The sequence below is a fragment of the Neofelis nebulosa genome, chromosome 9 (assembly GCF_028018385.1).
Source record: "Neofelis nebulosa isolate mNeoNeb1 chromosome 9, mNeoNeb1.pri, whole genome shotgun sequence".
Taxonomy (NCBI): domain Eukaryota; kingdom Metazoa; phylum Chordata; class Mammalia; order Carnivora; family Felidae; genus Neofelis; species Neofelis nebulosa.
The window spans coordinates 12,576,410-12,864,767 of NC_080790.1; the positions used below are offsets into that span (position 1 = coordinate 12,576,410).

At 44.8% G+C, this 288,358-nt stretch overlaps 1 protein-coding gene and 2 long non-coding RNA genes across 9 annotated transcripts; 2 read left to right on the plus strand and 1 right to left on the minus strand.

Annotated features, from left to right (window-relative positions):
- The first annotated feature begins 37,786 nt into the window (after nucleotides 1-37,786).
- On the plus strand, nucleotides 37,787-46,163 carry LOC131484392 (uncharacterized). 2 transcript variants are annotated; one of them, XR_009248219.1, is made up of 4 exons: nucleotides 37,788-38,092; nucleotides 39,453-39,875; nucleotides 40,986-41,995; nucleotides 43,628-46,163. It is a non-coding gene; the product is annotated as an uncharacterized LOC131484392 (long non-coding RNA). The 2 variants fall into 2 exon arrangements; XR_009248218.1 differs by having other exon boundaries at nucleotides 37,787-38,092; nucleotides 39,453-41,995.
- Nucleotides 46,164-57,830: 11,667 nt separating this feature from the next.
- On the plus strand, nucleotides 57,831-64,763 carry LOC131484393 (uncharacterized). The gene is made up of 2 exons (XR_009248220.1): nucleotides 57,831-62,319; nucleotides 63,182-64,763. It is a non-coding gene; the product is annotated as an uncharacterized LOC131484393 (long non-coding RNA).
- Nucleotides 64,764-83,973: 19,210 nt separating this feature from the next.
- Nucleotides 83,974-190,500, minus strand: CYRIA (CYFIP related Rac1 interactor A). Of its 6 annotated transcripts, none has more exons than XM_058682578.1 (14): nucleotides 190,386-190,500; nucleotides 148,483-148,524; nucleotides 146,684-146,831; nucleotides 135,714-135,810; nucleotides 115,460-115,539; nucleotides 100,303-100,424; nucleotides 98,960-99,065; nucleotides 96,771-96,907; nucleotides 96,011-96,088; nucleotides 95,713-95,829; nucleotides 95,543-95,622; nucleotides 93,970-94,096; nucleotides 89,564-89,634; nucleotides 83,974-87,294 (listed from the first exon to the last, which is right to left on the minus strand). In XM_058682578.1, exons 5-14 carry the CDS (start codon nucleotides 115,527-115,529, stop codon nucleotides 87,231-87,233), a joined length of 972 nt encoding a protein of 323 aa, XP_058538561.1. In that variant the 5' UTR covers nucleotides 115,530-115,539; nucleotides 135,714-135,810; nucleotides 146,684-146,831; nucleotides 148,483-148,524; nucleotides 190,386-190,500; the 3' UTR covers nucleotides 83,974-87,230. The 6 variants fall into 6 exon arrangements, with proteins under 6 accessions (XP_058538561.1, XP_058538560.1, XP_058538564.1 ...); XM_058682577.1 differs by having other exon boundaries at nucleotides 146,684-146,834; XM_058682581.1 differs by lacking the exon at nucleotides 135,714-135,810 and having other exon boundaries at nucleotides 146,684-146,834.
- Nucleotides 190,501-288,358: the final 97,858 nt, after the last annotated feature.

A 288,358-nucleotide genomic window follows, 5' to 3' on the forward strand; every position in this document is an offset into this window, starting at 1 on the left:
AGCCTTTGTCTTCAGGAAGCCCATGATTTACAATTATTATTAAATATGGTCCTCATTTTAGTTCTGCCTTGTAATTACAGACAGTTATGTCGTACACTTGGACCTCTCAGTAGATGAATTCTTCACGAGTGGGAACTGTGTTGAATTTATCTATGGTCCTCTCCCCCTCCACAGAAAATATTTTGGGCCTAGTGTACACTAAATATTCTGCAAATGTTTGTTGAAACTAAATCCATGCATCCCTTCAAAATCAGGCATCTCCATTCTATAAAACCAAAGGCGTATGTGGAGCCATTTTTAATTTCCCAATCATCATTAAGCACCATCAAACTAATTATTACCAAGGGAATAATTTTAAAACACAGAACAAGCCTATCTGCTTCAATGCTCTTCCTCACTTTTCCTTTGCTAATGGGAAAAGATGGTGATAATTCATTTCTTCTCAATATTTTCCAGAAACGCTTTCTTTTGTAACTGGTAAAATTCGAGTGTTTTTTCAACTTCATTTATGAGGCAGTAACTGTGTGAGTGGGTTTTACACTTCATTTATAAAGTAGCAACTGAAGTACATGTGTAAAAGTTATTTTGAACTAATTTAAAAAAAGTAATGTTTATTTTCGGGGGGCAGGGCAGAGAGAGAGGGAGATACAGAATCTGAAGCAGGCTCCAGGCTGTCAGCACAGAGCCCGACGCGGGGCTCGAACTCACGGACCATGAGATCATGACCTGAGCCGCAGTCGGATGCTTAACCGACCGAGCCACCCAGGCATCCTGATTTTGAGCTAATTTTTTAAGACTTTTGTGATTTTCAGTACCAAATTCCACATTTGCAAAAAAGAGAATAAATTCATGTCTCAAGACACTTACTTAACTCATTTTGCTTGGAGGACGATAAATTAGTTTAGAAAAGTGTATCCCCATATTCTAATAAAACACCAACTATAACATAGTAATTTTTTAATGCCAGTTGAATAAAAGTCTAATGCATAGTGACACATATAGGCCAGAGCTATGTTGCTCCCAACCAATAAAGAGAAAGTCAAAGAACTAATCTTAAAGATTGGATGTAAGGAAAGCTTTACAATATCATTCAGAGACTCAAAGAAACATCTTGAAGAAAGCATCGAATAGAAACACTTGCCTAGTACTAGCCTCCGTTAAGCGTGTTACCTCTAACAATTACCCCAAATACGAAAACCAATGACCTAACATAGTTTTTTATTGGTGGTTTAAAAAGAAAATGCAGGGTTTATGTTAGCTGGAAGAGGGAGAAAAGTCAAAATAGCTGTCTCATTAGAGAAATACTCAATGGTCTTCTTTAAGTCAGGGCCTTAAGGCTTTTTGCTTAGATAATTAAAAGAACCTCTTAACTGGCCTCCCTGCCTCCCACCCTCCTACATAATCTCTCCTGAATCCTGGGGCCAGTATGAGCTGTCTAAATTGTATATTTGACACTATCACTCCCCCACTTCAAAGCTTAAAACTCCCCATTACTTTCAGATATCATAAAATGATATACAACTGTGCTTTCCGGGCATGGGTCCAGGGACCAGTGGTGGCCCATATTCGTAAGTTTTCACTGGTCCGTGGCTAAATGAGACAGAGAAGGGCAATGTGGCAGGTTGTTCATAAGCTACACTGAATAAAATTTGCTCATCTTATTAAAGGTCCTGTTCTTTATTCTGTGGTAACATCAGTCTGACTTTTGGAAACTCCTTATAGTGTATGAAATAATGGTCATTGGTAGTTTTTAAAGAAATACTCTTCATTGGCAAATTTAAAATTTGGGGTTGACCAGAGCTCTGTGGCCCTTCTTGCTGCCTGAGCCTCGAGTCCCCTCTCACTGGCGGTGTAGGCCTCCACCATGACCTCCATCAGACCCATGGTCTCGAATGCCCATCACTAACCTCCACTCCAGAGTCACCCAGGCAGGCCCACGCTCTCTCATGTTATCTTCCATGTTGCACAGGAACTAAAGCAGCCTCAGGAACCCCGAGACCCTTCTCTCCTGACCGTGTCTATTTGTCTCTGGAATTGGGCTGGGGACCCACCGTCTCCACCGAGCAAAAGGGTGAGCAGGGGAAGAGCCCCTCTGCCCATGATCTCCCTTAGTCATCGTGATGATTAAGTATATGCAGTTATTATACCCATTTGTACAAATTAAGAAATGGGGACAGAGGACAGTCAGGTCTGTACTCACAGCGCCATGTCCAGGAAGAGGGGATCGCACTCCTTTTCATCCATCTTTCCATCCCCAGCATCTAGCAAAGTTCCAGCGCAGAGAGAATATTTGATAAATGCCTCGAGTAAGTTTCATTTCTTAATTAAAAGTATAGTTTATTATGTTTTCTTTACAAAAATGTCATCTAAATTAGATATTACACATGTTTTCCATAATCTACTTTAAAAAAAAATGGTTATTTACTTTGAGAGAAAGAGAGAGGGAGCACGCAAGCGTGTGTGAGCACACAAGTGGGGGAGGGGCAGAGAGAACGGGAGGGAGAGAATCCCAAGCAGCATGGGGCTCCAATCCACAAACTGTGAGTTCACGACCTGTGCCAAAATCAAGAGGCGGATGCTTAACCGAGTCCGTCAGGCACTCCCATAACTTGCTTTTTTACTCAACAGCGTCTCATGAACAATTTGTTCAACAAAAAAAATAGCGATCTGTATATTGTAATATTAAAGAATTCAGAGTATAAAGTCATTTGGATCTACCATGGTTTAACTAACCAATGCTTTAACTACATCCCGCAAATATCAATAAGTTGTTTTTTCGTTTTCATTTATTAAAAATATTTTCTAATTTTCATTATAATTTCTTTAACATAAGTAATTTAAATTGTTTTCAGTTTTAAATTTATAAATATTTGTGCGATTTTTCAGATGTAGCTTTGATTTTTAGCTATTGGTTTTAGTCTAATTCTGCCATGATCAGAAAATGTAGGTTATATGATCTCAATGTATTTAAATATTTCGAGATTGTTGTATGGCCCAGAATATGATTCACCTTGGTGGATGTTTTTGTACACTTGAAATTAATTTGCATTCTGCTATTTTTGAATTCCATGTTCTATAAATGTCAATTTGATCAAACTGGCGTGTAGTGTGGCTCAGTTCTGCTCTGTCCTGAATGATTTTTCTGTCTGTTTTACCAGTTACAGAGAAGGAAATGTTGACATCTCCAAGTATAATTGTGGATTTGTTGAATTCTTGTTGCAGTTCTATCCGTTAAGTTATATAACTTAAGATTTTTTGAAGCTTTGTTATTTGATTTATACCAAATCAGGATGGTTATAGCTTCCTGATTAATTTACCATGTAATGTTGGGGCGCCTGGGTGGCTCAGTCGGTTGTGTCTGACTTCAGCTCAGGTCATGATCTCACGGCTGGTGAGTTCAAGCCCCGCGTCGGGCTCTGTGCTGATGGCTCAGAGCCCGGAGCCTGCTTCAGATTCTGTGTCTCCCTCTCTCTCTGCTCCTCCCCGACTCATGCTCTGTCTCAATCTCTCTCTCTCTCAAAAATAAATAAACATTAAAAAAATTTTTTAAACTTACTATGTAATGTTTATCAAAGTCTCTATCTCTAGTAGTATGTTTTGAAACTACTTTGACATCACTGTAGACATTTTATGTTCCTATGGGTTAGTGTTTGCATGGTATATCTTTTTCTATTATTTAATGTGTCTATGTAATTATATTTACAGTAGGGTTTTGTTTTTTTTTTTTTGTAGAAAACAAAGCCTTGATTCAACTGGTTCTTACTTTTTTTTTTTTTTTTTTTTAACCAATCTATCAATCTCTGCATCTCTTTGGGACTGTTAAATCATTTCATTTAATGTAGTTGTCAATATGGTTAAGTTTAAAGCTACTACTTTGGTATCAGTTTTCTTCTTACCCATTTTTGGCCTTTCCCCTCACTACCAGTTTTTGTGTGTTTTAATTTTGTATATTTTAGGATTCTATTTTAACTCTAATTGGTTTTGTTTTTCATTTCTTCCATTTTCCCCTTTAGTCCTTTGTATCCTTGTCATGCAGTCTCTATGTACTATAAACCACAAGATAGTTACTCGTTTTTACCTTAAACAGCTCTATAACTTAAGCAAGTTAAGAAAAAGAAAGAAAGAAAGAAAATATCTTTAAAATTTACCTATGCATTTGCCATTTCTGGAGCTCTTCATTTCTTGAAGTAGATCCAAATTTCTATCTGGTACCATTTTCCTTCTGCCTAAAGAATTTCCTTTATCATTAAAAAAATGATATTTATTTATTTTGAGAGAGGGAGAGAGAGAGAGAGAGAGAGTAGGGGAAGGTCAGAGAGAAAGGGAGAGAGAGAATCCCAAGCAGCCTCTGCACTGTCAGCACAGAGCCTGATGTGGGACTTGATCCCTCACACAGGGAGATCATGACCTGAGCCAAAACCCGGAGTCAGGTGCTTAACTGATGGAGCCACCCAGGTGCCCTTCATTAACACTTTTTAATAGCACACACCTGACATAGATGAATTGTTTCAGGTTTTTCTTAGGAAAGTCTTTAATTCACCTTTATTTTTTAAGTTCGCTTGGTAATAAATTCTAGATTTACATTTTTTTCCCACCACTTTAAAAGTGTTGCTCATTATCTTCTGTTTTGCATAGTTTCTGTTATAAGTCTGCTGGGATTTTTTTCGTTGCTGTTCCTCTGTCTGTTCCTACCGTGATTTTTTTCTGTATCCTTTAAAAAGTTTTCTTTATGACTGGTTTTAGAAACTTCATTACGATGTGCTTTGGTGTGGTTTACTTCGTTTCTTCGGTTTGGATCCATTGAACTTTTGGGATCTGTGTGTTTAGAGTTTTCATCCAAGTCGGAAAAATTTCCAGCCATCATTTCTCACCCCTCCCCCATCACCCATATATTTCTCTTCTCCTTCTGGTACTTCACTCACATGCTTGATATTGTCTTATAGGTCACTGATACTCTTTTTATTTATTTGTTTATTTTCATTAGTTTTCTTTCTGCGTTTCATTTTGGTTCATTTCCATTGCTATATTTTCATGTTCACCGATGGTTCCTTATGCATGTCTAATGTGCTGCAAAATCCTTTTCATGTTTTTTCTTGTCAGATACTTTATTTTTCAGCTCTTAAAAGTTCCATTTGGGTCTTTTTATGTCTTCCATTGAACTTCTCATCACATTCATGTTTTCCTTTACATTCTTGTATCACCAGAGTGTATCTACCATGGCTGTTTTAATGTTCTATCTGTGGATATCACCGTATCTATCATTTTAGTGTCTGTTTCTACTGACTGATTTTTCTGCTGGTCACGGATCATATTTTCCCTCTTCTTTGTATGATCGACATTGTGTAGATCATAATTTTCATCGGATGATCTACATTGTGCACTTTACAGTGTTGGGTTTTGGAGTTCATTGCGATCCTTTAATTAGCATGGATTTGATTTTATTTTTCTTATGCAGTTAAGTTACTTAGCATCAGCCTGAGCCTCTGTAGGATTACATTTAAGCTTTGTTAGAAAGAACCTAGAACAACTTTTAGTCTAGGACTGGTTTAGACCCATTACTAAGTCAATCCTTTATGGATGACTGCACCCCCACTGTGAATAGTCTTTCATGAGCTCCCACAATTTCTCAGCCTCCTGCTCTTTGCTGTTCCTTCCCCTTCTCCCCCCACCCCCCATTTCCTAAAGTTTTCCCCAAACATGCTGTCCTCACTAGTCAAAGATTTGAGAAAACCTCTCTGTAGATCTCTGGACATATCTCTTCAGGTTCTTCCTTTTTTCACATACACTCTGCAAATTGTGGTCCCGCAAACTGGGTTCCCAGAACTCTTCTCTCTGTCCTCAACTCAGTGAGACTGTGGATTTTGTTTGGGTTCTCTTCTGCTCTGTGTCCTGAGGGCTGTCTCCAGGCAGCAACATGGGCGACCGACCTCCAGGCTCATCTCATTTGTTTCTCTTCCCTCGGGGACAGTAGCACTTCTCTGCTGTGGCCCAGTATATGAAGACTTGTTTCATATATTTGCCTGGTTTTCTAGCTGTTCGTGGTGGGAGAGAAATTCCCATAGCAGCTAATCCTTCCTGGTCAGAAGCAGATGTCGGTGTTAATATTTTATAAAGTCCATTGGGTGATTCCATTATGCAGCCAGGGTTGAGAACCAGTGGCTCGTCAATATTAGTTCTGTTTGTCTTTTAAATCCTTGTCAATTCTTGAGATGAAAAATGATACATCCATATTTTGTACTTCAATTATTTGTGAAGTTGAATGACTTTTCACATTAACTGGCCGTTTACATTTCTTCTCTTTATAGACTAACCTATTTAAGATTTTTTAGCCATTTTTTTTAATTTGAGAGATTTGCTTTACCCATATAGATAGTCAAGAGCTCTTATGTGTTACTGATATTTTTGTTTGCCCTTTAAGTTGCAAATGGTTTTCCCGTTGATCATTAATGTTTTTGTCTTGTTTATGGAGGGTCGTGATGTGGAGGGAGGCGTTGTGCCCCGTGCTTCTAACTCTGTATGTAGCCCCAAATACTAGTTGTTTCCTTTATGGTTTCTAGGTTTCATCTCAGTCTGCGAAAGCTGCTGTTCTCTCAGTAGACGGATTTGTTTTATTGTCCACAGCTTTCTTTAGAAATGCCCCTCCCAAGGCATTCGTTTTAGTAGTACTTTGCCTTTTCTTGGTTAACAGACTCAGGAATATGATAGAACATAATGGATTGTACGACCTCAGAAAGCACACGTACACGCATGCTCCAAATTGGCATGAAGTCGCGGACTTTGGGCCCCTGGTTAGTGCCCCTGAGTGTAGGCTGACTGAAAGGGAAGGCTCCATCACTGATACCTCTGAGTGGGAGAGCCACGAAGGCACAGCGGACTTCCGGTCATCACCTGGAAAGGATATTGCCATGGGAGGGGGCTATTGGTGGGGCATTTTTCCTGCTAGGATTCCCTGCCCAACCCCCTCAGGTACTGCTGCTTCCTCCTTCAGTGAAGTGCACGGTAGAATGAAAAAGGTCTGTGTTAGGAATTTACGAAGAGCTGAGGTCACCAGAGGTCAGTGGGATTTCCTGCAGGGCAGCTCAAGTTTGGTTCTGCAGATGAGCTCAATTCCCTACAAGTTCTTCCTCTAAAGACATAAGACTCCTGGGATGTTTGGAAGTCACAAACATTCCTATCTGGGGTTTTTTTTTTTTTTCTTTGAAACCTTCATTTTCTCCCTTAGGTGACACAGGAAGACCAGAGGGGCTGGAGTAGAAGAAACGCCTGCCCCAGGTGGGATAAGGCTCTGGTGAAGCCTTGCCTCTAGAGAGTAGGCCTTTGTTGTGGAGAACACTCTGGACTATTTGAAAATGGTCACCTTTCCTCTCCCTTTGTCACGGTTAGATGGGGTCTTTTCTCGCGATGAGAACCTGATGGGGTCCCAGAGGTAAACCCCATCTCTGTCCCACAGGGCAACCCTGCCTGCCAGTTGCCTGCGAGCAGCTGACAGAAATGTCTTCCTGCCTGACAGATTGAACATCATGCTTCCTCGACTCCCCTGGCAGGGATCAGTCTTTTGGGGGAGTTTAGGGACAAAGGTGGCAGTGGAGAGAAATGAGATTTGACGAGTGGGAGTGGGTGAGGCCCAGGCCAGGAAAAGGACGGCGGACTTCCCTCTGTGCCCATTCAGTGGGCAGTGGGGAACCCCCACCCCCACCCCAGAGTGAAAGGGGTTTTCAGATTTGCATTTCCAAAAGGTCACTGCAGGCGAGCGGGTCTTGGGGGGGCGATGAGCTGAGAGTCTCTTGCCCTCATTGAGGCCAGAGACAGAGCAGGAGTGAACAGTGGTATCTCTGGAGGTGAGGAGGAGTTTAAGGACCCACAAAAAGCGAAGGAGCCGCATATTTGGTGACTAATGGTGCGTAGTGGCAGAAAAAGTCACGGAGTCTGGGTAGGCCCAGCATGTGGCAGCTCCAGAGGCCCCAAAAGTCCTCCCAGAGGTGCTTAGTGGAGGCTCCATCCCAGCCCAGCTGCCCCCCCCACCCCTTCCTCCAAGGAGGCGATGAAGGATGGCGCAGAGGTGCCTTTAGAACTCCCTTTATCCACCGTCAGACACAAGCGTCAACGTGCTCGCAGGTAATTGCTGAGCACGGTCTAGTCAGATTCTAATCACACCAGGAAACGCTTATTTGAAATTCTTAACGCGGGAACAGTCCTGTTACACCACGAAAGACTGGCAAAATATAAAAAGAACCGGGTTTATATGACTAAACCTGAATGTGCCAATTAAGCTAACTAGCGGAGGCTTATGCAATTGTTTTGCATCTGGGAAGTCTCTGCACGGAAATGGGCTCAGCGGAGTAAGAAGAGTTTATATAGCACAGGCTTGGATAACGCTAGGCCAGCTGGGTACCCATGCCAAGTGACCTACCACCACAGTCCTCAGAGTAGCAAGGACCGCCCGACCGTGGTCTGGACCAGCTCCCCGCCTTCAGGAAGGGACCGCTGTCATTCGACTGATGAGCCCTCGGATGACTGAGCCATCGAACGAACACCCGAGTCCTCTAGAAACCAGCATTTCAGTGATTGCACAGACCTCAGGGAGTTCTTTTCGTAAAATTAAAGGATAAAAGTATCAATCCCACTTTAAGGTAAACCTTATTCTTTTCATTCAACTGCTCTGTTATTTTCAAAAATGAATGGTAAAAAATGTCTATGGCAACTGGATAAAGATTTGAAGGCTTGGGGGATAGAGAAGAAGGTCAAGAGGTTAAGAAATCCTTTCCTCTGTGGGCTCCTTTCACCAAGGCCAACACATAGCAGGCATCAGATAAAGACTTTTAAAAATTAATTGTTTGTTATGTCAGATCTGCACTTCAGAGAGGCTCGGGCCGCCATTTTCCACGTTCTCAATCATAATCAGCTATCTATGCAAATATATTCATATCAGTAGTCAGAATAGCATTTCTATTTCTCACGAAACTCTCAACCCCAAAAGTAAGGTTGGAATGCTATGCTCACCAGTCCTAGGCGGAACCGATCTGAACTCTCTACTGTCTTCATAGGGCAGGATAACGTGCATGTCCTTTTGACTCCAATGAGTAGAGAAGATGATCAGAGGCCTTTGCAAAATCATTTGCAAATGCTTGTTATGACCATTTTAGAAGTGCTTTGGAATTTGGAAATTCCATGAGTCTCAGTGCTGATTCCCTCAAAAATTTTTTTGTTCATTATATGGGTGCTCTCTCACTTACCTAGGCCTTCCCACCCTGCCAAGGACTTTCTTTTTCATAGCCTATTAGCTTTGCATTGTTTAATTTCTGGCCAAGTGGGAAGGCAGCCCAGACTTGGGTCAGACAGAACTGGTTTGAGTCTAAGCTCCACCATCATGTCACTGCAAGTCTTTGAGCAAATCACTTCTCTCTCTCTGTACCTCAGTTTTCTCATCTGGCAAATACAGGTGTAGTCAAGGCTCATCTTAAGAATCAAAAAAGGAAACAAGGAAAAAACATGTGCAATCCTTTTATAAACTTTAAAGGAGGATATAAATATAAAAGATTACTTCATCTCTACATAATATAGAGAATTTTGTCTGATGCCAATCTGTCCCCAATTCTATTACACAATTGCAGAGCCTGAAAAGAAATGCCTAAAGAGAGACAAAGGACAGACGGACAACGTTCAAGGTTGACAAAGGATTAGTGGAAGACTCAGGTGATACAATGACCTCTATTACTTGTAACATGCTGATTGGTCAAATCTTACTGCGCCTAAGGTCTTTTCAGAGCCTCGAGTCCATAATGACAGGGCCAGTGTCACATGGTAAAGGAGAGGGAGCCAGACCCAGGCCTTGTGGTTCCCACTCTCTTTTCCCATACCTCTACCTGTCCAAGCACATCCTTGAAAATCTGTAGCAGGACAGAGTGGTACTGCTTCTGTAGATGGTGAATTCCCCATATTCAGAGGCTTGACAACCATAACAAGTGAAAGAGTTTGAATAATGTCAGTCTGATATTTGGGAGTCCGTGGGAGATGGTGGTAGAATCAGTGGCCTTTAAGGATCTTCTGACCTTGAGGTTCTGGGAGGTCCTGGCCCATTCTGAGCTTATACATCCGGTTCTAGGCTCCTGATGGTCACAAGAACAGGAGGCTGGAGGCGGTGGGGAGGGGGGAGGTAAGGATGTGATGCAAGTGGTTCCTGAGCTGGGCTCCTGTTTGCCTAGCTTCAGCTTCCAAACAATGCATTTTAGAATATTCCCAGGCTCGTGCATACCTTTCACCTCTGGGCACAGGGAACCCAAACAGACGCGCGGGTAGCCAAAGCTGCTTCTCTTCCTTCCTGCACCCCAACTCAGTCCTTGCTTTCTACTCTGGCTAGAGAGAAAGACAGAATTTATCCCTAGATTCAAAATCTATCAGTCCAAGTCAGTGAGAGGTGAGAGGTAATGGGAAGGTAGCCGTACTTCTGTCATCCTGGATAGTCACAGAGTGACCTTCCAGGCAATAGAAGTATCGGGAGGCTTTTCAGAAATTCAGAGCTGTGAGCAGGAAACTCCAGGAGAGAATCAACTTGCCCTACTCAGGAGAGGGCTGCAACTCACCCTCATTTCTCCCCCAAAAGAGCCTCTTCCCAGACTCTTAGGTCCCTAAAACAAGCCTCTGTTATGCTGAAACACTGGGGCCTTGAGGAAAGTCCTACGGAATATACTCCATCAGGAAGATTTTACTTGCGCGTAGAGAAGCCCAAGTGAAGACTCAAAACCACATGCTCCGAGGAGTAGCTGAAGGACCTGGGGTTGATCAACATGGAGAAGAGATGTTGCAAGGAACACATCACTGCCTGTACACCTCACCGAAGGAGGTTTTCTGTGTGCCTCTGTAGGGCAGAGCTGGGGCCAATGGCATGGAAGTTACATTGAGATGGATTTGGATCCAATCTAAGGAAGAAATTTCTAATGGTGAAAGCCATTCAAATGTGCAAAGGGCTGTCTGATGAGAAAGAGTGCTCCCAGCTACTGAGCGTACATGAGGCCAGGCTGGCAAACTCATTAGGCATTTATTCAACACAGAATGAATTAATAGTTACATAACCATTACTGAGCAACTTCTCTGTGCTTACACTGTGCTTGGCAATGGAAGACGGAGACAAATATTCTGCAGTCCCTGCCTTTTAGGAACGTAAGGCCCAGCAAAACTATGGTGACAGTAGCAAGGTGTTGTGGAGGAACTGGGGGTGAGTTGGAAAAAGCAGGTTGTCCTTAATGACCAGTATGAGTACTCTCTGTATTGAAAATCCTATGAGATTCCCTAGCTTACTCTTTTTCTCCCCCAATTCAAAGCCCATTTCATCTGTGCCTCTTTCGAACTTTCAGATGACCAGATAGAGACAGACTAGAGGTGTAGGCCCCTTGGCACGGGCAGGCCAGATGGCCTGTGTCCCTTGTTCCATATCACAGCTGTTGTCTTAGTAGATCTGAGTGGAACACAAGACTTAGATAGTGCCCCTGAAATGCAAAGGGCATTCATTGTGCAGAAGACTGTGTGAGCAAAGAAAGGTCCTTGGAGAAATGAGAACAGCCTGCCTCAGGGGAGCGTTTCGGTGGAAGGTGAAGTCTTTGGGGCCAGGGTCCACACTGGGACAATCTGTATTGGGACAATCTGTATTGGTACCATCCAAATCGCTAGACTAGCTGGAGTTTTAGAAAACAATGTACTTCACTTTGCCACTGTAGGAACATTCCTCTTCTGAGATGATCTGTTTGTAAACATAACTCACAGTTTTGTGAGAATAGTTCACAGGATACAGATCATAGTAATGATCCAATAGGCCAACTGATAGTCACACATGATAAGATAACCCAAAAAGTAGTAATTAGACGGGGACGAATGGTGTGATTTGGGGATGTTGGTGGTTGATATATAAAGAGAATTGCTCACTGAAATGAACATGCAGACATACGCGCACACGGTTCACCTAATGAAGTCTGTTTCTGCTCATGTGCTGGGGTAATTATTGTGCAAACCTGTCCCCTGACTCGTCACCCAGTTGCAGGTGTCAGCCAAGTCCTCTCAGCACAGTGCCCCAACTAAGAGAAGAATTGCCAGTGAACCAAAGTAACCTCTCTGTTGGCCCCTTCGGCATAATCTGGGCTCAGCTAAAATGTAAGCCTCGTGTCACATATCAGTTACACAGACATGTAGCCAGAACACCTACTCATCTGTGGAAGTCATGCTTTTCTTTTTCTCCAGGATAACAAAATGGAGAAGGGGCTCACTTCTCACTTTGGAGGCAGAAGGATAGTCTAAGACTCAGAACGTAAACAAAGTTCCACGGAAATTCAAGTTCGTGAAGTGAAAGAGCCCAAAGGCCACCCGGAGGAAAGAAACAATAGACAGAGACCAGCTTCCTGGTCACAGAAGGTAGAGCAAGTGGCTGTGTGGGGAACAGACAGATGGCCCCTGGCACAGTTCAGATGCTCTTTAGGCTTTGGATGGCTGGTTTTCCCCAAAGGCCGGAGCAGAAAGTATGATACCAGCTTCCCACTGAATTTCCTAGGAGCAAACCTGCATCTTAAAGTTGAGAGGAAGCTTCAGAATGTATTGATTTGTACAGAAGGGCTGTTGCTGTATCTGTGTTGATATCAGCTCTAGTTCTGCAAGTTGAACTACAACTTCATCATATCAAAGAATTTGCAGTATAGGGAACTTTCCATTTTACAATGTCGGTAACTGTCAATTAAGATGTGTCCGCATATATCATATGTATCCTGTGTTCCAGTGAAGCCTGTCCTTAATAGCCCTGGATGCAATGTCTTCTCTTTGTCCTCATGGCAGGAATGTGAAGCTGCTTAGCTGCAGCCACGTCGTCATGGGCAACATGATGTCAAGAAGAAATTCAATGGAAAGGAATGTCCCTAATCTATGTGTTCAAATCCCTGAAGGGATTTCATCAAAACACATGTTTCCAAGGCAATTTTTTCTATTTTTCCTTAGACTTGTTTCCTACTCTACAAAACCATTTCTAGTTCTCCCCACACCTGAACTTTACAGCAGGTTGAGAAGACAAGCAGACCAAGGAGAATGACCCCATTTTATCGATGAGGATGTTGAGCCTCAGAATGCTTAGTTGACTGGGAAAGTGTCACAGAACCAATGGGCAGAGTTCACCTCTAGCTAGTCTTGTGCTCTCTCTCTGAGAGGCTTCCTTTTTTTTTCCTGAGGCCTATGTCATTGCTAAACTGGAAGCACAGTGGCCTACAGAGCAAGAGGGTTGGATTCTCCTCTCTGCTCTGTCACAAACCCGCAGTATGACTACAGAGAAGCCATTTCTCCATGTTGGTCTCTGCACTTGGGTAAGGGCTCACTTTCTCCCTGTGGGTTACAGCATGGATTCCTTACTAGTATCTCTGCCTCTAGAGCCACATGGTGTATGCACAGCTGCTGGAATGTTCCTTCTATAGCAGATCTCTGCATTACACCTGCTCACCTAAAACACTTCAGTGTCTCCCCATCCTTGGAAAGATAAAGGCCACACTCATTAGCCTAGTGTTAAGGTCCTCAGTGAGCTTGCCCTTGCTTATCTCTCTAGCCTCATTTCTCGTTCGTCCTTCCCCCATGCTCTATGCTGCAGACCCACCAACACGAATGATGTCTAGACACTTCTCTGCCTGTATTACCTTTTCTCATTCCGTTTCATCCTCTAGCTCCTACTGTAAGACCCCTGTTGCGAATCTCTTCTCCTCGGAAACCATCTAAGACCCCTGCACACTGTCCCCTTCCTAAGCAGGGATTTCAATTAGTGTTTCCCTTCTGGGGTCCTGTAGTCCTCTGTGAATGTCATGGCTGTATTTGACTTATATTACAGAGAAATAACTTCTTTTCATGATCGCTTTTCAATATACTAGGACGTTTCAGTTTATTTTGTTTTGTTTTTAAAATTAAGATTATGTTTGAGTCATCTTTCAATCTCTAAGATCTAGTATTATGTCCAGCACATAGATGTTAAAGAAATATCCGTTGAATACATGAATGAATAAATGAGTGAAAATGAGTGAAAATGGGTTAGAGCATCTCTCCGGGGCTTTCTACTTCTACATTGTCAGAAGTCTGAGCTGTATGCACGCCCGGGACATCCTGCCAGAACAGATTTACTTCCCCCTGATGGAGTTTTATTGCTTGTCATAGGGAGCTCCATACCAACGAGCAGCCGGAAGAGCTCAGAGGTGAATTCCCGGCACCAGAACCCCCAGGAACAAGGAGCTGGGCAAGGGCCATTGCGGCTGGTCCAGCTAATCCTGGTGGACAGCTCTGCCTGCAGTGACAGAGAGGCCACCCAAGCTGTTGTCTGATGTGGCCAGGGCAGGCTCGAGCCTGGGTGGTCAGTTTCTCTGGTTGGCCGAGGTGTGGGTGTGCGGGAATCCGCTCCTCGCCCACGCAGCCCAGGATGCCCGGTCTTGCCCAGAGGCAGTCTAGGGAGAAGGCGAGCCCACTCCTTCTGGGAGACCCGGCTGTTCAGGGCCTTTCTAGGTTTTCCAGGAGCTCAGAGGCACAGCCAGAAGTTGACTCAAGAACTGAGGAGAAGTGGAAATATCTTCATCTTGTAGAACAGACGGGCAAGCTGGACGCGTCGTTCCCTCCAGCATCCTCACTTACAGGTTTGGAAACTGATTTTTAGGAGGGGGATCTTTTATGGTCACTTAGCAAGTGAGCTTTAGGGAATTTAACTTTGCAGTGCAAAGAGAAATGAGATCGTGTACCAAGGTCATGAAACCACCATGCGTGATCCTAGGGAATTCACACCATCACACGCTCCCAGCCCTCCCCTCTGTCCCTCGACGTCCACACCTCCCCACATTCATGCCCATCACACTGCTTCGTTGATAAGGCACTTGCCTCGCACGCAGGTAGACTCACCTTACGCGATGCACATCCACCGAGAGGGAGGAGCCAATGTAGACGTTAAGGGCGCGGGTGGTGAAGCCACCAGGGCAGGCGGAGTGTCTCAGTTCTACCACTTATTAGCTCTGAGGCCTCGGATAACATACTTAGCCACTCTGTGACTCCATTTCCTGAACTTTTAATTGGCTACTAATAATGCCCATCTTATAGGGCTGCTTTGTTAACTCTGGCTACCTTTAGTTGAGAATTTACCACGCTCCATGACCTTTACCAGCTAATCTTAAACAACACACTGCAAAGCATGCCCTGTTATCTACTTTCCAGGACCAACTCAGCCTGTAAGAGGGGGTTGCTGACTGCATCCCAGGTTTGTCTGACCTCAAAGCCATAGCTCGTTTCTTATACCTCGGCCAATATCCCAGTTTCCAGGGACGTTCTAATTAATATCTATTGTCTCAAAATAATTATTAATAATAGTGCCTCTTCCACATTCAAAAGGTCCTGGTTTGTGTGATAAATTATGTGGTTGCCCTACTGGCTCCATATTTCTTCTCTGAGAAGGAAATTCTACCTTTCTATAAAAAATTTCTACCTTTCATATATATATACCTTTCTATATATTCTACCTTGGAAACTCTATCTGGAGAGCCAAAGGTGGCCAGGCAAGGTTCCTTGGTTTGGTAAATAGACTGGGTATCTTGTTTACTGACAGAATTTGGGGCCCGCTGGAAGGAAATATGGGAAGAAAGACCATCTCCCTTTCCTTATTTTTGCAAGTTTCACCAAGATGCATCTATAATCACCTGGCCTTTTCACAAACTATTGTGGAATTCAGAGACTCGTTTTGTGGTGGTTACTGAGTTATCTACCCTTAACTGGGATGTTCTCTTTCTACAGTATTTCAGAGGTCAGGCCACACAGCCCTGGTAGGAACCACAGGGTGGTGAGTTCAGAAAACTTTTCTATGGGCCATTATCTGTTTTTATTCCTGGGCTCAGAGTTTTAATCCTTTCATAACATTTCTCCTCCTTTATAGAAAATGTTGATATTGGACAGAGAAACAACAATAACTAAAGAATTACAATAAAAACTAAAAAAGAAAAACCAGAAACAACTACCTACAGGTGAACACAGAGTGTGTCCTATTTTGAAGTCAATAATGGAAAATCATTTTTGGAAGAGAAAGCATTTCCATTTAGAAAAGGCTCAAGGACAAGTGGTTAAAGAAGAAGTCATAGATATATGCAATGGAATATTCCTCGGCGATCACAAAGAATGAAATCTCACCATTTGCAATAATGTGGCTGGAACTAGAGTGTATCATGCTAAATGACATAAGTCAGTGAGAGGAAGATAAATATCATATGATTCCACTCATATATGGAATTTAAGAAACAAAACAGATGAACATAGGGGAAGGGAAGGAAAAATAAGATAAAAATGGAGAGGGATGCAACCTGTAAGAGACCTTTAAATACAGAGAAGCAACTGAGGGTTGCTGGAGGGGAGGTGGCTGGGGGGAAGGGCTGAAGGGGTGAGGGGTGTTAAGGAGGGCACTTGTTGGGATGAGCACTGGGTGTTGTATGTAAGTAATGAATCCCTAAATTCTATTCCTGAAACCGTTATTACACGATATGTTAACTACCTTGGATTTAAATTTTAAAAAAAGGGGGTTGGAAGGCTTAAGGAAAACAATTGGGATCTCATGAATGGTGATGACTTTGATGGCACCATATTATTTATTGCCTAGATTTGCACTTGCTCAGAATTCAGAAGAAAGGAAGTCTTACTCCTTTACTGATCCACACTCATGCACAATAGATTCCCAACAATTTCTGCTTCTTGATCTATGACTTTGAACAAGTTATCCTCGGTCTCTGCCTCAGTAGCTACTCTGTAAATTGAAGGGCTGGAAGAGGTGATTTCCAAGGGCCCTTGATTCTCTAAGTCACCAAGGCTCAGGACTTATACTACGTCCTACCTTTTATTTGGCAAAGTCACTATTCAGTGCAGTTATGCTGGGGAATCTATCAAGATAAATGGCTAATAACTGACTAGGTTATTCTGCTTATTGTAGAGAGGTTTGAAATTCTTAATCTTTTATTCTCATACTCTTTGAGCCCATCGGGGGGATTGTGTTACTTTCACCATAGTATCCCCAATGCCTGGCATGAGAACGTAGTCAACAATTATTTGTTGAATAAATGAATGCCTGATTAATTTTTTATCACCAAATGGAAATCTGAAATCTTGCTTTGATAGATTGATTGATTGATTACAAGATTGATTACAATCTTACTTGATTGTAACATCTCTTAATGATCCTTATGAAACAATCGCCATCATTTCAAACCCTTTATAGAATTAGGTGGAGAGAAAAGATAGAAATATAACAGGTGTGTATTAATTGTTACACTTTCTTCTGGTAAGTGTTATTTTCAGGCAAAAAAAAAAATGGGCTTGTTTATGTAGTATACACTCTGTGGTTCAGGTAGGAAACCTAATCAGTTGGTTCATTTGGCCAAATTTGGGCTCAGCTAAAATGCAAGCTGGATGCTAAAAAGGAAATACATACAATAATCCCTAATCCCTCAGCAACTGTGGGCACTGTTGTCTGAAAAACGACCCCCCCCCCGAAAATCCTGAGTCAGCAAAAAGAATAAAAGAATAAAGGTCTTACTGAAAATAAGGTGTTGAGAACAATACTTGAAATAGTGCTAAAAGTAGATTTTTAGATGCAGTAAATAAAACCTCTAGGAAAAATCTCCACTTCCAAAACAAATTTAATCTTAGAGGCTGTCCTCTGATTGTTCAGGAAAGGTTGCTGCAGCCTCGTGGATTTTCAGTTTTGTTACAGCCAGACTCATTTTACACTGTTTGAACCCACCATTACCAACTCAAATTGCACTGTTAGTCCCCCTTTTAAATTTGTGCATGTCTTGGCAAAAATGCGTTAGTAATCACCTGGACTTTCTATAGACTGTTGTGGAATTTACAAACCTGTTTTGTGGTGGTGACCAGGCCATCTGCCTTCAAAATGGGATACTTTCTCTCTGCAGTATTCCATAAATCAGGCCACATAACCTGGGCAGAGAGCAAGGGTGGGAAGAAATAAATTCTATTGTGTTCTCTTGTTTAACAGGACTAAATAAAATCTCGAGGATTAAAAAAAAAAAAGTCCTGAGTTTGAACATTTTGACACACAATCATAAACCAGTATCAGCTCTAATCCTTAAATTGGCAAGAGATTATGAGAGCTTCTGACTAGAGGTGACACTTGACTTAAGCAGACTGCTCCTTCCTCCCAGCCCTTTCTCTCCATCTCCCCCTTACCGACAACTCCTCAGCATTTTCATGGGGGACTGAGCAAACACCATGGTCCTATGGGGTGAGGCAGCTAGGAGGGTCACCTCCTACCACGTTGAAGGGAGGTATTTGGGGATGTGCAAGTTGAGATCTGTGGATAATTAAACTGGAGAAAAGGTCCAAATAGGTTGTCAAAACAAGGAGGGCCTGAGGCTTATTTGAGGAATCAGATAACAGAGTCAAGGTGTGGGAGAGGCAGTGAGATTGAGCAAAGGCAACAGAGGGAAGGAACATGTGGAGGAGGTTCTCTGGGTGACTGTCAGAGCCAGGGAACAATGGAGCATGGCTGGCTCTTCAGGCTTTCTGTGCTGGCTTATGGAGTGGGTTGGAGCCATTTGAAAAGTAGGGGATGAAGCCAACATACTGCCTTCTTTTCTAAGCTCTTCCCAGACCCTCACTTCTATTTATTTATTTATTTATTTATTTATTTATTTTTATTTGAGAAAGATTGAGCACACATAAGCTGGGGAGAAATAAAGAGAATCTCAGACTCCATGCTCAGCATGGAGCCCAACACAGGGCTCAATCCCATGACCATGAGATCATGACCTGAGCTAAAATCAAGAGTCAGATGCCCAACCAACTGAACCACCCAGGCGCCCCTCAACCCTTCACTTTTACATCCCTATTTCTCCTGAACCTTCCCTTCCTGTACCATATCCTCTCCCACTAGAACTTGTGATCTAATTTAGGTTTTCTAGTACAATATACCTGATGGTCTCACTGTGTGAGGGCTTAGTATCATCAGCACATTATATGCATGAGGGCTGAGAGCGGGTATGGAGTGGGGACTCCTGTGTTCCTGAGGGTGCTGAACATTGAAAGGGCGGGCCTACACCGGCCAACAACATCTTGTTCTGTGTCCTTCACCTTGACCACGCCTCCTCACCTTGAGTAACCTCCCGCTCACCTGCCTAACAGGACTCGGACCCTTCCCCAGCCAATCGGCTGAGGCCACAGCCATTACCTCACCAACTGCCCCTAGGCCCCAATAAAACCTTTGTCCTTTTGAAACTCGCTCTCTCTCCCAGGTATCTCACTGCTGCATCGGTGCAGGTAGGGGATTGAGCTCGAGCTACTCGAATAAAGGCTCTTTTGCTTTTGCATTGGACTCGGCTCCCTGGCGGTCTTTGGGGGTCACAAATTCTGGGCATAACAAACATCACTGTTGGTGATGTTCTTCCAGAGACATAGTGGGATGTAGAAGAAAGAAGATTGGACTTCAAGTGCGGGTCTTCTGTCCTCAAATCCAAAATTCAATCCACAGCACTGTACTTGAAATCTTGGCTGGATGCAAGTGCTGACACTCCCAGGCCCTCTAGAAGAAACAGAAGATGGAGAGTCCCTTTCTTTAAGTAGAATACAATATGATAAAGGGGATGGCATTAACATCCAGTGCAATGAGAGAACAACAGAAAAATGATACAAAACTCACAAGGTGACTCGAGTGTGGTCTGGCCCATACATCCTGGGGAAACCCAAAAGATGGGAGCAGGAGGATGCTGCAGGAGTCCATATTAGAAGCCAAGATCCAGACCCCAGGAGAAAGTTCCATGTGATGTGATAACGATAAAACAATCAGTAGAATGAAAATAATGTAACTACCATTTTGAGTGCCTATTGTGGGTTAGGAATTGTATTAGGTGTTTTATTTTAGTTTGTTTTCTATTAATCCTCACACAAATCCATAAGGTAGAAGTTACTGGCTATATTTTATAGATGAGGACATTGAAAATCAGATTAAGGGTCTAACCAGTGTCCCATAGCTAGTGCTAGATAGGGCAGGGGATATGTCCCTGATGCTTTTTCTTTTGCACTACAGTGTCTCAAATCAACAATGGAGTCTTAGTTCAAACTCTTTCATTGAATAAAGTGAAAGCAAGTCACTGCTTTAATGGGCCCCACCCTCTGAATCTCAATTTAGTTATCTGGCTTCTTCAGTTCATTCATAAAAAGCTATGGTTGGGGCGCCTGGGTGGCGCAGTCGGTTAAGCGTCCGACTTCAGCCAGGTCACGATCTCGCGGTCCGTGAGTTCGAGCCCCGCGTCGGGCTCTGGGCTGATGGCCCGGAGCCTGGAGCCTGCTTCCGATTCTGTGTCTCCCTCTCTCTCTGCTCCTCCCCCGTTCATGCTCTGTCTCTCTCTCTGTCTCAAAAAAAAATAAATAAATAAAACGTTAAAAAAAAAAAAAAAAAAGAGCAAAAAAACAAACAAACAAACAAAAAAAAAGCTATGGCTGCAAAACATCCCACAAATAGGATCCTTAACCAAAAAGTAAAGTGGAGACAGGAGACTCTGGAATTTCTTCATGCGTCTTATTTCAAACTGCTTTGTTGGGCTCAAAATAACCTACTGAAGCTTTTAATTTCCTTTCTAAATCTTTCATCATTCTTATTTACTTGTTTATTTAAGGACCTACTTTTAATTACTAAGTGACATACTCATTATTAATTCCATTTTTTTTAAAGAAAGTATAAACCCCACATGCTCAGTGAGTAGTTGGCTGTCTTCACTTCAGCCGTGGAAGGTTGATCTGCTCTGGAGAAAGCATCTTTACCAGGCAACAGAGACTCCTCTGCTCTGAGCCAGCAGTGGGGGACCATTACATCTGACCTTATTCAGTTTGCTGGGAAAAGAGAGGGCTTTGTGTGACACTGCTATCGAAGACAATATCATCAGGACATGAAAGCCACGACAACAGTGTCTATAGTGTGTGCATACAAGAGAAATGGAGGAGATGGTGTGTAATGGAGACAGAGAGAGAGAGACAGAGAGAGAGAGAGAGAGAGAGAGAGAGATAAAAATCACCATCATTGAGCGCTAACTCTCTTCTAGGCACTGAGCTGGGTGCTTTACCTAAATCACACGTCATCCTGACAATGTTGAAAGGTTTGTGACACCATCCCCATTTGATAGAGGAGAAAAAACAAAAACTGAAAGCAAAGTTAAGAGACCAAGGCCCCAGAGAAATCCAGCTGACTCCCCAGTTTGCCCACATCTCCCCACAGCTCGTGCAGGTTAGGTTCATGGAAAGCCCAGCCCTATGCTAGTAGAGTCGGAGAGAAGTAAGTGGCAAGATGCAAGAGTGTGAATTTGCCTATATTCATGGAACATCTGAATTAAGGAGAAGGGCCCAAATACCCTGTAACAGGTCAAAGTTAAAGCCAAAGGCTTAACTGCAGTAGTTTCTACTAAAATATATATATATATATATATATATATATATATATATATATATACACACACACACACACACTCCTAAGTGTCAAAGTGTGAATGCACAAAATCTGGGGTGATAACATTAATACTTTTATACAGCATGTAATTCTAAGAAATTTGGTCATTTAGAAATCTCACTCACAGCAATATAGAACAAAGCAGGAGGAGATGACACCATTATTGCTGTAGAATAGATGATCTGATTTTGAAGACAAAAAAACAAAAAAACAAAAGCAACAGAAAAAAAAACCAGTCTAAATCCAATGTAGATTTAAGCTATCTCACACCATGATGACATATATTCAAATAGTAAATGCACAGGGCATAAAAGAAAAGATTGGTTTATGTTAAGAAACATATCTTTAAGAAGATCATGAATTGTTCTTATGTGGTCAAAGTACTTTCAACCAAAATGGGAATATATGATTGCATAGAGAGTTAGGGGCATAAATATAATATCCTTGAGATTCTAAGCTTCAGGTCAGAGGCAGCAGGTTGAGTGAAAACACCCACATCCCTTGGATTCAGAAGAAATGGGTTGGAGGCCAGCCTTCCCCACTTGCTGGACAAAAATTCTTGGACTTTACCTATCTTTGACGTAGCCTCTCTGGCTACAAAATGGGAGGAAACACCCAACCCACCTTCTGTCCAAGGGTTGTAGTGAGGCTCAAATGAGAGAATGGCTACCGATGTGTTTTATAAACATGATCGAAGGATTGTGGTCATGGTTGCCATCAGGAAAAAGTCTCATTTCCTGGCCATGCAGGCTCTATGAGGTAGCTTTGCACCTGGAATGACTGCATGATGGGACTGCTAATCCCATTCTAGTTTTCTTTTTCTCACTGTTTCTAGAGTCCTGGCAATCTCAGGCAAGGCAAACTTTGCATTTTGACTTTTATAAGCAGTGTGGCTCTTAGGCTCTAGGTTCAGACAATAACAAATAGGTTTGTCAGCTACCTGGAAGCCCAACGGATCATTAGAAAATTGTGGGAATATTTGTCATGCAAACTTATCTCATAAATTTCATTTAGTTTCCTTGGTGTTCATGCATTAAATGTCAGGCTCGCCTCCAAATACTGTGACAACAAAACATCTGTAAAATTTACTAAAATGGCACCCATGGGGAAATAACTCTAGGTCAACTCAAACTGACTTAAAATATGAAAAAGATTGCTATGATTTTCTTTCATTTCTTCTCTCTGCAACAGTTTCAGCCTCAATGCAGCAGCAAGATGGCTGTAGTAGTCCTGTGACAATCGTCTGTACTAAATCTCATCCAGAGGAAGAGAGACACCATATGCTTTGATGGCTCTCTATAGTGAAGAACTGCTTTTGCAGGAGCACTAGAATATATCCGTTAGGTCTCATTGGACCAAGCTGCAGCCTTACAATTCCTGAACCAATCAGTAGACTTACTCGAGCCAATCAGTCTCGCTCCTGGAACTGGGAGTTCAGTTGGCTTTCTTTGAAATACAGAAGCAAACCGAGAATGTGTGGACGTCTAAGAAAAAGTCAGGGATGAAGGGAGAAATGGATTCTGCGTAGGCAACCTAAAATGTCGCCACCATGTTTGGAAGGTTGAAGATTGATTTGATCCAAGGACATTCCAGGTGTGTTTGTTCCTTAAAAGACCACCTGGCCCAGAGGTAACATATATATGAAATGTGGTGGATTCCAAAGGGATAGTCAGAGTAGATGAGAAAGGGAGTGGGAGCCCGGGAAAGGAGGAGGTGGGTGCTACAAGTCTGGACGAGCTGCCTCATAAAAGGATCAAAGTCCTGTGAGATCCCTCTGCCAAAGCTCTTGCAGTGTGTGACAGGAACCCAGGTGAAAGATGGGTGTGAGTGGAAACTGAAAGAGACCCCTTGATGATTTCCTGAGGAAACTCACCTGTTTGGCAATGACTTTGCTCTGCAAGTTTTCCTCTTGCATCCACATGTCCTCCTCAACTCCAAATTCACGGGAAAGCGTGACGGTTGTGAAATTGAAAAGCAACTGTTGGCAGATGCTGGTAACTCAAGTTCAAAATTAGAGGGTATACAGTGCCGTTTAACACCTGTGTCACCATTTTGGACTCCTTCCTCTCCTTTGCCTTGTTCTCAGGCACATCTCCAGCCCTGACATTCCATCTATACAGTCTCTCTCAGTCCATCTAATAATTACTTCTGCTACTGCCTTAGCATCTTTCCCCATACCCCACACCCCACGTCTGAGTTCAGCCTTATCCCTGCAATCTTTCCTGCCTGTCATGACCATCTAGATTTTCTTAAAACAAAGCTCTTACCCTTTACTCCCTCTGCTTAAATACTTTTGGGGGGTGCCCATTGCCTACAGGATGAACTACAAATTCTCATCCTGAATGTAAAAAATACCTCTAAACACTGGTCAGCCGTTGGGCAAGCATGCATTGCTCTGTACCAGGCATTGGGCAAAGCGTAAGAACTACTGAGCATGATTTTTTATTGCTCTCCTTCCTATAGCCTCTATGTCAAACCAACTATTTTCTGCCCATCAGAACTTGTGGGACATTGACTTTTCTTGAAGTACTACTTCACTGATGTTTCTCCCAAGGCACCTGCATTATGGTCATGGGTCTTCCTAACTGATATCCTAACAATCTAGACAATGAATCAGGCATCATTGAATTCCTTCATCTCCTTCTGAGGACCCTAGTTCCTGGCTTAGTCTGTGGTAAAAGATACATGCAGAAGAAACTGACAATACTTACAATACATACCTGTTATGTTTAATAAGTTACTTTTCAACCTTCAGGTTGATTCTCCGATGTTTAACAATTCGTGGGGAGGGGGATGCTCTTATACAATTTTTTTGGCTCATTGTGGATTTGGAACTCATAATACCACCAGCCTGAAACAACAACTATTAATATTTTGGTATATGTCATTCAAGTCTTTTATCCCGAATAATATTTATAGCTCAGAAATTGCATATAGAATAAACTTATTTTAATCTTGCTTTCTTTGGTTGACATTACACTATCATTTTTCAGCCAGAAATATTTGCCATGAATATTTCACCCATTGTTTTTCTGTTTGTTTGTTTTTGTTTTTGTTTTTTTTGTGGGTTTTTTTGCTACTCTAAACAATAATGTAACGAACATCTTTGTGTACAAAGCCTTTCTTGCATTTGTAGTAGTTTCCTGAAGATATACTTCCAGAATTGCAATTGCAGAGACAAAAGGGTCTAAGCACTTTATGATTGTAAATTCCTACCTTTGCTTTGTTTTTAGACATATACTTGAAAAGGCTTCCAGAAGCAAAGATGGCTGCTTAGCAGAGATCTGAGAGGGGAGGCAGGCATCTCCAAATTCCACCAGCCTGGCCTAATTTATTTCATGACTATGTTAATGTTTGCCTTTGCCTTCTTCTCAATTTCAAGAAAAAACACAAAACTCTGAAATCGGATTCAGAACTAACCTCTCCCTCTCACTTATAAAGTGTGCTTTCTTGATGTGAGTGGGTGAGAACTTTAAATCTCTCTCTGGGAAAACATGCAATGAAATTGGAGATGGTGGGACCCCAGCTTCACGGTCGTCTTTAAATGAATGTGTTTTCCCAGTGCTTTGGGAGGATTGAAAACCCTGACAAAATAAAATCAAGACCAATCCCACATAATTCAGTTTCTTAGCAAAAAACTTTATTTCTCTATTACTAAGGTAGATATGTATAGATGCAAAACACAGACAGCCTGTCGTTGCCTTGAGTTACAAAACAGTGATTTCTGTTGAAGGTCATCTTGCCTAAGGGGAAAAGAAAAAGACTGGAACTTGGCAGGGAGGCGGTTGAGGCTGGTGCATCTCTGCCAAGGACCTTTGATATGGGCGCCCTGGGAGAGTTTCCACCTTACTCCTGAACAGGTCATGGCCTGGTTTACTGAGGGAGAAAGAAAGAGGAGGAGATGAGTTGGAATAAAATGAAAGAGAGAATGGTATTCTCTGAATCTTCTGAATTCTAAAATTAGAATCCTCCTAAACAAATTTTTTAAAAATTATAAAAAGCACCTGGACCCTTGAGATAGCATATCTCAGTCTATCTATACAAGTCTCTTCACAAGAATCACTTTATTCTAAAAGTGGGCCGTTTGAAGGGAAGAGTCAGCTCTGCTCTAGATTCCTGGAAGGAGCCGGGCACACTGGTAGCTTCTTTTGGGCTAAGCGTCTTCCATCTAACTAACTGAAGAGAAGTCAGGGGAGGAAAGATCCCCCTCCCCCCCCCCCCCCCACCGCTGAGCAGGGGATTTTTCTGGGACGTGAGGGCCCCAAGACAGTGATGACCTTTCATCCCATTAGAAGGCTCAAGGAAGGCGGTACAGGAGTCCCCTCATTCTGGTCTAGTGTCAGACTGACACGCCTTTGTCTCCCACGCCTCTCTTACCTGTGGCCCCATACTCATGGCAAATTCAACATGTCCCCAAGCTGGACTTCCCTTCTAGGGCAGCTTCTCCCTTTGTCCTCTATCTCAGTCAGTGGCTTTAGGAAGGGCCTGTTTACACAACCCAGAAAGCTGGGGGCCTCCCTCCTGCCTCTTGCATTGCAGCTGGTCAGTTCTCTCTTCCTGACACTTCTGTCTTGCCTTCCCCTTCCAGGCACCCCAGCCCTGATCTGGATGATTTCTTATTCATACTTTCACAAATGTCCCCGAGTTGGTTTCCCTTCTGCACTTTCCTTCGCACCTCACCTGCCAGTTCTCTGTCCTGCCCTCACCCTCCCAACTGTTACCCACATCAGTGCCAGAATGATCTCCCTAAAAGAAGATCATCAAGCTACTCCTCTGCTGAAAACATCTCAGAGGCTCCTCGGGGTTTTCAGAAGGAAGATCGTCCTCTTAGCACAGCACTCAAAGCCAGTCCTCAAACTCTACACTGGGCACATACCATATTCTCCACATATGCCAAGCTCTCTCAAATCCCCATCCTCTGAGATAGGTGTAGCCTCTGCCTGGAATGCCCTTCTTCCATAGTTTTTCACTTCGCTAGGTTCACTGCCACACTCACCTAAAAGGCCTGATCCCGAAGCTGCCTGTGCAGAGCCCTATCATCTGTCAGCTTGTGTTGCGGTGACCTGTCTCTCAGCCTGCCTTTCTCACTGAGTGTGAACTCCCTGAGGGCAGGAATCATTTGCGTATCCCAAGGACATCAAACGGTCCTAGGCATGTAATACTTACTTAGTAAATTGAATGAAAGAGAAAAAATGACAGATAAACCTGTGCTCTGGGTTGGCTGTTTGGTTACACCATACTACGTGTGTTCAAGTTCTCTGTGTGAGAATAGGCTAGTTCCCTGCTTTATAGATATTCAAAAGCTGAGAATAGAGTGTGTGGAGATAGGTATGTGCATAAATCTGTGTATGTGTAGGTATGTCTATGAATGCATGTATGAGTGCACCTGTCTAACTGTATGTCCTAGCCTCGGTTGATTATGGGCATTATCTTTTGGGAGCTATTCTTAAGACAGAAGTGTATGCTCCATGACATACACTTTTCAAAGGGAAGGTGACATTTCCTCTGGGATAAGATCAAATCGCAGAACAGTAGATCCAGCATGAGGAATTTTGGTTGGTGACTTGATGAATATGATCCTGGTGTAGAGAGTGGCACTAATTTGAAGCTTCTTTAGCCTAGGTCCTGCCCATTATATGAAATAATATTTAGGCTCCCACAGCGACTTCCCCAATACCGTATATTTAACAATTCAATTAGTCTTTCCCAAGTGAAGCATTCTAATTGATTATTTTTCAGTCTCTGTTGATGATAAAGATAATGGATGTTTTTGTGGAGTAAATTGGCTTCCTTGCTTAATATCTGTTTCTTGATGTCATTGCCCAGCAAATAAATGGTGAAGCGTACTGCTAAAAATAGCATGATGGCTGGCAGAGGAAAAAAAAAAAATAGCTGTGTTTCCTGACAGTGCAAATTTCACACTGTTTTAATTACCACAAACGTTCACTCCTATCTCAGAGAGCTGGGCAGGAAACAGGGAATAACAACATTTGTAGATGCGGCAGAAATGACAAGCCTGGATGTGGCCTCACGCCAGGTCCCCGTGACATCCTCTGGGCGCTCAGACTCTGGGAGGTGAATGTGGACCCTCTGGGAATCAACCAGATGAAACTTGGAAATTTGTCCTGCTACTTGTACTGTGTCTGCTTTGCAAGAAAAGAGAGAGACACCTGTCTCCCTAAAATAAACAATTTGAATTTCAAACACACAAAATAAAAACACAGAGTGTGGGAATTTTATTTGGGCAAACACCTACACCATGTTCACAGCTCACAATTTAGGCAGCGGTAGAGAAAAACAGGAATATGGTTAAGATAGTCTCTGAATGCTAGACTTTCTGTCTCCCTCCACTGAGTGTGGAGGCCTTTCTCTCCAAGGGCTGGCTGTCTTTCCAATCCCATTGCCTCACCTGTTTTCCCTCTGACCTTTCCCTCTCTGCCCCATTACCTGGAACCACCTCTCTTCTTTGCTGAATTCTGGCCGCTTTCAGGCTTTCCTGAAATCCCACTTCAACACAGCATGGTATAAAAATATTATTTGATGGGGCGCCTGGGTGGCGCAGTCGGTCAAGCGTCCGACTTCAGCCAGGTCACGATCTCGCGGTCCGTGAGTTCGAGCCCCGCGTCAGGCTCTGGGCTGATGGCTCGGAGCCTGGAGCCTGTTTCCGATTCTGTGTCTCCCTCTCTCTCTGCCCCTCCCCCGTTCATGCTCTGTCTCTCTCTGTCCCAAAAATAAATTAAAAAAAAAAATATATATTATTTGATCCAGCATTAGAGATCTTGCTCCTGGGCCTTTTGTTGGTTTTGAATTTGGGATGAGAAATCTCTGGCTCAAGCCCAGAAACCTCTACAATACTTTGTAGTAGTGGAAAAAGCATGCGCTGGCACAGGCATTTATAATTTATGCCAACCTCTCTTATACCTTTTCCCGTGTGAGCATTAAATCTCGTTGGATTTAGACCCAATGAAATTGGAAACAACAGTATCTTATAATTACTCAGAAGAGTTTCAAGGCTTAAGCAGATGGTACAGAGGGAAAAGTCTTCACTTCCCATAATGATAAAGATGTAGTTTCTTACAAAGGATAGGAGGTAAGTTTGCAAGCCTTAGAAGAGTCCCAAGAGGGGCTGACAGAGATCTGAGGACCCAGTCAGTGCCTCAGCTCTATAGACTACAAGGAAGCGACCCTTTTCATCTATCACAGAGTAGGCATTCAATGAATACGAATTGATTGAACAAATGAGCATCCTAAATAAATAAATGGCACAAAAGGGTGCAACATGGATTAAAGAAAACTGTTACTCAATGTTTTAATTAGAAGTAAGTTTAATAAAAGCCACCAATGTGGCCAGGCAGCCAAAGTTCATACTATGATACCAGGTTTCAGTACCAGAAGGCTATCCATACTAAAGAAAATGCTCAAGAAACTTAAGTATCATAGGTTGTATGTCATAGGAGACATGTTTTACATGGCCCAAGAGGGAAATCCTGAGACCACATTGGTGGAAGTTACAGTCAAAAAGACATTAGTTTCATGTAAAGAATTGCATATGGAAGCTCAGTGATCAAAGGGGTGGACTGTGCTGGTTATCAAATTGCCTGTAAGTTCCAAATTCCCTCTTTTGGCCTCTTCTTTCAAACTGGAGCTGAGCTCCTTAAATATTTTTTTCCTTTGCTAACCAGCAAAGGAAATGGATGTTAAGTTTTGTCATCAGAGAACAGTGGAGAGAATTGCAGGAGGAAACTCTTTTCTTCCTGGTTCCAATATGCTTGTCCAGCAGCCTCTTGTGGTACACATGACTTCTCCAATACCAGTCTCCTGCAATGCATTCCGTTTTCCCAACACTAAACTCCTGCAGTGTGGTGGCTTCCGTAGCTTCAGGCTTTTTCAACATGAACAGATACCATAACACAGAGAGGCCAGCAGCACCTAGTGGCTTACATTTCATGGTATTCCCAGCCTCAACGGGTTTTATAGCAAAGAGCCTCCAGTGAAACACCTCTTCATGAACAATTTTCCCTGGCACCCTAGACAGCAGATTTCCAGCAATTTTTATTGGTATGGCATCACACCAACTTCTCTTCCACCCTGTGAGCTCTGGACTCTCCAGTAAGGTCTGGACCTCAGCCCAAGGGAACATTTTCCTTAGCTATGCTATCTTAGTCCTAGCCATAGTGGCTGCTCCTTATATCTGCTATTCCTATATCCTTTGGTGTTCTCTTTATTTCTTACTAGCCTATCTCTCATTGCTACAGTCCTCTGTTATAGTTAATAATTTCTTATATTAGATTTTCCCTGTTAACATTACTATGCAGTTTTGTTTTACTGATTGGACCCTGACTGATACACCCAGCAGCTACATGGGGTCTTGAGAAATGGATAGAATTTAGGGAAGCATAGAGGAAGAAGAATAAATATTCAAGGCAGAATGAAGGAATCAATCAAAGTCCATATTTCGTATTAACTTTATAAGAATTAAATAAATACACTCAATCTGATTATAATTTTTTTGAGGAAAACAGTATGTCTTTCCATATTGCTTGTCATACTGTAATTCTTGATGAAAGAACAAAATCTTCTGGTCATTGACTGGTCAATCCATTTAACCATAATGGAGACCTAGGAAGAAAAATCAGTCCTCATTGCAGTGCTTTGCAAAAAAAAAAAAACAAAGAAAAAAACAAAAAACAAAACAAAACAAAACAAAAAACGTAATAATATTAGTAATTTAAAAATGTTAGAAAAAAGGTAATACTAGGGACCAGGTTTCCTCCGAATGAACTCATAAACAAAGACCCTTAAAATCTTTATGAGATAAATATTATTATTATATCTGAAGCACAGAGAGGTTATGCAACTTATTTAAATTCACATAACTAATAAGTGGCCAAGCCAGGATTTACACCAAAGCTGTCTGGCTCCAGAGGCCCTGCCCTTGATCACTACACACTACTGCCTCCCTACTAGGCTTACAGCTGTGATTACATACCACAACAGTGGAGATCTTTCCCTTCAGTTCTGTGGGAATAAAAGAGGGGTGTCTTTTAAAAACACGTTAAAGAAGGGAACGTTTTCTTTATATATCGAGAGACTTTCCATTGAGGGTGAGAGAAAGGAAGGATTTCAGAACTCTGCTGTTTGAAATATTGCATATCAAAACAGTCCCTATATTAACTGGTACATTTCTTATGAGGAAGTGTACGTCCTGGGCTTCTACCCTCCAGAGCATTTACCTTTTTATCCCCATCCTTAAGGAGATGTGGTTCTGAATGCTTGGGTCCACCTTTTGAGATTCAGAGTGCAGTAGGCAGAGCTCTCATTTGGGGCAAAGATTCCTTCTGGCTTCCCCACGATGACCCGTTCTCATTACATTCAAGAGCTGCTCTGATTTCCTTGCCCCATGATGAAGTATTTGGAAAACCATACCAGCCCACACCCAAGTTTTCCATTTCTATTTGATGTGCTGTTATTCTGCAGAATTTGGAGTCTAGGATGCATCTTCTGGACTCCTTGGATATTAATTTTGCATACGACCCCACTTGGCCTAATAACACTTTTGAATTTCCTTGACCTATAAAGTCTTGTACATATTGTTTATTCCACCTGGAAATGTTTATTTCCCTCCTTAACTGCAAGATTCTACTCAAACGGGATGCCCTTTGTGAGGTCTGACCCAGCCTTTCACAACAATTAGAGGTCTTAGACTTCATGGCAACCATCTCTGTTAGGTCCTCTTCTGTTACTCTGGGACTGACACATGCCTGCCTCCCCTGCAGAAAAAAGACTTTTGGAAGGCAGAGGCTATCACATGTCCGTATCTGTTTTCCTATAGCCTGATGTAATCGGTAGGACTGAGTGGGTACTTGGTAGACATACTTCGCTTAAGTAAATACATGGATAAGTGAATGCATTGGAGCCTTTTTCAATGCCTATGGGATTTATGGACTTGGATAGAACATATCACCTCCTTTAACCGTAGGTTAATTATCTTTAACAAGAAACAGTGTGATTAAGTAATCTCAATGTTCCCTTCAAATTCTGGCATCTTATGGGTATGAAATTCAGTAACCACTTTTATATGTTGCCCTGTGGTTGGCTAAGAAACTTCTGCAAATCCAAAGCTTTTAAAATTATTCCAAACCTTTTAAAAAACCTCACCTCCAAAGATCTCAGGGACAGGCATTCTGTTTATATCTACTTCAGAAGACACATGGGCTCAAGTGTTAATAAAATTCTTTTGCCTATGGGCACAAGAATCCATTGTATAGTGGAAGAGAAAAGTCACATTAACTATTTAAGCATCATTGGGGCGCCTGGGTGGCTCGGTCGGTTGAGCGTCTGACTTTGGTTCGGGTCATGATCTCACAGTTCGTGAGTTCGAGCCCCGCGTCGGGCTCTGTGCGGACAGCTCAGAGCCTGGAGCGTGCTTCGGATTCTGTGTCTCCCTCTCTCTACCCCTGCCCTACTTGTGCTCTGTCTCTGTCTGTCAAAAATGAATAAATGTTTGAAAAAAATTAAACTATTTAAGCATCATTGGGGGGTATCAACCTCATCCACACAGCTCCTGAAGTTCAGATACTGTCAATCCAAGACTAGGGATGGAATTGGCTCATCTGATACTGTTATAAACCTACAACATACCTTCTTTACCACTTTCATGGAGAAACTTGGAGCGACCAGTTGCTTCTTATGCTGCCTCTATTTAAGTAGTTAGCGTAGGAAGCTTTAATCCATAAAATTCAATTAACCCCCCCCCTCTTTTGTCAGATACTGAATTTAGGAGAACAGTGAAGACATGTCCCTCCTGAGAGCTGTAGGTTTGAGCTATTTTCACGTAAAGTCAAATTATAATTCCATGAGAATACCCATTTGGACGGGAGGCTGTATCCCCAGGGAGACTTCCCTATGTCATCATGCCTAGAGCGGCCCAGACCACACCACAAGTCCTGGGACCTTGGGCACAATTGGAATAACATCCCTGAAGATTTCCTATCTATGAGAGAAGATCACCATCTTGGTTCCTTCCTCTATTTGAGACTTGTATTGCATTATTTTCAGTTTACCCTGTTGAACTATGAAATCGTGCATTTCTGTGAAGCCGTCTTCCTTTGTGCTTGATCAAGAAGTTAAGTGTGCAGTTCACATTACAATCCCATGATCCGGGAGGGGATCTCTGCTCTTGAATTAGAGCCTGTGGTAATAGCCTCTCCTCTCCCTTCCAGATGCCAGGCATTGCACAACTTCAAATTATGGGCTGACCAATGCCAAGGGAGGCAACGCCCCCATCTGGCCAGACAGAAGAAGCAAGATGGAAATAATGATAAAGAAATTGGAGTGTATTTGTTGACTTTTTTATTTTTTATTTTTTATTTTTTTTAATTTTTTTTTAAACGTTTTTTATTTATTTTTGGGACAGAGAGAGACAGAGCATGAACGGGGGAGGGGCAGAGAGAGAGGGAGACACAGAATCGGAAACAGGCTCCAGGCTCCGAGCCATCAGCCCAGAGCCTGACGCGGGGCTCGAACTCACGGACCGCGAGATCGTGACCTGGCTGAAGTCGGACGCTTAACCGACTGCGCCACCCAGGCGCCCCTGTTGACTTTTTTAAATCGATGCATAAATTGTCTCAGAGAGGTTAAGAGGGTAGTCTAAAGTTACAGAGCTAATAGAATTAGCTAATTCTGAAGTCTTTACTTCTCGGAGTGTGTGTTGGGGGGAGGTGGAATGGGTGGGGTATGAATGAAACTCTGACTAGATACAAAAATATTTAGATAGATATTTAAAAATACAAAAGATACAAAATACAAAAATACAAATAGATATGTTAAAATACAAAAGTCCTAGATATTTCACTGTTCAAGTCCATTCCTTTCAAAGGAGAAGACAATTGAGATAAACAGGTGCTCAAAGCCATGACCCAAGGTGGCCACAGAGACAGGATTAGAACCTGTCTCTTCAGTCTCAACACATGGGTCTGTGTAGAGCATCCTCCTGAGGAAGCCTGGCACGGCTGAGGGGAGAGCACCTGGAAAAGCCACAATCGCACTTAGTTAGCATGACACAACAGGTCAGCTGTTCGACCAACTTACCATCAATATTTTACCAATGAAAAAAATCAGGCTTAGGGAAGATAATGACCGTATTGTACTTGTTTTATGGCGAGTAAGCTGAGATGATATATGTAAAGCTTTTATATCAGGGTCCCCATAAATGTTCTCTTCTTGGAACAGGGTCACTTAATTTTTAAATATTGTTATTATCATTTACAAAACCAACTCGTGCACGTGTTAAAAATTTATCAAATGTGCCGAAAATTTAAGGAAGGAAAAGGTAATTGTCTCCCTACGTCCATTCCCCAGTGGTAAGTGTTTTTAGCCTTTTTTGGCTTCTGTCAGTCTTTGAGTTAGTGTCATAGTTCTAAATATTCCAATTATAGTTCTATTCATTTATTTATCCACTTGGTTATTTTAATGTTTTTATTATTTATTTATTTATTTATTTATTTATTTTTAACTTGTTTTATTATTATTATTTTTTTAATTTACATCCAAATTAGTTAGCATATAGTGCAACAATGATTTCAGGAGTAGATTCCTTAGTGTCCCTTGCCCATTTAGCCCATCCTCCCCTCCCACAACCCCTCCAGCAACCCTCAGTTTGTTCTCCATATTTATGAGTCTCTTCTGTTTTGCCCCTCTCCCTGTTTTTATATTTTTTTTGTTTCCCTTCCCTTAGGTTCATCTGTTTTGTCTCTTAAAGTCCTCATATGAGTGAAGCCATATGATTTTTGTCTTTCTCTGACTGACTAATTTCACTTAGCATAATACCCTCCAGTTCCATCCACGTAGTTGCAAATGGCAAGATTTCATTCTTTTTGATTGTCGAGTAATACTCCATTGTATATATATACACCACATCTTCTTTATCCATTCATCCATCGAGGGACATTTGGGCTCTTTCCATACTTTGGCTATTGTTGATGGTGCTGCTATAAACATGGGGGTGCATGTGTCCCTTCGAAACAGCACACCTGTATCCTGTGGATAAATGCCTAGTAGTGCAATTGCTGGGTCGTAGGATAGTTCTAGTTTTAGTTTTTTGAGGAACCTCCAAACTGTTTTCCAGAGTGGCTGCACCAGCTTGCATTCCCATCCACTTGGTTATTTTAAATGACAGACTTAAACTTCTGTTTCTTATCTCACCAACCCCTGGCAGAATCTCTTCTTTTGTACGATAGGGTGAGAAACTTGTCACCCTCCGTCCCTCATCCATTTAACATTTTTCAAGGTCCAATATGGCAGATCTGCAGTGACTTACATTGTCAAGGTTTACAAAATAGTTACATTGTGGGGCGCCTGGGTGGCTCGGTCGGTTGAGCGTCCGACTTCGGCTCAGGTCACTATCTCGCGGTCCGTGAGTTCGAGCCCCGCGTCAGGCTCTGGGCTGACGGCTCAGAGCCTGGAGCCTGCTTCCGATTCTGTGTCTCCCTCTCTCTCTGCCCCTCCCCCGTTCATGCTCTGTCTCTCTCTGTCTCAAAAATGAATAAATGTTAAAAAAAAAAAATTTTAAAAAAAAGAAAAAAAATAGTTACATTGTATCTGTACGATGATTAATTTTTTCATTTCTAATCTGTATGTGGGCTGTGTACATGGAAAGCAATGAACAGAATTTTAAATATTTGATCATATTAATATTATTCACTGTTAGACAAACTACCATATCTGGACCAATACAAACAGAATAGACTCCTCTGTCACTAATACTGTGTGATTAAGAGAGATCCGAACAGTATATTCGAAGGGATTCTTTTTTCTTGTGCTTCACTAACTACTCCAAGTCATTCCGTATTTTAGTATGCTTTGTTTGATTCTTACATTTGTAGTATGTTTTTATATTTCTCTCAGTGTTCCAAACTGCTTTTTTTTTGATTATCAAAGAAGCATATCCCTTCTTTACAATATGTAATCATATCCATATTTTCCATCAATCATATTAATTGTCTAATGATCTCATTTGGATCCGTTGCTTTCCCAACCTGCTGCTATTGCAGTGCGACTAAGATTTTTTTTTTTCATTAACTTTTGAATTAGGTTCTCTGTTTCTTGAATCCAATGCTTTCCTTTTTAGTGTCTATGTGTTTATTATTTTGCTGCAACGTACCTCAATTATTTTACCTCCAGAAACAGTGGATGGAACATAACTTTCTGAGGTCTTGCATAAATGAAAATGTCTTCATTCCGTAATGTGTAAGGACTTCTCCATCTGCTATTGTTGATGAGAGGTCGGTTAAAAATGTAACTATTTTTGGTTTAATTGAAAAAAAAATTTTTGTTTAGTTTTCTCTCTGTTTCTCTAAACATCTAAGCTTGTCTTCTTATTGTTGGCATATTAAACTTTCACAAGGAGATGTGCACCAAAATGTGGATCATGTTTCATTCCTTCTGCTTCTTGACTTTTAGTCGTCCTTGCAGCTTGAGGGTTGGTGGCCTTCCGTTTTGGACATTTTAATTCTGTTATTTATTTGATAATGTCCCTTTTTGTTTTCCTCTGCTCTCTCTTTTTTTTTTTTTTTTTTTTCCTGGAACATCTATTAGATTGTGAGTATCTTGCATTATTCTGCCTTATCTTTTAATTTTCCTCTTTAATCTGTTTTTTTTTTTTAATAAATTGTTCTTTCTGGGAGGCATCCCTGATTTTATCTTTCATATTTTCTATGGATTTTTTTTGCCCAATGACAATTTCATTATAAATTTCAAATGATTTTGTTTTCTTTTCCAAGTGTTCCTCTTCAAGCTACTCCCGTTCAAAAATAATTATAATATCGTCTGACTCGAACAATAATCTTATACTTTTACATTCTCTTTTGCTCCCTGGATTAACTCTATTTCTTCTTTAGGAGAGGAGTTATTCTTATATATCTCCCTTTTCTTCGTCTTTGAGTGCGGGGCAAATCTAGGTGTCCATTCATATTTATGAATGGGGAGTTGGTTGACTAGTGCAGGCAGCAGTCATGAGTTTCCTCCCATACTATGTTGACTTGTGTGGCCCCTTGGGAGGGCTGATGGTGAACCGTGTGTGGTTGTATGTGTTTGCGCTGGCTGGCAGGGATTAGGTGGAATTTTGTGAGCAGACTGCCTTGCCTGTACCTTTCCACCTTCCACCAGCCTGCCAGACAAGAAGGCTCGTGCTCCGAGGCCAGCGTTAACACACGGCCTCTAAGACTTTCCCCAGCCACTGTCAATGTCCACAGAACGGAGTGCTCTCTGCCTACGGCCGTGTAACTGCCGGTTGCTGTGCCCAGGGAGGGGAAGTGGAAGCGTTCAGAGACTCCATGAAGAGTTTTGGGGGCTTTTTTTTTTTTAAATTAAATAGCATAGACACTGATCCTTAGTTCTTGGCTTTCCATACCCACAGACTTCAGATTTGGAACCTGTTTAGACGTTAATTCAAACAGCTCCACCTTTGCTACGAACCTGCCCTCTTCTGTTCTGGCCCTCCGCCTTCTCCACTCTGGGTTAGCCATTCCTGGGAAGCCATCTACTTGTCACTTTTCAAAAATCAAGTGTCCTGGTATCCTGGTGTCCCTATTTCTGTTCTCTACATTTGATTGGCTTTATGTTTCCTTTCTTTTTCTGTTATCCTTTCCAATTAGAAAGAAGAAGAGGTGTGTTCAAGTTTTCGTCGTGAACCAGAAACCCCTAACCATTGAAAACCATGATCTAAACTTTCGAAAGGATTATATGAAGTTTTTGGCATTTTCTCCTAAGTCACTAAGTGGCATATCATGAGAAAAAAATTTAAATATGAGTCATATCAGTTAATCCTGAAGGAATACTACGCTTGGATAAGAGCTAACATGTTAACACCCAAACCATTTCTCAGTATGAACTACTAAGACTAATTTAAGCCTGTGATTTTCAAAAAATAGAAAATAAAGCCTAGAAGACAAAGACCCCATTGCAGGCAAGAAATACAGATGGAGGCACACATGCATGCCTGTGTACACGCACTCACGTGCACACGCACACGTGCACACGTGAGCACATGCACACACACCCATGCGCACACGTGCACGCTCTTTTCTCTCCCCGCGGGAGTTAGGACCTTCTAAACCACTGCACATGGCTTCAAACCCATTTCTTTGGCTGCAGGTATTTGTAGTCAGCCCTTGCTGGGTTTATCTCCTTGGCAAAGGCGTGTGGCGATTAAAATGGCATTGACAATCCTCCCCCACCCCCGACCTGCTCTTGGATAATAGGAATTCAGGTTAAGGGAAGATTATGCTAATGGAGGAGAAGATCTCAGAGTGGGAAGGGCTTTTTGAAGGCAGCTTGTTCAGTTCTCCGACTGACACATCTCTCTGTCTGTAATACCCTGCCTAATGGTCTTTTCTTGATCATCTCCAGTAACGAGAAACTTGTAACCTCCAGAGGCAGCATTTTTATCTTTACACGTGCTGTTAAAAGGCCTTTAAATGTAACCCTGATGTGGCTCTGTGTACCTCCCAGTGTGTTCACCAGCTGTGCGCCCTACGCTTTGTACGACGTGGAGCACAAATCTAACCGCTGTCATACGGAAGAGGAGTTTGATATCTCGCATGTTTAACAGGACAGGTAAGAAAGAGATCTATTTAATGTCACAGACAGTTGTCACTTCCCTAGCTAAAGATGCTTGCATTCCTTAAGCGGGTCTTTACAAAGAGCAAGGCTGTTAAGTGAAAGCTTTAAAAATAATTCCATTACCCACTTTACAAAGACGGAGTGACAGCCGATCATTAGAAGAAGAAAGTCTTCACGGATGATGCACAACTTGCAAAAGATGTGATTTCACCCATTATAAAAGGAGACGTCCGATCACTTCCCACCAAGATGAGTCGTGTTTGCTTGTGGCCTCTATCACTGCTGTTAGGTTTACAGATGAGTTTTGCTGCAAGTCCCCTTCAAACTTTTAAAGGAGGTCTGTGGACACAGAGAATTTGGTTTTCTTGAAATGCCTGAAAGGTTAGCTACCTTTGACTGCCTATAAAGAGACACTCAGAAGGTTCAGGAACATGGATGAGCCATCTGTACTTCCGGGCACAACGCACCTGCTACTTTCCGCCCGATGGGTAAATCTGAGATGCATAAGCAACGTCCACAGGCTACAGAGCTGGGAGGTCGTTAGTCGTCACCTTCTGTTTGCTTATCGTAGATAGGAAGACGGAGGCCCAGGAGGGGCAATCGGACATCCAGAGGCATCCAGGAAGTCAGGTGCAGAGAAAATACTATAAACAGGGGCGTGGCTCCCTGGTCCAGAGAGTTTTGTTTTTCTCTATCCTTTACTCTTCTGTTACAGGCTGTGTTTCTTTATTATTGTTATTTATTTTTTTTTAATGTTTATTTATTTTTGACAGAGAGAGGGAGACAGAGCATGAGTGGGGGAGGGGCAGAGAGAGAGGGAGACACAGAATTCGAAGCAGGCTCCGGGCTCTGAGCTCTCAGCGCAGAGCCCCACGCGGGGCTGGAACTCACAGATCCCGAGATCATGACCTGAGGCGAAGTCAGAGGCTCAACCGACTGAGCCTCCCCGGCGCCCCCTGGCTGTGTTTCTTTATATCCTGGCCCCAGCCCTGGCTAATACTGTCTTCCCGACCTCTCCCCCTTGCTCGTGCTCCAGCCATGTGACCCCTTATTATTCTTGAAACACACCAAGAAAACTCTTTTCTCAGGGCCTTTACACTTTCCCTGAGTGCACCAAGCATGGTCTTCTTCCTCCTAGCTGCATGGTCCATTCTCACTTCATCTAGGTGGCTGGCCATATGTCACCATCTCAGGAAGGACTTCCCTGATCGTTTTATATACAATAGCCCTCTCTGCAACTATCTATCTCTTTCTCCTGATTTATTTTTCTTCTTAGCATTTACCGGTATCCTGACATACTAGGTTGGTCCTGCTATATTATGAATGTAAATGTATAAATCTCTCCCCGATAAAGGTCTGTCCTCAGAAGGTGAAGACTTCATGAATTTGTCCACTACTGTATCCCCAGCATCTCATGGGTGCAAATAAACATTTCCGAAGGCCTAATTAAATGAAACCTTTGAAAGCGTCCGACGCTTTGTAGGAGGTGAATCGATGGAGAGTTCTGATGACACAACATATGCCCTTCTATTTCCGGGAACCCAGAACCTCATCCTACCAAAGATGATGTGGTTCCCTTGCTCTGCCCTCCTTTTCAATGCATAGCTTCACTCAAATATTCACTGACCCCACGCACTCAGCAAATGTTTGTTAAATAGAGTGACAGATACAATAACAGATTCAAAAGGCACATTTTGGAATAGAAGAACACAGCAGACTGGACACCAGGAGACCCGGAATGCTAGTCCTTTCTCCGTCGCCAGCTACATCAGCTTAGGTAAGTCTCTGATGTGATCTCCACCTTCAGTTAATCACCAAATAATCAATCAAAGGGTAAAACAGATTAATTCTAAGAGACCTTCCAACTCTGACATCCTAGAATATCATAAAATATTCTCTTATTTTCTTCTTGCAACTGGCCGGCGTTAATTGATTTTAGAAATGCCATTGCATTTGCAGACCTGCGGGAAATTCGTTCTTTACCACAGCCATGGCCAAGGTCCTTTCAAGTAGCCACCATCCCAGGCCACAATTAGACCCCATTTATCCACGAGTCCATTTCCCAGCAATCTGACTCACTCAGGACCTTTTGATCCCAAACCCATCAAAAGAGTCCCCTGGGTATCCACATAAGCGGTCAGAAAGCCCCAGGATTAAAGATTATGTGCATAGCTTCTCATGCCCTCTTTCAAAGCCTTATATAGAGTCTAGATTCTCGTTTTCTATCAATTACTCAAGGGTACTGTTTCCTCTGTTGGAACCTGTCTTCCTTGTCTATTCTTTCTAGTGAACCCCATTTATTTTTCAAGCTTATCTCAAATTTTTACTGCTCTAAGCAGCCCCTATAACCTCCTCCCGCTGCCCACAGAGTTGGTTGTCACTCTGTCACGTGCACGCTTTCATTACAGTGTCTGCCTCTATGTATTACTGTCATGCGTGTAGGGGGTTGAAGCTTGTTGATGTTGCTGTTATGTTTTATTTAGTCTATTCCCTAGGATGGAGCTTGGGGTCGAGTAGGTGTGCAGGCAGTGTTTTCTAGAGACTTCTAGTGATCTATTTTCCTGGACCTTAGTAAAAGAAACATAGTACCCTCGTAGGGAAAGCCTTGCAAAGGCCTTCAGGGGAGACGGATACATGATGAGCCCTAAGCAAAATCCAGGTGACATTGTATGACACTGAGGGAGGAGACAGAAAGCCTTAAAACCCGATACAGAACTGTGATACTGTTCAGGATGCTAATGGGTCTTTAGAGTGACATCTCTGAGTGATTTTGAAATTACATAGTTCCGTATGGCAGATGGGAATTCAGAATTTCTGGAAATGTCAAATACATCTCAGAAAGATGTCTATTAAAAAGAACTAAATATATTTGTTTGGTGTTGGACAGGCTCGACTTCAGTTATCTGGAAAAGGCCAAGGTGCCAGAGGAATGGGATGTAAACTCCAGTCATAAACTGACTTGATTTGGTTTGATTAAATGCTATCATGTGCCCAGCATTGTACACATGTACAATAAAGAACCAGAGACGTGCTCTCCAGGGAGGGAAGAGATAAAGCTGAAACAGCTAATATGGGCGGCACAATGTTCACACCCAACTGATTGACCCAGATTAGGAGGATTATAGTCCTTAGCAGATAGAGGGGACATGAGGCATCCTGTTAGCCTGGAAGATATGGGGAAGACAGGTGGGACTTGGGCCAACCCTTATAGACTAAGAAGATATTAAGATTAGTGAAGAAGAAGATAAGGTTCTCTAGCTGATGGAGACCACTCCAGGAAAGGCCCTGGGGTGGGACCGGCCAGAAGAAATGAGATCATAGAATTTGGAGTAGTGAGTAGGATAATGTATTGCCTGGTATGTCAGATAATGGGGACTGGTGACCCTTGGGCAGGAGTACTTGCTTCTAGATGTTGTGGCCAAGACAAGGAAACAAATGGACTCTTACGTGAATGGGTCAATTATCTAGCCTAGTTGCTATTACATAGTCAAGTCACAAATAGTTTGGTGGTATTGGTATGGAGAAAGGCCCCCAATGTCTAGAATGCCTCCAGTGGCCTTCCGTGCCATTCACTGCCTCCATAAAGGGCTTCAAGGTCCTGTATTATCTCCTGCTACTGTCCCCTATACTTACACTCCCCCACTCTGGCCTCCACACAGCCGAGCGCCCTGCCACCTCAGGGCCTTTGTACTTGCTGACATTCTTCTTTCCAAAATACCTACATAATTTGGTTCTTCTTCTTCTTCTTCTTCTTCTTCTTCTTCTTCTTCTTCTTCTTTTGTTTTCTGATATTGCTCAAATGTGACCTCATCAGAACACTCTTCTGAACACTCAATGCCAAACAGCACCTGTGTGGAACACTCTGTTTTTCTTATGCTGATTCATTTTTTCTTCCTGGTAGGCATCATCAGCTAATACCTTATATATGTATTTGTTTATCTGTTCACTGTCTTCCTCAACCTTCGGAGTGTTAGTTCCTGAAGTGCTGAAATTCTGCTTTGTATCACTATATTCCTAGTGCTCAGAAGAGTGGCTGGCACAGAAAAGTGCTCAGTAAATGTTTCCGAAATAAATGAATGGCAAATCTATAGGAGGCCTTAGGCAGCCATGGAAGTGCATTTATAGTTATGTCATATTTTTCTAAATGATTTCCAAAATCATCAGCAGATTTTCCAAAGGACCCATGACAAATAATTTTAAAGAACAATAGAGAACACAAGTAGGTATCAGAAAACCTGCGATCTCATCCTAGCTAACGGGTTTCACTACCTAAGCCTCAATTGATTTCATCTTTAAAATGAGAATAATAATACCTGTTTCATTTCTATTGCATTTGCAAAAGCCAAAATTGTGGAGGCCTCCATGTGCATATTGCTGTGGTCAAATAATGACCAAGATCGCCATCTCGCCAGGCTCCAGGAACTTGCAGTTCATTCAAACGACACATGGGCGAGAGGTGGTAAATGTTATCAGCTGTGAGTTGCTAATGAGATCTAGTGTGAACAGTCTTGCTCAAGGTCACCCAACCACAAAGAGGGGCTCTACGAAGGGACCTTCCTCCTTCCTCGCCATCTCTGCCCCACCCCTCCATATTTCAGTGGATGTTTCCAGGGCCCCAAATAAGACTAAGCATGCCTTTACCACTATTACCCAGTATTTAAATTTATTTATTTATTTTTGAGAGAGAGAGACAGAGACAGAGAGAAAGCAGGGCAGAGAGAGAGGGAAACAGGGAATCTCAAGCAGGGTCTGCGTTGTCAGCGCAGAGCCCGACGTGGGGCTCGAACTCATGAACTGTGAGATCCTGACCTGAGCCGAAATCAAGAGTCTGACACTTAGCCGACTGAGCCATACAGGTGCCCCACTATTACCCAGCGTTTAACTGAACCTGTGCAAAGAGTGTTTACATGCCTAGAACACATGTGACAATTTGTCCTTTTATCCTACCTTATAGGGTTGTTATAAGAACTAAATGAGATAATACCTGCACAGTTCCAGAAATATAATAATAATTATTATTGTTAGCACAAACCTGCTAAACTTTTACTAATGCTGAAGATGGCACATAGGTGGTAACAGAAAGAATTTGGAGGTATAGAAGGAAAAAGGGAGGAGATGATTATATATATATATATATATATATATATATATATATACATCATCTTTCTCTATATGGTCTGTTTCATCTACAAAGCTATATCCACTTTGCATATTTAATTGGTTAGCTGTTCACTGAACCTGTTTAGAAATCATGGAGGTGCTTCGTGAGACACAGACCCTGACTTTAAGCTAAGCTGTAAAAAGACTGATCTCGATGTGGGTATAAGACGGATCCAAACAGGGATCGGCTGAAGGCAGGGACACTAAGCAGGAGCTGGCTGTAGTCGTTCAGGCGAGAAATTGGAGGGAACTGAAAGAAAATGGTCACAGTAGGGATGGCAAAGAAGGGAACAACACAAGGCACATTTGGAAGGAGCACGTGATAGAGGTTTGAGGCATGTTCATTCCTTAACCATTTCATTCATTCAGGTCCTTGTACTGCACCCTTGTTGCCAGGCTGTGCAAAATGTAATGGAAATAGGACATGAGCATCATAATACGTTGCTTCTGTTTTGTCTGCCAGGAACCAGACTTAGTATTAGGAAGCCCATACACATCGGGTGTTTAATGGTTAGGAGGCCCCGTAAAAAACTGCCGTTCCCACTTCGCAGTTATGGAAATTGGGGCTAAAAGAAGGCAACCACTTGCTCAAGCCACACAGCTAGGCTGAGCTGGGGTTAAAATCCAGGTGTGCGGAGTGTGAGCCTGGCTCCTTCTGCTGTAGCAGAGATGACTAGGTGGTGGCTCATGTGATGGAAGGGCTCAGAGTCTAGCAGCTGGAGGTGGGAGACAGATATGGTAGAAGATTACAACAGACACACCCAGAGCCTCCGGGAATGGAACAGAGTCAAAGGAGAAGAAAAATCCCAAGATGTGTAAGCTGTTGACTCTGAAGAATTTTGCTTGCTTCCAACTCTGTGAGAAGGTGTGGAAACCATCTGGGAAGTGCTCTGGGCTGTGCCTCCAAGGGTTGTGGCTGAATCCTTGCTGTTCCATACCACCTACGGGATCATGGGCAGTTGACTTTGCTTCAATGGGCCTGGGTTTTCTCACCTGCCAGGAACATTGGACCTCGTGTTCCCCAAAGTCCCTTCCGTCTCCATGCTGATGGTGGCACGCAGACAAAATGAATTCCAGTGGGTTGGCCAACCACGAGAAGTCGATAGGAGGGAGACTCAGCTGGCCTTCCTTGGCACTTCCTTTTCTCCCCATGCGATGCTTCTTCTCTTCCTTTCCAGTTCAGCCCTAAGGTGTGAGACACAGAATCCCAAGGCTGGAGTTGTGGGAGAAAGACTGTGAGGAAATCTCAAGGGGAAACCAGATGGGGAGCCTGGACCAAGCTTTCTTCCCGGGGGCCTGTGACATCGCTCACAATTCTGTGGAGTTTGGGGAACAGAGTGCCCTATCCACTTTATCTGAAGACAGAAGGGCAAAGTGGGAGACCACAGGATCCCCATGGATAAAGGACACAGGCTGGCCCCCCACTCTCAGCACTGGGAATGGGGGGTGAAGGGCCAGGACATGGGTGTGAGGTAGAAATGGATGTGGGGGAACTACACACTTCTTCCAGTTCACATCTAGATCTTTTAGCCAGTGCTCCACGTGGCTGAATGGGAAAGCTGAACACCTGACTATCGCCGGAGGCGGAGCTAGTATACAGGTCTGGGCAAAAGCAAAATTGGGGCAGAGAATGGACTTCTGTTCAGGCAGGACTTTCAAAGGGTTTGGTGCCCACACTGATGGTTTCTGTTGGCAAAGACAGCGTCTGTTCAGTTGAAACTGAACTTCTCCATAAACCCTGTTTCCTCCTACCCGCTTTCCCCATCTCTTTCCTCACCCTTTCCTGAACAATATTAAGAAATAGTATGTTTTTTAATACAATTTCCAGTGAAAATACATTATGCCCTTGACAGTGGTGTCCTTAAGCCAGCTTATGAGCCGATTGTTAAATTTTCAGAAATCGTGCGAGCTGATTGTTCAACATGGCCGTTATTTAAAAATTAAACTATAAAACTTAATTAAATAAGTTATGATGAAAACAACAGTAATAAATGCTCAAAGTCATCACTTCCTAATTATTGGACTGTCTCTTACCATTTTCTGTGCTCTTGAGTTTACTTACATCCATCACATCTGTATGATGAAAAATACTGTAGAATGGGGGTCACATATCTTTGTAATTCCATGTTCAGCAAAATTATCTTGGTAGCTCTAAAGTAGTCATGGTTGGGAGCATTTATACCACGGAAATCAGCAAACGTCACAAATCAAGCCTCGATTTATTAATTTGTTGATTGCCTAGACATAAAAGAGTGGTGGGTAAAATGTTAATAATGCAAGTTAAACTTAAAAAACGTGCCATGTCTATAGGTGTTCCATTGTGAATAACCCACCAAAACACGGAGGAATATTATTTTCATTTTCAAAAACTGATCTGAGTCAGCAAAGAAGCTGCTCATGTCATTGATAAACAAGCGAGATGCCAACACACATCTCTATCCTTTCACTTCCATCTTTCTTGTTAACTAAAATGAAAATATCAGGGCACCTGGGTGGCTCAGATGGTCAAGCATCTGGCTCTATTTTGACTCAGGTCATGTTCCCAGGGTTGTGGGATCAAACCCCTTGTCGAGCTCCAAACTCAGTGCAGATTTTCTCTCGTCTGCCCCTCCCCTGTGTGCTCTCTCTCTCTCTCTCTTTCTCTCTCTAAAATAAAAAAAATGAAAATATCAACTAACATTCATATCTAAACTGTTGTTCATCAATAGCTATCATAGGTTGGTAACAGATACAGTAATTTGGCAAACATCAATGAAAGCATTCTGTGAGAACGACTTGGCTGTGTGAAATGTACAATAAGGAACATTATATATTTTCTTATTATTTGTAAATTGTGTACTATAATATTTCACATTGGCAAAATTTATAATCAACTTATGTATGAATGCATATATTCATATATAGGCAACTTGTGTGTGTTTGTGTGTGTATATATACACACATATATATTTTATATACATATGTTTTTTCCCTAGAGAACTTATTGGCAGATATTTATCAGCATACCACTGACTCTTGGAGTCATCACCTGACTGATTGGAAAACGGACACTCATACACAATGTCACAACATTTGTAACATTGGGCCCAGATAGCACTGAGCCCAGAGTAGATACTCTAGTCACGTGACTTGGAGACTATATCAAGATTCCATAATGTTACTAGATTATATGAAAGTGCTCTATTCTTTTCATTTCCAATGCTTTCTGTTGACTTTCTAACATAGCCTTGCATTCCTTATCTCCAAATAAAACTTTATGACAGTAGTCTTGGACACGGAGGACTTCTAGCAGGGTAGAGAGTCCACGCCACCGGAGGCTCTTCTCAATGTGTCAGAATGACGTAAAGATCCTCCGGAAGGACTGTTTTCCGGGAAGCTTCCCTGGCAACACAGAAACAAGAGCTATCGGAGAAGCCTATGGGGCCACGACGTGCCTGAGGTTGCCTGGCCGTAAAACGGGGGAGCGTCCGGAAGCCTCCTAAATAATCCACTGCAGTGTTGGCTGGAAAGTCTAGGCGGGCTTCCCGGTTCGTATCTTTAATGAATTCTCTGAAGGACAAGAATGAGAATAAGAGTAAAAACGGCAAACATTTATGTAGTATTGATCAGGTGCCTGGCACTCAGGATTCACATATATTAAACTAACTTCATCCTCAAGACACCCTACAACGAAGGTCGTACATAGTAACGAGATTGCTGGATGGTTCTGTGACCCGTTCCCTTCTTCCTGGTGCACAGCTGGGACCGTATTTCTAGTTTTCCCTGGGTTAGGTGTCTCACACTGCTCGGCACTGGCCAACGGAAAGTAAATGGCCAGGACGTGTGCCTGTTCCAGATCAGGCCAAGGGGTTCCTGTGTTCCTCTTCCTCATGGGGTCTTCGGAAACCAGATGTTGCAAACAGCAGAACAACTGTCAGACTGAGGCTTCTGAATGACTGGAACAGAATTCCCTGTGCATCTGAAACTATGCTATTTTGTGAATGAGAAACTTTTCTGTTGAGCTAACGCATGTTTGAGTTTGTTACCATTGCCGGGTCTACTCTAACGAGGTTGTATACTGTCCTCCTCCTCATCAGTATCCCCATTTTACAGATGAGGAAATTGAGGCACAGGTAGCTTGCCCAAGGTCGCACATCTAGACGGTGGTACAGCTGGAATGTAAACCCAGGCAGTCAGCTCCAGAGTTCACGCCCTTGGTCATCACATTAGTACGCCTCCTTCTGGACTGAAAGAAAGTGGTCTCTGAGAAATAGACTGAGTTGGGGGTTGGGGGGGGGGAGGCACTGGTCACCAGGTGGGCTCATGCCCCTTCTTTCAGCTTGCCTGGATGGGTAAATTCAATTCTTAGGAGAAGAGGCTTCCCCGAGACCCCCCACAAGGTAGTCAAATAGGTAGGATTAAGGTTCACGTCTCCAGATCCCCCAATCTATCGGCCGCGTCGCTCAGCCTGCCTACGACACGTAGTCTAACACTATGCATTCCTACAAAGCTGCCCAGACTCCAGCAACATAGCTTAGCAAAACCTCCACATTTACGGATGGGGAATGGAGTCTTGGGAAGATGAACTGACCAGGTATTAATGGGGTAGGGCTGGGGTTCAAACTCAGTGAGACTTGGGACTGTTTATTTAAGGAGCACCCCATGGGCCTAGTGGCACCACGCGGCAGGGAGTGAGAGGCTGGGAATCGCCACCCTATCACTCAAAGTGAGATAATGGGAGTCGTGAACGGGGCTTTGAAAGCAAGTGTATTCACCCTCATTTATCGGTAATAACAATGTTCACAGCCTCCCCACGGTTTTCTGGCACGTCCACAAGCTTTACCCGACCTGCAGTCAGTCCCTCCTCTCACCGTCCTCTCTCAGGACACGTGTCTTTGGAGGTCTGTGGGTTTGGCATATCCAGGGCAGGCCTGTGTCACAGGCAGCAGGGAGCTGCCCGCCGGCACGAGCAGGAGCATGGGAAAGGTCTGCTGAACGTGGAAGTGAGCACGACGGGGTCGACGCCTGCACGCCCATTTTGCAGGTGGGCAGGATGAAGGTCACAGAGGTGACCTGCCAAAGCCCCCGGGCTGGCATGGCTTCTTAGCAGTTACCGGTCGTGTCCCTTGCAGCCCAGAATCTGGGGCAATGATCTGCGAATGAGTGACAGCGGAACCTGATCTGGCAAGTGGAACCACCGACGGGGCCTTGCCTGAAGGAGGGCCTCGTGCTCCAGGTCCCCAGAGACGCCCCGGAGCGCTCAGCCCACCTGCTTCCCTGCAGGGGTGGGTGGTAGCGCAGGTGGGCGGGCGGCGCGGCTCAGACTCCCGCACGCCCGGGCTCAACCGCTCCCGCCGAACGCGGGCGCACAGAGCAGCGGCTCCCCCTTCGGGGAAGCGAAGGTCCGCCTTGCGGGGGTCCCCGCGGGCGGCCCGCTCGACGCGCCGCCGCCCCCGCGGGTCCTTCCTTTGTCCCGGCCCGCCGCCTGCCGCAGCCGCGAGCTGGCTGCAGGCGGGGCGCGCCGAGGCGCTGCCTGGTGCACCAGCACCATCTAGGGGTGGTCCGGGTCGCTGGGGTGGCACCCAGAACGGGGGAAGAGCGCTCTCTGAGCATCCCGGGGCGGGGGTTGGGGTCACCTCCAGGGCTTAGGCAAGTCGCCTCTCCGGCCCTGTCCTTGGTTTACCGCATTCCCGTAGAGGGGACGCTGCTACCGACCCCGTCAGCTGTCACGTACTCTCATGCCATTGTACTCCCAGATCGTGTCGGATCATTTCAACAGCCACTGGCACGTAAGGAGAGACGCCGAGGCTCTGAGAGGTTAAGTACCTTGTCCCAGAGGGCACGGCAGGGTGAGGGAGCACCTAGAATCCAAGCCAGGTGCTTTTGTGCCCCACACCCGTGCTGTCGTACCGCCTGGCTGCGGGCAGTTTCTGTAGATATAAAAGTCCACGGGAAAGCTTATCTTGCGCCTTGTCCTCCACCGGCTACCTCCTGTGTGATCTTGGCCAAGCCACCTAACCCCTCTGAGACTCAACTGTGTCGTTCACCCTCAGGGACCATCCGCAGCCCTTCCTTTGCCCCTGCTCACAGGGGCGCATCTGCCTGCCACGGGAAGGTTCCTAAGTCAAAATGCACTCCGAACGGGAAAATCAAATGTTGTGAGTCATGTGAGGATCAAGAAGGAAGTCTCTCTGGGAAAAAAAAAAAAAAAAAAAAAAAAAAAAAAAAAAAAAAAAAAAAAAAGCTAGCTCCATAAATACATGAATTACATTCCCACACACACAAGGCTCCAGAGCTGTCCAGCCGGAGGCAAACCTTTAGACCCTGGCTTGGAGGTCTGCAGCCTGTGTCATTATCTCCATTTTACAGCTGAGAAAATCGAGGCGCAAAGAGCTACAGACGTTTTCTCAGAGCTGCTGTCAGAGGTGAGCCAAGACTGAGGTCATTGCCTGCTGCCCGCTCAGGTCCCGTCTCCCGGGAGGGGGGGGCGCCCCTCCGAGGATTCTCAGAAGGGCTGAAAGCACAGGCTCCCCTGAGGCCCCCGCTGGAGGGTGGAACCCCGAGGACACTCTGCGTCAGGAAGGAGGACGTGGGAGGGTCTAGTCTGGAAGAGAGAAGACCAAGAGGAACACGAAGGCTGGCTCTAAATAGCGGGAGGATTGACACATGGATGAGTAAGCAGAGGAGCGAGGCCGAGAAGGGATACACGGGGCGGGGGAGGGCGGGGGATGGGTGAAGGTTGTAGCAAAAGGAGGCGCAGAAGCAGAGACGGAGGAAGCCCTGCCACCGAGCGATCTGTGCGGTAACCTTCTTCCCAGAGCTGTCTGGAGCCCAGGCCATCTCCCTGAGGCCACAGCCCGGCTGTTCCTGAGCTCCTGGGGCATTCTCTCTCACCTTATTCTCAAAGGTAACCTGACAATAAGCCTGCGATTGCCAAGAGCAGGTGCACGACTTCAGAAAGCATCTTTGTCCTCTGTCCTGAGAGGGCAGGTGTGCGGTGACGTGCAACATAGCCCAAGCCACCCTGGGAACTGCTGGGCCTGTCATTTGTGTAGGCTCCCCCGACTCTGGTCGGCTCCGCGTAGGATCGCCATCACGTCAGGGAAGCAGTGAGTTTCCGTCTTATCACCCAAGGGCCTGATGCAGGTACCACCATCCGTCCTTTCATGGAGCCACGGCCTGAGAGCGACTCTTGTTCCCTGGGACCGGGACCTTCAGACTATTTCCCTCATTCTCTGCCCCACACATCCCACTCCTACCCCAGCATGACGCCAGTGAAGAGAGAATTTTCTGGAAGCACTGTTGAAGTGATAGCACTTGAACCCCTCCCTGGCATCTGTTGTCACTCCAGCGGCTTCCTGCCACTGACACGGCCTGAGGATTTGCCAGACCTGGGTGGTGCACTGGGAGATGCCTCCGCCGCCCCCCCCCCCCCCAAACACACACAGGCGTGTTGCACTAACCCCACCACCCACGTGGCTGATAGGAACTAGCTTGCCTGCTTGGGAATGGGCACGGTCAAGTCTTTCCAATTTTCCTGGTCAATGTCCAAGCCCCACTTGCCCAGCTTAGCAGGAAGGTTTTCAACCCCTTTGACGGCCAACCCCTACCCCATCTCCAGTTGTCTACCAGCCTATGAAGGATCTTTAGGGCTTAGTCAGACTGAAGGGATAGGTCCTGCTAACACACTCAAGATGAAGAGACAGCTGGAGTATGGTAAGTTCAGAGTTCACTGCGGTGGAAACTGGTTCTGGACACGCTGATGAGTCCCTGGCCAGTGTTTCTATGGTGCCCTTATTGGCCTCTGTCCTGCTCTGGCCCCCACACTCCCAAGGTTATAGCTCATGGAGTTTCTACTCACATACTCAGCCATTGTAAATAAATGCCATCATCTCCTGGGCCACCAAAGCTGGGTCTGCAGGGACTTCAATCCCTCCTCAGCCAAGATCTCACCTTTCCATCATAAGGCACCTAGCTTTGAGCCTGGCCCACCCAGACCCTTCTGCCTTCCTGTCAGTGGGCTGCATAGGTGCTCTCTCATTCTTCCAGAGAAGATCCAATAGCAGAACATCTCAAAAGAGGAGTTAAGACCCAGCTCCTTTCCAGAAGGTTCCTTGCCCCTCCTGCTTTCCTTTTAATCAACTCTCCTAACCAAGACATGTTATCATATATCAGAAGACAGTAGCTTTGTTGCACAAGGCCAGGGAAAACCTTATCACTCCTTTCTATCTGGGGTACAGACTAATGTTGCTAATTTGTAAACAAGGGGCTGGGGTCCAGATGGTTGAGATGTCTTGCTCAGGATCACTTGCTTGACGGTGGAGCCAGAACTAGGATCTAGATCTTGTTAACAGGGAGGTGTTTATTCCAGTTGCCTCTCCTGGCCAGGAGTGAAGTGCTAAGAAGGTTGTCCACCTTACAGACGGAGGCTGCTTTTCGACTCTTTCTGTGGAGGAAACGGTGACATTTTAGTACGACTTCAAAGAAGTTGAGACCTCTGGGCACTGGCTCAGCAAGAACCCAGCTTGCCTCCCACCCAACACCCCCTTGCCTTTTGACCACAGATTACAGCAAGGAGAAGTGGACTCAGGTGTCAGAAAAACTTAAATCCTGACCGTTTATCTTACCACTCATGTGATCTTAGCCATGATTCTTCAAACCAGAGTGCCATTTCCAGTTTCCAGAAGCTAATAAATGTCTCTGCTTCTTGGCCCTTGCTCCCTGATGCTAGCTGCATCGTCCGATACAATTTTAGTGTCTATATTCAGGCCTGGGATTTGGATCGAACACTCAAGGTGCCTTCCTCTAGGTATGAAACTCGGGTTGGCATTGTTCCTGTCCGATTTTCACTGGGAACAGAGGTCTCTTAGTCCTGGCTGCCAGTACCTGGACCAGGCCTTCATTAATTTCCAGTTCCAAAGAGGCATATTAGAGTTTCCCTGTGGAATAACCCCTTTGGTCCACACTTAGGACGATTGCTCAGCCAGAAATGACCGCCCGTGGCTGCAGTAGCTGCCGCCGATCTTTGGGGCCTTCTAGACTGTGATTTCCCCGGAGACTCTGCCCGGGTGGGGCTGAAGGCAGCTCCAGGATGCTTGCCCAGTGCTAGCTCATCCACCAGTCACAAAACATGTTATTGTGCACACTTACATCAGAACAGGGATTGAGCCTATGCGCAAGGGAGACAATAAAGAGATCGAAGGCAAATTAAAAGGCAGAACTGCACTTGGACTTGAAGAAGGAAAGCAGAGTGGAGGAACGAAGTGAATGCAAACTAGTGATTATGCATAACTGAGCGACATTGTAACTTATTTTCTTAACTTTGCCCTGCAAGGTATCTGCATAAATAAGAGGTTTTTAAAAACGTTATAGTTAGCTAATCAAAAATATTGCACTTTTTATTTTTTTTTTTATTTATTTTTTTTTTTAAATTTTTTTTTTCAACGTTTTTTATTTATTTTTGGGACAGAGAGAGACAGAGCATGAACGGGGGAGGGGCAGAGAGAGAGGGAGACACAGAATCGGAAACAGGCTCCAGGCTCCGAGCCATCGGCCCAGAGCCTGACGCGGGGCTCGAACTCACGGACCGCGAGATCGTGACCTGGCTGAAGTCGGACGCTTAACCGACTGCGCCACCCAGGCGCCCCAAAAATATTGCACTTTTTAAAAGGAAAGGCAAGTAATCAGTTCTTTTGTTCTGATCTGAATCTCAGCTTGAAGCGTGAACCTTGACGTCTATAAGCACAGCAGCCAATCAAGGTTGGTGGACCCTTCTGGACGTTGCACTAGCAACGATAAGCCCCTAACTTCATTGCGTAACTGTTGCTAGCTTGTTTATTAAACATCTTCTAATATGATTTTTTAATGGGGATGGAAGGCCGACTGCACTGTATATGCAATACCCTGGGCAGGGCCCGTCCCACTCTGGGGTATGAGGAATCAAAGAATAATTAGCAAAACCACTTACTGAGCCGATGTTCATGTTCCTTTGGGGAAGGGTCATCTTTCCTTAATTCAAGTAGAACATTTGATGTCTTGATCCTAAGTGTCAGTATCAGAAAGTCTTGGCTGAGCCTTGGTCCCTCTTGAGCAAGGCAGGATGTGTGAACTTCAAATACACATGTGCCCTGTCATCTTAGTCCCTCTATTGATTGTCCAGAAATGAGTTTAATGAAGACAGAATGTCTCCTGTAAACAAATCATTATCCCTGATCAAGGAAGTGTAAACAGAACCGGGCCTGGGAAGCAGGCTCTTTGTCTCTCCCTACCACAGACATGTGAAACGCCTGGGCTCTGGGGATTTACCGGAGTCTGGAGTCAATAATGGAACTTCCTGGAGCATAGAGGGAAGACCCAAAAGACAGACACACAGAGCTCCAACAGTGTCTTCAACATCAAATCTTATTCTAAAAAATTGAAAAGATGGAATTAAAGCAAGAATAGGTGAACTTTATTTAAAAAAAATTCAAATGACCTTCAATGTTTAAAATGCTGATATAAAGGGGATGGAAATATATCACAAAGCATTTTTTACAAGACTACTTTGAATGATAGAACCTAGAGTGAGATCGAATATACTTAATCTCACTAAAATCAACATTTACTTTCTCCATGCTCCTGGATAAATCATTAGAGCCTCTTGATTCTTCATTTATAATACATACTTCATCTTCTTTGTATTTTAATATGTACTCTAGGAACTTTGTTTCGTTTGTTTTGTTTTGTGATGAAGATAAAGCTGCTTAGATAATTGTGAAGGACGGGGTAAATATGAGGGGTTATATTTATACAATGCCCAGCACACTGGTCCTCAATAAGTGGTTGCTCTTGTAATTTTTATTCTAATTATCGTGATCACCATCCTTCTTACCATTTAATTACCTCTGTGCAAAGTGAAGTATATAAGCATGTTCGAATTAATAATGTAATAATGGATACCTCTTATTGATTGTAAAACTATATGCCAAGTCCGTATCCATACAAATTTTGCATGCGAATTAACGTTTTAGTGATCCCCAGAACATGGAGAGAACGGCATTGTGATCATCACTTTACTGAGGCTCAGGGAAGTCAGGCATCTTTTTTTTTTTTTTTTCCAAGTTGCCCAAGTGATTCTCATTGTGTAGCCAAGGTTAGGAGCTGTCGTTCCAGAAGCCCCGTGGTCATCAAAATGGCTTGTTAAAATGGATCTAGCTCGTGTTCTTCAGAAAAGGAAGCAGGAGAAAAAAACCCACCACCTGCTTTCTACAGGGCTGCTGTGGCAAGGAATAACTCTAGGACACTGGTACCCCAATGGGTGAGGGGTTCTGCACTTGGATCTTTTCATTACATCGCACTCACACCCAACCACTCAAGTCCCCTGATCACCCCTGCTCAAGATGAGTCTGCTGGCCATGCTGGGAGGTCTAGATACTTTTGAAAAGAGGAGGCTCGGATGTGACAGGCAGGTTATATTTCTTTAACTCACTGCCGGGTCCCGTCTGTGTCACTTCCAAACTCTGGGCCTCTGTGTCTTTTGTAAAATGCAGATCCTAGCTCCTGTCTCACTAGGGTGCTGTGAGGTTCAAAGCAGACCATGTGGATGGAGCCCCTCTGTGGTCTGTAATGGATAAAGTGCCTATCCCCACGAAGGCGGTGGCTGAGTGAGGGAGGAGGGAGACTGCTTTGCAATGCATCAGAGGGAGGGAGGCAGAGGCGACAGACTGAGGAGCCCAGGAGAAGCTGAGCTAACCTGGGTGGGCTTTCCTGAGATTCGCCCCTAATCCCCCTACCTGTGAGAACCCCATGCTTTCCCAGTTCCTCCAGATGGAGTCTGACCACATCAGAGCCTCCCTCTAGTGGTTTCGGTGCCAGGCAGCCAGACTTCCCGATCCCACACTGCCATCCGAATTCCTTACAGGTATTGGCCTCGCTTATAATTCCATCCAGGGGATCAGAATCCCCACTTTATCCCCTCTGCTGATTCCCTTTCTGTGAACTGGAAAAAGCACCAACATATGAAATCTACCAGCTCTCTATTTTCTTCTTCTCCTCTCCCCCACCCCCTCCAATCCCCTTCCTCCTCCCCCCCCCCACCCCACCCTCCTCTTTCAAAAACAGGTCTTCTTGTCCCACACCACAGCTAGGGGCATAACTCACAGCTTCTGTTCTTTCAGCTTCTATATCCCTCAAAATGGGAAGTTAAGGTCAAAGTGAGATGCCTGCGGTTATGTCTTTCAGAACCAGCATCTGGATCCCCCAGATCTGGTGCATCTGTTCATTGATTCCTTCATTCCTTCCTTCCTTCCTTCCTTCATTGAATTTGTTGAATGAACATGCAGTTCCAGGAATATGGCAGCATTTGTTGAATGGGCACTTGCCTGGAGTCAAAGGACAGACAATTGGGAAGCCGAAGGGATCCTATCATACCTCAGCCCTCCCACCATTCCCGTCCTGTTGCACTTCCTAAATCCTCTTAGTTTCCTTCTTTTCTCTTGCTCGCCTCCCAGGCTGGTCTCAACAAAGAAGTCAGTGTGTCCTTTTTATTTTTTTTATTTTTTTATTTTTTTTTTCAACGTTTTTTATTTATTTTTGGACAGAGAGAGACAGAGCATGAACGGGGGAGGGGCAGAGAGAGAGGGAGACACAGAATCGGAAACAGGCTCCAGGCTCCGAGCCATCAGCCCAGAGCCTGACGCGGGGCTCGAACTCACGGACCGCGAGATCGTGACCTGGCTGAAGTCGGACGCTTAACCGACTGCGCCACCCAGGCGCCCCCAGTGTGTCCTTTTTAAAATGCAATTTATAATAAGTCACTCCTCGTTCAAAACTCAACAATGACTCACCATTTCACTCAAAGTGGAAACCCAGATCCTTACTATGACCTATAAAACTGCCAGATCTTCCTCTGCCCGACTCCTACTTAGCTTTCTGGCTTCTGTCTTCACATTCCCCTACCCTGGCTACCAGCCTTCTCACCCTCCTCCAACACGACAGGCACTCCTGTGCATGGGCTGTGAGGCTTCCCTGCTCTTCTCTCTCCTCTTTGCTCATTTCTTGCATCCTAATCCAGGCTTCTTGGCTGCCCAGCCCATTTAAGAATGCTGAATTCCCAGCAGCCCCAGCGCAGGAGACAATGGAGCGGTCTGGAGATTCAACATGTTAAGAAACACTAGGAGACAATGGAGCGGTCTGGAGGTTCAACATGTTAAGAAACACTAGGAGACAATGGAGCGGTCTGGAGGTTCAACATGTTAAGAAACACTAGGAGACAATGGAGCGGTCTGGAGGTTCAACATGTTAAGAAACACTAGGAGACAATGGAGCGGTCTGGAGGTTCAACATGTTAAGAAACACTAGGAGACAATGGAGCGGTCTGGAGGTTCAACATGTTAAGAAACACTAGGAGACAATGGAGCGGTCTGGAGGTTCAACATGTTAAGAAACACTAGGAGACAATGGAGCGGTCTGGAGGTTCAACATGTTAAGAAACACTAGTCTGTTCATTAAAAGGATTTCCTAGTCTGCTTCTACCTGAAGCCAAACATCTGGATGGAATATGCAAAAGCCAGACCACATAGTTGGGTGTTCTTCACATGTGAGTATTTGCCAGCAAAACGCAGACCATCTGGCGACTGCCGCTGTTTCATTCTGTGTCCTTAAGTTCAGGTTCAGTGACTTTAAATTCAACAAACATTTGTTTACACCAACCCTTTGCTGGACCCGGTGCCGGTGGCGGGGGATCCAGAGGGGAATGATTCCCACCATGGACGAACTGGCAGGCCAGGAATGGGTGCCAAGGTCACAGTTGATTTTCTCCAAGGCAGAAAGTGCCACATGAAGGTTCCAGACCTGAATCAAGGGGCTGATCAAGGGGGTGGGGGGTGGGGTTCATAGACAACCAGTGAATTGGAACTTTGGAAGCTGCAGCCTGTCAAGGCAAGGAGAGAACCTCGCAGAGCTTCAGTTGTTCGATCTGTAGAATGGGGGAGACATCCTTGGGTTGCCCAAGGCTAGAGTGGGGACAGTGAGGAAAAGAATATGAGGTCCGTGGTGTAGGGGCACTGCCATCTCATCTGCAAATGGGGGGTGTGAGCATGTAATGTAATGTAATAAAAATTCTTCCCCATGTTTGAAAGTATAGGTTAAACTATGGACCAACCAAATATAGGAGTTTTACCTCTTTTGAAAGTAGCTCCTCCTCCTCTCTTTACTGCGTAAACATTTACTCACTTAAGACACAGACGCTTGCTCCAACCTCCTGGAGAAGTCTTCTCTGACTGCGAGTACGTGAGCCACTTTTAACTGTCCACGGCCACCCCTCGCCTGAGTAAGCTCTGCCACAGTTCCTATCCCCGCGTGTTCTCATCGTCTGAGTCCGGGACTCATACAGACCAGATGGAAGGGAATACACGCCCTCCTCCCTGGACACTTCAGAGCTCACTGACTTTCACACGCCAGGGTGGTGCCTTCTCCAGACACTCTACAGGGAGCAAGTCCTGAAGGGACCATGAGGAGCGGACACAAGGACCCTGGATGGCTGGGGTGGGGGATGATGGAGAAAACGGACGTCGCCCGGAGGCGAATAGTGCCCAGCCCTTTGCCTTTTTTTTTCAGCTGGGGACACAGAAGACATTTCCTGACATGCACAATTCTGCCATAAGTGGCTATGTCATGAGGCTGGTGTCAGGATGCTTGGGAGGGCTCCCTCTCCCTCCTTGCTCCCCTCCTACTCATTCCACGTGGCTTTATGTTTTTCCTTTCTCTTGCGTCCTTTTTCCTTACTCCTCATTTACCTTTACCCCGCCTTTCTTTTCCTTTTCCTTTCTACCTACCCATCCTAATTCCCATGACTTAGGAAGGTTGGGGGATCCCGTAACTGAGGAGGGACTAGGTCGGCAGAAGGGGAAGCCCTACTGAGTTGACTGTGGGCTCAGCCTACCTCGCCCGATTTCATGCTCATCATCACTCTGTCGGCAGATTTTTCTTGTTCCTCCTTTGCAGATGAGAAATCTGGGGCTGGAGAGATCAAAGGATGTTTCCGAAATCACACATCTAGGCCAAAACCACACGTCACCAGGCCACTCTCGGAGCGCCAACTACACACCAGGTCCTGCGCGAGCCCTGGAGGGTGAAGATACACATGCCATTTTCTGTCAAGCTCTCCTACTCCGGCAGCAGCCGAGCGCCTGTGATTCTGCTGTGATTCTTCGTAACACGCTGCTGGGCATGATCAAATCACAGGTTGGGCAGAAACATACAAAATAAAAGTGGGTGGCAGTTACAGATGAAGCAAGAATGGGAAAATGTTGGTGCCTGTTGAAGTTGAGTGATGGGTATCTCGAGATGTATTGTACTGCTTTGTTATGCCTGGTTAATGTTTGAAAACGCCGTGTTAAGTGGCTCCTAATTATGTCTTCTCAAAACAGACAACCACCCCACCCCCAGCCCCGGAGAATCCCTTCTGGGAAGTTAAGACTCCTAAGTACAGACACCTTCCCAAAACAGATTTGTCCCTGTAAGCCCTTGTTCTTGCATAGGGTTGTCTGGGTAAAAATGGCCCTAGTTTGGAAAGGAGGAGCCAAATCACAGGAACAACATATACCCCAGCTGTTTGTGGGCACAGGCAGGACAATCACGTGGACTGAGAAGCCTCTGTCCGCCTGGGACATCATGGAGTGCATTATCCTCTGTTTTATAAGCCTTCTGTGATACACGCACTATTTATCACGATTGTTTAGAAGACACTAGAAAAAATTATGATCCTCCCAGACCCATGAACCTTTGTTCTTTTGTCTTACAGGAAACCATTCTCTTCAACATCAGAGTCTCCATTTCTGAGAAGGCAATAGAATAATCAATTTCCTACAATGTTGCTTTGCACAGGAAAGAGCTTGATTGAAAACCAAAGCCACTGATTGTATCTCCCGTCTACTCTGAGGAGGCTTTTCGTCCTGGTTCTTTGAGATCTTGGCCATGATGGCTTGTTGGCAGATGGGTCCATCTCTATATTGGGCGTGGTAAAAGGCAGGGTCCTGAGTTAATGGCACATCTCTTCCCACCCCAGAAGTGACCATGTAACAATCTCAGATAGCCGCTCCTCTGGTTCTTTCTGGATTTAGAAACTTGTGTGAGCTGCGGACGTGCTGCTTCTCCTGCATGTATAATCTGGATCCCGAGTGTGACCAAAACCCGGCTCTGCTGGTGGGTGAAATCTGTTAGGCTGTGGGGAACGTGGGGTGATTGTACCAATCTGTCAGTTCAGTGCTTTTCCCTGAGTACATTCTACATGCTGAGGCTTGTGCGAGGAGCCTGGGAGAAACAGAGGGGAACGTGATCGTGTCCTTTCATGTGGGAGCCAGGGAGACAAACAACGTAATTTAAACTGAACGTATTCCAAAGCAAGATTCTCTCATTTTACCCAAAAACTCACACCTATTTCTGTGAATGATCCCATTCACCCCCCACCCCCTGCCCCCATCACTCTTACCAGAGACATGGGATTCATCCTAGATTGTTTCCTCCTTCCCACCCTCCCACACCCCATATAACATCCTAAATCTTCTAGATTATTCTTCTGCTCCTCCTTTCCCATCTCATGAGCTCTACCGCATTGGCTGTCTTGCATGACCTCCCTCCCGAGTTTCCCTGGGCCACCCCTTCCCAGATGACAGATCATTGACAGGTTTACTTTTGAAAACCTGTCAATGGCTTTCCATCTCCTTTCAGGTCAAGCCTGTCAATCATCTGAAAACCAGGTGCTTCCCAAGATGCTGACTCACGAGACATTTCCCATCCAGTTTCCCACCGTTTTCCTTTGGGAGTCGCCCAGCCAGGTTTTTTTTTCTCCTTCTGGGATTCCATTCCATTTTCCTGATGGCCCCCCTTCTCCCTGACTTATATTCTGTCTGACACGTATCTCCCCCTATTTAAATGCTACCCATGCTTCCTGCTTACTCAAATGCCACCTCCTACACGAAGCCTTGCCTGATCTCCCAGTCTGAAGTCACTTTTCATCTCCAAATCTCTCAGAGAAGCATTGTGGCTAGACCAATGCTTGAGATACCACAGGCTTGGACTTGAAATTTGATTACGCCACTAAATAACCAGGTGCTATTAGGGAGTCAAACTCTCCAAGCCCCAGTCTTTCTGCCAGTGAAATGGGGACCAATCATTCCTCATATTTTTGTTGTGAGGATGAGAAACTATGGTCTTAGCACAATGCCCATAGCACGTGTTTGCTAAAGGGGGGGTATCCTTAACATCGTTCATGGCCATTATTATGCTCTGTCTTTAAGTTGTGTGGGCATTGGCCAAAACTCCCACACTCTGAAGCGAAGTGGGTGAGGGTGATGGGTGAGGGCTGCATTTACCGTACGGTGGGGGTCTGCTCTGGCGGCCGAGGGCACGGAGCGGTCAGGTCACGGAATGCAGCAGGCTCGGGGCCGACACTACCAAAGCCCCTAGGCCCCGCAAGGACCAGCTTGTTTCATTAAAACAAAGGGAAGGGTTTCCTTGGAAATCCTATTTTTCCCCAGATTTCCCTCTTGGCTGCTTCTGTGGCCACACATGTTTCCGATGAGTCCACATTCAAATGAATTTCAGCCGACAAATAACTCGATACAGCTCTTTGGTGGGAGAGAATTCCTTCGGGATGAGGTCGTGGTTTGGCTACAGTAAAATTAAAAATAACCCAGAACCCCCCGCCGCCCAGGCTGGCATCAAACCAGGACAGTGCATTTGGGAACCATTATCGGGTTTATCGGGGTAACATATCGCAGAAAACCTGCTTCTGTTTATAGACCATTTTATTATTCCGTTTTGACATTTCCCTTTTTTCTTCAACCTTTTTCCCCCTTAAGCAAATATCTATTAGACTGAATTGAAATGTGATCCAACCAAATATACTGTTTTTCAACTTCAGGCTAAAGCAGGTCTGACTAGAAGCAGAAACGCTTAAGTGAAAAGTTATGATTTACTTTCTTTCTAAAGGGAAACAGTGTCAGAAGGAGAATTTTATGTGACAAGGGAGCTTGTGGAGCACGGAGCAGGGGGCTGGCGGCTGACGGGGGGGCCTGGGAAAGCCCTGGAGCTTAGAAGGCCAGGAACGACCCTGCCCGAGCACCCCCGGGGGGAACACTGGGAAGAGTGCACAGGCAGAACCTGGTTTTTCCAAATCGGCAAAATCCCCAGATTGGACGGTACGTATGTGAAGGGTCACATCAGGAAGAAAACCTAGAGATGGTTGACCTCCCTCCACCCCTGTTATCTTACTATTGGGTAAACTGAGGCCCACAAGGCTGCAATGACTCGCCCAAGGTAACTACACTGAGCTCTGGAGCTCAGCACATGTGAGTTTGAGGACCAGCTCTACCACAAGACCCTGGGCAAGAGACTCAACTTTCTTGTGTCTCAAGTCCATTGTCTATGAAATGGGGTGATGACTGTGCCCTGCCTATGTCAGACAGTGATGGAAAGACCCAATGGAGAAACAGCCAATAGAGCAATTACTTCCTGAGTGCTTTTTCTGTCCTGTGCGCCGTCCCAACCCTTCACACACCCACCTGCTACTCACAGCAATCCTACCAGGTAGATTCCAGGATGGTCCCAATCCTGAAGATAAGAGAGCTGTGTGAGGCTCAGATAAGTTCAGTGACACGACCACAGTCAGGTCGTTGGAGGACAGTAGATGCTTGATTTGAACCAGGAGCAGATTCTGATACGAGAGTCTGTGCTCTTGACCTTGACGTGAGCGGGTCTCTGTGACCCCTTAAATCAGAAGCCCGATTCAAGGGTGAAATGTGAAGTCCATGCTCAGCCGGGACAGAAGCCCAGGTCTTCTGAGTCTTGACCCTTTCTCCTGTGTCCTTTGCCAGGGCCCGAACTGTCCAGCTTCCATCTCCAACTGGGGAGAAGGCCAGGCTGCTTTCCTGCCCTTGTTGTCAGGCCCGGAGCAACAGATGAAATGATGGAATGGAAAGGTGATCTGGACTCTCCGCGAACGCAGCAAAGTACAGACCCGGAAGGAATGTGTGCTGGCGAGTGCTGGGGGCTCCAGAGGCGGGCCTTCCCTGAAGGCTGACACGCGTAACAGCATTTCCTGGGTAAGGCTGTGAGGTTGTGAGGTCCCCGTGGTTGCTGAATCGCGCTCTGCCTTTGTGTCTGCTCTCCTCCCTCTTCCTCCTTCCCTTTGACTTCCGATTGTTCCCAGGCATGACTGCCTCCTGGCTCCCCTCTTCATAAGTGCCTGAAGGTTTGATGCCCTAACTTCCTCTATCATATCCATGTTCCTGTCCTGTTTGCTGTCTGTGTTCCAGCTCCACTGCTGTGTGTGCGTGTGTGTGTGTGTGTGTGTATTTTGTTCTGACTTCTTGGATGCACCAGGCTCTCCCTTTCCCCGGGGGCTGTTGCCTTGGCCCAGAATGCTCTGCCCTCCACTCTGCCCAGCTAACAACCCACCCTTCAGACCGAGGTCCCAGTGTCCTTCCTCAGATACAACCTCCCTGATCCTCTGTCTTAATCTCTCCCTACATCTCCTTGTTTTTCTCTCTCATAGAACCATTCCTTTTCCTTTGTGCCTTTCTGACACTGCACTCATTTCGTTTTTTACCTATCTCTTTATCGAGACCGGAGCTCAACAAACTATCTATCACTGTAATAAACTATTGCAGCCTGTACAGCCTGAGTAGAAATGATTTTTACATTGTAAATGGCTATAGAAGCACCAATATAATATCCTTGATTTTGCTTCTTTGCCCTGCAAAGCCGAAAATATTATTACTTGTATTTATCTTTTAAGATAAAGTTAGCTTACCCCGCTCCAGACTGTAAACTCCATGAGAGCACAGACCATGTCTCTTTAATCTACTCCGTGTACCGATTACTTGATTCAGTGCCTGGCATATAGTGGATGTTCAGTCAAAATTGGTTTACTGAAATGATCAATGAATTCTCCCCTCTTTCCAGCTCCCCCAGTGGAAGGCCGTGGGTTTGGTAGGAAGAATTCATGTGGCATCCAAAAATCTCATTGGAACTCCAACGCTACTGTTTGTTAGCTGTGGGGGCTCCGGATCGGTCAACATCTTTGAACCACAATTTCTTCATCCTTTGAATGAAGTTAATAATGGGAGGGGTGAAATAAGGTTATAAACATAAAGGTGACTTGGCAAAATGTAAAGACCATATAAAATGTTACCTGTTGTCATACTAATTGATGCTATTGTGCCAAATATCAATTTATTGCCTGTTAGCTCCAAATTCACCTGTTGCTGCTTGCTCTGTGATGATGAAGGACCCTGGAAATATTTTCCCTTTGTCAGCTCATGCAATGTTTAGCTTTTCCAGCAGAGGGCGCAGAAGGGACAGGTCAAGAAGAAGGGACTTCACTCTGGTGGGCTGCTTCCTCCTCCTACCATTCTGCTGCCAGGGTCACATTTAGGGGCATCTAGTGGGGCTCCCCCTATCAAGTTGTGGTGGCCACCCTATGGACAATTTCCCTTCGACTTTCAGTGCCACCTCTAAGGGCTCACAGGCTCTCCAGCGGCCAGCTCCCAGCTTTGCCTGCATCACGGTAGGTTTCCAGCTTGTCAGTCATGCCTGTGGTTTCTTGCCTCCCATCTCTGGCCCGCAAGCACCACGGAGGAGCCTTTCTTTCTTACCAATTCCAGCTGTGGGCCCCTGCCCATCTGTCTCAGCCTCCTTATACCTGGGAGGGGTATTTCAGCTGTAGTTCCCTGTCCACCACCCTCGTCCTGGTGTCTGGGCATCAGCTTTGACCTGGGACAAGCCACTGAGCTTCTCTGCTGTCCACAGAGTACAACCTACACCTTCTCCAATGAGGAGAGTCCCATCCTTGGAGAAAGCCCTCTGCCTTCCCAGTTTATTTCTCCCACAGATGCCCTCCATCAACCTTAGGGAATTCTTAGGTGACTCATCACTCCTTTATAGATGAACTGTGGCTATTGTCCTGGTTAGTCATTATTTATGTTACATTTTCTCTGTTCAAATAACTGTATGCATTCTGTCTCCTGATCGTGCCCTGGCTGATGGAGAACGGTTGTGGCAAGTAGTCTCAGGAGATAGACCCACAAAGATGAGATTTAAGGATTGGTTTGGTTGTGTCTTTACACTTGAATGTAGTGCTGGGTTTTTTGTTTTTGTTTCCTAATGGGAAATGAGAAGCTAGTGGTCCATGGCATGCAGTGGCCTGCTGGTTAGTCAAGCTGTCACCTGTGGTTGAATGTGGTGAGGTGCCAACTGAAGACATGCCTTGGGAGCCCAAGTGGCTCCTGCACATGACCATTTGGTAGTAATGATGACCACGGGAGCTGTGGTGTGGGAGGACTCTTCTGAGTACAAGCGAGCAATTACAGAAAAAAAAAAACGACAAACTCTAGTCCTTTAACTATCAACGCAAGTCATATGTTAAGGATCAGAAAGACCCTAAAATATGCTGTTTTTTCTTATAACCACAGGGCTACTATTAGGAAAATCAACAAAAAAAATGTATCGGGCAGGTTGCTGAATTAAAATGGCAGTTGCATTCAAAGTCTTGTCAAGTTTATCACGTGAAAGTCAGGACATTTATTGGGAATTACGAAGATATGAAAATCTGGCATGAGAACAACTGGTTGGATGGAGATGATACTGACGATCTTGAGCCTCCAAGTTGCCCCGAGTCCATTTGCCACTGAAATTGACTTCTTGGAGACTAGCCTTCCTTTACCTGAAAACCTTCTCATAAATCTACCTGGGGTAGGTTATTCCTGTCCCCTGCCTTAATAGAGGCTGATTATTTTCTTCAAAATCGACCACAACCACGTCTGTTGCCCCTGGATCCATAGCCAAGGTCACATCTGTACCGGCTCCGGCAATAAAAATACCTACCAAAGCCCAGGTGGAAATAGTTTAAACCAAAAAGGATTTAAATTTCTGCTAATATATAAGTAGAAAGCAGGGCACATGAGCGGAAGCTGATTTGGTAGATGTTAGACCAAAGAAGGTAGAATATAACAATAGAGTGGGCCAAATTCATTTGATATTACTAAATATTCCAGATCATGTGCTAACTCCTACATCTAGCGGTGGCTCTCCTAGCTTACTTAGGAACTGTGAACCTGCTGGAGAGGTGCAGTTTGGAGAGTGAGGAAATGCAGAGGGTTTCCAGCCTCCTCTCTACCCTCCAAAAGACCAACTTTGCTGGGGAGAAAACCATATAGATCCATGTGAAAAGTGAGTCAGAAACAATCTCTTAGGAAGGTAGCCACCTGGGAACAGTGGGAAAACAAGCAGCATAAATAGCCACAACTGTGCTGTTCAGAAGGGTGGGCTGGAGGAGTCAGAAACCATTCGTTGGAAGGGAAGGGCTTTTGTTGGAGGTGGAGGGATGCCTAGGTGTGGGGCGGTCATGACAATGGAGTGGGGTAGCTGAAAGAGAGAGGCAGGCTTTTAGATCAAGAGTGAAAGCATGGCCACAGAGCAGGGTCTTCAGATCTGTGGAGTCTGACAAACGTCCCACAGATGCTTAGGGAAACTCAAGATCCCAACAACAGACTCACTCCCATGTGTAAGTATGACCTATGACCTCAGCATCTTTGGCCTGTGTCTGGGGCTGCGGTGCTTCCTTTCTAGATCCAAATGGCTCATAACCACAGTAATAGCACTTTGATAAGATGCAATAGTATTGCGACTGGGATTTTGGTAAAAAAAAAAAAATATGGCTCAGTCCTTGGGCAAGTGGCTTCCCCTTGGTGAATTTGCCTTCCTGCCTAAACGATGCGCAACTTGCACTAGGCCATCCCTCGAGCTTTGAGAATTTAGGATTCTTGTCTTTATGTTTTTTAAAGTGAAGTCCATACAAAGTGTCCTATTTGAAGGTCTAGAAACCAGTAAGATAGGAACAGAAGTACCAGTTTCTCTGAGAAGAGACTATCCACATCAGCGTGGAAAGAAAAATCAATGGGCTCTACTTGTTCTGTCTTCCAGACTCTGATGTTCATAAGGTTGCTTCACTTAAGGCTTCTGAGCATTTGTAGTAGTTCGTTAATCAAAAGCGCCATTAAAAGAACTACAATCCTATACTTTAGCTGAAGATAAAGAATATATTAAAAATCAATGTTAAATGGTTAATTGACCAGTGTTTCTTTAGAGGTATAAGCTCCCCAGCCCTGGGGTGTGCAGATATCAGCAGAACGACTCTCTTCTAGGAGTGTCACAAAAGGGCGTTTCTGAATGACATAGAACCCAGAGAACACGTGCCAAGCTGTCACTGTCCGGATTTATGCTGATTAAGGTATGAGATAAATATGTGTGCTGGTCACTTGGGGTTGGCTTACTCCACCTATCACAGCAGAGAAGGAAACACTTCCTTTGTTCATGGGTCTATTTCTGAATTGCATGGATATTACAACCCTGATATATCAGTACCTTATGCTTTTTTTCTTAACTAAGGAAGAGACTTGCGGAAAGAAATAAGAGAAGACACAGAAAGCTGGGTGACTGCCACAAGGCTAAATTGGATATGTCATGAATAATAAAATAAAGATGAAACATGCCTTATTATTTGCAAATTTAACTAAATCTATGAGAAATATTTAATTATAGCTATAAAAGTTGTCATCGAAATGACCTACCCTAATATGAACATAAAAAGAGTAGACAATGAAATCTTCATTAGTTAATTAAAATTTCTTAATTTAATGAAGTAAGTGTCATTCAGATAGATGAAGTTAAACAAACATGGTATGCCCTGTAGTTTACAAATGAGACCCTGAAAATAAAAATGGTTAGAAAAGTAAAACTCTGTCTTTGTTTTGTGAACTTGTTCATTCAGTGCCCTCACTATAGTCTAATATAACATGCATGTTATCAAATGTCAGAGCTGGAAGGATCCAGGACAAAATGGATGGGACTCGGTAAACATTTCTGCATGCGTGGATAATCATCTGCTCCAGCACGCACAGGGAATTTAGAGAAAGAAACACCTGGTGCCAGAAGCACTGACATTGGACTAAGGATAAAATACCTCTTCTACAAGGATATAGCAGCAATGGTGGCTTTATAGACACTATCCGACATCTTCGGATGAATTGCTCAGTGTAGATGCCAATGACGGTATTAGGTTGAGCTGGGGGTGAAAGAATGAGGACGATCGGATGTCTGTCTCTCCCACTACTGCGTGGCAATCATCCTTTGTAGATCGCGAAGTGAGTTTAAAAACTTCATTAACCGATCAAAGTCCCAGACCAGGACTTGTTGAGAGGAATGTATCAACGTTGGCTTCTGCAGGAAAAGCAGGCCAAGCTCAGGAACCCAACAGGAGACAATATTCTGGCACTGGGATGTGTGCTATGTTCACCAGCCAGTGTCTCCAGACCCGCTTGATAAAGGATTCCCTTGTCCCCTCTATGCAAATCTGTACTTTGAGGTGATAGTTGCACATACCTCCTAAGCTATCCTAGATCTAGTCTTTGAAAGATCAGAGATTGATTGAAGTCTCCATTCCCCGATGCTTCATTCATGTATTGTTACCTCCTCCTGAAGCTATCATTTCCTTTACTCCGTGACATATCAGTGCCTAGGCTCTGGAGTCCCCAAGTCCCGAGATTCAGCTTTGAAGTTTCTTAGGGCCAAAACAGCTGCCCCAAACCAGCACGTTGTGGAGAACCCCGGGAGAGGTGTGACGGGAGCCATGTAAAACTGGTGGCTTGGAGAGCAGTGGTATGACCCAAACCATCCCTTCCCATTGACAACAGGTGATTTGTCACTGATCTTGGCTTACTGGGGAACACTGTGACCTTTAAACCTTTGTACATATTAGCTGTGCAAACACTCGTATTCAAAATATTACCTATGTTTCCAGCCTCAGTTTATGCACCACAGCCCCTAGAGAGATAAGACTCATAATTCCATGTTCACATCATCTACCTTCTCGTTCTTTAGGGAATTAGAACCTCAGAGCTCCTGGGAAACTCCCATAACTTCTGGACCAGTAGTTTCCAAAATGTGCGTTTCAATATCCTTGGTCTTCAGTGTTCCATGAATGTCAGGCAGTGAGCAAGTAGGCATCCAACCCACCGTCCCCACCTCTTCAGCCAGCTCTGGTTGTCTGCGTTTCATGGTGTTCTAGGTAAGCTTTTGCTTAAACACAGGGATTTTTAGGCAAAAATGTTTAAATTACCTACCTACAGCCACTGTTGCGAAGAGGAACTGAAATAAACACTCCTGTGTGCTTAACACATGGCTTACGGGTATTGAGTGTGCAAGAAGGTTCACGTTTCTGAAGCACAGCGATTGAGAGCATGAGCCGTGGAACTCAGCTGCCTGGCTCAGGATTCTAGACCTGCCACGTACAGCTCCGCGAGCTTGGAGCATTTCCTTAGCACCTTTGTGTCTCAGTTTTCTTCGCTGTAAAAAATGAGGATAGAGAGGTTAATCTGCATAACATACCTTCTGGGCCCACCTCCTGGTAAGTGCTATTCATAAGCATTTATACTTACTTGTATCCTCACTATTATTGTCAGTTCCCTCTCCAGTTCCCTCCCTTCAGTCCATATTTTCCAAATCATCTTCCCATAGAGCCATCAAAATAATCTCTGGAAGGCATAAATTCAGCCATGTCGCTTCTCAGTTTAAAATCTTTCCCTCTCTTCCTATCACCCTCATATATTTTTGCCTTCTTGTCCAGCCTCACCTTCTACTGGTCTCCCATCTTTTATACCCCCAGGGAAAAAACCCATGTGCACCAGTTATGTGAAGTCCTTGATGGTGCCATGCTCTCCTGCCACATGCTGTCACTTCTATCTGATATAGTCACCCTCTTCTTCCTGCCCCTATGTCTGTCTCCCTCTGGTCCTCAGCGCTCAGCTCAGCCACCATCACCAGGATGACTTTCATAATTATGTTCTTAGCAAGTAGCGCATGGTCTTACACTCAGTATAAGTCATCGGATAACTGAAAAATGGAATGAAAAAGGAGTTCAGAGAATAGATGAAAAGTGTTTTCATTTAGAATTTCCTCCCTTTACCCCTGGGCCAGTGCTCTTCCCTCATCACCTTAGGAATTCAGAGATGCTGACTTGAAAACTCTCTGAAAAAACCGTGCATGGGCAACTACAGTTCTATAGGTCCAGTCTAGCTATCTTGAGGGCACAAAATGAGTTAATAAAAGGTAGTTCGAGTCAACATGCCATGCATGGCTGCTTCTCAAACAACCCAACTCACTCTAAGGCTAGAATGGGACATTTATTGAAAACACTGGCAAAATCTGTCAGAGTGGGACCTTTCATATCCGTAATTCCTACCATCTGTAACATCTTACGTTACATAAGATCCCCAATTACCAGTAGCCGTGTTAATCCATCATCTGTCCTACATATTTTTAGCTGTTCTTTCTGTTTTTGTCAGTGTATGTTTTTTAGTCGCCACAATTAATTTTATGCTGACTTTATCAGATTATGCGACCATCCAAAATCTTTTGGGAGTGATTTTTCAGAAGTATTATAAAGTGCAATAACATCTTATATTGAAACCAAAGGAAAAAGGACAAGTCTCCTAATTAAGGAGAAGCAATCAAGATTTCCTCTCCTTTCATAGAATATTAAAAATATAATTTCTTACAGAGCTGTTATGTTCATCTAATAAGAAGGCACTCCATAAGGTCTGTGTTACTATTTTGTGAAAGTAATAAAAATGCATCTTCAGGAAATTATTCATGCTAATGAATCTAGAATGCATCTTTTATCTATTCTTCACGAGTACTGGAGTTATTTACTCTTCAAGTTCCAGTTGGACATAAAGAAAATCTTCCTCAAATAAATATGAGCAATGGTTTACCATTGGTTGATTAAGAGGACGATGTAGAGCCCTATCTCTATTTCTTTTGGAACGGTAGTACTCTTGTATGTCCCTAAATAGTACTGTAAAGCAATAGTATTGCTTTGTGAAGTATTGGGCTTCTTCTTTATACAAATATAGAAGCCAAGACTGGAAATCACACCTCAAAGAGGCTTAAAAATGTCACCTTATCGTTGGTGCACTTTGCAAATAGAGATCATTTTATGAGCACTAGACAATATGGCTCTCCACACCTGACCCCACGGGCCTACCCGTGATGTCAGAGGCCGCTCTGGTGAACAGTTCTGCTGCTCATTGTCAATGGTCTGCTCAGGGGCTGAACTCTCCCTCTCCGCATGTTTTTGTTTCCTGCTTTCTCTGATGTCAAGGAAGCTTGCTCAACCCGTGCACAGGTGCAGCCCAGGGATAAAGCTCAACTAATTGAGGGGTAGGGGGGAACTGTGGGTGAATGCTCCAGCATCCAGCCCTTCAGTGAGAGGCAACTGAGGAGTTTCCCCCACCGTTCTGTAGAGGGTTTTGAGAGGACTGTGCCTCAGTTGCCCACATAAAGTAACTTGTTCAACAAGGGATCAATTGCCAGGTGCTCCTCTTTCCCTGTCTCCTTCTCCCTCTTTGCTGGCTTGAACTCACAGACCACGAGATCATGACTTGAGCCAAAGTCAGACGCTTGACCGACTGAGTCACCCAGGGGCCCCGGTAGTGGTAGTATAGATCATACATTCTGGTCATGATACAATAATACCAATATCAATGACACAATTAGAGCATGAAACCCAGCAAAATCCTCAATTGCTTGGATATTTAAGATCACTCCTAAATAACACTTAAATGTATTAAAAATTATACCCAGAGTATAAAACAGCATAGTAAAAATGGTAATGAGATGCAGCTAAAGGTGTTGCCACAGGAAAATGCATTTCCTGAGTTTTTCCATACACTAAGAAAAAAGCACTAAATATTCCACACGACGTTATTTAAAAAATCAATTAAAAAGTTAATAAATGAAAATAAGAAAGTTTAACCAAGAGAATACGAAATAATGAAGTAGTTGTAACTAAAAATTAATGATCGGTTGCCATATACAAAGCCTTTTGTTATTTTTAGTAATTAACGTCATTTCACAGATGGCAGAACTGAGACACCAAATTGCCCAAGATCACGCATTTACTAGGTCATGAGAGCTGACTGAAAACCCAGGCTGCAGTCCGAATTTAGAGCTCTTCCTCCCCCTCTTAGGCCACGTGCTGCTACTCGGCAGCTAGGTCATACAGCGCACACACATACATATATGCGGGCACACGTACAAACAGACAAGGCATGCGTTTGTCTAATCGAGGAAAAGAAGGAAGAAACACAAACTCAAAAACATTACTTCCACGGAAGCGTCTGTAACTACAGATAAAGAGAAAACAGTGAAACAATGTATAATTAATAAAAATTTTTGCAAAATGTTTTCAAATACAGACAAAACGTACCACTTTCTACAAAAACGTAAACTAAAAATCAAAAGAAATGTACATAGTACGTGAACAAGGCTCACACATATGGAAGAAATCAGTAATACTGAGTGCGAATGCCTCCCTAAAAATGTCAGTTGAGATAGTTTCTTGAGTAATTTGTTTCAGGTCGTCAAACAACACATAAGTCTTTCCTTTTTTTTTTTTTTTCAGTTCTAGAATTAATAGCAAAAAATAAACAAATCTCTCTGATCTTTTTAAAGATCCTAGAAGAAACTCTATATACAGATTGTGTACCTGCATACTTGTACACATACCCACACATAACAGACCAGTATCACTATTAATATTGAGAAAAATGCTAAATAAAACTAAACCGAAGAGAAGACAGCTATAGACGATACTACACTATAAAAAAGTATACAGTATGACTATGTAGAGTTTAGCCCAGGATGTAACAATGGTATAATATTAAGAAATTTGTCAATATTATTCCTGACACCATTTTATCTCACAGGAAAAAAATACAATCTTCTTACTAGATCCTTAATAGGGCACGTGTTTAAAAAATTAATGTACTTAACAAGGAAGTTGTTCAAGTCCACCATGAGCTACACAGTATTATTAGGCGATTGTGATAGAATTGTGAGCAAGCTGGAGAAAAACTCTGACTGCATGAAGCTTACATCTGGCCAAAATTAATGGTAATAAAGCAAGTATAAACATAATGCATGCTATGAAAGAGTAAATACAGTGGATTATGCGACATATACCTAGGAAAGATGCAAAAATCTAAGGATTTAGATAGGGCTCTGAAAAGAAAGTGATCCTTAAGCTAATATAAGAAGACTGGGAAGGAATTAAGTAGGTCAAGGAGTTTAAGGAGGGGTGAATTCTGTCCAAATTCCTCCAAAAATTGCAGAGGATGGAAAACTTCCTGACACATTTTATGAGGCCAGAATTATTCTGATATTAAAGTCAGGCAAAATCATTACAAGAATAGTAAACTAAAAGCCAATATCCCTTATGACCATAGATGCACAAATTTTGAACAAGTTTTTTTTTTTTTCAAATTTTGTTAATGTTTCATTTATTTTTGGGAGAGAGAGAGAGAGTGCAAGCAGGTGAGGGGCAGAGAGAGACGGGGACACAGAATCCAAAGGAGGCTCCAGGCTCTGAGCTGTCAGCACAGAGCCTGACGCAGGGCTCCAACTCACAAACTGTGAGATCATGACCTGAGCCGAAGTTGAACACTTAACCCACTAAGCCAACCAGGCACCCCTCCACAAGTTTTTTAAAAAATCAAAAATAAAGATGTGTAAAAGGACAAAAAATCATGAATAAATGGAGTTTACCTCAGCAATGCAAAGTTGGTTTAACATTCAAAAACCAATCAATATAATTCACCGTATTAATAGACTAACAAGAAAAGCAAAGATGTGATTTTCTCAATAGATTCAGAGAAAGTATTTTCCAAAATCCAACAGTACTCTTCTTTTAACCCCTTAAACATATTATTAGTAGCTTTTAAAAAGTCTTTGTGTGGGGCGCCTGGGTGGCGCAGTCGGTTAAGCGTCCGACTTCAGCCAGGTCACGATCTCGCGGTCCGTGAGTTCGAGCCCCGCGTCAGGCTCTGGGCTGATGGCTCGGAGCCTGGAGCCTGTTTCCGATTCTGTGTCTCCCTCTCTCTCTGCCCCTCCCCCGTTCATGCTCTGTCTCTCTCTGTCCCAAAAATAAATAAAAAATGTTGAAAAAAAAATTAAAAAAAAAAAAAAGTCTTTGTGTGCTAATTTTACTGTCTTTGCCATTTATGGATATATTTCTATTGTACTGACAAATTTTCCTTGATTCTCTGCACATCATACTAAATGTTGTACATTGTATATGCTATATTTTTGAGAAACTAGTGTGGTGAATTTGTGTGTGTGTGTGTGTGTGTGTGCGTGTGTGTGTTTTATTTCATTTTATTTATACATTATCCATCTATCTATTTATCTATCTTTTTAAATTTCAGTATAGTTAGCGTATAGTGTTATATACGTTTCAGGTGTACAATATAGTGATTGAACAGTTGCACACATCACCCAGTGCTCATCATGACAAGTGCATTCGTTTATCCTTATCTTCTATTTCACCCATCCCGCCCCCCACCCCCACCCCTCTGGTAACCATCAATTGGTTCATTCTAGTTAAGAGTGTGTTTCTTGGTTTGTCTCTCTTTCTCCTTTGCTTGCTTGCCTTATTTCTTAAATTCCACATATGAGAGAAACCATATGATATTTGTCTTTCTCGACTGACTTATTTTGCTTAGCATAACGCTCTCTAGTTCCATTCCATCCATGTCATTGCAAATGGTAAGATTTAATTCTTTTTTATGGCTGAATATTATTTCATTGTATATATATATATATATATATATATATATATATATATAAAGGTGTGAGATATATATATATCTCACACCTTTATTCATTCATCAATAAGTAGATACCTGGGCTGTTTCCATAATTTGGATATTGTAAATGATGCTGCTATAAACATAGGGGTGCATGTATCCCTTTGAATTAGTGTCTTTGTCCAGTATGTATTCTTAATAAAGTTTTTCAGCAATTAAAAGAGATTCTCAATCTGACTAAGGGCATGTACATATAACCTACAACTAACAGCACTCTTAATGTTGAAAGATTAGATGTTTCCTCTTAGGATCAGGAACTAGAGAGGAATATCCATTCTCACAGCTTTTATTCAACATTGTGCTAGAGGTTAATTAGTGTTATAGGGCAAGGAGAATATACAAAAAGGATTCATGTTGAGAAAGAAAAAGTAAAGCTATCTTTATTCACAGTTTATGTTAAACATCTTATGAAATCAAAGAAGACCTTACGGGGAAATTTACTATATTCACAGATCAGAAGACTCCCTATTTTAATATGTCCATTCTTCCAAACTGATGTGTAGATTCAAAGAAATCTCCATGAGATCCCAACAAGTTATTTTGTGTGTGTAGAAATCAACAAGCTGATTCCTATGCAGAATATGCTGTACCCTCCTGTGGAGATTTACAATGAATAAAAAAATCTGGTAGTAAAAAATAGGTAAGTAAAATACGTTTAACCTTGTTTCATAAGTACTTGAAAATTGAAAACTTTTTTTGATGCAACATCAATTAACATCTCTGAGAACATATTTTAGAACACGTGCTAAAGGTAATAGTATTATATAAACATGGTCAGATATATGTCATGGAAAGAAGAACGTTGGCTGTTTAGAGAATGGTTGAGAGGGAAAGTAAAGGCTGGATGATCTTCTAGGGAAAAGATGATGAAAGTTGGAGGAAATAAAGAAAAATGAACTGGGGAGAAATTGATTTTGAGAGCTCCTTAGAAAGGATAATTGTTAGGACTTAACGATGAGCTGAAGGAATTAGGGTATGGGATAAGGAAGGTCATTCCTATGAGTTTGGCTTGAATCTAAAAACACTATAAATATGAAAACTCAAGATGATACTGGCCATTTCCAAAACTATTTTCTGCCCATCTTATGTGATATTCAGAAGTCCAAGGACAAATAAAAATGCTTTTCAGAGTTCCGGAAGATGGCGGCGTAGGAGGACGCTGGGCTCACCGCGCGTCCTGCTGATCACTTAGATTCCACCTACACCTGCCTAAAGAACCCAGAAAACCGCCAGAGGATTAGCAGAACGGAGTCTCCGGAGCCAAGCGCAGACGAGAGGCCCACGGAAGAGGGTAGGAAGGGCGGCGAGGCGGTGCGCGCTCCACGGACTGGCGGGAGGGAGCCGGGGCGGAGGGGCGGCTCGCCGGCCAAGCAGAGCCCCCGAGTCGGGCTGGCAAAAGCGGAGGGGCCGAACGGACTGTGTTCCGACAGCAAGCGCGACTTAGCGTCTGGGAGGTCAGAAGTTAACAGCTCTGCTCAGAAAGCGGGAAGGCTGGAGGACAAAGGGAGGGAGAGCTGCTGAGCCCCCGGACGGCAGAGCTCAGCTTGGCGGGGAACAAAGGCGCTCGCCAGCGCCATCTCCCCCGCCCATCCCCCAGCCAAAATCCCAAAGAGAACCAGTTCCTGCCAGGGAACTTGCTCGCTCCGCGCAAACACCTAACTCTGTGCTTCTGCGGAGCCAAACCTCCGGCAGCGGATCTGACTCCCTCCCGCTGCCACAGGGCCCCTCCTGAAGTGGATCACCTAAGGAGAAGCGAGCTAAGCCTGCCCCTCCCGCCCCCGTGCACCTTGCCTACCCACCCCAGCTAATACGCCAGCTCCCCAGCACCACAAGCCTGGCAGTGTGCAAGTAGACCAGACGGGCCACACCACCCCACAGTGAATCCCGCCCCTAGGAGAGGGGAAGAGAAGGCACACACCAGTCTGACTGTGGCCCCAGCGGTGGGCTGGGGGCAGACATCAGGTCGGACTGCGGCCCCGCCCACCAACTCCAGTTATACACCACAGCACGGGGGAAGTGCCCTGCGGGTCCTCACCACTCCAGGGACTGTCCAAAATGACCAAACGGAAGAATTCCCCTCAGAAGAATCTCCAGGAAATAACAACAGCTAATGAACTGATCAAAAAGGATTTAAATAATATAACAGAAAGTGAATTTAGAATAATAGTCATAAAATTAATCGCTGGGCTTGAAAACAGTATACAGGACAGCAGAGAATCTCTTGCCACAGAGATCAAGGGACTAAGGAACAGTCACGAGGAGCTGAAAAACGCTTTAAATGAAATGCAAAACAAAATGGAAACCACGACGGCCCGGATTGAAGAGGCAGAGGAGAGAATAGGTGAACTAGAAGATAAAGTTATGGAGAAAGAGGAAGCTGAAAGAAAGAGAGATAAAAAAATCCAGGAGTATGAGGGGAAAATTAGAGAACTAAGTGATACACTAAAAAGAAATAATATACGCATAATTGGTATCCCAGAGGAGGAAGAGAGAGGGAAAGGTGCTGAAGGGGTACTTGAAGAAATTATAGCTGAGAACTTCCCTGAACTGGGGAAGGAAAAAGGCATTGAAATCCAAGAGGCACAGAGAACTCCCTTCAGACATAACTTGAATCGATCTTCTGCACGACATATCATAGTGAAACTGGCAAAATACAAGGATAAAGAGAAAATTCTGAAAGCAGCAAGGGATAAACATGCCCTCACATATAAAGGGAGACCTATAAGACTCGTGACTGATCTCTCCTTTGAAACTTGGCAGGCCAGAAAGGCTTGGCACGATATCTTCAGTGTGCTAAACAGAAAAAATATGCAGCCGAGAATCCTTTATCCAGCAAGTCTGTCATTTAGAATAGAAGGAGAGATAAAGGTCTTCCCAAACAAACAAAAACTGAAGGAATTTGTCACCACGAAACCAGCCCTACAAGAGATCCTAAGGGGGATCCTGTGAGACAAAGTACCAGAGACATCACTACAAGCATAAAACATACAGACATCACAATGACTCTAAACCCGTATCTTTCTATAATAACACTGAATGTAAATGGATTAAATGCGCCAACCAAAAGACATAGGGTATCAGAATGGATAAAAAAACAAGACCCATCTATTTGCTGTCTACAAGAGACTCATTTTAGGTCTGAGGACACCTTTAGATTGAGAGTGAGGGGATGGAGAACTATTTATCATGCTACTGGAAGCCAAAAGAAAGCTGGAGTAGCCATACTTATATCAGACAAACTAGACTTTAAATTAAAGGCTGTAACAAGAGATGAAGAAGGGCATTATATAATAATTACAGGGTCTATCCATCAGGAAGAGCTAACAATTATAAATGTCTATGCGCCAAATACCGGAGCCCCCAGATATATAAAACAGTTACTCATAAACATAAGCAACCTTATTGATAAGAATGTGGTCATTGCAGGGGACTTTAACACCCCACTTACAGAAATGGATAGATCATCTAGACACACAGTCAATAAAGAAACAAGGGCCCTGAATGATACATTGGATCAGATGGACTTGACAGATATATTTAGAACTCTGCATCCCAAAGCAACAGAATATACTTTCTTCTCGAGTGCACATGGAACATTCTCCAAGATAGATCATATACTGGGTCACAAAACAGCCCTTCATAAGTTTACAAGAATTGAAATTATACCATGCATACTTTCAGACCATAATGCTATGAAGCTTGAAATCAACCACAGGAAAAAGTCTGGAAAACCTCCAAAAGCATGGAGGTTAAAGAACACCCTACTAACGAATGAGTGGGTCAACCAGACAATTAGAGAAGAAATTAAAAAATATATGGAAACAAACGAAAATGAAAATACAACAATCCAAACGCTTTGGGACGCAGCGAAGGCAGTCCTGAGAGGAAAATACATTGCAATCCAGGCCTATCTCAAGAAACAAGAAAAATCCCAAATACAAAATCTAACAGCACACCTAAAGGAAATAGAAGCAGAACAGCAAAGGCAGCCTAAACCCAGCAGAAGAAGAGAAATCATAAAGATCAGAGCAGAAATAAACAATATAGAATCTAAAAAAACTGTAGAGCAGATCAATGAAACCAAGAGTTGGTTTTTTGAAAAAATAAACAAAATTGACAAACCTCTAGCCAGGCTTCTCAAAAAGAAAAGGGAGATGACCCAAATAGATAAAATCATGAATGAAAATGGAATTATTACAACCAATCCCTCAGAGATACAAACAATTATCAGGGAATACTATGAAAAATTATATGCCAACAAATTGGACAACCTGGAAGAAATGGACAAATTCCTAAACACCCACACTCTTCCAAAACTCAATCAGGAGGAAATAGAAAGCTTGAACAGACCCATAACCAGCGAAGAAATTGAATTGGTTATCAAAAATCTCCCAACAAATAAGAGTCCAGGACCAGATGGCTTCCCAGGGGAGTTCTACCAGACGTTTAAAGCAGAGATAATACCTATCCTTCTCAAGCTATTCCAAGAAATAGAAAGGGAAGGAAAACTTCCAGACTCATTCTATGAAGCCAGTATTACTTTGATTCCTAAACCAGACAGAGACCCAGTAAAAAAAGAGAACTACAGGCCAATATCCCTGATGAATATGGATGCAAAAATTCTCAATAAGATACTAGCAAATCGAATTCAACAGCATATAAAAAGAATTATTCACCATGATCAAGTGGGATTCATTCCTGGGATGCAGGGCTGGTTCAACATTCGCAAATCGATCAACGTGATACATCACATTAACAAAAAAAAAGAGAAGAACCATATGATCCTGTCAATCGATGCAGAAAAGGCCTTTGACAAAATCCAGCACCCTTTCTTAATAAAAACCCTTGAGAAAGTCGGGATAGAAGGAACATACTTAAAGATCATAAAAGCCATTTATGAAAAGCCCACAGCTAACATCATCCTCAATGGGGAAAAACTGAGAGCTTTTTCCCTGAGATCAGGAACACGACAGGGATGCCCACTCTCACCGCTGCTGTTTAATATAGTGCTGGAAGTTCTAGCATCAGCAATCAGACAACAAAAGGAAATCAAAGGCATCCAAATTGGCAAAGATGAAGTCAAGCTTTCGCTTTTTGCAGATGACATGATATTATACATGGAAAATCCGATAGACTCCACCAAAAGTCTGCTAGAACTGATACATGAATTCAGCAAAGTTGCCGGATACAAAATCAATGTACAGAAATCAGTTGCATTCTTATACACTAACAATGAAGCAACAGAAAGACAAATAAAGAAACTGATCCCATTCACAATTGCACCAAGAAGCATAAAATACCTAGGAATAAATCTAACCAAAGATGTAAAAGATCTGTATGCTGAAAACTATAGAAAGCTTATGCAGGTAATTGAAGAAGATATAAAGAAATGGAAAGACATTCCCTGCTCATGGATTGGAAGAATAAATATTGTCAAAATGTCAATACTACCCAAAGCTATCTACACATTCAATGCAATCCCAATCAAAATTGCACCAGCATTCTTCTCGAAACTAGAACAAGCAATCCTAAAATTCATATGGAACCACAAAAGGCCCCGAATAGCCAAAGTAATTTTGAAGAAGAAGACCAAAGCAGGAGGCATCACAATCCCAGACTTTAGCCTCTACTACAAAGCTGTCATCATCAAGACAGCATGGTATTGGCATAAAAACAGACACATAGACCAATGGAATCGAATAGAAACCCCAGAACTAGACCCACAAACGTATGGCCAACTCATTTTTGACAAAGCAGGAAAGAACATCCAATGGAAAAAAGACAGTCTCTTTAACAAATGGTGCTGGGAGAACTGGACAGCAACATGCAGAAGGTTGAAACTAGACCACTTTCTCACACCATTCACAAAAATAAACTCAAAATGGATAAAGGACCTGAATGTGAGACAGGAAACCATCAAAACCTTAGAGGAGAAAGCAGGAAAAGACCTCTCTGACCTCAGCCGTAGCAATCTCTTACTCGGCACATCCCCAAAGGCAAGGGAATTAAAAGCAAAAGTGAATTACTGGGACCTTATGAAGATAAAAAGCTTCTGCACAGCAAAGGAAACAACCAACAAAACTAAAAGGCAACCAACGGAATGGGAAAAGATATTTGCAAATGACACATCGGACAAAGGGCTAGTATCCAAAATCTATAAAGAGCTCATCAAACTCCACACCCGAAAAACAAATAACCCAGTGAAGAAATGGGCAGAAAACATGAATAGACACTTCTCTAAAGAAGACATCCGGATGGCCAACAGGCACATGAAAAGATGTTCAACGTCCCTCCTCATCAGGGAAATACAAATCAAAACCACACTCAGATACCACCTCACGCCAGTCAGAGTGGCCAAAATGAAGAAATCAGGAGGCTATAGATGCTGGAGAGGATGTGGAGAGACGGGAACCCTCTTGCACTGTTGGTGGGAATGCAAATTGGTGCAGCCGCTCTGGAAAGCAGTGTGGAGGTTCCTCAAAAAATTAAAAATAGACCTACCCTATGACCCAGCAATAGCACTGCTAGGAATTTATCCAAGGGATACAGGAGTACTGATGCATAGGGGCACTTGTACCCCAATGTTTATAGCAGCACTCTCAACAATCGCCAAATTATGGAAAGAGCCTAAATGTCCATCAACTGATGAATGGATAAAGAAATTGTGGTTTATATACACAATGGAATACTACGTGGCAATGAGAAAGAATGAAATATGGCCTTTTGTAGCAACGTGGATGGAACTGGAGAGTGTGATGCTAAGTGAAATAAGCCATACAGAGAAAGACAGATACCATATGGTTTCACTCTTATGTGGATCCTGAGAAACGTAACAGAAACCCATGGGGGAGGGGAAGGGAAAAAAAAAAAAAAGAGGTTAGAGTGGGAGAGAGCCAAAGCATAAGAGACTGTTAAAAACTGAGAACAAACTGAGGGTTGATGGGGGGTGGGAGGGAGGGCAGGGTGGGTGATGGGTATTGAGGAGGGCACCTTTTGGGATGAGCACTGGGTGTTGTATGGAAACCAATTTGACAGTAAATTTCATATATTAAAAAATAAATAAAAAAAAAAAAATGCTTTTCAGCTACCTAGCAACGTAATTTTTTAAATGAACATATTATCTTTTATAACCAGAGTTCTAGAGACAAAGATGAACCAAGTAATAGGACTTACAGGTTCCAGGATAAATGGCTATGGACTGACTGTTGGACATTCCTAGATTGCTATCCAAGGTGCTGAACTGATTTGTCTAGTTCTTGGAAACTACTGCTGTTGCCCTTTTGCCTTTGCCTCAAGCTTAGTTCTCTGATGGAGTATCAGCCTTGTCTCAGACCAAGCTAGACTTCATCTGATAGCATGCCTGCCCTGAGCAAGACTAACTGACTCTGACTTTTGATTGAGGCAACAGCTTGATTTCTCAGTTGGACTCCTGGCATATCAGCTGCAAGCTGCAAGCTATATGTCCACAGACATTAAAAATATCCTGGCAGGTAGGTAAATATTTTCTCCAGGAATAAAATTGACCAGCCAATGGAGCAAGTAATTTGTTAGTGTGGATGGTTGTGAGCTATAGAAATTCTCAGGGTTTCATTTCAGCACATTCAGGTGTCAGAATCCTGAAGTTTTCCCTTTACAGGCAGCTTCTGTTGGCTGCCTGCCTATGTTGAACTTGACCCTATAAGGGACACATTCTCCTCCTTTAGGCACTTAACATCTAGTATAAAAAACAAATATATAAAGTACTGTTCAGTGGCCTATATTTAGCATCAAATAAATCAAATGCATTAGAGATCAAGACAGAGAGAATTAGCATGGATTGCAGTAGTTGGGGAAAGCTTCTGGAAGAGGAAGAGTAAAACACAGGCCTTGATGTACAGGTAAATTTTAGATAGGCAGTGAAGAAAAGGGGGTACAATATCACAGGTGTGGAAATGCCCATGGCACATGAAGGTAGTGAATACTCAACTGGTTCAACCTAGAGCTCCCTCTACTTTTATCTTCTCAACCCACATTCACGTATAACACTATCACCTTTCTTTGTATCTCTCCCCACAGTGATGGCATTATTTCTCTTACACAAAAGGAAGAAAAACCATATTTATTGACATTTGGAAGAAAATAACTCTATAACTTCCTTCAAGTGCTTTTGATATTTCCTAGTGACATGCTTCTTCAATGTGTAAGGAACCTTTTAAAACTCCTGGTCCTCGAGTCACAAGATTGAAGACTCTAGCTCTTAGGAAGAGTAGGAATGGCTAATAAAATGTAGCCCCTGGTTTGAAACAAAGCTGTCATGGTGCAAACAAGGACAATTTAAAAATGAACAGTAAGTGCAGGCAGAGAAAAGGAAGAATCTAGGAATATGCAACTTGTAGGGAAAACTGGAAGAATTCATAGGGAAAAGACATTCTTAAGTGAGTTTACAAGATCTTCCAGCCTACATGAGTCTAAACAAAATTCTGAGTCTTATATAGAATCCTTCTTACCACAATTTCAAAAAGTACTTTGATAGAACTTGGAACCTGATGTGACCAGGGCAGAAAAACTCCCTTCTTTGGAGTTCGACTTTGAGCTAAAGAGATAGGGGGCGCCTGGGTGGTGCAGTCGGTTAAGCGTCCGACTTCAGCCAGGTCACGATCTCGCGGTCTGTGGGTTTGAGCCCCGCGTCAGGCTCTGGGCTGATGGCTCAGAGCCTGGAGCCTGTTTCCGATTCTGTGTCTCCCTCTCTCTCTGTCCCTCCCCCGTTCATGCTCTGTCTCTCTCTGTCCCAAAAATAAATAAACGTTGAAAAAAAATTAAAAAAAAAAAGAGATAGAAGACTCAAGACCTCTATTTATAAGAGGAGTGTGTGGTTGTAATCAGCAAGTTTTTGTTTGTTTGTTTTACCACTACACCAATATTTTGGCATTGGATGGAACAATGTACTTAATGAACATGAATACTTTAAGTAAATTGATCAATATTATTTAGCATTACTTAATCACTTAAATTGTGATAACTGCCTATAGTATAGACATTTCCAACAGCAATGTCTGCCTGTAAAATCTATCTACTCAATGTTACCCCAAAGCAAGAAGTTAGTGTGAATACAGATTGCACTGTACTCACATGTCACCAGGTTTCATGAATGTGGCCAGCTAAACTCTTCATCTCCATTCTTCCAAGAGAACCCCAATTAACAACCAACTTCTTGACTATCATGAAGGGTATTCCTCAGTAGCTATATTCCTCTGGACAATCACACACACTCATTTTTTCATTTCTCTTGACTCTCAACACTCATTTAATTAGAGTCTCACTCTCTCTCTCTCTCTCACCTTTGGTCCCTTTCCTTCTTTCTCCTTCTGGCTTTTGTCCATTTATAATCTGTCAATGTTTCTATTTACAGAAAATTTCCCACTTCGACTCATTTCCCTTTGAGCTCCAAATCATCCTAATTATTGTGCCTTTGTCTTTTGTATAGGGCACCATGGAAGGTCTTTTTCTGACCTATTGATAGCACACACAATTAGGTCTCATGTGAAAAGCTTAAAAGGTGCAGGGATGTCCTAAAAATTTCCATATTCAATTTTGAAAAGAATTGCATTAGGGCTTAAGTTGCCTGAAAATTGTACTTATACAGAATAAGTTAATGGCTGACTTTGCTGAATCCATAAAGTGTTACTGCACTAAAAAAATAGAATACATGGGTATTTATTAGGAATTCTTAGCATCCTTGAACAAATAGGTCTCATGCATCTCTAGATATCAATCGTGTCTCTGTTTATTCTATGTCTTTTTTATAATGAATGATCTTTGCTGAAATGAATAAATATAGCTGGTACCAAGAGCAGAACATTGTAACTATTTTATGTTGTATATGATGAAGGCGAAAGGCAGATGGTGTGATTTGCTGGTACCCAAAGCAGGTATTTAGCAAGTACAGATGTTCAGCAAATATCTATGATCATGTGCTTATTACCCACTCAAACTTGAACATCATAAAAATAGAGGTATATTTTTAAATATATGTACCAAACTTTAATTTTCATTTCACACTCAAAACTTCTGTACAAAAAGAGGCAAAGCAGGCGAAAAAAAATCACAATGACTTTAGCAAACAACATATGACAATTTTAAAACAGCTTTGTGTATGCAACAGCCTTGATAGATGTAATGGGGAAATTGGGTTCCAAAATTTTTGTCTCTTTAGGATAAAATTCCACTCTTTATCGTTAATATTTTTTTAAAAAGTTTGTTGCTGTTTGGGTACAAGATTGAATATGAATTCTCTGAATTCTGCTGCACAGTTGGATTCCAAGATTGGGTAGGCTTCTTTTTTCTTTTGAGGAAGCATGATATTTTTTTTTTTAACCTAAATGTGATGATGTATAAAAACCTCAGTTTACCATTAATGTCTTGATATAATGATGATGAGTAGAAGCAAATGATGAAGCATGATATTAACTAACAGTTAAGAGATAGTATCCAAGACTTTCTTTCTGGTTGTTAATCAATACTGCAGCCCTAATGGGCTACCACAATTCAAAACACTCACTGCCACTTGCTTTCTATTAGTAGTTGTTAGTGATGGATGAAAAATTTCTGCGAACATAGTTATGATGCCAAAGCAGCAGTGCATCCGAGAAATGTAATTTTCACCTGTTGCCTGCCCAAAAATAAATATCTGAGTAATGGCAAACACTGTTTACTTGAAAACTATGAAACATCAAATATGAAATAGAATGAACATTGACATGGATACTGTGGCTAGCACTTTCCCCTAAACCACCCCATGGATCTTGAACACATGTGCATGCAGCACACAAAAAAAAATCATGATTGTTTAAGGACTCCTAATGCCTGGAGGACAGTCTGTTAAAAGAATTTGTCTCCCACAGTAGCTCTGGAGTGGACCGGAGATCCATCACCTCTTAGTGATCACAGACATTCAATTAACTTGTCCTCCTGATAATCATAGGCAATAGTTCAGGCCCTGGACTTTTGAGAATCCATGTACGGGTGAATCTTAGCTTTGAAACAAGGCAGCCTGGCTAAACTGGGGCAGGCCAGCAGCCCCTCCCATATGTTTGGTCCCACTTGATAAAAAGTCTAATTAAAAATTATAAATATGCTCAACTATTTACTCTGCAAGTCCTTTCCTCTCTCCAAGACTTAAGCTCCTCACCCGATAAAGGAAAAAAAATGGACTCCATGATGATAAACATTGAGCGCCTCTATAATTCTTGACAGTTGTTGCCCAAAGATAACACGTGGCTGCCAAATAGAAGATTTCTTAAGCTGAATAATCAATGAATTTGTTCATCCATTGTTACCCCATTTTCTGGCTTCCTCTAAGGTATTAAAATCCCTAGGCTTGAAAAGGTCGTGAAGGCCATCTAAGTGCATTTCTGTTCTGATGAGAGAATCCCCCCATCTAGGCAGCTGTACTTGTTCAGCTTGAAAAGCTCCAAGGAAAAAGGTCTTTTCTCTCTCTGTTGACTGATATGTAGATATAAACCAGAGAATCTTTTCTGCCGCTTGACTGGGTTTGTTGTTATTGTTAAAAATAAAATAAAATTTAAAAAAAGTATGTTTCCCTTTTTTTTTTTGGAAGACTCAAGAGAATGCCATCTGGACACTAAAGTCTGGAAATCAATTGTGTCTACAAGTTACTCCTTGGAACATGGTGAATGAAACCCTGATGTACCCAGGCCCAATTTCTGGGATTATCAATCACTGGGCAACTCTCTCCTTCTATCAGAAATAGGCAAATAATAATATAAACCAGACTTAAGGCTGATTTAAAAGTGTCCAGTCTCATCTTATAGTATGTATGCATAGGCCACATGGTGAACAGGGGAAGATTCAGGAGTGAGGTATCCTGGGTTCTAGTCCTACATGGAGTTGATCCTCTTTGACTTCAGCCTTGTCTCATTTCTGTACCGGAGGTTGAGACGGGAGATTTCTAAGATTCCATTCCAAGCTCTGATCTGCAGAAAGGATGACTCTAGGCCTTGCCATATATTCAAATGTATTCAATCATCAAGACAAGATGGGGTGATGCTTCCTGGCCTCTGTTTACTAAGGAAGCATGTAAGAGTCAGCCATTTTATTGGCTCATTGCCTTGTAGGGCTCTTGGAGATTGTTTTAATTGCCCATTTCATAGATGAGAAAAGTGAGACACAGAGCTTAAGTGTATTTTCAAAGCTCACACCATGGATCAGTAAGGCTAGGACTCAACCCAGATACTCAGACCAAAGGTTTAAACATTCCAACCAGCCAGCAGTGTGGTCAGGGAGGAGCTGCCTTTTAAATATTAGGGAACTGGAAAATGCAGGGATTCCCCTCTCTGAATTCCCCAGTTTCCTGGTAATCAATGAAGTACCCTAGGCCTCTGTTGCCATATGGATGGTCCCCAGAGGACAGGGCTCATTTTAGGAGGGACTGTGTACCCAGCACCCCACAGACAACTGGAATGTCATCAAAATTACTACAGTTTCACAGCCAAAGGGTTGAAGCGGAGAGGTGACTGTCCTGTTGCCTGTGTGTCCTTCCTCCCAACCCGTCCCCCACTTCCCAGACAACCACTTTCACAGCTCAGCTATGACAGCACATCTGTCTATTCTCACTTCTCTCTCACAAACTGATTCAAGCACAGGTGATTTTCCTCTTGAAGGATCAAAAGGGAACGTTAGAGGAATATAAATCCAGAATAAATACGTGCAAACAAAAAAGCTGCACATGTGGTCTGCAGTCTGAGGAGAGAGAGGGGGCGTGCTGAATTCGAAACACTTGAATCTGTGTCTTCACATGCATTTTTCTTTTCTCAGATTCCTCTCTCCCTCTGTCAGGATAACAGTTGTGTTTCTTGTAGCCAAGCTGACACAGGAAATCAAATACTTCGTGTTTCTATAAGTATACTTCCCAGAGAGATTACACATCTAGATTTAAAACACTACCACAAACTATTAGGAATTTCAGATTGTTACAGGTGTAGTTAAAGGACTCCAGTAGTAAAGATCGAAATCTCCAAATTTTGACTTTGGAGAAGGGGGTTTTGTTTTAGACATCAAAGGTAAGGCTCTCAAGTAAATTTATGCTCTGCTGGGTCGAGTCAGTCAGGATACAAATTAAGGTCCGTGTATTTCAGTGACAAGGAGGAAACGGTTATGTAAATACACAAGTATTAACATCAATCTGTATTAAATTATGTAAACATATACATCTTCTGAGGTCAGTACATAGATCCTCTTCTTTGAGCAGAGCTCTACTGAAGCATTGCTCGAATCTGTTTGGAAGTCGATTCATCATTCAAGTGCTTTGTAGTGAACCTGGATGGAGAGAAAACACTGGGGGTCAGTGTGTAAACAGCACCTGCCAGAGTGCCAGGGATGACTCTCAGCCCATCTTGACCTTGAGAGACACAACTGATATTTATAAATCAACCCGGGGCTTGTGCCTTAGACAACTAACCACACTTCAATGCCCAGAGTATTCTCAGACAGACTTAACATTTGATTCTTCTTTCCAAAGGAATTTTTTATTGTGGTTTATTCAACAAGTAGACTTTTGTCTAATCAAAGAATTACACGGGGAAGATATAAGCTATTCCATTTTCCGGGGAGGTAGATGTCACGTGAATGAGTGCAGGATCTCAACCATCTAGGCTAACCCTGAGTTACAAATTTCAGCATATGGATCGGCTAGCAACATTACCCAAAACTTCAACGTCTATGGTTTTCTACTTTCCTGGGGACTCCTATGCTCACTGCCACCACAAGAGGGCACAAACGCAGGTCAACAAACAAAACCAGGCAGCACATCTGCACCCTCACATTAAACTGGTATAGGAATGGCTTATGAAAAGGGAAGAAAAGGGAATTAAATTGGAATCAAACCTTGACCATGTCCTAGACATTTCATGTCAGTTTTCATTTCACTCACTAACTTTGCAGGAGAGGTTACTGCCTCCACTTTACCGACGAGAAAACTGAGATTCAGAGAGGTTTAAATGACCCATTTCAGACCCCAGCTCTGACAACATGTGATTTGTGAACCATCGTGGTTTCTGATTTGAACCCAAATGAGTCTGTCCCAAAAGCCTGTGCTCCTTTCCTTCACTGCACTATCTACAGAAGCCACAAATGCCAACACTCAGAGGCGACTGCCCTGCTTTTCACAAAACCCTGCTTGATTCAATGAAGCTGGAAAGCTAAAAAAAATAAGAAAACATCAGAGGCGCCTGGGTGGCTCAGACGGTCAAGTGTCTGACTTCGGCTCGGGTCATGATCTCGCGGTTCGTGGGTTCGAGCTCCACGTCGGGCTCTGTGCTGACGGCTCAGAGCCTGGAGCCTGCTTCTCATTCTGTGTCTCCCTCTCTCTCCGCCCCTCCCCCACTCATGCTCTGTCTCTCTGTGTCTCAAAAATAAATATAAACATTAAAAAAAATTTTTTTAAAAATCAGACGTGAGAGTCTCACTGTGTATGGGAAGCCCTCCTGCTGTGAAGTGGGCACCAGTGGAGAAACGCTTGGTTCACGCACAGAATCTGGAAGGCTCCCGTGTTAATGTTGCATCTGCTCTGAAGAATGATGACCTAGCAACTCCACCAAATAACATCAACCTCAGTTTCATTCATTTCACGTGTGGCTGTTTCTTCATTTATTAAATGGGGATAACAGATCACCTTCCCTCTGAGTTGTGATGATGAACGTGCTCAGGAGTGGAGAATAAGACGTAAGTGTTGTATGTAGGTAGAAGATTATTGATCCATCCCACTTACACTTATTGAACATTTACTGCATGCACAACACTGAGTGGAACTCGGGAAAATCAAAGATGAATAAGGCAGCAAGGACCATAAACCTTCCAGATTGCAATCCAGCACAGGAATGATTTACACAGTAGTGTGATCCCACAGATTCCTGTAGATGTGTCATAGCTAAAAAATAAGCATCCCTTCTCTAGAGTGCATTAAGCACACGTATCCTTGGGAGAGAGACTGCTTGGGCATTAGTGGTTGGCAGGGAGAAGCTGAAAGGGGCCACCGCTGCCAAAAACTGGGTATTAAGATAGGGTAGAGCAGGGTTTTCATTCACAGCTGTGTATGCAAGGCTCCTAGGGAGCTTTAGAACAAACACAGAGTGGATGCCCGAGTCCCCACCCCGAAGACTCGAATTCATTCGGTCTGGGTTGGAAACTCTGCCTCAGTGTTTGCAAAAGTCCACCACAGTTCTCACGCGCAGCCAGGTGAAGGGGAGAGTGAGACTCGGGAAGCTTCTTCCGGTGAGTCCCCACTTACCCTAAGGCAGCGCGGCGGCCCACAGTTAGGCCCATGACCCGTGGGGACACACAGACCCAGGGTTAGGTTCTAGCTTGGTGTTCGGCCGGGTGACTTTTGGCAAGTTACCTGATTTCCCTACATCTCAGTTTCTTCCCTCTGTAGAAAGGCTATGATAAAAACGATGCTGACTTCAGCTGGTTGTTGGAAAGATTAAACGTGTGAAGACATGCGCGAGGTTCTGCCTGGTGCTCCAGTGCTGGGTCCCTAACAGCATCTAGATTCGCAGTCTCTCGGAAGGGGCGCAGGGTTGAGGCTCACCTGAGGGCATTCAGCAGCCCCTCCACACTGTCCGGGGCCTGTTCCTTCAAAACCTTTATGCAGCCTTTCATCTAGGAGGAGAAAGCACCGCATTTTGTTAATACTACAGCAATTGCGTCCATGATAGTATCTGTTCAAACAACCATGTGTGCATAATCAGATCACATTACTTCTGCCTGGAGAAATCACACACAGAAACGACCAGCAGACCTTCCTAATCCCTCACATTAGCGAGAGGTCGCCTCTGGGCACTTCTAGAAGTTGTGTATCCCTTCTCACACTCTACTGCCATTGAACGTTTCACGTGTGTGGCATTGAGGCTGTGACCCTGGCATTGAGGCCGCGATCTTGGCATTGAGGCCGTGATCCTGGCATTGAGGCCATGATCCTGGCAGTGAGGCCGTGATCCTGGCTTGTACTCCAGAGCCACATGCAGGGCATTCCTCTCAGTGGTTGCTCGGTGCAGACTGACTGCCTGAAGGACAAATCTGATTATTTTTCTGCCATCCCACTTTCCACGGTGCTTTTCCTCCTTTAGCTGATGGACTGGCAAACACTTAATTTTTTTTTTTTTGCTTTCTTTTTCTCTTTTTTTTTAAAGGACACAGCTAAAGACCAACACCAGGAGGCCTCATCTCACCTCACGACCTTCACCAGTTAGAAGTAACCACCACCTCTTTGTGTTCCTAATAGTAGGCTGGCATTTATCAGGGAGCCTTGGAGACTGAAGCACCCAGACCAATCTGCCTCCCTCACTAGATCAGGGGAGGACTGGTGAAGGCCACAGGTTAAGAATGTGCGTGCCTGGAGGCAGGCTCCTTGGGGTTCCTCCATTCTTGCATATTTAGTACCTGCGTGGACCTACACAAGTTTTTGGTTTTTTTGTGTGCCCTTGGAATATCATTTATTCATAATTTGGGAAGTATAAGAAAGATACATATATAGAGATCACATTCCATTATGCATAGCCTAAAATTTTTTTTGACAAAGGAAGTGTCTCCCTGCAAAAAATACAATCACTCATCTTCAACTCAGATGTTCACACTCTGTATTAAATTTGGGAAGACTAAGGAGCTCTTTTATAATAGTTTCTTATAAATATTTTCTGTGGGTATGGTTCTGGTATGTAGGAAGCTTTATCTTATGGCCTAATGGACCCTGATAGCTTGATGGAGGTAGCCAGAAGCACAGGGTTGAGAATCATTTGGGAGTCACATATAGGCTCATCAGGAAAGAAATGCCATGGGCAATCAGAGATGTCTGTCACGGGTGCAGGGTGGGGGTAGGCTACAAACAAGCCAGGTATGTGTCACTTGCAAGGATGGAATCAAGCTCAGAGATGCACAGACTTGGTCCCTCTCCCAGTGGAGTTCATGGTCTAGTGGAAGAAGGGAGAGAAATAGCTCATCAGCAGTGTGAAAAGTGTTCTTGTAAAACATGCCTGAAGAGTAATGATGACTTGAAAAGGGGAGAAGAGCAGTAGCTGCTCTTCGGGAATTTCTAGTTCTGTCTCAGCCTGATTATAAAGCCTTGGGTGTGAATACGACCCAACCAGGGATGTAGTCGGGCCCAGATCCAGTGAGAGTTTAATAGCATGTTAAGGAGTTGGCAGGCCTTTGCCTGTAGAAAACACCCCTGGCAGGTGTTAAACAATCTAGCAATGTCATCAATATAGGAAGGGATCAGAAGGATGCAAGTCTAAGGATGGAAGGGTCAGTGAGAGCCCCTGAGGCTGTCGAGCGTGAGAGCAGCAGTGACATGGAGAATCATGGTGAGGCAGGAGTATGGATCCGAGGTCCGTCCAGTCCACGGGACCCGGTGACTGATAAGATATGGGGGCAAAGAAGAGGAAAGAAAATAATTCCAGGCTCCAAGGGACAATTCCTGGTTTCCAGCTTAGATGTCGGGTCAGAAGATGATGAAACACCTGAGGCAGGAACCCAGGAGAAAAGCAGGTTTGTAAGGGAAAGGATTGTCTTTGATTTGGTGCCGGCCATGTTTCAGGTGTGCAGAGGAGGTTGGGTCTGGAATTCTTGGTGAGTTTTGGGCTGGAGACTGGGATTAAGGAGTGATTCCTTATCAGATTATTACAGAAGTCTAAGGAAATCAGCAGAAAACACCACCTCACTTCAGCCTGGCTTCCTGGAACCCAAGGATAGCATCTGTTCTCTCAATGACCCAACCCCTCTGGGCCTCAGTGACTTTTCTCTGATGATTCATTCCTCCGGAAGTACTCTTCCTTCCCTCTTTCTACTTGGGAAAATTCTACCCCTTTCCCAAGATCCACCTCAAACATCACCCTCTGTCTCTCCTCTAAGCGGAATCAGCTTCTCCCTCGTCTGGGTTTCCAGGGCATTTTCTTCGTAAGTGCATATAACAATATGCATCTCAGGGTTTCACAAATAAATGCTTGTCTTTTCACAGTTGATGATATCCTAAGGATTTATAAACCCAGTGCATGTAGCTGCTGGCTTAGCAGCAGACTGGCATCTGAAGGAGCTCCTTTATGTCATCAAAGAAAATGGCCCATGTTGAACACATGTTGCGTTAGGTAAATCTGAAACTTTCTCGGAGAAACATGCAGACTTCAGTAGGAACAAAGCTTTCTTAGTGAGATCGAAGAACAAATACATTTCATGAAGACTATGTGTGGTTAGATTTAACATTATATCATATTTACGACCTCACCAGACTCAGTAAATGACAAGCAAGGACAAGCTATTTAAAGGTTAGGGTTACAAGACATAATTGTACCTATTATATTTTTATTTTTTGACTCTGTGACAAGTTACCAAATGGCACTGGTAAATGAGAATGTCCCGTGAGTTACCACGTAATAAACTCCATCCACATTCAAATGATATTCATGGAGTTATTAAGAGTTATTTATACTCAGTCCATAGTATAAAAAATGTTAAAGCCTCACAAAGAATACAGTAAAAATATTTACTGGTATGAAAAAAAAAACATGCTATACTGTTATGCAAATAAATGTTTTAAAAGAGCATTTATAGCAGGGTGCTAATTTGTTAGGTACACACATGCATCTACACAAACATCCATATAAAAAGAAGGGACGAAGATATGCTGCCATATCGACAATGGTCAGTGGTAAGGTTACTACAGATACATTTAACGTTCTGTATTTTGATTTCCTAGATTTTCCTATTTTTTATACTAAACACTTTTTTTCTTGGCAAACACAAATCACTGCCCTAAAAATAATACTCTATGAAGACCCATGACTAGCTGTGCTAGGAGGCGAGAACTGCAAAATGAGTAACCCAAGTTGCATTTCTAACTGATAAATTTCCTTACATCCTTCTGACTCGTGGTCCCTCTGGGCATGAAGACTTTCTGTTGGCGCAGCACTAAAGCATCAGAGATGCTGCTCTGTGCAGATGAGTAAAAACAGAGTGTGCTGCCCAAACTTAGCATTGTCAGAATAAGTTAATACCAAGAGGTCCCATTCTGACCTTAAAAGGCTTTATATGTATTTTTTGGTTTGTTTATTTGGTGGGGGAGGGAAGTAAAGAGAGAGAGAAAGAGAGATAGAGAGAGAGGGGGAGAGAGAATCCCAAGCAGACTCTGTGCTGTCAGCACAGAGCTCGATGTGGAGCTCAAACTCACGAACATGTGATCGTGACCTGAGCTGAAATCAAGAGTTGGATGCTTAACCGACTGAGCCTCCCAGGTGCCCCCAAAAGGCTTTATATTAACACATGAGATACACTATTGGGTTGATGCTGCAGACAGAAAATCCAGAATGCTAAGTGCTCTGGGGCCAGAGGAGAAGGGAGGTTCTGAGCATGCAGGGCACAAGAGATGTGCTCCTGGATGAGGTGACATTCGTGGAGTGTCTTAAAAGAATCCCTACATCAGAAAGAAGGGACGGCACTCTGGGCAGGGCAAAGGGCTCAAGTATATCCCGATGACAAGAAAAGGCATGGCATTTGGGTGAAGCCACCAGTTGGGGGAGGCAGGACAGGAAGTTGGAATACTGTTTGAAATGTGACCATATCTTGCCATGTCTTGCAATGCAGTATCTCCCAATGCCGCTAACTTTAAGATGCCTATAACATATAAAAATATATTCATATGGCACATCTGATACGTTGAAGGGGAAGTTTGCAGCTAAGTGACTATTCATCTGCTCAGCTCCTCTACCGGCTGAGGGGATTAGTGTCTCTGTGCTCCTGCTGTGCTTTTTGATCGGATGTCTGGCTGTAAGCACATGAAAAAGATTGGGCTTCTTGCTATGAGGACGGCTGCCATGAGGGGGCTTGCCCCTGGGGAGAGATCCCTCTCAACAGGGAACGGAGGAGAGAGAGAGAGAGAGAAGCAAGGCCTGTTGTGCAACACTCACGAGCTCTTATTTAGAAAGCAGAGTTCATAACTATTCTTACATCGATCTTGGATGTCTTGCAGAAAGCTCCCACGGGATGGACGTGGTCATAGAGGATGATTACTCCCACCATCACCCTCATGCAGAACATCAGCGTTTCTTCGCTTGTAAACCTACTCCTGTACTCCCTGGAAGAGAGAAGAAATGGCAGCTGTGTTTCTTCTTGCCAGAGCACGTTCATTTCTGGCTACTTTAGACTCCTCCAATCATCTCTTGAGAGCAATCCCATACCTGCAACAACCAGGTTAATACGCTCTTAAAGAAACCCATGATGATCATTCTCCTTGAATCTATCCAATCAGCAATTCAGTGTGAAAATAAGGTAAATTAGAGGGCAGTAAATTCTCTTCTCTTCTGCCCTTCAGCGGGCCAGCTCATCACGTACATCACTCCCCCCACCCATCAATCTTGAATATTTTATAGCAGGTCCCTCTGGCTGTCCAAGATTATAGAGAATAATGGCTTCATTATGGAGAGAAAGAATCAGGCTCATTGCTACAGAGCAGCGATCATGTCTCCAGTCAGAGTAACTTCCTTTGTTAAGACACAGGCTGCAGATTGAATTGGATTGGCAAAGATGCGTAAAAGAAATTATGTACCATTCACTGGGCCGGGAGTACTTGTGGAGTGTGAATTTTGTTCACTTACCTTGACAGGGTCCCTGATGATTCAGATAATTCAAGATAATTTTAGAGGCTTTCTTAACATCTCTCTCATTATGAATTAGGCCCACAATGAAGATGATTACTATTTCTGTCTTGGAACAAGTCTTAACTTTGGTATAAGTGAAATATTTGAAATTAACACCATCTTACATCTGAACAGAGCATCACATTTTATAAGGTGCTTTTGATGTCTTTGGCCCTCCCAAGCCCTCTACAGCACAGATGACATTATGGGAACTTCATCGGAGGAGGAAACCGAGGTCCACACAGGCCATTTCGCTGGTCTGCCGGCACACAGAAGTAGCTAAAGAGATACCTGGAGCCCTGACTTGTGGGTGTGTATTTCCTCATTACTGTGCTGCCTCACCATTAACGACCTTGGCCATTTCTAAAATCTAGCAACTAGTTTAAGCACAAAGAAACTAAGAGAGACAGACAGAGACAGAGAGGGAAGGGAAGGGACAGAATGAGAAGGACAGATGGAGAGAAATCTCCATTATCACCCTTGCCGCAGTCCTACCGCTCCTACCCTTTGTTCTAAATCTTCTGTCAAATCTTTTCTCCCACATACTCATAATAATACCCAGTCATTTAGGCCAACCCTCCACGTGGCCCTTCCACATCTTCCACAGCATCTTTGATTTGAGTCACAGTTCTGCCATCTAACAAGCTATGCAGCATTTGGGAAGTCAGTGAACCAATTTGGACCTCAGCTTCTTCAACTACAAATTGGGGCGACTTACACTTAGCATCCAGCGTTCTTTGTGAAATGAATTCAGATCATATACATGTCCATGTTAACGTGTTGACCCAAATGTTACCATCGTCGTCACCATCATAATCGTCAACATACGAACAGGCCCTCTCTAGGTGAACCCTGACCGTGAATCCACCACCGATGGAACTTACGGTGTTTCCAGCATGACTTTACAAACACTTGTCATCGTACTGAGGCAGTCTGTGGTGTTCTCTATTGGCAGGGTTTTGTTCTAAGAGGGAGACACAGAAGTAAGTTAGTCCTGCTAGCAGCTTTTACGTGTAATTCAGAAAAAAGGACCTCAGTGCGTAGTTTCACTCACTTCGGAGACAAAGTGCATGGTGGCGTTGCTGAGGGTTTTCAGCATTGGCGTGGCTTCTGCGTAGAAGAGGGACATTCGATTGGCCATCTCATTATTGACTTCATTCTCAATGTCTAGCTGATGAAAGTAAGAAGAGAATATGCAATTGATAAACAGATGGTCAAAAATCCTGACACGATGTCTGCTGTAAAGGGAATCACAGAAGAGGGCTGGCTTCTCCCTGTGCCCTGCCTGATGCAGAAATCAGAGGAAGACATGGGGAATGGGCACACACAGACCAGGGGACCCAGGGGCTCACATGCATGTTGTTGATGCGGTTGCGACTTATCGTCCTTCTGTAGTAGCTGAAGTCATTCTGAATGGCTGGGTTCCTCATCTGAAATTCAGAAGAGAGGAAAGAAGGTCATCTCTCCACATCAGATGGGGGATGTGCATTAGGAGCCCAGACACCAGGCTATATAAACGTAATAGGACGTCTCTTGGTTGTAACAGTCAAAGCAACTTCTGGTTGAAAATAAATACTCAGAGGGGTGCCTGGGTGGCTCAGTCAGTTGGGCGACCAACTTCAGCTCAGGTCATGATCTCACAGCTCGTGGGTTCGAGCCCCGCATCAGGCTCTGCACTGACAGCTCGGAGCCTGGAGCCTGCTTCGGATTCTGTGTCTCCCTCTCTGTCCCTCCCCTGCTCACACACTGCCTCTCACAAAAAAATATACATTTAAGACAATTTTTTAAGATCCTCAGAGCCTTATTATTTTATCGTATGGCTACACGCTAGATTTCAGGGAAAGAATCCTTGTTCTCCATCAAGATGGAGTCCTCCTCCACTTGAAAAGGATTCCTCTTATTGAATTTGGCAGATTTTGAATTTCTGTTTACAAACCACCGACCTACATCACTTTTACTGTAAGGAAGGCAAATTCTCAGCTTACATGTCTCTGTAGGGAAGGAGACACTTCTTACTCACTGATTCCCCACCCCACGGCATTAGCAGAGTGCCTGTACACGGTAGGTACTCAGGACAAGTTTGTTAAATTGTCTGAGCGTGTGCGGTCTAACCTTGAGCTCATCAAATCGAAGGGTAAAATGAAGAATTTCCGCAAACTCCTTCGCCAGGGCCTGCTCCCTCTCCAGGTGTTGGGTCGGTGTGTAGGGCGGACAGGTCAGAGATTCTAATAAACTCTGAAGAGCTTTTTCTGAAAGTCAAAGTGAGTAATACACATTTGAGGTGGCCCACGGAGATTCTTCAAAAAGCATAGTTCTTAGGTCCTGCAGACATTCTCAGAGATAACCTTTCTTCTCCATGCCTTTTGCCATAACTGTGTGCAGGGTGATGTGTGTGGATAAGAAGAGGGAGCCCATGGGGCGCCTGGGTGGCGCAGTCGGTTAAGCGTCCGACTTCAGCCAGGTCACGATCTCGCGGTCCGTGAGTTCGAGCCCCGCGTCAGGCTCTGGGCTGATGGCTCGGAGCCTGGAGCCTGTTTCCGATTCTGTGTCTCCCTCTCTCTCTGCCCCTCCCCCGTTCATGCTCTGTCTCTCTCTGTCCCAAAAATAAAAAAAAAAAAGAGGGAGCCCATCATGCCTGAGCAGACTGCCTCCCCTGCGACCCCCAGGGCCACACAGATTCATCCGAGTCTCTCAAAGCTCGGCTGAACTCTCCAGTGCGCACAGTGCTAACTCCTGCCACTGTTCAGAAACCACAGATGCGTGTTTTTGGATCATGTGTAGGAGAGAGCCTTTCATGACAGGGGAGGAGATGAGGTGGCCCAGAAAACATGCCTAGATAACCTGCACTGCAGGGAAAGACTTTGGGTCCCTTTCCAGCTCGTCTCTGCCCCTATACTCCAACCTGATCCAGGGGAGCTTTCTTGCAAACCCATTGTGATACCGACCTCCATTATTGTCCCCGAAACAGTCTCATTAAATCCTCTTGTCCATTTCCAAACATTCCCTCCAGTTTTTCCTTCAACGTATATCTAACAATGCCAAGTCGTTTAACCAATCCTTGACAGCAAGGGTTAGAACCAAACTATGGCACACAGGCCAAATCTGGCCCACTGTCCACTTTTGCAAATAAAGTTTTATTAAAACACAGTCACACTTTGTTTCTGTTCCTTAATGTGTGGACCATGGCTACTCATGTCCTACGATGGCAGAGTTGAGCAGGTGCAACTAAGATAGGAGGGCCCAGGAGCCTAAAAGATTTATCATCCGCTCTTCACAGTAAGGTTTGCGGGCACCTGATCTACGGTTTTTAATGGTCTTTTACAGCATCTTTACAAGGACATCTCTTGCCGTTTCCGTTTATGGGAATGCCTGGCCTTCTGAGTCAGCCAGTTCTACTTTGGTGGTATCTTTTGCCTTCTGTTAAAAATCTGGCTCATTAAGATTTCAGTTCATGGGGTCTAGATACACACTTTGAAGAAACAGAAAAAGGAAACGGAGAAGAAGCTATCTGAGAGTCTTCCGAGGCTCTCTGTTCTTACAAAACTGTTTTAGCTCATTCAACCACTTCCTTTGGGTCTTAGCTTCAAGTTCTCTCGACACCATGGCTATCATTCTCCCCCAATTTTTTTATTTCTCTGTTTAACTCTTAAAATATGGCATTCACTTACAGAAAAAGTAAAGTAGAACATGACTACCCCTTTCTTCTTTCTAGGTATATTACATTGACTGATGGAACCTCAGAGAGCTGTATCCTGGGGGGAGTGGTTATATCACATAGGTGGACACATCAAGCTTCCTGTCAACCAGACTTGACTTTACTCTTGCTTCTGCAAAGCCATTCTGAACCTGTACAGGTTGCTTTTCAGGCTAAAGAGCAGAATGTTGTTTGTTTTTCCTGTGTTTTACTATATTAAATTTATCACATGACTCTAACCAATCAAGTTCTTTTTTGGATTAGCCGGTGATCTGTTTGTTTCAACTTCCCTGTCATTTAGAAATGTGGTCAGACCACAACAAAACTGTGACGAGTGAGACTTAGCTGAGAACAAGACTAGAGGGACACCCAGGAGCAGAGACACCCCCAATGTGCCGAGAACCTCAGAGGAAGAAACTCTGAGATGAATTTAAGGGAATGAAAACCACACGTGTTGTTGTCCATGAGTGGCCTCTCCTAAGACATTGCAGATGGATGTGGGACATCTCTCAGGTCACTGAGCTAGCTCTTCCTGCTTCTTTCTCAAACTCTGTAACATAACACAACTCCGTCACACACAGGATAAAAACTACACGTACGTACTCACCTAGCCTTATGGAAAATTCATAAAATCTCTTTAGCCTCACAACCAGAGGACACACTGCATTCCAAGCTTTTTCTTGAAGCTGGATGTCGTTGGGATTTTGAATCGCCTACAAAAACGCGATAGAATTGTCTGTTTAAAAAAGAAGCAATAGCCTCCACATCAAAATGCCTCAAGACTGAGAAAGTATGGTAGTTGAAGAAAACACAAGTCCTGATCTATTTTGCTAGTGTGCTCTTAAACTGACATCGGTTCACGGGACTGTCCTCCAAGATGCTCAGTTACAATGAGATTTTAGCACTTGACCATAATGCAAATGACCCTACAATCAGATCCTATATCATCTTACTTGTTTCTCTTACTTTAAATGCAAAAAAAAAAAAAAAAATGCAAATCTGATTGGAAGCAATTCAGCCTTCCTCCATCACGTTTTGATTCTACTAAAGTCAAGCCAGTGCTTATAAGTGCAGGTCCTGAAGATGTCTTTCTTTCTCTATGATACGTATTACGTTCCTTCCGTTCTGTGATGTTACCTAAATTACCTAAATTAATGGGGACCACGACGTAGAATAACCACCTTTGAGAAGCTGTCACTTTCTTAGAAATGCTGTTTTGTCTGGGTTGCAGCAGCTTAAGGACTAGAGCGTTAGTAGTGTTTTTTCCAGAAGGATGGCGGCAGTGGCCATAAACTGTGTTAAGTGAGCCTGTGTGCACATTTGTGTATGTGTTGATGCTGCCACCAAGCTAATTATTTCACATAAAAGGAGTATCAAGTTTCTTGCCTTTAAGGCATTATGCAGCCTTAAGAGCCATGTTGGCAATTTTGTTTTGGTTGTTGTTTTTCAGGTATTTATTTATTTTTTTTAATCTCAAGTCATTGCAAGATGATAGACCCCCAGGCTACTTAAAGCAAGGCAGCTCATGGCTGTTGTTTCTGATACTGTGGAACCTGCCAAAACTATTACAAAATGCTGGAAGTCTGTGCAAACCCAGACCTCACGACTTACGCTTCAACTGTTGTCCATAGGCTTTGTATGGACGTTTCCCTTAAATGAAGTAATATGCCGATCTATCGTTGTTTAAACGTCAGTCCTGTGATAACAAATGTATGACGGAGAAAAGAATGGCTAATATTTTACACGGTCTACCGCACCGTGTGTTCAGATTAATGTACTAGAATAAAAGGGGCCATTCATACTTTTTTAGAAAACACATTACCCTCCTTGTTCTTCCTAGTACACTAGGAAATACTAGGGCTATTACTTAATCTTGCTGGGTGTGTGTGCGTGTGTGGGTTTCCCTTCTCCTCCGAGGGTGCTGTCAGCTCAGTGTTATCATTGGCATACGTCTCGGATCTCTGGCCCCGCGCCCTTGTAAGCTTGCAGGTCTGCGAGGATGCTCTCAGAATCCTGGAGGACGGCGCTGATCTGGTTCCATATTTCCCTCTCTCCTTCCGTGGGCTGGGCATCTGAGCAGAAGGGAAACCAAAAGACACAGACGGCTTGTGTTTACAGACAGCTTGGGAAGAAGATTAGCATTCAGTCTACCTGATAGACAGTCCTATTTGATTCCTACAGGTTTGGTCTTTACTCGTTGACATAATAAGCTGCTAGGAAAGGAAACTAACACAATTTCTGTATGTTACTTAGTTCGAAACAGTCATCGGTCTCTCTGCGCACGTCAAACCAAGCATGTTGGAATCACTGCGGGTACTGTATTTGTTTGTGTAGAACATGCTTTTTGCACACCGATTATCATGTGCCAAGCGGTTAACTGGGTGACAGAAGAAATAAATATTGCTTTTTGGGGTCCACATTTAATAGGAGAAGCTACTGAATATTTCTGTTCTGACTAAAAGCCTGTGAATCTGAGTACAGACGGGAAAAGCAGTCCCCTTTACATTTCCATATAAAAAATAAGCTTAAAATATTAGATAATCCTTCAGAGCCATGACAAAGATGTATCTTTCTGGAACACAATGACACAGAGAAAGCATTGAGACTTCCCATTGAACATGAACTCAAGAAGTACGGGAGGTTTTTTTTAAAGAGACCTGTACTGTTCATCTTTGGTCTTGACTGTAAATGCTACTCACAAGAATAAGTGACACATTCAGGCTTAAATAAATGAAGAGCATATTCTGATAACCACAGAAGCATTTCCCTCAGCTCTAAATTTCCACTTGATTACATTCCTGTAGGTAATACATGTTCTTGTCCCTTTGAGTATTTTGCGGGGGTTGGTGGGTGGATTTTGTTGGTAAATCTCACAATACCTATAAAATAGGTTGCGTGCCTGGGCTAGTGAGGAAAGTAGCCTCCATCCCAAACAAAGGCATTGCTAATCGAAGGGGGATAGATGTCACCTCTTAAAAATTTGTTTTCAAAAATCCCAGTCCTAAGGTAGTGAATTCTCTCGGGAGACCCCACTCATGAAAGGGTAAGTTAGAGTTATGTCTGTTATAACATTCCCCAGATCAAATCCCAGTTTTGACAAGTCTGGGTGGGAGCACCAAGGGTTGATCCTGAGAAAGGTAATAATTCACAGGTGTTACTCTGGGAGTATAAGAGACAGAATTCCTGAGCTAGGTGACATTGAAGTAAGGTGCTGACCAAGCTGACGGGGCTTACAGGAGGGCTATCAGAGTAAGGGTTGGGCCAGATGAGGCTGCTTCTTCTTTGGCCGCCACCTGCTGGACCTACGCTAATCTGAGGCCAGAGCTTTGAGAAAAGATGCCCATTTTGAGATCATTTTCCTTACCATGTCTTGCTAAGACCTAAGAGATTGGTAGAGTTACCTGGGAAATGAAGGGTGAAACTCATCAGAGTATGAGAGTTCTCTTTAGAAAGAAAAATCCCCGGTCCCTAGAGACTATTCAGATATTTTGCAAACTCTGCCTTTTAGGAAGGAGATGGATTTCAATGAGAGAAGGGGTAAGGACTGAAGTGCACGTGCACCAGGATTCAGAGAAGGAAGAGACAAGTGTGGTGTGGGAGGAGAGACAATCACTCAATATAAAGGATGGGCTTGAGCTGGCTGGCTGGAAGGCCGAAGGGAGTGCGACCTGAAGAACATGACAGAGATCTGGCAGGTTATGGTACAGATCCTAGCCTGGGAGGCAGAGGGGCAAGAGGAGACATGTTATTCCTTTATCCTTTTCTGCCCTTCCACTGTTTCCATAAAATTCTTTGGTGCGATGATATGCATGTTATTAATCACTTTGTAGGCTATCCTTTCCTGCTTTCCCAAACTTTTCTCAAAGGATGTCCTAAATAGAAACCATTAAAACCTCATGAGCTAGGAAGCCTGTCACTGAAGACAGCATTTCAGTGAACAGAATTCCAGGGCAATATCTGAGTAAGAAGAAAGTCAGGGAAGAGAACCATGTGACAAAAATGCAGCACAGAGGTCCCAGAAAACAAGGAAAAACAAAAGCTCATTCCCTCCAACCCTCTCCTCCTTTGGATGAATAAACTGAAAAATCATCAGCCAAAAAGGCAATTTCCTAGAAAGAGAGAGAGAGAGATTTGAAGAGGAAGAAAAGAAAAATAGGTTGTGACCAAGATTCTGAGGGGTGAGTCTCTTTGAATGTAATTAGAAAGCAGTATGTAAAGAAGGCACTTGGAGACCAGAAAAGGAAGCCTTCTGAACTTGGCTGTCACGGTGACTCCATCTCAGCAAATCACCCCTCGGTAAGTTTTAGACAAAACCGAATTAAAGTGAAGTGGCTGGAAGAAGACAGCCGGACAAACACAAAAACCCATTCTTCTGGTGATTAACACAAAAGGAGAAAATTTTCAGTCAGTTTTTGAAAACAGAAGCCTTTCTTAGGCGCTTCAAAAAGACTGTTTCTAATAGCGCGGCCCCAAAGGGGTCCTGGCTGCAGACGGGCAAGCTTCACTCTCGCTCCCAAGTGAAGGGAATCTTGCTGATCCAACTCAACACTGACCCTGATGTGACCAAAAAGAGCTGGACGAACAACTTGGGGCGGTGTCACCTCTCTCTCAGAGGTGGCAGATTTGGGGCTTCAGTGAAGCAGGTTCCATCATACAGTAACCCTCTCCCGGCACCGCAGTGACCTATGAAACAGGATCCCCGGTCACAGCCTCCCTCTCTGGGGAGATGTTTCTTTTGGCAGATGTCCTGGTGTCTTCATAAAAAACGTTTCTCATATGGCCCCATTTAGCAGGGGTGGAGTGGGATGGGAGAAATCCAATCCATCAGTCCTTCTTCATCCTGACTTAGAAATGTGTTGGCTCATTTTCTTCCATAATTTGTTAGTCTTATCGGATGCCCTCTTTTTTTTCTCCTTCCCCTGTCATGGAACCGAAGTCCCCTCTTTCAGCTAACAATGAGGCCCTTTATGCTGGCAGCATGGTCCCTACCTTCTGGGGACTCAAATCACAAGTGGGGTCAACTTCCAGAGTGGAGAGTACGGACTGGGAGATGCTCTAATCTGTGTATTTTGCTTTTTCAAATAGAAAGAGGACGGTGTAACCCTAAGTGACATTCGACATCGGCTCATATAACCTATGGAAGTTCATGATTCATTCTACTTTGATCCCCCAGCTAAGTGATTAGACAGCCAGGGCTAATGAACGAGAATCTGATCCATTAGGCTGCGGGACTCTGGCCTTATTTCTTTCATTAAACCTCCAGGACCTAGTGCAATGCCTGGTACATAATGTGTGCTCGAGAAAGATTTGCTGATTCAAAGAACTGAATGAATGATTTATCACTCACACTATGTCTTATGACGATTTTTCTGCTTGTCTTTGTATTTGGAGATCTTTGGAGACAGAGTCTATATTCTTATTCTCGGTGCCTCCATATGTCCTACCCATTGGAGACACTCAATGCGTATGTCATGACTCAAAAAATAAATGAGGACGTTGACCAGTATATATCTCTATCTCTATACCTCTATCTCTATCTCTGTCTCTCTCTATATCCATCTACCTACAATCAAATTGGCTATTCGTACTTTCATTAACACTTGTGTTTTTAAATCATCCATCATTTAGCTACAGCCTCCATGTCTCTTCAGGGTGGTTAACACACTATTTGGATATTTGTTGAGTGAAAAAGTGCACTGAAGTTGACCATCCCAAGTTTAAGGCTGTTAGCACTTGTTTTCCAGAATATCCCTTTAAGAGGCTTTGGGGTCTCCATATTCAGGTTCAGTTGGTACCCATGTTTTAAAAATGTATGGTGTCTTCAGATGTCAAAGAGAAACATCTTGCAAAATTGGTGATTGAAAAGGTCTGCTGATATTCAACCTACCAGCCACCTCCTAAAGCACTTGCTGAGTGAACAGGAACTCTGAATTATGGGTTTTTTCTATTTTTAACACAAAGATTGACCTTTTGTCAAAGGTGCACACACGTGCATATGCCCACCAATAACATTATTGATGGAAATGAGTCCTTATTGTCAGTGGTAGCCGGTGAATCTCTCAGTGATGTTTCTTCCGAGAATCACATTCTAAAATTCTAATCATTGTCAATTATTTCATTGCCATTGAGAAGAATAGTTACATCAGGCTGGACTGCTCTAGTCTAACAATAAAGCTGTTAAAAAAAACCCTGTGATTTACACAGGCAATTTCACAAACCAATACTTTGAGGGGCCCTGGAACAAGCCTATCCAGGCCATTCCCCAGGGAATGATTTAAACCCCTGTTCTGGACTTGCTATTGTGGAAGGTATGAAAATGTATCATGTGCACTGTGACCTTGAATACATTGTCAAGAAATCGCTGAATTCCAAGTGCCTAGAATTTTTAATGGAAAAATACCCTCTATCAATGAAGACAGTGAAGCAGTATTCATTTTGTTTACAGGGGATCTATTTATCCTCCTCGGGCTCAATTTGCTAGTAATTATGGATATTAACTGCCAGGATTCTGGTGTCACTGGGGTCAGGTGGAGGCTTTGCCATGGAGGACTGTGATGTTTACTGAGAGCAGAATGCCTAACATTCCACCGTGTGGATGGAGAGGAAGGTGGCTGAGTGCTATGCTTGTCAGGAAGGAACATCTTTGGTGAACATACCCCAGGGCACAAACCAGGCTGTCAAATCAAAGTGTTCTTATCTTTGTAAATCAGCCAACAACACACTCTTGTCTTCACAAGCATCGGGAACACACATACCTTCTCTTAACAACCTATTCAGGACTGTATGGAAAATCTGACAGAGAATCAAACAAATCAACTGAAGATAATGTGAGTGGAAGACACAATTTATTTGGAGATGTCTTTGCCTTTGAAGGAAGCTCTGGCCTTTCATCAATAGGATATATCGCTATCTCTGCACCTCGCCAGCTGTTGTATAAACAGTGAAGAAAGGTACAGCACAAAGATTTGCCAAAACCATAGATTAAATCCATAGCTCTTCTTTTCCACCACGTCCTTACTTCTCTGCCCCTCGCCCCTTCAGGATAAATGAAGATACACAGCTAATTATCTATGATTAACATTTGGGGATGTAAAGCAGTCATGATTTATAGCAGAATGCTAACTGCTTACAGAAACCCCATAAAATTGCAAAGATCCATTGGAAAATGTGTGTAACTGGGCTGACATATTTATTTGTAGAGGAACATTAGTCGTCCTGCACCAGAGCCCAGAGCCCTCTCTTATGGAATTTCCGATGAGGTCCTGTATAAAGCAGGAAGGGTTGAAGCTTGAAGGCTCATCTACTTCAGCTCCATGCAGTGGGACCCCTGTGATGTCACAGGAGGAGGGAACTCAAAGGACAGAGATTTTTGAGGCTTAGTTCCTACTGTCACTTTCGCCACTCACTGCATATGAGACCTCAGGGCCAATCAGTTCATCTTTCTGGTTCTCAGGTTACTTCTTGGTAAAAGGAAGGACATTGACAAGAGCCCTGTCCCCTCTCTAACTGGTCTTGTTGGGATTATGACCTGTAGACCCGCAGAAGGATGTTGACAAAGATATAAAGCATTTAAAAAGCAAGAGTGCTAGGGATTTCATGAATTTAATGACCGAATTTCTATGCTGGCATAAGTAAATTTCTTTCCAGGTCTGCTCTGTTGGTTTTTGTTTGTTTGCTTCGCTTTTAAAGTGACCAGGAACATCTCCTATCTTCCCCCCTTTCCTCTCCCCAAATTATCTAGCCTCTTCTGAACAGCCTTAGCAGAAGTGAGGGTACCAGAGATGGAGGTGTGAAACAAGAGCTCAGTAGTGGCAGGGGGTAGCCTGCATCAGCAAAATCGTCACAGATGAGCAGCTAATCTGACATCCCTCCTCGTTTTGAAAAGTAGGAGACCATAGTCCCAATAGAGCAAAATATTCAGAGCCTTTCTGAGAGTATAATGGTTCGGAGGCTTTAGAATTGCCTTCCCAACTACCCCCACCCCCACCCCCACCCCCACCCCATGACCACTGTTACTGTTCTCGGTATGCTCTTAAAGGTGGGTTTGTCTTCTAAAGAAATCATTTCTCGGTTACCGCCTGCCAAGAAACATTTCTTCAGCTCAGCCCTAGACTTCCTGTATTTTCTCTTTTGGCTGGCCCGTCACCTGCTCTCCATGCTTCCAGGTAGGTTTCTGTATGACCTGTACTATGACTGTCTATCCAGTGCGTCTGCCATCTTCTCTCCTCAGGAAAATTATAATAGTTTTTGAAGAAGCGGGCATGTTCTCCCAATGTTCCTATATTTATATGCCCTGTGTCATCCCTCCACGCCTCTCTGCCTCCTAAGATCTCATCCCCACTCCTGTTGTTCCTGCCTGACGCTACAATGCAGGAGATGCTCCGCATATAATTACTGAATTAGCATCAATAAAAAAAAAAAATCAAAGTTCCTAAGCTTAGACCTCAGGCCCAGCTCTCTGCTGGACACCGGATATGCAGTGATAGAAGCATAAGATACCATCCAAATCTTGTCTGCAGGGAAGTTCTTCATGCTGAAGTGAAATGATAGCAAAGACACCTAGTTATGTAAGAAGGAATTGGAAGGCGCCGGAACAAGTAAATATGTCAGTAAATACAAAAGATCTATTTAAATTACGCACACACGCATGCGTGCACACACATATGTGCACGCGCGCGCGCGCACACACACACACACACACACACACAGACTATTGAGAGTTTAAAATATAAGGAAAAACACCACCACCATACATGGCAAATGGGGAGTGTGTAGCAGATGTCGAAGCAAAACATAAAAGGCACAAGGGTGGAGGGAGGGTGATCGGATATGCTGTGACAAGATTATTGAATTCTTTATGAAATGAAGAAGACATTTTGAAGACAGATTGCAGTAACTTAAAGATGTATATTATAATCTCTACAATAAGCCCTAAGAGGCAGAACTAAAAAGCCAACAGAAAAGATAAATGAGAGTACCGAAATTATTCTATTTAATCAATCATGTTTGAAAAGATTCCGAGAAAAACAAAGAGCAAATACAACAAATAGAAATCAACATCAAGATAGGCTCAAGTACAAACATTAATTAAATGTAAATGGGCTGCTGACCCCAATGAAAAGGTAGATATTATCAGCATGGATGGACAGCTAGAGCCAACTAGCTTTTGTTGTTGACAAGAAGCACACTGTGAAGGTGAAGGCACAGATCAGATGGGGAAACATACGCCATACAGACCATAAGCATAAAAAAGCCATTACGGTCAAAATATAAATGCTTGAAGATACACTTAACAAAAGATATGCAAGAGCTCTAGTAACTATAAAATACTGCTGAGTGAAATTAAAGAATATCTAAACAAATGGAAAGACATACCATACTCCTAGGTAAGAGAATCAATATCATCTAGATGTCAATTCACCTCAAATTGATCTATGGATTTAATACCATAATAGTCAGGGGCGCCTGGGTAGCTCAGTCGGTTAAGCGTCCCACGCTGACCAAGCATCCCACATGGCTCAGGTCATTATCTCTTGGTTCGTGAGTTCGAGCCCCGTGTCCAGCTCTGTGCTGACAGCTCAGAGCCTGGAGCCTGCTTTGGATTCTGTGTCTCCCTCTCTCTCTCTGCCCCTCCTCTGCTCATGCTCATGCTCTGTCTCTGTCTCTCTCTCTCGCTCTCAAAAGTAAATAAACATTAAAAAAATTAATATCATTATAATCAGTATCTCAGCAAGATTATTTTGTAAGAATTGAAAACTTAATTTAAAATTTATTTAGAAAAGTAAAGGAGCTAGAGTAGTCAAGGCAATCTTGAAAAAGAACAACAAACCTGAAGGACTTACTCTTCTTGACTTTGAGACTTATTATTTGTTATATTTGGGTAGTGAAAAAGATCAGTAAAGCAATAAGAGAGAAGAGAAGGTCCAAACATTACAGTTAACTGATTTCTGATAAGGGCATTCAAGCAATCTACTTGTGCTAGAAAAAGCGGGTAACACACGAAAAAAAATAAACCTCTCTCACAAAATACACACAAATTAGTTCAAGACTGGCGACTGACCTAATTTAAAGCTTAAATTTCTAGAACTTCCAGAAGGAAGCAGTAGAATATCTTTAGGCCCGTCGGGTAGGCCATGATTTCTTAAAAAGGATATAGCGTGTCCTTCATACAAAAGAAAACAATCTTCAATCACACTTCAACAAAATTTAAAACTTCTGTTCACACAAAGTCAAGAAAATAAAGAAATGAGGCCCTGAATGAGTGAAAACATTTGCAAGCTATTAACTCCCAGATGACAGGTATCCAGATGTAAAGAAATCCTACAGTTTATTGATACAAAGAAAAAGAAACTCATTAAAAATGGGAAGAAGACCTAAGTGGTCAATATGGTCTAAAAACGCTAAGCAAATATTCCATAAGCATGTGAAAAAGGTTCAACATTATCAGTTACCATGGAAATGCAAATTAGAACCACAAGTGAGAAAACATCCCACAACCACTAGACTAGCTAAAAGGAAAAGGTTGAGGATACTAAGTGTTGGGGAAGGTGTGGAACGTCCGAAGACTAAGCTGCTGGCAAGAATGGAAATGAGTACATCCCATTCGAAAACTATCTGACATTGTCTTGAAAAGTTGCATAGAACTGACCCGGCAAATCTACTCTTAGGTATGGTAATACAAGAGAAATGATGCCCACGAAAATTCTACAAGAACGTTCACAGCATGTTTAGTCATAGTAGCCCAAATCTGGAAGCGGTCTAGGTGTTCATCAACAGGGAATGAACACACAGACTCTCCTACAACAAGAGTATTTAGCAAAAAGGGGGAACAAATTAGCATCACGTAATAACATGGTTGGATAGCAAAAATATTATGTTGAAGGAGAAGAAGATACAAAAAAGCATAGATTGTATAATTCCATTTATATGAAGTTCAAGACCTTATAGATTAGGTAAATTAATCTTCGAGATAGAAATCAGATCTGACCGGTAGTTGTTTCTGGGTGTTTATCAGGGGCAGGGGATTGCCAGAGAACAGGCATACTGGAACTCTCTGGAGTGAAACATCCTGTCTTGACAGAGTGTGGTATTTGTCAAAATTGACTGAAATATACACTTAAGACTTGTGCATTTCAGTGCATATAAATTATGCCTCAATAAAAATAAATGTTAAAAAGTGGAACAGTCGGGCAAAGAAGAGAAGTTATCTATTCTGAGCAGATGGAATGGCTTCAGAATTAACCAGAAGCAAGAAATCAGATTTTCCAAAAGATGCTTGTTATTATTATTATTATTATTGTAACAGCTTTATCGTGATATAATTTACTCATCCCAAGTATACATTTCAGTGATGTTTAGTATATTGCCATTGTTGTACGACCACCGACATCATTAATTTTAAAACATTTTCTTTATTCCTCAAGAAACTTTGAACCCATTAGCAATTCCCCATTTCTTCCCAACACCCCCAGGTCCAGACAACCACTAATGAACTTTTTATCTCTGTAGATTTGCCTAATCTAGACATCGACATAAATGGAATTATACAATATGTGCTCTTTTGTAACTGTTTTTTTTAACTTAGCATAATTATTTCAATATATCCATCTATCAGTACTTTACTTTTTATTGCTTAAGAATATTTAAGTGAATGGACACATCACACTTTATTCGCCCATTCATGATTTGATGAGTACTTGGGTTGTTTCCACTTTTTGGCTATTATAAATAATGTTACTATGAGTATTTATGTACAAATTTCTGTGTGGATACATTTCTCTTGGGTATATACCTAGGAGTGGAATCATTGGGTGATAGGGTAACTTTATGTTTAGTGTTTGAGGAAATGCTAAACTGTTTTCCAAGCCATCTGTACCATTTTCCATTCACACCAGCAGTGTATGAGGGTTCCAATTTTTTCACAGCCTCACCAACACTTTTATTTATTTTGAGAGAGACAGAGAGAGTGCAAGTGGGGAAGGTGCAGAGAGAGAGGGAGAATCTCAAACAAACTTCACAGCCCAATGCTGGGCTCTAATTCATGAAATTGTGAAATCGTGACCTGAGCTGAAATCTAGAGTCAGAAGCTCAACCAACTGAGCCACCCAGGCGCCCCACTCATCAACACTTTCTACTCTCTCTCTGGTGAAGTGCTATCTCAAACGCTTTGATTTGCGTTTCCCTCTTGGCTAGTGAATGTTTTTTTTTTTTCCTGTGCTTATTTGTCATTTGTTTATCTTTGGAGAAACATCGACCCAATCCCCATGGAATATTTTGATAGATCAAGTTGTTTACTGAAACAGAGTGATTTGAAGCAAGGTGACCTTGCATAGATTTCAGTCTACTTGAACTTTGACCTGTCTTAGAGACCTTCCACTCCAAGGCAGATACTGTATGAAGGACTGAAGAAGTGTGTCATTCTAGAGTCATAGGTGTGATTAACGGCTAACTCTCTACTGCCTATGTGGCAAGGGAAAAACAGGGCAACGAGAACTAAAAGGAGTTTTCGGTGACCAGTTCTGGAGACCTCAGCTCTGGATCTTGGAAAGGTTGCTTGGTTACATCCCCTGTCCCAAACCCTAGGGTGAGTTAATGCCTCATTTGGATGCATTAGTTAAATGTGGTTCCCAAACTGGTTAATCATCAGAACCACCTGGGAGATGTGGGCAAAAGCAGATCCCTGGAACTAGGCCACTGAATCAGAATTTTGGGAGACTTTCAGACAACTATGTAAAAACCGTATCGACCAGATGTTTCTAATGATCATTTCAGTCCGGGAATCACTGGAACGATTTCACTGAAAGGCTAATGTCTGCTGCCCACTTTGGGTGCCATTAATGAGTGGATTCAATTGAACAATCATCAACAGACCTTCAGGCATACGTCTTCTGTACAGTGTCTCCCAAACCATCACTCATGCAAGATTAGGTTGCATTTTACTCCCCCTCTGTCTCCCAGCCTTCAAAGAAGAAATGGAAATATGACAGTAGAGACAGAAAAGGGAAAAAAAAAAAAAAGTAGTGGGTTGAAAAATAAAACAATAAAAAAGATGTTAAGTGGTTGTGTAGAAATGTGAGCAAAGGGTACAGAACTCACTGCAAAGGTCAGACAAGAATTTAAATTAAATCTACACAACTAGAAAACCTTGGGACAGATGTGTCTAATTTTGTATTATATTTTGACCCAGCTTAATTATATCTATTTGACCCAGTTCAATTATATTCCATCACTGACTTCAAAAAGAATATTCAACACTCAAAGTAGAGGTGCCAAATTCATTTAAGCTGTTGCTACATGCTGTTTGGCCTTCCTTCCTCCCTCCCCTTCTTTCTCCTTAACTCTTTGCAATCCAGCCTCTATACTCAAAGGAGTAACTCTTGAATCCGTTTTTCCTGTGGCCACTAGTAGTGGGGTAGTCACTGCCCAACTTGCCATTCCCTTTCCAAGCCTTATCCATCCTGACTACTCTGCAACATGTGAATCCACTCACGTTCCCTCCTTCTTTACTGTCTGTGATCTCCTGACTGCCTCAATCTAACGTGTTCTATTCCTTTCCTTCACAGGGCCAGCATCTGTTACTGAGGCTTTGTTTGGCGATCAGTGTTCCATGGGGCTAAGTGCTGGGTTGCAAACCTGAGCGGTAGGGTCCAGGCCTAGTTTAGTCTCGGCTTAGTGAGATGTTCTCCTACCTTAATAGTGTAATCTCTTTTTCCTCTTTTCCAGGGAAAGTCCTCCAACTTAATCAACCTCCCTTGAAGCATGAGCACACCTAACATTCCTGCCTGCCGTGCTCTTGTCTGCTTTCTAGTTTTCCCTCAGGGAGTTCAGCTATTCTTTTTTGGTTTTGTTTTTTAATCTTGTTTCAATGTTTATTTATTTTGAAGGACAGAGATGGTGTATGAGCAGGGGAGGGGCAGAGATAGAGGGAGACACAGAATCTAAAGTGGGCTCCAGGCTCCAAGCCATCAGCACAGAGCCCGATGCAGGGCTCGAAATCAGGAGCTGTGAGATCGTGACCTGAGATGAAGTCAGATGCTCCGCCGACTGAGCAACCCAGCTCCCCTCAGCTATGCGTTTTGAGGACAAACCCAATTACAGACCCGATTACGGACTGTTAGCCCTGAGCTTCTGCAACCGCTGTGGTCTAGCCCAAGCCAGCCTTCCCTTTCTGCCCGCATTTCCTTTCAGCAAGCACGTGCTATTCTCTCTAAATTGGGCTTCTTGTTCTTCAAACATGCCCTTTCCATTCCTATCCCTATTTCCACTGTTGGAAAACTCTTCTCCCTGTATGCCTATAGAAAAATCACTCATTCTTTAAAACCCATTCCAAAGGCCACCTTTTGCTGGAAGACTTCTCCAGTTCCTCCCGCAGTCTTCCGTTTCCTGAAACCAGATGCATTCTTTTTTCTCCTTCTTTACTCCCAGGGTGTGGTGCGCCCTTAAGCCCCTTAGTTTATCTTGTCTTGAACTATGGGCAGATATTATCTGCAAAGTAGCCTCAGACTCCATTAGGCAATGACTGTCCTTGTTTAGCTCTATTTCTCTGACATTGCCTGCCTTACATGGATACTTGTACCCATATTCCACATACCACTACTGAGTTGAGCTGAAATCTACAGACTTAAAGAAAAATCATGACCACAGCTGACCTTTCCTACCCTTCTGGTCCATCATCATTCTGTTTTGAAAATCACCGTTAGGAAATAGGGTTTTCAGGATTAAGAAAAAAGTATTTTTTCCATGAGATGTCTTGGTTCGCAGAGAAATAAGATGTCCCTCCCTAGTCAGAAATGGAGGTTGCCTGTGATAAGCACTTAAGGAGGATAAAAGCCAGAAACCTGTGTTCACGTTCCCATCTTCATAGCGAAGTCATCTTCACTATTGACTTCTGTCCAGTTATTTATCTTTTTAGAGTCTCAGTGAAATAACGTTAACCTTCTCCTTGGGATTGATGAGGAAATAAATAGTTTATATATTTTCTATAAATTGATAGTTTTATATTTTCCTTAAATACTATTGCTCTAGTCCTAATGAGCCACAAGGCATGAGAACCTATTCTACATGTTCCTTGTTGAAGAAATTGTTAACATATCTACAAATTGAGTTTCAGTACCATAAGCCACTATCAAAATTCAGGATGTTTAAATGTTTTTGTTTTTGTTTTTGTTTTAGCCACCATGACCTTTTTAAAAATAAGAAAAAGTTAAGGAACTATTCAAACTACAAGACTGAGCAGACCAGAGTACTGGGTCATAAGAAAGAAAGAGAGCAGTCCCTCTGCTATAGCCAGGGGCTGGGGATCCCCTGAGGAATAACCTCCGAACTCTGGTACTCCAGAGAACACCCTTTGAAAACCAGTGCTTTAAATCCCTGAAGATTTTTATTTTATCACTTGGAAGGCTTTTAAAATTAGACTTGACAAGGAACTCAATACTACTCTTTATAAAAGCACAGAAAGCCAAGAATCCCAAAACAGGTAAATAGACAAATGGGGGGCACTGAACCTGGTAGGCAATTATAAGCAGCATGTGCAGATGTGTGTAGAATTTAGAGCTTCAAAAAAAAGTGCAGACATTTGACTACCTTAGGTGTTCATATGCCCCCCAAGTTTTGAGTGAATGGGGTATTTTACCTTCACGTCTGTTTTGGACTTCGTACATGCTAGTTGCAACAGTGTAAAACGCGTGCGACAAGAAGTGGAAGGAATCAACTAAACATGCAAGTAGTAATATGAGGGGGTAGGATAAGAGGTGATTTATCTTGTAAAATTCTTTAAAGTGACTAACAAATTTTCATTTTAACAACAATAGTAACAACAACAAAGATATGTATGCGGGAGTTGCGAAAGTTACACCAGTAAAAAAGCCCATTCCTTTCAATGTGTCAAATCACTCTATTGTTGAGTTCCCACCTACACCCCTGGCCACCTATGCCACCTCACCAAACCTAGCCAAGCACAAGCCAACCCAACTCAACCCAACTCAACCAGTCCAACCGAACCCAGCCCAACCCAATCAAAACCAACCAAACCGTCCAAGCAACGATACCAGCAAAATGAGTTAAATCAGAAGTGAGATATCCTCATGGAATATAATCTGGATTCAACACTTTTTTTAGGACCCATGAGTTTTGGGAGTACTTTTCCTTTCCAAGTAGCTATTTTAGACTCACGAAAGATTCGGAAAAGGCATATCTAGGGAGCAGTCATCTTTTGCTTTACTGTATCTTGAAAGGGTCTTCTAACATTTACTTAGAAAATCTCTGTTAGCAAGTTTAAAATATATGCCATGAAATTCTGACTTATTTTTTGATCTAAGTAGATACTTGAAAACTTAAAGTTTAAAGCAGATTAAAGTTTGCAACAGTGAACACTGGGAATAGGAACATTTAATGTTCTTGCTATTGTAGAATTGTAATTTAGAAAAGGGGGAATACAGGAGTGAAGGTGGAACCATAAGCTTAGTTGATAAAACATGAATGTGTCACTCATTTGAAAATATATTCAACCAAGAAAATAAACAAGATAAGAATAATAGCCTCCATGTTTATTCAGTCATAATGCACAAGCCACTTTACTTTAGAAAAAAAAATAAATTTTTCATAAGAGAAACATAACCTCCAAATTAAAGGGGGGTATCTCAAAATTTTGAAATAGTTTTGTGCAATCAAATAACATAAAAAACAGAGATGACTCAAAAATAATCTGTAAGCCTATTTTCTAGTTTTATAAATTTTTTGTGTCTAGTGATATTTGTTATATTAATCTACATAAATTAGTATACACACTATTTTTCTTTAGAATATGACATAGCATTTCATAAAAATTATTAAGAAAAATACATGATGATGACTGATGCTAGCTGATGAAAGCTGACTGGTTGTAAAATCCAAGAAAACCCTACATACATTAAAAATTTTTCCTATTAGGTTTCTTAAAAAAATAACAGGAAAAGAAAGAAATAAAATGATCTTTGAAGACTCAGAAAGAACGAACGGTAACATTTGGATTTAAGTATCATATAAAATCTTTATGTTATAACTTCTCTATCAACAAGCTATTAAGAAAGTAAAAGGTTCCCGTCATTATCATTTGATTTTTGGAACTTACTTTCAAAATCCAGGAAAAAATGTGGATAGTTTTCAATTTCTCTGGTAAGGACTTTGAGCAGGTTTCCCATCCCAGCAAACCTAGGAGAGGCAATACAAAACCAAATACCATTAAAAGGATGAAAAATAGACTTTTTTTTTAAGAAAAAAAATAGACTTTTTAAAGGGTTGGACATATTTTACTAATTTGTGTACATCACTCTGGACTTCCAATAGCTGCATCTGATATAAAATATCTCCACACCAGATGACTAGTAACTTAGCAACTCCTTCCTGAATCAGGGTAGGATAAACATCTGTGAGGTCCTGGCTCTCCAGAAGTTAGGGATATCCAGTGTAAAACATATAAAGTATGACAGTGAGAAGAACGTCACAAGCTGTCTCTGAAGAATACACTTGTATCTTGGGTCTCATTCATAATAATGACAATTAACCAAAGAACACTCTATTCTAAGAATCAGGTACTTTAGTTATAGGAGGGAGGGCTTAGGTGTATTTATGGGTTTCCCTTTGCCCTTCACCAAGTCCTTGAATCTTTACAGTTAATACTTCAGCATTGCTTTGTTTCCTTTCCACTGATGTGAGAATATACCATGTTAATGGACAAGCACAACAAGAGCAGTATTAAAATATCTTTCCAGAAAGGTCAGTTTCTTAAAATTTTTGGAGAAAGGAGTTTAGAAAACACAGATTTACAGCTCCGGAGACCCCTCATGGCCTGTGGAGGAGGCCAGATTTCCCAGAGGTGCAACTAGCTGGAAAGTCAGAAGCTCTCATAATTTGACATTTCAGTGGTAACAAGATTGGGTACTTCATGAAGTGTAAACATGAAAAGGTATTCATATTAATCCAAAAAGTTATTTTCAATGAAATTATAGCATAATTGCATGGGTGAATCAAACCAGCAGAGAAATACAAATTTGATACATATTTGCAATCCCAACTTAAAAAAAGAAAGAATAGGGAAATAGTTATTATTGAGGTAGAACACAAAATTTCTACTTCTCTCAGCTCTAGACATTAAACTATTTTCTTCAGGAGGCCACTGGTCCATTCAATCATTCGGCACCTACTCATGGAGCCACAGTTTGATGCTGGATGCTGTGCTCTTTGGAAGGCATTTCTCTAACTCACGACTCAGACACCTCAGTTTGTAAAGGATCAACTTGAAAAATCATTGGACCAGTAAAAGAAAACCGCAAGGCTGCAGTTTTCTCTGCACAGGGCTTCCAACAGTGTTTATGCTGACACAGGAATTCCTAAAAATACACCACTGTAAGAAAGATGTGATGAGAGGAGAATGCTTTGTGTGAGACCGTATGCAGCCAGAAGTTCCCTTGGATGCAGAAGGTGGTACTCTAGTCCCCATAATCCTCCCATGAGAAAACACCTGCACCCATCATCCACAGTATAGGTCACTAATGTGGAGCCAGAAAAGAGACTGGGGAAGCCTGATTTCCATCCTAGTTCTGTTACCCAGGGCAAGCTGCCTTACTTCTCCAAACCTCGGTTTTCTCCTCCGTAAAATGAGATTCTGAAATTTATCGATTTCAGGGCACTTAGGTGGCTCAGTTGGTTAAGCCTCCAACTCTTGATCTCGACTCAGGTCATGATCTCAGAGTCATGAGACCCCACATAGGGCTTACCATTGAGTATGGAGCCTGCTTGGGATTCTCTCTCTCCCTCTCTCTCTGTCCCTCCCCCACTCATTCTCTCTCTCTCTCTCTCTCTCTGTCTCTCTCTCAAAATAAAATAAAATAAGTGAAATGTTATCTATTTCATTGAGTCTTGAGGATTAATGAGATAGAAATATAAAATGCTTAGCACATAACGTACAGGAAGTGCTCAAGAAATGTTATGTACTACCAGTGTTAATAATGATGATGATGATACCACCATAATCATTATGATGATTATAACAGCCTTCAAATACTTATTTAGGATTATCCTATGGAAGGTGGATTAATAGGTTGCATGCAGCTCTAGGGAAGAGAGCTGGGTCACTGAAGAAATAACTGAAGAAGATCTTCATTCAGAGTCATGAAAAACAAAACATTAGAGTTGTCTGAGTATTGAGGGCTGTGCCTTGTGAAATAGTGAAGTTCCTGTAACTGGTGGTGTTTAAGTAGAAATGTGTTCTACCAGCCTGCAAAAATATTGCAAAAATGAATTATGTGTTGGGTAGAAGGTTGGACAAGATACTTCTTAGACTTTTCCCATCTCGTGGTATCTGAATATCTGGGCATGCACATACACGTGGGTGCACACACATACACACACGTGTATGCACACACTGGGAAGCAAACACCATGCTTTGCTCTTCCAAAAAGAATCTTCCTTATTCTTCCTGTCATTTTTCTCTTCCTCCCATGCACATTTCTTTTTAAGATACCTTTGAGCAAAAGCCCTGTATGAGGTAGATCCTGCCAAATTCAGAAGCTCAGAACTGGTATGGTCCATCCCTACTGCTGAGCAACATTCACAAACCCTCCTGGGATCTCTTGGAAAGAATCTGTTTCCAGCTTAATGAACAGTTCCACTTCAGACCTGGAGACACTTCTGGTAGTAAGATGATTCTACAGTTTAATAGCAATCCCAGCTTCCACATAAAATGCCCTAATGGAAGTTAAATATTCTTGATTTTCCTGGTTTTGTGCTATTAATGTGTCGCAAGAGACCTGAATGGATTTAGCTGCCTCCTAAAACTCTGTCTTGTGTATGATTCTACTGTCAGACTACCTGGGTGGGAAATATGTCAATCCTTGGAAATTAGCAACAGCCTGAAAGGAATACACGTGGAGATACAATCAAATATCACTTGGCTACAGAATTCTAGATGTTCAAAAGAATAAAAGATGTTATTTAAGCTGGTTGGCTCATGTAGTCAAACATTTTGGAACATGATTCTAACATCAACTGGGGTCAATTAAGGAACTCCCAATATTCTAGATGTTTCATACCCCAAACAGGAAATGTCTACAACAATGACTGTGGAACATTATGTAGTATTAGGGGTCAAGTGCAGTCCTATGGAAGCTGCATTTCAATACACACTCTTTGAATAAGTACAGAACGATTTGAGGATTTCTATTCCTCTTCAAGGTCAACAACAACCCACAGAAGTGTGTGCTGGCTTAAGGTCTACAAAGTGAGTTAACATCACACAGACAGTCACTGAGAAGAGACCCCAGGATCCACTTGGAAGGGATCCTCACCCATGGGGCTTGCACCACAGCCCCAGCCATGACCTTCATGGCAGTGACTGCTCTTTGCAAAGAGCTCCTCCATGCATACAAAATCCATTGCTATGCAGCGCGTTACTAATGAGATGGTTTAATTCATTAATACGATGATTATTTTTAATATTTCATCTTGTTCCATAAAAGAACATAAGATATTACGCACTATTAGAAAATGCAAATACTTACATAGCACAAGTGGGGAGAAGAAAGAAAGAAAAGTGGAACAGGAAGATAAAGAGCAAGTAGTATGTGAATTATAGGTCATCTGGGCCATAAAGTCTTCATGTTTACTGGAGACAAGTGTTCAATTTGGACCTGAGCTTCTGCGGGCGGGCCAAAGCAAAGGAGAAAAATGTTCTCTTTCAAGATTTGGTGTCCGGAAAATAAAAGCAAATGGGTTATGCTAAAGAAGTAGAGCTTCTTGTTCTACTATTTTTTTTTTTTTATTAAAAAGAAAAAAGGAAAAATTGATCATAGCTAAGAGACAGTTGAGACAAAGATAAGTTTCCTATGGCTAAGAGTAGACAGAGGAAGTCATGTCTGGAGAGAAGCCAAGTCTCAGGGCTCCCGTGGGTACAGAAGAGGTTTTGCGGCCAAACGGGTGGCAGGCAGGGAAGCTTGGTGGGCAGTACGGGGCTGATGAGAAAGCGCGAACTCTGGTTTCCACGTTGTATTTGGTTAACTCCATGGCTACAGTTCTAATGTGTCCTGCTGCTGGGTCTGTCCAAGGGATGCCAGCTACTTGTCATTCTCCCCTACAGCGTGGGGACATATGCCAGAGAGAAGAGAGAAACCCAGCAGGTGCTCTGGGTCTTGTAGGAGAGCCATAACCCGAGTCCCTTAAAACAAGGATGATGATTCTGATGATGATTCTTGGCGGTTTCTATGCTGTTTATGTAAGTTCAAGGGATAGGAAAGGTCTCCCCAGTAATATAAGAGGGGGAGGAGAACCCAGTTTGAAGGAGAGAAGTATATCAAAAAACACAGATGCTAAAGTACTAAAATAATAGAAACTGAAGTCACAAAGGAGGATGGTACGAGGGATTCCAGGCATAAAAGAGATGAAGCAACAAGGTCTAGAGCACTTTTATTACTGAAAATAGAATGTCTGTATTGTGAGGTTTAGACTTACTTTAAACACACACACACACACACACACACACAATTTCTTTAACATCTTCAAAGATCATCTTAAAGTAAAGTCCTCCTGGGACTTGCTATAGCCACAATGTGCACCTGAGTGTTGTGAGATCTGAATTCATTTCTGCAAGGAGAGTCTGGCAGGGGGGCAGCAAGGGAAGAGTCCAAGGTCTTGGCTATCAGATGAAGAGAAAGGAAAAGGACATACCAGTTGGATAAGTACTTATGAAGGGGTGGGTCCTGCAAATACGCTCTCTGACTCTTTTACTTGGGATGTCTCCTGCTTTTGGAGAATACCATCGGAAGGTGGTTCTCTTTCCATCAGTTTCCACTCTGGATGGCCTTTCGCTCTTAGAGACATGAGTCTTCTTCCACGGCTGGATTTTCTAGGACTGTCCCTTCCTTACCAAAGCAAAGATGTGTGGGTATCTGCTTCACTGGGTCCTTGGCATGTTGGCCTTAGCTATTGGCTGGACCTATTTTCCCATGGCATTGCAAGCTGAGATTTACTGACAAAGAGTAAGACATAGTATTGAGAATCTGAAGCAGAGTAAGTCAAAAGAACAACATGGCCAACGGATGCTCTCAAAAGATATATAGTGTAAGGAGTAGATGAAGGAGATGACACAGAAAAAGTTGAAAAAGCAACACAAACATAAAGAACCATCCAATTCTCCCATTTTTCCGGAGCAAGTCATTTTGGCTGTGAGACCTGGGGTCCTCATCTGCACGACAGTCCTATAATAATATCTTCTGTGCAACGTTCTTGCAAGGACTAAATAAAATGGGTGTGAAAACATTGCATATAACTGTAAAATGCCATGCAAATATTAGTTACCATTATTCAGCATTACAACTCATGTTATGGCTTAAGATATGCAGAGAATCAAAGAAATGCAATGTCCTCTGACTCAAATAAGGTGCATTTTTCTTCATCCTTCATGTTTGGTCTTGGAAGGTTAATTGTTTCTTTCTTTCTTTCTTAAGTTTATTTATTTCTTTTGAGAGAGAAAGAGAGCCTGAGTGAGAGAGGGACAGAGAGACGGGGAGAGAGAGAATCCCAAGCAGGCTCCAGGCTGCTGTCTCTGTGAGGCTCAAACTCACAAACTGTGAGATCATGACCTGAGCTGAAATCCAGAGTCAGAGACTTAACCGACTGAGCCACCCAGGTGCCCCAATCCATGTTTCTTCATGCAAAAAGCTTTCACTATCACCAGACCAAGATGGAAAGGCATTAAAAGCTAGCACTTTAAGATACCTTTCTACATGCCGAACATTGTATTTTAGATAGATTCTTCTTATTTCATCTTCAAAATATACATAGGAGGAAGATATATTTTCTAGAAGTAGAAAATTTAGGAGTATTCAGATTAAATATAGAAACTGATTAAAATATATAAATACTTATTAAAAACCCCAAAATTCTCAGAAAACCAATATTTATGTAAGTCTGTAATAATTTGAGGCTGGGGTCTTCCAATAACTCTATAGATCATTACCTATTTCCATCACAAAAATTCGAAGCATACATAAACGCTTTTGAAAATAGGAATAAGTAGGACACTCTGTTAGTAAATGCTAGAAAAATCCTTGAAAATTGCAAATTTTTAGCCAAATGGTTATGTCTATGACTGTGTCCCATTTCATAAACATAGCAGGAAGTTTAAGGAAAACATGAACATCTAACGACACACCAAAGTGGCTTACGAAACACCTCCACGGACAAGAAATGGAATGCCAAAGGACAAAGGGGTGACACGCAGATTTGCCAGCAGTTTAAAGGAGAGGACGTTAGGATTACTGCTCACTCAGTCCCAGGAGGCTTGGTTCCCTCCAGTGTTAGCCTTCCTCAACACTGATTCTATGATAGTGACCTATCGAAAAAGAAGGAAAAGGCGAACTCCTATTCCAAGACAAGGGACTCTGACAGCAGTTCGGGGGGAAGTTTCTTTCTCCCCCTTTGTTTTTTAAAATAAAAAAAGCCACCTTTAATAATGACCTGAGGGAAACGGTCAATGACTTGTTAAATGCCCTCAATACACAGGACACGTGGGGGTGAGGTATGCAATAATGGAAGGCATGGCCTCAGTACTCAGGGGATGCCCATTCTATCGGGCAGGGAGACCGTAACCGACTTAAGAATGTGATCTACCCAGGAAGCATATAACAAATTTCTGATAAGTGGTAGGTGCTCAGCAATGTTAACTGAATGTGAAAGTAACAGTATGTACTTGGTACATCTTAAGAACCAATCAGAGACACTATAGCTTTTTATTACATTATTATACCTAAGAGGGACAAGAGCATCCACAGTTTAAAAAAAATTTTTTTTAATATTTATTTTTGAAAGAGAGAGAGAGACAGCACGCGTGACAGAGTGCGAGGAAGGGAGGGAGCAGAGGAAGAGGAAGTCACAGAATCTGAAGAGGCTCCAGGCTCTGAGCTGTCAGCACAGAGCCTGACTTGGGGCTCCAACTCACAGACTGCAAGATCATGACCGGAGCTGAAGTCGGACGCTTAACAGACTGAGCCACCTAGACGCCCCAAGAAATCCACGTTTCGTTGAGTGCCCACTGTGTGCCTGGCACTATGTTTGAGCTTTCGCACACTTTAGTTCACTCAAACCTCCCAGCAACCCTTCGGTTGGCTGTCATTATCTGTACGTTTATTGGAAGAAAAAGAGGCTCGGGCGGTTAAAGCATCTTCCTGAGGACTACAGGAGAATCAGAGAGAGAGTCTGGGACCCTGAAGTCTATGCTCTTTTCCCCATAGCAGAAGACCTGGAACTTCAGACCCCCAGGAGGTCTCCGTCTGGGGACCCTGGGAGGCCACGATCTGTGGAAAGTGCACGCAGGATGGGCTGTTATTGTACACATGCACTTTCTCTTTTTGGAAGAGGGTCTACTGCTCCTGTTCCCTTCCATTCCAAAGTGGCCTGTTCCACACTAGCACCACTCACTGGTGTAGACAGGGAGGGAACTGAACACCGCAGGGGGTGGAGTCTCCCTGAGAAGCTGGCACAAAAGAAGTGAGCTGCCCCAAGGGCAATCCTTCGGATCTGGACTGGCCCAGAGAAGCTCTCCAGCTGGGGGTGTGTGGGGCAGGGTGAGGGGAAGGGGGTTTAGAGAGGAGAGGAGAACAAAAGTCACAAGCTGGAGGGTGACTCAGCAAGTCTTCCCAGTACAGAAGTCTGATTCCTCAAGGTTCTGTTACTGGTGTATAATTTTGAAGTGGGTGCTTTCATACTTTTTCCCCAAATAGTCTCGAAGGAGGAGGGTGTTTCTCCAGTCACTCTAGGTGTGTTAACAGTGCCTGTAGAGATGGCCCTCACGTTCCTGCCAAGGGAGGCTCTCATCTCCCAAGGGTGACAATTTGGGATGTGCACATGGTGTTTTCTACGACTACTTTCTTGGCTCTGAGCACAAAACCACTTCCACGGGACTTAGCTCTAAGCCTGCTCAGTGGAAAACAATGACCGTCTGGAAAAACAGTTCTCTGCTAACACACACACACACACACACACACACACACACACGTGTATTTTTTTTTTTTTTAATTTGGAACTCTGTTTTCATTTGGAAGAAAAAATATTGAATAATAGTATTAGCTGTATTCCCGGAGTGTAAAACCAAATAAAACCAATCTGAGCTTGCTTTTAAAAAACGTGGTCGTAGTTTGTGAGGAAATTAATTTGTTTATTATAAGACATAACAAAGGACTCGAGCACAGGGTGCAAGCATTAGTGTGAATGCTGACTGTTCCCTGCATACAGCAGAACTTCAATACCAATCTTCATGAATAGGCACTTGGAAGATTTCTTGAGTAGCTAGGACTATCTGAAAAGAGAATTCCTAAGCCAAGACCACCTTGATCAATAAAGAATAGAAGATGAGAAAAAAAAATAGATCAAACAGTAGTCCTACAGAGTTTTATTTTCTAACGTTTTTCCTTAGGGTCTAAGATGATAAATACCCAATACCTCTATCAGAAGGGATAGGTTCTGTTAGCTTTTTAAGTGAGCCAATACCTTCAAGAATCTACAATACTTAGCATCCCTGGTACAAAGATATTAATAAATCAAAGACTTTGATTCTTTATAAATCAGTATTTGGGGGAATAAGAAGTTCTAGTCGATCTTAATATTTTTCTGCAACATAGCATGTAATCCACAGACCAGTCATGAACACAACAATGACATATTTATATAACATCACATCTTTGTCAAAGATGCGTCTGGCCACATTCTTCCTCACCATGAGCATGTGTTAAATGTAGAAAAGGTATTATTGGACCCGTTTTACAGATCAGAACTCACGGGTCAGGTATAGAAAGTGTCTTTCCCAATGTCTTCCAGTTGGATTCTGGGCTTCCTGATCCATAATCCCAAATGTCTTCACAATACATTCTACATTAGAACCGGGATCATCTTTTTAAAGCTCTTATTTAACAAAAAAGCACTTGCTCAAGGACACACAATACATTTGGGCCAAAGAAGGGTCCAGAATGGAGATGTCCTGCCTCTCAGTCTCACGCTCTGTCTACCCAAACAAAGAGTAAATGGGACATCAAATCCATTCTTCTTTCTTTTTTTTTTTTTTTTAATTTTTTTAATGTTTGTTTTTGAGAGAGAGAGAGAGATGGAGACAGAGAGCGTGAGCCACTGAGGGGCAGAGAGAGAGAGAGAGAGAGGGAGACACAGAATCCGAAGCAGGCTCCAGGATCCAAGCTGTCAGCCCAGAGCCTGATGCGGGGCTCGAACTCACAAACTGCAGGATCATGACCTGAGCTGAAGTCGGAAGCCTAACTGACTGAGCCACCCAGTCACCCCTAAATCCATTCTTTAAGACATAAAAAGTACAGCTCAGTGTATTGTTGCCACTGGAGGGTTTCTGTTCCAGGCTCACCAGGTCTCACCAGAACATGCTAATCAGCTACCTAACAAGGACACCACCAGACGCTTCATAAAACTGTACACTTCTTTCTGTCTCTACCTTGGTTATCTTACTTCAGACCCTCAGCAGAGCCTACCTGCATCCAGAAACAGCTCCCAAACCGATCTTCCTGACGCCAGTCTTGTTACCCTTCCATTCATCTCCATACGACTGGCAGAGCCCTCTTCCTAAACACAAATCTGATTATGTTACTTCCTTGCTTAATATGCTTCCACTGCCCCGCAGTGCCTACAGGGAATAGCGCACCCAGATAACATGCCCCAGGCACAGAGACACCTGGCCTCTGGCCCCTATCTTCCTCCCCATCCCGGGACCCTTGACTCCACTCACACCCTGCCCTTCTCTAAAGGAGCCCCGCTCTTTAGTGCCTCAGGGCCCTTGCACATGTTCCTCCTTCTGTTTACAATTACAATGGCAACCAGCATTTCTTAATGCTTTGCAGGCCATAGTGATGACAGCTTCTCATGTATCACCATATCTTAAATTTTACAGCCACACGTGAGGGAGGAATTGTTATTATCTCAATTTTTAGAGATAAAGGAAGAATCTTAAAGACTTAGAGACTTGCTCAAGACCACAAGGAGCAGAGCGGGGTCTGGCATCCAATTCCGTCTGACTGCTAAGCACCGGTCCTCGGCAAGGGCCTCCCTGGAATTCCCTTTCAAGTACGAGTTTGGAAACCAGAGCCTTCAGGAGTCCCCTGACTTCTCCCTACTCTTTGGCCTGACCTCAGGGAAAGGAAAACCCACCTACTTGAGTGAGCTCTGCCTCTCTCTGCTCACCTAACATGCTGTGATGACCATATCACCGTGTCCTCCAGCCTGGACTGTGACTCACGCCTGTTCCCTTATCTCTCTTGATGCAGTGTATTGTCTTCTGGGGCAGGGCCGTGTTTACACCTTACTGTGTCCCCAGCACTTAGCACAGGGCCTGGCCCACGGGTGGCCCTGAAAAAATAAGAAATCCTTAAAACTGCTCTGTCCAGTGGTTCCAAGGCATCGACGAGCCAAGGGCAAAATAAGAAAAACTAAAGTGTACGTCTTGGGCCACGCAGAAAGCTAAAGCTATTCAAATATTATCACGCAGCAGCGTTTTCATTTATTTTACAAAAGCAAGGTGATCGCCGCACCTTAAGTCCCCAAGGTTTATTTCGAAATTTTACTGGTTGACGAAATTCAAAAATCTAGGAGCTGCTAACCTGGTCAGTTACTTGCTCAGGCGAGGAAGCAGAGCTCCAAGGGGAACCTGCTCTCTGGACTCAGGCCAGTGCCTCCGGCTGGATCCTGCTACCAGCCTTACCATAAGTCTTCCCAGTTTTCCCAGAAGTCTAACTTCCTAACTGCAGTAGTGCCCTGAGATTTCTCTAAGCAGAACTGCGAAAAGCAGGCCAGTTCTGGCTTTGGGAATGTTTCCGGGGACTGTCCGTCTTTAGGAGGGCTATTAAGACAATCTACCTTCCAGCCTGATCAACAAGGTTCAGAGCTGCAGAAATCATGACAACAATCAGGAAGGCAGCCGCTGCCAGTGACACCAGAGGCCTGCGGACTCCCCACACCGCCCTGCAAAGCAAACAACCCCCTTGGCTTGCCTTCCGCGAACCACCAGCGGCATCCAGGGAGATGTCCCAGGAGGAGAGTGCAGCTCTGAGAGTCTGCTATTCATACAGCTCACACACCCTTTCTCTGGTAGCCACAGAGCCCTCTCCCGCACGTACTGCTTTTCCACAACTTGACGGCTTTGAATTATAAGCAAAACCGGTTAACCATCAGCCTGTAATGTATCACATACAAAAGAGGGGGCTTAAAAAAATAACTTCTCAACTAAAATCAAGGTACGCTGCCTAAACGAAATAAGCACCTGTTTTGCTGGAGGGAAAAATGCCCCGATGGAATGATGTTGGCTCAGCTTATAAATTCCGGGAGCTGAAATGTGCTAAGCCAGGTTAGCGATTTTAGCTCGCTGGGCTGGGCTGCAAGGCGCTGCCCCATCTGCCGCTTCTGTAATGAAGTCATAAGGTTCTCTGTTGTGTTGCCGAATGGGTTGCCAAGAATCCAACAGATGATTTCATTCCGAGCCGAAGGAGGAAAACTGAAGTAGAGTGAGTCTATTAAAGCACTTTCATCTGACAATAAAAATGAGTTAATGGCTAAAATGTGTTTTCAAAACGTTTTAACACTACAAGTAATGGCACTCAAATGGGAAAATGCCTTGAATATTCTCATCGATCATTAATACCATGGTGTCCCTCAAAAGGGCTTGGCGTTCCCCAGGGAATTCAAACTGCTAGAGTCCAGTTGTAAGGCAATCCGTGGGAATTCTCAAAAAAAAAAAAAAAAAAGCCAAGAGACCATTATGGAACCAAACGATTAAGTGCAGGTTTAAAATAGCCCTTTCGATATCTGAGTTCAGTTTTCTAAAATAGACTATTACCTCATCATAGCTAATTTCCCCGTAAACATCAATATTATAGCAGCAAAAAGTCTCCAAGAAATGAGGGCAAAATCCAATTCTTTTTTAGGGATGCCAGTCAGCATGCCCCCCAGTTTCAAATGGTAGCGAATATGGAAACAATCAAACTGGGGTTTTGCGCTGGACCGGCCCACCACTGGGAAATCATTAGTGAATTTGTTCCCTTTCACTTGTGAAATCAAGAACACAGTTATGAGCAAACTGGTTGGTCAGCCTGTCCCTTAGCTCGAAGGAGGGCTGACAGTCTCAGCCCACCCAGGCCAGTTCTGCCTAATTTCAAAGGGAAAGTGACTCCCTGCAGAGCCAGCAGCTTAGGGACTGAGCTCTAGTCTTGGAAATGCCTTTCCCTGGGCAAGTTATTTATTCCCCTTCTCTGGGTTGGCCTCAGTTCAGCCTAGAAACCAAAAGGAAACACCAAAACACCAAGAAGTTACCCCAAATTTGGGCTGTTCTGACCATCAGTGTTTTAGATTAAACACTGGCAGTTCTCTTGGATTACAAATCTCCATTTTCCCAGAATTCCTTCTTAAGTAAGTGGGTCAACAGGCGCCCGGCAGCCCCTTCGTCAGAGGGAGGAGCTGCAGAGAAGATCCTGGAGGATCTCTGTTCCTCTCTCTTCTCCCTGAATATTCCTTCTCAAGTTTCCAGTTCCTCCATGTAACCTTTAAGTGTTGGCCTCCAGTTGTCTTTCTTCATACCTTTCTCCCTCCTCTCAGGTGGGACCCTCCCGACTCCCAACTTTTGCCCATATGCTGAAGACTTCTCAACCTCCGGTCCCAAACTGGACCTCCCTCCTCAACTCCACGCCCGTAAATCTAAATGGATTTCCTGAAAGCATAGCGATTTGGAGGGAAGGGTTAATATCTTTCCCAAATATCCTCCCCCTTCCTTTGTTCAATAAAAGGCATCATCATTCAACTAATTATATGAGCCAGAAACCTGAGTGTCATCTGAGACATCCCCATCTACTATACTCCACAGATCCATTCTCTCACCAAACTCTATCCACTTAACTCTCCCATCTCCCCAAGATCCACCCCTCTCCATGCCTTCTCTTTGCTTCGGTATGGCCGATAGTCACTATCTCCACCTCTCTCACCCCCTCGAATGCAACCCCAGATACTCCAAGCACCTGAGATCATGTACCGGTCTCTCAGCATGTTATAGGAAATGCCATGTGCAGAATCAATGCTGCTGAGTTAAATCTCTTCCATTTCTGTTATCTTACAATATAACACTAAAAAAAAAAAAAAAAAGCTTTTCCTTGTCTCTGCCTGGTTTTCATTCCATGGGCAGCTGTATCCCACATTTGTGCTTGAAGTTTCTTTGCCTCCATAGTTCACTGTCGCGTGGTAGGTGAAATATGACCTAGTGTGTTGAGGCACAGGGAGGTGTTATTGAAAGGAATTCTTCTGGGAAGTGAAGGCCCCTGAAGAATCCCACCCACCCCAGGGCCGTGGGTTGACTTGATTCGTAGGTCTAGATTTTCAGATGCTGAGTTTTCCTAAACTGGGGTCCACCTGTGTACCAAAGGTGACGTTTGAAATTGACAGGTCAAAACATTAGGGGTTTTACGTCCCAGGTCAAATTTATCTGGGGGGGGGGGGCGGAATGTGGGATGTCAAAAATTATGTAAGTACCAAAAAGACCAACAAAAAACATTTCACATACTAAAAACCTGAAGAATTTGAAGCCCAGGGAGGTTGGCACGCTCCATTTCATCTCAAGCATTGAGGACATCGCAGGGGCTGCAAAGCTCCCTTGAAATGTCGGAGGCGGGAGTGGTTCTGCTTTTGTTTCCAGTTTCTGAAGTGAGCAACCGACTGGATTTCAACGTATTCTTCATGGCAGATCAAACTAATGTCCTCAAATAAAATCTCTGGCTTGAACCCCAAGCACGTGATGAGGACCATCAACACAGGCTGGACAGGGAAGGGGCGGTGGGGTGGGTTTGCTGAGCACTTGGAGACCTGGCTCTTCCCAGGGGTTAGCTGGGTAGAAGGAAGGCGCGGTTTAGCATAAACGTTTCCAAGCTGGCTGTCAAATTGAGAGGAGGACAATTTTTTTACATGGTATTCAGGGCCATAAAATCTGACCCAAAGCTCTCTTTCAAGTTTCAGCAACTTTGAACACTCTGTACTTTGGTCACACCAGAATCTGGACAGTACCAACAGCTCTGGCCTCCTTCTTCCTTCTGGGTTGTTGTTGTTGTTTTGCTTATGTTATTCCCTTTGCCTGGAATGCCCTTCCCCTCTCCTCTGCCTCCAGATGTTCTGTCTGTCTTTCAGTACCCAAATCAAATAGCATTTTCTCCCAGAAACCTCCTATCTGGATTTCCAAGCTGAATGAACCACCTTTGCTGTGAATTCTCTTCAAGGGCTGTCTTCTTCGTTTTCAGAATGTCACCCATTTCACTTTATCCCCCCCGACTCCTCCCCACTGAGCACCAAACATGGGTCCAGCACACGGCCCTCTTCGTTTATGTCTGCCAAAATGGATCGGAAGCGTTAGATGAGTAGTCACCGCATAGCAACAGTAAGATATCAGTTGTGAATAAACTGAACAGAGAAAATAGTCATTGGTAACAGGAAGAGGTCAGAGAAAATAAGCATTTCCCAAAATAGAAGTATTTTGGGGTGCTTGACTCTGTTGTTTTATGGTCACAGATGACTTTGAGAATCTGATGAAAATCAGCCTTTTCAGAAAAATGCACACATCCACCGACTCACATTTTTTTTTTTTTTTTTTTGCATATAATTCCAGGAGGTACTAGAAACACACCAAAGCCCAGGAATGGCAACTCCTCATCTGTTTTAAAATCACCAATTCCAGTGTATGAGCAGCCCAACGGGATGAGGAAAGGCATCTTCAAGTGTGTGGACCAACAGACCACACTGAAGAAGAAAGGGAGTCAATTAATGGGAATAGCATGAGCTCTGGACACCTTGGGCAAGTCGTTCTACTCTTCTGAATCTGAGTTTTCCTCATCTGTAAAATGCAAATCATAATACTTCTTTACAATGTTGCTATTGAGTAAATAAGATATGCAGATTACATAGCTAGTGTAGTATCTGGCATGCAATCAGCCCCTGACAACAAATACTAGCTTCTGCACCTCCTGTCTCGCGTGGCAAAGACTGCAGCCACAGTGCAAACAAGTCATTTCCCTTTCAGCAATAAATACTGCACTGCTGCTTTGGGGCAAGGGAAGAAAGCCTACTCAGACCACCGTCTCCGTGAAGAGGTGAAGCCGGGTGCTGAACGGCTGCTGCAAGCTCATTCGCATGGCTATTAATCATACAAGAGCCCATTTATGACAAACACAGGTCCCTCCCTTTGCATGACAAGGCGTATGGGTCCACAGAGCCCCATTATCCAAAAAAAACAGAGCATTGTGGGCGACACAGGCAAAGCCGAGCGCACACACACAAGCGGACATTGTAAGGCTGTTTGCACAACCCCGCAGTGCTCCTCGAGGATTTCCTGCCAAGGAGACATTTAGATCTCATAGTCTGCTGCAGACATTTGCTCATTCAACATGGCTTCAGGCAGCCAGCTGCAGAAACCCGGGTGCGTGGTCCCCTCTGCTGGCCATCCCCAGGACTGCATGCCAGGGATCCTGGGATGATCCGGCACCCGAGGTGCTGTCAGGATCCCAGCCTCTTCTCTGCTGTCCTTTCTGGAGCAGTGCGGTGCAACAGGCATGAGCTTGGGGATCCGGAGAGCCTAGTTCACATCTCAACAGTATCCCGTACTAGCCGCAGACCTTGGACAAGTCACGTCACCCCTCAGACCTTACTCTCCCAGATGGGGTCCACAGCACTCATTTGCCTGTGACGAGACCTAATGGAGATGACAGCAGGGCAGAGTGCCTGCAGACGGCCAGTGTGGCAGGAACACCTGCCTCCAAGGAGGATGGGCGCTGTCCTCTGACAGCGAAACCAGGAAAGGAAATCAACAAGCACCTGCTGGTATTGTCTTTGCTTAAACTGTAGCCGGCGTTTAGAGGGGAAGTGTGACCCTGTCTTCTCATGTCTCATCTCTAACGCTTTTTCAAATTGTCCCCCCCTTACTTTACATTGTGTGTCGTGTTGGTGTGGGTGGCACCGTGTGTCCCCTCAGGCTTTATTTCATCCGGCACCTGAAGTGCCCCATCTTCAGGACACACGTAACTTGAAGGCGGGGGGCGAACTGGCAGAAATTCTCGGCCGAAATGCGTTCTTCAAAGACGACAGAAGGACCACGCCCTTGAACTTCTTAAACTGAGCTGTGATCTGCTTCCTGATGTCCAGCACAGCAACAGCCACACGGACTTAATCAATGTATTTAACAACATTTACTTAACCTCCCCGAGTCTGACTTTCAATATGAGTAAAACAGAGATTACTTCAACCTCTCCAAGGGTGGCTTTTAGAAATAATGAGACAACATAGGTAAGCAGTCAGATGCATAAGTAAGTGGTACTTGCCATCATCACTATTACCCTTGTTATTTCTATTGTCTCAGTTCTGTTGTCCCGGCCATGACCAACAGCTCCTCTTTCCGACACAACTATTGATATCTGTGAAGGCTTTAAATATCATCTTAGAAATGTATGCCAATGACTTCCAAATTCACAACTGTTGCCCGACCCCCTCGTCTGAACCCCTGACTCATGTATCCAATTGACTACGTGACTTCTCATAAACAGCTGAAACTTAACTCACCCCAAATTAAAGTGTCGCTTTCTCCCCTCAAAAACTGCCCTGCTCCAGTCTTCCGCATCTCAGCCAATGACAATCCCATGTTTCCAGCAGCTCAGTCCCCAAAAGCTGGTGTTATCCTTGACTTTTCTCTTTCTCTCATACCCCATAACCAAGCTAACAAATCCCACCAGCAGTACTTTTAAGATGATGCCAATTCAATTGCTTCTCACACCGTCCCTCACCAGCACCCCAGACCAAGCCACCAGCCATCAACTCCTGCCCAGAGTATCATACTCACCCTTTACACAGATGTCCCAGCGCTGCTCTCATCCATTCCCAACCACCCAGTGAACTGCCTTTCTGGCAGCTTTGCTGATGTTTAAAAAGTTGCAGTATGTCACTCCTCTACTTAAATTGTTTCAGTGGGGCCCTGTTTTACTTATAGTAGCGTACTAGATCCTTATCACGGTCAACAAGGCATCCTATGTGATGGTACCCCAAAGTGGTTCATCCCCTGCGACTTCTCCTTCACTACCAGGTGTTTCAGCTACCTCTGCCTCCTTACCTTTTCTTTTTTGAATGTATGACATATCTTTTTGTCACAGGACCTTTGCACTTCCTAGTCCTTCTGCCCAGAATGCTTCCCCCCCACCCCCATATATCTACATGGTTTGCCTTTGGGCCTCTGGTCAAGGTTTACTTTTCAGTGGAGCTCAACCTAACCAACTGGCCCAAAATAGTATTTCTCCTCACCTCACCTCACCCCACCCCACCTCACCCCACCCCGTGCCCAGTCACTGCCTTTATTCTTCTTTCAAATCTCTATTACCATTGACTTGTGTATCCTCAACTCCTAGACTACTGCCTCACACACAATGGGAATGCCACACATACATACATGTGGAATGAATTAAGTCATTCATTGTAAACAAAACTCCCATGACCTCATGGAGCTTCTCTGTCAACAAAACCTAAGATTTTTCTTCCACATCCCATGGGAGGAGAGGCTCTCAGGTCATCTGGTATTTGGGTCAGACACTGTCTTTTGGATAAGAATGAGGGAGAATTAGTCATTGCAGGGGATGGGGAAATGCATGGTCAGTGAGCATGGTCCTAAGGAGGGACAGTATGAAACCATAAAATAGAAAGTGCATCTTGGAGGGGAGGGGAAGGAGAGAAGGTCAGAAGAATCACTGAGGACTGATTATATACGAACTTTGCAACCAGAAAGTGGGAGCAGGGACATTCCTGGGCAGAAATGCAGCCTGGCACCTTGGATGGATCAAACGGCTATTGTGTAACTCAAGGCTTGAAGTACACAGGCGATACCATTGACTGTAATGCCTCTGTAATGCCACCAAGTGAACAGAGAGTCATGGGCTCTGTGCCCTACTCTCATTTTAGCCACTTATGTGCTACAGGACCTTGGGGAAGGTCATTCTCCTGCTCTGAGCCTCATCCTTATCATCTGTTGCCCACCAGGCCTGGCTCAGGGATCTGGAACTGCTCCATGCTCCAACCTCCTAGGGTTATACAGAGAGGATAGGCAACAATTTCCAAATATGTACCCAGGCAACCTAATGCCCAATCATGAGCTAAGCTAATTAGAAGGGGGATGCACCTTTCCTCCCAGCAACACCATTTCACACTGACAGCACCTTCCACATGCCGCCCGGGTCTTGTTTCTTGAAGCTGTGTGGATTGCAAGTTACATGGCAAGGAGAGTGACGACAGAACCCCAGCACTTTCCAATGTCCCCCGCTATATCAAAATTGGCCCACTGCTGCCATCAGGGAGTGCTACAGAGTTAGTCTGTGAAAAAACAGTAATTCTGGTATCTGGTAGAATGCCTATACTACTACAGAGAAACTGTTCTCAAGCCCTTGTGTATGTTCGAGGCAGTAAATGTGAAACGCAAAGGCATGCAAACTATAAATAATTTTCATACATTCAACAAAGTTTCCCCCAAGTACCTCTACTGGGCAGTGCTTGGATAGCCTAGTTTAATCCTCCATGTGTATTCAAAGGACTACTATGACATTCTCTAATGCAGACCCTTTTTCCTTGGGAATTCAAGAAGCAATTGAGGACCTGCCAGGTCCCAACCCTAGAAGCCTCAATCAGGTCTCATTGCAATTATAATAATAGTACAACTGTAACATTAAGGCATTAGGTTGGCGATAATTTGCAAACACCAAAGGTCTACTCTTTGGCTTTCAAATTTCAAATTGGAAAAAACAAACCCCATGAGATGACAAAACAATGATGTTAATACAGATCCCAAGGCTTTGGGAGTCTAGTTACGTTGCCCAGGAAATGGCAGCATTTTGTTGGAATAAGTAATAAGCATTTTTGAAAACTTCTAGAAAGTACCACCATACCCGAAGATTTTGTTCAGTGGGCAAATTTCCACTGGCTCTGCTGGGCTCTCTACCAATTTATAGTCAATATAATTTAGCTGATCCCCCACTGGCAATGAAATCAAATACCTCGTCCTCACCCCACCCTGACACTTGTTCCCAAATTAAATGACCTCTTCCTCCCAATGACCCTAATAGATATAGACATAGATGATATAGATATAGATATAGATATAGATATAGATATAGATATAGATATAGATATATAGATACAGATATGGATATAGATATAGATATGGATATGGATATGGATATAGATATAGATAGGTTTTTTTTTTAGTTTTCTAAAACATTTATTTATTATTAAGAGACAGAGAGAGACAGAGCATGAGCATGGGAGGGGCAGAGAGAGAAGGAGACACAGAATCCAAAGCAGGCTCCAGGCTCTGAGCTGTCAGCACAGAGCCTGACATGGGGCTTGAACTCACAAACTGTGAGATCATGACCTGAGCTGAAGTTGGATGTCTAACTGACTGAGCCACCCAGCTGCCTCGAGATTTTCTGTAAATAGACAACTCGATAGAATATCTATCTATCCACATACACACATCCTGTAAATCCTGTATATATTTCTTCCAAAACTAAAATACTTATACATGTCTGTTGAGCTCCTTGAGGGCAGGTCTTAATTATCGCTCCATCCTCAATACCCAGCACAGTCCTTAACAGAGTATAGAAAGTTGGTGAATGGTTTAAGGAATAAATACACGAACATCTGCTCTTTTTAGGGACTAGTGCTCAGTAAGACTCGATCCCTGCAGTGGTCTGAGATAAGAGCACAACCCAGTGAGGGCAAGAAGCCATGTTCAAAGCCCACTGTAAAGGATGGAAGGTTCTAGTGAGGACTGCGATTGGGGTAAAGCGAAAGCGTTCTGGAAAAGGGGCGCAAGAGAAGAGGTAACTCATCTGGCCTGGAATAAGCTGGAAAGGTTTCAGGCAGAAGGAGGCTGTGGACTCGGGAGGGAGAAACTTGTTACTGAACATCCGGCAACCGGTGAGGCTCGGGAGCTGGATGGAAGGTAAGGCCAGATCACGCACTCTTGGTGGGTGGGTGGAGACGAGGGGCCTTGGGAGTGACAGCTGTCACAGGCTCACTTGGAGATCCTTCGGCAGATCCCAGTCTTCCGGTTACGATGAAGGGGCGGGACTGGTATTCCTATGCGTTTTTACACCTGCGTTAAACGTAGTTCTCTGCCAGGTAGACTGATATCCTCGGCTGGCCTGGGGCTTGCCTGGATGCCTGTCCCAGTCCTGGGGTGGGAGCGGTGTCCCCTGCTGTCCACCTCTTACCAGAGGCCCAGGAGTCCTCACGTGCCACCCTTCCACGTTCCAGTCACTCCTGCTTACCTGTCTGCCTCTCTTCCTAGAAGGTGAGCACCTCCAGGACAGGAGCTAGGACTTTATGCTTGAATCCACAGCAGGCCACTCAGGGAATACGGGTTTGCTAATAAAAGGGAAAAAAAAAAATGAGTGCAGAAGTGACGGCGTGAATACCAAAATCTGTATCCAAGGATCTTGTGTCTGAGTCCCAGCCATTTGCTTAGAGAAAGAGGGAAGGAAGAATGGGCAGGCAGAAGAGGGGAAAAAATGTGACAGGGAGGAAGGAAGGAAGGAAGGAAGGAAGGAAGGAAGGAAGGAAGGAAGGAAGGAAGGAAGGAAGGAAGGAAATGTTTTTCCCCTTTCCACCGAGTTTAATGAAGCTATAACTGGTTTCTGGCATATGAAGAAGCAGACAGGGATCTCATGTTATAGTTGAAAATTAAAAGGAAGGAAACTCGAGCCATCTGAAAGCAATCTACACCCTCAGCGATGCACAAATGAGCTGAAGACAGGCAGCAAGGGGCTTTGAGAAGAGTCTGCTTCACCCGCTTGGAGGAGACGGTCAGCGACTCATTCGCACAAAGGGAAGCCTGTGACTGTCCCTGCCTTTGGCCCTGCCAATCAGATTTGGAGGCTGAGCTGGGAGAAGCTCAAGGTCAGGGACAGGCATGACAAAATGACATGTCTCCGGGCTGTGGATTCGCATTTGCAGATGTCTCTTTGAATCGAAATTCCCTGTGCTGAAACCTGGGTGCACTTGCAGAAGTGGGCTTCGCTGCCTCCAGGCTGGTGGGCCAGCTGTGAGAGCGTCCCGTCCCAGGTGAGGACATGCTGACATATCACCTCTGACACGGAGGACCTTGACCTAAAATCCTGGGGACTCGAAGATGACTTCACTCATTCCCTGCTTACCCACATTCTCCTTGTCAGACAACCACGGTCACAGCCACTGTCAGTCCTGTGCTCAATGCTATTTTAAGTGCTGCCCACGAATGATCTCACGTGATTCTCCCGATGACCCTCAAGAAATAGGTACCCTGTTCAGTTTTAAGAATTACGAAAGAGAGGTCGTTCGCTAAAACAGTTTTTCTTTGGGCAAATGCAAAAGCTTGCAGTTATGTGTCTTCTCCACTAAGGGGCATTATCGTCTCACATTAAAAATGCCAGACCAGGTCAGGGTAGGGCCTTAGCACAAAAGCAGAAGTTTGTAAAAAGGACAAAGCAGAGGGATTGATTTCAATGGCCTGGATATTTTCTAAACGCTATTCCTCTTAGTAGTAGAATGTTCAAATTCACAGCTGTAGTACCCAATGCTTACTTAACTCAGTAACTCCCTTAATTCCCGTTCAAGGTCATTTCAAAGGCACTGACTGGTCTTCAAGAGTCAGCTAGCAATGGGCCAAGGCAACTGGGGTGGGGAGAAAAGATTAATAGATTCAACCATTTGGCTAAGTAGTCATCCTCCCCAGCTGCTTTCGCTAATTTCTTATGTCACGTTTTCCACCAAGGGAAACACGGCTTGTGGCTGAATCACCTTGACTCCAGTTGGGAGTGTAAAGTGAAAGAAAAAAAATAGGAAAAGAAAGAAAAAAAAAAAGGCTGACATTCTATCCCAAGCTTATCAAAATGAGTTTCTCTGGCTCACTTTGGCACAACTGGAAAACACTCTGGAAGTGTACATTAAGATAGGAGGAACTCCTCCATTCGTGGTCGTACCCCCACCCCTGTGCTTATAGACAGATAGGCTGTTTCTACACAGATGGGCTTCCGGACATGTGACGCTGCTTTCAGACATGCTCCTGCAGGAAACACAATCAGTACACAGAGAAGGCAGCAAAGTCACCGTGGGGCTTCCCTGTTTGGATGGATGCACCAAGATCGCAATTAAAGCAAACAAACAAAGTCATCGAGTTTATGTCCAAGTTTATTTTAAAGCCCAGCCCAGCTCTTGATGACTCAACCATACGCTATCCCGATTTAAACTTTACCCTGCAGCTGGGGTTCCCAGGCTGGTGTCCGTGGCCACCAATGACTAAATTTGAAAGCACTGCTCTCCATCTGCTGCGGAGCTCACAGCCTCACAGACGGATCAAGTACTGTTTAGGCTGCGTCTTAATCCCACTTGAAAATTGCAAATTTTTACTCAAACACGAGGTCTGAGGCTACTCTGCTGTTCGCACCAGCAGGAAAGCCCGCTATATGAAACAACCTCAAGTCACCTGGGCCCAGTGGCGTGTGGGAAGCAACACCGGAGAGACTGTGGAGACAGCAACTCACCTTCACGGCGGCCGAGCCTGTGGCCTTGGCCATACATTTGAGAAGCGCTGCGCTAGACTAAGGATTTGAAGTCCCCTTTTTATTCTGCATCTCCAAAGGAAGCAGTTATTTTAAGACGAAGGAGATCAGGAGGCTCCCCTGTACTGATTCAACATGCATTTTGTTTTATGAGTGTTTCATTTATTGACCCCACTTGGCACGCATGAAAGTTCAGAAAATAATCAGGGATAGCATTTACGGAGCCCCACGGTGGACCCAGGTCTTGCGCTAAGTGCTTTACACACGGTATCCCGCTCCTGGAGCCCAGGACTAGATGGCTACAAAGCCTTTACGCTTCTCCCTGTTCAAATTGCCTCCTACTCCCCACTCAGCCAGCCTCAGTTTACTCACCTGAAAAAAGGATCAGCCAGAAGCTAGACCAGATGATCACACAGATCCCTCTGATCAGTAAGCTTTTATGAAACGTGGAAGGCAAAACTATATACACATCTTTGTTAAAATAGAAAACCCAGGTGTTTAAATGCAACACTTGCTTCCGTAAGGGGAAAAAAAGAAACCCAGAAAACAATCAACCCATTGTGTGTAGCAATACTTAATTTGACCCTCTACTAGTTTGTGTATTACTGACCAAGCAGCCAGCCTCTCTTAGAACTGACACCAGCAGCTCCTCCTGGGCCCGGACCAGGCACTCAGCAACTCAACACGGTCCCGGGTGTGACCGGGAAGGGACACAGGCGCACGTGCCGGGGGCGCCATCTTCCTGCCCCGGCTGGGGAGCAGGTTGGCATGGCAACGCCGGAGCCAGTCTTCACTTGCTCCCTCCCTTCCCTTTCACGCTATTATCACTGTGTGAGATCTTGCCCCAGAAGAACAGAGAAGTCCTGAGGGCGAGGTCTGATGTCAGGGGAGAACAAGCGAGGCTTTGTGGGGCCCTTCAAGGAGAGGAGGCCCGGCCAGGGCTCTTCGCGCACACAGAGGGGCCTGTGCTCTCTCAGCGTCGGGGGCAGAGAGGTCTGCTCCCGTCCTGCCTGCAGGGCGGGAACTCCACCAGCACATGGGGGGCCCTGTCCCTCCCCCGACGGGGAGCTGGACAAGGTGGACGGATCTCCACCCGGTGCCCACAGGCTCGCCCACGCCAACCCCCGTGACCACTGTCAAGCAATCTCTCTCTCCTTAGCCATTCTCCCACCTCCCGTTCAGAACGGCACCCTCACCCCTCCACCACCCTTGCAGATCTCTGCCTCCTTCTCACAAGGAGAAGGAGTCATCTACTCCCAGTCTCCTGCCTCCAACCCTCCTGGGCACCACCCCTACTCTGGGCCACCTCTGCCTCTGAGAAGCCTCCCCGGTCAGTGAGCTGCCCTGCTGCCTCTGGTCTCCTAAAATGCTTCAGTTGTTCTAATGGCACAGGAGGTGTCACACATCTGATGTTGGTCTGTTTATCACCATTCCTGACTTCGGCTTGGAAACCCCATCTTCTAGGACCAGTTCTGCACACCGAAGATGCTTACTAAATAGCTTTAAAATGCTCGAACCCAGAGAGCATCCCGAAAACGTACTTTTTGCAATATAGTTTTTAAATTTATTTGAGGTGGGGGAGAGGAGTGGAGAGAGAGGGAGACAAAGAGAATCCCAAGCAGGCTCTGCACTGTTACAGCAGAGCCCGACACGGGGCTCGAACTCACAAACCATGAAATCATGACCTGAGCCGAAACCAAGAGTCGGACGCTTAACCGACTTGAGCCACCCGGGTGCCCCCCAAAAACTTACTTTCAAGTAAAATATTCAACTGAGGCTTTAGATCAAAATAAGAAGAGCTAATGCTAATTGAGTCCTTACTATGTGCCCAGCACCACCGGGAGCAGGTGCACATGCTGCCTCATTTAATGAGCAAAGCAGCCTTACTTATGAAGAAAGTGCGATCGACTCTCACTTTACAGATGAGGGAACTGTTGGAGGAGGGATGTGCTAGCTGTCTGAACCCACCAGCTAGCGAGCGGGGGAGGAGGACTGTGACCCAGGCGGTCTGGGTCCAGTCTGTCCTCCTAACCATCATGTGACACAGTGTTTCATGATGACCACCACTGAACCAACCCCACCTAAAGTCCCCTCTGATGCACACTGTCACGTGTCATTCCCTGAAAGTAGGGACACACGCTTTTGCAAATGTCATCACATTGCCAGGCCCCTTTTGTCCCATGTAATGGCAACTGAATAATTCTGTCAGATGGCCATGTTCCCCTTCTTCCTGGGCCGGCAGCACGGTCAGGAGAGCAAGGTGGCCTGTTGGGAAGTGAGGTCTTTGGAGGAGACACGTTCGGAGCCCGATTTCCTCAGCAACAATTCTCTCTGCAGAATGCGTCTCCCCATTTGCAGCCTGGGCCTAACTCTGCTGTGCAGGTCAGATGAAGTCCCCTCATCCTGAGACCACTAGGCTGGCAGCTTCCAAGCGCCAGAGAAAGGTGGGCTCGCCATCAGGGCTAAGCCAAGCACCCTAAGCTGATTCTCCTATCTTCCAGCACAGAGAAGAAGCACAGACAGAGCTTCAAGAAGCTGGAAAACTGGAAGAAAGGGGCAGAGCAAGGGCACCAGGGCTCACAGCATCAGGATGGGGGCAGGGTGCAGGCTGAGCCCTTTTACTCTGAGAACCAGATCAGCCGTTCTGTGCTCCAGAGCTGATGGAGGCCCTTCCTGCCATGAAAAGGGGGGGGGGGTCCAGTTTCTCACCTTCCAGAGGTGCTTCCTGGTTCTGGTGGTGCAAAAGCGAACCCCACGTCAGGGTCCTGCTGGACAACATGTGGGTTCAGCAGCCATGACTCTCTCTGGGGTCATGTTCGGAAAGGGAAAGCCCTGGACAGTCAGGCCCGACTCCCACATAGTGACGATAGAGAGGGGAAGGGGGTGTCCAAGGTCAAATGGTGAGTCCGTGCCACAGCTCGGGCCAGAACCCAAGTTAATCCCGACACCACAGCCGTCCTGTCCTTCCTTCCTTTTCTTTCTCATCTCTGCTCCTTCTTTTCAAACTTCACCTTATGTCAGTGAAAGGCATCCAAGAGAAATGCTTACTCGCCCTGGTACAGCCAGGCTTCTGGAGCAAAGAGGGTGACAAGAAGCTCACGGTGAGGTTTTTCCTGAGAGGGAGAAGAGAAGAAACCCAGGTGCCATGTCGTCTCCTCTGCCTAGCCCGTCAAGAAGAACAAACAGACCCCCCAAGAAAAGAGTCAAGGAAGCCCTGACTGATTCTCCTGGTTCTCCAAGAGGAGAAATGGAAAAGAGGGTACGTCACGGGGCTGTATCTACCGGAGACTCCAATCAGAGCAAAGCACTCATCCCTCAAGCTGCTTGCTATTGAGACGTTTAAGCCTACTAGAAATGAGGGTGAGCCTGGCTGGCTCAGTCAGTGGAACCCGCTGCTCTTGATCTCAGGGTCAAGAGTTTGAGCCCCACATTGGGTGCAGAGATTCCTTAAAGACAACAACAACAGCAATTGGAAGTAAGCCTACCAGAATGGGACAAGGTTAAGTTCAGAGACAGCTCTTCAAGGAGGGAAGGATCCCCAAGTGCCCACAAGCAGACCCAACTGTTGTTATCAAGTAGTGAGCTCCCCGTCCCAGGAAGCATGTAAACAGACACCCTTGGGGCAAGCTGTGGAGAGTCTGCTGGCATCGGAAGATCCGGAGAAGACTCCAAGACAGGATGTCACTGCTCTGTCCAGTGCTGCATTTCAGAGCTCTAGGTGAGGGCCACGTTCAGGGATGATCCTTAACTGCTCCTCATTGGTTTATCAGAAGGATAGCACGGCATGCAGAGCGGAAGGGGAGACAGTCACAAGTGAGTCTGAGTCCTGACCACCTAGGAGCGGGGTGCCTTGGGCAAGCTGCTTCATGTCTCTGAGCTGCAGTTTCCTCCTCTGTAACGGGCATCCTGGTGTGCTTGTGGACCTCTGGTGCCGGGAGCACAGACCTCAACACACCCAACACGCCCAAGGAAGTGGTGCAGGTCAGCGAGGCCAATTCTAACACATCCGTTCGTCTTTCAGCCGGCACGAGTGGCTGGAGGGCGTCGGCACCAGGGTGCGTTAGGCTAGAATAGATTCTACATACTACATATGTGTGCGTGTCTGTGCGCGTATGTATGTATATACGCACACATACACGTATCTGGGTATATACAGACACACAAACGTACATATAACTTTTTTCTTTTCATTTTTTTTAAGTTCATTTATTTTTGACAGAGGCAGAGTGCGAGCACGAGCTGGGGAGGGGCAGAGAGAGAGGGAGACACAGAATCCGAAGCAGGCGCCAGGCTCTGAGCTGTCCGCACAGAGCCCGACATGTCGCTCGAACCCACAAGCTGTGAGATCATGACCTGGGCTGAAGCTGGACGCTTAACCGACTGAGCCTCCCAGGCGCCCCACATAACTTTTTTCTAAGAGGAAGGGAGAGGAGCACAGTTCTAAACACCCCTTGCAGTTTCCACTGGGAAGAAGCAGACCTGGCTGTCTGTAAAGTTGAGTTTTGCTACCAGAGAGCCCTGGTGCAAGCTATACTGTTCCGTCAGTGTTTCTGGGTGATGGCGATGGATCCCACCTCCTCTTTCCACTTCTTTTCTTGGTCCCTCTCCTCCGATTCCACTCACTAACACCTCCATGGGGTCAGAGAAGAGATCGACTCAAATTAGTCAATCTGATTATTTTTAGTCACTGTTGGGAACAAGGTGGGAGGCTAAGGAGGAGGCTACTAATGGATTCTAAAATGCAGAGTTGAGGCATTTTCTGTGCACGATGATCACTCCGGCTACTTCCTCTCCACCGCCACCACAGATGTTTGAACACTGGCCCTTATTTATAGAGTGCCATTCTGTACTAGGGGTGTCTCTCGCCCAGCTCCTAACTCCTACTCACCCTTCAATACCCAGCTCATTTGGCCCCTCTTGGAAACCTTTCTTGACTTCCCAGGGCAGAGGACATGCTCCCTTTCTGTACTTTGTGCATGCAAGGGCCTCCTACCCACTATCTGCGTCTGTGCCTCCTTTGTCATCGTCACAAACATGATCTCCTTGGACGGATAAGCAGGCTTAATTTGTCTTGATGGTTTCCAGTCCTCATACAGTGTACAGAGCCACATGGTTGGGACTCAGGTATTGTCTGGCCAGTGAATGTGTACTTTCTAAAGAGAACATTCTTACTGTCCTATTCAACTAGGAGAGGATTAAGAGATAGATATTACCCATTTGTTTTCTGACTAGAAAAAAGAGGTATCAAGACCTAAACTCCATCATTTCTACTAGAAAAGCTTGGGCTTTCGCCAGCTACTCCCTCCAGTCAGAAACAAGGCTCATGTTCTCACCGCTTTCCAGCAATTTGAGTGCCAAGACCCCACACGAAACCACCAATGTTCAACATTCACTAGGCCACCGGGCGGCAGAAAGGGCCATGAATTCATCAGCTCCAGAAGACCATCTCATTCAGTCCATCTGCATGAACCTATTTCACATCTGAGGAAGCTATGATCTTATAATGTTACCAGGAGTAGGTATAAAATAAGCACTTTAAAAATGAAGCATTTTTTGATCAATCAGAACAAATTCAGGGTCAATAAAATTAGACCCTTAGTTTCATCTAACTCCAATCTCCTCAGGCCATCAATCTGGGCTTAAAAAACTCTTCCCGCTCTAGGCTGTCCTCAAGTGCACTCAACACCCTTGGCTGGGCATTCAAGGCTCCTGGTTAGCCTTCCATCTCCCCCCTCTGAAGAGGCCTCTCAGACTTGCCTCACCTCACACTCCAGTGACTGTCAGGCATGGTGACAGGCACCGGGCATCCCCTGCTTATGTCCTTCCTCTGCCTGGAAACTCCCAACACCCCTCCCTGATGTTCCCCACCCTCCTTGCCATTCACTGCTCCTCACCTCTAGGACTGAGTGGAGATGACATGCCCAAGGAGCTGCCCCGTCCTGCCCCTCTGTCTGCATCAGGAGCGTCCCCTTGGGCTCCCTCACAGCCACAGATCAGTTGTGTTGGTGGGTCACTAGCAGGTGTCCCACTAAAACCATAAACCCCTCGAGAGCAGGGTGTAAACCTAGTCGTCATCTGTAACCAGTGTCTACACTAGCACTGACACAGAATAGGCACTCAGATGTTTGCTGAGTGAATTCATCCTGTCTCTACCCTGAAGGCAAGACTTGGTAATACACTATGTGAATGCATTTCAAGAGAACCGGTAGGAGTGACCTGTGCGAGGTGCCCGTGGAAAATGGCCACTCTAGCAAACTGGCTCCACAATGACCAAATCAGAACAACGATTCATTTCGACCTCATTTACCAATGCAACTTTCTCAAGCAGCTTGAACTAGCATTGGACCATGGGCATTAGAACAGGTCTGCATCTCATTCATCTCCAGAGTCTTGTTACCTAATATCCAATACAGGTTTTTGATCGGATGGCTCGTACTCTACTGGGCAAGAGCATCCGTCCCTTTCTCTACTCAGGGAGGCTTCGGAGATGGGGCCTTTAGAGATGTTCTAGGGAAGAGGGAGGAAAAGCAGGAGAATCTCTGGAAAGGCCAGCCAGAACATAAAAGCCCACGTCCTTACAGTGGCTTATGAGGCCCTACATGATCTGACTGCTTCTCTCTGCCCTCACCCCCTTCCACTGTCCCCTGCTCCTTCTGCTCCAATCCTACTGGCTGCTTGCAGTTCCTTAAGCGCATTCCCACCTCAGGGCCTCTGCTCCTTCTAGCTCACTCCCTCCCTCTGTCTACATCCTACTCCAGTAAAACCTACCCAGGGAGGCTTCCCCTGGACCCTGTATAAAACAGCAGTCCTGCTCTCCCCACATCCCATCTCTCTGGCTTGCTTTCTTTATTTAGGTTTTCCTGTTTTACTTTTTTACATAACACTGAACACTGCCTGATACAATGTACAAATGTTTATTTGTTGATGATCCCACAATTGGTGCTGTAGGCCTAACACCAAGATGGCACCTTCTTCGGAGCTAACGGACACACAAGGCACAAGGTTACAAAAGAACCCAATGGGGGATCAAAGCTACACTTAAGTAGCTCTAGATAAGACTGGGGAGGAAAAGGAGCTAACATCTGTTGAGGAAGAAACTATGTTAATGCATTTCAACTATATCCTTTGATCTTGACCACAAGTGGACAACATAGGGCATATTGTCCCCATCTTACCGATGGGGAAACAGAACCTCAGGAATTTGAAATGATCTCAGCAAAATCACTCAACTAAAGAAGCAGAACTGAGATTTGAAATCGGGTCTGTCTAATTCTAAAAGCTCTCCTCCTTCCTCTAAATTATGCTGTAGCCTGGCGGCCACTCTAGGGGAAGAAACCATAAGAGGAAGAAAAAGGAAGGGAGCACAAGACAATCCTATTCCCTCAAAGAATGAGAATTTGGTATAAGCAACAAGTCTAGGATGAAACCGGAAAACACCTTAGAGATCACCTGGTCTTGCTTTCTGTGCTACACTCAGCTGTATGAAATGTTTCTGCTTTTAGTTTTAAGGGAACTCAAGACATCTAGATGAAGAAGAAGAGCTTTTGGACAGAGGGCAGCAGAAGGTAACACCAGCGAGTGGAGAAAGATGAACAGGTGCATGGCCTTCTCAGTGTATTGGCATCTCCTTCGTGACTCCTGGTCTTGTCCTGGTGGGCGTCCCGGGCCAGCTTATGGAGATGTGTTAGAATACCAGAACCCAGGCTGCTGAGCCCTCGGTAGAACCTTAGTCATCTGGGAGGGGTGTCGGTTCATGTCACGTCCGAGTTCAACGAAGAAGTTCAGGCAGATGTGGCCCAGTCCTTGCAGATCCATAATGGATCAGGAGGAGGTGACAGAGGAGGAAAGCAGTAACAACAAAGAGCCCATGTGCCTGGCAACCTGCAGCTGGTGCGTGGCAATGCTCCTGGATGAGAACTTCGCAAACTAAAAATGTCTCAAAAAATGTTACAGCCAGTGCGAGGCAAACCAGACCTCGGGCACGAGACCCGAATTCCATCCTGGGTTTGCTACTTAAGGACGTTCCTGCTCACCTGAGTCTGCACGGCAAGAATGGGCAAGAAAGGAACCCAGACTGTGCTTCAGAGGAAACGAATTCTGAAAGGACAAGTCACCTGGAGGGACAGTTCTAACCTGCTCTCTCCTGTATGCAGTTCTAAGCTACTCTACCTCATGCCTAAACACTCACAGCTCAGGACAGCTACAGCTCCCACTCAGAATGTACTGGTAGAACCCAGGGACCTTTAACCACTTTATGTATGTATGCATGTATGTTTATTTATTTCTTTTGAGAGACAGAGAGAGAGCACACAAGCAGGGGAGAAGCAAAGAGGGAAGCAACAAGGGAATCCCAAGCAGGATCCGCACTGTTAGCACAGAGCCTGACGCAGGACTCGATCCCACAGACTGTGAGGTCATGACCCGAGCCGAAATCCAGAATCGGACACTCCACTGACTGAGATTCCCAGGCACCCTCCCTTTAACCATTTCAAAACTATAACCTTGGGGTGTTTTTTTTTTCTTCCTTTTATGTGTATATGGTGTCAGGAGGCATGACTTCTAATCAAAGATGACAAATTTGGTGAAATGACCACCTTAATACTTTCCAGTATTCTATAAGCACACACAGCACGCATCCTTTCCACTAAACAGGAAAGTTACCGTTGTGCTGTCTGCCATGGCCAAAGTCACTTGTTTCTTACCCAGCACTGTGTCTTGTGATTCAGGCTCACCGATCCAGGCTGATGGGACAAACCCACTGAACAAGATGGCCGCGGCAAGTCTGGCTCCCAAGTCAGGGCCGTGTCCGCTGGAGTCCCGTGGCTTCTCTGTCCTTACGTGAGTGACAATCTGCTAAGAGGGAATGCAAGTCATGTTATTTTGAGAGGCCATTTCCTGTTCTCCTCTAGAAATAAGACATTTTTTAAGGAGAACAGAGAGAATACCAGAATCACAGATTACCAGGGCTGGAAGAAATCAATGCAATAGCCTTCTCTAATGCTTTCATTTTGTAGCTGGGGAAACTGAGGCTCAGAGAAAACAGTGTCATTCAGGGATTCAGCAACTTGGAGAATTCAGATTAGAACATGTCTCTGACTCTCTCAGAATTTTTTTAAAGAGGAACTTCATGGTCCGGCTGACTTCTCAATTGACCCTGAATGGGAAGGGTTTGTTTTTTTTATTTTATTTTATTTTTTTTTATTTAATTTTTTAAACAGGTATTCAAAAAAGGAGGTGGACTTTTTCCAGATCGCTGTTTTTGTAGTTTTGCCCCTGGGAGCTAAATTAGTGAAACAGTCTACCTCAGGCACGTGGTTGGGATTGTTCTGTTTCCCATTAGAAAAATATTGTTATGGAATAGAAGCGTCAGGAGCACAGTAGTGGGTGGGCTTTGTTTTTCAGTGATTTGTGCCCAGTCAGTCGGTCTCTCTGTCTCTCTGTCTTTCTCTCTCTCTCCATGTTTCAGGAAAACACAGTAACAGATACAGTCCCTCCTCCCATGGGTGTCATTTATTATGTGGCTTTTCTGGCTACTTTGGATTTGAACCGCCCCTCCTGTTTGCAGAAAACCAAAACCCAACAAGCGATCTCACGTTTATTAAGTAAATAATATCTACCAGGCATACCAAGTGAATCTTACAGTACATTTTCCTGATTTGTCCTCAAAAATTCCCCACAAGGTACCCTGAAGTCCATTTTCTCAAGAGGTGAGAGAACCGAGTTTCAGAGAACTACAATGATCCGTAGAGTCATAATGGGAAAAAGGCACAGAACCAGAAATAAATGCATGTCTAACTCCCACATCTATGTTTTGCCCATCTACTGTAGACCTCAGTTATTAGGCCAAAACACTAGGACTTGTCTTACTTATTTTTCCAGTGTTTTAGCTTGAATGCGGGAGAAAGTTCTTTGGAAACTATAAATTGTTGTAAGGACATGAAAGATTATTCTTGTTAGATTCTCTTTCAGCCGGGAGGCTCCAAGGCCCTGCTTCCTGCTGTGCTCCCAGCAGAGGCTCCTGTGTCCCAGAGAAGCTGCGCCTGGGCCCTGGCACTGAGAGGGCCCATCAGGAAATCATGATTATCTACGCTTGGCGCTTTGTTCCTGTTCTCAGACAAGGGACAAGGCTGGAGAGCCGGGCTAGGGGGGTGGAGAAAGAGGAAGAAAAAAACAGGAAGTGAAGGGGGGGGAGGAGGAAGGAAGGAAACGATAGGGAAAACACAGCAACTTTGAAAAGTCCTTGGCCTGATGAGAAAGTGATTTCTGAACTGACATCATGTGGGGATGGCCCTGCATTTTGGGAAAGCAGGTCACGGAGGTAGAGGAGGAAGGAGGTTTGTTTCCTCTGGATTTGGGGTTGTGTTAGTCAATTCCCACCACAGAGCACAGCCAGAGGAAAAGGGTGCCCTGACACAGGGGCTGTTTTCTATGTGCTTGGGTGTAGACGATGAAGAATGTGAATTTCTGAAGAAGGATCCTGGGGTAAGACCGTGTCTCTCACCTCTTGGCTGTGGCTGAGAGGCCAGATGTGCCACAAAAGGACCTGGAAACAAGAGGGAAGGTGTTGAAGTGATTCAGTATTGGAGGAGCCATCCCTCCCCACCACTTTCTTTGTCAAACACCCTCGGAATTATAATACGTTTTCAGTGTATATGATAGAGACTTCATTCTCCCGCTGGGGCCCAGCAAGAATCCCACTTTCTTCCACCAGAAAACTAAGAGGGTCAGGCCAGTAGAATGCTGAGCCTCTCCCAGACTATGACTCTCAGGTACTTCCGGAATGTTCTCCCACCCATGTTGACCCCTCTACTCATTTACAGACGCTCACAAGAGTACCCCAACTCCCAAAGTGCATCTTTAAGGATACAGTCACCTGGTTAAGTTGCACAAGAACACAAATAACCCTAATCATAACCTAATCATACATCAAAGCTAATACTATTAACTCTTTCCAGTCTTTTGATGGGGACAAGGAGGGGGCAGGGAATGCGGAGCTTCCTGACAGGCAAGTCCAGTCCCACCCACTCTAGCAGTTCCCAAACTCATTGTGCTCTGGAGAAGCTAACAAAAAGTACAATTCTGGCCTGGCGTAGCGGCCAAAGCTTCTGGAGAGTTTTGATGTCACCAACCTGGCTCTGTCCATGGACCAGCATTTGGGTAACTTGTGATCCTAATCCAGCCCTCAGCATGCCTCAACTCCTTCCATCTTATTGATTTGGTCACAGAGGCCCTACCAGGGAGGAGGGGCTCACTCTGAGGATCTGCCCTTGATTCTGTAAATTATTCCCCCAGGATCTGCCCTTGATTCTGTAAATGATTCCCCCCACCATCCAAACAAACACAGGACAACACAAAGTAAGCATATCCTTGAGAGGAGTCCAAGCTTTTCAAAGCGATGGCTGGTAGTTTCCTGACTGAGTCACCCATGGGCCAGATGTCCATCAGAGAGAACAGAGGTCAAGCAGGGAAGGACACTGACAACTCCCATCTCAGGTCCCCACGAGCACAGGCTCACACAGCAAACACCAACACTGATTTGCTCCTCTTGTCAGCGGCATGGACTATGGCCACAGCTGTTGCCACAAACCCTCTGCTCCATCTGAGACCAGCGGGAGTCCTCACTTCTGTAGCACGTGGCAGCCAGGAGAACACTTCTCAAAATCTCATGTTTGGTCATTTTCAGAGGGGTACAGAGCAGAGGGGATAATGACCACCATTTTGAAAAGGGAGAAGCTGCAATCCAGAGACATGAAATGGCTTATCCAGGGTCATACAGCAGAAGCAGGACTACAACAAGGATCTCTTGCCCTCCAGTCCAGTGACCTGTCACATTGTCACTGTATCATGTGTCCCTGCCCCATTCAGTGGAGGGACTCAGAGCTTAGAACAGCTGCATGTCTTCCACTTTAGAATGTCTCTGGAAGTAGAAGGACAGGGCAGGGACAAACCAAAGAGAAGGCAGATGGATAGGGAGAAGACCAAGCATGGAGGACCTGTTCCCACCATCCAGTCTGAGCAGGTAAGGACTCACTCTAAAGCCCCCAGTGCGAGCATGGTCCATCAGAGTCCCAGCCTAGACTCGGAGTCAACAGACCTTGCTGCAGCCTCCTTCCTACCAAGAGCACCAGCCAACATGAAGAAATATGAACGGGCAGGTTTTTAGATAATGAAAATAGTTCCCCTTCTGCAAGTACCTACTGTACGTACATCAGGCGTTGTTAAGCACGGTACCTCTGGTAACTCCTGAAACCTCCCAGCAACCACACTAGGTAGGCATTATTCTTGCCCCTTTTTCATAGATAAGGACACTGACGTGGTCGTCCAAGGGACTCAGCTTTTGAGCGGTAGGTAGAGCCAAGATTTCCATTCAGGCAATCCAGATGGAATTTCCGCTTTCAACCACTACCGTGAACCTCCCTAGTAGGGCAGTCACGTCAAAAGAAAAAGGAAAAAAAAAACAAAAAAGAAAAAAAAAACAACAAGGAAAGAAAAGGGAGGCTTACAGGAAGGCAAATTAGTGGAAAGAGACAGGGAATAAAGCAAGGACACCGGGAACAGATGACACTTACATTCAAAAGGCAGAGGAAGGGAGGAAACTCCCCAGCCAGGGAACACTGAGAGGTGCCTTGCCGGCCCAGCCAGAAATCTGGACCCTTCCCACACTCGGGTGGCAGCCCCCGAGTCAGCCGGCACCAGTAAATGACATTCTGGCCTTGGTGTTTACACAGTACTGCTCATGGGAGGAGGAAGTAGGCTGGGCGGAGGAGGGCCAGCGACGGGAGAGTCCTCAAGGCGGGTAGAGGGATGATGCCTTGGGAACCTATTTTCCATGTCACCCAGAGGGACGGATCCATTGGGCAGGTGGGCAAGCGAGACTCTGCCGAAAAGTCCTCACCTTAAACGGTGCACACACTCCCAGCAACCCTAGGTGTTGAGGATACTACCTGCTTTCAGCCTCACAACAACCTGGGGAGCAGGGCAGGACAGGGATCATCCTTCACCATGTCACAGATGGAAAGACTAAGGCCAAAATAATACTAGTCATAAAATCATAAAATCATCATCATCCTAATAAAAATAATAGCGGCAATGCCATTTGTTGGCAGCTTATCACGTGTCAAGAAATAAGCGAGATGCTTGACATGGGTGATTTCATAACAGCACCAACTGCTGAGGTCTGTATGATTATTCCCAATTTACAGTCGAGATAAGCTAAGTAATTTCCTCAAGGTCAAAAAACTAGTAAGCTACGAAGAAGGATCTAAGCTCCTATCTACTTGACATTTTGGCCCACGATCTCACCTCTCAGCAGCACATGCTATGAGACGGTGATGTGACTTAGCCACAGCTGTAGAACAATGCTACCCCTACAACCAACTTCTGAGAGGTTGAAGCACACAGGTATAGGCTTTTACCTAAACACATTATCTACTCTGCCACTTACTAAGTGCACATACAAAGTGACACACGATTAGGGTGACCATGCGATTTATCAGCCAAACCTGGATACTTCTAAGAGCGAAAGGGGGCATATTAATAACACCCAGGGGATGACAGGCATAAAGCGGAATTGTCCCCGGCACACAAGACATATGGCCAACCCTAATATAATCCACAGCCCCATGGGGCTGGTTATTTTTACGCTTAGTTGTGTTGGACTCTCCTGGATGACCCCCTGCTTTCCAAGCCATGCAAATGCCCCTCTGCGACCATTCACTCTCCTTTTCTCAGCAGAAGGCCTTCTAAGTCTATTGGGCTCGTAGACCTTACATATAAAACAGGCTGACGTAACTTGATTAGGAAGCCGTCGTGCTATGATTCAAGAAGCAAGGAGGGACTAGTTTCAGCAGTATCTTTTAAAAGGACTGCTGGGTTCCTTGTGCCCTCACACCCAGAACCTGAACGTGAAGCTATTCGGATAACCAGCCAGTCCCCCAAATGTGAGGGCTCAGTGGCTCTTTGCGGCAGCCTACGGCAGCCAGACAGGTGACTGGCATGTGAGCAGCTGTCCAGCCCCACAGGAGAAATCAAGTGCACCGACAGCCCCAAGACCCGCTTCCTCAGGGTCAGCAAGCACGGACCTGGCCTGGAAAGGGCAGAGCTGGGATCTGGGGGGCGGGGAGTCCGGTCTGGTGGAGGGGAGAAGGACGCAGCACTCATAGCCTGCTTCTATTTTATTCCTTCTCCCAAGAATCTGCCTGCTTAAGAACCAGGCCAAGAGGAAAAAGAATCTGCCATTGTTTTGAAACCAGGAAATCAGTCTTGAATCAGACTCATACATCAACACAGGTAAAGTGAAATGTTAATGAAGGGCAATGAGCCTCAGTTGGTTCTCTGAAGAGATGTTGTGGCATTCATTTAATCAAGGAACATCACAGTACCGGTAGGCCAGCGACTTCTGACAGCTCTAGAGAAGCTTGCTGGCCTGAAGAGGCTTAGCGACGCCGGAAGAGTCTCGGGGAGGCACTGGCCTCATCCCGCTGGAACACAAAGGGCAACGCCTGCCATCTGCTTTGGTAGGAGCTTCTGAGAGTGATGAGATTTGATAAATAGGTGAGACCCTTCTTTCTGTTATAAAAAAAAAAAAAATTTTTAATGGTTCTTTATTTTTGAGAGAGAGAGAGACAGAGACAGAGACAGAGACAGAGACAGAGACAGAGCATGAGTGGGGAGGGGCAGAGAGAGAGGGAGACACAGAATCCGAAGCAGGCTCCAGGCTCTGAGCTGTCAGCACAGAGCACGGGGCTTGAACTGGCACACCGCCAGATCATGACCTGAGCCGAAGTTTGTCGCCTAACCAACTGAGCCATCCAGGCGCCCCAAGACCCTTCTTTCTAAATTAGGTCATATTTATAGGTGGTAGGGGTGAGGGCATGGACTTTTTGGGAGGCCACCAATAAACCCCTACTGCTATCGGTATTATCATTACTACTCCTAACATGATTATTCATGTGATTCAGGGGGTCCCTGAGTTCTAGACAACGGGATGGACTTATCCAATGCCACCCTGCTGGTAGGCAGAAAAGCCATGACTAGACGCAGCTCTCCCGACTGATTCTGGTTTCTCCTGTCTTGGCATGTAGCTTCTTATGCTGGGAACCCAACCCGAGAGCAGCCCAGAGGCCAGATGGTGACTGTCCAGGGTGCCAGGGCTCGGGCAACCCTAGACCGACCATCAGAGGTCAACCAGTGGGTGATGGCGGTGGGATAAACTCAAGTCACTCTTTTGCACTGTGCACTGACTATGTGCCGGGTGCTGTGCTGCACATCACGTGGCCCTCGTATCAATCTTACTGCACACGGCTGTGCCCCCCCTTAACCTCATCATGCACATAAGGACTGGGAGAGCAGCTCTGAGAGAGGCCGAGCGAGCAGCCAAGGTTGATGGTGGGCGGGGGGTGGAGCACACCTCTGAACCCAAGTTCAATCTCTAACGTCCACAGCTGCCAGATCTGACACTGTGCGCAAGGGCCATTGCCAGTGGCAGGCAGTAACAGAACCCGGACAAGAGCCCAGGTCTCTACTCCCGAGCTCACACCTGTTCCATTTCCCAGGGTCGTGGCTTCCCCATCTGTCCTCCTGGTCACACCCGGACAGCGAAAAGGTCACTCCCCCACGAGGATGACAGAAGGAGACCACCTTCTCTGGCCGGAACCCGTTGGAAAACTCTACCCAGTCTTTCCAGAAGTTCAAATCTCACTCTCTGAACACAACTGCCACCATGGATTGCTGCTCTCCGAGAAGGTATTTCAAAGGGTTGGTCACACCAACCAGAGGTCCTCCTCTGGGGTGGGAGTGGGGGGCAGGAGACACTTTTGAAACTGAATGCGACCAGCGGCGCCTGGGTGGCTCAGTCGGTTAAGCATCTGACTCTTGATCTCAGCTCAGATCATGATCTCAGGGTTCACGGGATTGAGCCCCATGTCAGGCTCTGCGCACACAGTGTGCAGCCTGCTTGGGATTCTCTCTCTCCCTCTCTCTGCCCCTCCGCCCCCCTCACAACAAATAAACTTAAAAAAAAAAAAAACTGAATGTGACCAGGCCCCTCTCCCTGACACCCCTGAGTGTCCTAGACAACAGGGGCATCTTCATCGTTTCTCCTCCCTTTCCAGGCTGCACCTATAGGAATGTCACCTTTCCAGAAGAAAAGGGGCACAACTTAACAGGTTTGAGGCGTCAGCAGCTGACAGCTGACTTGTCTCCATCAGGCAGGCAGCAGTAAGACAGACACAAACAGTCCAGACTACAGAGGCTGTCCTTAACCAACACTGGTGACGCAAGGCGGGACGATGCCTCGATGCAGCAGGAACGCTATATAGGGCCGCAAGGAAAACGGGGTGTGCTCCCAACCTGGCCTTGGCTGGGCTGTGTGACCTTAACTTGGTCTGATCTTGAGGTAGAAAGTCTATTAAACGCAGATCTTTCAGCAACATACACCAGCAGCCTCTCTGGGCCACTTTGAAGATCAAATGAGCTTTCTCTTCTGAAGTATGAAAGCTACTTGTGTTCACGTTTTCTTTCTGCCACGGGATGGGGACCCCCTAAAGAGGGGGGGGCACGTCTTCCTTATCTTTACAGGGTAGTCACACCTACTGCAACCAGCCCAGCGTCCTGCACAAATGCCAAGGGCTGATGGTCAAATCTGTAAATTGTGGCTTCCTTGAAGGCCGTGGATGGCTCAGAGTGGCTGGGGAAGAAGGAAGGAGGTAGCAGAGACAGTAGGAAAAGAGGTTGGCATCAGGCTCTAATGGGCTTTACCTACATTGGCGCTTCCCGTGATGCCAGCAGTGAATCAGCACATCAGATATTGTTGTGTCAGCAGGGAGATGGGGCTACGGAAAGAGCCTGGGGTCTTGAGTCCAACAGCTGTGAGCCGTAACTTCTTTGCATCTTGGCCCCCCTGTCTGTCCATCTCAGGGTTGTTAGGGCTACCCAACGTTAAATGCGACCAGTGCGGTACTCGGCCCCTATGTCAGCTTTAGCAAATACGCCCGCTCCTGAATGAGGGGGCAAAGCTGACCTGGACTAGGAGAGTAAACGATTGCTATGGAAGTTCAATGCCCGGGCTGCCCAGGAGTAGGAAACTAAGAAATGGTGCCATGGCCAGACTGCACTGAGCACGATCCGAAAGCCAATCTGGCTGGAGTCATTGGCCGTCCAAATTCCTGACGACCGCGGCGGGCTCCAGCATACTGTGCAAACATCCACGGCACTCGTCCTCCCCAAGACACAAGAATGTCACACGGCCAACGCCAGCTGTGAACTCCCCACCAGCCCCTGGCCTACAACAACAAAAGGCACTTTTCAGGTGGCTTATGCTGGGTGTTTTCTAGCGAGAGCACCATTGCCGTGAGGCCGGAGGGAGGCAAAGCACTGTGGGTGGGGAAGCTGGTGTTCTGGGCTGCGGTCTCTGCTTTGACCCTGAATCTCTAAGACATCGGGCAAGCCACTCGCTGCCTTCTGTATAATGAAGAGGTGCTTGGGACTTGGGACTCCTGATGTCTACAACAGCCCATCAAGGGAGCATTTCCAGAAAAAACCTAACCTAGGACATATACTGCCGTTTGAGAACGCAACTTTCTTACAAGGCCGACCTCTGCTAAAATGCCGTACAAACGGGACTCTAAATCCAACAGGGGTACGCTGAAGTCCAGAGGGTGTCTGCTTTCTGTCCTCACCCTACCAGCTCCCGATGGTGCAACGCTGGGTGAGTCGTTTTCCCTTCTGAACCTGGTAACTCACGTGAGCCTCAGAGGTGATGCTATCTAGCTCGTATCATTTCCCAGCCAAATCCATTTTTCTAACACGTCACGGGGAAACCCAGAGCGCATTTAACTGGGACGCTGTGAGACTGGCCATCCTTCGCCTTGTAGACAGGGACGGACACACATTCACGAAACTGGCATGCGAGAAAATGGGGCATTTCCTTCATTCTCAGTAAGGGGAGAGAGTCAGAGCCAACAGGGGGAGGAATGATTGAGATCGTACCTGAGGCAGCTGCGAGACGGCTTATCGCGAGGGACAACGGTCACCCTGGCCTAGGCAGACAAATACTGGGGACACGCTCAGACAATAGCACAGCTGCTCCCTTCCTGGGCCCCCTGCTGTGAGGCAAGTCAGAAGCCACACATCAGCATTCAGTGCTGTATTCATCCTCAAGAGTCAGAGGCACTGTGCTTCCTCAACAGCAGGGGGCTGCAGGGGGTGAGTGTGTGCACCAGCTATTCAGGGCCCCAGGCACCCTACACCTCACCTAGGGAAAAAAGCAAGTGGCAGCTGCAGACAGGAAAAGGCCCAGGATAAGAGCTGCGCAGAAACTGACTGCATGAAAATATGCGTTCCCTGTGAGGACCACCACCTTCTAACAGAAGCCACTTTCTTAATCCTCGGGTCCAAGTCGCTCCATCAAAGGGCCATTTACATAACCACCCTTTACATAAATTCTCAGTTTAAGCCCAATGTGATTTACTGCAGTGTTGCGGGTTTTTGCCCAGTTCTGCAGCCTAGACTTACACCTCCATACGCCTCCATCCTTCCAAGTCAGCAGCGGCCTCGCCTCCTCCGTGAAGTCTTCTCGGACACTCTTCTGACCTCTCCCATCTCCAAACTCTCACAGCATTTTCTGTCTGTGCCACTCAGCTAGTGCGCATGGGACGCCTCATCACTTTTTGACTGGGCTGCTGAACCACTCCCTAACTGGTTTCATCCTGCCTGGACTCTGGCCCTGTGCTCTGCAGAAAGAACGTTCTAAAGCACACATTTAATGATGTGTCTTCTCTTCAAGCACTTTCCACCGCCTTCAGGATAAAATCCAAATGCCACATCACGCTCCCACCCCTCCCATGGGGATATCCACATTCCTGTCACCATGAAGTACTTCCCAGGGTTATGTAACGGGGCGGTACCAAAGTTGGGACAAGAACCCAGGTCTTCTGATAACCAGCTAAGGGTTCTTCCCACAGTCCCAGCTCAAGTTCAGGTCTAAGGCTGGACCAGAGAAAAACATTTGGCACTGAACCATGGCCAAGATGAAAAAGCCAAGACCAGCTGAGTCCTTAGGCCTGAGGACCTTATACTAATTATGACGACCAGCCAATCCTTCAAGTAACCGAGTGGGTGACTACACGCCTGAAGCTCAGACATAAGCTGGCTCTCCTTTCACAGGTGTGGAAACTGAGCCTTACGGATGTCAAAGTTCACACCTGGATTAAAACGCTAGCCAAGATCCTACTCCTTACCCTCCAGAATGGTATCTCCAATAGCCCTGTAGCCATCAGCACCTCACTATGTCTGATGTTGACCCACAGCACTTAGTTCCTGCTCAGGAGTGGACTGTGTCCAGAAGACCCTATTGCCGACCTCTGTAAGGTCTCTGCTCTCAGATCAGAGTGTCCTACTCCTGCAACTCCTCAGGTGGAATGACTGGGAAACAAAATGCTGATTTAACAGAAGAGGGAGAAAATTCCACTCTAACTGCTGTGTACTTATCCAAAGAGGCGATCAATGCCCTCACCGGATGAATGCCTCCCCGTTGCACTTTCCAGTATATCTGTTTATGGGGGAAGAGGAAGAGGGGTGGAAGAACAAGGTCCGGAAGAGAGCGAGGCTACCGAAACAGAAGTACACATGGGCCCAGTGGTGTCCTGGAGCCAGCCGGCACCTGCTGACCAGAACCAATCACACGTGTCTCTTCCCAACTTCACGTTCAATGACGTCTTTTGAGAAGGAACCAGCCACGGTGGGAGTACTTGCACCATGAAATTGGCAACCTCTCCTAATCAGGTTTGTTCTGTTTTTGTTTTTCCCAGAGAATCAGTTACCAAACACTTGCGGGCACACCATTAAATGGATCCATAAGAAAGACACTGGGTTGGGAAGACGGGAGATTTAAATTGTTAACTTCGGCTCTTTCCCTGACCTACTGTTGGATAGGCAAGTTTCTTCCGTTCCTGACCCTCAATTCCTTTAGTCATAAAGGGGGAACAAAAATCCTTATGCGTAACTATATCAACTAAGACAACAGACATGAGGGTGTTTCGGTAAATGCAGAAGTCTGAGGACGTATTTGGCGATGTCGGTAGACATTTGTGGCTGTCACAGCTGGAGTGTGTGGGCTGCCACTGGCATCCAGGGTAGAGGCCAGGGATGCTCCAGAGAACCTGAGAGCCTCCCACACCAAAGACTTCCTTTGCACAAACTGTCAGGGGCGCCCAGGTTGAAAAACCCAAACTAAAGATATGCCAACACAGTGGCCCATTCAAGTTCCATAAACACAACAGCATCCAGGAGAAAAATTAAGGGGACTTGGGTCAGTTCACAGGAACCCTAGACGGCGGATGGGTGCAGAGCATTGAGATGTAGGCGACAGGGAGAGAAGACAGGAAGAGGACACACTGCTGGACACAAAGTACGTGCCCATTAATGGCTTGTAGGAGGAAGAAATGGGTCTGAAACCATGGGGTGCTCTCTCGAGAAAGCCCACCCTCCAGTGCTCTCAGAAACACACCCCTCCCAAGGTGGACACCAGAAGGAAGAAAGTGACCAGCACAATTTCATCTCCTCTGGGAGGGAAATGGTGTCGAGTGCCAGCCCTGGAGACTCAGGTTAGACAAATCATCACCAGTCTGGCGATCAGAGCAGCAGTGGTCAGAACAGCAACTTTATTTAAGTCACTTTCTAATAGGAGTTGAAACATCTTGAAAGGTGAGGTTTTCAACCCTCCTCTGGGGGAAGCAATTGTTAAAAACACACAGCAGGCAGCCTTGCTTTTCACACATTCAGAAACCACTTTTTTAAGACAATCCTTTTATCCCTTGTACCACATGGGACTGAAAATGCATTTAGCACAAGCCGCCCGAAGCGGAAACCGTGTTGGGTAAGAAATAATCCAGGCATCGCGGCAACCGTGGGGAGCCAAAAGCGAATCAGAGCAGGTGGGCACAGCTCAGACACTCACAGGGAAAAAAGCGATGACGTGCGGTGTCAACGGTCCAAAGGCCTCTGGGGCCTGGAGTCAGCGGGGCTGTGGGGTAAGGATTAGCCACAGCCTCTCTTGGAAGTCCCCCTCGACACTCCCAACTTGCTGTCCCTGCACTGGGATAGATGGCGGATTTCTCAAGGAGTAGATGACAGGACAGAGGACCTCCCTCTGTGTCTCCCTGAAGATCTGAATCTGACCATAAACCATCTGACTCACAAAGCCCTTTAATTAAAAGCCCAAGGGTCCAGAGATAATTCTAGATGTGGCAGGACCCAGTGGCTTCTCAGGCACCAGAGCTGCGAGCAGAATAATGAGGGTAATTTGGCCCTTCCTGGTCTGTGAATGACAACTCACTCAACCATAAATTAGACTCCCAGAATGCCAGAGCTGGAAGCCACCTGGGCAACTGTCTGCCCTCCCCCTGCACCCCCTGCACGAGGAGCTGGTGGCCCAGGGGAGGTGGCGGCCTGCCCCAGGCCTGCTGTTGAGTTTCTTACTGACTCTCAGTCAAATGCAGCTTTTCGAGCGCCCAGAAAACGCTTTTGTTCAGGTCTCTATGCTAGACTCCAAGGCTACTTGGAGCTCAGGAACAAGCTGGTTACAATCCAGGCAGAATTCATAGGATGGGAGTAGAGCAGCTTCAGGGAAAGAAATTTCAAAACCACTTACTGAGAACCAACTCTGCCCTTGGCGGAGCATGGCCTTTTCCACTCCTCGCCTCTCATTCATTTCTCACATCCACACCCTGGCAACATGGGTCTCATTATGCCCATAATGGAGATAAGGGAACCCAGGCTAAGAGAAATAAGGAAATGCGCCAAAGGCCAAAGAGCTAGTGATTTTTTTTTTTATTCTGATGTTTGTGCCTTGAACAAATTATCTCCTTTTTTTTAATTTAAAGTCGTAATATCTAAAGCAAAAATATGACGACTTACTTCTTCTGTAATGGTAAAATCATTTTGATATATGTATGTATTTTTTTTTTTGAGAGAGAGAGAGAGCATTTGTGCAAGTGGGGAAGAGGGGGAGAAAGACAGAGACGAGAGAGAGAGAGAGAGAGAGAGAGAGAGAGAGGCAGAGAGAGAATGTTAAGGAGGATCCATGCTTAGCACAGAGCCCGATGCAGGACTGGATCCCACAACCCTGGGATTATGACCTGAGCTGAAACCAGAGTCAGATGCTCAAGGTCTGAGCCACCCAGGCACCCTCCGTTTTGCTATATTTTTAATAATCTGATTTATTGGATTGGAAGCCGGACTTTTTTCATACTACTGATGCTCAATTTTATGGATATCCTTTAGGTACCAAGTACTTTACAAAACAATCTTTGTTATTAAAACACAGCCTCAAACAACATCTCTCCCTCATTTTACTGAGACAGACACAAAGGCTCAGAGCATTTAGGTCAACTTCCTGAGGTCATGCGGATCACCCGTTAGTGGCAGAAATGGGATTCTCATGCAGGTCTGCCTGAACCCTGTGTTCCTTGTATCCTAATGGCCTGCTCCTACCCTAGTGACTTTATTGACTCAGTGCTAAGTCAGACACCAGAAATGCTGGAGACCAACCTTGTAAAGTGTGTTAGCTGGGCATAGCACCAAAGGCCTGGGTCAGTGGAGGTAATAAATGAGGGCAGCAGTGGTGACCTCATCTTGGGGTCTGAAAGCAGCCACGCACCTGAATGGTACACAGGACAGTCACCAAACCCTGCCTGGGAGGCTGACTCCTGTTTAGGGTTCATCCAGAGGGACCGTAATAGGGAGGAAGGATCCCACCAAGGCCCGCCCTGCAGCCTACTGGGGCCTTCCCGTATCTCTTCCACTCTGGGGGTGAAGCTTCTGAGAACAAAAGTGTGGTGCCTCACTCACGTTTGCCAGGAGCTCCCAAGCTACCAGAAAAGATAAATGCATGAAAAAACAATTAAGAATATAGTGTGGCAGGGGCACCTGGGCTCAGTCAGTTAAGCGTCCGACTCTCAATTTTGGCTCAGGTCATGATCTCTCATGGTTTGTGAGTTTGAGCCTCGCATCAGGCTTTGTGCTGACAGTTCGAAGTCTGCTTGGGATTCTCTGTCTCCCTCTCTCTCTGCCCCCATTGGCGCGCATGCTCTCTCTCTCCCTCGCTTAAAAATAAATGAACATTAAAAAAAATTTAAGAATACAGTATGGCAACTGCCACAACGGGGAGCGTGGGCTGATACGGGAGTGCCAGTAATGGTGCCTAACCCACACGGTGGGAATCTGGGGGATAAATTAAGGCTTCATAGAAGGGCCTGAACGGAGCCTGGATCCATGCAGGTCTTAGTCACAGAAATGAGGAGCATGAGAAGGACAGCGGGGAGGGTGCTTGGGCACACGTTCACGATGAGGCAATACATATGGACAGAGATGATGGAGCTTGTGAAGTAAGGAACGCCATGTGGTTACGTATGGCTGGGATGTAAGAACACGACGTAGTGCAGCGGGAAGGAAGCCCGGATGGAAACTTGAGGCAGGGGCTGAGCTGGAGGACAGTGGGCCCGCGAAGCCTCATAAAGGAATCTACCCTCCAAATGGGAGCCGATCATAGGGTTCACTTTCTATTATTCGGCAGTGGCAGAGTAATAACCACCGGGTTTGTATTTTATATCATATACATGTGTGTTGAGATGCATGTATATTTCATGGCTCCAGTGACACAGACTCTACTCAATTACATCTCCACTCTAGCTTTCGATTATTTCACCTTCCAAGATGCTAAAAACATGGTATGCCCACCACATCCCAAAGCATAATAAGGACAAAGGGAGATAGTTAATAAAAGGATTATTAAAGATTAAAAAACGATGAGAAGTCTGTGTAAAGAATTGTACCTGGCTTCTCTCACTACAGGAGAGCTCAGCACGGTAAAATGTCCACCCAGAAGAATGGATTGGGAGGAAGATTATGGGCTCCAGGGCAGAGAAGACCATTTCTGCAGCCACAGGAGTTCTTATCTGGACACCTCAGCCAGTACTGTGCCTGGGGGTGCATCGTGTTCTCGGTGACTATATTCCGAGCTAATGTTCTCCTCCCTTTAAGGGCTGTAAGGAGGCTAGAGAGCAAACACCAAGCACCCGCCTTTCCTATTTACCCAGTTAATGTCTCCAATTTCAGATAGAGTTATGTTCATAAAGCCCTCCTTGAATATTAGAAGATACACAGACGGGTAAAGCATATCAGATAGGCAGACGTCGGCAAGGTCTTTGTCATAAAGGGCGGATGCAGAAATGCCCACTTCACGTCCTCGCTCATTCAGCCCTGGCTCTGCGGGTGTCTGACTCCTGCCGAAATCAGGCAGGACAAAGCCAGAGCAAGCTGCCCGCTTAAGCACCTGGAGTGCAGGATCGGTGTTGGGGGGACAAAAGCTTCCTTCCAAGGGGAAACAGAGCAGTTTCCAATCATTGCACAATTACCTTTATTAGCATAACGTCTCTTCATGCATTTCGTAAAATACTTTCCTTTTCCTTCTCAGGAAGAAGGCAGAGACAGAAATTGCTGCCACCGAGGGGGGAAAAAAAATGTCTGTAAAATTTAAACCATGGGGCATTTGTTCAAGACTCCTGGGTAATGATGTCTCTTGATATATAATTCATGATAGCCTTAAAGCTTGGCCTACTTCTGACACAGAGATCATATATTTTGGAGAAGTCAGGGAGGGGGAGGAAGAAAATCACTTTTAAATGGTTCTGCTATACTTTGCCTTTTGAGTAAAGCCAGACAATATTTTGGACCATTCTTTTCTACCATAAGGGCTTCCCTTTAAAGCTTTAATTTTTTTTTTTCCTCTTGTAAATTGAAGAAGCAGCATATCATCCAGTTTCAGTTTTATCTTCTGTAACACTAGATAAAAGATGAGTCTGAATCCATCTGTTAGCACATACAGGCTGGAAACTGTGTGAAAGCTCGCTTTCTCTCTCTCTCTCTCCCTCTCCCTCTCTCTTTCTCTCTCTCCCCACCGCTTGCAGAAAGGGGGAAAAATCCACACTTTTAAAAAATTTATCATCAGCAATCCTACCCAATGCCGACCAGATAGCAGCACTTTTATCCTTTTATGGGCAGATTCAGGAGGAAGCCAGGCTTGCCACAAAGGCTCTTCCCCCTACGCTGCCACATGAATCGGGATGCTGGGGCTGGCTGCGGGCCAGCCCCTTCCCCCACAGCCTGGGGTTCCAACCTCCCCGAAATCAGCGATGATCCCCCCGGGTGCCATTACCTGCCCCGTCTGAGCCCACTCGAGCTGATGCTGGGAGAATCGCAGAACAGCGGGAGACTTTCTGTCCTCCGGTAGTAGGGAAAATGAGCAGGCAGGCTGCCTGGGCCCCATCTGGGTCACTTGGCATTTCCTATGACACTGCAGGTTGGGGCGACACCGTGTATTGCCCTCTCTGGGCTCTGAGAACTGCTTTGCCCGACAATGTGGGAAACGCCGTGTGCCACTGATCAGACCAGACGCAGCAGAAGATCAGAGACGGAAGGCCGGAGGTGGCCTGGATGGGCGCTTGCCAGCACTCATGTCTCAGCTCCAAAATCACCTCCTCCCAATCCATTCTTCTCCTCCCATTCCAGAGTCCTGGAATGCAGAGTTCCTTTGTTTCTTAAACGCAGAACCGGCGTTAATCACAGAGTTCCAAGCTCCATGCCATTAATGAGGCGAAGCTCAAGCACTCACGGTTCAGACGAGGATGGGGGTGGAGGTGACAAGTACAAGCGACCAGGGACTGCCTAGGCCACTGCCCTTCAGAAGGCTCATGTGCATTTTCTTTCTAAGTTTATTTATTTATTTTGAGAGAGACCTAGAGAGCAGGGGAGGGGCAGAGAGAGGGGAAGGGAGAATCGCAAGCAGGCTATGCGTTGTCTCCGTGGGACTTGAACTCACAAACAGTGAGATCATGACCTGAGCCGAAGTCAAGAGTCGGAGGCTTAACCGACGGAGCCACCCACGCTCCCCCAAAGGCCCACGTGGTTTTTAGGGAAGGCTTAGAGCCGCAGCTGCATGCCGTGCACCCCGCACTCTTCAGTGCTATGTCCTGCGGGTTCTTCCTCTGCTAAAGCTCACAGCACCCCTACCCCCACATCCCACCGCCAGTGCCCTAATTTAGGTCCTTCTTATCTTTCTCCTGGACAGTTTTGCACACGCAGCCAGATGACTCTTCCTGAAGCAGCACGGCTATTGCGTCATTCCATGGCTCAAAAGCCTTTAATGATTTCCCCACTGACAAAGAGATACAGCCCAGCCTCTAATTTCTAAGACTCTCTTCACCAGGTCCTGGCCAGAATGCTAGCCCTCATCTCCCACTTCTCCCTCTCCTTCCCACACCCTGCCCTGCAGCTCCGTGCCCCCACTCCCTCTGCCTCCCTGCCGCCCTTCTCCTCTAGTTCCCTGTGTCCGATAGAGTTTTCCTCTTCACTTTACCTTATTTCCAAATCCCGCTCGTCCTTCAAGACCACATTCAAAGGCCACTTCAGCCGTGGACTCAACCTTGACCCCCCCAGGGAAAATTTCTCTGTCCTCTCAACTTCCATAATTTTATCATACCTCAATCACTCCCTTTTGCTGTAACAGGACCCAGACACCTTGTTTTTCTCCCTAGACTGTAAGATATCTGAGGGCAGAGGAGGGCCCAGGTGACTTTAACACATCTGTTCTATCTAGATGCGTCCTGATGCATGATTGGTGTTCACCAATATCACCTAAGTAAATTAGTGAGGATGGCTCCAAGATTGCCGTCGTAAGCTACTTTGTGGGAGCACGGCTTTGAACAGATCACATGGGGGCCACGTACAGCATCACTAAAGGAGCACACGGCATGCAGAGGAGGCACGCTGGGTGGGCGGGGTCACAGTGGACCAGGCCCATGACCTCCAGGATGCTAAATCCAATGGTCAGTTCTCAGCCTTCACATTTACTAGCCCATCATCAACTAACTGCGACACCACCGAGTCATCGTCCGTTCCAGAAAGTCTTGTTTCCTTGACCCCTAGTGACCCCTAGATCGCAGTCTCTTATTGCCCCTCCTTGCTAATGCCGCTCCTTCTTAGTTTCTTTGGCTCAGTCCTTGTTTTTCTTCGAAAACTCTTTATGTTGGCATTCTTTGGGACTCAGGTCTTCAGTCTCTCTGTTCTCTATCAGGATTCACACCTTCGGTGACCTTCCCCAGCATCATGGCTTTAAATGTCAGCTGTATTTTGATAAACCTCAAATCCGTATTTCCAGCCTGACCTCTCCCTTACTTGCAATAACCACAGCCTACTCAAAATCTACACTTGGACACCAACCTCGAACTTCTCGAGGCCCCAAACTGAACTCCCTGTCTCCTCCCCTAATGCCGCCCCCTCTCCCAGTCTTTCTCATCTCAGCTAATGACAATTCCATCAGTCCAGTCTCTGAGGACAAAATATTGAGTCATTCTAGCCTCCTCTCTTATTTCATGCCCCACATGCAATCCTTCTGAAAATCCTTCTGGCTTTACCTTTAAAATCTATCTGGCAAAGATCAAAATGTATTCCCTTTACTCTGCTCCTTTTTTTCCATCACTTTTTTGACCTTGTAATGTACTAGAAGGTAATAAATATCACTTGATTACCTTTCCCTGATTTATTATGATTATTACTTTATTATCTACCTTTTCTTAAAAATATTTTAATGTTTATTTACTTTTGAGAGAGACAGACAGAGACAGGGACAGAGGCATGAGCAGGGGAGGGGCAGAGAGAGGGAGACACAGAATCCAAAGCAGGCTCCCGGTTCTGAGCTGTCAGCACAGAGCCCAACATGGGGCTCCAACTCACAGACTGCGAGATCACGACCTGAGCTAAAGTCGGACGCCCAACCTATTGAGCCACCCAGGCGCCCCACTTAGCTACCTTTTCCCTCACAGATGTAGCATATCCTCAGAGTTTAGAACTATGCCTGGCACAAAGTAGCCATTCAACAAATGTTTGTCCAATGCTTGAGTGAATGACTTTAGCCGATGGTCTCTGAACTGTAGCTGAAAAAATAAACAGCATTTAGCCACAGAGAAAGTCATCTGTAGGCAGGGGAAATGCAAGCAGCAAGGGCCGACAGATACAACTTTCTTCAATGTTTTAAGATGCAGCAGTGTCCCTAAAGCCTGCCTGAATGACACAAAACCACAGAAGGAGCAGACCTGAATAGTCCAGGCCAGCCAAGGAAAGGCTCAAGGGACTTCAATGGATAATTATGCTTTTTTTGTAAAATATATATACAGTTGGGGCACCTGGGGGGCTCAGTTGGTTAAGCGTCTGACTGTTGATTTCAGCTCAGGTCATGATCTCACAGTTTATAAGTTTGAACCCATATTAGGCTCTGTGTTAATGGTGCAGGGCCTGCTTGGGATTCTCCCTCTTTTCCCCTCATTCTGCTCTCTCTCTCTCTCTCTCTCTCAAAATAAACAAATAAATTTAAATATATATATATAGTCAAACTGAAATGAAACACACTGAAGTTGGTAAATAATTGTGCATAAACATCCCTCTGCAATTTTATTTAGATTATACATTTTTCATATATCCCCTCCTCCCCCAAGATATGACAAAGATAGTGTCCTTGGCTCTTCTGTATTTGCCCATAATTCGATGTCCTATAAATATGTTTTCAGGACCAGGCCCATGTCAGTCTTGCTCCCTGTCATTCCCTCACTGCCCACCAGGAATAGTGTTTTCAACGTACTTGTTCGATTAACGAAGACATGAATAAATGCCTTCTGAATGTCTCCTGCCCAGACCAGTTCCACAATATAAGAATATATTCTGAGAAACAACTCTCCACCAGACTTGTCCTCAAGGCAGAAAATGCATTAGCCCTCACTTGCCCTCAGCGCCTAACACCGTGGCCAGCTCCCAGTAGACATTTGACGGACGTGATGCCTAAGAGTCAAGTTCACCTGCCTGCAGGACGGGAAGTGGTGAAGGGCACTGTCATACGTCCCTCTTGCTGAGTCTGTGTGCCAGCACCTCAGCGCTCTCTGCTCTGCTGCTGTGATCTGACCCAGGGTAGCGAGCGGGCACAGGGCAAAGTGGAACACTGGACTTGGCTGCCTGTGCACCTGCTCCACAGAGCGGTGATGATGGGAACCAGAAAGGCGCTGCACTAGGACCAGCCGCTATAGTGGACGGGGTGAGTCACAGAGGTCTCAGTGATGCAAACATCTAGAGAAAGGACATCTTCACACAGGCTGTGGTGAGGATTTGCAAGACCCTTTGAAGGTTGACCTCGGATGACCATTTCTTCTATGGGAGCTGCCTGCCACATCCCCCAGTGAGATGTAGCTTATCACGCTATTCGAGAGGCATCTGTCAAGCGGGTGCTGTGGCTTAACCACTGCTCTCTGTGAAAAGCTTCCTATAAGCATGTTTTCTTCCCCAAGCAGACGTTTGTGAAGAGACTTGCCATTTCCAAACTCAGAAGCATGATTAGGGGCTTTGGGGTCTGATTAGAGTCAGGAATGAATCGGGCTGGAGAAGCAAGTTCCTTGGAGGCCACACTTAGATAATCACACATAAGATGGATCCCACATTGCTGCACATGCTCTGTTCTACTTGTGGGGGGTCTTTACCATGGAAGGGGGCGATTAGTTCTATGGAAAATAAGAAAGTAGAGCAGAAACCCAAAGCAGGACATTCACTGCCCTGCCACCTGCACACACACGTGCACACACACACACGCAAGCTGCACCCACCAGGCCTCCCAGAGACCAGCAGCCGATTGGATTTCTCTCATAAATGCAGGACTTATCAAGGAAATCAATTAACATCAAAATGAAATGGTATAAATTCCAGTTTTCACTGTGGTAGAAATCAGGGGGGCAAGGCATTCTTGCATCCAAAAGTCACATTTCAATAGAACTTGCAGACGTTCCCCGGGGACACGGGGAAATAAGGAGAACATAGCCATGAGAACAAACATTCTTTTCGTTTGTCGCCAGTACGAGGGCACCTTTATGACCAGTAGCAAAAATCACACGACTTATGTTCAGCATCTATCAGCCTCTAAGTTCATTAGCTCACTTCTTCTTGGCTTGTATATTTATTTGACAAAAAGCTAAGGTCTGAAGGATGTATCCTGGGCCGGTGCAAAGGGTATGGGACTTGGGTCAGAAGTTCTGACCTCAACTAAAACCGTCTTGAATGGGCACCTCTGCTCTTTAAGCGTCAGTTTCCTTGTCTCATACAATGAAGCATAAAAAATTGCCGCGTCCACCCCACAGGCCTGCCGAAGTCGAAATGAGCACCTGTGATGAGACTTTGTGCAGTGTCTGATAGGTAATAGGCCCTCCTCAAAATACGCTGACTCTGAATCGAATGCCACGCTGTTACATGAATCCTCTCCTCTCAAAGTGTCTGTATGATTGGAAAGGAACATGGAATCCATTCACCTCTGACTCCAATATAAGGTAGAGACTAGTTAGAGCTCTAAGATGTCACAGAAAGAATGCTCTGGAAGGTCAAACAAAGCAGATGTTGTTTACAGCCAGGGACATCAGAGAACGCTTCCTGGAAGAACAGACACTTGATGTAGCCACATGCCACGGTTTATTTTAAAGGTTATGGATGATTATTCATTTATACTTTAAGACACAGAAAAGTCCAAGCCATTACACTTGCTAGTTTGGAGGGGATAGGAGAAGAAAGAGAACATGACAAAGACCTTGTCCCTAGGTCGTTTATAACCTAGTTGGGAAGAGGTCATGTGTGTGTACACATGTGCACACACATACACAAGTCCTTTGTCTCTGACAATTTGTGACAAATGATTAGGAACAGTTCAGAAGTTTGGAGCCATGCAGTGCGAGCAGCAGTGTGTTGGGAGGTCTCAAGGAGTAACCAGCTAACTCTGGCTTTTCCCCTCTCTGGGCATCAGTATCCCCATCTGTAAAATAGACGGCTTGGTCTAAATCAGACTTTTCTCAACCATGTGGCAAAGATGGGCTAATGTATGCCCACAGCCGTGGGAGACAGCTGGTGAGCTCCAGGTGGCCAGCGCGCCCCACCCCAGGCCACTCTCCTGTGGCCACAAGCAGCTTCATGCATTTCCTCTGTGTGCTCTACAGTGGTACCATTTTCCGTGTGACCATGACATGGACCATTTTAGAAAATCCTTATTCCAGATGATCTCAGAGAATCTTGACTGTCTGATCAACCTAGCAAGTGGAGCTTGAAAATTTTCCCGAAAATGCAGGACCCCGGAAGTGGCTAAAAGCAGTCTTAGGAATCGAGAGAAACTGATCCATGCAAGGGGGGCCTGGCCCCGGCAAGTGAGGCCAGGCCTCCCTGCAAGACCAAAGAAGGCACGTCCACTACTGAAGCCTCCTCACTGTAGCTTTCAAGTTTCTTTATTTGTATTTATATTTATCAAAATGGCCTCTGTGATGGCTGGTACCATGTGTCAACTTGGCGGGACATGGGGTGGCCAAATACCTGGTTAAACATTATTCTGAGTGTATCTTTGAGGACGTCTCTGCATGAGACGAACATGTGAATCAGTCAGCTGAGCAAAGCAAATGTGGGTGGGCCTCATCCAACCCCTTAAAGGCCTGAATAGAACACAGGGCAGGGTAAGATAGAACTTGTACTCTCCAACGGTCTTTGAGCTAGCACATTGGTCTCCTGCTTTCCAGAAGCTCCATCATCTCTCCTGGTTCTCAGGTCTTTGTACTTGGACTAGAACCACACCATCAGCTCTGCGGGGTTTCCAGCTTGCCCAGTGCAGACCTTGGACTTCTTGGGTATGCATGTGTACCTTCTGTTGGTCCTGTTTCTCTGGAAACACACTAATCCATACCAGGTGACAGGGGAGGTGTTAATTTGTTCAAGCTATGAAACCACATCTGATATAATCTCCCTTCCAAAAGATGCATTACAGCCATTAACTCAGTTCATGCAAGTTAGAGAGGAGAAATGGAGCCTTCCTGTATCATCAGGGTTGATATGAAGCAGAAACACTTACATACAGTCAATGGAACAACATGGGTCTGAACTGGGCAAACCCACGTATATGTGGATTTTGTTACAGCACCGTACTGTAAGTGTATTTTCTCAATAGCATCTTTTTTTTCTAGCTCACCCTGTTGGAAGAATATGATATATAAAGCATAACATACAAAATATGCGTTGACTGCTTGTGTTATTGGTAGGGCTTCCAGTCAATGATAAGCTATTTGTAGTTAAGTTTTGGGGGAGTCTAAAGTTATACAGGGACACAAACTCCTCAGGGGGTGGGGGCTTCTAACTCCCACTTTGTTTAAGGGTCAATTTTAATTAAGAGATGTCTAACTTTGAAGCGAGCCGGGGGCGCCTGGGTGGCTCAGTGGGTTGAGCGTCAGACTTTGGCTCAGCTCACGGTCTCCTGGTTTGTGAGTCTGAGCCCTGCATCCGGCTTGCTGCTGGCAGCTCAGAGCCCGCTTCGGGTCCTCTGTCCCCCTCTCTCTCTGCCCTCCTCCTGCTCATGCTGTCTCTCCAAAACGAAGAACACATTAAAAAAATTTTTTTTTAATTTATTTTTTAAATAAATTTTGAAATCCAAAAGACTTATGAGCGACCTGACTGCAGACCAGCACCTCAGCTTTCTCAGCTGTTCCAGCTTCTCTTGCAGAGTTATTACAATAATCTTTGTAATAAAATTAGACCCGGCTCAGAGCTGAGTGCACAACGGGTGCTCAGTAAATGTTGGTTTCCGTTCTCCCTGTTACAAACCCATTCCACAAGGCCCTACAGGTCCTGCGCGACTTCCACCTCCCCCCTCGACCACTCCTGCTTCATTTAGTCCCCCCACATCCTGCCCGCCTTCTCCTCCTGTCTCTGAATTGGTAAAATATCCTCTCACTGTCTTTTCCTTCTGCCTGGTCCAGTCCACCTCTCCCTGCAAACGCTGACAAGGCTCATCTCCCCCCTCCTTTCGGGAGCCTGCTCATCAGACCGCCTTCTCCGAATCACCCATATAGAAGGCAACCTCGTTCACTCTGCCCTCCCCCCCCCCCCACCGACCACCCAGCTCCATTTCTTCCCGTAGCGCTCACCACAGCCTACCATAGTGCGCGTGTGTCGGGGTGTGGGTGTGTGCGTGCGTAATAGACAAAACCTGGGGTTTCATTGTCTTCAGCGGCAGGGAGATAATAGGTGCTCGGTAAATATTTCCGACGGAATTAGGGAATAAATGAATGAACGAACCTGGCTCGGTCAGCACGGTCCCGTTGCCAATGCACGCGAGCAGAAGTATAAAGGGAAAACATCCAGTCTCGGGGAGAGGCTGAGGACAGGGTGCTCATGGGAAGAGCTCACCCACCAGGGAGCCCAGGCTCGACCACCCCGAGTTCTTCTCCCTCCTCCACCACCGCAGCGTTGCAGAGAAGGCCCTCTGCACAGGTGACCGCCTCTCCTAATCGCCAAAACCACCCTCACATACACGCTTTAAGCCACACCGTAAAGGTTTTTATAAACACAAATCCTCGCTCACTTTGGCCCAAGCAGCTAGGCCCGAAGTGCCCGCAGAAAGCTTGAGGTGATCCTCACGCAGTCGACGGCTACCCCCCCGCGGGGCCGAGGGCACACACTCCAGATCAGATCGGCTTCCCGGATCTGGCCGGAAGTGGTGGCCCCTCCATTCATCAGCTATTGTAACCGGAGCCCAACTGCTCACACGAGCCCCTGGACTTCAGTTCCCTCTTCCATAAAGCGGGCATAAATAATAAGGTATAATTTCCACAGCTGCCGTGAAGAGTAAGGGAGACAGCGTAGGGGGGGAACCAACCTGAAAATCAGGGCCGTGACCCTTGAACGACACACATCGGAGCTGCACGTAGAATGTCCTACCCCACTCATGTTCACGGAAGGGAAAAATGATCGCATTGTAACTAAAGCCTCTATTTTCCCGTTACTCCTAAAACACAGCCTTCTAAACGAGCTGTTTTCTCTGGCTAATACCTGTGAATCCTGGTGACCAAAGGGTTATATATTGAAACTGACTCCGAAATTTCTGGACCCTCAGGATGAAATCGTTTAAATTCAACATGTTAGAGACAGGTGGATCTCAATTACAGAATAAAAAGTAGGATGACACTGCATTGTTTTCAAGTTTCGTAATACAGTTCACGCTGGCGTCTTAGAACACTGTCTCTACTCAAGGGGCGCCTGGGTGGCTCCGTCGGTTAAGCGGCCGACTTCGGCTCCGGTCATGATCTCGCGGTTTGTGAGTTCGAGCCCCGTGTCGGGCTCTGTGCTGACAGCTCGGAGCCTGGAGCCCGCTTCGGATTCTGTGTCTCCTTCCCTCCCCCACTTGTGCTCTCTCTCTCGCTCTCTATCAAAAATAAATAAATTTCAAGAACATTGTCTACTCAAGGTCTTAGGGGGAAAGATGATGACAGTTTGCAATCTCCTGTGTGTGGGATGTGGCTCCTACTGTGTGGGGCAATGGGATAAGGAGCACCTGCCTGCATTTATATGGAGCCCCCTCACCTGAAACGGGCTCTGAGCGTTTCTCCAGCTGGGCCCCACGCCTTCCACCGACAAGCAGGCACTGCTTGACCCAGACCCGAGACAAAGATGAACAGTGTCCCTGTGGAAGTTCCTTGTGCCTCAAATGAACATTGTTTCGGAAAGCTCTCGGCCCGAGTCACCTTCACAGCAATTTGAGGCCCACAGCCCGAACTGACCAGAAGTCCTGCCCAAACAGGAAGCCTAGAGGGTCTCCCTGACCGCCCAGGCTCAGGTACAACAGTGGTGAAGGCCCCAGACCCAAAGAGTTTTCCAGTCTCTGCACCGTGTCATGAGATTGTTCAAGACAGGAGCGTGGCCACATCTGAAGCAGGACCCTCCCTTCCTCACCGCCCATCTCAGTCCCTCCGTCCATGGGGTCCCACATCCCAGCCTCAGTCCAAGACCTCGTTTCTGCTTTGGCTCTCCCTTTGGGGCCGAGACTGGACAGAGCTACTCATCAAAATGGATCATGAATGTCCTGCACTCACTATTGACAAGCATGGCTCCAAACCCTTCACATATATCACCCCATTAGCTCCGCCCAGCACCCCAGGAGGAAGATGCTATTATTATCCTTACTTTGCAGATGTGAACAATAAGACACAGAGAGGTTGAGTAACCAGCCCAAGCTCACACAGCTGGTGAATAAAGCAAGTGGTCCGTGCCCTCTGCACAGCCTCTTGCCCTGCCCTCACATCTCGGGGTCTTCGTTTTCTTCTCTATATTTAGGAGACTACCGGCAAGATAGGGTAAGGACAACAACAAAAGATAGGAATAATCACATGTGCTTTGGAAAGCCCCAAAGACACCACAGTGGACAACAGCACTATTATTACTGTCCCTGACAAGGACAGTAGGTCAACAATGCTGGGGACCCTGAGTTATGTGCGCCCGAGAGTTCTCCGATGTAATGGCATGGGTTCCAACCTAAAGGAGTAAAAGGCTTCAGAGATGTGATTATGCTTGCATTTAAGAAATACACTGATAAACCTGTTTATCTAGTGCACAGTTACAATCCGTGCTTTGCCAGATCTTCTCATCTTAAACAGACTGTGGAAACTTTAATTATATTTGGCTTTTGAGTTCCCAGAGAATTAGAGCAGCTGTGACCTCACGCAGTTATCCAGAACACCCGGTCTGTACTGGTTACCTATTATCTTCTGGGCAAGGTGTGAGGCTTTACCCCGAGCACATGGGGGTAAACGATACAAAATTTCTTCCACCCTGGAGCTGCTATCTCCTGGTGCAACTGAATGTTGGCTAGGTCGCGGTATTTCAGTTCACTAAAATATCAACAGGAAATAGAGGCTCAATCCTATTTTCCTAAGAATCTGACATTCCCATGTTGTTTAATAGGTTTACGAGGCATGGGTTAGGCGGCATGATTTTCTCAACTGTAAAAAGATTATATTGCCTTTCTGGTTGCCGTGTGACTTGCGTGTACTAGTCCCCTCCCACGGGAGGGAGGCACAGTTGACAGAGGACTTGGCCACTCGCCCTGTTTAGCAAAGGGAATGTAAGCGGAATAAAGCAGAAGCTTCAAGAAGCATGTCAAGCTTCTGCCACCTTTTGCTCACTGTCTTCCCCGTGATGACCATGACGCATCCCCAGAAGTGCCTGCCCTGTCGGTCCAGGTGGCAGACAGAGAAATGTCGAGCGATGCCACGGAACCAGCCTGCAGCCCCTGACGTGTGGCACAAGAGAGACGCTTGTTGCTACCAACCACTGAAATTTTAGGACTGTTTCTTACCGCCACAAACCTGGCTGATACACCACATTACGGCATATAAAATCATGTCACATTCACCGGTATTAGGTTGAGGACAGCAAAAGGAATTATGTCCATTTTGTGGATGAGGGCCCCAAGACCTAAGCGTGGTTAAGTGATGGGGGAGAATCGAAGAGCAGAGAGAGGAAAATAATGGACACAAAACCAGGGGCATTATTCTAGCCCAGTGTGATTAAAAACAAGGCTGACACACCATTAGGGTAAAAATCTCTTTCACAAACTACACGTTGATTAAAAGACCAACAAACCACGCAGGTTTCCCTGGTCTCCGGGCCATTTCCTGGCATCGGGGATGATCTGACCGAAGAGCAAGAGACAGGCAGTGCGAGAAACATGGAACCCGAGGGCAGAGCTCTCATCTGCTTGAACTGAGCGGGGGCTAGCCTCAGCTCTTCTGCTCCATGGCTGAGGGGCACCACTGAAACTTTTCAGGGACAATAGCTATTCTTCTCCGGCCATGGCAAGGCTTCGTGAGCTTCCAGAGTGGCCTCACAGCAGCTACATGTCACGTAGCCCCAGGATGCCCATCACATGCCTGAAGCCAGCACTGGGAACAGTGTGTCATTTCACCAGGAAATCGGGCCAGAAAGACACCCTGACCTTAACACCTGGTCAGGGAGGTAGTAACTCAGGACAGAGGCTCACAGGATCTGTTCGGAGAGACTAATTCAATTTTCTTGTTCCTATTGTTTTAAACCCAAACCTACTGTTCTTTGTCTTTGCTTTATTCTCTCCTTTCCCTCTTATTTTCACTTTTTAAAAAAGCTCCTTTCAACGGGAGTGAGGGAGTCACCCTAATTATTGATTTAGACACATTTCGGGCCGGCTTTACACGCGCCATCCCGGCGTACTGACATATATGGAAAGTATTCTTTAACAGCTAATCTCTTCACCAGAAAGCTCAGTTTCCAACAGCTATATTTGGGGGTCTGAGAGGGTTGGCACCCTGCATGTCGCTTTTCATTCACACTGTTGGTTTCCTACCCTTGACCCAAGCGAGGCTGACTTCTGACACGTCCCTCCCCGCTCTCTGCCCACAGATGCTATTTTCATACAGCACCCAAGGCTTTTCATATCCTGAGCGACATTCTGGCCTTTTTTTTCTTTAGTGTAATATGCACCAAAAATACAATCAGCCCCATAGCATTTAGGTGCACATATACGTGTGCCTGTTTTTAAAAAAAAGTTTTGCGTTGAGTTGCAGAAACCAGACACTGATATAATGTCAGGAAAAGCCATTCCGGACGCTGGAAGAAAGCCCACGCGGGCAGCCGGAGACATACCGGGAGAAGCAAAGCTTCTAACGATTGAGGTGTGAGCAAACTTTAGATTTCATCCAAACCTCTCACCGGGTACCACCTTGCTAATGGAGGTCGCTTACCAGGCATGTCAGTAACACTTTGAAATTTGTAGAGAGCTTTTTAACTTCCTTTCAAAGTGTGTTATGTTCATAATAACCCCAAGAGGGAGCATTACCAGGACAGAAGGTCAACTCCACCGGCGAGAGCCTGGCAAGGTTGTGACTTGTTTTAAACAGGTCATTGGTGTGTACAGAACTAATTCCCCATTCTTTCAATGTCACGTACTGTGAATTTTTATTCCCCTACTTTTATTTTTTTTAAGTTTTTAAAAAAGGTTTATTTTCGAGAGAGAGAGAGAGAGAGAGAGAGAGAGAGAGAGAGAGAGAGAACAAGAAGGGGAGCAGAAGAGAGAGAGGGGGACAGAGGATCCGAATGAAGTGGGCTACACGCTGACAGAGGCAAGCCCAATGTGGGGCTCGAACCCACGAACTGTAAGATTGTGACCTGAGCCAAATTCAAACGCTCAACCAGCTGGGCCACCCAGGGGCCCCATTCCCCACTTTTAAACATTTGCAACATGCATCTGAAACCAGGACATTCAAGTGACCTCATCTAAAACGCCCTGAATAAAGCTCTTCTAGAAGTCCCCATAGAATGCAGGCTCTATGAGGGCCAGGCTGATCTATCTACACAAGCACCCAGCACAGTGTTTGTCCACAGTCCTTTCTCAAAAAAACAAAAACAAAACAAAACAAAAACAAACCAAAACCAAAACCAAACCAAACAAAAAAACATTGTCGAACAATTGCAAGACAAACTATTCTTCCTCCAACTTTTCTTGTTTTTAAGCAAACCTACCACCTGACAGGCCGGCTATGAAGGAATTACTGTCCTTCCCAACTCTCATTAATGAACGCTCTGCAGCTCACAGCTATGTCAATGGCATACACATGTTGGCACACACGTACATCTGGTTGAAAATCCGATTTCATCACTGCCTTGTTGACATCCCCCAATGGCTACCCACGGAGTTTAGGACGTCCGGTTTCAATCCCACTGCCCCAGACCCCCTTACTCTGACCCTACTGGGCCACTTTTACCAAGTGCTATGATTGGGCCAAGTTGCTGTAAGTCTCCTTTGCCCTGAAGATGCAGGGTTGCAACCGGGAGCAGTTTCTGAAGGCAGGAGCAGACAGCCATGGGCAGCCCTTCATGCTGGCAGTCACTGGAGGCCCCGTGCTTCTGCCTGGCCCTCTTCCCTTAGCCCATATGCACTTCACACGTTCTTTCCCCACCTCGGAAGCAGCCCAAGCCTCTCAGAGACCGGTGTTCCACTCTGTGAGGGGAAACTCCCTACCGGGGAAAATGCTCTTTTCTCTCCAGAAAGGTCTCCAGAGTTGAGGCTTGCCCGGTCCCCGCCCCAGCAATCCTCTAAGAAAGCAAAGTGGTGAGTGGAAAGTCCTGGCAGGTCTACTGACACGCTTTGAGGGTTTCTTAAGGCTCTTGTTCTAGCCAGTGGTCACTTTTTGTAAACATCAGTCCCTAGCAGGGAACTGGGCCATCCTGCTAATCCCTGGGGATTTCTGGTGAGGCCCTCTTCCTCCTGACTCCAGTGAACCCCCTCCTCTCTGCAACTTTCACTTCCAGCTTTTTCCTGGCACCTTACTGTCTCCCTAGCAAGCCCATCCGTTTGATGGCTGTCCAAAAAGGAACTGCCTAATTGGAGTTTAGAAGAGGCATTCCTTCAAAATAACCTTTTTTTTTTTTTAATCAAAAGGATCACAAATAATCTTTAATTAGAACACTTGGCCTTAAAAAAAGAAGAAAAGGAGCAGTGTTATAAACGCTGCCCTCTTCCTCTCCCCTAGGCCTGTGCTGAGGGCTCGGGACGTGAAAACTGTGGATAAGCGGCCTTCCCTCCAGGGTGCACAGGCCAGTGTGGGGACAGGTCAGGGGAAAAGGTGTTCATAAAAATACCGTGAAGGCTCGCGGTCAGAGGGAACACCAGGCGAGCACTGAAATCACAGGCCAGCTCCAGGCTGTCTCCCCAACCTCTCTGCCGGCCACTGCCCACCTGTCACTCTGCTATAGACCCCGGTCTTCTTGTGGCTCCTTCAACGGGCTGGGCACGACTACCCTGCTCACTCTCTTCCTGGAGCATGCTTTCTCTGGAAAGCTACGTGGTTCATTCTCTCACTTCCTACAGACCCTCCCTCATCTCACCCTTCGTGAGGACTTCGCTGACCCCCCCAAGTCCAAGTAGCAACTCTTCCCCTAAATTCCCCCACTCTCTCCTCACTCTGTATACCATCTCTACTCCATTTCTCTTCATGGAATATATGACATCTAACGTAATCATTTTACTTGTTGACATGCTTATGGCCCACCTTTCCCCAATAGAATAAAGCTTCATGGGGCAAATTTTGACTGCTTCACTGTGAATCTCCAGGAATTGACACAGAGGAGAGGTCACCAACTCCCTGTGAGTGCCCAATAAATGTTCATTGAATAAGTGGTTGGATGGATGGATGGATGGATGGATGGATGGATGATGGACGGATGATGGATGGATGGATGGGTGGATGATGGATGGATGGATGGATGGATGGATGGATGATGGATGGATGGATGATGGATGGATGGATGGATGGATGGATGGATGGATGATGGATGGATGGATGGATGGATAGATGGATGGATGGATGGACTTGGTGGGGAGTTGGGGGATGTATCCAGAAAAGGGTACTAAATCTTAAAGGACCTTTTGGGTTAATACAAAGCATTTAGAAAAAAGAATGCCTAGCCCATGCGTGATCTTGGGTAAATCATATTACCACTTTCTCCTCTGTAACATGAAGCTAATGCATTATATTGGCAAGTCTCTGATGAGCAATGAAACTAAAACAGTTCAGACTAACTAAAATGAGCTACGGATGGCACAGGCTAATGCAACATGGGAAGAGACAAGAGGAACCATGCCTTTCTCCACAACCACCAAATCAAGTTCTAACCACAGCAGACAGAGACTGAAGAAGCCAGGCACAATGAGGGTGAGAGCTAGGTGGGTCGGCTGAACTTGATCCTGTTTTCAACAAGGGGTACTTTGGTCCTAGGCCAAAAGCAAAGCCCCCAGCACGCTATAGAACTATATTCTAAATTGTTAATTCAAAAAGCAAATCACTTTTCATATGCTACTTGCCTTTATGCAAATAATTGCATCTCTCTGAGCCTTCGTTTCGCCATAAAATGAAGCCCACATCTTCTCCTACTAAGCGCCATGTAAAAGTTTCTAGAACAGTGTCTGCCACTTTGAAAGTGCACAATAAAATTTTTCTGTATGGAAATACAGTATTTGCACGCAGTTTACATTAAAGTAGGGAGATCCATGGGACTCCTTTCTGGAAAAAGGCAAAGAACTCCAACTGAGTGTATTTTCTGGGGCTTAAGTAGAGTCATGGCAGGGGAAAAAATTGTATCTTCTTAAAAAAATAAGATTGTGGCCTGGAAGCAGTGTGAACTCTGTGGTGTGGGAAAGTGTAGGACTTTGAGAGCCAGGCAGATTTGAGCCAAAATGCTGGTGCCCCATTTTCAATCCTGTGTCTTAAAGCAAGCTTTTAAAACTCTTTTGCTGGGCGCCTGGGTGGCTCAGTTGGTTAAGAGTCCAGCTTCAGCTCAGGTCATGACCTCACGGTTTATGGTTTATGGGTTTGAGCCCCGCTTCAGGCTCTGTGCTGAGAGTCTGGAGCCTGCTTCAGATCCTGTGTCTCCCTCTCTCTCTGCCCCCTCCCACTTGTGCTCTGTCTCTCTGTCTCTCAAAAATGAATAAACGTTAAAGGAAAAAAAACCCTCTCTTGACTTGATTGTCTTTATTTTCAAAACAGAAATAGGGGCACCTCCGCGGCTCAGTTGGTTAAGCGTCTGACTCTTGATTTTGGCTCAGGTCACGATCTCTGAAGTTTATGAGTTCAAGCCCCTAGAAACAGCACAGAGTCTGCTTTGCCTAGGATTCTCTCTCTCCCTCTCTCTCTCTCTCTCTCTCTCTCTGCCCCCCTCCCCAAATAAACACATAAACTTAAAAAGAGAAAAAGAGAGAGAAATAAATATATCTACCTTGCAAGGTTGTCTATAAGGTGAAAAATGTATATAAACAGATGAACAAAATAGAATTAATAGGTGCAAAATGCATGCTGAAAAGCATAATTAATTTCTACTAATATAAATGAAAATTTGAGTGTACTTTGAACAATGAGGGGCCATGTCGGTCCTGGGTAACCTGTAAATCACTAGGCAGAAAAAATAATTCATGTTGCATATACCATGAAATATCAAACATACCATAGCTATTTTTGTTTATATGAGCTACTCAAAGTATTTCCTGAGGTTGAGGCTGAACAGATAAATTTATACAAGCCACAACCTCACTAGCAGGTTACCCAGTGAACAGTGTAAAAGGGAAGCAGGGGGTGGAGTCTTGACACAGTGTTTCAAAGGAGGAAAAAATAAGAGATGTGCACATAGCACTCCATTCATCGGGCACACGCTTACACAACCCTCTCCCTCTCCCAGAGGCAGCCTTGAGCCCGGGAATCCAGAGCCAGGCTTCCCTCATCGACCCAGACCCAGGATTCGCTTTACACTTCATCCAGTGAAACCCACTCTTTAAAGAGGGACTGGAATCCAGGGGGAAACTCAGTTCTCCAGAGACTCCCCAGGCAGTGCTCCCTCCACATCCCATTAGGTCTCCCTGCTCCTTGGAAGCGTAGGAAGCAAAACTGAGCAAGGATTCCTAGCTCCCTTCCTAGCTCCTAGCTCTTTCTCTGCCCTCACCTCCAGGCTCCCGACGCTGTTTTCCTTCAACGAGGGGACCAGAAAACCATGTTTCCTGGGCAGAGGCAGCTGCCACAGTGTCTCTTCAGGGTTTCTCTTTATCCTTCTCTTCTCTTTCTCTTTCATAACCTTTTCCTACATCCCCCAACCAGTTAGTAAATAAAACTGAATATTTTCCTAGTCCTTTATTTTTTTTCAAACCTATATTAGGCTCTTCTTCCATTTATTTTTATTTTTAAAGTAGTATGCTCAAATGATTTGAGTGTTTTCAAATATGTCCAGAGTAAGGTTTGACAGGGTCCTGTGTTTCCAAAGCAAAAGAGTTAGACATTTCTCCCTAAAAAAATGTGATCTGGTTGCTTCCTGCCAGAGAACGTCAGAATTGCCTATCTCAGTGGTGGTCCCCGGTCCTTGAAACACAAAAGGCCCCCTAGCCCCGTGGGAGCCCCTCAGCGGTCAGTTCCTTAGTGAGCTACACAAAAACCAGGGTTCAAGTTGAGGGGGAGCCTTGCTCAGAGAGCACCTGGCAAGGCTCTGGCCTTGGTAACACCTCCCTGAAGTTGAAGGGACTCCCCATCTTGCACACACACACACACACACACACACACAGGAGTCCAGGCCTCTCAAATTTACGAGGACCAGCCAACCCCAGGAAGTACCCTGGGGAACTTCAGGACCAGGGTGCCCCGGTGTTGACCATGTTCACCACTCCCCAGTGGCTCCCACAGTCTGCAAACTGAAGGGCCTCAGGATCCTAAAACTCAAGGTCACTTCTCCGTTGTGGAAACCCCCTGTCCACAGTCAGGCCCCTGGTTCCTATCATGAAATACTGCCAAGTGAGAATCCCCTGGATGATCAGGGTGGGTGCTCAGATAGGAGCAGAGCGACCGATTTCTTATACGTCGTGAGATCCAGGAGGACATGCGAAACTTTCAACCTGGCAAAAGCCAGAGGTATGATACATCAACTGTAAACTTAAAGGGCAAAGAAATAGAGAAGGAGAGAGAGAATAAGGTTGGTCCCCAAAGCCCTGTACCTCCATGTTCTATAATCCATATTTAGCCCACAAAGGTGCACACTATTTCAGTTCCTTGGGTAGACCTCCCCTGGTTCCATGCTCTACAACAGGGAATTTTCACTCTCCTTCCCAACACCGCTTCAAGAATGCCTAGCCATGACCTTCACTACAACCCCAGTCACGAGAGCAGCTGCTGGGATGGCCACCTCCAGCAGGGCATCGGTCACCTGCCGCGCATGCTCAAGCATTGAGTGAGCCCTTGCTGGGTATCAGTGCAGGTGGATCCCACACAAACCAGCCCCCACCCTCGAACCGGAGGATCAGAGTTGTGAGAAGTAAAGAACAGCCGGAGGAAACCGACGCACGGGGCAGGGAAGCCTCTTGCCTCCTCCCGGCCTGCACGGAGGCCCTACGGAGGACTGAAGCTTCAAGAACACAGCCAGCAAGCCGCTCAGCGCTTTTCACTCTGATGGGGGCCCCCACCTCCACCCTAGCCATTCACAGCGGGGGAAGAAAGACTTAATTTACTTAGAAATAGAGTTCCTGGTGCCCAGAGAAGGGAAGCAACATGCCCAAGCTGACTCAACAAGTCAAAAGCAGACCCAAGATAAGAAGCGAGACCTTCTCACGCTCTGGTTACCGCTTTCACTTCCCCATGCTCCCTGGCCAGGCCCCGGTTCCCTCTCATATGGCTGAAATGATGAGTAAGATTTAAAAACTCCCTTCTACCTTCCTCCAACGGCCAATGATGAAACTTGCCTAGAAGCCACACTAGACCAAAAATTCCCAGCTTATTTTTAGTCCTATGGAATTTTTTTAAAAACTTACTTCGTCCCATTGACACTCTGGAACCTATTCTTCAAAATTTTTGTTGTTATTGCTGCTGCTGTTGTTTTGTGTTTGTGCCAAGAATGGTCATTTATTTCCTATTACAGTTGACCCTTGAAAGACATGGTCCACTGACCCACAGATTTTTTCAATAAATGCAGGACAGTAGCGTAAATCTATTTTCTCTTCCTTATGATTTTTCTTAACATTTTCCTTTCTCTAGCTTACTGTATTGTAGGAATACAGTATATAATACATGCCACATACAAAATACGCATTAAGGCTTTTGATGAGCACCAGATGAGCCGTGTCACCAAACCATCTAGTATCAAAGTCAGGACACTTGAGGGGCGTCTGGGTGGCTCAGTCAGTTAAGTGTCTGACTTGATTTTGGCTCGGGTCATGATCTCACGGTTCACGAGATCGAGCCCCACATTGGGCTCTGCAGGGACAGTGAAGAGCCTGCTTGGGATTCTCTCTCATCCTCTGTCCTCTGTCCCACCCCCTCCTTCGCTCGTTCTCTCTCTCTCTCTCTCTCTCTCTCTCTCTCTCCAGGGAAGCTACGTGTTCTTTTGGGTTTATGAATAAGAGGTCCACAAACCCTTCTTTGATATTCTTTCCTTAGATGTACTTCTAAATTCAGAACCTTTCAGATTTTAGAACAATAATACAGTGCATGTACTATGTTATGTATACCCTGGCAGGCTCCCAGACACTCATCCTTCTGATGAAAAACTTATTCACCTAGAGTGGTATAAATGAAACCCATGAAGAGTCTCATGTACGATCAGGTCAGCTTTTGACTTCAAATGAGTTATGAAAAACAACACTTTAACTATTCAGAGCATTTTGGATTTTGGACTTGCAAATAAGGGAATGTCAATCTTGCAACCTTATTCATTACATCTAAAGGTACCCAAGGGCCCAGATTTGAAACCTCAACACTTCAGAAAGAAAACACACATATGCACACTTACAAGATAAGAAAAAGACTAAGGGTGGGGAGACAGATTATAGATTAAGTTCAACACTTGTAATGCTCCAGCAAACAATACAGCCAGGTTCGATTCAAGTATAATATGAAGACTCACAGCTAGAAATATAAGCTCAGAGGAGTGGATCTGGGGGCTTTGTCGAGGGGCAATTCAGGAATGTGTCCGTCACAGAAAAGGGAAGCCCCGTGTCACTTTCTACCCCACACAACAAATAAAGAGGAGCCTAAAAGAAGGAGCAAAAAATTTTTCAAATTTTCTTCAAAGACCAGGCAAAAAAAGGAGGCTGACACATGGCTAATTAATTTCTTCTTTCCAATATTCCTGAGACACAAATATCATTAACTTCAGTTCATAAATTACAAAATTTAGCAAGTCTAAGGAATCTGCCTAGAGGAAGAGCCAGGATTTCAACCCAGGTTTGTTTGTTTCCAGGTGCACACTCCTCGTGTAGCCCCAGGGATATTCGCACAGAACTTCCATGTGTACATTTCACCCCTAGACATCTCAGAGAGTTACAGTCTGCTTGTAGCTTTCACAAGGCTGAATTCTGGTCCCAGCCTTGGAAAAGTCTCTGATATGGGTTCCCTATCTATCTATCTATCTATCTATCTATCTATGTCTTTCTCTTGACCTCAGTGTTTGTAAAATAGAGGAAGTAGACCAAAGGTGTCATTCTTGTTTTGACGACATGTGAATCTGTCATTCTGCAAGCTCAGTCCACGGTTTTCTTGTGCTCCCATGACCTCCAGCTGTCTCAGGGAGAAGTCTGAAAAATAAGTTATACACAACCTGCCTCAATTGGGTAGGCTCCACAGCTCAGCAAGGCCATATGCTGCACACACCAGAGGCTCAGCTCATTACTGCTGGATGGCATTCTCTGATGAAGTGGGCTAAGCAAAGGACACCCTCCAAGGACGTCAGTCCAATGCCGAGATGCCGGTCACAGGGAAGCACTGAAAACACAGCTATATTTTCTTTCCTTTCTTTTTTTTTTTTTTTTTTGGTCAATTTCAAGGTGTGGAGGGAGGCCCATCTAGCTCTTTGAGATGAGGATTTTCCCCAAGACACATCTTTTTAATTCCACACTCCTCACATATGCACGGTTCTCATTTCTCCTACGGGTGGTGGAGAGAGCCCAGGCTTTGCAGGCACACAGATGTGGCTTTAGGCGCCAGCCCGCAACCTTCCTGAATGAAATGGCATTCTGCAAGTTCCTTAGCACCTCTCCATTTCAATTTCTCCACCCAGAATGGGGCTATCTGTTTCCAAAGCTCATCAAAAGATGACTAAAAGTGATAATAAGTGCTCATGATTCCTGCTGACAATATTTACATGGTTCAGAAGCTGCCACGGCCCACGTGTTACCGAAGGGACCACAAGACTCAGAAGATGAGAATTTAGGCTGCTAGGGAATGGGCAGTGTGGGTGGAAGACCCCGGGTCTTCTCTGACTCCCTGTTAGTTCGCCCCCTGGCCACAACATGCTGCCACCCTATTCTAGGCTACTGGGACCCAGCCCCATGGTTGCCCCCGGAAGGGCCTATGTTTGGTCAGTGGGAAGGACAGAACTTGATGGAGCGTTGACGAAGTTGTGTGTTTCCCTCTGTTCCTCACCATCCTAAAATGATTGTGCATTTTCATTTATTCTAAGGCCTGGGAATCATCGAACCAAATTATTTTTTGAAAAACGTTAACTTAAGACAATTGCAGTAACCAAGGCATCTGTGAAGCCAAGCCCTCCATACCCATGTCAGCAGAGACCCTGGAATGTGGGAGGAAGCTGGTGACTCTGCTCCCCACCTCTGCTGAGTATTTGCAACCCTTTTGTCTCTCCCTGTCATCACTGGCTTTGACTTATTTCCCTGATGCTCGATCAGAACGTGGTTCCCTTTCTGTGAGGGAGAGCAAGGTTTCTTTGCTCCTTGAGAGGATTATTTGAAAACACACCAGCTCTGCCTCGGCAGCCTTGCTGACTAAGGCTGCCAGCCTTGCTTCCTTCCCCATCACTCAGGAAAAGGAGCCCAGGGGCTTATTATGATCATTAAGCTAGATGTGGAAGGGTCCTCTTAAGTCATCAAATCCAACCTTCCCGTGTCACCAAGAGAGAAACCGACCCGGGCAGCGAGGAGCAGAGCTGAGAGCCACGCCCGGGTCATCAGCTGTCTACGCCACCGTGCTTCCCTATCCCAAGCCTCTCAACCTGCAACATGTCAGGTGTATTTCAGATGCTCCGCAAACAATACCATGTGGACGGAAATGGACTGCCTTGCAGCAAGAGTCAAAACAATTATATTTCCCTCTTTCTCCGGCACACGAATGCCAAGCTGCATTTAGCAATGTGTCTCCTACTCTGCTTCCCCACGGAGTGAGAGCCAGCTGCGGGCAGGGATGATGCCACACTGATCACTACGTGCCATCTCTGGCAGCAGAGGGCAAGGGCCTGCCCTGTACGTATCTGTTAAATAAGTGAATGAGTGATCTCATCTTTACGCTTGATCCATCATAAAACTGCAATTAAATTCTTTGGGGGCACACCATTTCCCCGGTTTCATTTTAGAGATCTAATTATCTACACCATACAGAATTTTTATTGGAAAGTGAAGTCATTAAATAAGCAGACACCAGACTCTGGCCCTGAGATAATTGCCAATAGGAGCACATCTGTCCGCAGCGCTAAGCTGGACCAGGTAAACACATTGCTGGGGAACACGGCACCATTTTCACACCTGATTCTCTGGGACAACGGGTTCTCAGGCCAGGGAAATCGGGCTTCTGAATTCCTGAGAAAGGCTAGCGGTGAGTAATTCCACAATTGCTTCTCAATACTTTCCTATTCCTAGAGGTGGGTTCTAATGACAGTTATACAATCAGTCCCATTTATTTCAGTGACAAACCGGTAACCCGTTCGTGTGCAGAGGACACTCCTTTCAGCATCATCGAACACTTCCTCTTAACTTGGACATGTCGGATTCCTCTTCCATTCATCACCTCTCAGAATGAAGCCTCGACCAGCTGCAGAGAGCTCCATTAATGCTACGCTGAGAGCAAAACTCTAATAAAGTCTCTAAATACTTACTATGAGTCTGAGTTACCGACCAGGTCCTCCCCGTTAAAATCTGCCCTTGTTCTCCAAACACAATTACTTTAGGTCACTGACACACCAGCCAACGAAATGACAAGACTGTATACCAACGCACAAACAGCGAGCAAGCAGGACCCAGTTTTAAATTCCGGCTGATGGGCTCTGTGTTGTTACCTTACCCCTCCCGGTTTCCTTAACTGTGAAAAGGGGCCGATAATACTAATGTCACAGAATTCTGGGGAGGATTTGAGAAAATGTATATGTGGTAACTTTAAAAAAAAAAAAAAAAAAAAAAAGGAAGCTACACATGCCCAGAATAAAAAGCATGAAGCATTCATTTGCAAGTATCCTTTGACAAAGGAGCCAAGAAACACAAGAGGGGAAAATGGTCTCTTCAATAAAAGGTGCTGGGAAAACTGGACCCCTTTCTTACACCATACACACATATAAGCGCAAAATGGATTAAAACCTTGAAAGTAAAACCTGAATCCATAAAACTCCTAGAAAATACAGGCCGTAAGCTGTCTGACACTGGTCGTGGCAATGAATTTTTGGATTTGACACCAAAATCAAAGGCAACAAAGAAAAAATCAACACGTGGGACTTTATCAAATCAAAGTACTCTCACAGATAGTAGCTTATCCTTGAAACTCAGAGTGTTCTTTGCCATTTCAAATAGGTTCCCCCTTGAGAAAACAAAAGTGTTGGGGATTTGCATAGAGTCCCCGTGTGGTAAAGGATCATTTCTCTGGTGAGAGATAACTCAAAGATTAACCAGCAGTTGAGGGTCCCGAGCATGGGCAATTTGCAACCTTCCCAGATAATGAGTGGATCTCCAAAGGCCAGAATTAGTCCAAAGAGCTCCCCACCTCTGCTAAGAGGACCCAGAGGCCTAGTACCGGAGAACTCTTTCCTAATCAATCAGACTAAATACTGGCAAGTGCACTACGAGGTGGGCACCATGCCAGACCCCATAAAGACATTAAGATCGTTTACATCTCAGAAGGCAAGTAGCGTTATTGCCATTTTACGGATACAAGAACTGAGGCTCGGTGTGGTTATCTAGTCCAGGATCCTACAGCTACAGAGTTTGGATTTATAGCTGACTCCAAAATCCACTTCTTTCCAATCACCACGCTGCCCTGTGAGGGAATTCATGCAGCCTCTGAGAAAGGATTTTAACCAGGATGAAATAGGAGCCAAGCACACGATGCCCGATTCAGCCTTAACGGTGACCTAGTCAAATTGTCATCTCTGGGCCCTGCATCACCGTGACTTTGTCACACCACCTCTCTGACTGTATCCTAAGGATCTCTTTCCATGTCTGACTACATTCTTTGAAAAAAGGAATAATGTGCATGTTTTTTGAAATCCCCAGTTCCCACAATTATATTTGGTGCCGAGTAGATGCTCAATGAATGTCAAGTAGGTGAACTAAGTGAATGCAACATCAAGGGCAGACAAGATGGCTTTAAGGAGTGCCTCTAACCCTGACATTTCACGGCTTAATTCTTTCTAGATCAGTTCTAATCTCTGGGCAGTAGTTCGGGGTCTCCAACACTGGGATTTCCCAACGGGATGAGGACATTCAGGTGCTTCAGGCTATCGACTGTTCAAAGCACCCCCTATAGGCTACTCCACGCCATCCTTCAAGAGCAAGCTAACATGGATAGACGCGTAAACCCCATTTTAAAGACTTGAAACTGAGGCCCATAGGAGTGACGGACGCCCCCAGGGCCAACTTCGACAACGAGGCTGCTGATTCCCTAGTCTTCTCATGTTACCATTTGCTTCTTCAGAGTATTATTAATAAGTCTGGAGCATAGGCAAAGTGAAGGGAGAAAGGGGAGGGGGTGAGAAAGGAAGGGAAAATAAAAGGGAAGAGAGGAAGAGACAGGGCAGCTTCTCTGGAGAGTGTCACTGACAGCTGGCAGTCGGTGACCCTATGGCCCTGGAGAACTCTGAACTCTTCACCCAGGGCTGGCTGGGGTGGGGAGCGTGGGTTTACTTGGCTATCCGTGCCCCTGACTTACCCAGTTGTAACTAGGCTCTGAGAGCAAAAGCAAACCGAATGTTTCTTGGTCTGAGTCAAAAACAGGAAGTCACAAGTGGCTTCTCTCCCCTCTCAACTTGGGTCTCCAACAGTTGGGGTCAAGGGTGCACCAAAGGACCTGACAGGGAGCTCCCTGGCAGCTGGCCTCTGTGGGAGTCCGCAGCACCTCTAAAACGTGGGGGTTGGGTTGCTCTGCTGCCCCGGGGAGTTGGGGGTTGGGGAGCAGGACCAGGAAGCCCACAGGGTGGGAAGGCAGGGAGATGGGCTTCACGATGCCAGCTCCATCCCTGAGTGCTAAAACCAGTGTGACCCGAGGGCAGTAGCTCACTGGAGCTTAGTTTCGTCATCTGCAAAGTGGGGACAGCCCCTACGGCACGGGGCTGTCGTGAACAGCAGCAGTGAGCCCCTTACCATACACGGAGCCCAGTATTAGCACCGAGGCAGTCTGCCACCCCCTGTGTGCTGCCTGCTTCCCAGAGATGCAGACGGGAGGGGGTGTGGACGGGTGGGTCCTCACCTCTCTCCCCTCACAGGAGCCCAGGGCCAGAAGGAGGTGAAGTTCTGCCAGCCCCCAGCCTGGGCCCAGTGCCCATGTTTATGACTGTTTATTTCAGACCAAGTAGAAAGGAGAAATTAGAGTCATAAAAGACAGGACAACAGACCAATAAAAACCAGCTCCCAGAAGAGTCAGAAGGAGGAAGAGAGGCAAAACTGTCACCATAGCAACACAAGACAGTCAGAAGCACGCAGGGAAAACAGCCCCTGTTCTGCCTCCTCTCTTCACAGCAAAGCCAGCCTGGGACCCCTTTCGGAGCTCAAGGGAAAGCCAAGGACCCACCCTAAAGCCTGAGCCCCCAGGCCCAGATGCCCGGCCTGACCTGGCTGGCTGCCACCCTCCTCCTGCTGGCCCTCGTGCAGTACGGGGTCCCAGCCCTTCACAGTCCCAGCCCAGCTTGCTGTGCCCTGGGGACTCAATGATATGTAGATGGCACAGGCCCTATCCAGAGGGATGGTGATGGGGAAAGACGGGAGGAAAAGTTTCCAACAGAGTAAGGCAGGAGGCCCACAGAGCTCTGGGGGCTACTAAGGCCCCAAACACTTGCCCCATTACTTTGCCCCAAGTCCTTGGGGAGCAAGCAGGGAAGCCAGCACATGGGTGAAGAGGCCAAGCCCAGAACAGTGGCCTGTCAGCGGCTGGGGGAGTTTGGAGGATCTGGGGGTGGGGTCAGCAAATACCTCTAGAGGTCTTAAATGACAAAGGTCTTGGTTCTGGTCTCTGGGGACACTGGCCAGCAAGTCAGAACAGCTTGGATTAGGACCTAGGAACCCACTGGCACATTTTGACAGAGGCTTCTTGGTCCTTCAGCTGGCAAGCAAGACAGGTGTCTCCACCGAACAGCATGGCTGGCCTGGGACCAGCCTTTTGGGAAGTGGGTCAAATTGTTCTCAAAGCTCAGGATCTGTAAAGTCCCTCTTGCCAGCCTGGGATTCTGAGGAGAAGGAAGTGATCTAGAGAGGAGGCCTGGGTCCTAGGCACAGCAGTGTGCTGGCTGGCTAAGAACATCTGGGCCAGGTGGCAGCAGAAAAGTCCAGGTATGCAGGCACTGGGGAAGCGGTCATCCTTGCCTCTCAGGCTGTAGAGAAAGATGGGGAGCCCGGGCCTCTGGTGGTGGGAAGAGGGAAGCAGAAGGATGGGGTCTCCTGGAAGAATGGCTCTGGAGCTGATGATACCTGGCTGGGGGCCGGGGATTGAGCGGTTGAGGGGTGAGGGGGGTGATCTAGAACACAAGCAGGAGGCAGTCCCGGAGAGCAGGGCAACGGGCGCACAGACGGACATCTGGACGGCGATCGCAGGAGAAGGGCTGAAGGACTGGGTTCTCGGCTCTCCCTCCCTCCCTCCCCTGAAGGCTGCAGGGGCATCGGGGGCCGGGGAAGGATGGCAGGGTTCTCCCGGCGCCTCCCGAACCCCCTTCCCCGCCGACCCCCACCCGTGCTCCCCGCCGCGTCCCCGCCGCGCTCACCCGGGCTCGCCGCCGCCCTGCTTGGCCGCGCGTCCGCCGCTGCCCCAGCCGCCGCCGCTGTGGACGCCTCTCCCGCGGCCGCCGCAGCCTGCGAGACGGCCCCGGAGCCCCGCCCCGGCCCGCCCCGCCCCGGCCCGCCCCCAGCCCGGCCCGCCGCGGCCGCCCCGCCCCGCCCCGGACCCCGGGGCTCCCCACCCCTGCCGGCACCCGCCTCGCCCCACGCTAGCGCGGCCACCCCTTCCACGTCCTGGGGCCGGTGCCGGCCCTCTCCACACAAGGCAGCCCCTGCCCTTCTTTCGGCCTTGGCCGTTTGGCTTTGCCCCCCAGGAGGAAGCCCGGACCAGCCCTTATTGCTTCTACACACTGAATTCCTCCATACCCATTATTCCTTCCAAGAAAACCAAAAAAAAAAAAAAAAAAAAAAAAAAAAAGGCCCTGCAATCAATCCCTAGATAGATGGGCACGCCCACCCTCAATTTAGTGCCCACGCCCCCCCACCAGACCACCCTAACCTCTACCCACACTCTCAAATTACTTTGGGTTCTGAACCAGCCTTCCTCCCTGTCTCTCCTTGCTCATACTATGAACAGATTCCCAGCCCTGAGGGCTGCGGTTATCTGATGGGACCACCAAAAAAGTCTTGCAGATTCTCAGTCCAAATAACGTAACTACCCTAAAGAGTAAGCCTGCAAAAACACTCTGAAAATTTCTATGATGCAAAGGGAATGTAAGGGATTACAGTGTCATTGTCATGATCATTGTTTTAAAACATCTGCCACGGAGGCTTTATGCATTAGAGAGAGAGGTTCAGGAAACCAGAGAGGTGCACAGTGCCAAACAGGTTGTGAGTCAGAGCTCCTCTTGGGGGTGGGAGGGCAGGCTTCTCCTGCTTCCTTTCCCAGTCAGTCAGCCAGAGCATCATGAAACATTTATTAACCCCCTTCAATGGGCCTAGCCATGTGCTTGCAGCCATGTCGGTTTCCCCGGGGAGGGGGGGGGTGCTGGGGGGGCAGTCTGGGAGCACAAGGAGCCCAGATCCCAGAGCGTGGGGAGCTTCCGGAGACTTTGGTCAACCTGTCTTCTTTCTGAGTTCCAGTGTCTCCACAAGGAACATGATGCCGTCCCAGCCTCTTTCAGACTCCAGGAAGCTTCCTTGAGCTGCCTAGCGTGCCACCCACTCTGAATTTTGGTAAGAATTCAGACAAGGCCCAGGAGAGCACAATCTAGTTAGAATAAAATAGTATCCCACTTGGAAGTGTCCTTAGAATGAACACGTTCCCCTTCTTTTGGTGGCCAAGCCCCCACCCCCCCCATGCCTGGCCCAACCCCTGTTGTCAATCCCTGCAAAGATAACCCATTTCCTCTTTGGGTAGCTCTATTCGAAGAGCCTTCTTACTCCACCCCCATACATACACACACCGAAACTTCTGGCTTATTCTCTCCGTCTTGGACCTGGGAAGGACAAGGACGACCCACCCACAGATGCCATTCACCCCATAAAATGCTACCATTTCAGGGCATGGGGATACTCCTTACTTTACACCTGTCTGTCCCTAATAATATAGCTTAGGTTGGTGAGAAGAGACTATTTGATGTATGAGATTTCACTTCCACACACTTAAAAGACAGCTTCTGTTTCAGTAATTGAGGGATACCTGTATGGTATTGCCTAGCCCATTATGAAATAATAGGGTTTCTAATTATCAGTGTGGAATTTAATAATTAAATGTTTCCTAAGACACAATAATCAGATGAAATGGTCTTTCAACTTCATTAGTAATACTAATAACAGGTTTAGAAGTTACTATAATAAAGATTACAGTGAAATTAAACTGTCGTTGAAGGGGCAGCTAGGTTAAGATTAAATTTCAGACGGTTTTCATTCGCAATATAAGTTTGCTAAAATGAACTATAATGTCTTAATTAAATTAACTTTAAACCGAACTGTTCTAGTTTCAGGGGCATCCTCTTCGTGTATTTATTTCTTAAAAGAGATTTCTCAAGCTTTGACAAAGGGCTAGGTACTGTGCTAAATGATGGCATAAAGGTGCATGTCCCCGGCCCTGAAGAGTGCTCAGCCTGGTTTATGACAAGGCAGAATAGAAAGCAGACTAGAATAGAGGTATTTGCTGTATGGGCCCAAGACAAGAAGGAATTCAATGAGATTGGGGGTAATTGGAAGCAGATTCTTTTTTTTTTTTTTTTAAATGTTTATTTCAGAGAGAGAGAGAGAGAGAGAGAGAGAGCGAGAGCATGAGCATGAGACAGAGGGAGACACAGAATCGGAAGCAGGCTCCAGGCTCTGAGCTGTCAGCACAGAGCCTGATGAGGGGCTCTAACTGACAAACCGTGAGATCGTGACCTGAGCCGAAGTCAGATGCTTAACCGACTGAGCCACCCAGGCACTCCAGAAGCAGATTCTTTTGAGCTGAACCCTGAGGGATGAGTTAGTCTTCAGTAGACAGGAAATGGGGTCAAGGACTCTCCAAGGAGAGGAACCAAAGGGACGCCCTGGTGGGAAGGGGTTCAGTGTGGCTGCAGTACCTGAGGGACAGCACAAAGTGGGCTGAGAGTGAAGAACCAGAACATGAGCCTAAGAAGGCTGCCTTTGACCCTGGGAGCTCCAGGGAACTGGGTGGCCTTGACTGGAGTGTCAAATAAAGAGGCCGAGGACAGGTGAAGTTGCTTGGGGACTGGGGCAGAGAAAGAAGAGGCCGCAGTGAGAATGGTCACTGAGATCTTCTATCATCACTGGGGGCCTGTGAGGCTGACCCCCACGGACCAGGTTCTGCTCTCTCACATTTGAAAACACATTCTCTAAAAAATCCTCACTGCTGAGAACAATGCTTGGCACAAACTCAGTGCCTGCTCGTATTTACTGAATGAATGGCAGGGTCATGGAAGATGGACATCCTCTCTGGAGGCAAAGTCACAAGGGCTGATCCCACTTAGAGCTCCTCACCATCCACCGAGATCCATCCATTCTAGGGCTGGTAGAACATTCCCTCTAATCCCTGGACAAATTCTGTCTTGCTTTCTCCCCTCATTCACCCAAAAGACTTCTGCTTCCAAACCTTTGCTTCTCTGTATACCTCGGGTGACTTCCTCTCCATCACCGGTTACCAAAGACTGCATGTTCTGATGCTCATGATGTCTGGAGGGCGGTGGTGGCACTGTTGTGTCCATGCTTCTTTATTCTGAATTCCTCTGAAACTAACAACCTGAGCCACTTCTGATTCATCACATACACAAGTGTCTTGAGGACAAGGACCTTTTCCGAGACACGGATAAAACCTCCACTTGATTTGAAATCAAAGGTGAGCATAAGTCCCGATCCTGCCACTCACTGGCTGTATGAACTTAAGTTACTGAAGCCTTGGGAGTTTTGGTTTTCTCTTCTATAAAATGGAAGTAATAAAACCTACCTCAGGAGGTTGATGTGAAGGCTAATGTAAACTGCTTTGTAGCAGTGAAGGAAAGAACAATTGTGTGTGTGTGTGTGTGTGCGCGTGCGTGTGTGTATGTTGCTTCCTTGTCCCTTGAATAATGCTGGGCATACAGTAAATGTTCACTGCAGATGAGCTGGTTATTGGGTTGATTCATAGATGAGGATGGGAAGCAGAGGCTGAATGATCCCGTGTTCTGAAGCGCTACAGTGCTCTCTGCTTGCGGGAAGACTCTTTCTCTTCGGGAAAGAACTCTTTCTCTTTGCCCTCCTCGTTTACTTTTCTCCAGCAGGAATTACACGGCACTTGCTTTCCCTCTGGCGTTACTATAATGGCTTCCAAAGGTGGTGGATGTTCTTGCCAATTACAGACCGGGGTTCCTTTATGTAACTAGGGGTTTCTACGGAAACATGGCCCAGGCTTCAGAGGGAGCATAATAGATCTGATTATGAATATTGAGCCAATTTTCACAGCTGACATACCGCACACTTCCTTGTTGCAAAAAAATCACAGTCCAAACTATGTAGAGAAACTTGGTAAAGGCTGAAAATTCTGCATGTGGATGAATTGGAGCTTGTGACTTAAAATATCTGACTTTAATCACTTTTTAAATCACTGAGCGTGTCAGGCTCTTTCAGATCTCCCTTCCTTTGCACGTGGTTCCGATCTGCCTTGAACGACCTTCCATCCTGGTCCATTCATTGCGTTTTTTACTTAGTTGTTTTGTTTGTTTGTTTTTTGTTTTTAATCCCAGCTCATAAGCAACCCCTCTATAATGCCTCCTGCGGCTCTCCTGGGTGGAGTCCATTGTTCCTTCCTGCGTGTGCCCACAGTGTGGCATTCACCCCTTTACCGTAGCATTCACCAGGCTGTGTCTTACATGTGTTTCTGTTTAAAACACCTTATTTAATGTGTACCTTATGTGGTTTCATTCATTACCATTGAACTCACAGCCAATAACACTGTAACGCACGCTTGAACGGAGCTTGTCTAACATGTGTTTTCTCGTAAGACACACCACAGCCTTTGCACACTTTGCAGCACAGACAGCACTTCAGCACGGCGCTTGGGGGCCATCTGAAACAGTGAAATCACCAACATAAAGCACACAAACATGAAAAACATGGCACCAAGTAGACCATGGAAAGGGCACTTGTTTACAGCTGAAACTAGAAGACAGAATTTCGCCTCAGTCAACCTCAGCTAGAAACGTGTGTTGGCGACTTGGGTTTCTCAGTGCTTGGTGCACATTGGAAAATGACACATTGGAAAAGCACCAAGAGTATTGATTTTGAGGTTACAAATCCACTTCAGTGAGTGGGCAAATTCACAAGCACAAAATCTGCAAATAATGAGTATAGACTCTATGTGCCTCCTGCCTAGACTGTGAACTCCTTGCAGCCAGTATCTGACTTTTATCTCCCTGTGTACCTTTCCAGCACCTTGAAGATACAAACCTGGCGCTCCATTAATGACATCTGATGAGTGAGCCATTCAATCCTGTCTTGCATTTCTTTAGCACTTTTCCCAACAATTTATAAATTTACATTAATAAAGCGGCAAAACGTCTCTGGGCTTTCTCCCATATTTGGTTCCTTGTGGCTATTCAAGAAGAGCCCTACCTTTGAGAGCAAGGAGCCTTATATATGGAAGATCCTTCTCATGTGAAAAATCTTCCAAGGTGGGTAAAAACATGATAAACGGCAACATCCACTCATATTCCCCTCCCCAATGAGAAGAAGGAGCAATGAATTCCTAGGATCTGGAAAAACAGAGTCACATGATGGCCAACAATGGAGAAAGATTACAAAGCCCAGGAACTGAAAGGGAACACTGGCAGTAAAATATGGAGTGGTGAGAAGAAAGGAAAGTAGATGACTGGAAGCAGGAAAGTCATGGGAACCATGCAGGAGTTTTGCAGAGAGGTCAAGATTTCAGTCTGGGCTCCTCTCCCCCGCTTAGAGCAGCGTGACTCTGGGCAGGTTTCTCAGCTTCTTGCTTTCTTGGTAATCACATACATAGGAAGCAGGGGGATAGGACTTATATAACCACACAAGGTTGTTTATGCAGCTGACATTTATCGATGCCACTGTGCGCCAGACAGAAATGTGAATGAGGTAACAAATACGCAGATAATTAATTAGTACCCAACACAGTGCTTGATGTAACTTAGCTACCAAATTTAAATTTTTTTAATGTTTATTTTATTTTATTTATTTTTTTTTTTTTGAGAGAGACAGACAGACAGAGAGCAAGCAGGGGAGGGCAGAGAGAGAGGGAGACACGCAACTGGAAGCAGGCTCCAGGCTCTGAGCTGCCAGCACAGAGCCTGACGCCGGGCTCGAGCTCACAGACCACAAGATCATGACCTGAGCTGACGTCGGCCGCGTACCCGACTGAGCCACCCAGGCGCCCCACTCAGCTACCAAATTTAAAAAGTGATTTTTATTAGTTCCACCACTAAGGTATTTCTGCTTCCATTCTCTCTCTCTTCTCTCTCCTTCTTTCTCTAATTTGCAAGGTTTCAATGTCAGACGTCTAGTCTCTTCTGAGTCCAACCCGTCTCATAGTTTTTCATAGTCAGTTGATCTCAATATTCGGCTAGCCAGGTAAATCCAGAAATTGCTGATTGCATCAATTTTTGGCAGCTTTGACAAAAGTGAGTCAGACCCTCTAGGGGACTCTGCCTCACCACCCACAAAGCTCACACCAACTCCAAAATCACCATCAACAAAGTAATGACACATACATGGGGACCTTTGAGTGAAGGCTGAGAGCATTTTATAGGCATTGCCTAGTCATTTATGCAGCATCGCAAACAGGTAAGTGGGGTTCACTTCTGACTATACCCATTTTATAACCAGGGAAACTAAGGCTTGATGTAACTCATTCAAGTTGTCAGTTGAGTCCTAGCCACAAACTAAGAAAATAAAACACGGGTGTCATGGTTCGAAATTTAGAACCGAGCATTGAATTCCTTGGACAACCAGATCGTCTTCCTTTTCCTTACAAATAGTTTCTTGGCTTTTCAGGAAGCTTATCAACGAGCAAGCAGACAGGTTAATTTGGACGTAAGCCTGGATTCTCTCTCTCGGTCTCAGAAATTGTGTCCAATTTGGGGAGCTGAAAACAGAACCGGGTACTAAGATGATGTTAAAATTCTCACCAAACAGAATAGTTTACGGCACTGAACTGCTTTGGTAGCCCTGCTAATAATGTACGAATGTTTCATGTTTATATGCACGTGAGTACTATATGTGACATTCCCATAAATAGCCGTGGTAATGATTTTCACTCCATTGTATTTGTTTTTTGACTCCTTAATCACTTGAAAAGTGCCTTAAAGTAGTGACACTTGATATGTTTAGAACTCATAATTTTTTTTTTTTTATTCTCCCTTGAGCCACTGCTCAACTCAACCCCTTATCAGCTCTGGCTTGAGTTACTTGGACAACTTTCTGTTTGGTCCTGTGCCTTCATATTCAGTCAACCCTTTCCGCTGTCCATCTGAAGCTCCAGCATCCTCTCTGGGAGACATACGTGATGGTGGCAGCCCCAGGACACGGTCATACCTCTTGGCAGAACTCACATGGCTGTTTATAGTCTCCCTTTAGCTTGTTCTTCATGATGCATTTCTTTCCACTCTTTAACTCAGAATATTAGATCACTCTTCTCTCCATGCCTGTTATTTCCTCTCCTTGGAATGCCCCGTGTCTGTTGTCAAATAGACAATCTCCAAGTTATCCTTGCAGGTGAGAGAACAATACCTTCTAATAAAATCTTTTCTGAATCTTGACCTTCAGCCTGCCCAGCCCACTGACTTACACGCACCTTATCTCATGGTATTTTATTTCTGTGCATCACTTCTTTGGCTCCTGAAATTTAGAAAATGTATGCATATGTACATGTACATACATATATGTATATATCTCATATGTATGCATGCATATACATATATGCATATAAACATGTAAAAATATAAATATACCCCACTGGCATACATATATACATATTTTATACATATATACATATAAATATATATGTATAACATCTGTGTTCTCAGTGCTTGACATCTAATGTCCACTTGATAAATATCCATCTGGTTGATCTGAGTTCAACTGAATCCCTCAAGATCCAGAGATTAGAAAACCTGTCCTTTCAAGTTAGCTCTGGAAAAGTAAAGTATAACCAAGCTTGAAAGAGCAACATCGGATCTTTTTAACAGAAGAATGCTTTTTTAAAAGTGCTTTTTTTTTGAAAAATAAAACAAAAATTCTACAATGTGCTTTTCTAGCTGTGTGATCTTAAAATAAAATCCACATTAGTGATTATTAACCAAATCCAACAAATAGTTCTCGGCTTCTGATGTTGAAACGCTTCCTCTCCTCATATGCCAACACCTCTACATTTTCTTTGTTTTAATTATACTAAGCGTCTTTTTGTTCTTCCTGGGATATTTGCCTGGGAGGCTGGGGCAAGCTATAAATAATAATCATCATCATTATAAGAAATACTATTTACAGAGTCTATTCTTGGAGCTGAAGAATAATCCATGAGCATGCCCAGCACAGCCTTGAAAGGGCTGCAGTGGTTTCTTGGGGACAGTCTTGGGCTCTTGAATATTTCACCCATCTCATTAGCATCACTCATGTGGCGTGATTGCTCAGATGGCAGCTCCTTCATCCAATAAACTCCATCAAACTGCTTCCCATCTGTTAATGGGGAGGAAATGGGAGATTTCAGAAAAAAGATGATTTTTATGTTGTTGTCCATAAATGCAGTTGTTTTTCTGATTTCCACATTTCCTGTATACCCAAGGCTTTCATGAATCTATTTAATATGGGGCTTTTTTTAGAAAAAAAAAAGAACATTATCTTTTATTACACACATTTAGGCATTTCAAGGTCTTAAAAGAATCTCAGAGCAGAAGGGGCTTTAGAAAAAATCTAATTCAATTTGTTCATTTGACAGATAGAAAAACTGAGGCCCAGAACGAGAAGGTGATTTCCCAAGGTCATATGGTAAGTAAATGGAAGAGCTGGGATTGAAAACATGGTGTGGTGGTTCCAGGCTAGTGTTTTTTTCTCTTCCTGATGCTGAACAAATCTTCACCACCACCCCCTTCTGATTTGAGCCCTAAAGATTTCAGCTTGTTGCATATTTAGGATACTAATCTTCTGCACATAAATTCTCAAGTTACCCCCACAATTTCTTATAAATCCCCAAACTATTTTACTGGACAGTATTGCGTCTTGTCCCTGAGAGGGATGAGCCTAGGTAGTGAAAGTCCCAGGCCAGTTCTGGAGACAAGAACTGGAAACAGCCATTCTAAACAGGCATCGTGATCTTGGTGGGGGGGGGGGGGGGGGTAGAACTTGTCCTTAATCCTGGGTTCTAGGAACAAATCTGCTTGATTTGTTCTATGATTTACGGCAGGTCAGTAAACTTACCTTGTTTCAATGCTTTTATTTGTTCACCGTGGATAATAAATACCTGCCCTACCTTCCCTAGAGAAGTGTTGGGAGTATCAAATAAAATGACAGATGTGAAAAGCCAAACAAAAAGAAAATCATGATTTCATGTAGCAGCAGAAACACAGCAGCCTAGTTTGCTTTTGTTTATTGCCAAAATGGCAGGCATGGTAGTGTGATGCTAATTTCCTGCAGGTGATCAGGTTTTCCTTGGCCCTTACTTTTCTCCTACCAGACATCACTGGAGTTTGGGACACATTTCAGATTTTAGCATATTTAAGAATTTACTTAGTATTTACTGTATGCCGGACACTCTGATAGGTGCTAGGGACATAAGGAAGGATGCTCTCGTGAATTCACTGCCCAGGTGGGAAATAGACAGGAAAATATATTAGAAATCAGAATATGAGAAGCATTTTAAGGAATTTTGGGACAGGAATTCGACCTAGTTGTGAAAAGTGTTTCCAGGAAAAGTTGTGACAGGCTGAGAAGGACTGGTGTAGGGGGAGAAAAAGGAAAAGTTAGAAATAACGACAGATGAACTGCAATGTGGATTTACCTGGAACATTATGAATTCTTTGGTTAAACAGATATGACTGAAGAGAGAATAGATTTAGACAGTGTTTATTACAGAGGGACTTTCTGATACCCTCAGAAGCTAACATTAGTTGAAAGTGAGTGGGAATCTTCAGTAGCTCAAGTTTAATTTCAGCATGCATCCATTTCCTATCTTTTTTCCTATCTTTCCTATCTTTGCTGGGGAATATGCATACAAAGGATAACGTAACAAATAACCATGTTCCCATCACCTAGACTGACATCTTGTAATTTGTGCTTCATTTTTTTTCTATTAAATGATAGGATATGAATGATTCATAATAGGACATTAATGATTAACAATGGGAGGTTCATGGTTAATGATTAAATGTTCCCGTAGGTAATAGAAACTTCTGATGCTAAATCAATTCTGGTTCTGCTCTCCTTCTGGTTGCTCGGGAGACTACACTTTCCTGTCTTCTTTGCAGGATCTCGTCACTAGTTCTGGCCAATGGTTTGTGGGCAGGTGTAAGTAAGTCCCTTCTGGGTTGGGACAGCCAACTGCCAATGTGAGACAACAAAAACTTTTATCCCTCCTGTTGTAAAATGCAATGTTTATCATCCTAGGGCTTGGAGAAAGGATCACATTTAGAAGCTACCCCACGTCTACCACAAATGCATGATGAGCATTTAGCGTAAGACATAAGTACATCCTATCGTTTAAGCCACTGAGACTGAGATTTTGGAGTTGTTTGTAACGACAGCATAACCTTATCTAACCCAACTGACACATCTTCCAGCCCCAATCCCAATCTTCTTTACCCAGAGACAACCACTATTATGAAGTCATTGGGAATATTTCCATTTATATTTTCTAAAAGTTTCCGAAATAAATTATGTACACTTAATATATGGTATTATAGTGTATGGCCTTAAAGTCTTCATAAAGGCCATCATATGGTATTCTGGTTCTCACCTTTTTTTTTTTTTTTTTTAGAGAGAGAGATTGAGAGTGCAGGCAGGGAAGGGGCAGAAGGAGAGGGAGGGAGAGAATCCCAAGCAAGTCCCCTGCTCATCACAGAGCCTCAACCCCATGACCATGAGATCATGACCTGAGCCAAAATCAAGAGCCAGACACTCAGCCAACTGAGCCACCCAGCTGCCTCTGGTTCTCACCTTTCTTTATTTAACAGTATGGATTTTTAGGACTATCCATCATGATAAGTATATAATTATGTAGATTATGTACATGTTCAGTTTTATCAGATACTGACAAATTCCTCTTCAAAATGGTTTTACTATTTTAATACTCATAGTATCTATATATGTGTGCTTACCTCTCTGTATATATTTCCCAACATTTCTATTGTCAGTTTCTATCTTTTTTATTTGTGAAATGTAATTTTATTGGTTTCATTGACATTGTCTTGTTTAGTAATGAGATTGAGCATTTTTTCATATATTTATTGACTTTTCAGATTTTCTCTTCTGTAAAATATCTGTTCATATCCTTTGCAATTCTGTTGTGCCATTTATAATGTTTGTCTATTATTTTATTATTTACTTGTAAGAGTTAAAAATTATATTCTCAATACATAATACACTGTTGTGATTAATCTATTCTTATGGTGCATCTTGGTAGCTGGTAGATAATGTGTCTACTTTTTCCCTGATTCTTAAAGAAATTTTTTGGCTGCCTTTGTATTTTCTCTTTGATATGGACTTTAGAATATATACCTTGATTAATTTTTTAATTAATTTTAAGTATTTGTCTTATTTTTTTTAACTTGGATAAGGGTTGGAAACTATAGCATATGGATTAAATCTGGTCCACCCCAAGTTTTTGTAGACAAAGTATTATTGACATACAATCACATTCATTTGTTTATGTATTCTCTATAGCTGTTTTTATGCTTCAATGGCTGAGTTGAGTAGTTTCAACAGAGACCATATGGCCCAAAATGTCCAAAGTATTTATTATCTGGTCCTTTACAGATAAAAGCTGTCAACCCTTGATAGGGATATTCTATCAGTTACAGACAAGGGTAGCTATGACTAGGTCTTTCAAATCTTTATTTATTAATTTATTTTTCTTATCTTATTGCATGGGCTAAGAATTTAGTGCAAGGTTAAATAATGCTGCATAAATAGGTCAACCTTGTCTCATTTCTGAGTTTATTGAGAATACTTTCAGAATTTTAAAATTAATTATAATAATTCAATAAGTTATTGGTAGCTGTTTTTATAAAATTAGGAATATTTTCTTCTAGTTATAATTTGACAAGGGTCTTTATCATAGATGATGCTAAATTCTATCTAATTATTTTTCTACAGCTCATATAGGTTTTCTTTTTAATGTATTTAATGTGATAAAATGTTATTGGTGGATCTTCTGTTGTGAAACTATTTTTGAAGTTTTATGGGAAATTCTACTATAAACTTCTGAGTTGAAACAATTGTATTTTATTTGGATTTTTGCATTTGTGTTCACAAATGAAATTGGTAAAGTGTTTATTTATTTTTTACTTCCCTTGTTTGTTTGGGTATCAAATTTACAATAGCCTTAGAAAATCATTCAGGTAGCTCTCTTTGTTCTCAGAAATAGTTGGGTGTGTGTGTGAGTATGTGTGTGTTTAAAATAAACAATGATTATCTGTTTTTTGAAACCATAACTCATTTGTGAAAATTTTAAAATGTGATGTTCCCTGAAGAAGGTGCACATTTTAATTCCCTATTCGGTTTTCTGAATGAGATTGTTTTGTTCAGGATTTCTATTTTCCTTGAGTCAATTTGGTAATACATATTTCTCAAGAAAATGTCTATATCTAAATTTCAAATTTACTAACATAAAGTTTTGCAACACACTGTTATGCATTTTTAATATTTTTACTGTTTTAGTAATTATAGAACTCAGCATAGGAACCTTTTATTTTTAATATAATTGACATTATTCATTTTCTCTCATTTAAAAAATCATGTTAGGGGTTTGTATATTTTGTTAGACTGTTAGTATGTAAACTTTTGGTTTTTAGTGATTATTATGAATGAATTTCTGTATTTTTTTTTGTTTATTTTATCTCAGATATTAAGAATTGAGTTAATCATATCATACTTTATAATTCCTATATTCCATTTTAACTCTCATCTTTATGACCTCTTATTTTTGACTTTTTGAGGTGTATTATGTTTTTGCTTTTTTTAATTTCTTAAATAGAAGACTGAACTCACTTTTATTCTATACCTTTTCATTTGTGAGTAAATGAATTTAACACCACAAATTATCATCTAATTGCTACTTTAGCTATCTCCCAGAAATTGTGATACATGAGTAACCTAAATGTTATACTGTGCGAAGCTTTTTTTGTTATTAAGCACTATATATAACTTCTATTTGGCCTTCTTTTACAGTTGTTAGGAGTATATTTTTTAGGTTTAAAAATTTTCAGTTTAGGAAGTTTCTATCAACATATCTTCAAGCTCACTGATTCTTTCCTCAGACCTGTACAATCTACTGGTGAACCATGGAAGACATTCTTTGTTTCTGTTGCAATGTTTTTGATTTCTAGCATTTCCTTTTGATTCTTTCTCAGGGTTTCCAAGGTGTTCTTACATGCTGTCCACTTTTTACATTATAACCTTTAGCATATTAATAATAGTTACTTTCAATTCCAGGTCTGATAATTCCAAAATCTATACCATATGTGAGTTTGGCTTTGATGTTTTGCCTTGTCTCTTCATACAGTGATTTTAGAATTATTTTTCCCCCTTCTTTTCCCTTCCTCCTTCCTTGCCTTTCCTTCCTTCTCCCCTCCTCCTCTTTATTGTTGTTGTTCTTCTTAATTTTTTTAAATGTTTATTTATTTTTGAAACAGAGAGAGACAGCGTGAGTGGGGGATGGGTAGAGAGAGAGAGGGAGACACAGAATCTGAAGCAGGCTCCAGGCTCCAAGATGTCAGCACAGAGCCCTTATCACGGAGCCAGATGTGGGGCTCAAACTCATGACTGTAAGATCATGACCTGAGCCAAAGTTGGATGCTTAACCAACTGAGCCAGCCAGGGGCCCCTATTCTTCTCCTCCTTCTCCTCCTCTTCCTCCCACCTCCTTCTCTTCCCATCTCCTCCTCCTTCGGCCCTTCTTCTCTTCCTCCCCTTCCTCCTCCACCTTCTTCTTCTTCTTCTTCTTCTTCTTCTTCTTCTTCTTCTTCTTCTTCATATTTTGCCTTTTAACATCTTTGTAACTTGTTATTGAAAGCCTACAGGATATATCTATCAGGTAAAAGAAACTGAGGTGTGAGGTTTTGTATTTATCTGGCTAGCAGTTAAGCTGTGTTATTGTTTCCTGTAGTTTTGGTGCCAGAGGCTGAAATGTCCTCTAGTGTCCTTGTTTTGTCTCTCCTATTATCTTTGTGGTTCCCTTTTTAAATGGGGTTAAGGTTTACATTTCTTCTGGTTTTAATCACCTCTTGTTAAAGAAGAGCTTGGTTGATGTTGTACTAAGATGTTGGGAAAGGAGAAAAATTGTACAGTCCTATGATTAAGTCTTACTCCTGTAAGTCAAGGGGCCCTCTTAAGGCTAGGACCCAGAAATTTTTAATCTCTCAAACTAGCCCTCACTTCATTTCCAGGTATTAGTCAATTCAACTTTAAGTGTTCTTACCAGGATCTACCCATGGTTGCAGCTTCTGCTTCTGTGAGCTCAGTTCTCTGATATACAAAAGTTTGTTGATTTTCAGTTCAGTTTTTCAGCTTTTTCTTGTTGTGAGCATGGGAGCGAAAATTTCCAAGTTCTTTATATATATATATATTTTTTCATTTCTTCTTATTTATTTATTTTTGTTTTAGAAAGAGAGAGAGATAGTATGCATGAGTGGGCAAGAGGGGCAGAGGGAGAGAGAGAATCTCAAGCAGGCTCCATGCTCAATGCAGAGCCTGACAGGGGGCCTGATTCCACAACCCTAGGATCATGATCTGAGCCAAAATCAAGAGTTGGACACTCAACTGACTGAGCCACCCGTTTTTTCCAAGTTCTTGGCATGTTGAAATGAAAGTCTCCACATCTGAATTAAAAAAAAAAAGTTCTTGTTTAGTTTTACTTACATGTCAGTCACTTGTGTCCTAATACATATTTAGTTTTTAGAAATGGTTCTTGTGTTCTTGAAAAGATTGCATTGTCTCCATGTTTGGAGTGTCATAGGTTTCAGTTTGTTTTTAGTTGACTTATGTTTTGAGGATTTATTATTCTCATATTATCCATTTCTTACGTTGTGATTTCTATTTTAGTCTTCTATTTCTGCAAACATTTAAAAATACTTATTTTACAGTCTCTTAAATATGATTCTATTATCCCTAGGATTATTTGTTTTTCCTCTTGCTTCATCTTCCTGATCATTCATTTTCTCATAGGCTTTATAATTTTGGCTATGATCTCGTTGGCAGTGAAGATATTTTCCATGAAAAACACATGTAACGTGCTTTAGGTGACCGTTTCTTATTTGCATCTGCTGGGACTTTATGGATTTAACCATACTGGACTCATGTTTATGTTCATTTATTTGGGGTCCTGAACTATTCAGGTGGCTTAAATTTGGATCTCTCATCGTGTCCTGATTACCTGCAGGTGTGTCTATTTTTGTCCATGGGTCTAGGTGAATAGGAAACTCCATTATAGCTTTCTTGCATTAGGTGGGCAGTGATTTTCCTACCAATCGTGATGCTAGGGGCTGCAGAATAAATTCAGGCCACTCAGTTCCAGCTGTCCACCCACATGAGGCTGCTGGCTAAATTTCTTTTTCTGTGTGGGCATAATCCTTAGTCCCAGCTGTTAAGGCTTATAACAGGTTCCAATTCTCCTGTAACGCTTTTCAGTTTTAACTCTCACTTCCCATTTTTGAGATTCCCTCTCATTTTTTTTTTTCAATTTGGGGTTTTCTCTTCTTGGTCTCAAGTTAGGCTATGAATTCATGATTGTTAGCTGATTTGTTTTCCTGTTTTTAAGCCAGCAATTCTATCCTGTGTTGAGTAAGACAAGTCAGCTCTTACTTTTCAGAGTACAGGGGACAAATATATTCTGAAAGGAAGAAAGACTCCCCTGTGGGCTGGCACACACTCGGTAGGTACAAAGGAAACACCGGGCTGAAGCTGGCTTATTCTTGACCTCAAATCAAACCACCTCTTTGGCAAAGAGGCAGCCCTGCCCATTACACAGCTAACCCCTTCCACCACACCTTCCTTTGGCTTCTGAAGTCCCTGAAGACTGTGCCTGACTCTCCAGGACCTGCAGAGCTAATGTCTGCTCTGAGTGGTGCCCGGCTGGATCCCCGGGAGACACCTCCACCTCTAGTGTGTACTTAGGCCCCACGTGAAGTCCTCTGTCCATCCCTACAGGAAAACAGGACACCGGCACCTGAGCTACAGCTGCGGTTGTTGTCACAGACATTCATGCCTTTAGAACAGATGTCCACTTTTTCTCAGTCTGGGTCAATCCCTAGGCTAAGTGACTAGCTAGACAATGTAATTGCATTTAAAGATACCCAAAGATGTAAAACACCATTTTGTCTGTCTCAAAATTCATAAACTTGAAAAAAAAAAAAAACTTACCACTGTTGTTTGATGACTTCAGGCTGTTAAGGCAATGTGTCCCTTAGTCCACATTTAAAAATTTTAGTTACAGAAAATTATCCACACCCTGAGGTTACGATGTAATGAAAATAATGCTACGTGAGTTCATTAGTCTCTAATGTGATTTTTCTCCTCATTTCATTTCCCAATAAGGAAAGCTTTTCCAAATGATGGATTTCAGAGGCTGAGGAGAAAGAATTATGATTGGTTTCTTCATGGTTATTATCAACCATAAGAGAAAAATTCAGCCAGTTTGCAATTTTCAAAGAAGTGGAGAGATTGCTTTGTTAATATCTATTCAGTTCATTTTTTATTTCGGGAATTGACAATTCGAGTGTGGTTGCAGAGAAATGAGTGGTGAGAGCTTCAGCTGCAGTCCAGTGGTAGTGCTCCAACTGCAGAACCTCTTCGAAGGTGCTTGTAGTGAAGGTGGGAAGGTAAGAACTCTAGCCCTGTGACCTAGAATTGCACACTTAGCCTAAACGAAGGCTTTTGGTAAAAATCACTATTGTCATCGAAAAAGTATTTCTTAAGTGACCTTCTGTGCTTTGTTCTTTATAAAGGCTGGAAATATACCAAGGTTCAACGGGAGATGGGGTAGGCACTTGCAGACATTATTAAAGGGGTGACTATCTTACACAGAGGGGTACAAATACCTGAATAGGTAAGGCTATTACATAAAGAACTGGCGTATTGAGGGGCGCCTGGGTGGCGCAGTCGGTTAAGCGTCCGACTTCAGCCAGGTCACGATCTCACGGTCCGTGAGTTCGAGCCCCGCGTCAGGCTCTGGGCTGATGGCTCGGAGCCTGGAGCCTGCTTCCGATTCTGTGTCTCCCTCTCTCTCTGCCCCTCCCCCGTTCATGCTCTGTCTCTCTCTGTCCCAAAAATAAATAAAAAACGTTGAAAAAAAAAAAATTAAAAAAAAAAGAACTGGCGTATTGAAACTCTCTATAGGCCAAGGGGATGTGTTGGGAAAATGCACTGGAATGGAAGAGGGGAGGCCTGGATGTTAGTCTGGGCTTTGATAGCACTTGGCTGAGGGAAGCTGGGAATCACCCAACAACGTCCTTGGGCCCCGCTTTCCTCACGTGAAGGTGGACAAAATTAGAAAGTCAGACAATGGTTATTGATGAAAAAGTCACACTTGGTTTCTTGACATATGGTCAATAAAACATGAGTCTCTGCCTCCAAGAAGCTCAATGTATTCAAGAAAAGCAAAAAGCCCCAAGTGCCATGGCCACGACTATGGCAATAATGGAAGAATTTCTGGCCAGTGTTCCTGAACTGCTGTAGAATGAAGCCCGAGTCAGAAAAGGTAGATTATCAGGTATAGATTTCAGAGGGAGGTACCAGGAAATGCATATTTAGGAAGAAGGACTGTATATGTACCATTAAAAAAAAAAAAAAAATTCAGGTTGGGTGAAGGCCTAAGTAAAAGCCTGGGTGGAACTGTTACCAACTTACAGACCCAACACTGAGCACTGAGCCCGGGGAAGAGAAGGCGCCAGGAACCCATGAAAATAATTTCCATAAAGAACGGTGGTGCAAGATCGGCCGGTGCCTGGGAGAGAAGGAAACTGGGTCCCCTGTGACACCTGAGGACAGCAGTATGGGTAAAGGTGACATTACAGGGAGACAGAGCTCAGCCACACCTAAGAGGCCACTCAGAGGGAGGAAGGCAGTGTGGCTGTCCTAGCCCAGAGTCGCACGGACTTCCCCTGGGACAGGGCGGGTCGTGTAGCTTTCTGGCCCCTTTTTGCACATGCGCTACAACAGATGTGTGCTCCAGGGACCTTCCAAGACCCTTTTTCCTTCACTGTGACTTTGAGGAAGAACTTTCTGTTGGAGTTGCACAAATCAGAGAGGAATATAGTGTGACAGGGACTCCCTTGTCATTGGCTATGCGCAAGGCTGCTGGAGGGGATAACTTTGACCCTGGGTCAGGGAGAGGGGTTGGGTCACCTTGAATGCAGGTCTGGAAACACACTGTTGGCAGCAGGCTGCAGATCCACGAGGCCAAAGGCGTCCGAGAGAGGGCTGCAGCGGCCCCAGCTCGCAAGGTCGAGGGGTGGAGGAGGGCAGATTCTCCGGAGGCTATGACGGAAAGACAGAGCCAGCTGGCCGAGAACTCACACAGAGAGGGAAAGGGAGAAGATGACAGGGCTGTTCCCGGAATGGAAGGAAAGACGCTGTGGGCGAACACGAGCCCAGGAAGATGAACGAATGCATCTGTGTCTGCCAAGTTCACTGCTGGGCAGTGGGATGGAAGCTCCAGTTTATGATTCAATTCCATGCATCCTTGCAGAGGCTGTCAGAACTGCTCAGGGCATCACCACGCAGGCACAGAGGCAGCCCGCCCCGTCCAGGCGCACAGAGCTCAGCCCTCCAGGCAGAGACGGCCTGCTTTTGCCCAGAGCCAGAACCACGGCCGTCACCGGACAGGCCCAGACTGAGCAGTGAACTTGTGGAGGCCTGAAAACGCGCATGCCGATCCTGATGCGGACCCTGAGACTTTCCCCGGAGGCCCGGGGATGGGTGGGTGCCCATCAGGAACAGACGAAGCTGGAGGGTGAGGTGAAAATGTTCCGCCATTACTTGCTAAGGAAGACAACTTAAATTTTGATGGTTCTCAAGGTAGCTGTGTTAAAGCCAACGCGTTCATATTCTCAAGAATCTCAAGAATTGCCTTGTAATCATGTGGACAAAATGCCACAGAGCCAGTAGAGGTGGGGAACACAGTTTGGGGGGGGGGCGGGGGAGCACAGAGGAAAGAGGGCTGGAAGCAGAAGAGGGTGGATGGAGCACAGCATTAGCCCAGGAAGGCTTATTTTAATAATAATTCACAAGAGGGTTTGTGGGAACTCATCAGGAGGGCAGGAATTTTCTGTGCTAACAGTGGCACCCATTCCACTGGCAATTTATTATGATCTGTACACATAAATGCACTCTGTCCCATAGGCCTGGGTGACCTCTGATGATAGGTCCTTGCAGCTGACTCTCCTAGGACAGTGCCAGACACACAGCAGCCGACACTCGCTGGAGGTTTCTCCAGATAATGCCTTTGTTTTTTTAGTTCATTTATTTATTTTCAGAGAGAGGGAGAGAGAGAGAGAAAACATGGGAGGGTCAGAGAGCGACGGAGAGAGAGAATCCCAAGCAGGCTCCGCACTCTCAGCACAGAGCCCGATGTGAGGCTCGAACTCACGAACCTCGAGATCATGACCTGAGCCGAAGTAAAGAGTCGGATGCTTAACTGACTGAGCCATCCAGGCTCCCCTCGAGCTAGTCTCACAGTAAAACTTGCTTTATTACCGGGTATCTCCTCCTCTTCGTAGGCACTGTCGCTGAGACCCCGGCCCATGCTAGCCTGGAGCCTGACACCCGCAGATAAGAAAGCTAAAAAGCAAATGAAGTCAGAGGCCACTGATAGGATGTTCTGGAATTCTTGACAAGAGCCTGACCAGGCTCCTCCCTCAGCTCCCAGCAGCATCTGGTCTACACAAAGGCCATTTCTGTGCCACTGGTAGAGGGTCCTTTCTTTTTGTTTCCGCTCGCTGGTTCTTATTTGACCCCACGTCTTTGCCAGGTTGGTGTTTCAGATTCTCCTCCTCTCCACTTGCAGTTCCCATTCTTTGTACCCACTGAGGCTCAGCATTTGATACTCAGAGTCTAAGAACTCAGAACAGAAGGGAGGCAAGCCGGCTTGGGAGAGGCACTGGGGACAGATGGAAGGAGGAGGCCCCTGCTTCAAATAAAAGAGCAATTTTCTCGTTATGAAGCTATAGTACGTCTTCTGAGAGACTCTAATTTTGGAAGAAATTATCCTTGGAAAGGGGTTGGGTAGACGAAAGGAAGAAATGAGAAAATATATTTGAAGGTGCGCTGGCACAGATCATAAAGTCAGTTAAATGTCACAATAAGTGATTTCCTATGATGTTACTCATTTTCTCTTCTCCCTACACACTTTCCTTCTCCACACAATTTATCAAAAGGCTGCTGCTGGAAGAGGTCACAAGTGAACTCTCATAACAACTTGGACTTTCGGAGAAAATGGCAATTATTATTTTTTTTAATTCGCATGCAGTTAAGTGGACTTGCCCCCAGATGTCTACATATTGGTGAGCCAGAATAAAACAAAGCACACGCACATGCCAAACACGTATGGAACGGAACAAATACTATCCAGACCCAAATTTCAACCTGGTGTAAGGCTTATTCTGGTCTTAAAATTCGAATCATCTCTTGAGATATGATTCAATCTCTCTTTGGATAAAAACTGCCCCATCATTTGGGAATCACGCCTCCATACTCCAGTGCCTGGGACAGAGCCTGGGTATGTGAGGAGAGGTTAATGAGGCCTCTGGCGGTGGGAGAGCAGAGACCCCAGGCACTCTTCTGGTCTGCAGACTCGCACCTTGTCCTACCTGAGAAACTTCCCCCTCTTCGGGCAATTGATAGCAAGAACATCTCTCTTTTCAGAAAAGACAGTTCACAACTTACATTCCGGAAGCTAAAGAAAGGATAGAATCTTCAAAATCTAAAAACTCAGAAAGTGCTGCTTGGGATGAATTAAAACAAACAAACAAACAAACAAATGATGGACATTCCTCCCCCTTCTGGTAAAGGCTCAGAAGAAAGGAGAAGAGAAATCCTCTCAAACTTTCAGAGATACAACAGTAACCAGGGGACTGTCGGAGGCTTGAAGATTAGATTATCACTTAACTTGTCTTTGGCAATGTTGGAAGCTAAAAAAAAGGAACATGCTTTTTCAAAGTTAGGAGATAAAATTATTTTGAAACTAGGATCCTAGAACAGACTCCAACTAAAATTTGAAGAGAGAAGAAAAAGTAAAGGCATTCGAGCAGTGCAAGGACTCGTAAAATTTACCACTTAGAGAGCCTTCCAATAACACTAAGGTTTTGCTTTGTTGAAGTAAAGGATATGGATACCAGCTGGGTAAGTCACGCAACAACGTAAGGACTTTGACCTGCAAAAGTGAGGCAGCATATGCAAACATTGAAAGGCTAAAGGAACAAAATGAACAAAGAAATCTCAACTGATTAAAACAAAAGCAGGACAAGGAAATCAAAAGAAACACCAAGAAAGTGGGCTAAACTGGGGCGGGGCGCCTGGGTGGCTCAGTCGGTTAAGCGCCCGACTTCGGCTCAGGTCATGATCTCACGGTCTGTGAGTTTGAGCCCCGCGTCGGGCTCTGTGCTGACCACTCAGAGCCCGGAGCCTGTTTCAGATTCTGTGTCTCCCTCTCTCTCTGCCCCTCCTCTGTTCATGCTCTGTCTCTCTCTGTCTCAAAAACAAATAAACGTTTAAAAAAAAAAAAAAGAAAGAAAGTGGGCTAAATAGAAAATACAGTGCAAAACTATGTCTAACAGACATAACCACAATGAATCCGAATGAAAGAGAGCCTCAGGTAGGGTGCCAGCTCTGAACAGTCCACAAGTCGAGTAGCACACCTAAACCAAAAGGAAACAGAAAAGGCACCAATGAAAGCAACTATCTTATCTACGCCAGGCCCACGGCTGTCGAATAAATGCTCAAGCAGCAATATTCGGTTTAGGCAAGAAAGAACTGAAAGTGAGGACTTCCAAGCAACACAACAGAGAGATAAAATATTTGATACAATTTAGAGCCTTAAGCTACGACCCGTGGGGTTTTGAGGCCTCTAAGAATCTTGTTTCAAAATATGCAAAGAAAACCTGACACTTTCTAAGGAAAACAGACAAATCCACATTCATGGGTGACGTGTTAATATGCATTTTTCTGAAATCAGCAGATTAAGTAAACAATGAAAAAAGATTGAAAGCTGAGCTCCTCAACTCTTCCCCACAGTGTTGGGCAGCAGATGGGTCACACAAGTGCTGAGATACTGATCCACGTGGCCATGGAGTGGCGTGATGGGACCTGAGGCAGCCACAGCCTTGGACCAAGTACCTCGCGCTTCAGGCAGCTTTGTTCATTTTCTGAAGGTGGCCTCCAAATAAATTCTTCTGTGAGCTGTGCTCTGACCTGAGCAAATTTGGGAATGACTGTGGGTGATTAAATGAAATCTGGAACATGATGTGATGGGACGTGTATGATAGCTCACATGTATTTGTATCATATGTATTTGCATATAGTTTCTATGAAACTTTGTACCAATAAAGACAAAGAACACATATTTTTTCAGAAGTGTAAATAAAACAAAAAGTTGACTGTGTTGCATCTCAAAGAAAATCTTAATAAAATATAAAAAAGACAAAACGTTCATATAGAGCTTATTCTCTGGCAACATCGTAATATAATTAGAAAATACATCACAAGGATGTAAAAAGCTACCGATTTCAAATTAAAAACAAAATTTTACACATTAGCCTGATACCTGTTTTTCTGCACATTTCTGTATGTATATTATACTTCAACAGAAAGGCTATAATAAAAAGATACTAAATAAGCTTTGAATTAAGAGAGAACATACCTATTTAGAAATAAGTTACATTTTAAAAGGTGTAGCATGTCAGTTTAGTAGGTCTTTATAGGAAAATACATAGTCTTACTTGCATATATGGGAAAAAAAGATTGAGAATAAAAGAAGTAAGCATACAATTTAAAAAAGTAGGAAAAACATTAACATGCATTAAAATAAGATAGGATTTTTGACAAAGAGAAAAGCAAAATTACGGAAATTTTAAAAAGTGCCAAGAGTCTTGAACAGTTAAATGAAGTGATAATTCCTTGAAAACATCAATAAAGTAGAAAAATCTCTGAGAAATTAATCTAAAACAGAAAAAAATAGTAAAAAAATAGAAAGGAACAAATGTAGAGATAGTAAATGAAAATGATAAAAAATAATACAAATAATGCATTCTTTTTCTTAATGAAAATTGAAGAACTAAAAATCATGGGTGATTTTTCTGGTGACATACAATTTAGCAAAATTGAATCAACAGAGGTTAATATACCTATCTATTAACATAAGAGAAGAGGGGCAGAGGGAGTGCAGGGGGAAAGTAGCCAAGATCCAGCCTTCTAAAAGATTTTTCTCCAGGTAGCTTTTATGAGTGAGATAATTCCTGTATTGTATTAGCTGTTCTAGAAGCACTTACAATATTCAGCTTTGCAGTGGAATTCAAAGACTCTTGCATTATTACATCCAAGGTTTCTCCCAACGATTGCCATGTAATAACGGTTCTCCATCAGAAAAACAATAAAATTCACTATTTAGCAGATAGAAAGACAAGAGCCATGGAATCATCTTAATAGATATCAGAGACATTCTTTTTTTGTTTTCATTTTTTTTAACGTTTATTTATTTTTGAGAGACAGAGACAGAGACAGAGGACGAGCAGAGGAGGGGCAGAGAGAGAGGGTGACACAGAATCTGAAGCAGGCTCCCGGCTCTGAGCTGTCAGCACACAGCTGGACGCAGGGCTCGAACTCACAAACCCTGAGATCATGACCTGAGCTGAAGTCAGACGCTTAACTGACTGAGCTACCCAGGTGCCCCTCAGAGACATTCTTGATAACGCACACACACACACACACACACACACACACACACACTCCTCAGTGAGTGAACAATAAATGGAAACATCCTCACTCCCATAAAGTGAATCTATAGTTACACAATTCCCTCAAGGAAATCAAAGAGTAAGAGGCACAAATACTAGGAAACAAAACCAGTATTTGCAGACCATTTAATTATTCAATGATAAAATGAACACATGAGAATAACAAATTTTGTTAGGCGGCTAGATGGAAGATGAACGTGAAATCTGAATAGATTCCAATATATAATAACTACTTCTTGGAAATTGCGAGGAAAACATGTACTTCCTATGGCTACAAAATGAATTAAAAATACCCAGAGAAAGGCTAACAAAAATAGGCACAGCCTTTGGGAAACGAATTAGGAAACCATTGAAGGGTATGAAAAGAACACCTGAATAGAAACGACCTAATATTATAAAAATATCACTTCACCACATGTCAGTTTATAGATTCAATACAACCCTATCCGGATGACCACAAGATTTCTAAAACAAAACTTAAGGGATTCAAATATTTATGTGGAATTGAAAATAATTGTAACCAATTATAATCAATTGAAAGTAATTGTAACCCATTGTAACCGATGCAACTGGCTAAGTAGGAACTGATGATTTAATTGAAACCTAAATCCCTTTAAAATATGTTCAGAGGAGGCAGTTTTTCTCTGTCTTTCGATGAAAACTCCAGCAGACGATTTTCCTCCTCATTCTCAGACAGCAGATAGTTCTATGGTTACTTAAATTCCAAACAATCTCAATCCAGAAAGTAGAATTTGAGGTCCAAGATACTAAGTGAAAAGTCCAAACTTTACATTTCGAGTGAAATCTTCTCCCTCCCAAGCTTTCCACTCTGGTTATTTTTTATTTCTCCACCTTACCTTACCTGTCCCCTGCACTCCGCGCCCTGCCCCTGCAGACACTGGCTTGGTGCCTCTGCAAAGGGGCTTCTCATTCCCTGGGTCTGGGAGATAATCACTGTGCACTCTCTTGGAGGCAATAGTGTGCATGCTGGGGGCCCCTCTGCCTGAAGACCTCTTACCTGTGCTTCCCAAGTAGATGGCAGTTAGAAGTATCCTTCTGACTCCGATTTGAAATTTTATTTTGTTTTAATCGGAAAAAATATTAATTTTCTCAAATGTCAGCTTGCTCTCTACAGATATTATCAGAGTTTTTCCTTTTGCATCTTGTTAATATTCTAAACTGCTTTAATAGATTTCCTAAAGATGAATTACTTTGACAAATAGAAAAGGAATCCTATTCTTTCCATTTGCTGAAATTGCTAAATGACATCCACCATGCCCTGAATAACCTTACAGAGCAGGCTTATTTTTATATCGTTTGATATATACAGTGTGATTCGCTAAGACGTAATGTATTTACATATATACATTTTCTTTTCAGATGTTATTAGGTCTGTGGTTTTCCTTTTAAGTGTCGATGTAATGTTTTGATATTAGAATTCAGCTATGAAAATAATTGGGAAACATTCCATTTCTTTCTGTGCTCTCAAAGCATAAAAACATGAGAATTATTGAATCTTTCAATGTCTACTTTTAAAAATATTTTGCATTACTGCCATTTTAAGGGGCTGGCTTTAAGTGACTGAGTTTTAAGTATCTTTCAAAGCTATTAATCCATCAGATTTTGGTTTTGTTCACGAGCTAGTTTTGGGAATATGTATTTTCATAAAGGGTTTTCAAATTCATTAGCATTCTGTTATACACAGAATTTTCTTACAATTTTAAATTTTCCTCTAAAGGTTCACATTTTTTTTTTGTTTAAAAAAATTTTTTTTCTTAATGTTTATTTATTTTTGAGAGAGATAGAGAGACATAGCACAGGCAGGGGAAGGACAGAGAGAGAGACACAGCGTCTGAAACAGGCTCCAGGCTCTGAATTGTCAGCACAGAGCGCAACGAGGGCCTTGAACTTGTGAACCAGGAAATCATGAGCTGAGCTGAAGTTGGACGCTTAACTGACTGAGCCACCCAGGCACCCCTACATTTTGTTGCTTTTTAATTCTGCTTTATCTCTTCCTTTCCATGATAAAATTTACTAGAGAATTACCATTTTATTGGTTTCTTCCCTCAATTCCATTTTTAAATTAAATTTAATTTTTTTTTGTTTTCTAATTCACAATAAATTGTAGTTTTTATGCTTTTAGGAAATTATTCTTGGTTTATTTTATTTACTTTCACTTAACTTTTTGAGCCTGAGCTTCTCTGTCTTTTGTATTTAGTAATAAAAAAAATTTAAACGTATGAATTTCCTTTAGATATATAAATGGATAGGTCTCGCTATGCTGTGTTTTTGTTGGAATTAGTTATTAATTTATTAATAATTTATGACGTCAAATTTGAGGGGGTTTTTTGAAACAAAAGCTATTTAAAAGAGTGGTTTTAGTTTTTTAAATCTTGTTTTTGTTTTGTTTTGTTTTACTAGAAATTTCCTCTGTTGTTGAAATGTGGTTAGTGAATATGGCCTGTAAATCTTTATTTTGGGACTTTTTTCTTTTTTGAGTTTTACATGACCAATATTCTGTGTACGTTCGGAAAAACAGTATACTTTAGCCTATCGTGTTATTGTTTATTGTCTACTTGTTATAGCAAATCCTGAGGAAGCTTTGTTAAAAAGCTTTCCAAGGATTCATGTCCATTCGTGTTCATGTCCAAGTATTCTATGTCCATTGTGAAGTAGCCGTTTCAGTAATCTATAATGTGCCATTTATTGTTTTTTTTCTTGAATTCCACTTCGTTATTATAATGTGGCCACTGCAAGTTGGATTCTGTGTTTGCATTTTTTTCCCGGTATATTTTAGTTGGTTGTTTTATTTTAAACTTTCGACATCTTTTATTTTCGTAACTCATTTCCATTTATTATAGATAATGGATGCACTGACCTCATTCCTGCTGTTATTTGATGCTTTCTGTTAGTGTTGCTTTCTTATTATTTTCCCTCTGGTAAGCTGTATTGCTTTGGAAGTTATTAATCCTAATTCATGTCTTCTCATGATTACTTTACATTAAAAAATACACCTGTGTCTCTATCAATGTCAAGAATGGAGCAGAATGTACATATTACCAGCTGTAATCCAAGCAAGATGGTAGGTGGAGGCTTCAGAGCGCTGGAGGCTTTTGTTTGTTCTGTTCAGTTTTTAAGTGCATTCTACTTTTTCTCCCGAGATTCTATCTCCCTGTGTCCCCTTTGCTCTGAGTGCTGAGCACAGAGCTCGCTTTGGTAGACTCCTGAAAATGTTCATATACCCAGTGGTACCGGTCCATCTAACCATCTCCCAGGTTGGAGGCCGAACTTATAACTGAGATGGGCCCCCACAGAGGCTGTAGGGGGAATCTTGCAATTCCTTCTACAAACAGATTCTTCTTCACACCCATCCTGTCAATCTAAAGTCATCCCGTGTCCCTGGCTGCCTGTACATGTGTGTTTAAAGCAATGTGAGAGGACTCTTACTCTGATGAGTTCTGACACGTGACTTTATTCTTCTTTCATCCTTGCTCTCCATCCTGGACAATTGTCCAGGAGACGTTATGATATTGGCCGGAAGCTAGGAGGGATGGCAGTGGGATTGGCTTCATTTGCTTACTGCCTGGGAGGGCGTCACCCTTTAGGTGCTAAATGGCTGCTCTGTCCACTCTCGTCTGTGTCAGGCACACAGTGTGAAGCTTCACTGTTTTCCAGTATTGTTGTGTAGTTGTTCTCTCGTTCCCTGGCTGATGTACTTCAGCGGAAAGTTGGAAAGGGGAGCGGAGATGCGGAAGGAATTAAATATATGGGCCATCAAGACCCTGGATGTCCTCGGTGCTTTATGGTATAATTATTTGTATTCCTGTCTTGTGTTCTTTACTAGTCTAAAAGTTCCTTGAGGGAACGGTTCAGCATTACATTTCTACAACACACGCACAGGGGCTTTCGCTCTTACTCCTGGATGACTGAATATTGAGTTAACACCGTTGTATTCATATCCTTTTTTGTACAGTTGTAAGCTTCTTTGGGGGTTAGATACTTTCTTAGACGGTTTCCCAGAAGCAGACTGTGAGAGGAAATTCATGTGCAAATGATTTATGTAAAACGTGCTGCCAGGCTAAACCAGTAAGGGAGTGATGGAAGCAACAGAAAAGGGGAAGGAGGAAGAAGCCAAGGAAGGATGAAATTACAAGCAAAGCTCCAGGCTCAACCTGATTCCAAGGGGAGCTCTGGAGTGTAAATCATGCCTCAGAGTGGGTCTCCCCTTGAGTCTCACGGAGTCTCATACTCTACGCTTCGGGGACTAGGGGTGGTGGGGAGATGAGGAAGAATGTAAATCCCCAGGTCTTCTGGCTCCCTGTGCTTTCAGGCAAAGCATCTCTAGAAGCCCAAGGAAGAGTCTCAGGGGAGGCCTTACAAAGCAAAGAGGGAGAAATGGGTACCTTAAACACTACAAGGACCTGCGGGGATCTGGGTGGAGCCCCAATAGTGTCTGCTTCAGACGTTGTTTTGATTGTATTTTCTGAAGCCACTGCTTCCCAGAGTATCATTCATTCTCTCAGTGCGTATACTTGGCCCACATTGAGGGATCTCCCTTTTCTATAAGCAGAGGCAAGTGTGATCATTTCAGCAAGGGACCAGGGCTCATGTTTCTGTGACCGGTAGGTGCTGGATCAAGCGCAGAAAATGCTCACACTGGGTCTTTCCTTCCGGAAGGTTATTTGGGGACTCCTGATGGCCACCTGCTACTGTCACTTTCACATGGAGTTTTCCTGTTGTTGCAGAAAGCAAAAACGTTCCTAAGGAAACACTCACTGCGTAGACACTTTGGTCTAGACTTTGCATGGACTTGACAAACTCACTTTTGAAGATGCCTGACGTTTTTTAATTAGAAAATATTATTTAAAAAAACTTTTTTTGAGGAACCTCCCTACCATTTTCCATAGTGGCTGTGCCAGTTTACTTCTTACCAATGGTGCACAAAGGTTCCTTTTTTCTCCACATCTGCACCAACACTTGTCTCTTAATCTTTTTAATAATAACCGTTCTGTGGGTTTGAGCTTCTGACGCCATATTCTTGCCAAGACTAATGTCAAGACATTTTTTCCCTATGTTTTATTCTGGGGGTTTTATGGTTTCAATTCTTACATTTAATTCTTTAATCCATTATGAATTTGTTTTTGTGAGGAATGAGATAGGGGGTCTAGATTCATTCTTTCAATATCAACTCCTGCCAATACCATCTATTGAAGACAATATCTTTCCTGCATTGAGTATTCTTGTCTCCATTGTCAAATATTAGTTGACTGGATATGCATGAATTTATTTCCAGGCTTTTAGTTCTATTCCATTGGTCTATGTGTCTGTTTTTATTCCAGTACCATACAGCTTTGATTACTATAGCTTTGTAATATAGTTTGAAATTAGGAAGTGTGATGCATCCATCTTATTATTATTTTTAAAAAATGTTTTAATATTTATTTATAATTGAGAGACAGAGACAGAGTGCAAACGTGGGAGGGGCAGAGAGAGAGGGAGACACAGAATCTGAAGCAGGCTCCAGGCTCTGAGCTGTCAGCACAGAGCCTGACGCAGGGCTCGAACCCACAGACCGTGAGATCATGACCTGAGCCGAAGTCAGACGCTTAACCGAGTCACCCAGGCGCCTATTATTATTATTATTAATTATTATTATTTTGCTTTTGGATTGTTTTGGCTATTTGGGGTTTTTTGTGGTTCCATAAAAGTTTTAGGATCCAGCAATCCCACTTCTTGGTATTTATCCAAAGGAAATGAAGTAACTATCTCAAAAAGATATCTGTATTCCTATGTTCGTCACAGATTATTCACAATAGTCAAGACATGGGAATAACCTAAGTGGCCATTGATGCATGAATGGATAAAGAAAATGTGGTGTATAGATATACAATGGAATATTATTCAGCTTCCAAAAAAAAAAAAAAAAAAAAAGCAATCTTGCCCTTTGCAGCAATATGGATAGACCATGAGGGAATTATGCTAAGTGAAATAAGTCAGACAAAGAAAGACAAGTACTGCATGATATCACTTATATGTTAAACCTGAAAATGTCAAACTCATAGAAACAGAACAGAATTGTGGCTGCCAGAGCCGGGGGAGGTGGGGATAATGGGGAGATGTTGGTCAAAGAGTACAAATGTCCAGTTATAAACTGAGTAAGTTCTGAGGATCTAACATACAGTATAGGGCCTATGGTTAACTATATTATATTATATACTTGAAAGTTGCTGAGAGAGTAGACTTTAAATGTTCTCACCACATACACAAACGTAGTGATTAGTATGTTATGAATTGTATTGTATTATGAATGTGTTAATTAACCTTACATGGTAATCATTTTGTGATATATATATACACATATATATATACATATATACATATATGTATATATATATGTGTATATATATATACATATGTATATATGTATATATATATATGTGTGTATATATATCAGATCCACATTAAACTTTCCCAATGATATATCTCAATTATATCTCAGTAAAGCTAGGTAAAATAAAAGTAAATTAAAACTTACATGGCGAATGTTACAGAGAAGAATAAGAAGGAGAAAAGATGAAATGTGATAGGTTATTACCTGATTATTGTTGCAGCCAGATAATGGGTTCACATGAGTTAAATATAATATTGTATCTACTTCTGTAAACGTTGGAAAGTTTTTATTCTAAAAAGCTTTTAAAAAGGATAAGAAGATGCCTGGGACTTAGTAGAATTCAATATCCACACAACCTAGTAATCAGATTTGTCTGTGAGTAACCCCAGACCTGGAACTTGATTTAACAGCATGATTCTGCTCGTCTCTTAGAAAAAGGCAAAATGTGTAGAACATGAACCATACTGTATGATGTAATTAATAAAATATATGACAATAATTATTCAATTTTACTCAGTTCCACAGACTGTCATAAAATTCCTATTATGTGTCAGGCATGGTGTTAGGCTAGGGAAGATTTAACTTGTGAGATTTCTAGTTGGGTGGGGGCAGGGCTGGGGGAGGCGTGCATGGAAGGGACTGGAAAGAGATCATGCTGTAGCTGGCGGTGTTTCTACAACCTACCTGCACATCAGCTTATCTAGAGTGATTAAAATAAACCAACCAGTGAGAGAAAAGGATGCAAGAACGAATCATGCAAGTTTTTATGAGAAAGGTCCTCATAAATGTTAACTATGGAAGGTCGTTATCTTATGACAAGTACATTTCAGAATAGTCTTTCCTAAAATGTACTGTGCGACAAATTCATGGGATTAACTACTAAGAGGAATAAATGAAATAAGAATCTACTCTTCTATCAGAACAAGAAGAAAACTAACATACAAATAATGAAACCACACATCTTTCTCACTTTTAAGTCACAGGTGTCAAATCCCCAAATACAACACTAGCAAGCCCAAATCAGTAGTACATGTAAACATAGACAGTGACCTTGGAAATATTCTTACTGACTCTATCAGTTTTTAAAAAGTTTGCCATTTTATTTTAGTTCAAATTTATTGGCACATAGTTATTCCTACCCTCCTTTAATTAAAAATCTCCACAGAATTGGGGCATCTGGGGGCTCAGTTGGTGAAGCATCTGACTTCATTTTGGCTCAGGTCATGATCTCAGGGTTCAAGAGATCCAGCCCCGTGTTGGGCTCTGTACTGACAGTGTGGAGCCTATTTGGGATTCTCTGTCTCTCTCTCTCTCTCTCTCTCTCTCTGCCCCTTCCCCCCATCAAAAATAAATAAATAAACTTAAAAAAAATCTCTACCGAATCCAAAGTATGTCTCTATTTTTTGGAACATTATTTTTAGCCTTCAATTTTATTTTTGCTTGATGAGTTTTTCATATTTTATTGGGCTTTTGAAGAGAAAACCTTTCCTGATATTTTGTTTACTTATTTTCTATTACTATTGTATTTGTTTATTTAACGTTCTTCTCACTTTGATTTTTGTGTCATTTTGCTCTTCCTCCATTGTTTTCAATTTTTATTGTTTTATTTTTTAATGTTTTGTTTAACTTTTGATTTATATAGAGAGACATAGCGTGAACAGAGGAGGGGCAGAGAGAGAGCAGAGAGAGAGGGAGACAAGGAATCTGAAGCAGACTCTAGGCTCCAAGCTGTCAGCACAGAGCCTGACACAGGGCTTGAACTTGTTGTGAATTGCGAGATCATGACCTAAGCCAAAGTCGAGGCTTAACCGACTGAGCCACCTAGGCCCAGATGCCCCAATTTTTATTGTTTTCTAATTGAGACAATTGGCTTCATGTTTCTAAGTCCTAATTTTAAGGTATAGTGTATTCTGCTCATTTTCAAATACTGATTCCTTTATTCCTATTTAATCATGAATTATCTAAAAATGAGTTAGTAGTATCCAGCTTTATATACATTGTACATTTAGTTTATATGTTAATATTTATAATCAATAAAATTTATAATTACTAAAGTTTTTTTTATCAACTCACTGTTGCTTTTCTACTCGCCTTTTCTTTTTGATGAACTATATCCTTTAGTATACGTTAATCATTTAGAAACTGTATTGTTTTACCTTTCACATTTAGACCAACAATCTGATGTTTTTGGGTGATGTATATGATTTAAAGTAAGGGTCAAGATTTATGATTTCCAATACGAAAGTCTGTTGGAACTAGAAAAAAATGATTAAAAAGCTTGTCCTTTCACCATGGCTTTGTAGAGCCATTTTTTCATAAATAAATTGCCCATATGTATGTGAATCTCTTTCTGAATCTGCTGTTATCCTCCACTAATTTCTTTGTCTTTAAGCCGAAGTCATACGCTCTTAATTACTGTAGCTTTCTAATAAATCTTGATATATGATAGTGTAATTTCTCCGATATCGTTTTATTCTTGGTGACGATCATAGCTTATGTGGTCCTTGGCATTTCACTTTAATTTTAGTATCAATTTATTAATTTTCCCTGACAAACAATCAATATAAATGAAAGAAACAAAGTCCATCTGCTGGTATTAATATTTTGTTTACAAGCAATTCTTAAATAAAATTGGAGGGAATTGACATCTTCACGACATTGGGTCTTCCAATCTATGACAGCCTATATTCCTGAATTTATGTTTTTTGTAATTTATTGCAGCAATATTTTACACATTTTTGTATAGAGTGTCCATGTATCCTTTGTTAGAGATATCCTTAAGTGTTTTATAATTTCTTTATATTCTTTTTTAAAATTTATTTATTTTGAAAGCGAGAAAGAGCAAGCGAAGGGGGAGGAGACAGAGAGAGAGGGAGAGAGAATCCCAAGCAGGCTCTGCACTGTCAGCATGGAGCCTGACATGGGGCTCAAATTCACAAACCATGGGATCACGTCCTGAGCCAAAATCAAGAGTCAAACGCTCAATCGACTGAGCCACCCAAGTGACCCTCCTTATGTTCTTTTTTTTTTTTTTTTTTTAAATTTTTTTTTTTTCAACGTTTTTTATTTATTTTTGGGACAGAGAGAGACATAGCATGAACGGGGGAGGGGCAGAGAGAGAGGGAGACACAGAACCGGAAACAGGCTCCAGGCTCCGAGCCATCAGCCCAGAGCCGGACGCGGGGCTCGAACTCACGGACCGCGAGATCGTGACCTGGCTGAAGTCGGACGCTTAACCGACTGCGCCACCCAGGCGCCCCTCTCCTTATGTTCTTATAAAGGAATTCACTTTTAAACTCATTTTCAAAATTTTTGTCGTTGGTATATGAAAAGACAATTTTTGTTTATTGACCTATCCAGAGAAGTACCTTGCTGAAATAATTTCCTAAATCTACTAGCTTTTATGTAGACTTTTTGATGATTTTTTATCTATAGAATCATGTTACAATAATAAAAAATAACAACATATTAATAATAAAATAATAATAAAAATTTTATGTATTTCAAAGGTTTTATTGTTTATTTATTTTTCTTACCTAAAGGCATTGGTCAGGAACTCCATGACATTAAATAAATTAAATATGAAGCTTGTTAGTGTGTTTTAGTTGAATACCTTTATCAAAATGAAGCAGACTCTTACATTTTTTTTATTTTTTAAACATTTATTTTTGAGACAGAGAGAGACAGAACATGAACGGAGGAGGGTCACAGAGAGAGGGAGACACAGAATCTGAAACAGGCTCCAGGTTCCGAGCTGTCAGCACAGAGCCTGACGCGGGGCTCGAGCTCACGGACCACAAGATCATGACCTGAGCCGAAGTCGGACACTTAACCGACTGAGCCACCCAGGCGCCCCAGTAGATTCTTACATTTTAAAAATATCATTAATGAGGGGGTACCTGGGTGGCTCAGTCGGTTAAGCGTCTGACTCCTGGTTTTGGCTCAGGTCGTGACCTCATGGTTTGTGAAGTGGAACCTTGCATCAGGCTCTGCATTGACAGTGTAGATCCTACTTGAGATTCTCTCTCCCTTTCTCTCTGCCCCTCTCCTGCAGGTGCACTTTCTCTCTTTCTCTCAAAAATAAGCAAACATTTAAGAATATATATCATTAATGAGTATTAGATTTTTATCAAGTTCACATTTAAGAATGAATTCATTTTCTGCCGATAACTGAAATATTAAAATTTTAAAGCAAAATGTAAATATGAAAATTGACTCAAGAAGATATAAAGGGAGCCAAATGGTAAAGACTTTCAGTTATAAAATAAGTAAGTCATGGAGAAATAATGTATAGCATGATGGCTATAGTTAATACTGCACTGTATTTGAGATTTGCGAAGGAGTCAACCTTAAAAGTTTCTATCACAAGAAAAAAATTAACTAAACTTATTCTGGTGATCATTTTGTAATAGTGCATATAAATACCAAAGCATGATGTATGTTGGGATGTCGATTATATCTCAAAGAAAAAAACCTCACAAGAAAGAGAAATGAAAACCTTAAGAAATTACCATCCATCAAAAAACTTTGATTCATGGTTGAAAAGCCAAACCACCAACCACTCTGTATGTTCCCCATGCTCATTTGGCTAAAGAAAGACATTTTACCAACTGTCAAGGAAGGGACAGTTAACCCCTAATGTATAGAAAATACTGAAGAAAATAGAGAAAGAAGTAAAACTGACCATCGCTTTTTGTGAGGTCATTAGAACCTTTAAATCAAAATTTGGCCACGGCTCGTTCAAGATAGTAAATATAGGGCTATCCTTTTGAACACCTGCTTGTTGCATATTAGAATTTCATATTCTAGCTTCCGTTTCTCTCAGATTCTGTTGCTTCTGCATTTTAGATGTGTCTTTCTCTTGGTTTCGTTTAATCAATTATTAAGGCATTGAGTTTCTCTCCCATTCCGATTTTGGCCCCTTTATTGTTCTTTTTAAGAGTTTATATTTTCTTTTTGATATTTACCCATTATGTTTTCATTCTATCCTATTTGTTTATATTTTCCCTTCCTTAATTTGCTTCTTTGGACATTTTATTTTATTTTATTTTTTTTAAAATTTTTTTTTTTCAACGTTTTAAATTTATTTTTGGGACAGAGAGAGACAGAGCATGAACGGGGGAGGGGCAGAGAGAGAGGGAGACACAGAATCGGAAACAGGCTCCGGGCTCCGAGCCATCAGCCCAGAGCCCCGGGCTCGAACTCACGGACCGCGAGATCGTGACCTGGCTGAAGTCGGACGCTTAACCGACTGCGCCACCCAGGCGCCCCGCTTCTTTGGACATTTTAAACAATGCTTATTGAAGTCTCTCCTTTACCAAATTCCCTTCTCCTTGCAGCTGCTGCTGACGTCACATGGCAGTTTTACACGTGGTTTCTCATACTCAATGGAATTCCTTTTTGTGGGCGTTCGGCTGTGGACGGACTTGTAGAGGCAGCCGTGTGGAGACCTACAGGATTTACCGGAGCTAGGTCACTTTTTAGTTTCCCAATTCAGCAGTTTTACAACTTCTAAAAAGTGTTCAGTAGGGTCACATGAGGGTGCCCTTTCTAGCCTTAGAGCTTTAATTTCTCTGTGGCAGCTCTGCTTCCATCCCCTCCTTGGTTAGGTCATCCTGCTTCTTATCCACTGGTTGGAATATTTCCAGGCTCAGTCCACAGCTCTGGGCTTCATTCATACAGTGATTCTGGTTCTAGACCCCTCCAAATGCATGGCAGTGTCGCTTCATTTTTGCCACAGGTGTTAACTCTTAGCTCCTGAGACAATACAAATATAGGAATTTACTTTGATTTACACTCTCACTTATCTGTGAGCATTTGAATTCTCTCTTTTTTCTCTTTCTCTTTGCTTTCTTCTTTCTTTTTGCTTATCGTAGGAGAAGCAGAGGAGCGCAATGGGGCTCATCCTCAGCTTACCATCTTGCCTGAATGTCAGGAGTAGGGATTAATAAATACTATTTTTTTTAAAAATCCATATCTTTCTCCTGTTGGTGAAATACGTCTATTGTTTATTTTGAAATGGATGAATTAACTAATGGATGGTTAGCTCACTCCCTGAACAAGATAATGAAGTTGTTCTCAATTCAATTTATAGCTTATTAGGTACTTAGTGCATTTAGCACATCAGATGCACAATGTTAAAAGGAATAAAAGCAAATTCATGACCATCAATGCCTTCCTAAGTCCCATTAGAGCTCACAGAAAAGGCCTTTGAAGTGAATTTAATGGTGACTTTGTTTGGCTCTGGATATTTAAAATCAAATGCCCCGAGAAAGTTCCATAAAGTGAAGAAATAAAAAGAGTTTTTCTTCACTTAGCTCCTCCTTCTGAAATGCATTTTGCACCTGCATTTGTTCAAAAATCCCGGGCCCAAGATCTTTGTTCTCCATGGAATACGCGTGTGCTTCCTGCATTATTTAGAATTGGATGCATGCCTTACTTGTAATTAGTGGGTCAGATCAGAATTTGGGGAGCCATCCAGATGGCCTACAACCCAGGAAGGGCTGTCTGGAGTCTGAAGTACTGACTTGTAATGTGGAGAAACCAGAGTCAATAAGTAAACCGGGTTTTTTCTTCCTCGTATGTACATGTGTGTACATGTGTGCACAATGCCCAGGAGTCTTGTACCATTAAGAAAGTTGGCATCTACAATAAAGTTAGAGCTTTCTGGTCCCACTGGGACTCTGGTACGCTCAAGGCTCAGCCTGCCTCAAAAGGCTTTAGTTGGACATCATGGACTCTTCAAACTGGAAATGACTTAGAGACCAACTTGCTTATTAGTCTCATGATGTAGATGGGGAAACTGAGGGAGAAGTGAAAGAGCTACCTGTCCCAGGGATCAACATCCAGGCTTGGTTGCTCTGAAAGAAAAGAAAGGAGCATTGCCTCCTGAGTACTTAGATCCTCCTTTGTGTGTGTAATAAGGAAAATAGCAGCTGGGAGATTCTTTGCTGTCTTTCTTCAACTGTCAGTCACCTCTTCCCACCACTTACCATAAGAAAGAAGAGCACCCCAACCGTGGCCTCCCTCCTAGCCCAAGGAGACCAGGTTAAAATCAACAACAGTCTTGTGTTGATACTGGTTGTGTCAGGAGGTGTGGGTTCTGGGTTTTCCAGATCCTGTATACCCCACACTAAGGTCTCCATACTCTCTCCCAGAAGAAAAGAGTTTCTTTTTTTTTTTTTTTTTTTATTTTATTTTATTTTTTAATATATGAAATTTACTGTCAAATTGGTTTCCATACAACACCCAGTGCTCATCCCAAAAGGTGCCCTCCTCAATACCCATCACCCACCCTCCCCTCCCTCCCACCCCCCATCAACCCTCAGTTTGTTCTCAGTTTTTAACAGTCTCTCATGCTTTGGCTCTCTCCCACTCTAACCTCTTTTTTGTTTTTTTTTTTCCTTCCCCTCCCCCATGGGTTTCTGTTATGTTTCTCAGGATCCACATAAGAGTGAAACCATATGGTATCTGTCTTTCTCTGTATGGCTTATTTCACTTAGCATCACACTCTCCAGTTCCATCCACGTTGCTACAAAAGGCCATATTTCATTTTTTCTCATTGCCACGTAGTATTCCATTGTGTATATAAACCACAATTTCTTTATCCATTCATCAACTGATGGACATTTAGGCTCTTTCCATAATTTGGCTATTGTTGAGAGTGCTGCTATAAACATTGGGGTACAAGTGCCCCTCTGCATCAGTACTCCTGTATCCCTTGGGTCAATTCCTAGCAGTGCTATTGCTGGGTCATAGGGTAGGCCTATTTTTAATTTTCTGAGGAACCTCCACACTGCTTTCCAGAGCGGCTGCACCAATTTGCATTCCCACCAACAGTGCAAGAGGGTTCCCATTTCTCCACATCCTCGCCAGCATCTATAGTCTCCTGATTTCTTCATTTTGGCCACTCTGACTGGTGTGAGGTGGTATCTGAGTGTGAAGAAAAGAGTTTCTACCTTCCTAGAACAGTCTGGCAAGATCAGAGAGTAATACATAACCGATAGAGATGCTTCCCAGAAAGCCAGTTTTGATAAAGGGGAAGCGAGGAGGGTCCTAGAGCTCTGACTTACAAGTGGCACTACTTCTGGGCAGGGTGCAGCAATCATAGGCCATTCCTCACAGTCCCAGGTGGCTTATACTAGCAAGCATTTTAAGCATCTTGATATTTACTTCTTGTTCTGACAAACTATTTAAAAATCTACTCTGGATTTGTTTTTAATCAGATACAGTAAGACATATAGACACAGAAGTGATTGGCACCAAGGAAGACGTTTTTACTCAAGGTTCCCTAGAAACAGGAGGCCCACCCACACAGGGCCACATGGGGAAGCATCATGGTCAGTCAGGCGGCAGAAGGAACAAGAGGGAAAACATGGGCTTTCTTGTGGCTTCTGAAGGAAAGGCGAGGTAAGGCAAGATAAACAGACTTAGCATTGATTTGTTTGAATAATTTCAGTAGGCTCTTGAGCAGAGAGGCTGTCCCTAGCTGTCTGAGACCTGGCTTTGGGATGAATAAGGCAGAGGAACATTACCTCCAAGAGTGTAAGAGCCAGAGAGAGGGGGTGGTTGGGAGTGTGGGCTCTGGGTTTGTGAACTGTGCACACGACAGGTGCACTAGCAAGCAAGACTTTTGCTATCTCAGAGAATTAGCTGGCCCTGGGATGGGCATCTCTCCTTGGTCAGTGAGCCTCCAGATGCACCAAGAATATAGAAAATAAGGAATATAGTTAATGCACCAACACCCCTACTTCTGATTCTGCCCTCCCTTAGCTCCCCCCTGCCCTGGGCCCTCCTACCTCATCCCAGCTTCTTTCTTTCTCGTTCTGAACCAAACTTCTGTTTCTGACACCTACTTGGCTGACATTCTCTGGCAGGTAAGCGCCCCGGGCTTCCCTCTTGACTGCCTCCCAGGGCTTCCCTCTCCTGTATCAGTGCCAAGAGAGGGAGGCTGGAGAGTGGTGAGGGGGAGGGATGCCTCCGGAAACCTCACCTGGAAGAAGGAACTGGCCCTCCCCCCACGACTCCCCCACTCACATCAACAGTTGTCACTTGGGTCTGCCCATTTTGTAGTGTCGGTTCTGGCACACAGTAGGTGCTCGGTAAACAATAATTCTCAAAGTCAAATAATTTAATCTTCATGACTTTTTTTCTTTCTTTTTTTTTTTTCTTTTATTTTCCCTTTGGCTTTAAAGGCATCCAAAATGGAAACAACCGTTCAAGCCACCGCAGCAACCTTACACCCCATGTTCCCAGGCAGAAGCGTGGACGTTTCCAAACCTAACAGTCTTAGTCCTGGTAATACAGTTCACTAATGAAATTTCCATCATGTTTCTGCTGTCCCAGCATTTTTACTCATACTGAGACTTACAAGACCAGAGTCGGTACCCACAGAGCTGAGGGGTATTAGAGACTGCATTGGAGCACGTTGTGGGGCTGGGCAGAACAGACCAGGCCAGGATGGACAGGAAATTAGCATTGTGGGTTAATTCAGATATAGTGAGTTACTTAAGGAATCATATTTCTGCATTATTAGTATGAGAACGCATAGCCAATGTAAACATTTCCACACCAAAGATTTGGTAGAGCTAAAAGGAAAAGGTCAACACACACTCATAGATGCACACAACCTACATATTGCCCAGAGATAACCACACTTAACTGGCTGTGTTAGCCTTCCAGAACTTCTGTCATGCATTTGCATGCAAATACATCTACATATACAGATGTGGTCATATTAAAACACACGTAAGTGTGGTTATTCCACATGCCATGTTTTGTAACTTGCTTTTTTGATTTGACAAGTTGATTTGTTTAATGTTAGCACAAATGGATATTCTACATATTTTTTAAATGCTACTTTTATTCCCTGATATGGAGGTATCACCCACAGTTTATTTAAATAATTCTCTTTTAAGTAATTAAGTCTGTTTCCAAATGTCTACTCTGCAAAAAAAAAAAAAAAAAAAAGCTTCACAGGACATACATACTGCTTTGTGCGATTGTGCTTTTCTCTGGAATACTATTCGTGTTAGTTTGCTGTGGCTGCCATAATAAAATATCACAGACTGGGTGGCTTAAACAACAGAAGGTCATGTTCTCAAGGTTTGAAGTCTAGAAGACCAAGATTAAGGTGCCGACAGATTTGGTGTCTGGTGAGGGTCTGCTGCCTGGCTCATAGACTCCACCTTCTTGGTGTGTGTTCCCGTGGTCTTTCCCGGATACACGCTCCTGGAGAGAGAACGAACTCCGGAGCCTCTTTCTTTTAATAATATTTTTTTTTTTTTTTTTAATTTTTTTTTTCAATGTTTTTTATTTATTTTTGGGACAGAGAGAGACAGAGCATGAACGGGGGAGGGGCAGAGAGAGAGGGAGACACAGAATCGGAAACAGGCTCCAGGCTCCGAGCCATCGGCCCAGAGCCCGACGCGGGGCTCGAACTCACGGACCGCGAGATCGTGACCTGGCTGAAGTCGGACGCTTAACCGACTGCGCCACCCAGGCGCCCCCGGAGCCTCTTTCTTTTGTAAGGGCACTACCATCACAGGGCCCACACTCATGATCTCATCTAGACCTAACTACCTCCCAAAGACTCTATCTCCAAATACCATCACCTCGGGGATGAGGAATTCAAGCTATGAACTTCGAGGCAGGGACACAAATATTCAGTCCATCACAATAATGAATAGTAGGGGCGCCTGGGTGGCGCAGTCGGTTGAGCGTCCGACTTCAGCCAGGTCACGATCTCGCGGTCCGTGAGTCCGAGCCCCGCGTCGGGCTCTGGGCCGACGGCTCGGAGCCTGGAGCCTGTTTCCGATTCTGTGTCTCCCTCTCTCTCTGCCCCTCCCCCGTTCATGCTCTGTCTCTCTCTGTCCCAAAAATAAATAAAAAAAAATAAATAAATAAAAAAAACCAATAATGAATAGTAAACAAAAATACAGGTTTCTTTTTTTGAGAGACACAGAGAGAGAGAGAGAGAGAGCAGGAGAGAGGCAGAAAGAGAGGTAGATAATCTCAAGCAGGCTCCTTACTGTCAGTGCGGAGCCTGACACGGGCTCGATCGCATGAACCATGAGACCATGACCTGAACTGAAACCAAGAGTCAGATGCTCAACCAACGGAGCCACACAGGCGCCCCAAAATATAGTTTTACATAAAGACAAATATTATGATAGAGGTAAAATATGACAGAATGTTATAGAAAATATTCCTCCACACTGCCAATTTGACAGTAAATTTCATATATTAAAAAATAAATAAATAAATAAATAAATAAAAAAAAAAAAGAAAATATTCCTATAGGTTGAGTGATACAGACAGACTTACCTCAGGAGGGGACATTAGGCTTTTGAGACTTAAGAGATAAGGAATAACCTTGTACATGAACAAAAGAGGGGAAGTCTCTGCTGACAGAAGGAACAGCAACTAAAATTATGTTTGGAGTGCGCCAGGAAAAAACAGAAGTCAGTGTGACTGAAGAATGGCAGGTGACATAGAAAGTGGTACAAAATTAGGTTAAAGAGAAAGGCAAGGGAGAAATCCTAAGATCAGTTTAGATTTTGTCGTAACTTCAGTTGGAAGCTACTGTAATTTCTTTAAGGTAGAGATGTAAGTTATCTGATTCACACTCAGAAAAGTCACTCCACTTGCTCTGAAAAACAAGAGTAAGGAGTGCAAGAACAATGATGGAATGCAGAGTTATCTGGGTAACTCGTTGTCATGATTTGAGCCACGGTGTCAGTAGGGAAAATGAAGAGTGAAGTCAGGATGTATTTCAAGAGTGGAGTCAGGATGTATTTCAAGAGTGCAACTCATAGGACTTACTAAGAGTTCATATGTGGGGACCAAGGGAAAGAGTGAAATCCAGGGGCACGCGTAGGTCTTGGCTTTGGACAACGGGGTGGACTGCAGGGCCATTGACGCAGATGGAAACGATGGTGCTTGGGGAGGAATAGGATGGAAGGCAGGGTGTTTTAAGGGAATATGAGACTCAGAGGACTTTTTATTTGTTAGTTATATTTCAAGTGACATTTCAAGTTATATTTCAAGTAACAGCGCCCATCATACACCTGACCTGTAATATGTGCTCAATAAGTTGACTCAATTATTAGGTTGGTCCCCTTTCACATAGTATAGCCCTAGAAAGAGTTGACCATCAGCCCCATATTCTTTTGGAACCCAAGACTTTCTAAGCTGTCACTCTCTTTCATCCTTTCCTTTTTTCCCCTCCTTTGTCTTCCTCTTCCCATGCCTGGCCAGTTTTCCAGATCTCACAGAATTCTAGAGCAAAGAGAAGCTATCACCCATGTAGGCACTACCCTTCTAAGAACACACTGACATGGAGGTACTTTGTGAAGGAGGTACTCTAAGAAAGCCAAGTGCAGTTTTGAAGAAACCAGTTTTTTGAGTCATGGTACATGGGACTTAATTCCATTTCCACCACTGAGAGGCTCTGTGAACTTGGACAAGTTACTTAAATTTTCTATGTGTCTCTTTCCCCGTTTGTAAAAAAAAAAAGGGGGGGGGTAATGGCACCTATTTCATAGGGTTGCTATAAGGAGTTAAAATGTGTAAAGTACTTGGAAGAGAACATGTGTTCCATACTGAGTATGTATTAAATAAATGTGAGCTACCATCTATGTTTGGGTTTTCAGGCACATAGGCGAATGACCTCCCTCCTAGGAATCTCTCCCTAGCAGAGATTCATGCCTCAAGAAGGAGGTGTGGGATAGCTTCTGAGGTCCTTTCTGGCTCTGACATTTTTGGATTTGATGACTAGTGAGACAATAATTTGAGGGGTGGGTTGTGTCCAGAGATGGAAGGAAAGCAGAAGTTTTGTTCTTACTCACAGAAAGCTGAAACACGTTCAGGCAGAGCTATGAATTTGGGCTACAAAGTCAAAACCACTTAAATTTTCAATAATGCCTTTTTTTTCCCCAAATGTCAAAACTTCAACTGCTTTTCTGGGCTTGTATGTCCTATTCAGATTTTGACGTTTTCTTTGATAATTGATTTTCAGTGGTAGAGGCAGAATGATATAGAGAGAAGACCATGAATTCAGAGTTAATTCTAAATTCAACCTTTGGCCCCTCCACTTACTACAGAGTGGCAGAACGTCTCTGAGTCTCAGCTTCTCCAATTAAAATATAAAGAAATAATAACACTTGATATGCAGGTTTATTGTGAGAATTAAGTAAAACACTACATAAAGAGACTCAGCAAGATGAGAATTATGCTTTTCTTCTCTGCCTATCCCACTGGACTACCAATCTCTCTCCGCCTACTTGATCCTAATTTCCTCCCAGATTCAAAAAATATCAATGCAGATAGCTCTTTCAGAACCTGGGGAAATATGGATATATATGCAATAGTAGGTCTTGTTATTAGGTGATATTTATATATTAAAAACCCTACTGAAACCAGATTTATGACTTGAATTAATAAAAAAAAAAAAAGAATAGTTTCGGCAAGTTCCAGAAATATTACTCAGAAATAATGCTCTTTCCAGACCTCTAATGCTGAGTAAGGTAAACTGAACCTCTCATTTTAATAGGCTACTGATAAATCCCTTTATGCCAATGGGGAAATAAGTTAAGGCCAAGATATTTTTAACTGGTCTGCACAAACACATCTTCATTTGCATCCAGCAAGATGTAACCTTAGCAACAGTGTGTATTTTTGGACTCCTTTTCATTTAATGCAAATGAAGCAGCACTGATATGCCGGGAATCTGATGACAGAATTCAACGTGACCAATTCATGTGTCTGAGGCCTCCAAGTCCTTTGCCAGCCCAGTAGGATTCTGATTTCCTATCACCAGCATGAATCAGTATGATCCAAACTGGAATTATTCTAGAGCACTGATTTCTCTTGTTCACTTTTTTTAGTCACATTTAGCTGTCACTCCTGTTATAAATGATCTAAAATATGGAGGAAGCTGTCTATTGTGTAAAGAGCTTAGGTTTCACATTTCAACAGATAATTAAACACGGGTCTACATTTTTTCCAACGTGAGAGCAGTTCCCTGCCATCTGTGAACCATGGTATCTTCTGGGAAATAGAGGCAATCATGAATTGGGCAATTTTCCTCCCTTGTGATGTCGTGAATATTCACTAACATTTAATACTTGAAAGTGATTTTTAGGCAGGTAAGATGGTCATCAGTTCAAGGGCATGCTTTTACAACTCACTACCCTCCATCGTGGCTGCCATGATGCCTGGCACATAAAAGTTCTGATGCTGAATAAGAACCATCGTTTCTTTTAGGTTATGGGAATGAGTTGGAGGAGATTGGTCTCTCCAAAAACTGATTCCCTCCACCTTCTGTAGTTAACACTTGGTTTGCATCACCGTGTTTGAGCAATTTAAAGATGGGGATACGTGGGGGCACCTGGGTGGCCTAGTTGGCTGAGCGTCTGACTTCGGCTCAGGTCATGATCTCAGGGTCCGTGGGTTAGAGCCCCGTGTCGGCCTCTGTGCTGACAGCTCAGAGCCTGGAGCCTGCTTCAGATTCTGTTTCCCTCTCTCTTTGCTCCTCCACCACTCACGTTTTCTCTCTCCCTCTCTCTCAAAAATGAATAAACATTAAGAAAAGAAAAGAAAAGAAAAGAAAAGAAAAGAAAAGAAGATGGGCATATGTGGAATTGTTTATTTATGTGGAAAAATGAGAAATTCCCATTTTTCACCAAAAGTGGAACAGCAAAAACCTGAGTAACAGGGGGCTTTGCCAATCCTTTTTGAAGAGCTGAAGCTACCCTAGCTACCCTACTCATTTTCACCTGCTGTCATTGTGGTCTTCACTGGTCTTCAGTAGCCACGATGGTCTTTAATCTTGTTTATCTATTGTGTGCTGGAATAAGTGATTACATGAGTAATTACACCGTCAAATAGACAATGATGACATTGTCAAATTGCTTTCACAACTCACCAGGTCATAGGGTAACAGATAGGGTCATAAATCCATGGATAAACGATGGATTAGGACAAAGAAATGTGTGTGTTAAGTACCTCCATGCGTATGACTGTGTGTCTGAGTACGAACATGGATGGGTCTATGTGCCTGCATTTGTGGCTATGCTCATGAATGGGTGCACGTGACTTTGTGGATTAGGGTTTGTGGGCATGTATGGAAGTCTGTGAGTTCATATGATGCGTCTGCACATGTATGTGTAAGTAAATTTACACGTGTACATAGTTTGTCTATGTTTGTTGTTATGTAGGAGGAAGGGAGCGGCTGACGATTAGGCATCATTCATTTGTTTATTCAAAAAATATTCACATAATAGATGAGCAAGCCAGACCTGGAGTCTGTGAGGTCACTGGTTCCGTTGATAGAAGAATCATGCCAAACAGAGATGGAGAAATGCTGGCTTCACTTATGTGCTTTGAGCAGCGCTGTGGCGAAATCCTCTGTCCATGAAGGCCCAGGTGGCAGCTCTGGGTCACAGTGAACCCCCTCAATGATCTCCAAGGTCATACACATTAAATCGTAGAGGGTTCTGTGTTTCCTTTCCTGCCTTCCACCCATTTTCCTTCTTTACATGGCCATCTCCCTTTCTGCAGATGGGACTCTTCTCTAGTTAGGAGGGGCACTGGCCTGGTGTGCTCTTTCTGGTGCAGTTGGAGATGCCATGTCCCTGGCCAGTCGGTTCAGTTTTCATTCCCCACAACATAGGCCCTAGGATGTCTATAGGGGCTTAAGAGAGAGTCTAACTCACTTCCTATTGAGTGTTTATAATTAAGGAGCTTGGTTAGGAAGATTGGTAGTAAACCAATCTACTCAAAAAGTAGTATATTTGAGTGTTCTAGAGAACTGAAAGAAAGCTCATTATTTCCACTTGTATTAGAACATTAGGCTCAGATGATACCTTCATATTTCTTTCTGGACAGGAGAAAGGAGAGCAGCACATTCCAGAAGGAAGACATGCCTGCCTATGGTTCTCAGCAGTGAACTTTTATGGGAGACTCAGGTCTCCCGTTTCAAAATCTTTCAAAATCCCACTCCCTGTGATGGTTAGCTTTATGTGTCAACTTGACTGGGCCACGGGGTGCCCAGATGAAGCATTATTTCTTTGACCCTGCCTGTAAGGATGTTCCTGGATGAGATTAGCATTTTAATTGGTAGACTCAGTAAAGTAGATTGCCCTCTCAAGTATGGGTGGGAATCATCCAATCCCTTGAGGGAATGAATAGAACAAAATGTAGAGGAAGGAAGAATTCACCTTTGCTTCCTGGCTGCCAGCTGGAGCTGGGATATCAGTCTCCTCCTGCATTCGGCCTGTGATTTACACCATGGGCTTCCTGGTTCTCAGGCCTTGGAACTTGGACTGAAATCATACCACCAGCTTTCCTGGGTCTCCAGCTTGCATATGACAGATTGTGGGACTTCTTAGGTTCCAGGATCCGATGAATCAGTTTCTCATAATAAATATCCATACCTGTATTTTTCTATGGATTCTGTTTCTCCAGAAAACCCTGATTAATGCGTTCCCTGATCTTTCTTTTCCCAGAAGACTCCAGGCTCCTGGTCTACCCCGTGTACTCCTGGAGCACTTGGAGTTACTTGCACAACACATCACACAGCTCCTTATAGCTCAGGAGGCACTTCACCCGGTGGTTACTCTTGGGTGATCTTCTCACAGTGCATATGAGATGGGTCATTAGAACTATTGTAAAAATGGAGAAAATGAAGTATCCAGAGCAGGACCGTACAAGGCAACACCAGAGCGGAAGGCTTGAATCCGGGTCTTCTGACTTGAACATGCTTAGTGTTTCACATGCTCACTTGCTCCAGAAACTAGGAGTTACTCAGGGCGGGGGCTTCTCCTGGTGCCTCCTCATCAGTGAGTGTGGGGCCTCACCTGGTGTGTAGGATGGATTCTCTAGCAACCAGCCTCCGAAATTGAGATCACTGTGCAGGAAGCTCGCTGAGGTGGCCCCTCAGTGTCGATACCTATGGGGAACGGCAGCATTCAGATTGGGCAGAGACGTTTCCCTGCAGTGTAGTCACAAGACAGGCCTCAGCTGATGCTCCAGACAGCTCTGGAGTGGGGATGTCCCCTGGGTTGTTTTAAATAGAAGAAAGAAGTCTGGGCCTCTGGACCCTGTCTTTGGACATCGTTGGCCGCCTCCAGGATGGGCGTGACCTTGGGTGAAGTGTTTACCTTTAAGGAAGTACAATTCAGGGATTCCGAGAGAGGAACTCAACTGAGGGCCATCTGCTACCAAGACTCTCAGAAGTTGGGGGAGTGAGTGACTCAGCCTTTTGGGGCCATCAGGGTGATGCACCATAGAACAGTGAGGAAAGAAATGAGTGTTTCTCCACAACATCTCCACATCATACTTCCCTGCTCTCTTACCAGCGAGCCCTCCCGGCGCATGTTTGGTATGTCCTGGCACTGGGTGCCCTAGATCTTTAAACACTGCTGCTTCTCTGCCGCTCTCCTCCTGGGATCCGTTTCAGGATGTTGCCTCAGTGTGTGCGCGCATGTGTGTGTGTGCTTCTCACCCGTATCTACTAAGGCTCATTTCTGTGTTGGTTTCTCAGGCAGAGAACTCAATATTTCCTGGCTGCCCTGGCTGCCATGTAAAATTGGGATTATAATGGCGGCATCTGAGCCCCGGCATTGCTCTGTTTCTATGCTCAGGGCAGCTCCGGGCCCCAAGCTTGTGACCTTGGGGAACGGCCCTGACACTGCAAGAGCAGAGTCTGCACCCCCTGGGTGAGCGTCTCCAGGTTGGGTAGGTCTGCAGCCTCCTGGGCCCCTCTGGGCCCTCTAACAGGGGAGGACCCCAGCCGGGAGGGTGGACTGCTGCTTTGGCAGCGAGGGGTGAGGACAGATGCTGAAAGGCCGAGGCCAGTTCTGGAACAGTGGCTCCATTCTCCACAGAGGGTCAGCGGTCACGCTGCGGCAAGTTCACTAGGGATGTTTCTGAGCCCCTGAATTCAGACTCTGTGGAACGTGATTAACTAGGCCATGGGGCACGACCCCTCCCCAGACAGTTGCACCACTGCACAGATTGCTCCCATGTTCCCCAGGTCACGCAGAGGGCCTGGTGTGAAAGGTCTCTCCTCCCCCAGGAGTTCATCCTTGCCCACAGCTCGCACTTCACATTTTTCAGTGGGGGGTCAGACTCGATGATCTGTCTAGACTGCAAGTCTGGAGTCCAGCCACTCTGAGCTGCCTTCTAAGATGAGAGGGTAAAGAGGGAGGAGAGGGCTTCTTCCTTGGGCCATTTCAGGGTCTCTAGGAAGAGCCTCTGCCTTTGCCATGAAACCCCTGCCAAATGATACTAGAATTCCCTTTTAGCAGATAACAGCATTTTTCATAAAGAACATGGTAGGGGAGTAGAGGGTGCGATGTCTGATCTTCAATTTTGGGGGCCCAGCTCAGAGATGAGGCCCTTCCTGGGAGCGATACGCTGTGGGGGCTGGAAAGGAGTGAGGGCGGCATGGGAGCCTGGAATAAAGAAGGCTATTTGAAGGTGGGAACATCATCAAAACCGGTGCTTCCTAGCATTGACACTGTCTCCTCTGGCAGACACGTGACCTTGGGAAGGTCCAACAGAGAACATACGAACACGACTTCTCAGACAGACCGCAGTGTGGACGTGGGGGCCCATGGGCTGTGTGTCACCTCATGCCCACAGCAATGCTCTGTGTCCCCAGGTGCCTTAGGAGGAAGCTGGCTCAGAAATACAATTTGGATGCTCCTTTGTAAATGGATCACCTTGCTTGCAGTCAAATGAAGCTTTCCAGAGCAGGTGGTGTCTGAGACGGGGCTTGTGCAACGGGTTAGGACTCCAACAGATAGCCTTTGCCCCAGTCTTGTTCTGCTCTGGGAGATCTCGGTGGGAGAGAGCAGCACTCAAAATTGTTGGGGGTCACCCCCCAGGGACTGAACCATATGCCAAAGCCCTCATCACTGAATAGATGAGCAGGTGATTCCAGAAGCAAGAACTGAGAAAGAAAGCTGCTTTGAAAGTTATAAAGAAAAAGAGGAAGACCACAGCAAAGAAAACGTACAAAAGACAAACGTGAAGATGTCACGTTCTTTGAAAATAAAAGACAATTTCGTTGTACAGAGTTCTTTAGTTTCCACGTCTGCTGTCAGAAACCTCACAGGACAGGATCAAGGAAGGGCATGGCCTAGAGTGGTTTTCATTCCTCGACAGAGGCAGTCACTTGTCTTTCACAAAGAAAACTGAGAGGTGGCTGTAACCTCAGGAGAGGGTCCTGGCTACGGCCAGCGGCTTGGTTGAGTGCGCCATGCGTCCCTGGACAGGTGCCTTGTCCTCTCCAGGTCTCCCTTTATAAATTCACAAACTGAAAGGTGCCTTTCCATTCTGACCCTCTATGGATCTCTTTTTAATAGAAATCACAGTTACTCCTACACTCAGAGCTTGCCTTCATAACATCTGTAGCTACACAAACTTCCCCGAGTCAGAAAGAAATAGCATTTGTGAAGTGTCAGCTGCTCAGAAATGACTGGAAATCGGTGTGGCGGGGGGGGGGGGGGGGTTCCAAGCTCATCCCCAAAACCCACTCTGTATTTCAAACACAGGGGAGGCTAAGCAGACCCGCCTTCCTGGCACGGCTGCCTCTCGGCGTGCTCTTGCTGACTGCGCCACGTGTTCTTGGGGACAGAAATAGAATCCGTCTGTCACACAGCAAGTATGCTCCTTGGAGGATGGGGTGTGTGTGCGTGTGTGTGTGTGTGTGTGTGTGTATTTTCTATTTAATTTTTTTTAAAGATAATTCTCTGGAGTGGAGGGTGGGGGCCCTGAGAGGCTGTTGGCTCCCTGCTAGACAAGTCACTTAGCACGGCACCCTGGTGTCCCCAACTATGCACAGAGCCAAGAATACTCAGCACAGATCCTGCAGGGATGTCTGGGGGCTACGGAGGGGGGCTCGTAGACCTTTGGGTGTAAAACTCCACAGCAGTGCGAGGTGTTACCAGGTGGTGGGGACGCAGAAGCTGCCTTCTGAGCATCCTGGACTCAGGATTCCCATGAGCTAAACGGAGCTGGTAGCTCTGAGCTCATGCAACCAGTAGACCACAGACCATGATGCTCTGAAGTCACAGCTCCCTCCGCCCACTTGGAGCAGAGCTGTTGTCCCCGGCCTCCCTGCCAAGGGGGCATCCGGCTGCCACATTTACCACCTGAAGTCTGCAGAACGGCCAGTGCACTTGCTCACATCTTATCTCGTGTTGAAACTGTCAACAACTCGAAAACCCCTTGATAAAAAGTAGAGTCAGGAGTTCAAGTCCAAACTCCCCCAACATATAAGATGTGTAACCTTGGGTGGGCTTTTTAGACCTCCCTGTGTATCTATGTCACCTGTGAATTGGAGCTTGTGAAAACATGTGTCTTACCAACCTCAGGGGTTGTTGTAAACATCGCAGGAGAACATTGGGCGTCAAGCTATTTTACGCATGCCCTGGGCTGAGCAAAGGCCTGAGGACGCTCATGGGGCCAGACACTCACAGCTGGCAAGGAGGGATAAGAATAGCACCCAGATGACAACTACCAGGACAGAAGCTAGAACCTGAAGCATAGGCCCTTGGGAACATTGGGAACATGAGCAGGCAGGAGAGGCAGAGGCATCTATCTGTAAGCGGCTTGTGAAGAAGACCTTTGCTGGAAACCCCGCTACCATCCCAGAACTTCTTCTTGGACACCTCTCAGCCCGAGGAATCATTGGCTTTCTCATATATGTGAGTCCTGTCCCCCAGCCCTGTGACAAGTCCCTGAGTGGCCAGAGATGCTTCTTTCCATGTCCTGTCCTCAGAACTATCCAGCTTAACACCAGTTAGGCACATCGTGGGGGCTCAGCACCCCTTTCGGACCTGTCTCCTGCCCCTCGCGGCCCCCTCACTCCTGGAGGCACGCATGTGCTGTTCCCCTGAGACGTGCAGCTGAGCCAGGTCGTGGCACCCGGACACCTCGCTTCTCCGTTCTCTTCTTCCCAGGACCCCTAATGAGGCCACAGCCTCAGCATGAGGCTCCTTCAACCTTTACTCAGGCCCTTTGTTCCCTGTTCATCCAAGAAGGATGGGCACATTTCAGACCCCAGGTGGGCACAGTGGGGAAATCAGAGATAAGCAAGCTTGACTCTAGCCCTCCAGGATCTAGCAAACAAGCCCCCACCAGGCCTGACTAGCTCGTTGCCGAGCTCCAGATGTGGAAAGTCACATTTGAATCGAGGCCATGCCAACAGCAAGCATCTAGAATAACTAGATACTTCCTTTCATCCACATAGCAGCTCTGCGAGAATTTTCCTGATGGGGAGACTGAGGCTCAGGCGAGAGTAGTTAGAGGCAGAGCAAGGATTAGAGATAAACAATTCTAACCACGGATAATATATCTTCCTAGTAAATGAAGATGTTTCAAATGGCGTGCTCAGTGAGAGGCCCAAGATAAATTTGGGGATGAGAACAGTGGAAAAAATGCTCAAATATGTCTTGTTCTGCCTAGGATCAGAACTTATTCAATAAATGAACATGAGTCAGTGGGGAGGTGGCATTTTCTCCCTGGAAAACATGGGTGTAATCCACAATTAGAGCTTCCAGTAAAGTGGGTGGGCACCTTCTTGGAAATATAAATCACGTCCAATAGGCAAAGTTGACCAGCTGTAGCTACAGAGGCTGGGGCCAGAGGACGCCAGGAACTTAGTGTTTTATGTCATAACCACCTTGAACCTGCCCCGACTTTGGCCAAAAATTCTCAATTGGAATTTCTTCTTCTTCTCATTTGCTTCTACAACCCCTCCTCCTCCCAGTCATCACAGTGATAATTATTTTTTTAAATGAATGTATATATATATATCCACACACATACACACACACACACACACACATATGAATGTGTATGTGTGTGTGTGTATGTGAGTGTGTGTGTGTGTGTGTGTGTGTGAGAGAGAGAGAGAGAGAGAGAGAGAGAGAGAGAGAGAAAGAACCATGTGACATCTGTGGTTAAAATACTACATTGGTTTCCTACCTCCACAGGTAAAGTCTAAATTCCAGTATGGCTTTCGGAGTTGTCTTAGCTTTGGTTGTCTCCAGAGCAGATCCTGAGACAAGGATTTGATTCTGGCATTCATAATAATGAGCCTTAAAGCCTACTATTTTTTAACCTGTTGTAATTTCTATTATGTTACTTGCCGAATTAGAGAATTCATAGGATAATACATATGCTTTTTTTTCTTCTGTTTTGTTTTTTGAATCTATTTCAAGTTGGTTGTCATAAAAATTCCTTGATCCAAAAGCACTTGCTAAATGTCTTTTATGTGCCAGTCCTAGTGGGACACACCTAGAATTTATTATTCTTGTCCTTGAAAAATTTATTATCCTGCAAAGAAGCTGACATAGAAGCCCAGGAAATAACTCAAATTATTCCAGTCACTTGGCAAGCCAACAGGAGCTCATACCATGGGGTCGTTCACCATGGGATGGGTCAACGTTTCAAGGACATGAAGCTCTGGCTGAGTCTTGAAGGAAGAATAAGATATGGTATTTCTTTTTTTTTTAATGTTTATTTATTTTTGAGAGAGAGAGAAACAGAGCACGAGTGGGGGATGGGAAGAGAAAGAGGGAGACCCAGAATCTGCAGCAGGCTCTGGGCTCTGAGCTATCGGCACAGAGCCGGATACGGGACTTGAACCCATGAACCACGAGATCATGACCTGAGGTGAAGTCAGACACTCAATCGACTGAGCCACCCAGATGTCACAAGATACGGTATTTCTAATGTGGGGAGGACATCCTCAATTGCACAGAGCAACAGCCGGTATAGCAAGGTATGACACAGAGGGAGATCAAGACTACGGCAAAACTCCTGGCTGTGCTGGAGTAGAGCAGGAGATATGGTTGGAAGGGAGACCTAGGAGAACTCGGATGCCAGCCAATGGGATTTGACATCAGACAAGCCAAACCCAGTCACTTCTTAGGAAACAGGGGGGTACAAAGATGTCTGAGATTGAGGAAGGGTGATGTGGCAGCTGTGTGGAAGGTGGATGGAGTGGAGATGAGAGGGTAATGTCCCACCATGACCTTCAGGAGAACAAGGCTTGAGGTGAAGACGGGAAAAGGAGACGCATGCTTGATGGAACATTGATATGAATAGCAAGAGAAAAGAAGGACATAATGGTGAGGACTTCAAGGTTTGGCTCTGGGCAAGAAGTGTGATGGATGTGTCAGGTGCTAAGAAAAACTTACCCAAAGAGGCAAGAATTGTTAAAGCCATATGAATGGGGAGTGTGTGTGCAGGGACAGAGTCGTGTTGTGAGAACAGGAGGTCTGCAGCAGGGAAGGAGACAGAAACAGTCCGAGGTGGGGTTTGCAGCCCCTGTCTTTGAGCACTGCTTGATCTCGGACATACTACTTGAGCCATTCTTCACACTGACTTCTCAGAGCATCAATAATGCAACATGGAAATTGCAGGTCTGTCCCTGAATAAGGACCCTGGAGTGATGGAAGTAAGCCATTTGAGAAGCTCTTCCTTTATCGAAGTAATCACAAAAATGGCCTGTGTTCGGAATCTCGTGTGAAATCTGATGCTTGGCTTTTGGACACATGACCACAGAGTTTCCATACTGTCTCTCTCTCTTTTTGGCTGATGACTCTACTTAATTTTGTATGTAGATAAATACGCAGCCATTCAGAGCATGTACAGAAACGCATTCATAGGTGTTTTGCTCGAGAGCCCTTAAGCTCAGTGGCTTAATATTTCTTCCCCCTCCTCCACCGCCAATATTTCTGCCATCCTAATGCCCTGAGGGGAATGGTACATTTGGATCAATGATAGAAGGTCAATTACTGTACTCCCAATTTCAGTGGGAGAATGGAAGGTTATATATCTTTCAGGGCTTGAGTCAGAATCTAGGGTGGAGAGAACAGAAAACCCTCCAGATGGTTCTGGTAGAGCTCCAGGAGGCAGCTCCCCCACAATGGAAAGAAGGGACCTCACTGTCTCCTAGTTCAAGCACAGACCGGCTCATCCTTCTACCGAAACTGAATGCTGCTTCGCCCCCTCCTCGGAATCCTGAGCCTGGTCTCAACCCTGTACATCTCCAAGACCAGCTGTAGTTCTGCTTCATCTAAGCAATCAACCCTGCCTCACACAGCTGAGGGAATCTTTTCAATGTGCTTTCCTTGCCTTTCATTCAGTATTTGATTACCTGGTCTCCCCCACAGACCATGAGCTCCTTGAGAGCAGGCACCGTGTTTCCTTCATCTCTGAAGTCCATATCTGGCGTAGTGCTTGGCCCAGGGTCAATCCCTAGTGAAAGCTTACAGATCGAATGACAGAGCAGATGCGCGAACAAATGAATGAAGGCTGTGGTTAGATAAAACAGTCTTCCCAGCTCTGGGGGTTCAGATTCTATGACACACGAGTTGTTGCACACTGTGGTGGTTTTTCAGGAACTTCTCATTTGTGTGAAGCATTTTGAAATTCCCCAGGAATCATGTACTCTATCTTATCTTTACCTCCCTGCCATCCTGGGAGGTTAAGAGGGAAGGCATCATTATTCTGCTGTCATGCACGAGAAAACTGAGGTACTTGAGAGTCGGATGTGACTGAGGTTGCACTTTAGCAGGTGGAGGAGTTAGGACTCTGACTCGAAATTTTGTTTTTTTCTACTTCATCACATTTGATATTTTTCAATCAATTTTCATTCCCTTGTGCCTTTTAGGATTTGTCTGATATTTCTCTGTCAGAGCCAAGTAGGGGACTCCACACTGAATGCCTGATCATTTCCTCTTCTGATGGTTTTGGAAAGACACCACTTTCCCTGCCTGGAAATTCCAGAGGGAGCTGTTATTTCTGAGATGCCCAATGCCTGACTTCTGCCTCCTCACATTTCCCAGTTCTCTTCCAGAAGTCATGTGGGTCCAGAGGACTTTAGAGACACCTTTAGAGTCATGGAGCGAGATGGATTGGCAAACGCTATTTGGTTTCCATCTTCTTAAAATAGAATGCTAGAATATACATTGTTCTATTTTTTTAAATAGTTTTTCTTCTTTCTCCTCCCACAATCCCCCTCTTCCTCCTTGCATGTCTATTCCTTGAGGCATTTTAAAGCTCCTCACAAGTACGGGTAATTAATTGTATTTACTAAGCCATCCTTTGCTTTATCATATTGAAAACTTAAGCACATGATGGTTTGGTTTTTTTCCTTCTGGTAAAGTCTCTGGCTAGAACACAAGAAACCTGAATTCCAGGCGTCTTGTCTTAGTCATTGGCTTTGTGACTTCAGAGAAGCCATATATTTCAGTCCTCTTGTTGATCTTGCTGCATTCTCAATAATTTACACAATCGCCTCCTTTATCAGACAGTGAACAACCAGAAGGCAGGGGCAATATCTTGTTCAAATCTGTATTCTCGACACCCAGTACAGTTTCTAGAAAATATTGGTTGAGTTCAATAAAGCACTTGAATGCCAGAGAGCAAGTGGAAAGCAATTAACTGCAGGAAAGGGACACCAAGAAGCCTTGATCATCTGTCTGATGCTTTCCTTGATGCTTGAGAAGGAAAACATAGAAGCAAAGAGGTGCCGTGCGTGTATGTGTATGCATGTCTGTGTGTGTGTTTGCACACTCGAGTGCACAGGTGGCATTTGTTCTGAATGGAGGACATCGAGTTACTGGCAGCAAGAGAGAGAAGGGAGCCATGAGTAACAAAAGCCCAGACCAGAGAGTGGATCATTTAATAGCAGGGTCGGACATGACCAGAGGACCCTGAGTCAAAATGCTCTAGTCAAATACGCAACAAATACCTTGTCAAATACCCATGATCTTAGTACCACTGTGTGGCAGTAACTGGGAGCCAAGAGTTCTTCAAACTCATTGAAAGACATAAGGAAAGTTACCTATCATTTAGGGCAACCTTCAAATTTCCAAGAGGGTAGAGGGCAATGAAAATTGTTAGCTGGGCTTTGGGACGTGCAAAGCTGCACACAGCTTATTGAATATATCATGCTGATTTCTGGGGAAATAGAGGATTTCCCCAAATAGGATTTGCTTATTTTGGAATTGTTCCATATCAACATTGCCAAGGGAAAGGCTACAAACTACCAGAAAACCAAAATATTAGTACAAAGGATTGCTGGACTGGGGACAAAGAATACCCAGAAGGTAGAGGTTTTGTCCAAGGAAAGACTGTGGGCCGTGTGTGTGTGCGTGTGTGTGTGTGTGTGTGTGTGTGTATCTTCACCTCTCTCTCTCTCCCTCACTCTCTCTAGAGGCAGGAGATGCAACAGAGTAACCACATATGATTAGTATAATTGAGATGAGGATATTATGGACAAGGAAATCCTGCTCAATAATTTAAAAGCACAAGAGCTGTAACAAATGAATGCTAGGAGGGGACTCAATGTGTACTTTATAGGAGTAGCAATGTTTTGCATACCATATTCTTCTTGGGGAATAATTTCAACACTAAATTGATCTTCAAGGTAATGCAAATAATTAAATTTATAAAACAAAAGACTTGGTGTGAAAAGGTTCAGATTCTCAGCCGTCTCTGAAATCCTTATGTATCCTGAGGCTGCCCCGGTGACAAAATTCCTAGGATTAAGCAGCATAAGACTCCAAGATGTGCACCTCCATCCTTACCCGCGCACTTGGGGGGCACGTCCACAGCTCAGCTACCTGTGGTTCCCCTTGTCAGAGTGTTCTGTCCTCTTTTGATCACTCTCCCTTATGGGACGGGGAAAATAAAACAACCAAAACAAAAAAACACACAATTCCTGGAGCTTCACCCCTTATAAGTAAGAAAGCTGCAAAGCTTTTCTTCGAGCATCAAGCGAACTTTTCCATAAGAGCTCAGCTTTTGTTCATTAAACTGTGTTTCATTAAACTTTTTTCCCTTAAAATTCAGAAGCGGGATCTTTCCCGTTATGATCTCGCAACGTTAGAGGTAATAGAGGGGCCTGTTTGCTGTGCGTTTGTGTCTTGTGGGGCAGCTGCTTCTGCATACAGAGCTCTGCTAGTTGTCTGGGGTCCCTTGCATCCTCCTTGTCTTCCCAGGGTGTTACTTTGAGTGGAGTCTCTATCTTAAGGGTCAGTAATCCGAGGACCAGAATGATCCAACAGTAAATGATGTCCTAAAACATCACAAGCAGTATCTGCTTTACACATGTAGCCACCTTTCTCATAACATAATAAACCATAAATCTCAAAGCCAGAATAGTTCTGAGACCACCTATGGCCCAAGTAGGGGAGGGAACTTTAGCTCAGGGCATCCTTCATTTGAATGAAAGTGAATGTGATCCCTGAACAAAATGTCTAAAAGAAACTAGACAGGCATTGCATTTTCTTTTGCCTATAGAGTGAAGGGGCATGCAACACTGAAATACACTCACCCGTTACTAAGCTGTCAGATGAGAGCTGACCATGGGTTGGCAAAACTGGCAAACTGGAGGGGTGTGCTTTCGCAGACACTGGTGTCCATATTCCCTACAGTGATCTCAGATCTGTTGGTTCCCTAACCCTTTAAGGACTTGGCATTCAGACATTTTCCACTCAGAAAGACTCTGAACCAGGCCAGACCTCTCCCAAACCTCCAATCTTGTTGGAGCCCATTCTCTTCCCTCCTCTGAAGTTACTCTATAAGGTGGACTTCACATCTGATAAGCACCAGTCACCACAGAATTGAAGTGTGGCCTGTCTCGGCCAGAGCCCACAGTGGGGAGGCAATTGGACCTAAAGTTCACACTCCGCATTTCTTGTTGTTAGTTTTCCGTGTTCATCATCTCTTCTTAGAGCTTCTAGGAGTCCTGAGTTCTAATCACTGCCTTGGCACTCACTCATTGTGTTTCTTGGCAATGGCCTTCTCTCTTTACCACGATTTCTCCATCTGAATTTTCAGGCATCTTATTTGGTGCTGTACTTGAAAGCAGAAAGCAAAGCTCAAGTGAAGAATACATCATAATGATTTCCCAGCCACAGGGAAAAAAGTTTCATATGTTTGTTTTCACTGAAATGTTGACAACCTGCGTCTATTGAGACATTAGTCTCCTTCCTACTCAAGGGACCTTCTCCCTTCCCCTCTGAGTTGAGTTTCACATCCTATCTTCCAGCAAGAGACTGTTGCAAGGCTGTTCAGAATAAAGATATATTTGTCCTTCACTTAGAATTAATCTTGTCCCTGTCACCCACATAAAATATGACATCTCAGGTCATCACCGAGAGGAAATTCCAAGTCTGCTAAATGCCTTCCTGCTCCTGACACAGGAGCACGAGCAAGGCTCCAAACGGGCTCTGGAGCCTTCCTCGTTTTCCAGCTTCACCTCCCCCAGCTCCCCCAACATGATCCCCACTTCAGACACACAATGACTTGTATTTTTCCATTGTCCGTGTTCCAAACGGCCTCTGGGCCTGCGTATACTGATGTCTACTTCATCTGGAGATCTTGCATTCAGTCTTCAAAAAAAAAAAAAAAATCCCACTCCCTAAGATATCTACATGTCACTTTGTTGCTTTGAGGGGGAGGTTCACTCTTAGTCCCATCACTGAATATTTGCATGATTTCTTCTCTCATCCTCATGGAAAGACTGCTGGGTACTTCCTTGGGAGACCAGGAGCCAGGCACCTCGAGGCACAGAATGTTCTATAGGGGGCTTCCTAGCTTTCCAAGCCAGAATTCTGTGACCGAAAACATTTTGCCTCCTGACTTTATTGTAGGTCACGATTCGTGTCCTACTTTGGACACTGACAAAAAATAGTTTCCAGGAAGGCATTCAGATCCCCAGGCCCCCACTACAAATAATGTAGGTGCATCTTTTGAGTCTGTTATTAAGTAGTGCGCCCATAGACACGAGGAGAACTTTCGTTACCAGTGATTATTATTCCAGGAGCCAGATCTTTGAAAAAAAATCACATCAAAATGAAAATGCATTACCCATTACTCATTTTTCCTGAGGGTTTATGAAGCTTGTCTAGTTCCTTTGGTCTTGCCTTAGGAATCCTGCATTTTCACATGATTACTTTTGGAGAGCCAGCTAGAACTAATTCTTCCATGCGATCACAATATAGAACCATTTCATTGATTGTCAGCCCAGGAACAGACTAGGCCTGGGTGTCTGTTGCATTTAGATTCCACCCCCCCCCCACCAATATTTCAGATTGGCTTCAGTTCTCTTTCTTCAGCTCTTGAAAGTAGAGTTTTAGGGTCACACAGACCGATATCCCAGGACTCAGTGACCCTACTCTCTCAGAGACAGGTGACAGCAGTTTTCCATCCTCCCTCCACCCCACACCTGCCGCCAGGTGGCCCAGTTTCTTCACCGCAACTTAGGGAGGCTATGCCCAGGTGCTGGTGCAGAATGGGGCAGGGGGAGCTGCACCAACAAGGACCCATAGCCTTGGAGCATGGGGGCGGGGGCGGGAGCAGGGAGGGGTGGGACTGCCTTAGGACCTCCAAGGCCTTTGGCACTTTTGCTTATGATGGGCCCTTCCTCTGTTAGAGTTGTGTAGTTTTTTTTTTTTTTTTAATGTTTATTTATTTTTGAGAGAAAGAGAAAGAGACAGTGTGAGTGAGGGAGGGGCAGAGAGAGAGGGGAACACAGAATCCGAAGCAGCCTCCAGGCTCTGAGCTGTCAGCACAGAACCCGACGCGGGGCTTGAACTCGTGAACCTCAAGATCATGACCTGAGCTGAAGTCAGGTGCTTAACCGACTGAGCCACCCAGGAGCTCCTAGAATTTTTTTTAAATGTGTATTTATTTTTCAGAGAGAGAGATAACATGAGCAGGGGAGGGGCAGACAGAGAGGGGGATGGAGAATCCCAAGCAGGCTCCACACTGACAGCACAGAGCCCAATGCAGGGCTCGAACTCACGAACCGCGAGATCATGACCTGAGCTAAAGTCGGGTGCTCAATCGACTGAGCCACCCAGGCGCCCCAAGACTTTTTTTTTTTTTTAATTTTTTTTCAACGTTTTTTAATTTATTTTTGGGACAGAGAGAGACAGAGCATGAACGGGGGAGGGGGAGAGAGAGAGGGAGACACAGAATCGGAAACAGGCTCCAGGCTCCGAGCCATCAGCCCAGAGCCTGACGCGGGGCTCGAACTCACGGACCGCGAGATCGTGACCTGGCTGAAGTTGGACGCTTAACCGACTGCGCCACCCAGGCGCCCCAAGACTTTTTTTACTTATGTTTTATGACCGCATTGGTGTGAAGGTGAATACAATATGGGCTGGATCCACTATTCCACGTTCATCATCATCATGTTCCATTTTCCTCCCTTAAATACATCGTGGGCCCTAGGCACCACGCCTAACCGGGCAAGTCAGCCATGGGTGAGGTGTGCCGGCTTGTGTAAGCAGCAGAAGGCAGGCAAGCGGGCCCAGGCGGCACAGTGGGAAGCCCGGGGTCTCCTAACTCAGAGCAAGACGGTTAGATGTGAAGCCTGAGCCGAGTGTTGAGGCTGAGTGGGAACTGACCAGGCAAAGAACGGCAGGAAGGTCTTTGGGAAAGAGCAGCTGACATGAGAGACGAAGACGGAAGGAATGGGGCCGTGTGTACAGACGGACAGAACCTGTCTGATGTTGGAGCAGCAAGCACCGAGCAGGGGTGGGCAGAGACGGGGCTGGAGAGGCAGAGGCGTCCAGATGGGGACACAACCCGCAGTCACTTTAGCCGCACAAACTTTGTCCTGAGTGAACATCTAGGGCCGGAGAGGGATTTCCAAATGAGAATAGCATGACCAGATTCCAGAGCCCAAACACTGGGAAATACATACAAAAGCGGAACTAGGAAGGAAAGTGAGGTGTGAGCTTCTGTGTGTGTTTAAATGTGTGCCCGTGTGTGTGCATGGCACGCATCTGTGGGCCTGGGCGTGTGTGAATATACCTGTGTGTGTATCTGTGCGTGTCTGTGTGTAATTGTGTGCATGGGTGTATCTGTATGTGTGTCTGTGTGTGCATGTGCGTGTCTGTGTGTCTGTGCATCTGTATGTGTGTCTGTATGTGCCTCTGTGTGTGTGTGTCTGTGTGTATATGCACATGTGCACTCACCCGGGAGAAGCTAGAGGGGTATTCCGCTCCCCGGGGGCCTGTCTGAAGGCCAGTAGACTTTCTTTTCCTCATGTTCCACTGGGCTGAACAGCCCGGCCTCTGACAGAGTCAATTTTAGCGGCAGAAGTGGCACAATCCGGTCTCTCAAAACTCTTGTGAAAAATATGCAGTTAAAAAAGATTTTTCTTGCAATATCACATGTGATGACATTTGGTGTGGTCCTCCACAGAGACAGGAAGAGAACAACCACGTGTGGGAGCCCCCAGCTTTCCCCCGCCTACCGAGCTTAATGGCAAGGTCAGCCCTGGACCCACGGTTCCTTGAACTGTCTCCGCCCCCCACGGCCCCCACGTGCCTCTGTGCAGACTGGTCCTTTGCCAACACACCTTCCCCTTTTGGCTTGTTTGCTGAACACCTGCTGTCTCTAAGATGTGGGGCTCAAGTGCCTCCTATGAAGGTTCCCCTGGCCCTCCCTCCTCAACCCTGCCCCCAATCCCTGGCCCACCATGCTTCTTCCCTCCTCTGGGCTGTGGCAAGGCACTGGGTACCCTCACTTATGAATGTGGTTGGTGGCCACAAGCAGGATGGGTCCTCGAGGCTCAGGGACTCTGTTTCAGGATATGGGCCACTGCCCAGCACACAGGACCTGGGCTAACCTTGAATCAATACACCTTTTAATCATGAAACTTTGATGCTCATTTCTCTTCATTTTAGGCAAAATACCCCAGATATGAAAAATATTGCAGATACAGGTTTTTAAATTTTGAGTTGTACTGAAGTTCCTTTTACAAAACTGCCCATGCTTTAATCCTTCATTTGTAGGGCATTAACTCACTTCTTCAAAATTGTAAGTCTCATACTACAGAGACTTTTTTTTTTTTGGTTAAAATACTTTCAGGCTTACAATTCATGTCAATGCATTCTACTATAGTGGCTTTTCTAATAGAACAAAATGGAATCATGCATGTGTTTAATTAGAGTTCAGTTTTCTGGCTTGATTTTTCTGCTTTACACAGAGGAAGGCATTTAGGAATGAGCTGAATGCATGTAATTCACATGGTAAATCTGGATGATGATGTATGTGTCCAGGGCCCTCAGAGGAAATAGAGATGATGGAGTATATTCTGGGCCCCCTCAAGATCAAGGCTCTTCTGTTTACGAAGGATGGAGGAAGAGAGCTAATGACTTGTAAATTCCTATGTATGTGCCCAAGTCTGCATGCCTGCTGGTGTCCCGGAGGCTCAGTGCTCTCGTCTGGCTAGCTGTGTCCTCTGGACCCGGAGCAGAAAGATCCGGGCTGGGTTCTGAGCCTGGGACAGGCTAAGAGTGCACTGCTACCATTTACTGAGTATGCGTGGTGCCAGGCACCGTGTGAGGATTCTACAGACATGATCTCATTTGATCCTCATCGTTCATTCGTTCAGCAAACGTTTAATAAACAGCTTCCAGGCATCATAATGGACAATGAAGACACAGGGATTATTAAGATTGGGAGCATCCCAATTTTCCACTGAGTCTACATCATGTTTGGGAAGGTATATAGGCAATAATTAAGCATAGAAACAAGCGAACAAACAAATGAATGTTATGTCAGGAAAGCAAACAGGGCAGGGAGATAGAGCATCATAGCAGGGTGTGTGCTATTTTATAGAGAATTATGAAAGTATGTCTGCGACAAGATGATATTTTGACAGAGGCCTGGCTGAGATGATGAAGTGAATCACGCAGATAAACAGAAACAAGGGCTCAGGGAGAGGGGACTGCCAATGTGAAGTCCTTGAGTCGGGATTATGTGTAGTGTATTTGAAAAACAACAATCATCCTGTGAAGTAATTACTATCATTCCCATTTTACAGATAAGAAATCACAGGCATTGTGAACAAAGCAACTTGTCCAAGGTCACAGACCCAGTGAATGATAGAACTATAATTTGAACCTGCTTCTCTCTGACTCCAAGGCCTTTGTTCTTCCCATCCATTGCCACATTTAAAGGCAGCTCTTGGTGGTTGAAAAAGAGAGTGGGCTGACCCCAGAGCTTCTCATCCTGCCTCTCCTTCCCAGAGAAGTTTCCTGGAGCCTTCCTTCATCTGCCTAGCAAGCCATGTATATTGACCGAGGAACGGTGTGCCCATGTGGGCAGGGCAGAAAGGGAAACCTGGTGTTTGAACCACCTGCATTCTCACTCGGGGACAGTTAACAGAGGGACAAAAGCCAAGCTTAGTGATGCTCAGAGAAGCAGAGATCCCTTTCACCTTGGGTGGCCCAGAAGTCTGGCTGGAAGAGGTAGGATATGGGCTTGGAGCATGAGAGGAGTTGATAATCTTCTGGGTTAGGGCCTGTTCCGCTATTCTGCCGTCCTCACCTATGGTAGGCAATATTTGTTGACCGTTTTTTCTTTCCCTCCTTCTCTTGCCAAGGCTCCCCTGTGGCCAGAATGTTGTCCGTCCCACTGACCTTGACCTTGGCCATATGGCGAGCACTGCCTAATGGATGTGGGTGGAAGTGATAGGTGCCTGTCTTGATTCAAAGCTTTAAGAGTCATGGCAAGGCTGCACCAGTCTCCTTTAATCCTCTACTTCACCATGAGAAAAAAAAAAAAACAAACAAACACCCAGGTAGTTGCTGGCCCCAGAATGAACAGTCATGTGGAGCAGGTGTAAACTCGACCCAATGTCAGGGCCAAGCTCAGCCAATCCCGACAGACTTGAGCCAAACCTAGCAGATGTCTACAATGTCACAGTAGACACGTGTCCACCTGCGCATTGACATAACTATTTGTTTTAATAAGTCCGTGAGATTATTGGGATTGTGTGTTACCCGTGTTACCAGTGTCATTATGGCAGTATTTGAATGATACTCCTTTGTCCCCAGTCGTAAGCAAATGTAGGTAAGCTTCTTAACGGCTCTAAGGGGATAGGGCACATGACAGAAATCAGCCTGAAAATATATTAATTGCTCAGGTTCAAAGATTCTACAGTTCAAGATCCTGTGTGTGACTTTGGAGGGATCTCAAGGATTCATGGCTACAGATTGCACTTAGCAGAGTGCATGGGGCGTTCAAAATCAAAGGTAAGTCCCTGTATCCTAGTATGGTTATTCCTTATAGTGGTGGCTATTAACTGTGCTCCACAGAATCCTGGGGCACCAGAAAGGGTGCTGAGGGGTCAGCCATGGTACAAGAAGGCCAAGGAGAGGAGGGATTCTAGCCCCATCCTGGCTGAAACTCAATGTCCTCTACTTTTATTGGTTGTATACCATCGGATTCCTTATAAGATTTTGTTTGAGGTTGAAATCCCCCAGTGAAAAACGTTTGGATCACTGATGTATGTGAAAAGCTCAGACTCTGCACTCTGATATTTAAGGGCCTTTATGACATCTCCCTATTCTCTCATCTGATGGTAAAACCGTATCTCTTTTAGCTCCAGCCCCTGCTCCCCAAAGCCTGTGCGTCCCATTTACTGTATCGCACGTGCAGGATCCCCCCACCTCCCCTGCCTCTCTCCTCTCTATCTGTAACCGTTGCTCCCTCACTATCTGCCACGGTCACTCTCTGTTCCTCGGGGCCCCACATCAGTGTAGAGAAAAGCCCTCAGGGAGCCCCTGGTCTGACCTCTGATTTGCGATGGCGCACTGTTGATGTGTAAGTTCCAACATCTACCGTGTACTTACTAAAGACAGGCACCGCTAAGCATTTTACCTGAATCAGCTCAGTGGATCCCTCAGTATTTTGAGCTGCAAACTATTATTCTTCCCATGTTACGGGTAAGGAAATGGAAGCCCAGAGAGGTTAAGCCACTTGATCAAGTCACACAGCTGTTTAGTTCATCGCCAGTGACTGAGGTTACACGGACTCCAGAGTCTGCATGTTAACACTTTCACAATACTGCCTCCCTCGTTTTAGCTACAGAAAAGTTGTGGTCTTGTTAGAAAAGGATTGAAGACCATACGGCTGGCTTACAGCCTGCAGGCCAGCACCCGGTCTCCTCGCGCCGACCCCACGAGCTGACCGCAGAGCTGTGCCTCCCGGCTCACCAGCCCCAGCCGTGCCCACGCCGGGGTGCAGAGCTGCTGGCAGACAGGAGGCCTCACCTGTGGGTGTGGCCCATCCTGGGCATTTCCTCTTGCCCAGTTCCAGCGTATCGCTGGAAGGCACATTGAAGCACCTCTGGGCCAGGGGCTTTAAACTGACCGCCTACTAATATCATCCGGGAAGTCTTGAAAACTCCATTGCACCCTACTCTCAGGGACTCTGACCAAACGTCCAAGGGTTGGGCTGGGACTCTGGTGTTGTTAACACACTTGCAGGTGATGCCAGTGTGCACCCAGGATGAGATGCTCTGCTCTGCCCCAGCATCCTGCTGCCCTACTCATCTGACGGAAAGAGAGAGGACTTTGAAAGCCCCAAATAGTACAAGCCCAGTCTGTAAGCTAAGGCCCTCTGATCCCAAAGCTTATTCTCTCTCCACTAAGCAGAAAGTTCTCCCAAACCACTCCAGACGTCTGCATTCCCCCTCTTCCATGGCACACGAGCGCAGAGCTCAGAGAATGAAAACCCCAACTGGCTGGGAAAAAACAAAGGCAGTTACTTGAGCACAGAACCTGCGATGTCACCGAGGCTATTCTGGGGGCCCCGATCAAATCACGCGAGGTCAGGAATTGGAAGCATCATCAGCTTTTTCCATTGTTCTTTGCATTAGATTTAGGTCGAGTAACCCACCCCCAGCACTCCCTGCTCCCTGACCTCCTGGACCCTGCACTGGGCACAGGGCGTGAGCTGAGCTGGGCTGAGACTCCCCCTCCTACCCTCTCACGCCATTCACCCCATTGCTTCAGATGCAGCACAGCCTGAAGACTGAATTTTTTAAATATGCTTGTAGAGAATTACCAAGCATATTGTATTTTATTTTTTGTTCGGCATCAAAGGCCTTTAAAATCTGACATGCCACTTCCAAAAACAAAATCACAGGAGTATGGGCAGGCCAGCTTAACCGGGGGTTAAAAAATAATGCTCACTTTTATAGCCTTTCGCTATGGAGTTGTCCCTGGTTACTGTTCTGCCTCTGTCTCCACAGAGACCACTCTGGGCTCAGTAACCATGGTGATAGGAGGAGAGGAGAGCAGATGGGGAGCTCCACTTCCAGAATGTAAACACCCTCCTGTTGGGGGAGGTGTGGGGAATGAGGGAGGGAGGGGAGAGAGCCAAGGGGGAGGGAGAAGTCACACTATTCTCAACCCAGGAAAGGCCCACTATGCTGGGGACAAACCAGAAGGCGTGAATTTTTGTTGTCCAGCCAAACTCTTCTCCTTGACCTCAATAATGATTTATTCCCATCTCTTCCCTTTGCAATCAAACCCTTTTAGACAACAGCATTCCTAGGGAAATGGAGACAAAGGTTTCTGTAACATGAGGAATTGGAGGCATTTTTAAAACATATCTGATATATTTTTAACGATGCATTTATTCAATTTGGAAAATGCAGGTCTGAAACCGTGTCGATTCAGGTCCAATGTAACTGTGGTGGGCGGGGAATATCACAACCCAGGAGAGGAGCCACTGCAGGTAAGCCTGGTTCTGTTACTCACCCCCTGGACACCCTTGGACCAGTCCCTTCTTCTAGGGACTTAGTTTCTATCTCCAAGATTCCCTAAAAGCACCGTTGACTTTGAAATCATGTGGGGAAAGAAATCATATAGGGTGTTAAACTGAGACTTTCTGCTGAGACCCCAAAGGCTGGCACCAATAAAATAGATGCTAAACTATTACACAGGGCACGTGAATAAATGGCAAGATTGGTTTTTCGGTCCCTAGTCGAAAAGAAGGTGGAAGAATGTACAAGGCAGATTTCTTCGGAGAGTTTCAATTTGCTGACTATCACCTCCAGCTCACGGGAGAGAGGGGTGTGTGCCCTGCCCACCAACCACCTAGCGCCCAGGCAGGACCGGCGATAAACCGACTCAGAAAGGTTGGCCTGTGACCCTCTGGAATTTGCAGAAACACAGGAACGTGGGCCTGATTTGGAGTAGGGGTCCTGAATGCCACAGCCTGGGGGTGGGGTGAGAAAGACGGTGAATTCTGGAAATACTAGGAAGAGATGGCAGAGAAGGAGAGAAGCTGAGATTGGACAGAGCCGGGGAGTTTTCACGTTAGGCTGAAATAGACATACTTGTTTTATTTATTGAGGGCAAGTGAAAAAGCAGAGAGGAGCCTGAGACCTCGCCCAGGACTGGTGTGGGAGGGGTGTCTGTGGAGAGTGTTTAATGAGGAATGAGGAGAAAGAATGGAGTGGCTTCCTGTTTGCCCCCTACTGTGACAGCTGGTTCAATAAACTAGTTACAGGGTGTTATGGGCTGAATTGTGTCTCTCCAAAATTTGTATGTTGAAGTCCTAACCCTCAGGACCTCAGAATGTGAGTGTGTTCGGAGACAGGGTCTTTAAAGTGGTAATGAGGGTAAAATGAGGTCATATGGGTGGGTCCTAATCCATCAAGGCTGGCGTCCTTACACAAAAGGGAGATTGAGATACAGACACACTCAGAGAAAAGGCCATGTGAAGACAGGGGATGGCGGCCATCCACAAGCCAAGGAGAAAGCCCTCCGGAGAAACCAGCCCTGGGGATACCTTCACCTCAGACTTCTTGTCTTCAGAACTGTGAGAAATTTTCTGTTTTTAAGCCACCCCGTCTGTACTACTTTGTTAGAGCAGCCCTAGCAAACCAAGATGCTGGCCGGGATTATCTCGGGACATCAGCGGCACGTATCATTGGCCTGAAGAGGTGAGGGCCCCTCCACAGGCCCCTGCAAAGGTTTTACTTCTCGAGACTGAGAAGGGACATGAAAATTTTGCTGTTTTCCATGACCTCCCCAGCTTACTCTTGAATCAGTGCTACCACAGTCGCCTTGATGCACCTGCCTCGTGGGTCTGAGAGCTTGGCCGTTCTGCCACCTTGGGTTCAGACACATAGGGGTCCATGCTATTTCTCCGGGGTCTCAGAACTAGAAGTCAGTGTCAAGGCCAGTCCACTTGGAGGGGAGTTAGGAAGCTGCCTGGGCCATGGTCGTTCGGGGCAAATGGGACCACCAAGCCTGACCAAAACCAGTGGCAACCCAGAGCCCTTCTTGGCTTGCTCAACGATTCTGACAGTGCCTTTCCTGGGGTCTTCATGCCTGTCCACAATGTCCAGAGACAGAGGAACTGCAGAGCCCCTCCATCACCATGGTGGCCAGTACAGGATTCCCATTCATCCATCTAGGCAATTGTCTACTGGCCTCAAATATACCAAAAAAGGGGGCAAGATATGAAAATTAAAAAAAAAAAATTTTTCATGAGCTCTCTCTAACGAGTTCTTTCTAGGTCTGAAGATTTCCCTTTTAAAGGGAATGAAACTTTGTGGAAAGGCACCGTGCATTCCCAGGCAGCTGATCGTGAGGCAGGGGGTGGGTAATGGCAGTGGTGTCTCCCAAGCCTGTTCTTGGAGACCAGGCCAACCTGGGCCCTGTAGTGGAAAGTTCAGTGAAGACCAAGCCCACAGTCCTGCTTGCAGAAGGAGAACAGAATGCTCCTTTTCTACTGCAGGCTATGCTGCCTCTGGCCGTTGAGTTAGTGACACAAAGATGTCCAGGTCTTTGGGACAGTCCTCTTGGGGCCACGGTCCTGAGAAGGAAAACTACCTGAGCGCTGGCATCACTAGGAGCTATCCTAGGGAGTTTTCTTGGTTGTCTCTGATCTAATGCCAAAGCCTTGGAAGGTTGGCAGTAACATCCCCCACCACGTAGATGAGGAAAATGGTGTTTAGAGAAGGTGAGGAATTTGTCCAAAGGCACTTAGTAAGTTTCAAATAGCGAGAGACATGCTAGAGTACCCTAATGTTCAGTGGTCAAGAACATTGCCCACTCACAAATCCTAGAGACAGGCTCACATACTGAAAAAAGGAAAAATTATAACCAACCTTCAAACACCTGTAGTTAACCCACGTCTGGTCCTCTCCACGTGCCTGCCTGGGCTCCAGGAGGGGAAAGCTCACCGGATGGGCATACCCGATGACACTCTTGTCATTCGGTGCACTGTGAGATGGATCCCCAGGCCAACTTCTTGCTGCCTCTTATGGCCAAGACTAGCACACAGATTGTCAGCTGCCTAGACTGACCTCGGAAGGACAGGCTGTACCTGAGCTCAATCTGAAGATGAGCTAGAAAGCCGGTCAGGTGGAGATGGAGTGATAGTGTTCTTTCTGTGGCCTGAGCCATTGATGCATCCCTCCAAAGGATCTTTCTCCTTGCAGGAAGACGGATGGAGGCCCAGGTGGGAGTCTTAGACTCTAGAGTGGGTCTTACAAAGGAAAAATCATGGATGGTGGTCCTAGAGCCAGTTCATTGACTTGAGGACATGACCAAAGTGAGATAGAGCTGGTAGCTCCCCCGGGGCCTGGCTCTTCTCCCAGCCGGCCGGCTAGAGACCTTGTACCAGCGGAACCCACAGACCCTTCTGTCTCTATGTTCCTTATCTACGCTCAGAGCCTCTGGGTCACCTGTCCTCTCTCAAACACATCACCTATTCTGTGTTTCTCAGCATCCTACCCTCCTTCTCCTACAAGACTTTGTCCCTTCGCCTTCTGGAACTACTGATCTGTGGGGAATAGTTTCCCATGCCTTTTTGGATTCATCAAACATTCTATATCCTAAAGTGTCGAATGTCGATTACCTTCAAGGACACAACTTCCCCCGCTGGTTCCTTTCGTGGCAGATGCCGATTCTCCCTGAAACCCCATATGTAGAGTTGGGAAATGGGTCTGCCTCTGTGGTGGATGCCTTTGGTGCCTTGCCTAGACTTGTGTTCACGCTGGGGCAGCAGACTCCTATGTGTGTAAATGCAGGCTGCCAACTGCTCACAGCTGCTCCGTTCTCTACAGATTGCCCCTGACCAAATGGGGCCACCTTACGCCAGTCACCAACAGCTGACTGGCACTGGAGTGCAAAAGGCTGGTCCCTTGCCTCAAGTTGGGGCCAATCTGTGGGTGCAGTCTGTGCCCCAGAGCTCCCTTGGTTGAAACTATCCTCCAGGTAGGACCACATTCTTGCTTAGCTTTCTTCCTTGGCTTTACCCTGCTTCCTTCACTCATCTTCCCCTGGAAGCACCCACTCAATGAATCACTTTCACAAGAATCCCTGCCTCAGGATCTGCTTCTAGGGAAACTGACATAGATGACATTTTCTTTGTTCCTTGGGGCCTCAGTTTGTCACTCTTAGATACCATCATCTTCTGGAGCTTCTGTCCCTCTGACTGTTAAGTTTAAGCATATAAATCTTTGCTCACGGCCTCCTGTGTTCTGGTGGTCCATTTCTGTCCCTCACTCCTAACACTTGTGTACTTCAAAACTGCCAGTACCCTGACCCCTCTGCTCTCCTGTCAAATCTACTCTGTCCTGCTTTCTTTTTTTCCTCCCTTCCTCCCTTCCTCCCTTCTTTCCTTCCTCCCTTCCTTCCTTCTTTCTTCCTTCCCTCCCTTCCTCCCTTCCTCCCTCCCTTCCTTCCTTCCTTCCTTCCTTCCTTCTTTCCTTCCCCCTTCCTTCTTTCCTTCCTTTCTTTGTGTGGGCTTTAGGACCCATCCTGTCAACCTTCTCTGTCAATGTCCTTTCCTCTCTGCCTTACTATCTTTCTGTTGTACATTCCCGGATATCCCTAATTCTGCTTCGATGACACCAACTCTGAGCCTCACTGGGACCTCTGGGGAAATTCTCACACAACTGTGCAGAATGCCGCCAGAGAACATTCATGGTCTCCAACCCTGATGCTGCCAAGAAATCCTTCTGTTCCCAAGTCAACTTTGTTTCCCATCGTAGCTATTTAAAATCTACTTGATGATTCTCAGGCTTCCTACCCACCACTTCCCACTCTTTCCCCGCAGATAACCTTATCTTCCACTTCACAGAGAAAATAGGTGGTGCAGGGGACCATCTTCCTTTACTTCCTGACTTTACACCTACAGACTACTTGCAGTCATTCCCATCCTTTAACAACCTCCTCTCTATAGCCAAAAACGAAAATGCCGTGTTCTTCCTGTGATGTCTCAGGTCTGATGCCCTCGCCCTTGCACTTGCCCCATTGAGTGTCCCCTCCATCGTTCACCTTTGCATTCCCCTCCCCAGATCTGTCCCTTTCACTCTGCTGTCTTCTGTCCTGTGTATGACTCTGAACACAGCCCCATCTCTCCCTTCCACTCACAATCAAACTTGATGACACCATTTTCTGTGCCATCTGCAGCTTGCCCCCTACCCTCCTCTGAAGCTGTGCTCACTCAGACCCCAAAACGGCCATGTGAACCTAAGCCCTAGAGTCACTTCTGGTGACCTCCTATGGGCTGCCCCATGGCTTTTCTCACCATGCCCACTCCCTCCCATCTCCACCTCTCTTCCTTTCTGTGACTTCCCAGACCACTCTCAGCCCTGGGGCCATTTCTTCTCGGACCCTTCTATGAGCTAGTAACTCTCTTCTCTGTCTCAATATGTGTTCCCTGGGGCATTTCCTCTGTCCACTTACTGAAGACCTTTGAGTCCCAGCGCTGATGGCTGACACAGAGCTTTAGATTCATCTATCTAATCACCTTTTAGGTATCACTATTCAGAAATCTCAAAACCCTCCAATCCCAGCATATGAAAAATGGAGCTTGTGACAGTTTGCCCATGACAGCTTTCTCCTTCTGTGTCCCCAACCTTGGTGGGTTTAATGGTTGCTCTCCCAAATAATATGTCTATCTGGACCTGTGAATAGGACCTTATTCGGCAGACATAGTTAAGTAATGGGTCTCAAGATGAGATCATCCTGGATTAGGTGGGCCTTAAATCCAATGACAAGTGTCCTTAGAAGAGAAGAGAAGAGAAGAGAAGAGAAGAGAAGAGAAGAGAAGGGAAGGGAAGGGAAGGGAAGGGAAGGGAAGGGAAGGGAAGGGAAGAGAAGAGAAGAGAAGAGAAGAGAAGAGAAGAGAAGAGAAGAGAAGAGAAGAGAAGAGAAGAAAGAGAAGAGAAGAGAAGAGAAGAGAAGAGGTTAAGCCCACGTAAAGATGGAGGCAAAGACTAGAAGGATGTGAGTAAGAGGCAAAGAGCACTAAGCATGCTGGCAGCCACCGAAAGCTAGGAGAGAGGCACGGGAAAGATTCTCCTTCAGAGCCTCCAGATGAAATCAACCCTGACGTCACCTTGATTTTGGACTTCTGACCTTCAGAACTGTGAGAGAATACAATTCTGCTGTTTTAGGCTGCCAATCACTAATTTTGGGGTAGTTGGATATAGCAGCCTCAGGAAACTATACAGCAGGTGGTATTACCTCCTTTAAGCTTCAAGGGCCGAGAGGCTACAAGTGGTTCTGACCTCCCAGTCAGGGCCCCACCAAGTCTCATAGTTTCTTTCTGCTTTTTCTTGCTTTATGGCTTTTCTCTGCCCCCGCCATCATGGTTCTGAGCCTTAGTACAGAGCAGTGATCATTGCTTGAGGGCCTAGGTGTGGGTTCTGGAGTTGGATATCTGGCCTGTGTTACCTTTGACAATGCATTTAACATTCTAGCATTTTAGTCTCCTCACCTTGAAGTTGGGGATGATCATTGTACTGACCTAGCTGGCTAAGAGTTTAAACTAGGCAATTACATGTAAAACACTTAAATAATGCTTTTAGCACAGTGAGTGGTCAAAAGAATAGGCTGTTATCACCACCAGCCATCTTCTGTGGGTTATGACGGAAGCCAACATCTGATCTCTTTGCCTTCCAGCTCACTGTGGTCCATACTTTGGCTGGACTAATGCATCTCAAGAGCAAATATTTCCATGTCTCTCTCCAACCTACATCTCTTCAGTCACGCACCGTTGTTTAGGATACACCCCACCCTCCTTCCAGTGGTGTGCAGGGTCTTCACGATCTGTTGGTTGCTTTCCCTCCAGCTCCACTTCTCCCCACTCATAATTTGTGCTCCAACCATTATCAACCCTCACTCAGCTGCCTGCACCAGGCTCTCCCCACCAGTGGGTCTTCACCCATCCCCTTCTCCCTCATTCTCCTTCCTGTTCATGTGTAGCTCCTGACCTACACTTGAGAGGCCAGGGAGGGCTCCTCAGAGAAGGCAGGAGTGAAGGCGGAACATGATGCCCCCTGACTTCCAACACTGGGCAAGGTGCCCCACGCATGGCACATGCCATCCTGGGCCCGCCCCCATCAGAGTCCTTACCACACGATGCCCTAACCTCCAGTTCCTTGTCTCGGTTTCCCACCAACTATATGCTTTTTGAAGACGGAAATGCTTCTTACAGATCCTTTCTAATAGTTAGCTTGCTGCCTGGCATAGGCTTAGACACCTGGCGACTATCTGTTAAAGGAATTCATTTATTGAACACTTTCTATGTGTCAGGCATAGTATTTCCTTGAATGCTGGATTAAGAGGGTAATGTTAACTGATATATCATGTCAATCTGAAATCTCAGTGACATACAGGAGATGCTTATTTCCTGCTCCTTTTAGGTCAACTGGTGGGGGAATGGGGATGGGAGCTTGGGTCCATGAACTTCTTAGGAAGCCAGGCTGACAGATGTTCTGCCATCATTAAGACATGTCTTCCAAGGCCACTGTGGCCACCAACCTCTGTTCGGCAGATGGGGAAATAGAGAAGATGGAGATTACATGAGAGGGTTTCACAGGCCAGGTTTCAACATGTGACATTGCTCCAACCCTTATTCTGAGGCTGGAACTCGGTCTCCTGGCCCTGCTACAACATATAGGGGGCTGGAACACAGACCCTTGCTGGGGTCTCACTTCATGGTAGCATGTGTTTTAGGGGACAGTCAGCCATCTCTGCCCCACATGCATGGTATCATTTAACTCTCACTGTAACCCTGCAAAGAAAGTAGTGTTGGCCCCGTTTCACAGAGGAGGAAACTGAGGCTGAGAGGTGGGAAAGGACTCATTTGAAGTTACCCCTGCTACATGGCAGAGCCTGCATGGAGACCCAAGTGTGCATAACTCACCAAGCCTTAGTGTCCCCACTGGGAACAGTTCACCAAGGCTGCATGGCACGTCCTCCTGCCCTGGTCTCCTGGTCCCGTCCTCTGGACCACCTCTGTGGCTACTTCCCCGGGTGTCTCAGCCCCTGGTCGCCTTTGGCCATGGTGAGCACCAAGGAGTCCTGGCTCCTTCTAGGAATTTCTCCAAGGTTCTGGAACCCAACCACATGACCATTGGTCAACTCACTCTTGGCATAGACTCAGGACTGCCCTGCCCCTCAGTTTCCCTGGAAAGGAATGGAATCGACTATTGGGATGAGGCCCTGGAAGTTCACTGATGCTCTGAGTCAGTACTGAACCTAGATCTGTGTCTGCCTGTCTTATAAAAATGAATTTCTGAGCTGAAATAAGGCCTTAGCTCAGTTACTCGCTGAGTTTTCTAATGCATGCAGAGGTGTACTCTTGCGTGTAGGGCCCAAAGTTCAAGGCCTCTGCTTGTTTCTGGCAGAATTGGAGCTGATGCTGAACTTCTAGCACGACATTCAAGGCCCTTCATGATCTGGACTCTGGCTAAAACATCAGGCTCGATTTCCGCCTCTCCTGCCCTCTCATCCTCACGGCCTGAGTGAATAACTTATCAGTTTCCCAACAGGAGGCCTCTTCACGTGTCCTGCCATAGCACATGTTGCTTCCTCTGCCTGCCTGGCCAGGTCTGCACTGGTGTCCATCAGGACCCTCCTCATCCTCCCAGATGGTGCCTGCAGCCCGTCGCTTCCTGGGAGCCTCCCCGACCCTCCACAGAAGAGGTACTCACGAGCTTTTCTGTAGGTCCCCTGTCCCTTGTCCTTCTGCATTTCAGTATTCTTCAACTCGGAGCCTCATCTCTCTCTCTCCTCCAGTGTGACCCCTGTGCAGGGGCTGTTGGTTTCCTGGTTTGAATCTTCTCTGCTCAGGAAGTCAGTGAAAGTACCGTGAAAGGATCAGAACGTGCTAGAAGTGGAAGCAACTCCGACACCATCCGTTACACGCTCTCGTCGTTTATTTGGAGGAAGAAACATCCCTTGGGCTCAAAGAGTTTGAAGTTTGCGTGGCTGGTTGGCAGGGAGTCCGAGCCTATCAGCAGCGGTCTTGACTGGTAGCAAACGGCGGGGAGAGCCCCTGGATCTCACAGGCTCCTGAGATGGGCCTTTTCAGACCGTATTTTGCTTGTCTTGTCACCCAGCGCTTTGAGGACTCTTGTCAGTGGCACGTTGCCCACGGACAGCGGTGGGATCCCGCCAAGGGCAGAGCCGCAGATACGGCCGTGGGTGGTGGATCTGCTGGGAGAGGCAGGCACCGCAAACCGGGTCTTCAGGATGGACGCCGCCTCCCCTCCCTGCGAGGCTCTGCTGCTGGAAGGGCGGCCGTGAGCCCTGAGTGGTTTTGTAAAGAGTTGAGGGAGCAGATGAAACCAGCAGACGCAGAGCAACGGGCCTTGGAAGGCGCACCTCTCAGCGTCCTGCGGTTGGCTTGTGTCCCTGCGTGCGAGCGGCCTCTGGCCTGCGAGTGTGGGTGGGGACGGGGGGTGGTGGGCGAACGGTAAGTAAAAACAACTTCGACCAAGAACCAGTTCCGTGACCCGGGCCGCTTCACAGTCACGACTGTTTCTGCTTTTTCATCTCGTCTATTTGTTTTCGACGCTTCGTCGAGACCAGCTACTCCTGAGAAATGGAAAATGACACTGCGTAGACAGCCGAGGTTTGGACAATCCCGGGCCCTACCAGACTTGGGATTTTCAAAGGATTTCATCAGAGAAAATCAGTGAACAAAGAGAGAGGATGACGATGTCTTCAAATATCCTCTGCTGTTAGCCAGTGACAATGCAGGCTGATTTGCACATAAATTACATCTTGAGGATTTCTCCCTCAGACCCTTATCGAAAGGATGATATTTGACCCACCGAGGGGGCTTATTTTCTCTGGCCAGCAGTGCTGCAGGCAGACAGCCTCCTCTTCCTGGGGCACCCCCTTCTCTGCCTCCTGTCTGTCTGCACGGCCTCAGCCCCGAGCTGGGCCTCCATCTCTCCGCGAAGCTCTGATCTGTCAGCCTGGCTCGGGCCTTCCCCACGCAGCCCTGCAGTTCACTTCAGGACTAAGCCACGGCCACGGTCATTCTTCTAAATTGTCAGGCCGCACCACTCTCCTGTGTCAAGCCCTCGATGACCATCTATCGCTCTCATAATGCCGGCCCTTTACCACAGCACACCTTCCACGGGTTTTGCCACTGTTCTCTCCGCCTCTTTGCTTAACATCAAAGTCAAGCGTTATCAAAACAGCCCCCGAACTCCAGGCTCTCTCTCAGCACCCCATGCCTCTGCCTCTGCAGCTCCCTCTGCTGGGACACCCAGTCCTGTGCCCTCCTTTCCTTGTGGGCTCACGCGTCACCTCTTCTATGAAACTTTCCTGACCAGCAGGATTAGAGGGCGCCCTCTCCCCTCTGCGGACCCCTGGTCCGGCTACCTGCACTGTGCTGTCACCCCGTCTGCCTGCTTGTCTGTCTGTCTGTCTGTCTGTCTGCTGGATGGAGTAGGAGCTCCTGAAGGTGGAGTCGTTCTGTCTTGGGAGCCTGGCATGGATTAAGGGTTCAGCGGATGTTTGTTGAATCTGTCAGAGAATGAGAACAGATCTCAGACAAGATGGCCCGTTCGGTCCTCTCCCTAGCCCCTGCCTGCCTTTGCTTCATGCGGAGACAGCTGCAGGGCCCACGGGCCAAAGCCCCTGGGTCAGAGAAACAACTGTCTTGTGTTCTCTCCAAAAATGAAGATTGCAACATCCTCATGGCCTCGAGTTCAGGGCTGTGGGAGGAGGCCACGTGGGGCCAATGGCGGGGGCAGGGGGCTACGGGTGGAGACGTGGGGACCACTGGCCAGAGTCCCGTGCCCAGCTCCCCGCTGAGACTGGCTGGCTGCATGAGCTCTGAGAAGTGGCTGTTCTCCTCAGCCCCCTTCCCAAGTTGCACTTTTCCCCATATCCAGTTATGTGTCAACCCCTACTCATCCCCTGGGAGCCAGCACCAGCACCCGAACGTATCTTCTAAACATCAGCCTTGGCTATTTTTTGTATGTCATCCGGCTCCAAGGGCATTCAAACGACCTTCTAGCTGGAAAGCACGGTGTGCTGGAGAGTGGTGCCACCTGCTGGCCGTGGGGAGTTACTGTCCACATTCCCAGTCTGGAGGCTGCTTGCGGACTTCTAGGCCCACCGTCCAGCACACAGGCTATGTGACAACAGGGTCTATGACGGCCTCCTGAAGGCTCCGAATAGACCTGCTATCATCAAGACATCTGTCCAATAGTAGCAGGTCTGGGTGTGTGTGGCCACGTCTAGAATAAAAGGCCCAACTTCTTGTGGAGAGTGACTGGGCAGGGATGTTAACAATTTATTCTTTGAGAATCTGAGAGCTGAGGGTGGTGTAGAGACGGACCAAGCTCCACCCACCCACTTCTCAGACAGCCAGACTTCAGTCTTTCAGAGAGGGGATGCGATGGGATAAATTACTTGAAAAGTGAGGACAAGAACCCAGGTTTCTGGGCTCTTCGTCTGACATTCATCCATTCTAGGATTTTAGAACAGCATTGGGATATCCTGCTCTTAATTTGGATTGATGTTTTAGATGAAAAGGAGGGCTACCTTCCACCCCAGTATGAATGTCCATCCCGGTGTAACTCTCCTTGTATTTTCCAAGTGTTTATCGACTGACTCCAACTCTGGTCCTCCTTCCTTCAGAAGGCTCTCCTGGAGCAGTTGGAAGTTTCTTTTCCAAAGCTCCACTGGCAGCTGGCTGTTCATCTGACATTTACGGGGGTCTCGACCTAAACACCAGGATGCAGAATACACGAGACAAAGTCCGGCGCTCAGGGGAGACTTCCATTTCAGTGTGTGGTGGGAGATAGATGGATGGGTAGATGGACAGACGGATAGAGAGAGACAGACAAGTAGATGGATAGATTATGGATAGATCATCAGGTGCTAACAAGTACTTTGAAGATGACAAACTGGAAATGTGATAAAGAATAACTTCAGGGACAACTAGCAGGAAACTTTGTTCTGGAGAGGTCTCAGCTACAAAGGAAGAAGAGGAGGGAAGAGAAATCTGAGAAAGAGGAAGAGCTAGTGGAAAAGGGGAAGAGTGGAGGACGGTGTTATTGGGGAAGTAAGTGAAGACCAGATCTGGGCAGTTAGATGGGTTTGTATGCTGCTTGCAGTAGAAAGTCACTAGAAGGTCTAAGCAAGAAAGGATCACAATCACGCCTCAGGCAATTCTCAGGTGCTTTCTGCTTGATGACTCCTGCCTCCACACCTCCTCTTTGCCTGCAGAAAGTCTTTCCTCCCCACCAGGCTGTAGTAGGTGTCCCTCCTCTGGGCCCTGGGGCTCATGCCTTCTTGTCACTATCATTGCATCTGCCATCTTGTTTTACCAAGTGGTAAAGAGGCCAGATGTGGGACAAACTGCCTAGGTGCAAAGACTCTACTCCTCAGAGGCAGAGTGGCTTCAGGTGTTGTGTTCAATGTCTCTATGCCTCTACTTCCTTGTCTGCAAAATGGGGATAATAGCCCATCTGCATGGAAATGTTTTTGTGATTAAATGATATGTGTAAAATGTAACAGTGATGGGCACAAAGCATCTTTCAGGGCCTCTGGCAAACGTAAGCATTGCTCGTTGAGTGCGGAGACTCTGGAGGCAGGGGGTCCAGCCAGAAGCTGAAGGTAGTAAGGTTGGAAGGCTAGGCTGCCAGGAGTATGAATGAAGAAAAAGGATGATTTGTTGACCTGATTATTCCCTTAACCAACATGGATGAGTAAGACAGAATGTCCTGTCATCTTTTAGGGCATCCAGCTACGCATCCACAAAACAGTAACCATGGTCTCTGAATTGACTGTCTCAGAGAGGTGTTGAGGGGCCTAATATTATAACCTATGACCTGTCAGGTCCTGATCGCCTCTGAGCCCACACTGTGCGATGCCACAAAGCTGCTTCTCCTCTTTCTGTGATTTCCTTGGCCGTTGGATATGATATAACTGGCTCAGGTTGCAGTCCAGGCTTACAGCCGCACACATTTGGACACATCTGACTTCAGCCCCTCTAGACAGAAAATAAATCCCTGTCAAGTCTCCTGGATCCTGAATTCTGTTATGAAAGGTCCTGACTATGCCTTAGACTTTCAGCTCCGTGTATTTGTAGTTGACACAAAGCCCATTTGATTGACCACCTATCTAACAAATTCCTTCTTCTCTACCTCTATTGCCCCCTCCCTAACTTGGGGGCCCCTCAAACCTCTCCTGCCTTCCTGATTGTCAGTCTAGTCCTCTATAGGCCGTCCTCCACATCGCTGCCTAAAGGATCTTCCCCGAATGAAAATGTGACGATGTTCTCAGTTCTACTTCCTCACTGTTCACAGGAGAAAGACGGAGCTAGAGAGTCAAGGTTCTGACTTCGAAACACATCTACACAGACACTCTCTGCTTCACACTTGATGCTCTGTCCCTCCTGAGTCACTCCAGGTCTGTGAACACACCCCTCATTTTATTGTATCAGTGGTGGAGAGAAGGTAACTAACCTTTGTCGAATCCCCACTAAGTGCCAGGCCGGTGCACAGTGTTTCATGCATATGGTCTTGAAATCCCAAAAAAGTATTATCATTCTAACTGTACTAATTAGAAAGGCATAGATGAGTTCACTGAGGCTCTAAGAGGTTCAGTAACTCAGTGAAAACCATGCAGTAAGAAAGGTCTCCAGCCAGGCTTCCAGTCTACACACACTTTCTCTAGACCCCTTACTACCTTTGGACTCTGATAAGTAGGTAGAATCTTCTGACGTCCAAGGAAGAAGAGAAGCATTGGTGCAAATCATTGCCTCAAATGTCCTCTTCACGGTCACTCAGCTCCCATGGCACTCGGTCATACACATTTCTTAATGCCAATTTTCTGCATGTATTGTCATTTGAGCCTCGTGTCTCAACCTGAATTTAGTCAGGACAAGAGAGCCTTTGCAAACTTGACAGGAATCAGGGCTTCTGCGATTGCCAGAGGAGCTGAGGGAGAGAGGTCTACAAGGCTGCAGGCAGAGGATGGCAGGAACAGCCACAGATGACTTCAGCCTGAAACAGTGAGGCAGGTGGAGAAACCAGCTCACTGGAGAGTCTGAGGAACCGCCATGTCTAGGGGTCAAGCTAGGAGCTCATGGAGAGGTTTATGAGGCCATTGTGTCTCACCTTCATGACCTCCCCAGTTTGTGGCTTCTGCTTCAATCTCCATTCTCCAAATCTCGTGAGAGTTCTTTTCATGGCAATGCTGATGTGAAACTGTGTGGAGAAGGTGATTCTGGATCCACAGCTCCTAACCTTAGAAGAAAGAGGTGGTGGAGTTCAGCTGACAAAAGACTTTCCAGCACACTTCTCCACAAACCTAGGAGGGCGGGGATTGCTATCTTCATTGCATAGGTGGGCTGAAGGGGCAATCTGCAAGGTGGTCCAGGGAGCAAGTGTTGAATCCGGGATTCACATACAAGTCTCCTTGAGTCTAGAATCCAGGGTGGTTCTTTTTGTTTGCTTATTTCGTTATTATTTTAACCCCAAGGCACCATGCATGAGTATCAGCTGGTGTTGCTCATAAGCAAATTGATTGCCCTAAATGATCACACCTGGTGTCTGAATTCCTACCACCAGCCCTGTCTCCCTTGTTCATGTGAGGCTTTGCTTCCTTTTGTGGGCTGGACTCTTGGGTCCATGGGTGTGAATTTTCTGCTCTAGGTATGACACCATAAAGACAGACCTATACTGTCTTTCTTTGGGCTCTGATCCCCCCTCCGCAATAGAGGTAACATTCAGAAACAGATCGGACGCTGAAATTCACATTGTAGTTGTGCCTATTAAGTTCTCCCATACCGTGTTCAAATTAAAGCTTGTATGTATATGTAATTATATATTATATTATGTATTACATATATATATATATATTTTTTAATTTATAATTGGCCTCTTTCAAAGTTACAAGCATGCAAATACAAGGCAGGTTGTGTTGGGAGGTAACAGGGCATGGCAGTCCAAAGCTCTGATCCCCAGTTCCCTATGAGAGGATCTGTGGCCTCACACTAGTTAACTCCATGTGCCCAACCTCCTCCGATGAGATAAGGATCACAGTAGCACCACTTCCTCGGTGCCTTGGAGCATCCAGTCCACAGTGACGTGGTGGATGCTATTGTTCTGATTATCCCTCCAAAGACATATTTGAAACCTTTCCAAGAAAGGGTTGAAAATTATACCAGAGGACTAGGGACAGAAGAGTTACTGAAATGGAGCTCCACATTTAATTTTTAAGTGAAAACAAAAAGAACAAAACCTAAACAAAGCAAAGAGTAAGCACAGTATTTCATATCGTTATTATGGTAAAGCTATGCCCACTATGCCCAGCTAGTTGGTTACAAAAGTTGATTGCTACCTTGGCGATGAAGTGAACTTGAAACTCTAGAACAGCCCTAGCCTCATTTTCAGCAGCACATGCCCATGCAGCTTCTGGTTTTAAATTACCTTGGGCTATTGTCTCTACTGTCACAATGTAACATAGGGCAGCCACTTCTTCGTGCCTTTGGGACTGTCCCCTGGTCCGGTCACCACCATGTGGCACTTGAATGGTTTATATCAGCCTCAGCCTCCTAATGGACCTCCCTGCCTCTGCCTTTGCATCTTCCCAGTCTCCACTGGGCCCGAGTAAAAGCCCAGGTCCTCACAATGGCCAGTGCAGCCAATTGTGATTTGACTTGGGGACTTCTCTAATTTCTTACCCCTTTCTTCCTGGCTCACTCCATTCCTGCATCATTCTCTGCCCGCAAAAGGGGTGATGAGTCTCTGTGAGAAAGTTGTTGTCAGTGTTTCCGATGAGCAGGAATAATTTTCTACTCCCATTTCCTTTTCCTAACCTTTCTCTTCCTTTTTTCTCCTCATCCCTGTTACTTTTATTGCTCAGTTACTAAATAACTGACCATGTTTCTTGAACAAAATGGAGGTCAGATCCCTTGGCTTGAAAATGGCATCCATTCTGCTCTGAGTTCCAAGCAAATTGCATCAACATGATTTGGAGATAGCCTTATGAAAAGGTTAAAGCTTGTTAGCAATAGTTTCTAGACACTTCAATTATGAGCTTTATGTTTTTATCTCAAGGAACTGGCTTCAAGGGTAGAGATCTCTAACAGTTCTATTGAAAGTTTCCACTATGGTGGGAAAATTTTTTGGAAAATCGAAAGGGTCAGCTGTATTAAACTAGATTTAAGAAAAAAGTAAATCCTGGTTAAAGATTATTAGAATCTCACTCCAGAAAATTACTTAAATTCTAATTTCTTTTCAGAATGAGGTTGTAAATAACTTCATATAAAAACATTCTTTCCCAGAAGAGATGTAGTATAATTTTTCCTGCTCAATGTTTTGGAGAGAATAGCTCAAAGCCAATCTGGACAAAACTGATCTTCATCTGGTGACACATGTCCCCCAGATGAAAGTGTCAGCTCTGAGTCTGAATAGGATGTTAACTTGCTCATGATTTGTGCACAGGGCAGCTACAAAGGACCCAAGGGTGTTCAGTTAGATGCTCGTAGGAAATACACCAAAACTCTGTCATGGCAGAGTGGAGTAGCCATCTGCCTTCGGGCCCAGTGGGAGAGGCCACCATCTTGTCATGCGTAATTGTTTCAGAATGAAGTCAATCTTGGGTGACTAACTCTGCCCTAAACATTCTGATGAGTCCCTTGAGTGGTAGTGGTAGCCTGAAAAATATCTCTGTCCATGGACATCTTTTAACTTAGATTTTCTAGTTGTAAAAGAAAAGAAAATTTTATTGAAATTTAGCACTTAGAAATTTCTAATAATTATACAAATGAGAAAATAAACTACCTACATTATGAAGTCTATAACATGAAATTATTGTCTTATCACCCCAAAATATTAAGTTAAAAAAACCGTAACGTGGGATAGGACATCCTGGATCCTTTCTTTCTAGTAATTGATGTTGTCTTTATATAGTAACTACAAGTTTGTCTGTATTTTAAAAAGATTTTACATTAACCTTAACAAAAATGTAGTTTTAATTGACTTAAATATTTTTTTCAATTACAGTTATGTTCAAAGTCTTTTCTCTTACAAAATAAAGCTTATTCTTCATAAAGCGTATTTTTCTTTGTTTTATTGAAAGATAAATAGCTCACTGACTGTTTCTTTAAAAACACCTGATGAGGGCACCTGGGTGGCTCAGTCGTTGAAGTCTCAGCATAATCTCACAGAGATTATCATAATCTCAGTTTGTGAGTATAAGCCCCACCTTGGGCTCTGTGCTAACAGCTTCTGATTCGGTGTCTCCCTCTCTCTCTGACCCTCCCCCCTCACACTTTATCTCTCTCACTCTCAAAAATAAATAAACATTAAGCACAATTTTTAAAACCCATCTGATAGGACAACAAGGCATACAGTGTAAAGGGTATTTCACTTCCAGTCTATAGCTTCAGTCCTCCTTGCAGGCTATGGCGAAGAAGTCTATTAATGGAAGAGCACAAGGCTAAAATGAGATCTTTGTCAGTCTTAGCGAAGCCCCAGTTGGAGAGCAGAGGAAGAGGTGCAGAGAATCTCCCCATGGAAACCCAGGTGTGGGATCACCTGCCGGGGGCATGCTCAGAGATCACCGGGATGAGCACCCACCTCTGTCTGTTAACTCCCATCCGTAAGAAGCCTGGAGTTGGGTTTGTGCAGAGGTAGTCCTTGGAATGCCACCAATGCCTCCTTTCCTGTTTGTCCCAGAAAGAGGAGAAGGAGGACTCTTCTCCATCTCAGTGAGAGAGGCTTCGGCATCAAGGTCTACTCAGAGAACTTTGTTTGTGTTCCCTGGAGTCTGACGGGCAGAAAGCACTGGGGTCTGAAGTGTGCCTGAGAGATTCAATAGCTAACGTTACAGACTATGCTTGCGGCAGTAGAACCGAGGAAGCCAGGACTATCCTGGGAGCAAGCTGCTCTCCTACCGCTGCTGGACCAGATGGGTGAATTTCCCCAAGGACCAGAGGACCCATATGAGCCCTTGGAAGAACCGTTAGGGAGGATGCCTAGAGGTGGAGGCAGGGGCGATGTGACCCAGAGGAACGGACCACACCATGTCCACAAAGAAAGGTGTCTCCCATTTCAAGAGAACAGCAGGTAGAAGTCCACAGTAGGGGAATCACTAAGAAACCCACAAACACACTCACCAAAAAGCAAGGGCTTAATGATAAGTCATGACTCTACCAGCCTGGTAGGACCTTTCCTGACTGCTTTTTCCTTCCATGACTTCTAACCATAGTGGGTGGAAGAGCTGGGAGAGTTTACACACACACACACACACACACACACACACACACGTGCGTGCAGATACATAACACACAGGTATGTATTTACACACATATACATACATATACATGTGTACAGATACCCCAGCTTCATCTGCTCCTGTGACAAACAGGTGGAAACTGTAGGTAACTTCCTACCTCCTTGAGCAGGACAGAGTGTATATATGCCTATCGTGGCCCTTCTTCACCCAACCAAGTCTTCTAAGCTTGGGTCAGACCTGCATGGGGACACTAGGATATATCAAACTTGGGTTAGAACTTGAGGTTTTCACTAATATTCTACATAGGTCTTTTTAACTATCAGAATGAGCCTGCTTTTATGTGAAAGTGACCAGGGGACACTTCCTTCTAATAGTTTGACCAACAAGAGCTTTGTGACCCGCCTGGTTCTTCATCTAGGGGACAGGAAAACACCTAACCCCCAGGGCAGAGGGAAGGGACAATGGGGAGAACAACTAACCACCTACTCACCCTACTGAGTACTGCCTATTCAATACTACGAGTATACCATTCCTTTTTTTTATTCTCCCAGAGGCCGTGACTGCAAACACAAGTGAGTGAGCGCGTACAAGAGGGACAGGTCCCCCAACTCTGTCCCCCTCCCCGCCTCTCTCTGTGCCATATGCTTTGTCCTGCTAGTGGGACTGAGGAGGCATCTGCAGTCTTCTGTGTGTCACAGGAGCAGATGCCACTGGCTGGTAGGTGTGGAACTGGGGTGGGCAGACAAGTCGTTTCGAGCCTGACTTAAGCGGCTCCTGTGGGACCTGGGGTACCCTGGAGAGACCGGTGTGAATTCTCAATCTGATTCCCACCTGGCTGCACAAGGCCAGCTTTCCCCTGTACAGGTGGGGTACGACCTCCACCCTCATCATCTCCTCCTTTCCTCTGTGCAGACAGCAGAGTCCTAGAGCATCCAATCGTCTATCCCTTGGGAACTGTAGGGGCCCTGATGCTCCATCATGGCCCATTCCTGCCTAGAGGGCTACATCCTTCTCTGTGGGTCTGGCCTTTGCCCAAGCCTGGTGGCACCAGTGTGGCTCAGCAGACACTGTGGTTTAAGAAAGATCCAGGCACTAGCAAGATGACCCTCTGCACTTTATGCAGACACCCACACGTCATGAGGGATTCTTGTTTCCCAGTTGCATCTGGTGCCCTCTGGCACAGCCTTCCTTCGGTCTACTTCCTGGCGGGAATCCGGGTAGGGAGGGTAGCCGGGAAAGAGACAACTGTCTCAAGTTGTTATCATGAGTAGGCACTTGCCATCACTCGGCGTTAGATCAGCGTGTAGGAGTATAGGTACCACATTCTTCATTTGGTTATATGAGAGATACGTAAGCTCTTTGCCTAAGCAATTCCACCTTTAGGGATTTTTTCTCCACATAAACTGGAATCCGTGAGCAAGTTCATTTACAAAAACATTTATAAAAGCAAGATGAGAACAACCAAACTACCTATTTCCGTAAGTGCTGGATTGAAGAATTATGTAATTCTGAGCCTGGGTGGCTCAGTCGGTTAAGCGTCCAACTTCGGCTCAGGTCACGATCCCGTGGTTCGTGAGTTCGAGGCCTGCTTGTGTTTCTATGCTGACAGCTCAGAGCCTGGAGCCTGTTTCAGATTCTGTGTCTCCCTCTCTCTCTGACCCTCCCCCCCCCCATGCTCTGTCTCTCAAAAATAAATAAACGTTTATAAAAATTAAAAAAAAGAATTATGTAATATCCATATAGTGGAATATTATTATGTGACCACTAGTAAGATTGAGGTAAGTCTGTATGTTCGGTCATGTGTATATTTAAGTGAATAAAGCTCATTTTCAATTACTGCTAAACAGCCCCTAATTTACACACGATACAGTGTTTCCTTAGTGGGACTCAGTTATGTGGCTTCCGATGTTTCCTTTGTCCAAAGAGGATCAGAATGAAGATCTTTGTCCTCAAATTTTTTTTTTCTGTCTTTTTTTAAAAACAATTTCTTTACAAGAGTCCTGGCATTAGAATATTTGGATCCTGCAACAGACACCTTTGCTGTTTGGACACATATTGCTAAATGGATCTCCAAAAGAGCTATGCACATGTACAATTTTATCAACGGAGTATGAGGGGGTCCTTCTCCCCAGAGCCTTTTTTTTGTGGTAGGCAAACTTTGGAGAAGGCCCCCAATTTCCCCCATCTCCTGGCCTCTGCTTTTGTGTAATCCTTTCCCTTGGGTGTAGGCTGGACCCAGTGATTTGCTTCTGAGGAACTGAGTGAGGGAAGTGATGGAACGTCATTTTTGTGATTTAGACTACACAACACTGTGACTTTGTCTTACTGAGATGCTCTCTTGCCAGAATTTTCTCCCACCTTCTCAGCTTGCATTGTAAAAATGTGATGATGGAACAAGCTGCTGAGTGCAGCATCCAAGCTGCCAAGGAACTGGGGACACCCTCCACCCAGCAGCTAGCAAGGAACTGAGGTCGTTACCCCAGTGCCCACAAGGAACCCAATGCTGCCAGCCACCACCCAAGCACACTTGGACGTGGATCCTCTACAGTTGAACCTTCAGATGAGACTGCAGCCATGGTTATCACCATGATTTCAGCCTCAGGAAAGACCCTGAAGCAGAGGACTCAGCCAAGTCATGCCTGGCCTCAAGGCCCGCAGAATCTGTGAGAGGATAAATGCGTGCTGTTTTAAGCCTCTATGTTTTGGGGTAATTTATAAAGCAGCGATAGGTAACTAATACACTTTTACAACTTCTTATTTTAGGTAAGTTATTTCACCTTATAGCCTCTTTAATAAACCTAATAAATTCTTCTCTGTGCATGAAATAATACACAAGTAAAAACAACAACAACAACAACAACAACCTTCCCATTTGCTCAAAAGAACCAAGGTGCTGACCTATGTTGTGACCTTCTGTCACATGGCCCCTCCTTCAATCCATTTAGTTGGGCAAAGAGTTGTTTTTGTGAAGCTTTGTTTCTGGGACCCCTCCCACCTGGATCTTCCCTTCTCTGGGTGTTCCCCTCCAAGCGCTCATTCACTACTGACTTGAGATCCTAGGATGAGCTGGAAAGCACAGAGGAATGAGAAGTGCAGGGACTCAGTGCTTGAATCTCACGCCCTCGGGAAGATCCTTCAGCTTTCGTGTCTCCTCTGAGATGTGCCTTGTCTTTGGGAGCCCCTTCTCCTCATTCTGACTTTCCAAATGTTATGCATGTTTCAGAACCCTAGCTCCTCCCTCTGGGGCCCATCCTTCTCCTCTTAATGTCCTAGACATCACAAGCACACATATAGAACCCTGAGTTTTCTGTGAGCTAACCTCTGATTTTGTAAGATGTCAGAGCCCTAGTCAGTGGTGACCAGTGAATGAGTCAAGAACATTATGTTCCTAAGACAGAAAGGTGGCTCTCAGGCAGGCTTGTTATACAATACTCTAAGATGACATTAAAAGGTCACACAATCACCATTTTGCCTTATTACCAAGGCTTGGAAATATACTTAATACAGTTTAGCTCTTAATTATATTTAGTTTTAAATTTTTTTTTTCAACGTTTTTTAATTTATTTTTGGGACAGAGAGAGACAGAGCATGAACGGGGGAGGGGCAGAGAGAGAGGGAGACACAGAATCGGAAACAGGCTCCAGGCTCCGAGCCATCAGCCCAGAGCCTGACGCGGGGCTCGAACTCACGGAGCGCGAGATCGTGACCTGGCCGAAGTCGGACGCTTAACCGACTGCGCCACCCAGGCGCCCCTATATTTAGTTTTATAGTACTGAAAGTCTTTCAATGAATATTAACTTGGAGCCGGACATTAAACATTCACTGATGGACTAACTGTAAACTGCCTGGCCCTTGCCAAACAGAGAACTTAATTTTTCAAAAGTGTGGGAATCTAATTAGTGATCATACTGAGGTCCCTTGAGGCCACCTGTGATGTTTAACTAGCACTGGTGGGTATCCGGTTGGTGGCTTGAATCAAAGAGTGATCTTTATTAAAGCTGAATGTAATTAATTACATAATTTTGAAATGTTCAAGTCTAATTTCACTAAAATTACATCATGAAACTGGGCTATTACAGGATTTTTGGCAGAAGGGAAACAGGCATGAATAATTATTCAATGTTAATATCATGGATATCATGGATATCACTGGATTCTTTTAACTTACTGTCATCAGTGATGAAAGGGCCCTGAGGTTGCTCACATATGTATTGTTGAACAAGTACTCACTGTTGAAGAAGCATGTGTAATATTGATCTAAACAATAAGCCGGCTATGGGACTATTTGCACAAATATTAGCTGCTCAAAACCAATAAGCTAGTTGCCCATTAGGCATAAAGTACTTGGGAGCTGAAGCTGACTCTTGTCTCAAATCTTCCGGTCTCCCTGGGCTGTCATCTTAAGTTATATCAGAGAGCAAACACCAAACAAAGCCAATAGTGTTTCTCAGCATCTATCTCAGTGATCTATTGTCATAATAATGCTGTGTAGCAAACCATCCCAAGGTCAAAGTCTCACGAACCTGCAGATTGGTGGAATGCTTTGGTTCTGTTGATCTCGGTGAGCTTGTTTTGGCAGTTTTTCGCTCCCGTGGCCAGTAGGTGGCAGGCCAGTGGCGAATCTAGCGTGGCCTCGGTTGGTACAAAGGCCTCTATTCCACCGTCGCTTTCTTATGATGATCTTGGGGATGTGTGTAGGAAAGAAAATACAAGCTGTTCGCCCTCTCGAGGCCTGGGCTCTGTCCGTAGTGGCACTGTATCACTTTTCCAATATTCTATTGACCAGAACAGGACACAGACCAGTGCAGATTTGAAGGGAGGAAAATAGACTCTCCCCCTAGAAAGGACTTGAAAGATGTGACACACAGGAAAGGAAAAATTGGAGGCATTCTCTAATCTATCACTGCATCCCAAAATGGATGAACTTATTCATGTTTGCATCCAGAAAATATGCAATTATTCTTCACGGTATCGTTATGTTCTATAGAGTCACTGCCAGCACTGAATTAATGAATGTTTCAAGGGTTGGAAATACAGGGTTAAGTTCCTGTGAATCTTAGGTCATATTTTTATCCCCTTAAATGCCTTTTGTGTTGTATAGATTTGTTTGCCAGTGTCCTTGTGAAACAAGCCAGTCTCATCAGCGCTAAAAATGTGCTGTTCCACGAAACTCTTTTCTTATATAACACTTAGTACAGATTTGTCAAGTTCTTCTGCAACCTTCTGATCTTCAGACTTACCTTCCCTAAGTGTGTGATCTCTAATACAGCACCCTCTCAGGGCCCACTGGGGTATGGAAAGAAAATATTAGAGCTTCTAAGTGCATATTTTTAATCTCATTTGTTAATTTAAAAATATGTTGGTATACCATCACCACAATAATCCCTTTGCTCTGAGCTACTCCCATTTCTCAGTTGGAAAAATGGAATAGACCCTTAATTAGTCTCTGCTGTTGTCCTTGTCCCCTACTCCACAGCTAGTCTCTCCACAGCTGGAAGCATACTTTTAAAATGTCAGTCAGAATCTTCCCTTGAGAGCCTATCTACCCTTAAGTTTCCTTCTGATTTCCTTTCTTCCTGCTCTCTGTGTCTTACTCACCGCCAACCACAGAGGCTTCCTCTGTCCACAAACGTGCCAGGCATTCTTACCCCAGGGCCTTTGTACTGGCTGTTCCCTCTGACCCAAGTGCCAGAAACTCAGATACCAGCATGTCCAACTCTCCTGGCTCTGAGTCTTATTTAAGTAACATCTTTTTAATCTGCCCTTTTACCCTCCACATACTCGATCTCCCTTACACAATTTGTTCATTTTTTTCTCCCACAGCACTTAACTACCTTCTAACATACTGTATAATTTTCTTATTAATTAAGTTTATTGATTATTCTCTAATTACATGAGGGCAGGCGTTTTTGTCTTTTTTATTTGTGGAAATATTCCAAATGCTCAGGACAATGCCTGGCACATAACAAGGACACAATAATTTCAGCATATTTTTATCAAAGGATGGGTTGATTGAATAGCTAGTTTTTTTATTTTTTTTTAAGTTTATTTGTTTTTGAGAGAGAGAGACACACACACAGAGTGCCAGCAGGGGAGGGGCAGAGATAGACATGGTGAATAGTTATATTTTATATATAGTGCATAATGCACTACTAACGTTATAGTGTATATAACTTTATAATAAATAAATACGTATTTGGGTAAGTGCCCACCTTTTCCCCCCTCTCACAGGAGTTTCGAAGAGACCTTTAATGAACCCTGGCTTACATGTGGGAGGTAGGATTTTGAGGCAATCATTAAACCGGCTCCGTGTCCACGAGATGGCGCTCTTTGCCAATAAGTCATCAATAGTAGACACAAGTGCTGAGCACCTCATATTCTTGGTGTTGTTCGAGTCCCGCTACTGTCACATAATTATTACTGGTCCTGATGCCATCGTGTGACGTATCCATGCTGGGTATTTGAATAGCTGTGTTCCTGAAATTCCTACCCAGTGGGGAGGGACTTGAGAGTATCACTTTGCGGATGTCAGCTGCTCTTTGCCAAGGTCACAGGGTGCTGACCCGTGATGTAGGAGGTGTGGCAGGACCATGGTGCTTGGGGGGGGCTCTCAGGGTCTCAGCTGCTCTTCAGACCCTTCTGCTAGAGGGTCTTTTTCCCAGTCTAATGCCACTGACCTTCTCAGGACTCCGCCTGCTGGCAAGACCCATCACCCCTGCGAGGGATTTTGCTGCTTGCAAAGTACCTGTTGTATACCAGGCACTGGAAGGGACGCTCTGTGTACATAGTTGGGTATTTTCAATCGCCCTGGAAAGAGGGGATTTAGAATTCCATTTTACAAAGCAGGAAGTTAATGTTTAGAAAGATTCACAGCAAGTGGTAGGGAGGAATTTCTTGCTCAGTGAAGGAAACATAAGGCTTCTGCGCTGTTCTTTCTCTATACACAGGAATCCAAGGAACAAAGAACTCACAGGTGAGCAAGTTCCGGTTCCCTGTCCTCCGGAAGTTCACCATGTGGTTAGAGAGGGACACACAAACACACACGCACGTGCACACACACTGGTTCAAGGCAGATTGTAATGAATGCTGAAACAAGCGTATGGAGAACTTGCCAAAGGGGCACTTTGTTCCTGCTTACACGTTTCTGTGGGTTTTTTGCCACTAGGGAGAAATGCTTGTTCCTGACTCCTCGTGTGGGATTTTTCCGGAGTTTTATTTAGGATCTCGTTAAAACTGCAGAATCCGCTTCAGTGGCTCTGCAGAAGGGCCTGGAGTTCTGCATCCGTTAACAGCCCATCAGGTGATCCAGCCGCTGCTGGTGCAGAGGCTGCCCTGTGTAGGAAGAGGCTGCAGTGGGGTTTGGCCCAAGAGCTAAGAATGGTTTTTACATTTGCAAAGGGCTGTGGGCGGATGGAAGAGAGACCATGTGTCAGATCATGGGCGGCCCTCAAAGACAAGATGTTGGCTCTGACCCTTCGCAGCCGAAGTCCGCAGCCGCCTGCGCTAAAGTAATTCTGCTGCTCCCTTTCTGAACTGCCTGGCAAGGGCAAGTTCTCTCCAAAAGGCATGGAAGAAAGAACCCGCTAAGCTTGGTCAACTCCATCCGTCCCCAGATTGAGGCTGGAGGGCTCTTTTTGAGCCCCCAAAGCCAAACCTTTCGTGTTTCCTCCGTGCTTTTCTCCTGTGTGTCTGTCGCCTCGCTGGACTCGAGGCCGGTGCCGTGCCTGCAGCCAGGCTGGCGTTCTGGACCCGGCTGATGGACTCACACACAACCCGGAGGACACCCGCGTGCTACTGAATGACTCTGTGCCCGTCCATACCACCGGCCAACCCTCCTATCAGAGGGCTCATTACACGTCAGAGTCGGCCTCCGTGTTGGGAAGCCGGTCTGCATGGCGGGCCCCTGCGTGGCCCTCCAGCAGAAGGGCTTTCCGGTCCTTCCCGGGCCACCTCAGTGAGCTTCTGCAGAGAGCAGCCGTCAGCAACTAGGCAGCAACAGGCCTGAATCACGGAAAAGTCGGCCTGATTTGACAAAAGCCGCAGCCAAACATTTTTTGCTCTTGGAGGTGTAACCATGGCAACGAGATCAGATGGAGAACTGTTCCTTAACGCAGACGACACTCAAATGCACATGTCAGTTTGGGGGAGCGGGGATGGGTGTAAATTTAGAATCCAAGCTTCACGTCACGGAACAGAGAGCATTAGAACAGGGCCCGGCACACGCCTTCCTCAGCCTCCTCCCCTCCCAGGGCTGCACAGACCGCTGTAGGCAGGGCCTGTACTCATCAGTTGTGGTGTTGACCTTGCTCATGGCACTCTTCTACCTGCCGCAGCTATCATGACAGGGATGTGCTGTTAGAAAGTCCACCCACCGTGGCAATTGCCAGGAGTATTAACAGAGCAACTAAAGAACTGAGCCCCAAAGGCGTAGTTGTTCTAATCATTCTGTATTCGAGCTAGCTCTCAAAATCCTCACCTCGAACCTCCATGACAGGTGCCACTACTCTCCCCACTTTACAGATGAGGAGGTCGAGGTGCAGAGAGGATGGTGATGCGGGAATGTAAGGCAAGCTGATGCCCCACAAATTCCCCACTAGGTGTGTGTGACATTCCTCAGGCACTCCTGGCTGCCCAAGGAAAGAGGAAAACAAACTGCTAACTGATAGACATCACAGTCATGCAGGACATGAGTTTTCTTCAGTTTACAAAAGTCAATTTTATCAACAGCCTAATGTCTGGAAACCTATAGACGCAGTCTCCTGGAGCCCTAACGTCACCCTCCCCTTCCCAGTGATGTAGGGAACAAAGACAAGAATGGTTGAATTTCCCTATAACCTGCAGCCCACTGACAAATCCTTGAGGCAAATACAGAGTAGAACATTCCTCCAGGAACCCCCTACTGTCATAATATTAATGCCCTGCTGGAGGGAAAACAACCTCAACTTGACAATAGCTAGGCCTTATGTATCGTAGGAGTCCTCTTTAGCATATGACATGCCTTCTGGAAGCCTCCCTTGTGCCTTTACCTCCCCCAGCTTCATAGTATATAATCGGCCTGTCCTCGCCACCCCACTGCAGCTCTTTCACGGGTCCTGTCCCCGTGCTCTAATAAAATCACCTTTTTGCACCAAAGACATCTCAAAAATTCCTTTTTGGCCATCAGCTCCGGACCCCACCAGCATTCCCAAACCCCATCAGTGGGCCGTTTGACCCAGGAGACCGGCTGAGGGCCGGCACTCTGCAGTCTCATCGTGGGAGAAGAAGTTTCCCTGGCAAGTCTGCATGTTAGCAGACCCAGGTCCTTGGACCCAGCGGGGCCCCAAAAATACAAGCAAGGAAAAACAAAACACAAAACACAAAACAAAACAAAACAAACCAAAAAAACAAGCGAGGCTTATTGGGGCTCATGCTCCAGCACAAGGGAGGGCAGCACAAAGGGAACCCTCAGGCTGACCCCCCCAAGGAGAAATCAGGGAGAGTTGTTTTTTTTTAATTTTTTTTTTCAACGTTTTTTATTTATTTTTGGGACAGAGAGAGACAGAGCATGAACGGGGGAGGGGCAGAGAGAGAGGGAGACACAGAATCGGAAACAGGCTCCAGGCTCCGAGCCATCAGCCCAGAGCCTGACGCGGGGCTCGAACTCACAGACCGCAAGATCGTGACCTGGCTGAAGTCGGACGCTTAACCGACTGCGCCACCCAGGCGCCCCAGGGAGAGTTTTTTTTAAAGAAACCTAGGTGGTAAAGGAATGCTGTCTGAGCACCCTAGAGGCTCATCAGGCAGAATGGTTAATCAACATGTTAGGTCTCCACCCCTGGGTGTGATTTTTAGTATTATAATGAGGGGAAAGTGGGTGAAAGGTCAGCACTGGGGTCCCCCTTGGCCCAGACGGATTTGGCCGGGTCTTGGCCAGTCTTTGTGGTAAGCACCCTCCTTTCAGGGAGCACCTCGCCTCCCTGTTCCTTCAGGACACGAGGACAGGCTGCTCAGGAGGCAGAGAGCTTGACCTTCTATTTATCTGGTTTATGGAGGTTGTAACCAAAGAATGTTGGATTTTGTGGTCAGATTTGAGGGCACCCGAGTCCAGTTCCTGCTTTGTCTCAGGTGAGGAGACCTCAGGAGTATTTAAGTCAGTGCCATTGTCTGGACATCCGGAGAGGACAGTCTGCTGGCTGAAAAACCCAAGGCTATGGGTGACGTTTCCCTGTGCTGATGTGCATCCTCCCTAAGCTGCGGGTAGGAGGAGAGGTGGTGAGAAGGAAACCGAAGGCCCCCAGGGGGGCGGCTGGGTATAAAATCAATCTCACTTCTCCGAAGGCAATTTTTCTAATATGTGTAAAGAGCTTTCAAATGTTCCTATGTGTTTATCCACTAATTCAATTTGTATAAATCATCCTAAGGGAATAATCAAAGTTCAGATGTTGTTTTTCTAACAATGTGCACATCACAGTTTATTTATTAAAGGATACTTTCTTTTTTTTAATTAAAGTTTATTTATTTTGAGAGAGAGTAAGGAAGCAGAGGAGGGGCAGAGAGAGAGAGAGAGAGAGAGAGAGAGAGAGAATCCCAAGCAGGCTCCACACAGAGCCCAACACGGGGCCTGATCTCAAGAACCATGAGATGCTCATCTCAGATGATGATCTGAGCCTAAATCAAGATCATCTGAGCCTAAATCAAGAGTCTGATACTCAACAGACTGGACCACCCAGGCGCTCCTATTAAAGGATATTTTCAAAAGAGCGTATGTAGTGAAGAGTTGGGGATTGATCAAATAAACAAATCCATGAAGTATAATAGTATGTAGCTAAAAATTGTATTTTTAAGAAATTTTTAGCGATGTAGGGAAATATTTGTCGAAAAGCTGTGTGGAAACATCAGGAAACACAGTTACATATGGCATGAACTCATAAATTTATATATACATGATTGAGGAAATGAACAGACTATTTCACAGAGATGGAATTAGGGGGCATTAATTTCTTTATATTTTCCTAATCCTTATAATACACAGAAACTCTTATAAATAGCAAGAGTTTTGCTAACAGAAGAAATAGTAATAAGAAAACAACCCTTTCTATTCATTAAGTGCATATAGTGTGCTTGGCAATGTAAGGAAGTGAATTACCTATATTTAAAGTATTTTTGCTTACAAAGTCTGGTGAGATAGGTTTTATGAAAAAGGAAATGGAAACTGAGAAATCAGTTGATGTGCTTAAGATCTACTAAAAGAGGGGCAGCTGGGTGGCTCAGTTAAGCACCTGTCTCTTGATTTCAGCTCAGGTCCTGATCTCATGGTTCATGGAATCGAGCCCCACATAGGGCTCTGTGCTGACAGTATGGAGCCTGCTTGGGATTCTTTCTCTCTCCCTCTGCCTCTCCCCCTACTCATGCTTTCTCTCTCTCTCTCTCTCTCTCTCTCTCTCTCTCTCAAAAAAAATTCTACTAAAAGAACAAGTTATTAAAGGTAAAAGTTATAAGCATGTGTAGCACACTCAAAAAATGAGAAATAGTCTATTTAGCTGCAGGATAGAGTTGAGGGAATCATGGGAAATGAGGAACCAGAGGAGAGTGGGGGCAGATCATAGAAAACCTTGAATGTTTTATTCTATTGGCATAGAGCCTATTCTATAGGTAATGTGGAACCAGTTGCACAAATTAAAAAGAAAAGATCTCTGCCCCTTCCTCACTCATGCTCTCTCTCTCTCTCTCAAAAATAAATAAACATTTTTAAAAATTCAACAAAAAAGAGGTGCCTGGGTAGCTCAGTCAGTTAAGTGTCTGACTTCAGCTCAGGTCATGATCTTGCGGTTTTGTGGGTTTTGGGTTCAAGCCCCGCATCAGGTTCTGTGCTGACAGCTTGGAGCCTAGAGTGTGCTTTGGATTCTTTGTCTTCTTCTCTCTCTGCCCCTCCCTCACTCACGTTCTGTCTGTCTGTCTCAAAAATAAATAAACAATTAAAAAATTTTTAAGAAGGGAAGGGAAAAGGAAAGGGAAGAGAAGGGAAGGGAAGGAAGGAAAGCAAAGGAAAACAAAGGAAAGGAAAGGAAAGGAAAGGAAAGGAAAGGAAAGGAAAGGAAAGGAAAGGAAAGGAAAGAAAAGGGAAGGGAAGGAAAGGGAAGGAAAGGAAAGGAAAGGGAAAGAAAGGGAAGGAAAGAAAGAAAAGGTGTGTATTGGGGCGCCTGGGTGGCTCAGTCGGTTAAGCGTCCAACTTCGGCTCAGGTCACAATCTTGCAGTCCGTGAGTTCGAGCCCCTCATCGGGCTCTGGGCTGATGGCTCAGAGCCTGGAGCCTGTTTCCGATCTGTGTCTCCCTCTCTCTCTGCCCCTCCCCTGTTCATGCTCTGTCTCTCTCTGTCTCAAAAATAAATAAACATTAAAAAAAATTAAAAAAAAAAAGAAAGAAAAGGTGTGTATGTGTGCTTGTGTGTGCACAGGGCTGATGAAGTGATAATGAGCAATGCTCAGAAGGTTTTACTGACATTGCATATCATGTCTTGCCTTCTTCATTAGGCTATGTCTCCATACACTTGCCCCAACATAAACATTATTAACTTTTGGAGTGGGTTCTCAGAGATTTCCAGGGTAGAAAAGCAGAGGTAACCCAGCCCTCCAGGCAGCTGGAAGCAGAGGAACACGAGTGAACGAGGAATTATCTTTAAAATCCTCTTTCTCTGCTCCTTTCTTTTATAGCATCATCAAGTCGTGGAGCCTCTTGTCCCACAGGGACTCCAGTTGTCTTATGTGACTAATTTCACCCCTGTCTCAGGCTCTAGGGTTCAGTTTATGCTATGAGCCTACCGTCCTTGGCCCGAGCTTTCAGCCTGGGGGCCACAGCATCTCACTCCTGCACGATGAAGGGTGTCTGCGTGTCTGCACGGTGCCCTCCCTCCCATACAACTGAGCCTCTCAGTCTGCATGGGTCCTGGTTCCCAGAGTCCTTAGCTGCTCAGACCTCCTGAGTGGGAGGTCAGTCCTGTATTTGACAATTTGGTCCCTTTATACCCAAACTGTTCATTGGATGGCACAACATTTCAATCTTCTTTTCACCTGGGTGTGTGCATCTATAAATATTTAAATTTGTAGATTCTTTTGTAACACTGTCACGCTTGGGTCTTCAGACTTCACTTACATTCACACCAGTAATCCCTGGGAGAACTCGTCCAGGCAGGAAGTATCTCCACTTTGTGCCCAAGGAGCCTAAGAGGGCCTCAGTGACTTGTCTGGGATTTGGCCATTAATTAGGTGCAGCCAGGATGTGAATCCCACAGTTTTGGTATCAAAGCCGGTGTTCTTAATCATTGCGCCATGCTGCCACTCACATTTAGAATAGGACATTTTCTGAAAACAGTGACATAGGGAGTCATCATTATAATGCAGTCGCAGCTAATCTTCAATCCTCTACCCGTGGTGCCTCAACCCTCAAGCTTTGATGTAACATTCTGACTGATTCTAGGCAGATGTGTGGATGGCGATGCCATTAACTACTAGGTTTGAATGCGCTTTCTCTCTGTTCCCTTTGCCTCTGCTACATAAAAGATCCCTTATTTCCCCTCTCGCTTTTTTTTTTTTTTTCCG

Excerpts from the sequence above, each read along its gene's own strand:
- CYRIA (XM_058682578.1), bottom strand. The coding sequence starts at position 115,529 with ATGGGAAACCTGCTCAAAGTCCTTACCAGAGAAATTGAAAACTATCCA. Across the intron at positions 89,635-93,969 it reads GCAAGACATCCAAGATCGAT|ATGAAAGGCTGCATAAAGGT; the intron begins GTAAGAATAGTT and ends TTCTCCTCCTAG. Across the intron at positions 87,295-89,563 it reads GGGCTGCTGAATGCCCTCAG|GTTCACTACAAAGCACTTGA; the intron begins GTGAGCCTCAAC and ends CTCTCCATCCAG.